The following is a 254,009-nucleotide window of genomic DNA, read 5'->3' on the forward strand; positions in this document are numbered from 1 at the left end:
TGCTTGCCCTTGGACAGGCCTCAGTAATATTGATCTTAAGAGAACAGAAGGACAAACTTATCAGACAAACAAGTAACAATAACAAAGATAACAAAACAGTTGTAAAGAATCCCAGCTCTATTTCAGTGGTAAAGACAAGCCCAGAGCACTGTCTTGAGCTGTTTTGCAGAATTTAAATCCCCCCACTCTGGTGCTCAACTACCAGATCAATTGGAATCTAAGGAGTGATGATGTTGACCTTTTCTGACCCTCATGACTTCAATTAACTAAAGCTTGGAGTCTGTCAATCTTTGTCCCAATTCTATGCTGAACTCTTCTCTGTGCATGAATTTGACATGTACTCTTAGCTTAAAACTTCCCCAATTTTGCTGTTCTGAAATCTTGTAACTCTGACTGGGATTTGAATCCACACAGCCCAGACTCAAACCCAGCCAAAACCCACAAACTTTTAACTGAAATCACACACCTAGTTTCAGGATTTAATGAAGCTCAGTGACAGATCTTAGAGTGAAACACACTTCACAGACAGAATGTAGGCCATCTCAAAAGGCTAGGTGGCCTCAAAATATGGCATAGTTAGTTTTTATGGGCTGGGTAATTTCACAGGCTAATGAGTGGGAGGATTATTCAAGCTGTTTGGGGAAAGGGGCAGAGATTTCCAGGAATTGGGCCCCACCCACTTTTTTGGTCTTTGATGGTCATTCTTAGAACTATCCTGGCCTTGTAGGTGTGTCATTTAGCTTGTTGATGTGTTATGTAGAGCATATACTGAGGCTTAAGGTCTAATGGAGGTTGTTGACTCTGTCCACCATTTTGAATCCATTTGGTTCAAATCAGTCTTTGTAATGTTCATAGTCCTCGGGCTATGTTATGCTTTCAGTTATGCTCTGCCCTCTTTACTCATGTGCCAGTTTGAGGAGTCTGGCTGCTGCTGCTGCTAAGTCGCTTCAGTCGTGTCCGACCCTGTGCGATCCCATAGACGGCAGCCCACCAGGCTCCACCATCCCTGGGATTCTCCAGGCAAGAATACTGGAGTGGGTTGCCATTTCCTTCTCCAGTGCATGAAAGTGAAAAGGGAAAGTGAAGTCGCTCAGTCGTGTCCGACTCCTAGCGACCCCATAGACTGCAGCCTACCAGGCTCTTCTGTCCATGGGATTTTCCAGGCAAGAGTACTGGAGTGGGGTGCCATTGCCTTCTCTGGAGGAGTCTGGCAGCAAGTAATAAATCCTTCCTTCTCCTAATCTTTGGCTTGGTTGTGTCTTTTGGATCAATATCCTCCAAGAGGCTGAAATGGATCAGGATTCTGTGCAGCCCTCCCAGGGAAAAGTCCTTTTCATATCCCTCTTTCTTATTTGTAGGCAATAGAGCTCATTCAGCCTCCTTGACTCTCCCTGAATTCCAAAGGGCAAGTTCAAACTGTTGTTGTTGTTCAGTCACTCAATTGTGTCTGACTCTTTGTGACACCATGGACTGCAGCACGCCAGGCTTCCCTGTCCTTCACCATCTCCCAGAGTTTGCTCAAACTCATGTCTATCAAGTTGGTGATGCCATCCAACTATCTCATCCTCTATTATCCCTTCTCTTCCTGCCTTCAATCTTTCCCAGCATTAGCTTCAGCATCAGTCATTCCAATGAATATTTAGGATTGATTTCCTTCAGGATTGACTGGTTTGATCTCCTTGCAGTCCAAGGGATGCTCAAGAATCTTCTCCAACACCACAGTTTGAAAGCATCAATTCTTCAGCACTCAGCCTTCTTTATGGTCTGACTCTCACATCTGTACATAACTACTGGAAAAACCATAGCTTTGACTATATGGACCTTTGCCAGCAAAGTAATGTCTCTGCTTTTTAACATACTGTCTCAGTTTGTCATAGCTTTTCTTCCAAGGAGCAAGCGTCTTTTAATTTCATGGCTGCAGTCAAAATCCACAGTGATTTTGGAGTCCAAAACAATAAAGTCTATCACTGTTTTCAGTGTTTCCCCTTCTATTTGCCATGAAGTGATAAGGTCAGATGCCATGATCTTTGTTTTTTGAATGTTGACCTTTAAGCCAGCTTTTTCACTCTCCTCTTTCACCATCAAGAGGCTCTTTAATTCCATCTGCCATAAGGGTGGTGTCATCTGCATATCTGAGGTTACTGATATTTCTCCCAGTAATCTTGATTCCAGCTTGTGCTTCATCCAGCCCAGCATTTCACATGCTGCACTCTGCATATAAGTTAAATAAGCAGAGTGACAATATACAGTCTTGATGTACCCCTTTCCCAATGTTCAAACTGTTACTAATCACAGAAGGGAGGGAATGCAGAAACAAGAGAGGAGTAGTCAAGGAAACAATAGTGTCACCTTGGGGTAGGGTCCTTGTTCCTCCTCAAGGAGTATACATAGTATCTTTGAGGTCTTCTGATGGAACAAAGCAACTGAAGATAATTCCAGCTGAGCTATTTAAAATCCTAAGAGATGATGCTGTTAAAGTGCTACACTCAATATGTCAGCAAATTTGGAAAACTCAGCGGTGGCCACAGAAGTGCTACACTCAATATGTCAGCAAATTTGGAAAACTCAGAAAGGCAGTGCCAAAGAATGTTCAAGCTACCATACAGTTGTGCTTATTTCACATGCTAGCAAGGTTATACTCAAAAGCCTTCAAGCTGAAACCATTTACCTTAGATTGGAACTTGAACCCACGTGGCCAGGACTCAAATACAGCCAAAACCTACTGTACCTAATTTCAGGACCTAATGAAGCTCAGATTCTTGATGTCTCATCTCAGAAAGAATTCAGTGAGAGACAAAGTGATAGGTAAGAAGTGGATTAATTTAGAGAGAAAGACAGTCAGAATGTGGGCCATCACAGAGGGTGAGTGATGGCCCTGAAACGTGGCATGGTTAGCCTTTATGAGTGGGAGGATTATTCCAACTATTTTGGGGATAGGGTGGAGATTTCCAGGAATTGGGCTATTGCCCACTTTTTTTTTTTTTTGACAGTGGCTTGGAACTGTCATGGCGCCTCTGGCTGTGTCATTTAGCTTGCTGATTGAGGATCATGGTCTCGTCTGAAGTTGACTTGTCTGTCATCCTGGACCCATTTGATTCTAATTTGTTTATGTTGTGTCCTCAGGCTATGTCATTCTTTCAGAAGTTGTGCCCTGCTATTTCAAAGTTAGGCTTCAGCAGTATGTGAACCAAGAACTTTCAGATGTACAAGTTGGGTTTAGAAAAGACAAAAGAACCAGAGATCAAATTGCCAACATCTGTTGGATCAAAGAGAAAGCAAGGAAATTCCAGAAAAACATTTACTTCTGTGTTATTGATTGTGCTAAATCCTTTGACTGTGTGAATCACAATAAACTGAAAAATTCTTCAAGAGATGGGAATACCAGACCACCTTACCTGCCTCCTGAGAAACCTGTATGTAGGTCAAGGAGCAACAGTTAGAACCAAACAGGAAACAACTGACTGGTTCAAAATTGGGAAAGGAATACAAGGCTGTATATTGTCATCCTGCTTATTTAATTTCTATGCAGAGTACATTGTGTGAAATGTCAGGCTAGATGAATCACAAGCTGGAATCCAGATTGCCAGGAGAAATATCAACAACCTCAGATACAGAGATGAGACCACAATATCAACAACCTCAGATACAGAGATGAGACCACAAATATCAACAACCTCAGATATAGAGATGATACCATTTTAATGGCAGAAAGTGAAGAGGAACTAAAGACCCTCTTAATGAAGGTGAAAGAAGAGAGTTAAAACGCTGGCTTGAAATTCAGCATTCAAAAAACTAAGATCATGGCATTCGATCCCAACATTCATAGAAGCAAACAGAAGGGGGAAAAGTGGAAGCAGTGACAGATTTTCTTTTCTTGGCACCTGTGCGGTGTCACATAGTTTGTTGTGTGTTACGGTGAGTGTATACTGATCCTCAAGGTCTAGTGGGAGTCCACTAGTCTACCATCTTGGGCCTGTTTTGTTCTAATCAGTCTATGTTGTGTCCTTGGGCTATGTCATTCTTTTAAATGTTGTACCCTGCCCCCTTCCTTCCTGTTTCAAAAAGAAGGCTTTATTATCTCTTGCAGTAAGTAAACAGAACACTGGGGATCTTTCCTAAAGCAGTGTCTCCCTGAACAGCAAAACTGGGGGAATTTTAAGCTAAGGGTACATGGCTATTTATGCAGGCACTTGGGCAGTTGACACGGACCATTGACAGAGTCCAAGCTTTAGTTGATTGAATTCATGAGGGTCAGAAAATGTCAACATCATCCTTCTTTAGGTTCAGGATGATCTGGCAGTTGAATGTTTCAGGCTCATCTTTACCACTGAAATAGAACCGGGAGTCTTTACAACCGATATATTATTTTGCTATGGTTACTTCTCTTGCCTGAGAAGTTGAGAATTATTACTGAGACCTGTTCAGGGGCAGGCTTCCCAGGTGGTGATAGTGGTAAAAAACCTGCCTGCCAATGTAGGGAACCCAGGTTCATTTCCTGGGTTGGGAAGATCCCCTGGAGAAGGGCTGGGCAACCCACTTCAGTATTCTTGCTTGGAGAATTCCGTGGACAGAGGAGCCTGGCAGGCTACAGTTCATAGTGTTGCAAAGGGTCAGACACAACTGAAGTAACTTAGCACTCCACATTCAAGGGCAAGCATTGTGCCCAGGCTTAGATCACAAAATGGCATAGGTCAAAGATAGCCTCTCTTCTGTTAAGAAAGTCATGCCTGGTTCTTTTCCTCCCCTATCTACTTACAGTTTCCCAAGGATAATGTCAGAGTATCAGTATATCACAGTATCAGTATATGAGAAAAGGGAAGATGGATCCTGAGCAGGTTAAATCGATAGGTAATGACAGTAACAGACTCAATATAACCTACAAGGACCTGTATACCCTGATCCCTGCCTATCTTTCCAGTCTCATCTGATTGTATTCTATTAACTTTGGGGGCTGCAGCTGCACTTGCCTTATGCCACATCCATCTCTGCTTTTGGCCTTAGAAGTGGAAGTGCTAGTTGCTCAGTCATGTCTGACTCTTTGCAACTCCATGGACTGTAGCCCACAAGGCTCCTCTGACCATGGAATTCTCCAGGCAAGAATACTAGAGTGAGTTGCCATTCCCTTCTCCAGGGAATCTTCCCAACCAGGAACTGAACCTGGGTCTCTTGAATTGAAGGCAGATTTTTTACCATCTGATCCATGAGGGAAGCTCTGCTTTTGGCCTTCCCTCTGTGCAATTCCTTCTGCCTGAAACAAGACTCCTCTTCTCATGCTCGATTTAATTGGTTCATTTTTAGTTATTTTTCAAGTCAGCACAATTATCACTTCCTCAAGGAAAGCTTAAATGGGCTTCTAAACTGAGCAGTGTCCTTTTATCTCCCCCCACAGCCACTAAACTTCTCCTTTGTAGCACCTGTCATAATTACAATTAAGTATTTAGTTGTGCAATTACTGTAGCTCTAGGAGGACACAATACTTCTGTAAATTTTAGATTATTCATGGAATGAATAAATAAAGTGCATGAACAAATAGGTCAGCTGAAGGAATATGTGATGGCAAAGATAGTTCTTTTTTCTCTCATTAATCTCTATATGTCTGGATCTAGTTTTTCTCCAACTCTCTCTTCCTTGTACACCAATACTACTTTTTCCCTAGGTTGATTGTTCACTACTATCTAAAAGAGAAGATATTTTAGTTGCATAATAACATGTGACTACAAGGGAAATTGAGGGCAAAAAGAAAATTTTTCAATTAGGTAATTATGCAAGATACATCATGTTACTTAATGCAAAGTGCTCACATGCTGAAATAGACAAACTTGGGTTCTACTACTAGTTGAGCCATTAACCAGCTCTTTGATTGTAGATGTTTATTCTCTCTGAGCCTTTACTTATCTGTAAACTGAAAATAGTAATCTACCATGCAGGATTCTCATAGGAATATAAAAATAACATGTACTTTGTGCTTAGTACTTAGTAAGCAGTCAATATTTGGTATATATTCTTATGATATTTCATGGATCACAGAGCTGTCAATATAGTAGGAAGCATGGATTAGAAACCATGGCCATCACTACACATCACCCAGATGGAGATTATTTTGCCACCATATGATCCCTTTACTATTTATTTATTACCTGTGTGTGTATGTGAGTACTCAGTCATGTCCAACTCTGCAACCACATGGGCTGTAGCCCACCAGGCTCTTCTGTCCATGGAGTGTTTTATAATACACACTTGTGTTTCAAAGGAAGCTCTGATTTCTCAAAATTCTTATTATAGACACCACCTCAGCCTTGTCCAAACACCAGCCTTTAATCCATAATACATTCCACAGACCCCATTCCTCTTTCTCTCCAAAGCAATGATGAAACTTTATGAAGAAAATCTACAGAGCCCTCTAATGAGGAAGTAGAGGAAAGGCAAAGTGAAATTAACTCTTTTAGCCCATCAGCAACTATGGACTATACACAACCTGAACCACAAAAAATGGAAAGACATCTTTAAACCAATCCCCACCCCCCGCACCCCCTTTACAAGGCCTATCCTCTTCCTCCATTTATCAGCAGAATACTCTCTTAACAGACCCTACCTTTCAGGGACCTTGCTCAGTAAGTCTTTTTCACTTTCTGTATCTTTAACTACCCACCTCAATCTGCTCTCTCCCATCCGTAAACATGCTTGAGTCTCTTCCATCTTAAAACATTCTTTCCTCAACCCCACATCTCCCCTGGAGCTCCTTTGCTATCTGCTTCCTCCTCTCTGCAACCAACCTTCTTTAAACATTGCCTCTCCCTATCTTCACATCCTCGCTTCCTGTTTATCCTTCAACCTCAGGCAATCTGGCTTCTGTCACAGGACTCCTCTCCTGAAACTCACTTTGCCAAGGATTGCAATGAATGCCCCACTGTTATATCCAAGGGACTTCTCATTACTTGTCTCAGGTGACAGCTGCTAACCAGGTCAGACCTCCTTCATGAGGCTTGTCCTTAACTTGGCTCCCACGACAGCACACACCTCTGGCTTCCTTCTTTGGGGTTCCTCTTCTTTCTCTCAAACCTCATTGGGGGGGTCCCCTCTGGTTATGTGCTAGAGCTCCACTTTTCTTCTCACTCAGAGCGTAAGGGTATCTTCCTCAACTGCCACCTTTATGCAGATGGTTCGCAAATTTCTAACTCCAGTCTGAATCTAGGTTTGAGGCTCAGTTGCCCAATTGCTTACTGCACCTCTCCACATGGATGTCCCTCGGGTGACTCAAACTTGATTTTTTTGATCACTGGTTTCTTTTTTCTCCCTCAGCTCTCAACACCCACCCTCCCCTCTTCCAGGTCCTCTTCTCTTATTTCTGTCTCTAGTGAATTTCACCACCAACTACCCTTGGCCAGCTCAGAAACCTGGGTAACATTCTGGAGCCCTGCCTCTGCTTCATCTTGCTTCCAAGCAGTTTACTTGGCTCTATTTCTTCTGCCTCTGTGATACCCATGGAGCTGTCCATTTCTCTCCTTCTTATTGCCTAATCTCTAATTCAAGACCACTCTAATTTTCCTAAGTCACTCCCCCAGTCTCCCCATGGGTGTCCTAGCCCCTGCTATTGTGTTCTCTCAAGTCACTCTCCCCAGTGCTACTAGAGATGTATTTCCAACATCCACAGCTGATCATTTTCCTCCCTCTTAAAACTAACCATTGATTTCCTACTGCACTTAAGGCCACAACCCAAACCCCTTATCATGATTGTCGCTAACTCAAGAACTGGTCCCTGCACACTGCCACAGCCTAAGCAGTCACCCTCTTCCTCTTCACTTCCTATACAAGTCATTTGGGATGTGCTTTTTCTCTCAAATGCATCATGCTCTCTCCTGTCCCTGTTCTTCATATATTCTTTGATCTCCACCAACCACTCTTCTCTGACTTTCTACTTGGCTTGAATAATTCCTATTCATCTTTAAGCTCTCATATCTCAGTATCATGATACTTTCATGGAAAGTTTGCTCTGAGCTTGCAAGTATGAGGTAAGCACCCTTCTGACTGTACCCTAGCACACAACATAGAGTGTTTTATCATTGCCTATTTACATGTCAAAAGCAAAGATCATGGCATCTGGTTCCATCACTTCATGGCAAACAGATAGGGAAACAATGGAAACAGTGACAGATTTTATTTTCTTGGGCTCCAAAATCACTGCAGATGGTGACTGCGGCCATGAAATTAAAAGACACTTGCTCCTTGGAAGAACAGCTATAACAAACCTAGACAGTGTATTAAAATGCAGAGACATTACTTTGCCAACAAAGGTCCACATAGACAAAGCTATTGTTTTTCCGGTAGTCATGTACGGATGTGAGAGCTGGACAATTAAAAAGACTGAGCACTGAAGAATTGAAGTCTTTGAACTGTGGTGCTGGAGAAGATTCTTAAGAGTCCCTTGGACAGCAAAGAGATCAAACCAATCAATCCTAAAAGAAATCAACCCTGAATATTCATATGAAGGACTGATACTGAAGCTGAAATTTCAATACTCTGGTCACCTGATGCAAAGAGCTGACTCATTGGAAAAGACCCTGATGCTGGGAAAGATTGAAGGCAGCAGAAGAAGGGGACAACAGAGGATCAGATGGTTGGATGGCATCACCAACTCAACAGACATGAGTTTGAGCAAACTCTGGGAGATGGTGAAGCACAGGGAAAACTAGCATGCAACAGCCCATGGGATCACAAACAGTCAGACATGACTGATCAACTGAACAACAATTTACATGTCTGTTTTCCCACTTGACAATAAGCTCTTGGTGACACATCTTGTTCACTGTTATATAACTGAATGAGAGAATAAATATACTGAAGTGAGAATAATGCAGTGAACCATCACCACGTAAGTTCAATTTTAATTACAGAATTAGGCTGAGAAAGCAGAGCCTGGGAAATGTCACCACAAGTGTGAAACAAGGATGACCAGATATGTCATTATTATTACATCTTTAATGGATGTTTTAGCAATGGTATTTCTATTCCTTTCTGATCCTTCTGTGATCCGAGGGTTTCCTGGGCAGACCTTCATAATGGTGCCATTTGACTCTGGTTATGGTCATGTGCTGATTAAGCTGTCTCTCAAGAATGTGAAATTGAAACACAAATGACACATCAGTATCTCAAGCAACACCATAACCTATGACAATTTAGAAACTTCAGATTAACCATTTGGCAACGGAAAATGAGACTAGTAAGACTTCACTTCTAAAGCTTTAAAAAAAAACATTTCTGAGAAAGCATCTTGCCTAGGTTAGTTTTCAATCACTTCAAATCATTTGGTAAGCTACTCCCAAACCTTTGCATTCACAGCACAACCCTTTCATGAGCAAAGCAGTTCAAAAGGTGGGGACTACAATTTAGTGCTAAGGTCAGTAAAGCTATGCTTTTGAATTGTATGCATTATCCCCAGATCTGTACCCTCTATGTCAGGCAGGAAGTCTAAAAAGACCAAAAGTAGAAATGTATGCCATCAAGTAAAATAATTATTGTCACCAAGAATTAACAATTCTACAGTAAATTTATTAAACATCAGTGCTTTTCTTTCCCCCTAAAGATATACGGCATGTAATGAAGTGCTCTTCCTTGGTAAGCGGCCGTCTTGGAGAGCACTCTCATTTGCTAGAGTTGTATGAAACTTGCCTTTTCATGAAATAGTTTAAAGCAAAATGTTTTACTCATTCCAAATTGTGTGTATGAAGTTTCATTTTGAGTTTTAGTTTCATTAGAAAATCTGTGAGTTTGTAACCGACTTAAACTAAATCTACTAAACCCCACCCTCTACAGCCCTATTTAATAAAAGGGGAATTATTTTGATTAATTTCAGGTATTTTTTTTTTAATTTGCTTTTTATGTAAATGTGAGTCTATGTCTTCTTATCTAATGATTTTGCTCCATTAAACACACACCCACCCACACACCTATAACCAAAATCTTTCTCTATGTTCTGAGAGGAAAGACAGCAAGGAAGAACTCCAGTGTTTTTATTTTTCATACCTTTGAGTAAATTGTTATTCTTCCACTTAAGAAATGTTTTTAGGTAATAAATTAACTTTCTCCTCACATTTAAGTGAATAGAATGCCTACCACACTGGTTGGGCTACCTTAAAATATAAACAAAATAAATAAACAGATGAAAACACTGAATACAGTAAATGTTTCCATCACTGTAGCCTTCTGCTCTGCCTGTGTGACCATCGGTAAAGAATACAAATGTAGTATCAGCCTAGGATACAATGTCACAAGTTGGCCAGAATATTTTTTTCTGCTCCCAAGAAGGAATTAAAGTTGGTTTATATGTTTCCGTTTGGTTGTGGAAAAGTATTGAAGAACACTTAAGTCTGAGGAAGTATCACCTGCTGTGTGACCCTGGGCAACTTACTTAATCTTTCTGACATGTCCCCTCATACCTTGAACATATGTTCCCTAGTGTTAAAAAATAATAAAAAATGGGATTCATAAATGTCTCATCTATTTTAAAGATTATTGTAAATACTAAATGAGATAATACATATTAAATGTTTGGGGTAGGTTTAAACTACAGACCTACACCATGTTATTTACTCATATCAGACTGAGTTTAACACTTTCAGTAACTGTTTTTATTAGTTTCTCTTTTTAAATTTTTTGAATATCTATTTTGTGAGTTGGTAACTGTGGGCCTTTACCTTTAACAGTGGGCCTTACCCACCAAAATTATGATTTTATCCTTTTTTTTAAATTTGAAATTTAGAGAGACTCTTTTGATTCCTGACAGTAGTTATTAATGTTCTAAGATTTAAGGAGAATCAGGAATGTCTCTTTTATTAAACTACATCTGTATTATCACAAGGATTACACCCACCTGACATCTTCCAGCCCCATGCTAAGCATACTGTTCTCCAATAGTTCTCTCTTCCTTCTCTCTCTCTACTCAGTCTAACTAGGGTCAGTGATCATAAGATTTCAAAGAAATAAATGTTAGGGACCACCAAACAAATGCTTCTTTAGCATTTTTTTAAATCTTTTTTTTAAAGATTTATTTATTCTAATTTAAGGATAATTACAATATTGGGATGGTTTTGCCATACATCAATATGAATTGGCCATAGGTATACATGTGTCCCCTCCATTCTGAATTCCCCTCCCACCTCCCTTCCCACCAATCCCTCTAGGATGTCACAGAGCACTAGTTTTGGGTGCCTTGCTTCATGCCTTGAACTCAAACTGGTTATCTATTTTACATATGGTAATGTTTATGTTTCAATGCCATTCTCCCAAGTCATCTGACCCTCTCCTTCTCCCATTGAGTCCAAAATAGCATCTGTTTTTGATGTTCTGATTTAATGTGTGTGTGTATTTCTTTTCACCTTCTACTCTAACTGCTCTTTCAAGAACATCTATTTTGTGGTCAGTGCTTAAATATAATTTATTCTCTTGGGGATTAAAGTCATTGTGAAATGCAGAACAATTGCTTGGCAATCAACCCATGTTCAACTTAGGGGCATGCCTAATTACTGACAGATCAAGGAGATTTTCTGCCAAATAGTAATAGTATTCTATTCTAAGATATAAAATAAGAAAACAAGTTAAACCGAGGTTGGTGGTTTAGATCTTTGCAGGAAACTACTCGGCCTTCCCACAGGCTCTGAGTTGGCATGAGACAGATCTCATTACACTTTCTCACATCTCTCTTGAAAGTATGAAAACACACTTAAAATATTTGAAGAAAATTGGATGTTAAGTAGTGATGCTCTTAATTTTTCTTTCTTTTCCATACAGAGTATCATAAGAAAGGAAAAAATCTAACTCATGGGGGCCTAAAATTAGTTTAATCTTTAAAGCTCTTCCTTTCAGGAAGAGCTGCACGAATAGTTAGCATGGTGCTTTGTAATATATTCATAAATTACTGCCTATTATTTTGGAAAAAGAAAGAAATCAGAATCAATTTGTCTAATTGCCTGGATTAAAGATTGGTTTACATTTTTAAAGAAAACTGCAATAAAACTAAACCAATAGATTTTTATTAGAACAAAAATCCCAAATAGTCTTCACCAGTTGAACTCAGGCAACCTTCAACACTTCTTCCTCCCCTCTGCACCAAGCTACCAGTCCTATCGTTTGCATTTTCCCCTGCTTCCTCCTTTTCGTGGCTGATAGTTGGGATCATTCTTTGGCAGCTAATTACTTATCTTTTTCTCAAAGGAGAGTCTTTATTTTTAACCTGTTATAAGAGAACTTAGAAGGATTTTCTGCTGCTGCTGCTACTAAGTCGCTTCAATCGTGTCCGACTCTGTGCGACGCCATAGACGGCAGTCCACCAGGCTCCTCTGTCCCTGGGATTCTCCAGGCAAGAACACTGGAATGGGTTGCCATTTCCTTCTCCAATGCATGCATGCATGCTAAGTTGCTTCAGTCGTGTCCGGCTCTGTGCCACCCCATGGACAGCAGCCCACCAGGCTCCTCCACCCACGGGATTCTCTAGGCAAGAATACTGGAGTGGATTGCCATTTCCCTCTCCTCTTAGACGGATTTAACCAACCTGAAATACAGAAAGGGAGTCACAGGCAGATTTGCTGGATTTTTGCAAAGGTATGAGGGCTTCACCAGAATGCAGAAAGATACACATTGTTTGCTATTTGTCATGGAATGCTCCATGAATAACAACAGTGTGTGCCTATTAACTATTAATGTTGTGTGCTAGCATTAATCGTTTTCATCATATTTTTACACACTCTATACCAGTGATTTTTAAGCAAAGCTGTACATCTGATTTCTGTGAATCTTTTGAAAAATATTGTTACTCCAGCCCCATCCCAGATGTTAATCAGAATCCTTCGCGATGCTGCTGGGGGAGTATAAAAGTGGAACCTAGTTATGTGTATTTTTCAAATGCTCCAGAGGTGATCCTCATTCATTTTCCCAGTGGAAAGATTTGGTGCCATCCCATTCTGAGTATTTTATCCTCAAACATCCATATATATATATATCCTATGACAATTTCAGTAGGTGGCACTCTTTCCACCCGTCAGCTTCCCTCTTTGGTGGGGATGAATCCTAAGTTATCCCTGGAAATCAGAAGCAGATCAAGGGTGCAATTACCTTTTACCACATCAATATTGAAAATAGCAGATAGCAGAACTTATGCTTGTAAACAATTTGTTAGTAAGACAAACTTGGAGTAGGACATACACTAAAGGGGTGGAGGGAGTAGACAAGGGTGTGTGGCTATATTTATTTATTACATAAATCACTGATCTAAAGAGCTCAAACATGCCAATTTCTAATATACAGTTGGGAAACTTAAGAAACAGGGTAGAGAGAAAATGATGCTAACAAAGAAACAAAACCAAGTAGAGGTTAAAGAAGAGTTTTTGTTTCTGCTTTTGTTTTATAAGGAAGATTGGGGAACACTAATGTTATTGCAAAAAAACAAAACTCCCAAACAACAACAAAACAATCCCCCATACACACACACACACACACACACACAACTGTGTGAAAAGTTTATCATGGCATAAAACATAGATGTCCGTATCTGTAAGCTGGGGAGGGAGCACAGTGTAGCTTGCAAGGACATGAGCTTTAGAAACAGACAAATCTAGATTCAGATTTGGACCTTGGTTCAAGGTCTTTAATCCCAACCAAGTTACTTGACTTTTAATTCTCAATAAACTATTACCTACCTTATTTGGTTATTCTAAGCATTAAATTAAAAGATCAGTTCAGTTCAGCCGCTCAGTCATGTCTGACTGTGCAACCCCATAGACTGCAGCACACCAGGCTTCCCTGTCCATCACCAACTCCCAGAGCTTGCTCAGATTCATGTCCATTGAGTCAGTGATGCCATCCAACCATCTCATCCTCTGTTGTCCCCTTCTCCTCCTGCCTTCAATCTTTCCCAGCATCAAGCTCCAATACTTTGGCCACGTGATGTGAAAAGATAATAAGTCTAAAAGAATTATCATAATACAGAGCCAGTATTTAACAAAGAAATATAATGCTAGGTATCAGAGAAGGCAATGGCACCCCACTCCAGTACTCTTGCCTGGAAACTCCCATGGACGGAGGAGCCTGGTAGGCTGTAGTCCATGGGGTCGCGAAGAGTCAGACACGACTGAGCGACTTCACTTTCACTTTTCCCTTTTCTGCATTGGAGAAGGAAATGGCAACCCACTCCAGTGTTCTTGCCTGGAGAATCCCAGGGACGGGGGAGCCTGGTGGGCTGCCGTCTATGGGGTCGCACAGAGTCGGGCACGACTGAAGCGACTTAGCAGCAGCAGCAGCAGCATATGTAAGTGCAGATGTTGAGTTTTTTGTTTTTTTAAGTAACAGAATATTGGAAAATTACTGTGAGTTTTGAAGGGAAGATTCTTATACTAGTTAGTAGTAGTAATGGTACAAAAATATTGGAGGAAAGTGAGCAGGAAAAGATATGAGGACAGTTTGGGTATAATGAAAAAGGTCTAATCTTGGATTCACAAAACTTGGTTTGAGAGGTGACCCTCTAGATACAAGCAAAGTCACTTAACCTCACTTTTCGTTTTTATAAGATGGGAATTAAATGCCATTTTGAATGTGGCATATGATTTTAAAATATTAAACTTTATTAGGGTACACCTAACCATAAAAAGACTAGTGTACAAAAACATTTTTTAAATTAACTATTCATTTATTTTATTTTTGGCTGTGCTGGGTCTTCGTTGCTGTGTGGGCTTTCTCTAGTCCTGAGTGGGAGCTCCTGTCTAGTGCAATGTGCAGGCTTCTCATGGCGGTGGCTTCTCTTGTTGCAGCGTACAAGCGCAGGCTCTAGCCGTGTGGGCTTCGGTAGTTGCATCTCATGGGCTCTGGAGCACCAGCTCAGCAGTTGTGGTGAGTGGACTGTTGCCCTGTGTCATATGGAATCTTTGGACTACTGGCAGTCAGATTTCTAGTTGCTGAGAACAGGGGGCTACTCTTCGTTGTGGTGCACGGGCTTCTCACTGCGGTGGCTTCTCTTGTTGCGGGGCACAGACTCTGGAGCGTGCAGTTGCAGCACGCATGCTCAGTCTTGTGTGGAATCTTCTTGTACCAGTGATGGGATCGTTTCCTGTATTGGTGGGTGCATTCTCCTCCACTGTACCACCAGGTAAGTCCCCTCGAATGCTTTTAAAACTATAAAATCTTATATCAATGTAGACTGGTGCTGAAGTAATTACTAATAAACTTCATTACCGAAGTTTATCACTGAAGCTGAAAAATTATTCTCCTAAAGAAACTGGGACATTAAATGTGTTACCAAATTTGGATGAGAAGAAGAAGAGTAGTTACTGGATTGTGGATTCAGAATTCATGAGAAGGAAAGACATGGATGTCAGGAACACATTGGCAATACTTCTAGAGGCATTTCCATGAGATCTCTAGTGATCCTAACATTCTTTTTATAACATCTTTGGCAGTATTTTAATCAGATTAGATTTCTGAGTTTCATCTGACATCTCATTTTAACCCCCATTAAGTCAGTACACACATTTGGTTTGAGTGTCATTTGTATCTATTTCTTTAAAAATTTCCCAATTATAGAAAGAGAAATTAACCATATGAAACAAGGTTAGGAAAAAAAAATAAGTAAAAATCACATTAACAAAAGAGAATCATAATATTATGATCCTTGGCTTTAGACAATGATTATTTATATTAGTAACAATGTATATCAATAATTTAAAGTGTTCTGTCTAAATGTTTCATCCTTGGAGTTTTTTTTTTTTTTCTAACTGGCATTCAATTTATGTTAAATAGATACCTTGTACGGTGTGCAGTAATGTCACTAGACAAAAGAAACAAGAAAGTCCCTTCACAGCAATGACTGCTGTGCTGTTTGAAGGTCAACTGTCTTTTAAGCATGCAGAGAATCTTTATCATGTCATGCTTCAGAAATATGTTTTTGGAGATGGGAAACAACAGGCCATAATTTAATGTTTTTGTTAAACCACTGTAATTCTTTCAAAGGAGTATGTACCACAACTCTTTTCTCTCTGTTAAAGAGAAAATCAAGTCCTTAAGAAAATTTCCTATTCTGCAGGAGGGGAGGAAATTAAGAATAACCTATTATTTTTTGTTAGTACAAGAAATTTGCATTGTAAAGCAAGCTGCTGTTGTCAGCTCTTTAAAGGACAGAGCAGACAGGAAGCTGCCTCCACCCTAAGAGGCTTAGAGACCAGCAACTGAGTTAGACAGCAGGTGCCCAGACCAATCAAGTCCATTTTCTGACACAGAATAGCATGTTGTGGAACTTGTTCTATTAGTCTTTTTTCTCTGGTAAGGAAGCAAGGATTTTTCTGTGTGGAAGTAGTGCTGGTCTTTCTAGTTGGGGGTGGGGGGTGGGGGGAATGGTAAGGAGTTTGATAACAACTGACTGTTGTTAAAACAACAAATTATCTTTAAAAAACAGATTATCCACACCTATAAGAGGAGGAATCTCAAGAATGCACACAATTAATAAAAGCTGGCTCTGAATTACTCATACAAATGTGCACTAATATTCAGTAAACAGCTGATTATGTGCACTATAGCTTTTCTTTCCCAGAAATAGAGGTTAAGAAAGAGGGTGTTTTGTTTTGTTTTTTAACCAACAATACAAAATTTTACTAAAATATTTTATACTTGTCGACTTTTAGAATTTTACTTCCTTTTGCTGTTGAAAAGTCACAATAGCCAAGAGGAGTAAGGACTTTTCTTTTAAATTAACAAAGTGTCATGGTGGTTAAGGGTGGGGTGGGGTGCCGAGAAGTTGGCAAGAAAAGGTTCAGGGCCTGTCACAAAACCAACTGCAAGTCAAGTGTGATTCCAGACAGACAAGAACCACCTGCTACAACACACAGAGAGGGAAGTGTTTAAAAGATAAATGAGAAGGAGGTGACCCTACAGATCATTCCCCCAATTATCATATACACAAGCAAGGGGGCATTCAGGTAGTCATATCAAACTCATGGCAGTACAATATTTGCTGCATGTTATTCAATGTAAGAAGGCATATATTTACTTATATACTTCTAGTCAAACAAGAAAAACTCCTGGAAGTAGAGAGTTTATGATGATTGGTAATAGTATTAATAATAACTACCTGGGCACTTAGTGTCATATTTAATTCTCACAACACACTGTTTTAAGATGGGCGTCCCTGGTGGCTCAGACAGTAAAGAAACTGCCTGCAATGCAGGAAACCCAGGAAAGATCCCCTGGAGAAGGAGGGAAAGGCAACCCACTCCAGTATTCTTGCCTGGAGAATTCCATGGACAGAAGAGCCTGGCAGGCTACCATCCATGGAATCACCAGGAGCACACCACTGAGAGACTACCACTTCATACTTGACAGATGAGGAAACTGATACACAAAGAGTTAAGTACCATGCTCAAGGTCACACATTTAGTAGCGGGTGGAGTCAAGATCCATCTATGTCTGTCTGACTCCAAAGCCCATGTTTTCCACAATTCTGCTGTTTTGTGCCTGACACAAGGTAGGTCACAGTCTTCGGAAAACTTTACTTTTGGGACTTGAAAAACAAATTACAAGGCACCTCTTAAACACCTTACAGCTCATTAGCAATTACCAAGACTTCAAAGACACATTCGTGTGCAGTTAAAAAAGATGGAAATTCATTTTACCTGAATGCTTAGGGAAACGAATGATCTTGCTTAGACAAGTTCGAAACCAGAAGTCGAAGGCAACTATGTCTCAAAGTGGAATAAACAATGTTTCATTGGAACACACTTTAAACGCTCTTCTCCGTAACAACGTAACAAAGAGCTCCCTTTTTAAAACCCCTTTTCAAAGAGGAAATATTCCGATCTCATAAAATTAGGTAAAGACTTCACTTCTAAAGAAATTACGGACAAAAAATGTGAGCTATACAAAATAACTTGTGTTCATTTAAGAATATCCTGATCACAATGTAGCGATCCCAAAAAAGATGTGCCCCCCCCAAATCTATCTAAAATTTGAATGCCAGTAACGTGAGAACTTCTAATAGAGGGCGAATCTCAAAAACTATCAATCTGATATAACGATTCACATGGGCTTTGTTCTTTATCTCATCTTCAACATAAATGATGATTCTTTTTAACAAAGTATTAAAAGGAGAAGAAAATCTACTCGGCAATAGAAAAGAAAAACTGGCAACGGATGCGAGTGATTATAGAATCCCGAACGTCAGGGAAAATCGGGCGTCCGTCATTCGGAGTTTAGTTCTTTACGGGTCAATTTCTTCATTACTTAATTATAAGGCTGGGCATTTTTGCAAAACAGAGGCTCTTACGCGAGTAAACTTAACCATTTGAAATTGCAGGTTTATTTCTTACGACCGAATTTAGGGAGAAGGAGTCACTGTTGAGAAAGTCCTCTCGGATCTGCGTGAATCCTTCTTCTCAGCCCACGTGGCCAAAGTAAACAGAAGGTGGGCTGGGGCGGTGAGAAGCCGGCCTCGGTCAATTTCCTAATTTGTCGAGTCTTTGAGACTACAGGCCCCTAAAGCACTAAGGGCATGCCCTCTGAAAAACTGGGGAGTGTTTCTGCAGAGCGAGATTAAAACGACTGTGTGGAGAGGATGCCAAAGCGGGGGCGAGGCGGGGCGAGTGGACCTACCAGGGGGTGGGGTGCGGGCCTGCGCGGGCGAAGGTGGGTGCGCTCTGGGGCGTGCGCGGGGATACCTGCCAGGAGATGGGAGTCGGGGCGGGTGCGCGGGCACTGAGGATTGGGGAGGTGCGCACCTACCCTAAGGTGGCGGTGGGTGCGATATTAAAAGTTTAAAAGGTTCAGCTGGGGTCTCGCATCCTCCTGCCAGGGACCCACACTACCTCCCCGGTCGCGCCAGTCCCACGCCTCCACCTGGGTGCAGACCCATCCAAGGGTCCCGGGGTCCGGACCTTCCCCGGCGCTCCTCCGGGCGCACTGCTCCCCTCCCTGGCTCCCCAGTCCCAGCCTCGAGCGCGCGCCCCCTCGTTCGGCCCCAGGTGCCGCCGGCTTTTGTGCTGGGAGCCCCGGGGCGAGGAGCCAATTCCCGGGGAGTCCGGGCCGAGAGCCCCGGGGCGACGGTGGAGGCCCGGGCGGAGAAGGCGGTGTCCGGGGCGGAGGGGAAGGAGGAGGCGGCCAGGAGGAGGAGGAGGAGGAGGAGGAAGCGGGGCGGAGGAGGCGGAGAAGCCGGAGGAGGAGGAGGCGGAGAGTGGCGGCGGCGGCAGCGGCCAGAGTTCGGGCGGCCCCGCCGCCTCCTCCTAGCGAGCGCCGCGCGCCCAGGCCCGGCTCGCATGCGAGTCACGTCCGCCCCCTTGCCGCGGCCGCCCCGAGACGCCAGCCCCGCCGAGTGATGAGAACAGACGTCAAACTGCCTTATGAATATTGATGCGGAGGCTAGGCTGCTTTCGTAGAGAAGCAGAAGGAAGCAAGATGGCTGCCCTTTAGGATTTGTTAGAAAGGAGACCCGACTGCAAACTGCTGGATTGCTGCAAGGCTGAGGGACGAGAACGAGGTCAGAGCGCTTCTCTTATGCCGCGAAACTCTCCCTTTCCTCTCCCCTTCGCTTTCTCTCGGGCTCACAGGGACTGGGGAGCAAAGCCTGCAGTGTCACCCACAAATACCAAGAGGGAAGAAGGGAAGCTTCACAAATTACTGGAGCCTCTTCAACATGGCTGACAAATATAGTTTTAATTCCCCCCCACCCCCCTTTTAAACCTGTAGTTGTGTGTTCTCCTCTCTCTCCTGTTAATTAATGCTCGTGCCCTCCTCACCCAGAAAACTTACCTTTGTGAGTCCGGCCGGCCGCTTTCCCGGCCTTTTATCCTCCGGAAAGTGATTTTTCTCTGCTTTCCTTTCTAAACTAGTTCAGCTGTCGGGGGGCACGACTTTTCCCTTGAATCTTCCCCCACCCCCTCCCTCGGTGGAAGGCAGACGAGCCCCGGGTTTATCCTCACCCACCCCTGGGGAGCACACGGACCGAGTGGTTTTCGAGCCTTTTCTCCGCTGGGGGTCTGGATCTGAGTGTGCGTTTGCGTCCGCCCCCTTCTGCCTGCCCCGTGGCCCCTTTTCGGGGGGCCGCTCTCAGCGAGTGTCACTGTTCCGAGTGGGAACAGGAGTCCACTCGGTCGGGGGTCGTTGTTTTTTTTCTTTTCCCCCCTGAAGTCCGCGGGTTTTGTTAGCGGTGCGGAGCCGAGAGAGGAAAGAATAGTTTCTCGGCTTCCCCGGACAAGACCCGAACCCCACTTTTCCCAAGGTACATCAGCTCTGCGATGGGCTGTACCTTCCAGCGTGGGGGAACGTGTGTGAGAGCATTTGTGGGCAATCTGTGTCCTGGCTTTGTGCTTCTCCCAAATCAGCTTCGTCGGGTTCAGCGGTAAGTGACAGGCAGACACAAAGGCAGGCGCAGGCCGGGGGAGGGGGCAGACGGGCGGGCGCGGGGACGGGGGGAGTGTGGAGAGTTGGAAGACTGCAAGGTCAGGGGCGCAGAAAGAAATGAAACCCAATCCCAGTAAAGAAACGGAGAAACAGAGAGCAGATTTCTAACAGCCTCATCCAAATTTCTCTTTCTTCGCAGTTCTCTGGTCTTTTTATCTTTCTGCCTTTCTCTGTGTGGCCCCTTTTCTCCTCCCGTTTCTTCCCGTTCTTCTTTTTCTCCTTCTTTCACTCCTTCTTCCTTCACTCATACATGACTCTTGATGAATCTTTTTCTTGGAGGCTGCTTTTCTAGTGATACTAAGCTAAGTTTCTATGGAGAGTTTTCTATCTGTGGCAAAATAAAGTGTGGGCTGGATAGACTGCTGGGAAGGTCGAATGTGAAATATAAGTGAAATTTACAGACTATTGCCCTCATGACATACTTTTAATTGTATTGAGTGAGTTTTTCTCCTCCTCCTTGTACTGTTTAGGAATTGAAAAGGGGTCATTTTCCAGTCGTTTAAAATTTAGTAAAATATTTTTATACTTGCTTGTCTAGGGAGTAGAATACAGCCACAGTTTAAAATCTCGAATCATACATCATGCTTTTCTTTCTCCAATCAGGGATAGATAATGGCAAATCCAAATCCAAAAATATTCATCAATAAATAGTCCAACATAAGAGTAAGATTCTATCTTAGGACAGTTGGAAATGTATATAGGAAAGATAATGGCTATGGTTTGGTTTGATTTAAGACTGTGGGTATTGTAGCCTGGCTAATGAAATCATTATATTTGCATTTTAATGGAAAGTCGAAATACTGGAGGGGAGTTATATTCTTTACCTTTTTTGCTTGTGTGTTTCATAATAGGTTTGAAGTAGAATATACATTTCAACATAATAAATACTGATATTTTAATGCTATTAAACAGAGAAGTGTTAGTGAAAGATTGGGAAGTCAAACAAGTTTAGAAGTCATGTATACGATTAAAAGATGAACGGGAAAAAAACGCGATAATGGACATTGCTCCGTAAATCACATCTCCAAAACTACTTGCCCTTAGTAGTTCACTTTGTAAGTCTTTACATTTTGATCTCTGGGAAAGCAGTTAAGTTTAATCGTTGTAGAGGCATGATTACAAGGGAGACATGTTACTCATCTTTGTGGAATAGAAACAGCTCATTTGGTTGTTCTTATTTGTCCTCAGATAATAAAGAAAACACTTAAAGAGTTTAGCAGAACTGCTTACTATCTGTTGAGAAAACTGTGGTTAATTATCCTAGCAATTCAGAATTTAAAGTATATAATTCCTTTTGCCAAGAGTAGTATCTAACTACTTTGGGGGGACCTTTCCAATGTTGTATATACTGTCTTCAGGCTATTCAACTAATAATAGATATAATATTTGCTGCTCATGTTGATAAATAAGAATATCTACATTGGTTAATCATTTTGAATGTGACCATGAAGGCCTGTTCTTTCCCAGCATCCAATTTAGATTCTTTTCTGAAAGTAGCTCCTAATGAATATTGTATGAGGGACTTCAATGATTATAAGAAGGACCTGTGCGTATTATTCACCAATCCAAATAAAAGTGCTTTCTCTTTTATTAGAAAAATTACTTGAATTGCTATGGAATGGTTTACAATGAAAGATATAACCTCAGCTCTTTGTTTACTGTATTTGTGAAAGTCAGTGCTACCTGGATTCTCCAAACATTTCACAGCTTGACCTGTTTCGGGTAATTGAATTATAGTGGAGTCATAGTGGAGAATAACAAGATAGTTTTTCTTAAACTACAATATTGTTTTGCTTATGTTTAACAATTGAGCTAATGGTTAATGAGAAATTAACATGGAATAAGGGAAGCCTCTTGTCTTGTTTAAATTCACACATTTACCAAACTTCCTAAGGCTCTAATTAGGTCTAGCCTTGTGCTGGTCCATGCCAGGAGCCAGCGGGATTGATAGGATTTTGATTCAGTGGCACATGGACATAGACATTGGCAGGTCTGCATCACTCCCAGCAAGTGAAATGCAGCTGCCCAGGAGTTGTTATGACAGACTTCCAGAGTTCTGTTTGGGCACTAGACTTATATTAGATAACAAAGACTGGAGTTAATGTTTTGGTTTCACTTGTTGGAGTTAGAATTTCTCTATCAATTTCTCCAGTGCTCCACCCATACACAGTTCTGTAAGCCAGATGTCACTATTGAAATGTATTTCCTTATTTTCTGACTCATTAAGAAGTTCTTATGATTCACAGAAACACCTGGCAGAACACCTTCTTATTTTTCATCCTGCCCCAAATCCGAGTTAGTATATTCTCATGAATTCTTAAGAAATTACCATAAAATGTTCTCAAAGGCTATAGATGTTTGACAGTTTTTAGAATGTCTAATATTTAGAAAGTGTTCAATCTGCTTTTCTTTGCCCTAATTCCTTCTACTACAAGAGTTCAATTGTTGTCTTTGTTGTTGATGTTGTCGTTAGTTAGAAGAATTTAATAGTCTTACCTAGCCATCTTCACTAGGAAGAGACTTCTTTTGTAAACAACCATGTAGACTGTTCTACTCTAATTTTTCTGAGTCATGGAGACAGGTTAAAACTTTGAATCAGCTAGCTGTCAGTGTTGGTTCATGAAAGTAACATTTTCTCAACTATTAGGCCATCACTGCACAGTAGTTCTTAAGAGTAGTAATGGCACCAGAGCCAGTAGCAAGAAAATATCTCTTAAGCCAGCTTTACAGTTGGAGTCTTAACTGTGGGAGAGTAAGGTTGCCAAGTAGAGCTGGTGGTTATCTTGGAAACTGTGTTGAAGAACACAACCACAATGATTTTGCCAAATATACAGTATTTACTTGGTCTAGATCTCCAATTTCTATTTTGATTCACTGCCAAAACTCAGTGAATACTGTGGCATTATTTAAGAAGGTTACATAGTGCATCTGTTGGTTTGGTATGTTGTAGGAGAGAAGAGTTTCAGAAAGGAAGAGGGTAAAGCAATACACCTGAATCATTGTGACTACTAGCCAAAAAGAATTGTGTGTATTTGCTTATTTCCAGCATTACTCTTATCCTAAATTGTGCATTGCAGAAAAATCCTAAGATAGACATACAATACTTTCTCAGTAAAATAGATTTTGGTTGCCCATTCCAAAATAGTAAATTCTATCAGCTTTCATTTATACCCTTTCCACTTGTCATGAAATGCAGTTAAATGTGCCAGGTTTCAAGAAGTATAAATAGATGGTAGGTGGATTTTCAATATTTTGTGTAAAAATAAATTCAGTGATAATGTCAACCTACCTGCAGTATTAAGAGTTTGGAAATCAATATTTTATACTTACTAAGGGTTATTCCTCAAACTGACTTAAATTCAAGCTTTGGATAATCTGAGAATTAAGTAAAAAGATGAGTGAATTGGGATGAAGTGTTTTGGAGGACAATTTAGGACATAAAATGAAATGATTGCTTCACTAAAAATACCATAAATGTTTCTTTCAAGTTAGATTTATGTCTGTTGAAAGATTTATGTTCTGAGAATAGCATTGAAACATGTGTATTATCATATGTGAAACAGATCGCCAGTCCAGGTTTGATGCATGAGACAGAGTGCTCAGGGCTGGTGCACTGGGATGACCCAGAGGGATGGGATGGAGGTTCAGGATGGGGAACACATGTACACCCATGGCTGATTCATGTCAATGTATGGCAAAAACCACTACAATATTGTAAAGTAATTAGCCTCCAATTAAAATAAATAAATAAATAAAAAAGATTTATATTCTATGTCTTTTTATTCCCTAATAGAATCTATCGGTATACTACTAAGTCAAGGTTTAATTTGTTGGGGGTCAGGGGTGGTGGGGTGAAGGTGTTCAGAAGGTACTAACTTTCAGTTATAAAATGAGTAAGTGCTAGGCTGAAAGCATAGTATGGTGACTATAGCCAGAAATACTCTATTGTATATTTGAAAGTTGCTCATAAATATGTGAGGTCATGGATGTGTTAACTAACCTTATTGTGGTAGTCATTTCCCAATGTATACCTATTATAAATTGTTACATTGTATACTTTAAATTTGTACGATGTTATATGTCAGTTACTCTAAATAAAAGCTGAGGGGGAAAAGAGATAATGAATGATGTAGAAGTAGCTAAAAAATGTCATTTAATTAGAAAATGTGTAATCTATTCTCAATGCATAAGAGAAAAACAAAGAAAAAGGTCTTTGGTGATACCAATGATGAAAGTAATGACGCTGCTTTTTCCTTAAATGTAACTTCTACAGTTATGGCAGTTGTCCCATAAAAGCCATCCATTATAAGCATACATTTGAATGATGTTTAGTAAATTTATATTTTTAAATTGAAATTTTTATTGAGCTAGTTGTAGATTCACATGCAGTTGTATGAACTAATAATTGGACATGGACATTCTGTCCAGTATTCCCCAGTGGTAACATTTTGCAAAACTATAGTATAATATCCCAGTCAGGAGACTGACATTGATGTAGTCTACCAACCTTACTCAAATTTGACTTGAATGTTTGTGTAAGTGTATATTTCATTCTATCTACCATTTTATCACATGATCAGATAATTTTAAACATTTCCCCCCCCGAAAACAGAAGTTTAACACAGTTTTACTTCATCAATCATGTGATTGTGCTACCATGCCTTATCAAAATGTGTATCAGAATATAGGTTTTTGTTTACTCAAATGTTTTTTTGCTTGAAATATTTTTGCATTAAAAATATTTTAAGTTGTTTTAATGTTTTATAACATTTCAAGTTACATCATTTGATTCTCATCACAACTCTAGAGATAGGTGGTGGTGTTATCCCTATCTCTGGAGAGGAAACTAATGCACAGTGAGACTACATAACTTGCCCAAGTTCATGAAGCCAGTACATGTCTTAGTTAGGATTTTCATTTAAGCAGTCTGTCTCTGAAGTCAGTCTTCTAACAGCTTTGCTATACTCTACTACCACTAATAATAAACATATAGCAGTAACATAGGCTGTGTAGGGAAAGTCATAAAAGGAGACTTAAAATTCATGCAACTATCTACATAAAAACTTGTGCCTGAATAGTCATAGCAGCATTATTAACAATATACATGTGAAATAAGTTTGAGAAAAGAAACTGGTCTGCAGAAGTCTTTGTGATGCCAAGACAAGCGGGGAAAAGAACCTGAACGTTGATGGCTCTCCATGTTTTGCTATGTATAGCCAGTCTTTACAAACACCAACAAAATTTTACAGATTGTTAATGGTAAAATGATTTCAGATTTTTAGGAATAGCCCCTATGAAATTAGAACATTATTTCTGACACACAGGAATTACTTGGGGTTGGCTTTATTTTAATTTCTAACTTTATGTACCTCTAGATACCAAACATTCTTCTTGTAAAACAATAATTCTTTCCCTTTTATTCTGTTGAGAATGATGCCAGTTGGGTCCCTTAGCTTGGCACCGTGACTGTTAACAGCTCCGGCAGAAGAGCCAATGATCTTGAAGCATTCAGCTTTAATAATGTGTGCCTGTTGTTATACTCAATGAGGACATGTCTTGGCTTCATGTAATTACTGTAATCATTACTTTTTCAAGGAATGGCTATAGTAATGACCCAGAGATACCTTTTAAGAGTATGATTATAGCATTTACTTGTAGGTTTGTTGTATATTTGTGCCAGGTTAAAGTTAGACACTCTTGTTAGAACCTTTTAACCCATCAAGAAGTTGACATAGTGATTTTCAGTTCAGTTCAGTCGCTCAGTCATGTCTGACACTTTGCAACCCCATGGACTGCAGCACACCAGTCTTCCCTGTCCATCACCAGCTCCTGGAGCTTCCTCAGATTGAGTTGGTGATGCCATCCAACCATCTCATCCTATGTCATCCCCTTCTCCTCCTGCCTTCAATCTTTTCCAGCATCAGGGTCTTTTCCAATGAGTCAGTTCTTCGAATCAGGTGGCCAAAGTATTGGAGTTTCAGCTTCAGCCTCAGTCCTTCCAGTGAATATTCAGGACTGATTTCCTTTAGGATGGACTAGTTGAATCTCCTTTCTGTCCAAGGGACTCTCAAGAGTCTTCTCCAACACCATAGTTCAAAAGCATCAATTCTTTGGCACTCAGCTTTCTTTATAGTCCAACTCTCACATCCATACATGACTACTGGAAAAGCCGTAGCCTTGACTAGACGGACCTTTGTCGGCAAAGTAATGTCTCTGCTTTTTAATATGCTGTGTAGGTTAGTCATAGCTTTTCTTCCAAGGAGCGAGCATCTTTTAATTTCACGGCTGCAGTCACCATCTGCAGTGATTTTGGAGCCCAGAAAAATAAAGTCAGCCACTGTTTCCATTGTTTCCCCATCTATTTGCCATGAAGTGATGACACCAGATGCCCTGATCTTAGTTTTCTGAATGTTGAGTTTTAAGCCAACTTTTTCACTCTCCTCTTTCACGTTCATCCAGAGGCTCTTTATTTCTTCTTCACTTTCTGCCATAAGGGTGGTGTCATCTGCATGTCTGAGGTTATTGATATTTCTCCCAGCAATCTTGATTCCAGCTTGTGCTTCATCCAGCCCAGTGTTTCTCATGATGTATTCTGCATACAAGTTAAATAAGCAGGGTGACTATATAAGCCTTGATGTACTCCTTTCCCACTTTGAAATTAGTCTGTTGTTCCATGTCCAGTTAGTGTTACGGAAAGCAATAAGGTAGAATATAGGTCTGATCTTTGTTATGGGACAGATGAGTAGCTTATTTGCTTCTACCATCTCTTATTTCTTGTGACACTTTATGAAACACTTCAGCTGATAGTAGATTTTCATGCTATTTTCATTATATTCAAAAAGCTATTCACTGAATTTGAGTGTAGTACTCCATATTTGCTTTTCTGAAGTGAAAGTGAAAGTTCCTCAGTTGTGTCCAACTCGTTGTGACCCCATGGACTATACAGTCCATGGAATTCTCCAGGCCAGAATACTGGAGTGGGTAGCCCTTCCCTTCTTCAGGATATTTTCCCAACCCAGGGATCAAACCCAGGTCTCCCACATTGCAGGCAGATTCTTTACCAGCTGAGCCACCATGGAAGCCCAAGAATACTGGAGTGGGTAACCTATCCCTTCTCCAGTGGATTTTCATGACACAGGAATCGAAACAGCGTCTCCCGCAATGCAGGCAGATTCTTTACCAACTGAGCTATCAGAGAAGCCTATGAAAGATACACTATATTCAAAAGAAAAACAGTGGGCTGTGGATATTTGCTGATGGAATGCTCTCTTCAGAGAGAACAGACTTGCCCATGGTCAGACATAGACAGTAAATCTCCCACAAATGTATACTATACATAGTGTTGATGTCTTTCACTTGCTACTTTCGCAGTTTTGAGATTTATTGAATTTGTGGATGTCACAATGATAATTTTAATTACTATTGTCATGATTCATTAGTTATTGCTAAAACTTGCCTCATCATGTCTTTTTCTTGATAGAGTATTAAATATCTTTCCTATGATTAGATTATACTTTAATGGAAACTATTCACCTAACTCTCAGAGTTTTTATTATTTCTCCTCAAATTGATTTTTTTTTTAATCTAGCAATGGATAAGAAAAAAGGCTTAAATGGTAATTGTGAAGCCTAGAGGATATAATGTAGTCTATCTCTGAGTTATTTCTCCTATTTTTCATTGCTGCCTGCATTGAGAAACAAGAGTACTTAATTATTATTTTTAAAATACCTTAATTATTAGCTATGCTGATTCTAAAGTAAAGCACAAGAATCTAAAAATAATGCAATGATACCACACCCAGATTCCATCCCTAACCTACTGTCTTGTTCCTTTTAATTTATTTTTTAATGTTTGTTCTTTCAGCACTTTTTCCATTTTTGTTTGAAGTTTCTTACTTTGAAGTCACAGAATTTTCATATTTGTCATTGGCTATAAGTTCCGTCAGTTCTTTTATAACCTTTCATGATTTTTGTATTAAAAGGATTACTTTTGGACTCCCATTAATTAGTTTGATCACTATTAGCTTTTTGTTTGTCTTACTGCGTACATCATAACAGAACAAGAAATCATTTCTGCAAATACAGTGATAGTTCATAAAATTAGAGTGAGCCTCTTAAAAAGTGAATTCAGTTATTAGGATATTAATTTACTTTATATTCATATTTTCATGTTCCAAACATAACTAATAAAAGGAAAAACATACCATAAATGGATACATTCAAATATGAGGGAAGAACATACAGTGATGTATGTCAATTATTTCTCATTAAAACAGGAAAAATTTTTTAAAGCATGAAGGAAAACAAATCTTCCAACCTAAAAGTACTCACCACATAAATTATTTTTATAAAAAGAGAAGCAGGTACAGTTCAGCAAGAACGCACGCATTCTAAACTTTGCATTCTAGATTTCATCTATCTTTATTGTAATCTACTCACCTAAATGGTGTTTTTTTTCTCCTGTGAAGTTATATTATATATAAAATTGAAATGAAAACAAAGTTGTATCTTAATTTTTGAATTATCTACCACATTATAACTTGGAGAAAAACATATTGGCCAAAAAGAAAGCTAGTAAACATTTTACTAATAGCTTACAAAGGTAAAATAACTATGACATAATTATGTATTTCTACCAGAAATCAAAGTTAGAAAGGACATTTGGTTAACTTTGGGAACTAAAGTTTCAATATATTGAATAACATTTTTAATCAAGTGTATAGAAGATACAGGATATGGTATTTTAAAATGACTAAAAAGCATGCATGAGGTTTGGCTGAAGTCAGTATTATTTTTAAATAGTTTAATTTACTACTGACAATTTGCATCAGTATTTTTGCATTGTTATAATTTGTCATGTTTCAAGTAATTCTGAAGATTATGGGAAATTTTTCATATGTAGGAATAAAAAACTTAGTTGTTGAAATTGTCAGTTTCCTCTAATATTGGTAAGAATTTAGCCTCCTTAAGAAATAGAGTTTGTTTTCTGTTAATAAACCCATGTAAAAGATACAATGAGTATAGTGAGGGTGAAATTTAAAGTAAGAAGACAGGTAAAAAAATAAATTGTATTTCTGTTCACTCAAATGAAGTTATTGGATACTTTCCTCTGAAAGGATCATATTGTAATTTTATTTGGATGTACAATTGTTACTTTGCAAACATTTTGCCTACTTAGTGTCCTAGTAGTTGTGTAATGCTATCTTTCATAATAAGAAAAATAAGTCTTGAGATGAGAGGAGGTAGAAAGTGCATTCAGAATGCACTGTTGAGATTACAAAACTTGCCCTAAATTTAATTAGGCAGGCAGTTAATTTTGATCATGTCCTAGGTCAGGAGCTACTTAAAGAAGAAAAGAAATGTGATGGAGATTGGTCATTTCCTGAAGTTCTTCTTCCCACTATTTTTTTTTTCCAGGGGATAGGGGTTGGAGGGAGAGAAAAAAACCTCGCTTAGAAATAATTCCTTGACACTCACGTGCTCTTTTTTTAGGGCCAAAGAAATAGGAGGTTTCTCTTTGGAGCTTGTTGACACTTTCTCGCCTTGCGATTTACACGCGGTCACATCAACATTTGACACGTGGGTTCCGTGCGCATGGCAGCGCTATTTACAAACACCATCCAGGAATTCCAGAGACTCTTATGTAACAGCTGAGCGTAGGGGCTTTGTGTGTCCCTGGGCTCGGAGGAATCAAACAATTTTATTCATAATGGAGGAGCCCTTGTCTGGCTCTGATGGGGTCCTGCATCAAAGTTCACCGAAGTCTAGGTCAGGATCTACCCAATATGCAACTTAGCGGAGCCTCAAAGGCTGTGCCTTAATGTAGGATTACTCTCTTCTTTTCCCCGCCCCCTCCTGCAGCAAACGGAATCCGTTATGCCAAACTTTCTTGCGTGAGTTTTTTTGAAATGTGGGCAAATCGTGTCTTGGTTCTGGTTGTAATTTACTTCTGCCACTTGTGACAGAAATGCACATGCCTGCCACCCAGTCTCACAAATGCTTTTTTTTAAATATTTTATTTGTAAGCAACTTCAGATGCAAGAGAATTGGTAAACTGACTTGGCAACTCGACACTCTGACCACAGAATCCTCAGGAAAACGGTTGTTTGATCATCCTCCATATCCGGTTCAGTTGTACTCATCCCTGTCCTTTCTCACCTCCCCCTTAAATTTCCCATTATCACACCTCCCTCAGCCCTCCTCCATCTTAAATTACATATCAAGACATGGTATTTCTTTTTTAAATTAGATTTTAATACTTAGGAAATTGTTCTTCTTTTCCCATATTGCTTTTAAGAGTTTTTCATTTATACTTATCATTTTTTTAAAGTCTCAAGTTAAAAATAATTAAAACACCAAGAATTTGTGTCTCATCCTGTGTACCTGATATATGTTTCCTGGTGCTTTTTTTTTTCATTGTAAATTGTAAATTGACTGGTTGGAATATTTAAAATATGAGTAAATTTTGAGTCCTTTTTTTGTATTGCATTTTAGGATCCTTTTTGATGGATGTCATCACGGATTATCCAAAAATAGAAACCTTGCCTAACAAAGAATTGAAATTAAATTATCAAAAAAAAAATAAATAAACTTGTAGTTGCTTAAAAAGTTGGGCTGTTTGAACTCTTCTTTCATAGAATTTTTTTTTTCTAATCACACTATCTAAAAAGAGGAATGATCAGAATCTTTGAAATGTGGTACTGTAAATGGGAGTAATTTAACTTTTCAAAGTAAAGAATTTTCTCCCCAAGAGATAAACCAAACACCAAGGAATGTTTGGTATAGGAAGTTTAGGTATGGAATAATTTAGAGGTTTTGTCTCCAAGTCTATTATTTACCTATGAGACTTAGAAATTAAATTTGAGCTGTTTAACAGCTGGATGTGCTCTCTTTTAGAAGAAATTATCAAGAGAGTGACTAATTTAACCAACATAAGGAAATCTGAGAATAGACAATTTCCATTTTTTCTTGCTGAGTAAAATTTCCTTCCAAATTTGAAGATATCTAACTTATTTAGTAGTTCTAAGTTATTGTACTTTTCTAATACATTAAAATTTGGTGAATTTAGATTATAAGCTTTAAAAATTTTCATTTTTTTACTTGCATGCTTATCATTGTTTTGACCTGAAGATGGTGTGTTTATCTTAATTGCCCTAGATCCAAATAGTGAAAGTTTGTGTGAAATTACTTACGAGTATACTTTCTTACTAAAAGCAGTACCATGTCTGAACGCTCTTGAGCTTTCACAAGGATGATCTTAGCCTGTGTTAGAATATTACCATTTTCCTCTCTTCTTATACCTTTATTGGACAGTAAATTACATAAGGTTATAAGCTGAATCTGCTCAGAATTTGATAAAGGTTATAAGTTGATTAATTTCTGCTAAGAAAGGGATTAAATATAATTTTGTATTTTTGTTTCACTTGAAGCTGCAAGCATTCAGTAAATATTTATTCAATAGTGGGCTTACTTCATGAAGGTGAGATGAACAGCAATTGTCTCTGTATTAAAAAAGTTTAAAATGGTAGATCAAATGTGAAAGATACCTATCAAGATGCAGTGTGGGAATTTAGGTTGTTTTCTCTTTCCAACAACTATTGAGAGCATGTGTTTGCACATGCATGTGTGTTCTCTCACTCAAAAAGTTTTTGGACTTCTGAGTTAATTCCTCTTTGGTAGGAATGATTAAACCATGGTAAAACTATCTACAAGTATAAAATTTAAAAAATATTGATGTCATGCATTTTCCCACATATCATGAAGGTGAACAAAATCTCCAGGGTCTTTTATAGAAACTACTTTTAGATGGTTCCTTAGAAGATCTTTGAGGAATCACATAGACGCTCACACATAAAAACAAACAGCTGGTGTGGTGATGTTAAAATTGGCCAGGGTGTTCCCTCTAGTGTAGGAGTCCTAGGTCATAATGATGCCTTCCCATGTGGTCAAGCACACATGGCTTTCATGTTTACACACACAGTTCCAGAATTCTGAACACCAGTGATGCAACAGTGGGGGAAGGGGTGATCTGTATCTCACAAACTGTTTAATGACCTGGGTCATGAATATTGATAGAGAATAAGAAAGAACTGATTGTGGTAAAATGTGCCTGGAGGGGAAATAGAGTAGATGCTTAAAGCAGGCTTCCCCTCCTCATCCCCCAACCTGTAGATTGTTTATTTTAAGCTATCATTACCACCCAAAAGGAGCTTTCTACTTTGAATTTAAAATAGTAGCTTTTAACCGGACAAGTGAGTAAGCGCTTTGGTATCCAGGGACTGGAGGTGACAAAGCTCTCAAGAGTGTCACTCTCTTTCGTAACCAAGCTGACTCAGACTCTTTCAGAAGCTTTTATGGCAATTTAACCAGCTCTAGTGATATTACAGCATATGTGCATGGGAACAGATAATTGGAGCTAGAGCTGCCATTTTCTCTGGTTTTAAAATTGTTTCTTACCCATTATTACAATTTGATTTGTGAAAATGGGCCAATCCTACTACATATAGAAATGCTTTTCAAAATCACTGGATATATTTGTATAGAACTACTTTGTTTACAAAGAGCCTATGTCTGCAACAGTACAGAGGAAAATACCTTCTTATCTGGTAGGATCATGATAAAGGGGGAAAAAGAGTGAATGGTCATTCTAGAAAAATATATAATAATAGCATGGCGGTATTCATACAACTAAATGGCAAGCAACTATTTTTCAACATGGAAAAGACCTAAAAGGATGAGGGAAGAACATGTTATAAACAAGGAAAATATAGTTTTCAATGAATAAATGCTTTATTACAAACTATGGACATTTAATGGAGAAGGCAATGGCACCCCACTCCAGTGCTCTTGCCTGGAAAATCCCATGGACGGAGGAGCCTGGTAGGCTGCAGTTCATGAGATCGCTGAGAGTCGGACACGACTGAGCAACTTCACTTTCACTTTTCACTTTCATGCATTGGAGAAGGAAATGGCAACCCACTCCAGTGTTCTTGCCTGGAGAATCCCAGGGATGGGGGAGCCTGGTGGGCTGCCATCTATGGGATCACACAGAGTCGGACACAACTGAAGCGACTTTAGCAGCAACAGCAGCAGCATGGACATTTAAAAGATTTGTTTCAAACTCTTTCCTCCTTGTAACAAATTATCCAAGACATTATCTACCTCTCTCTGAACTTTTAACAGATTTTTCTGGACTGTGGGTTTAATTTTGTGTGCATGTATGCGTATGTTTGAATATGTTTTTCTATTTTAGACCTAGCTATGCAAACTAGAGACATCGCCCACTACTTATAAGATATTGCTCCCTGGATTCCCATCACATTTACTTCAATATGTCAATAAATCATTCATCAGATTTGCAAAAAATGTAGCTCATTTTCAAAGATAGAATCATAGACTATTATTGACAAGAAACAGAAACTTTAGAGACTATCTGTTGCATTAATTAGAAAAAAATGGAGGCACAGAGAGATGAAGACCATTGGCTCAAATTGAGACTTCCCTGATGGCTCGGACAGTAAAGCGTCTGCCTACAATGCAGGAGACCCGGGTTCAATCCCTGGGTAGGGAAGATCTCCTGGAGGAGGAAATGGCATCCCACTCCAGTATGCTTGCCTGGAAAATCCCATGGACGGAGGAGCCTGGTGGGCTACAGTCCAAGGAGTCACAAAGAGTCAGACACGACTGAGCAACTTCACTTTCACTTTATGATTCTAGTAATAGCCAATATTAACTAAGGTCTTCACGTTGTGTCAAGAAGCATACTAGGGATTTTCAGAGGTTATCTTATTCAATTCTTACATCACATCTATTTTTGTTGGTGCTATTATTATCCTTATTTTACTAAGGAAAAAACCAAGACATTGGATTAAATAATTTCCCTATACATTTTGAATTATCTTTGACATCTCCCTATTTGCAAATTTATCCTTAAACCCTATAGAATATTTTACTATGGCCATTTGGCTTGTCTCTTTCCATTTTTGCTTCCCACATCCTTTTTTTAATTTTAAAAAATATTTTTATTTTTGGCTGTGCTGTGTCTTCATTGCTGCACAGGTTTTCTCTAGTTGCAGAGAGCGGAGGCTATTTACTAGTTGTGGTACACAGGCCTCTTTTTGCTGTGGCTCTTTTGCTGCAGAGCATGGACTCTAGGCATGTGGGCTTCTTCAGTAGTTGTGGCATGTGTTTAGTAGTTTCAGCTCCTGGGACTCTAGAGCACAGGCTCAGTAGTTGTGGTGCCCAGGCTCACTTATTTCATGACACTTGGAGTCTTCTGAATCAGGGATCAAACAATGTCTCTTGGATTGGAAGGTAGATTTTTCACCACTGAGCCACTGTGAAGCCCTCACCCTATTCTTTTGTTTCACTCTGTTCCGTTGTGACTGAAATTTCTTCCTTCTTGGTGTTCTCACCTATATGAGCTTTCTCTTCCAGCTTCTTGGCTTTCTCAGTCGTTCACCATATTTTCCCTGGAATTTGTGTTTATTGCCTCCTTATTTCTGATAAATCAAAGTTGGATTCCATCAAACAATTTGTTTTTTGTTTTGTTTTTTGGCTGTACCATGCAGCTTGTGGTATCTCAGTACCCTGACCAGGATCAAACCTGGGCCCTTGGCAGTGAAAGAATTATGTCCTAACCACTGGAGCACTGGAGAATTCACAAACAGTCTGGTTTTTGGAGTTAGGAAGATCTATTTTTGAATCCTGACTTGTCTTGTTATAAGCTGTGTGTGCTGTTACACAACACGGCAGTTTTAGCCTCTCTGAATCAGCTTCCCCATCTGTCAAATGGGGCCAGCTAAAAATTCTTATCTGTCTCAATGATTTTTCAAGTTTCTTAATTATACCACTTGGTGAATGAAATATACCCTCTATTTAAACTCATTCTTCTCTGTGCTGATTATTCTATTCTGATTTAGTTTTCGTTCATTATGCTCCTGGTTAGGTCCACCATTGCTTTAGTTCCATGTCTTTCTTGGTATTTTATTCTTTCTTTCTTTTCCTTTTCTTTTCACTGATTTACATCCCCAATTTATTTACTTTGTCCAGAAATGGTGTGAGGAGGAAAACTGAGTCCTTGCATGTCCAAAATGCCTTGAATTTTCCCTCAGAGCTAATTGATAAAATAATGGTGTATAGAATTCCACGTTCAAAGTAATTTTCCCTCCGAACTTGGGAGACATTGGTGCATTGAAACAATATTTCATCCAGTATTGGTTAATGAAATATCTGATATAAATATGGTTCATCTTTTTAGATAACTTTTTTAAAAAAAAACCTTATTCCCCAAAGTTAGGCAAGTGGGACTTTTAGGAGGGAATGAAAAGACGGATAAAAATATTCAATCCCTCAACAAAGTCTGTTGACTCTAGTTTTGAACTATATCCAGAATCTGACCCATTTTCTGTCATTTCCTATCATTTCATCATTTTCACACTCTTGTAAGCCACGATCATGTCTAACTTTGAATATAATCTTGTCCTCCTAATGGATCTCCCTGCTTCTGACTTTGCCCTCCCTTCCTCACCTTACCAAGATGTTTTACCCAAATCCAGAAATCAAAGTTTAATCATTTAAAAATTGTCAGCTCATACCTCTGCTTAAAGCCAGTGATGAATCACTATTTAACTCAGAGTAAAAGCCAGGGTTTTTTTTTTGTAGCCTCCAAGATCTCCGCTGATATTTACATTTCTGATTCCATTTCTTTCCAGTTCTTGCCCTCACTCTAATAGCCATGGCTTTCTTGTTGTCCAAGCAACAAAATGAGCATCCTCTTTCCTCTAGGTTTTTGCGCTTGCTATTTCCTTTTCTTGAAACAGCCTTTGTTTAGATATCCACTTATGTTGCTTCTTCCTTTACTTCTAATCTCTCCTTGAGAGTGTTAGTTTTCCAGGAATAAAATTCAGGGACTATCCTGGTAATCCAGTATTTAAGACTGTTGCTTCCTCTGCAAGGGTTATGGGTTCGATCCCTGGTCTGGAAACTAAGATCCCACATACCATGTGGTGTGGCCAAAAGGAAAAACAAACCCATAACCATTTAACAGAACTACCATACTTAACCTTGTCTCATTTTTTTTTTTTCATTAGGTTTATCATCACTTGCTAGAGTACTCATTGCTGCTTTCTTTAAAAAGAAAAAAATTGGGAATTTCCTGTTGGTACAAGGATTAGGACTCTGAGTTTCCACTGCATGGGTTCTATCCCTGTTTGGGGAACTAAGATCCTGCAAGCCAGGAGGTGTGACCAGAAAAGTTTCTTTTAATTTATTTTCTCCTCCTCCCAGAAGATGTGAGTTCCATGAGAACAAGGGCATTTTTTGGGTCACATATAGCTTCAGCACCTAGAATGGTGGCTGGCATGTGGTAGACATTGAATAAATATTTGGTGAATATATATATGAGTAAAATGGTGAGTAAGGGGGCAATAATATAATTTTATTTTTATTGCTTTCCCTTTAAGGCTACCAGTGTTCTGTTTGACACAATCTCCCAGGAGTTTATAGGGCCAAGGAAACGTTTGTAGCTAAAATGTCATACATATTGGCAACTGTACTCCTTTCTGATGTTATTATAATTGGATAGTATTTCAGGTAACTTATGTGTTTAAAAATCTACTTTAAAATACAAACTGGATTTTAAAAGCTACCTTAAGTTTTAAACAACTAATTTATGAGTAGATTTTTGGAACTAAAACCTCCTAAAAGATGAGCAATGCATATGTTCTTCTTTCTGCTTCCTTTCTCTGAGTTGTGTGGTTACCAACGTCCTTCCAGCTAGGAGAAATGGCACTGTTCTCAGTATCTCTTAGCTTCCTCTATCAAGATGAGATAATATCCTTCAGAATATTAGTTATGAACTAGGCAATGGCACCCCACTCCGGTACTCTTGCCTGGAAAATCCCATGGACGGAGGAGCCTGGTAGGCTACAGTCCATGGAGTCGCTAAGAATCGGACACGACTGAGCAACTTCACTTTCACTTTTCCCTTTCATGCACTGGAGAAGGAAATGGCAACCCACTCCAGTGTTCTTGCCTGGAGAATCCCAGGGACGGCGGAGCCTGGTGGGCTGCCATCTATGGGGTCGCACAGAGTTGGACACGACTGAGGCGACTTAGCAGCAGCAGCAGCAAGTATCCTTGACATTTATTTCATAGTGAAAAATAACTACAGATCGATGATTCTTCAATGAAGTTTTCCAAAAGTTTTGAAATACCCTCTTTATTAATTAATTGGAGGGAGGGTGGGATATAAATTGATAGTGTTTTGAGTGCATTTTTCTCTCATTATTGTTTTTATCATTAAAGACTCAAAGTCCAGTAAAATTTGAGTGCGATTTGTAAGTTTTATGTTGGGAGTTCTATTTCTGTTCTAAGTGTTATGACCATTGCCTAGCACAGCACCTGGAACATTGTAAGCCCATAATAGCTATTTGTTGAATGTGGACCCATACTTTTGGAGAATTCTGATTCCAAAGTTTTTGCAGCATAAAAACTCATAATGATTAATATTCTACTTGATGCTAGTAAAATGAAGTATAAGTTGATAGAGTAGTTCTTTCTTTTCTTTTCTTCCAAATATAGAGAACTTTCTAAAATCAGAGAGTTGGTTTAAGATTTTTAGTGTCTTTTATTGACATAATTATATGTGACCACATAGCTAGATAAGAGAAGCCAGTAGTCTTTCACAGTGTAACTTACTGAAGCATCCTTTGAAATTTTTAAAATTTATACTGGTGTTGCCAAGGCACAATTCTTTTTTTTTTGCCTACGATTGGGGAGATTGGGAGGAAATGGGGAGTAAGTCACAGTGGGCATGGGGAGTCTTTTGGGGGTAATGAGACTGTTTTAATGGCTGCACAGTTCTGTGACCAAGGTACAATTCTTGAGCTTCAACAGTTTCTTAAAGGATGCTGGTCCTTGCTGCCATTGTTACATTTGCCCATTTACAGTCACCTACAGAAGTAAACTAGCTTCTTTCTTCTGGATGTCATTATTCATTTTCATATACTTCACCTGTTTTGGAAAAAAAAAATAGAAAACTGTCCCTGTCCAATAGTCCATGGGGTCGCAAAGAGTCGAACACGACTGAGCGACTTTAATTTTACCTGTTTTGGAAGTCTGTTTTCTAATCTTCTTCCAAGGCTTATCATCTTCCTATGTTTATAGCAGGCATTTTTTCAGACAGGTCAAACAGGATTAATACATATTTAGTATTGCAAAAATACATTATTGCCTTGAAATGAGTTCTTTAGCTTTTCATGTGATGCTGGGCAAGAAGTTTATTACTGTTTCCTCATCTATAGAATGAACAACTTGGGCAAAATGTTTTCTGAAATTTCACTGAACTTCAAATTTTGAATTTGAATATACATATGGGATTCCATGGTAGCTCAGCTGGTAAAGAATCTATCTGCAATGCAGGAGACCCCGGTTCGATTCCTGGGTCAGGAAGATCCACTGGAGAAGGGATAGGATATCCAGTCCAGTAATAAGAATCCACCTGCAATGTGGGAGACCTGGGTTTGATCCCTGGGTTGGAAAGATCCCCAGGGAAGGGAACGGCTACCACTCCAGTATCCTAGCCTGGAGAATTTGGGGTTGCAAAGTGTTGGACACAACTGAGCAACTTTCACTTTCATATGACTACTTGCAGCATATCACAGGTATTAACTAAGTATTTGTTTAATTGCATTTTGTAAGTGACCTTGTTATTTCCTTTCAAGAAAAAAACAATAGTATTTCATTCAAATGCCTGAATGTTTATGAGAAATATTTCAAAACTCTGAAGGTTGAATTCAGGGTTACTTACAGATTGTTTTTATACTTTATGCAATATTTATCAGAAAGTGAAATAGCAGAGAGCAAAATTATTTTGGTCTTATTTCCATAAATCAAACTTTAAATATGCCTTGAGGGAGTAGATGTTGCAGAACAAAAAAAAGAACTCTGCTTTTCAGACCTCTTAAGGATGTATATTTTGTTCTTAAGAGGAAGTTCATTTTTGCACACCAATACAAAGGATAAAAAGTTTACCTGTCTTTAATCCCTGAAGAAAATGTTCTAAAATTGCCTTTTGCTGTGTACAATTTACTAAAGTGATGAGTTCCTGGATTAATCTTTAAAGAAAATGTCAAGCTTATTGAAAAACTTGAGATAACAATGAGTCATTTTAGTGAGTAAAAGAAATAAAGTCTAGTTGAAAATGACAGATTGTCTACAAGAATGCAAAGTTGATGAGTCTAGGAAATTCAGAGAAATTTGCTGATTTATTTTCTTTACTCAGTGAATACAAAAGTCCACTTATTCGGATATTAATTACATGCTAAATTAAACCATCTTTGAAGTCAGGCTGATATCCTTAAGAGAATTTCTCTTAAACTGATATATGAACAGGATATAATTTAACAGAGATTAGTACTAAGGAACTAAGGAACAATCTTGAGACTTCTTCAGGATTTCAGTTTATAACATACTGACTGAAGGTTAGTTTTGTACATGGAAATATAAAGCATACCATACCTATAAAAATAATGTATATCATTTCTTAAATAGTAGATACCAATGACTTCAAAAGACCACAGGTCGTTTTGTAACCATACATGCTGACAAAAGTATTATAAATGTGAATTTAGCATACTAATTATATTCTCATTCAGAGAATAAAATCTGATGAGTATCAGAGTTAGAAAAGGCAAGTGTTTTTTATAAATATATATAAAAAACCTTGGCCAGCCTACACCTTCTTAGATAGGTCTTAAAGGTTATTTCACCAGTATCTTCTAAAAGCTTTATTTGTACATTGTGAAAACCCTTTTTGAGAAACAGCTCACTATGATCACAGAATTTTATTCACTACTATTTCCCAATACCGGAGAAGGCAATGGCACCCCACTCCAGTACTCTTGCCTGGAAAATCCCATGGATGGAGGAGCCTGGTAGGCTGCAGTCCATGGGGCGGCTGAGAGTCGGACACGACTGAGCGACTTCACTTTCACTTTTCCCTTTCATGCACTGGAGAAGGAAATGGCAACCCACTCCAGTATTCTTGCTTGGAGAATCCCAGGGACGGGGGGAGCCTGGTGGACTGCCATCTATGGGATCACACAGAGTTGGAAACGACTGAAGCGACTTAGCAGTATTTCCCAATACATATTTGCAAAAGAAGACTTGATATATTTCTAGGATGGCATATGGTTTAAAAGTTTTTTTAAAATCCTAAAAGAAAAATACTGAGATTTTCTATTTCCAGTCCAGCGTGTGAGGAGTTTGCCATCCTACTAAGTGAAAAGCTGGACAGACTGAAAAATCAACAACTGTTCTTTGTTCCATCAGAGAAGTATGGTCATAGGGCAAACTACTGCTTCCAAAATTGGAGGTAAACAGGCAGATTCTGAGAATCGTAGACTTGTTGGAGCAGAAATATGTGAGTAGAAATGGTCACAGGAACCAGCGCCATGGTAGAAAAAATCCTGTAATTAGCAAACTGCTGGAGCTTCCCTGTGGATAAAAGTCATAGGGGTAAGTCATTAGGGGAGCCCAGCTATGAGGGGCAGGCAGGCTGCACATTTTTGTGAATTTTACCTCCAGGAACTCTACCAGGGCCTTAAAGTAAATACTAAATATATTTAAATATTTATAATATATTTAATAGAAACATTACAGGAAAATTGTCTTCTGCTTCTGGAAGAAGCAGGGAAAAGAACAGTTTTGAAATATGCCAGAGCATTGTGTTCTTCTTGACAAGGCCTCCCCCTCAGGGAAAACTTTTACCAGAGCTCAGAATATTGCAGATCCCTCTAACCTCCCATGTGGGGGAAGGGAAATATGCACCTCCAGACTCCTCCAGCTATTCTATCCTTCTTTTAAAAGTGAGGGGAGAGGGGACTGACAAGCACTAGTGAAATTCACAGTCCGGGGGCAAAGACTTACCAGAAGACTGAGATAAGACCTAATCATATGACTCTAGAATGCTTCCCACTTCTCCACACTGTACTGGTGGCTCAGACGGTAAAGCGTCTGCAAGGCAGGAGACCAGGGTTCAATCCCTGGGTTGGGAAGATCCCCTGGAGAAGGAAATGGGAGCCCACTCCAGTTTCTTGCCTGGAAAATCCCATGGATGGCAGAGCCTGGTAGGCTACCATCCATGGGGTCACAGAGAGTCACACACAACTGAGCAACTTCACATTGTTAAGTCGTATCTGACTCTTGTGACCCCATGGACTGTAGCCCACAAGGCTCTTCTCTCCATGGGATTTCCCAGGCAGGAATACTGGAGGGGGTTGCCATTTCCTCCTCCAGGGGAACTTCCTGACTCAAGGATAGAACCTGCATCTCCTGCATTGGCAGGCGGTTTTTTTTTTTACCACTGAACCACCAGGGAAGCCCCTATATTACTAAAGGCCTATTTGCTGCAGCTTCTTTTCCTGAGTACATCATGTTCACCTTACAACAAAAAATTACCAGGCATACTAAAAGGTTAAAACAAACAAACAAACAAACACCCCAGAATTTGAAGAGACCAAACAAGCATCAGAACCAGAGTCAGATATGGCAGGAATGTTGGAGTTATCAGACCAGGGTTTTGTTTTGTTGTTGTTTTTTTTAACTAAAACCTAAGGATTTTAAATGGAAAAGTAGACAACACGCAAGAACAGATGAATAATGTTAGAACAGAAATGAAAATTTTTAGGAAAAAAATAAATGCTTCTGGTGAAAAACATTGTAACAGAAATGAAGAATTTACCTTTGAGCACTCCTAAGTAGACTGTGGGCTTCCCCGATGGCTCAGTGGGTAAAGAATCTGCCTGCAGTGCAGGAGACACAGGAGATATGGGTTCGATCCCTGGGTCAGGAGGATCCCCTGGGGAAGGATATGGCAACCCACTCCAATATTCTTGCTTAAAATCCCATGGACTGAGTGGCCTGGTGGGCTACAGTCCATGGGGTTGAAAAGAATCAGACATGATTGAGTGACTGAGCACACAAGAGGACTGTATATGACTGAAGAAGGAATCTTAGAACTTGGAGATACAACAACACAAACTTCAAAAAATGGAAACTACAGGAGAGGAGAAACAACAACAAAACAGAATATCCAGAACAGAATATCCATGAGCTGTGGAATAGTTACAAAAGAGGCACTGTAGGCAACATGGGAATACGCAGAGGAAGAGAGGAACAGAAGCAATATTTGAAGCAGCAGTGACTAGAATTTCCCCAAGTTAATGTCAGACACCAAACTACATGTCCAGGAAGCTCAGGGAACACTAAACAGGATAAATACCAAAACAAAACAAAAACAAAAAGCCACACATAGATATCATATTCAAACTTCAGAAAATCAAAGGAAAAGAAAAACATTTGAATGAAGAAGAAAAAGAATACCTTTCCTATAGAGAAGCAAAGATAAAAATTACATTCAACTTATCCCAAGATACCATGAAAGCAAAAATAAAGTGGAGGGAGATTTTTAAAATACGGAGATTAAAAAAAAACCCATCGACCTAGAATTCTGTACCCTATGAAATTGTTCTGTAAAAGTGAAGGAGAAACAAAGTGTTTCTCAGACAAGAAATCGAAGGAATTTGTTGCCAGTAGTCTTCCCTGTAAGAAATGCTAAAAGACATTCTTCACAGAGAAGGAAAATGACATAGATCAGGAACAAGGATATACATAAAGGAAGAGCATTGGCGCTGCAATTGAAAATAAAATGAAGACTTATTTTTATTATTCTTAGTTGGTCTAACATATAATAGTTGGTTCAAAATAATAATAGCAATACTAAATCATATATGTGGATATACAAAATACATGGATATATAATGTATGTATATTATAATTACATATATACACAAATAGTGTATATTCTCATGTAGTGCAATAAGTGACAGCAATGATACACAAACAAGAAGATGGAATTAAGAATATTTTATTATAAGGTACTTGCATTACCAATGAAGTAGTATATATTGTTATTGGAAAGTAGACTTGAATTAGTTGTAAATGTCTGTTGCAAACTCTAGGGCAACCACTAAAAAATGGTTTTTAAAAAGTATAACTGATATACTAAGAAAGGAGAGAAAATGGAAATATGAAATGCTCAGTGAAAACCACAGAAGAAAGGAAAAGTGTGGAAGACAAAAATAAGAAATAAACCAAGGCTATAATTAGAAAGCAGTAATAGCAGATATTAATTTAACTATACCAATAAACACTTTAAATACCAATGGTCTAAATACACCAATTAAAAAACAGATCATCAGAGTGGATCAAAAAACAAAATCCAACTATATGTTTTCTACAGGATACCCACTTTAAATGTAAAGACACATAGTGATTAAAAGTAAAGGTTATGTAAACACTAACACTAATCAAAAGAAAAGCTAAGATAGCTATATTAATTTCAAACAGAGCTGACCTCAGACTTAAAAAGTGCATTGTGTAATGATAAAGAGGTTAAGACTCCAAAAAGATATACAATTTTTAATGTGCATGCATCTAACAATAGTGTCAAAATAAGTGAGGCAAAAACCAATAGAATGTCAAAAAAAAGAAAAAGAAGAATCTACTATTATAGTTGGAGAATTTAACAACTTTCTATCAAAAATAGCCAGCCAGTGTTCTTGCCTGGAGAATCCCAGGGACAGCGGAGCCTGGTGGGCTACCGTCTATGGGGTCGCACAGAGTCGGACACGACTGCAGCGATGCAGCAGCAGCAGCAGCAGGCCGAAAATCAGTCAGAATATAGTAGCACCATCAATCAGCTGGATATAATTGACATCTATAGGTTTCATCCAGTGATAGATTGTGTGTTAGTCTAACACACAGCATATGTTGATATCATCCAATGATAGCATTTTACATATTCTTTTCAAGCTCTCATGGAACATTCACCAAGTTAGACCACATTCTGGGCCATAAAAAAAACCTTATCAAGTTTTAAAGGAATAGGAATTAAAATTCCCTTAGGGTCTACTCTCAGACCCTAAGGGAATTATACTAGAAATCAATTACAGAGAGACCCATTGAAAAATCCCTAAACACCTGGAGATTTAACATAATTGTAAATCAAACCTAGGTCAAGGAAGAGATCTCAAGAGAAATATAAAAATATTTTGAACTAAATGAAAATGAAAATACAACTTATACAAATTTGTGGGAAATCAATGAATGTAATGTTCAAAGGTGTTATATGTATAGTACTGAATACATATATCAGAAATGAAAAATCTAAAATCAATAAGGGAATGTCTCTGGTAGCCCAGTGGTAAAGATTCTGTGCTTCCACTGCAAAGGGCATGGGTTTGATCCCTGTTCAGGGAACTAAAATCTTGCATGCTGCATGGCATGGTCAAAAATAAATAAATAATAAAAATAAATAAAATCAGTAAGCTAAGCTTTCATCCTAGGAAACTAGAAAATTGAGAGCAAATTCAATTCAAAGTAAGCAGAAGAAAATAAAAATCGGAGGTAAAATCAATGAAATTTAAAGCAGGAAATCAATAAAAGAGACAGTACTACAGATGCCATGGATATTAAAAAGATAGTAAGAGAATAATGTGAAAACTGTATGCCCACAAATGTGGTAACCTAGATGAAAAGAGCTAATTCCTTGAAAGACACAATCTGCCAAAATTCACATAAGAAGGATTAAATCATCAAAATAGGCCTATATTTGTTAAATAAATTGAATCAGTAATTAAAAACTTTCCAAAACAAAACACCTGATCTTTCTTATGGGTTCATTGGTGAATTCTACCAAACATTTAAGGAAGAAATTACATCAATTTCTGAGAACAGAAGCAGAGAAAATAATTTCTAACTCATTCTTTGAAGTCAGCATTGTTTGTGTTTACTCCCATATTACTAATTTATCCTCCTCTCTCTTTCCCCTTTAGTAACTATAAGTTTGTTTTCTATGTCTGTGAGTCTGTTTCTGTTTTGTACACATGTTGCTTCACATGGCAATGTTTCATTCTTTTTTTATGACAGAGTAATAGTCCACTGTGTGTGTGTGTGTGTGTACACATATTTATTTGTATATATATGCACACACATATACACATAATCATACTGCATCTTCTTAAATTAGTCATCTGTCGATGGGCACTTGGGTAGTTTCTAAGGCTTGGCTATTGTAAATAATGCTGCTATGAACATTAGCATGCATGTATCTTTTTGAATTAGAATTTTCATCTTTTCAGGATATATGCCCAGGAGTGGTGTTGCTGGATCATATGGTAGCTCTATTTTTAGTTTTTCAGGAAAGTCCATACTGTTTTCCATAGTGGCTGTGCCAATTTACATTTCCACCAAGAATATAAAAGTATTCCCCCTTTTCTATACTAACACCAGCATTATTATTTGTAGACTTTTTTTTTGTAGACATTTGTATCATAGCCATTCTGGCTGGTGAGAGTTGATAACCTCTTGGTGATACAACACCAAAGACATGATTCATGAAAGGAATAGTTTTTAACCTGGACTTCATTAAAATGAAAAACTGGAAATTCTCTGGCCGTCAGTGGTTAGGACTTTGAGCTTTCACTGCCAAGGGCCAGGGTTCAATCCCTGGTAAGGGAACTAGGATCCCACAAGCGGAGCAGCACTGCCAAAAAAACAAAAAATTTAAACTTCTGTTCTACTAAAGTGTATGTTGAAAGAACTAGAATACAAGCCATAAACTGGGGAAAATATTTACAAAGAACACATTTGATAAAGGATAGTCATATACAGAGAACTATATACAGAGAAAACTATATATAGAGAAAAATATACAGAGAACTCTTGAAACTGTGAAAACAATTAAGAAATGAACAACCTATTTAAAAATTGGGTTAAAGACCTGAACAGACACATTATCAAAGAAGATACACAGGTGGTAAATAAGTTTATGAAAATGTATTCATCATCATATGTAATTAAGAAATTACAAATTAATTAATGAAGTTATCCAGCCCACCTAATAGAATGGCCCAAAGCTAGACTGCTAAAAACACCAAGTGCTGGTGAGGTTATGGAACAACAGAAATTCTTCATTCATTGATGGTAGAATGCAAAATGGTAGAGCCACTTTTGAAAGAAAGTTTGGCAGTTACTAATAACGCTAAATATACTCTTACCGTATAATCCAGTGATTGCACTCCTGGGAATTTACTCAAAGGAGTTGAAAACTTAAGTCGACACAAAAATCCGCACAGAGTGTTTATAGTAGCTTTCTTCCTAATTGCCAAAACATGGTAGCAACCAAGATGCCCTTCAATAGGTAAATGGATAAATATACTGTGGCATGCAGACAATAGAATATTATTTAACACTAAAAAAATTAGATATCAAGCAATGAAAAGACATAGAGGAACCTTAAATGCATATTACCAAGAAAAATAGCCTATTCTGTAAAAGTCTATACCCTTTGATTCTGATTATATGACTTTCTGAAAAAGGTGAAACAATGCAGATACTATAAAGATTAGTTTTTCAAGGAATTAGAGGTAGGAAGGATGAATAGGCAAAATACAGAGGATTTTTAGGAGGTGAAACTGTTCTGTAATATATTACAAAGGTAAATACATATCATTAAACATCTGTCAAAATTCATAGAATGTGAAACAGCAAGAGTAAAACCTAGGGTCAACTTGGTGATAATGATGTGTCAGTGTAAGTTCATCAGTGGTAACAAATGCACCACTCCAAAAGGAAGCCTCATAGTGGGAGAGGTTTTTACATGTGTGTTGCAACACACCAGGCTTCCATGCCCTTCACTGTTTCCCTGAGTTTGCACAAACTCATGCACATTGAGTCAGTGATGCCATCCAACCATTTTGTCCTCTGTCAACCCCTTTTCATCCAGCCCTCAATCTTTCCCAGCATCAGGATCTTTTCCAGTTAGTCGGCTCTTTGCATCAGGTGACCAACGTATTGAAGCTTCAGCTTCAGCATCAGTCCTTCCAATGAATATTCAGGGTTGATTTCCTTTAGGGTTGACTGGTTTGATCTCCTTGCTGTCTAAGAGACTATCAAGGGTGTTCTCCAACATCACACTTCCAAAAGCATCAAATTCATTGGCACTCAGCCTTCTTTATGGTTCAACTCTCACATTCATGCATGACTATTGGAAAAAACCATAGCTTTGAGTATACAGACCTTTGTAGGCAAAGGGTTGTCTCTGCTTTTTAATATACTGTCTAGATTGGTCATAGCTTTTCTTCAGGGGGCAAGCGTCTTTTAATTTTATGGCTGCAGTCACTGTCCACAGTGATTTTGGAGCCCAAGAAAATAAAGTTACTGTTTCCACTTTTTCCCCATCTGTTTGCCATGAAGTGATGGGACTGCATGCCTTAATGTTAGTTTTTTAAATATTGACTTTTAAGCCAACTATTTCACTCTCCTCTTTCACTTTCATCAAGAGGCTCTTTAGTTCCTCTTTGCTTTCTGCCATAAGGGTGGTGTCATCTGCATATCTGAGGTTATTGATATTTCTCCCAGTGATCTTGATTCTAGCTTGAGCTTCATCCAGCCCAGCATTTCTCATGATGTACTCTGCATATAAGTTAAATAAGCAGAGTGACAATATACAGCCTTGACGTACTCCTTTCCCAATCTTGAACCAGTCTGTTGTTCCATGTCCAGTTCTAATTATTGCTTCTTGACCTGCATACAGATATCTCAGGAAGCAGGTGAGGTGATCTGGTATTACCATTTCTTTCAGAATTTTCCACATTTTGTTGTGATCCACATAGTCAAAGGCTTTGGCATAGTCAATAAAGCAGAAGGATATGTTTTTCTGGAACTCTTTTGCTTTTTCTGTGATCCAGTGTATGTTGGCAATTTGATCTCTGATTTCTCTGCCTTTTCTAAATCCGACTTTTACATCTAGAAGTTCTCAGTTCACGTACTGCTGAAGCCTAGCTTAAAGGATTTTTAGCATAATCTTGCTAGAATGTGAAATGAGCGCAATTGTGTGGTAATTTAAACATTCTTTGGCATTGCCTTTCTTTGGGATTAGAATGAAAACTGACCTTTTCCAGTCCTGTGGCCACTGCTGAGTTTTCCAGATTTGCTGGCATATTGATTGAGTGCAGCACTTTCACAGCATCATATTTTAGGATTTGAAAAAACTCAGCTGGAATTCTATCACCTCCACTAGCTTTGTTCCTAGTAATGCTTCCTAAGGCCCACTAGACTTCAGACTCCAGGATATCTGTCTCTAAGTGAGTGACCATACCATCGTGGTTATCTGGATCATTAAGATTTTTGTACAGTTCTTCTGTGTATTCTTGCCATCTCTTCTTAATATCTTCTGCTTCTGTTAGGTCTTTGGCATTTTTGTCCATTATTGTGTCCATCTTTGCATGAAATATTCCCTTTGTATCTCCAATTTTCTTGACAAAATCTCTCTCATCGTATTGTTTTACTCTACTTCTTTCCATTGTTCACTTAGGAAAGCTTTCTTCTTTCCTCTTGCTGTTCTCTGGAACTCCACATTCAGTTGGGTATATTTTTCCCTTTCTCTTTGCCTTTTGCTCCTCTTCTTTTTTCATCTATTTGTAAGGCCTCTTCAGACAACCACTTTGCCTTCTTGCATTTCTTTTTCATAGGGATGGTTTTGGTACAGCGTTATGAACCTCCATCCATAGTTCTTCAGGCACTCTTTTCTACCAGATCTAGTCCCTTGAATCTGTTCATTACCTCCACTGTATAATCATAAGGGATTTGATTTAGATCATACCTGAATGGTCTAGTGGTTTTCCCTCCTTTCTTCAATTTGAGCCTGAATTTTGCAATAAGGAGCTCATGATCTATGCCACACTTGGCTCCAGGTCTTGATTTTTGCTGACTGTATAGAATTTCTCCTTCTTCAGTTGAAAGGATATAATCAATCTGATTACATGTGTGTGTGTGTGTGTGTGTGTGTGTGTGTGTGTGTGTGTGTGGTAAGTCGCTTCAGTTGTGTCTGACTCTGTGCAACCCCATGGACTATAGCCTACCAGGCTCCTCTGTCCATGGGATTCTCCAGGCAAGAATACTGGAATGGGTTGCCATTCCCTTCTCCAGGGGATCTTCTCAACCCAGGGATTGAACCCACCTCTCTTACGTCTCCTACACTGGCAGGCAGGTTCTATACCACATGTGTGCAGTCCAAAGTATATTACAACTCATTATTCTTTCCACTAAATTTTAGAGTGAACCAATATCTGCTCTAAAAATATGTTAAATTTTTTTCACAGTATATTTTCATGCTTTATTTTTTTAATTTATTTATTTTAATTGGAAGCTACTTACTTTACACTATTGTAGTGGTTTTGCCATACATTGACATGAATCAGCCATGGGTGTACATGTGTTCCCCATCCTGAGCCCCCCCTCCCACCTCCCTCCCCATCCCATCCCTCTAGGTCATCCCAGTGCACCAGCCCTGAGCACCCTGTCTCATGCAACAAACCTGGACTGGTGGTCTGTTTCACATATGATAATATACATGTTTCAATGCTATTCTCTCAAATCATCCCACCCTCACCTTCTCCCACAGTCCAAAAGACTGTTCTATACATCTGTCTCTTTTGCTGTCTTGCATATAGGGTTATCGTTACCATCTTTCTGAATTCCATATATATGCATTAATATACTGTATTGGTGTTTTTCTTTCTGACTTACTTCACTCTGTATAATAGGCTCCAGTTTTATCCACCTCTTTAGAACTGATTCAAATGCATTCTTTTTAATGGCTGAGTAATATTCCATTGTGTATATGTACCACAGCTTTCTTATCCATTCGTCTGCTGATGGACATCTAGGTTGCTTCCATGTCCTGGCTATTATAAACAGTGCTGCAATGAACATTGGGGTACACGTGTCTCTTTCAATTCTGGTTTCCTCGGTGTGTATGCCCAGCAGTGGGATTGCTGGGTCATATGGCAGTTCTCTTTCCAGTTTTTTAAGGAATCTCCACACTGTTCTCCATAGTGGCTGTACTGTACACCTAAAGCAACTAGAAAAGGAAGAAATGAAGAACCCCAGGGTTAGTAGAAGGAAAGAAATCTTAAAAGTTAGGGCAGAAATAAATGCAAAAGAAACAAAAGAGACTATAGCAAAAATCAACAAAGCTAAAAGCTGGTTCTTTGAGAAGATAAATAAAATTGATAAACCATTAACCAGACTCATCAAGAAACAAAGGGAGAAGAATCAAATCAACAAAATTAGAAATGAAAATGGAGAAATCACAACAGACAACACAGAAATACAAAGGATCATAAGAGACTACTACCAGTAACTATATGCCAATAAAATGGACAACTTGGAAGAAATGGACAAATTCTTAGAAAAGTACAACTTTCCAAAACTGAACCAGTAGGAAATAGAAAATCTTAACAGACCCATCACAAGCACAGAAATTGAAACTGTAATCAGAAATCTTCCAGCAAACAAAAGCCCAGGACCAGAGGGCTTCACAGCTGAATTCTACCGAAATTTTAGAGAAGAGCTAACACCTATCCTACTCAAACTCTTCCAGAAAATTGCAGCAGAAGGTAAACTTCCAAACTCATTCTATGAGGCCACCATCACCCTAACACCAAAACCAGACAAAGATGCCACAAAAAAAGAAAACTACAGGCCAATATCACTGATGAACATAGATGCAAAACTCCTTAACAAAATTCTAGCAAACAGAATCCAACAACGTGTTAAAAAGATCATACATCATGACCAAGTTGGCTTTATCCCAGGGATGCAAGTATTCTTCAATATCCACAAATCAATCCACGTAATACACATTAACAAATTGAAAGATAAAAACCATATGATTATCTCAATAGATGCAGAGAAAGCCTTTGACAAAATTCAACATCCATTTATGATAAAAACCCTCCAGAAAGCAGGAATAAAAGGAACATACCTCAACATAATAAAAGCTATATATGACAAACCCACAGCAAACATTATCCTCAATGGTGGAAAATTGAAAGCATTTCCCCTAAAGTCAGGAACAAGAGAAGGGTGCCCACTCTCATCACTACTATTCAACATAGTTTTGGAAGTTTTGGCCACAGCAATCAGAGCAGAAAAAGAAATAAAAGGAATACAGATAGGAAAAGAAGAAGTAAAACTCACTGTTTGCAGATGTCATGATCCTCTACATAGAAAACCCTCAAGACTCCACCAGAAAATTACTAGAGCTAATCAGTGAATATAGTAAAGTTGCAGGATATAAAATTAACACACAGAAATCCCTTGCATTCCTATACACTAACAATGAGAAAACAGAGAGAGAAATTGAGGAAACAATTCCATTCACCATTGCAACGAAAAGAATAAAATACTTAGGAATATATCTATCTAAAGAAACAAAAGACCTATATATAGAAAGTTGTAAAACACTGATGAAGGAAATCAAAGAAGACACAAATAGATGGAGAAATACACCATGTTCATGGATTGGAAGAATCAATATAGTGAAAATGAGTATACTACCCAAATCTATAGATTCAATGCACTCCCTATGAAGCTACCAATGGTATTTTTCACAGAACTAGAACAAATAATTTCACAATTTGTATGGAAATACAAAAAACCTCAAATAGCCAAAGCAATCTTGAGAAAGACTGGAACTAGAGGAATTAACCTGCCTGACTTCAGGCTATACTACAAAGCTACAGTCATCAAGACAGTATGGTACTGGCACAAAGACAAAAATATAGACAGTGGAACAAAATAGAAAGCCCAGAGATAAATCCACACACCTATGGACACAAAGGAGGCAAGAATATACAGTGGAGAAAAGACAATCTCTTTTAACAAGTGGTGCTGGGAAAACTGGTCAACCACTTGTAAAAGAATGAAACTAGAACACTTTCTAACACCATACACAAAATAAAAATGTTTAATTTTAAAAATGTAATGCAACCTAAAAGCACCATAAATTTATCAAAAGAAAACAAGCTAGGCAGTAAAAGTATCTTTTGTTTTTCTTAGTGTTTCAGTTTAAGTCCTGTCTTGACTCTAGGTTTCCAGTGTGAGGTTGAGAAAATAACCTAATCTTAATCGAGCCACAGTCTATTTCAATCTACAGTTAGTACCAGTCCTTTATACAAAAGGTGAGGGAGGGGATATGAGTTGATCAAAAGATGGCCGTGGGCAAGATTTACATGGCTTCATTCAGTGCCTTTGATAGATCAAAGGGTACAAGCCAAATTCATGTACCTACAGACCCCGTGCCTTTTCTCCGAGTATTGAAGATAAGAGTCCTGTTTAGTTTTATGTGAGGATTTCCCCCCTCATCACTCCTCAGAAAATGAAGGATATCTATCCTCCTCATTTAGGAAATGAGTGCTTGTAATAGAAAGTTATTTTTAGTCAGCTGTTCCCCTTAGATGATTTATGTCACCTCTGACCTGCTTTCTGATAAAGCATGACTTCATTCATGGCTCTGGAGATGACCTGTGTACACTGACCTGGCATAAACCCAGAGTGTTAAGTCATTTTAATGACAGTTGGAGAGAGGATTGATCTCCCACTGTAAGACTGTCTACCATGAGATTCTGTAAAGCAGCTGTATTCCTAGTGAGGCCTGGTTAAGTTTATCCCACTATTAGGTTCTTCAGTATTACTCATCTTTCTCAAAAGGAAAGAGGTTTTTCCAGCATGCAGTGTATCTGGCTTTTAATGGCTGTTGTGTGCTTAGTTGCTCAGTCATGTCCAACTCTTTGTGACCGCATGGACTGTAGCCCGCCAGGCTCCTCTGTGCATGGAGATTCTTCAGGCAAGAATACTGGAGTGGGTTGCCATGCCCTTCACCAGGGGATCTTCCTGACACAGGAATCGAACCAGGGTCTCCTGCACTGCAGGCGGATTCTTTACCACCTGAGCTACCAGGGAAGCCCATTGTAATGGCTACAGAGCTGAAATAACATACATATACTTAGTTGCTCGTTTGTCTGTTTTCCCTTCACTTTGTTAACTGACTCATTCTTGGAGGTTATAGTGGTTATGCCTTTCTGGTCAGCTGATGGTTGACCTTTCTTAGAAATGACACTTTCAGTTTTCCAAGTATAAGAAGTTAATGCTCCAGTTTCATTGAGTATCTCATCCACTCAATGAAGAATCAGGACATTCAGTATTGATTCCCATGGTCTGTGACCCCAAGTCAACTTGGTGCAAAGGGCTTTTTTCAGACATCTTTCTCTAAAGGCAGGGTCAGTGACTCCTTTTTTTCCAAACTCTGTTTTGCTCAATGATGATTTTAAAATTGTGACTTTGTTCTTTCAGTATCTAAAAATACTTCCTATATTCCAGAACCCCAGTCATTAATACAGCGGGGGAAATAACATACTCTCACATTCCTGTTCTCATACTTTTAATTGTATAATATACATTCACATGTTTTATAATTATTGAGCTTTTTTGTTTTAAAATATAGTTTCTTTGTTTTACAAGGGAGCTACATTATACTTTTTTGTTTTAGAGCTTACATTTTATGCTGTGGTATCATGACATTCCAAAAAAAAAGGTAAGTGAGTTCCGACATTTAAATATTTTCCATCATTTACCTTTCCCTGTATCATCATCACCAATAGTATTTCACATTTTTATTGATGTTGCCCTTTTATCATTCTTTATAACTCAATTCCTCCTGTTTATTCTTCTGCATTAAAGTTGCTTTCCCCAGCTACCTCCTGTCCCACTTTTATTCCTGTTTGCCTCTATAAAATAAGGTTAAAAATAAAGCCTCTACTATAAATCATTATTATTATACTCATTTGTATTTCTACCTAGAATATTTTAAAGCCCTCAAAAAGTATCTGTTGTTCAGTCACCCTCCCTAAGCTATGATCTGTGTACTCTTTGGCCAAGTCTTTTGTTATTTTCTTTATTGGAGTGTGTGTTATATGTCTCTGTCTGTCTGTGTGGTCATGGTTGAGAAACTTTCAATTTAGCCACAATTAATATGCTCTTAGATGAGTTTCTTTTTCTTGGGAGTTTGTTGATAATATTTACTTTGTCTTGTGATTAAAAATGTGTGACAGAGTTCTGTAGCAAAATAATGCTTTCTTACCTGCTTGCACTCTTCCATTTAGAAGAACTGGTAGTTGACAACAGGCTCTTTTTAATTTTGGTTTCTACAACACAGGGGTTGCTAGGTAACTTTTAATCCCTTTCAACAAGAGAACAGTCAACAACAACAACAAATTTCTGCTCTCTTTAGATTGTATAGTCCATCTAGAAGATCTAGCAAAAAGAAAATGACTTAAAACATTTTTTAAATGTGCAGACCGCCTTCTGCATCTTTGGAACATGGCATTAAATACTTTTTAATTAAACTGCCATTTCTTCAACATTATGATCTGCTTATTCTTAAGAAATTAACTTCTAAGCAACATTTGTCATCTCCAGGAAATGTATGAAAATTCAGTTTAATTTGAAAATAGTAATTTTATGAAAATACATCAAAATTTTGTTATCAAAATATCCACTTGGATTTCTCATTTACTTATATGACTCCCTAGTCTTAAGTGTAGTACAGCTGTTTATACTAAACATTTTGTTTATTTAGGGGAAAAATGTACTTAAATTCTGTCATCCTGGTCATTCCTTGAAAGTTTAACCTCATACTCTAATTTTTAAATAATTTCAATGTCACAAAACATATAATTTTTACATAAAATTTTTAAAAATAAAAAAAACCTTTTATCTTTAAGTTTTCATTTTTTCTATCAGATTTTTCCCATGATGTTTCTTTCTAGCTACTGCCAAAGTTAATAGTTACATTTTCCCCAGTAGTACATTTGCAAAGACTTTAAAAATTATTTTATTGGAGTATAGTTGATTTACAGTGTTGTGATTTGCAAAGATTTTAGCAATTGCTTAAAGCCTTTAAAAAAAATCCTTTATTTAAGAATCATTCAAATAGCTAGAGCTGATATGTAGCAGGGATACATGAGTGAGGCTGTGCTGAAGGTTGCTGAAATATTTCCAAGGTGGTGAGGGAATTCTACTGCTCTAAGACACCCTGGCTCCCTCTGCAGCTTTCCCTGATCTTCCCCACCGTCCTGTAGCTAAAATAGGTGGTCTCTTGGACCCTGCTCCAACACTATGACCCAGGCTTTGACATGCTAGCTGTTAAATGTTTTTATTATCACTCATGTGGATAGCGAGAGAATCATTTACATGTCTTGGTGTTTTTAAGAGTACCTTATGATAGAAGTACTTTATGTCATGTTAATAACATTTCTAATTTTGTAAAATGCATAATTTGCTTTTAATAATCCAAGTAAATAAAACCATGGTCTCATTACTCTGAAAGATCTGCTTTATTACTTTATAATATGAAATTACCAAATCTAAAGGAAGGGAATATATCAATACATTGTAAAATAATTTAGGGGAAATCAGTAAGCATTGTGATTATCAGTTTACAGTTACCTGTTATGTGAGGATTATTCATTACAAAGTTTTAATATTTAGTATATGAACATGGTTGTTGTTCACTCACTAAGTTGTGTCTGACTCTTGTGACCCCATGGACTGCAGCATGCCAAGCTTCCCCATCCTTCATCATCTCCCTGAGTTTGTTCAAACTCATGTGAAATAAAATTATATTGATTATTCCAATTATTCTAATTTCCTATCAATATAATTTTTTCATGGTTTTACACCTTATTCATTGTGGGATACCTTTTTTAAACATGTATTTGTTGCATCTGTATCAATTTAGACCATATTTAAGTCATAGAATCATAACACCTTAAACCTGGTTTGGAACAGAGATAAAACAATTCAACATTTTATAGACTTCTCAAAGCTCACTTTCCTTAAGTGATTGGCCTGAGATCATGAAGTTATAGTGAATTAGTGGCAGAATTAAAACTGAGATGGATTTATACTTTGGTTATTTTTTCTACCTTCCTACTTCCTTAGTTTGCTTATGGGTTTACGAGAATTATGGGTGAGCTGTGAGCTTCTGAGATTCAGCTCAAAGCCTCACTCCTAATAGAAATATTGTTCTGCAGTCAGCCATAGAAATTTAGTCACCAAGATCTAAAGTTCCTTGTGTGGAGAAAAAGGAACACATGAACCATAAAAAATCAGTGTACACATTTTTCTCCACCTCTTTCATCTTCTCTGCCCCTTACTTTTCCTCCACTACATAGAGTTACTAGAAGGGATCCCCAAAATGCTTAGACGTTGTGAATGGCAGCTCTGTTATAGAGAATTACAGAGAATTGTGTTTCCTATTTTAGTGGATGAATGTTTCCTATTTTAGTGGCTTTTCAGAGTTAAAAAAAAAATGGCCACACCTCCGCTGGTTTATCTAAATAATAGCCCAGTCTCTGACCAAAGAGGTCAAGTAGTAACAAGTGTCAGAGTGTCATAGAAATGTTTGCATTTCAGATGCAAGAAATTATGTGTGCTTGTTCTGCTTGATTTTTACTCAGTATTTTTTTTTTAATGTGGGTTTTTCATCTTGGTGTTTCAAAATATCTATTCCCTCATAACTTTTGTTTGCTTGTTTGTTTTTGGAAGGTATATACGTTGATAATCTATACACAACACCAACACCAAATGAATTTATACCTGTAACAAATTAGGACATGGTACCTAATTTCTTTGTGCAATAGAAATACTATGTCAAACAGTTTATAACTACTGCCTAATGTTTCAGCTTTATTTGGCAATTTTATTTCTATAGACTGTTCATTAGGAACAGTCTTATTTGGTGTATATATGTTTATTTTTATCTTAGTGGAATTTGTTCTGTAAATGCTTACTGAATTTCTCCTAGGAGTTACCACTTTGTGTTAGGAAGAATGAGGAGTAAATATACGTGAGGACTTCCTTTAGTTTTCTTCTTAGAGCTTTAACTGCCGTAGTGATTTTTTTTTTTTTTAAAGCTTTAATAGAATGAACATCGCTGCCAAGGAGCTGACATTCTGAAATAGCACTTCCCTTTGGGCACCTTGCAGTTGGGATCATTTACTTGCAGAGAGAGAGAGGGAGGGAGCCTCAGCCCAGGCTTGTTGGGACGGGGGAGGGAGAGAAGGGAGAGAAAAGGGGGGGAAGACCTGAGTCTTGGGGATATCCTGCTGAGGTCAGTAACCTGCTGTTCAGTGACCGTCCAGTCTGACCCCTTTTAGACCTGGAGAAGGCTCAGGTCCAGCAGGGCAGCAGCCCAGGCAGCATGACAACAGGAAGGAAACACCTATTGCTTGGAAACTTTGTAGAAACACACAGTAAAGGTGGCCTGAGTAGCACAAAGGGGAAAGGAAGGACTAGATCCAGCAGCATGAACATAGTGCCCTGTTTGCAGTGGAAATATTTATCTAATGATTTGATCAGTGACATATCCATCTATTGGAAGGAGAATGTATTTAAGACCACAAAGAAAGATTTCTATATACAATGCATAGTGTGCATTGATGTTTACATCTTGATAGGTAGAGTGGCTGGTTTGTAAAGCAAAGTTAGGTTCCGCTTTTGAAGGAAAGTGTCTGCTACTAGTATTTGAAGTACAGAATAGCTTACCTTTCACCAAAAAGAATTCTGTTCTTCCCTGAATCTCCTATAAGCTGTTGGAGACCTGCCACCTACAAAGTGTGTGCTAACGGACATGACTGACAGTTTTTGAAGATTAAATGACTAAGAATGCAATCAGTAAATCTTAGCTGTTTTTATTCTCAGTTATTTTTTTCATCTACACGCTGGAAAATATTGCAGCAGGATATTATCCTTTTGAAACAGTGAATAGTTGATGAAGATAAAATAGCAGAATAAGCTTCAATCTAGGGAGACAAAAGAAAAATCTGTCTTGAAACCATATTATCCTTAGAAAGATAGTGATTTTGACTGTGAAATTTATTTCATTCAGTTGAAAATATGGGTGGGAGTGAGAAAATTTCAATGTGCTCTTGGTTTGAGGAAGGAGGGGTGTGTTACCTTGATTTCTGTCTGGTTGAAGTTACCCTTCATTTTATTCTATTTAGCCTTCTAAATGATTTTTGTTTTCTTTATAATCTCAGTATATCAGGTTGGAGGGAAAACTCAATATATAAGCAGATTGATATTGTTTTACATTTGCTTTGAGAGTATTTACCATAGCATCCTAAATAGTATTATTAAGGTTCTCCTTCAAACCTTGTACCCAAGCATATGAGTCATCACGGCAATGATTCCTGAATGATATCATGTTGGAGACATTCCAAGACTGAACACAGCCAAGATCATTGGTCAGTGAAGAACTGTGTTCTTACAGGAGCCTTGTGGTCTCTTACAGGTGTAGATTCTATTTATTGGGATAGCCTCTTTCTATAAAGGACCTTTTGGGGGCATAGAAAATTGGAACTTCACGACCTCTTTGATAATTTGCCAGCTTGGTTTCCAGCCAGTCAGATAACTGCTTGTAGTGACATGGATTTCTCTAGGGCCCACCATCTTGTGCTGGTCTTTAGACAGCAGTCTCACTAAGCCTGCTCACACCATTCTGAGCCGAGGACATTGCTGTCCTGAATGCCTTATAGTATAGATAAAAATCTTATACCAATTACGTTCTGATAAAACTCTGAGTTTACTCTGAGAATGCATTAGCCATTTAGGTTTTACATTACTATTTTAAATAGAAAACAGGAAGGCAAATGTTTCCTTCCTTCCTCAATATTTGGTCCATAAGTTGCTAAACCCAGCCTTAGGAATCTAAGGATATACAGACAAAGACCCTCTTCTTACCATTGTTTCCTTGACCTTTTCTAAAATGAGAAAGTGTCTCATTGTCTCCAACCCTAACCTCTTGAACTGTACTTGTCTGATAATAATTATTTGGAATACATGGATACCTCAAATATGTCATGTCAGAAGTTTATTTTGTCATTTCAAATTCTTTTATAAAATTTTTTTTCTGATTAATAGCATCATTCTTCCAGGCAACCAAACTCAAAGCTTTATTGCTATAATTGAGTTTTTCTTCTTACATCTACAGTGTTACTAATATCCACCCATTTCTCAAACAGTTATATTTCCCTACTTTATCATTTTATTTCATTTCCTCTGCCACCCTTCTGTTCAGACTTATCACTTTATATCTGAACTATGGCAACAAGCCAATATCTTTTTTAAAAAACGATTTTATTTATTTATCTATTTTTGGCTGTGCTGGGTCTCCAGCTGTGTGGACTCTTCTCTAACTGCAGCAAGCAGGAGCTACTCTTTCTAGTTGCAGTGCATGGGCTTCTCATTGCAGTGGCTTCTCTTGTTGCAGAGCACAGGCTCTGGGGTGTGTGCGCTTTAGTAGCTGCAACTCCCAGGCTCTAGAGCACAGGCTCAATAGTTGTGGTGCCTGGGCTTAGCTGCTCCAAAGCATGTGGCATCTTTGTGGACTGGGGATTGATATGTGTCTCCTGCACTTACAGATGGGTTCTTTACCACTGAGCCACTTGGGGAAGCCCCAAGCCTCTGTATCTTCTCCTACATCACATTCACTAGGGTGGCTTTAAACAAACAAACAAAAAAGACAGACAATAACAAGTGTTTGTGAGGGTGTGGAAGAATTGGAACCCTCATATAATTGCTGATGGGAATGCAAAATGGCAGAGACTTTGTAAAAGCAGTTTGGCAGCTCCTCAAGAGGTTAAACGTAAAATTATCTTATGACCTAGCAATTTCACTCCTAGGAATTCTACTCCCAAGAGAATTGAAAACATATGTCCATACAAAAACTTAGAAACAATGAACAAACATGTTTAGAGCAGCATTATTCACAATAGCCTAAAGGTGGAAGCAATCTGTGTCTATCAACAGATAAATAGAAAAATAGAATGTGGTATATGCATTTAATGAAATAGTCTTCTGCCTTAAGAAGGAAGGAAATTCTGATATGTTACACCATGGATGAATCTTCAAGACATTATGCAAGGTAAAATAAACCAGTCACAAAAGGACAAATATGATTCAGCTTATATGAGGTACCTAGAATAGTCAAATTCATAGAGAGAAAAAGTAGAATTATGTGCTTAAAAATGATGACTTCTATGGTATGTGAATTACATCTCAATTTTTAATTGAGACATGACAGTCTTAATACATTGACTTTTATGATGCCATGTTGCTGAAGAAACAGGATGCCCCAGTCTCAGCTTAATATTGCTGGCTATGTAATGGAGAAAATTAAGTGACCTCCCTTCTGACTCTGTAAAATAGGGATAATAGTAACTACCTTTCCAGATATTTGTGTTAAATGAGTTAACATATCTAGTTACTTCTAGCACGGTATCTGGCATCACTAAGAACCTAGTAAATTTACTAAGACCTCTTGGGACATGAGCCTTCAACAGCTTCCAGTACTATTTCAGATACTATTTCCAGATATTCTGGAAAGTGGTCCAACTCCTTTGCCATTTTACCAATACTCTGTATTCTGGCTCAAAATTGCCTCTTCAGATTCTCCTAAGGCTGTTTTATAGAAACTCTTCCTTCAGAAAAGGCATTTTAGTCCCCGCAAAGTTGCTTTGCATATCCTTGCAACTGTGTCTTTTCTTGAAAACAATGCTCTCTCCCTGTTCCTCTCTCTGAATTTCATCCTGCCTTAAAACTCAGCAGAAGCCTATCCTCATGCATTAAACTTTTCCTCTCATTTCAGTGCATGGATATCTCTTGTTTTTGTAGTACCCAAGATTTTCACTACACCTTTGATCAGTGAAGCCTTACTTTGGTTATATTTTTTAAGTATTTATCGTATCATGTGATCTTTTGAAAGTATGTGTTGAGCTAAATTAAAGCCCCTGAGCACCGGGTTACATGTTATAATTCTTTACCTTTTCCACAGCACTTAGCACGTTGCCTTGATGTGGTGTATTTGGAATAAACATCTGCTATATGTGAGTTAAGCTAGTGCTACATCTCAACAAGCACAGGGACTTAAACTAATGATTCTCTATTTTGGCTGCACTTTAGAAACACTTGGGGAATAAGGTTTCCTTTTTAGGCCAACAGATCAGAACCTCTGAGTGTTAGGCCTCAGCTTTATACCCAGGTGATAATTATAACCAAGACTAAGAACTATTGGCTTCAACCAATGAAATAATAGAAGCCAGTGGGTCTCAAACTTAATTAATAATCACAGTTAAGATGTGATGATCACAGACTGACATAGGCAGAGATGCTTTGGATATTGCAAACTGCTCTGCAAATATTAGACAAATATTAGGATGCTGCTGAGACTTTGATGGCCTTGAGAAAGACCCTTAAACCCCGAAATTTTTCACAGCCAATGGCACAGTGGGGAAATACCTAACTATAGGCATCTAAAACCTCTATACTCTGCATGATAGCTTTCATACCAGAAGTACATGCCTAGTTCCTTTTTGCTCTCTTAAAAATATTTAAACTCTTCATCTTTTCCAGGCTGGCCACCATTCAGCAGCAGACCCTCTCAAGATTGTCCACTTGCCTTTGCTCCTGGTTGAGTTACTGCACATGGAAGCAGAAGATGGGCTCAGCGGCAGCCAACAGGCCATGATCCAGGAGGTGCAGTGAGGGATAGAGCTGCTGGTAAGGCACGGCAACAGTGATGCTAGTTTGCAAGTATGTTTATTCTCACTTGAATAGTTAATCTCTTGTCCAGTCTCCAGCTCTGTACTCTCTCAAATGCCTCTATTATCTATGCTTATGATGCATGGCTTAGATTTTAAGGTCTGTGAATCCCCTAAAATTGTGTGCTGACTTTTAAGTGTATACTTTTTTTTTCTGGAGAAAAGGAAGATTTTCATCAGATTCTTAATGTCTGATATCTTAGTAAAAGAGAGATAAGAACCATTCAAATACAGTAAGCACAGAGAAAGTTTCTGTCTTTAACCACTTGTCATAGTATTTCTTTTCTCCATTCTTATCTCACCTCTGGCCACTTTGTCTCAGTCTTGTTGAGGACCAGAAAAATGCTATTTTATGGTTATTTTCTGGTCTGAAAGTGAGCGTCTCTTGAGCCTAGGCAGCGGGGCTTCATGACAGTTTGGCTTCGTAGACCTAGCTGAGAACTGAAGTTTAGAATGACAGATGTCAGAAGAGTCTATCTGATTTTTTCACATGATTTTTTCTGAAAAATGCAAATAGAGGTACGTACAAAGAGAAAGACAGCTTTTTCATTATGTTCTTATAGTTGATCTTAATAAAGATCAATTAATTTTGTTAATGAGCATCCCAACCTAAAAGTTTTTTCATTTTTTTTTTAATCAGATCATTATCGTTTATATAGACATACAGAAGTAGGGAACTGATTTATTTTTCCCCCAAAACATTCAAGATAAATGTGCTTAGTTGCTGGGTCGTGTCCGACTCTTTGCCACCCTATGGACTGTAGCCTGCCAGACTCCTCTGTCCATGAGGATTCTCCAGGCAAGAATACTGGAGTGGGTTGCCATGCCTTCCTCCAGGGGATCTTTCCATCCCAGGGATCAAACTCAGGGCTCCCGCATTGCAGGCAGATTTTTTTTACCATCTGAGCCACCAGTGAAGCCCATGAATACTGGAGTGGGTAGCCTATTCCTTCTCCAGGGGATCTTCCCAACCTAGGAAACAAACCAGGGTCTCCTGCATGGCAGGTGGTTTCTTTACCAGCTGAACTCCAGGGAAGCCCTTAAGATGAATAGTAGAATAAATTCTACTGTATATACCTTTGCTTGTTTAAATTGTAGATGCATTGTAGAAGAGGAAGTACAGGTTAGCTAGAGAAAAGGAGGAATGAGATTTTTTTTTTCATCTATAATTCTTTAGCAGGTAATTCTGCTTTAGTTCCACTGAGTCTTGTTTATGCATACAGCATAGTAAATCTTCTCAAAAGCCTGTGTAGCTTAATCTCTGCCCTCACTACAGATGCCTGAGGATATAAGTATCTACTCTGCCACTTGATACTTCTTAGAGACTGACCTGGTGCTGAGAAATCCTTTCCAACGTGTCCTCAGTTAAACTCCCATGATTCCTGGATATTGACATTTTCAAGACATAGGGCAAGTGCATCTGCCTAGATTACCTCTCTGCCCTGGGAATTTTAAGTCACCATGTAAGGGAAAGAGAACTCAGCACAGTGGTAAACTCTCAGAATGAAAATTTTCCCCTTGCATGCGAATGTTTTTAGAGTAATCATTGTCACTGAAAATAGACTTCCTCTTTCCCCTCTCATACTGGAAAATCTTAGGTAATTATGAATAAAGCTTTCTTTGCTTTTCCCCTCCTCCTTGAGTGAATGCTTTGCCCCTCACTGTGGGGACTATGGCTACTCTTTCTGTGTTTGCCCTTAACATGAGAACTGAGATATATTTTAAGAAAATTTTTATCTCTTTAGTTAAGTAATAACATTAGTCAGAAGATCTTCTCTTCTTGGAGATGATGGGTGGATAAGGAAGGAAAAACAAAAGTTTAGGGGAAAGTATAAGATAAATTACTAACAAGAAAAGAGGACAGGGATTTCACTGGTGGTACAGTGGCTAAGACGCCACGCTCTCAATGCAGAGGACCTGGTTCAATCCCTGGTCAGGAAACCAGATCTCACATGCTGCAGCTAGACCCAGTGCAGCCAAATAAATAAATATTTTTTAAAAGAGAAAGAAAGGAGGACAGGAGATTAAAATATTAGCTGTTTTTTTTTTTTTTTTTATTTCAAGTCACTCCTGAAGGAGTCCTTCCTTCATATCCAAAAAGAATCTAATTTTGCATTTAGTTTTTTTGCAGTTTGGTAAGCTCAGCCTAGGACTTATTTTCAGTAGTAAATAAGTCTGGGGCTTATTTTTAGTAATGTTGATTAGCTGTGTGTTCCGTGGGAAAGTTATTTAACCTCTGTAAGCCTTGTTTTATTTGGCAAGGAGGAAAATAGGTCAGAGTTAAATAATAATAGAATTGTGTAATGTTATGTGGATAATGTGTTCAGGGCCTTGCACATAGTAAGTTCTCAATTGTATAGTAGCATTTTTATTATTATTATTAATCACTATTACTAACATTGCTTTTAGTTTTTTAATAATGAATTCATTCAAAAAGTGTTTCTTGACCACCTATCAAATACCAGGCACTCTTTAGGAAGGGACATATTAATGAGCAAAACAGACAAAAGTCTTTCCTTGTTTATAGAGTGGGAGCCAGACATAAATACAAATGCATACTATATAGAATATCAGGGAATACTAAGCATAAGCATTTTGTCAGAAAAAGGAAATTTGAGGCATAGTGAGTGAGTTAGTAATTGAAGACAGAGTAGTCAGAAAAGACATCAGGATAAAATTACTTGTTGAGTAAAAAACATGAAAAAGGAATATGCTCATACCATAAAGTTACTTGGGGGTAGTGTTTCCAGTAGAGGGGAAATACCACAAAGCCCTACAGCAGTTTTTTCGGAGTGATTCAAAGAGAATCAGAACATCATGTACAGCTTCTTCATGCATCACCAGTAAACATTTGTCCAGGTACCCAAGTGAATGATACAGATAAGAACTTTGGAAGTTCAAAGAATGGCAAGGTACATCTAGACTAAAACAGGTAGAGAAGACTTCATGAAGGAAAGTGATGGTCTAGATCTTGGAGGAGAGGAACAATTTGGATAGTTGGTAAAAGGGTACAAACTTTCAGTTACAAGATAAATAAAATCTGAGGATCTAATATATAACATGGTGACTATAGTTGACAATACTGTATTGTATAATTAAAATTTGCGAAGAAAGTGCAACTTAAATGTTCCCACCAGAAAAAACAAGAACCTAAATGTCAGGTGATGGCTGTGGTAATTAACTTGATGGGGGAAATTCTTTCACAGTATATATGTCAAATCATCATATTGTATACTTGATATATTTTAGTTTTGTCATTCATACCTCAATGAAGCTTAAAAAAACTCCAAAGTTCTAGTTAAAATTATTTTTATACAGTTCACAGTCGTATAGCCTCACATCATCAGCCATAAAACAAACAAACAGTAAGGAATGACATCCCAGTGGACTGAAGTAAACGAGAAATAGCGTGAGGTGGAAAAAAATTAGGATGTTGGTTTTGCAGGCAGGGGTGCACTAGGAAAAGGGAAGAGGCAGACAACTTTTTACAGAGTTGGCAAGTAGTGGGAGGGAAGATGGAAAGATTAGTGAGGTCAGTTTGTGTAAAACTCTAAGGGCAGTCTAAAGATTATTACCTGCTATCATATAAATATTGAGGAACAGCTGAAGCAGATAAGTAGCATGATAAATTCAGGTCTTTAGTGATATTATTATAAGTAGTCTAGAAGAGTAGGGAGATGAAGGAAGTGGTTGCAGTCATTGAGGAGTGAGGTTGAAAACATGGATTATGGTAAGAGACGACAGAAAAAGGAAGCTAGATTTGATATATTTTAAAGAAAAATGATTTAGCTGCTTAACTGCACATAAGAGATTAAGAAGAAATGTTTTCAAGTTTTAAATTGACCAATGAAGTGTGGCCATTATAGGAAATTATAGGAAATAGGGTACCCAGAGGTGACATATGGCTTCCCTAAATCCATGTCACTAGTTATTGGCAGAACCCAGACTAGTTCCACGTTTCCATATTGACAGCTCCTACCTCTGCTCCCTGTGCTTTCTGTAGGAAATATTAGTGATTTGTATTTTGCCAGATTGCTTGTGGAGAACAGAGTTAGAATGTTTGGATTTGCCTATTCACACTGTCTTATAGCCACTTTTTCTAATTAATATGGACATTTTTATTTACTCTCACATGAAACAGATCTAAGTTGCTTAGAAAGGGTCAAAGAAGCATTGGTAAAACTAGAAGAGGTTCATCGTATATGCGTAGATTCTCCCACCTGTGATGATTATTGTTTCCTGATTTAAAACGTCATCTTTCTGTCTTTTCAGTAGTTTGAGATGGAACAGTTATTTCTATCATTGCACCATTTTTCTGTTTATTTTTCTAAAGAAAAATGCCTTTTATCATCCTAAATATAAATCACCACCCATATTTTTAAAATGAACACTTCAGATGTCCCTTCCTTATAGATCAGTCTTATAAACTGAAATTCATTGTCATTGTTCTGACAAACCTGATCAATTTATCCTTTGAACTATAAGACTTTAAACAAAAAAGACCCTAGAGCTCATCCAATGCAGTGCTCTTCAAACTGCACCCTTCAAACTATTATTTTGCTACCCATCTATTTGTTATTAAATATATTCTTATTTTTAATAAAATGTAACTTTCTAACAAAGGAGCAGAAATGTACTTAAAAGAGAAAATTTTAGTTTTCTATTCACAATAGTGCTACACGTCTTTCTTTATACATTCCTTTACTTTCTCCATTATACATGCACATTATAATACAAGTCATGACTGAACCATATGAAAGCAAAATCTTCATTATCTATGATTCAGTTCCGTTCAGTTGCTCAGTCGTGTTTGACTCTTTGCGACCCCATGGACTGCAGCATGCCAGGCCTCCCTGTCTATCACCAACTCCCAGAGTCCACCCAAACCCATGTCCGTTGAGTTGGTGATGCCATCCAACCATCTCATCCTCTACTGTCCCCTTCTCCTCCTGCCCTCAATCTTTCCCAGCATCAAGTTCTTTTCAAATGAGTCAACTCTTCGCATGAGGTGGCCAAAGTATTGGAGTTTCAGCTTCAGCATCAGTCCTTCCAATGAATATTCAGGGCTGATTTCCTTTAGGATGGACTGGTTGGATCTCCTTGGAGTCCAAGTGACTCTCAAGAGTCTTCTCCAAAACCACAGTTCAGAAGCATCAATTCTTCTGAGCTCAGCTTTCTTTATAGTCCAGCTCTCACATCCATACATGACCACTGGAGAGTTGGACTATAAAGAAAGCTAGTTATCTATGGTATCTTGTCTTATATTCTTATAATGCCCAGTTTGGTCTCATAGTCTCTATGTCCCAAGAGAGTGAATTCTGGAAGACATGGGTTTCTGCTGAGAACTTTGGCAGTCCCTGAATTCACAAATAGCACTGTAACACTTTGGGCATCAGTGCCTATCCACAGATGACACGTACTGTGAGTTTGGAACGAGTCAGCCATGCTAAAATAGACTGCACCCTATGAAAGTTATTTTCACCATTCTTGTATTTCAGTTTCCCTATCAAAAGGTGAAGTATCAGCTGCCTCTATTGATCTCATAGGATATTTTAAGAATAAATGAAAGAGTCTTGGTGAAAACACTTTGTATTTTGAAAGAAAGTTGCAATGCAACTAAAGACAATGGAGATGTTTACTTGTCTTTACAGGTGTTAATCTAACCAAACCTTCTCCTCAAAGTGTGAAATTAAGTTGTTATCTTGGCTTTTTTAATGTTTAAAAGATAGAGAGAACAAGTAATAGGTTTCTGAGAATCTGTGATCACATAGTTAATGTCATATATGTCTATAATGTGTCTTCCTAGGTGGCACTAATGGTAAAGAACCCACCTGCCAATACTGGAGACATAAGAGATGTGGGTTTGATCCCTGGGTTGGGAAGATCCCCTGGAATAAGAAATGGCAACTCACTCCAGTATTCTTGCCTGGAGAATCCCATGGACAGAGGAACCTGGTGGGCTACAGTCCCTAGGGGCACAAAGAGCCAGATACAACTGAAGCGACTTAGCATGCACTCATGTAATTTTCAACCAAGAACACATACAGTCCTTTGGATGTTAGTGGTAGAGTTGAGGGGACTTAAAAATGCAAAACAAAAACAACAAACCAACCAACCAACCAATAAAATACCTTGACCATCTTTTCCAGATATTGAATCCCTCTCATATGCACATGTACACACACATCTTTCCTTAGATTCTTCTGGTCATCTTGCTTCTTAGAACAGTGCACTTGTTACGCAGGAATGTCTACCACTTTCTTATCCACTCACACCCACAAATCCAGCTTGTCCACATCTCTCTGTTCACTCTTACTACTCTTAATTTCCTTTTTCCATGAATTAATCATTTCCTAATTGTTCCTTCTGATTCTTTTCTTCCATTCCCCCTTCCCCGCCCTCCGCTGGTCAATTTAAAGTACTTTAGTGTGCTCTTTCTTAAATGCGGATATAAGTGTGTATTGTTTTTGTTGTTTAAACTGTTTGCGACTCCCATTCACTCTAGCCCACTAGGCTCCTCTGTCCATGTTATTTTCCAGGCAAGAATACTGGAGTGGGTTGCCATTTCCTTCTCCAGGTATCTTCCTGATCCAGGGATCAAACTCACATCTCCTGCATTGGCAGGCAGATTCATTACCTCTGAGCCACCAGGGAAGCCCATAAGCATGTATACTGCTTCTTACTACCCTTTGATAGATGTCTGTTGGCAAACATTGTTAAAGCACCCATGCCCCTCCCTACACACCTGCCTTTCAAAGTTATTACAATTAAAATGAAGTTCATTTGGTAAGTGCAGAAATGGATGCAATGTGGGGACTTGTAGGGCCACCTACCCACCCCCTTTTCAGCCAGTGTGGCCCTGAACAGCTTTGTGAACTCTTGCTGTCTAAAGAACTCAGCTTGGAAAACCATTGGCCTATAAGAAGTAGATCAAACTCTGTGTTTGATATACCTTATCTGGCTCTTGATTACGCTTCAAACTCCTGTCACCATATTGACTGTCTCTCAGATTGTGTGATATAATTATTCTTAACTATAAGTCTTAAACATAACATTATATTTCGCACATTCAAGTCTTCATGCTTGTTGTTCCTCTCCTGGTTAACTGTCCTTTTCCCATAAAGCCTCAGCTCAGATTTCTTATCAGAGAATTCTCATATTTGTGGCATTTCTTGTCCCTCAAACATAACACTTACTGTAGTCCTGTCTTCTCTGAAATCCTTAGGACAAAGGCTGTCTTATCTTCCAGGCCTAACATTTTGTACAGTGTTTGGTTACATCAGTTCAGTTCAGCCCTCAGTTGTGTCCGACCCTTTGCGACCCCATGAACCGCAGCACGCCAGGCCTCCCTGTCCATCACCAACTCCCTGAGTCCACCCAAACCCATGTCCATTGAGTCGATGATGCCATCTAGCCATCTCATCCTCTGTTGTCCCCTTCTTCTCCTGCCCTCAATCTTTCCCAGCATCAGGGTCTTTTCCAATGAGTCAGCTCTCCACATCAAGTGGCCAAAGTATTGGAATTTCAGCTTCAACATCAATCCTTCCAATGAACCCCCAGGACTGATTTCCTTTAGGATGGACTGGTTGGATCTCCTTGCAGTCCAAGGGGCTCTCACGAGTTTTCCCAACACCACAGTTCAAAAGCATTAATTCTTCGGCGCTCAGCTTTCCTTATAGTCCAACTCTCACATCCATACATGACCACTGGAAAAACCATAGCCTTGACTAGACAGACCTTTGTTGGCAAAGTAATGTCTCTGCTTTTTAATATGCTATCTAGGTTGGTCATAACCTTCCTTCCAAGGAGTAAGTGTCTTTTAATTTCATGGCTGCAGTCACCATCTGCTGTGATTTTGGAGCCCAGGAAAATAAAGTCAGCCACTGTTTCCACTGTTTTCCCATCTATCTGCCATGAAGTGATGGGACCAGATGCCATGATCTTAGTTTTCTGAATGTTGAGCTTTAAGCCAACTTTTTCACTCTCCACTTTCACTTTCATCAAGAGGCTCTTTAGTTCTTCTTCACTTTCTGCCATAAGGGTGGTGTCATCTGCATATCTGAGGTTATTGATATTTCTCCCGGCAATCTTGATTCCAGCTTGTGTTTCTTCCAGCCCAGCGTTTCTCATGATGTACTCTGCATATAAGTTAAATAAGCAGGGTGACAATATACAGCCTTGACGTACTCCTTTTCCTGTTTGAAACCAGTCTGTTGTTCCATGTCCAGTTCTAACTGTTGATTCCTAACCTGCACACAGATTTCTCAAGAGACAGGTCAGATGGTCTGGTATTCCCATCTCTTTCAGAATTTTCCAGTTTATTGTGATCCACACAGTCAAAGGCTTTGGCATAGTCAGTAAAGCAGAAAGAGATGTTTTTCTGGAACTCTCTTGCTTTTTTGATGATCCAGCGGATATTGGCAATTTGATCTCTGGTTCATATGCCTTTTCTCAAACCAGCTTGAACATCTGGAAGTTCACGATTCACATATTGTTGAAGGCTGGCTTGGAGAATTTTGAGCATTACTTTGCTAGTGTGTGAGATGAGTGCAATTGTGCAGTAGTTTGAGCATTCTTTGGCATTGCCTTTCTTTGGGATTGGAAGGAAAACTGACCTTTTTCAGTCCTGTGGCCACTGCTGAGTTTTCCAGATTTGCTGGCGTATTGAGTGCAGCACTTTCACAATGTCATCTTTCAGGATTTGAAATAGCTCAACTGGAATTCCATCACCTCCACTAGCTTTGTTCGTAGTGATGCTTCCTTAGGCCCATTTGCCTTCACATTCCAGGATGTGTGGCTCTAGGTGAGTGATCATACCATCGTGATTGTCTGGGTCGTGAAGATCTTTTTTGTACAGTTCTTCAATGTATTCTTGCCACCTCTTCTTAATATCTTCTGCTTCTGTTAGGTCCCTACCATTTCTGTCCTTTATTGAGCCCATCTTTGCATGAAATGTTCCCTTGCTATCTCTAATTTACTTGAAAAGATCTAGAGTCTTTCCCATTCTATTGTTTTCCTCTATTTCTTTGCACTGATTGTGGAGGAAGGCCTTCTTATCTCTCCTTGCTATTCTTTGGAACTCTGCATTCAAATGGGTATATCTTTCCTTTTCTCCTTTGCTTTTTGCTTCCCATGTTTTCACAGCTATTTGTAAGGCCTCCTCAGACAGCCATTTTGCTTTTTTGCATTTCTTTTTCTTGGGGATGGTCTTGATTCCTGTCTCCTGTACAATTTCATGAACCTCCATCCATAGTTCATCAGGTATTCTGTCTATCAGATCTAGTCCTTTAAATCTATTTCTCACTTCCGCTGTATAGTCATAAGGGATTTGATTTAGGTCATACCTTAATGGTCTAGTGGTTTTCTCCACTTTCTTCAATTTAAGTCTGAATTTGGCAATAAGGAGTTCATGATCTGAGCCACAGTCAGCTCCCGGTCTTGTTTTTGCTGACTGTATGGAGCTTCTCCATCTTTGGCTGCAAAGAATATATCAATCTGATTTCAGTGTTGACCATCTGGTGATGTCCATGTGTACAGTCTTCTCTTGTGTTGTTGGAAGAGGGTGTTTGCTATGACCAGTGCATTCTCTTGGCAGAACTCTATTAGCCTTTGCCCTGCTTCATTCTGTACTCCAAACACCTGTTATTCCAGGTGTTTCTTGACTTCCTACTTTTGCATGCCAGTCCCCTATAATGGAAAGGACATTTTTTCTGGGTGTTAGTTCTAGAAGGTCTTGTAGGTCTTCATAGAACTGTCCGACTTCAGCTTCTTTAGTGTTACTGGTCGGGGTATAGACTTGAATTACCGTGATATTGAATGGTTTGCCTTGGAAATGAACAGAGATCATTCTGTCATTTTTGAGATTGCATCCAAGTATTGCATTTCGATTCTTTTGTTGACTGTGATGACTACTCCATTTCTTCTAAGGGGTTCCTGCCCACAGTTTGGTTACATTGTAGGCACTTAATCGCACTCTTTAGAAGAAAGAATTCACTTTGTGATCATATCTTTTATTATTTGTTGTTCTCTCTGGCTCCTTCAAATAGATACAACACCTTCCCATTAAGTGGGAATGGGGCAGAAAGGAACTGGGAGGGTAAATTAGAATTTACAGTGTCTAGACTTGGTAATTTTGTATACAGAGTTACATTATTTCAGAACTTGAACCTCAGAGATTCTCAACTGTAACTGTTGTTGTTGAGTTGCTCAGTCCTGGGGCAACTCAGTCGTCATCTAACTCTTGCCACTCCATGGACGGTAGCCCACCAGGCTCCTCTGTCTGTGTGATTTCCTAGGCAAGAATACTAGAGAGGGATGCTCTTTTTTTCTGCAGGGAATCCTCCTGCCCCAAGGATCAAACCTGCATTTCCTGCACTACAGGTCGATTCTTTACCACTGAGTCACCTGGGAAGCCCAATTGTAATATCACTTGCATAAGTAACATTTGATGGTTATGTTTTTTTTTCTCTAAAGTGCGTGCTAAGTTACTTCAATCCTGCCCAACTCTTTGTAACCCTATGGGCTGTAGCCCTCCAGGCTCCTCTGTCCAAGGGATTCTCCAGGCAAAAATTTTGGAATGGGTTGCCATTCCCTTTTCCAGGGGATTTTCCTGCCCCAGGAATCAAACCCGTGTCTCTTATGTCTCCTGTATTGACAAGTGGGTTCTTTACCACTTGAACCACTTGGGAAGTATCCCTAAAGTATCCTACCCTAAGTAAATTGATTACAACTGGCATTTGTTGGCTATTTTGAGAGACACTAAAGATATTGTGATTCCAGGAGTATTTATTAACACAACTGCTTCACCATAGGAAGAGAAATTTAAAAGCTATTATGAATAATATATGATGTCTATTGGGTGATAGTTTTAATGAATAAACACACTCAAGACCTTGCTTGGTGAGACATAAATACAGGAAATGTGTTGAAAATTCCAGAAATTTTAGTTGATGATAGATTTTCTGACCCAGCAGATTTTTATTTTGTTCTGTTTTTCACCTTCAGGGGAGAGGAGGCAGGTTGGTCAGTGTACTTTTGAATGTAGGCTTTTGTGGGAGCCATGTGTTTGGCAGAGATGCCCAGGTGCTTTGTGATGTTATGAGGACATAGCTGGGAAGGTATGCAAGCTTGCAGGGCTAAATCAATATTCTGGATCTCTAGAGAGCATTTCAGGAAAGACCTCTGAGCTCTAGGTTCCCTATCCAAACAGTGACATGTTTATTAAAACTCACAGCTTTCCACATCAAATGCAGAATTGAATACTTGGGCATTTTAAATATATTTTATTTAGAACAACAACAGAAAAATGTATAGCCTTTTGATATATGTTTACTAAAAGTATAAAACCAGATGGTCTCAAAAAGATTTTTTTCCCTTACTTAATTTCATACATTTTTAAAAACCATTTTTAAAGTGGAAATATAGTTAATTTAACACCTGTGTTAGTTCAGGTGTATAGCAAAGTGATTCAGTTATATACACACGAATATATTCTTTTCTCAGATTCTTTTCCATTATAGATTATTACAAGATGCTGAATATAGTTCCCTGTGCTGTACAGTAGGTCCTTGTTGTTTATTTTATATATAGTAGTGTATATCTGTTAATTCCAAATTTCTAATTTACCCTATCACCACCCCTCTTTGGTAAGCATTAAGTTTCTTTTCTGTGTCTGTGAATCTGTGTCTGTTTTATAAATACATTTGTATCATTTTTTTAGATTTCACAGCATATGATATTCGTATTTCTCTTTCTGACTTACTTCACTTACCATGATAATCTCTAGGCCCATCCATGTTGCTGCAAATGGCATTATTTCATTCTTTTGTATAGGTGAGTAATACTCCATTGTATATATGTACCACATCTTCTTTATTCATTCTTCTGTTGATGGACATTTAGGTTGCTTCTGCATCTTGGCTATTGAAGATAGTGCTGCAATGAAAATTGGGGTTCATGTATCTTTTCAAATTAGAGTTTCTCTGGATATATCCTGAGGAGTAGGGCTGCTGCATCATATGTGTGTGCATGTGCTCAGTTGTGTCTGACTCTTTGCAACCCCATGGACTGTAGCCCACCAGGCTCCTCTGCCCATGGAATTTTCTAGGCAAGAATACTGGAGTGGGGTGCCATTTCCTACTCCAGGGGATCTTTTCCACTCAGGGATTGAACCCATGTCTCTTGCATCTCCTGCATTGGCAGGTGGATTCTTTACCACTAGTGCCACCTGGGAAGCCCTGCTGGATCAGATGGTAATTATTTTCAGCTTCTTAACGGAGTCTCCAGACTGTTCTCCATGTGGCTGCGCCACTTTACATTCCCACCAGCAATGTAGGAGAGGTCCTTTTCCCCCACACCCTCTCCAGCATTTATTACTGGTATTTGTAGACTTCTCAGTGATGGCCATTCTGACTGGTATGAGGTGATACCTCATTGAATTGGGCCAGTGATGAACCATGAACTTAAAGGTATGTTAGAAGATAGGCTTGAACCTGTAGAAGCAATTGTCTCACTTTTGGATTTGTGGTTACTTTTGCCTTTACTTAGGGCTTCCCAACCCCTTAGAGGATGGCTCAGACGGTAAAGAATCCGCCTACAATGCAGGTTTCCCAGGTGGAACTACTGGTAAAGAATCCACCTGCCAAAGTGGAGACATAAGAGACGTGGGTTTGCTCCTTGGGTCAGAAAGGGCCCCTGGAAGAGGGTATAGCAATCCATTCCAGTATTCTTACCTGGAGAATCCCTTGGACAGAGGAGCCTGATGAGCTACAGTCCTTGGGGTTGCAAAGAGTTGGACAGGACTGAAGTGATTTAGCACAGGGAGAAAAAAAATGCTTTCCTGTTGGATCTGTAGATAATGTACTTAACATCTTTGACCCATTAGTAGACTGTTTTTCCATTTACCTAGTTAATCAGCAATAGCAGATAATACTCTTGATGATAGATAGTATAAACCTGAGACTGTTTGGTTTATATCCTATTAGAATACAAAGGTCACAATGATATGATATGCACAACTGACATTGATATGAAAAACTGTAAATTTGTTTTTAGAGGACATTCAGGGGAAAATGTAAGCTTTAAACTTCCACTGTTATTTCTCTAAGCCTCAGTTCAATAATTATTTCTATTTTGAAAATTCCTTCTAGATTTTTGTTTTGTGAATGTCATAAAAGATACATTAATTAAAAAAATCCTGCTACATCTCTACTTGTTATATGTTTATTCAACCTTTGTCTAATTACTTTTTCATTTAATTCTCATTTTCTCCCTCCTGCTTGTTAACCGTTTTTCATTTTCCTCCCTTTCTGAGATCACTGCTTCCTGCTGTTCAGTAGTTCAGAGATCGTGTGTCATATATATATATATTTATATATACACACACGCGCATATATATATATATATATATATATATATATATACACACACACACACAGACACACTAATGTCATACTTTTCATCAAAAAAAGAAAGAAGTTTGACTTTACCGTGGTACTTATCTTTTATGTTCAAGGTCTAAGGTTTATGTTCATGAAATAATTATGACTTTGAAAGTGAAATGAAAGTGATAGTTTCTCAGTTGTGTGCAACTCTTTGTGAGCCCATGGACTACAGTCCGCCAGGCTCCTCTGCCCATGGAATAATCCAAGCAAGAATACTGGAGTGGGTTGCTGTTCCTTTCTCCAGGGGATCTTCTTGACCCAGGGATTGAACCCACGTCTCCTGCATTGCAGGCAGATTCTTTACTGTCTAAGCCACCAGGGATGCTCTTATGACTTGAGACACTTGATAATACTATGATTAAAAATCTTTGTAGTTGAATCCTTTTACCTCAGAACAGTGAGAAGAATTAAATTCTTCTTTGAATTCAAGTATTTAGCTAAATCATTTAAATACTTGTAAATTAAGAGTTTAATTTAGAAACATTCCATTTGCTATATTTTTATATATTTTCATTAGTTTTTATTGGGATATAGTTGCTTTACAATGTCACATTAGCTTCTACTGTCCAGCAGAGTGGATCAGCCATATATATACATACATCCCCTCTTTTTTAGGTCTCCTTCCCATTTAGGTCACCACAGAGCAGTGAATAAAGTTCCCTGTGCAGTACAGTAGGTTATCATTACTTGTCTGTTTTATACATAGTAGTGGGTATATGTCAGTCTTGATCTCCCCATTCATTCCCTTTTTTCCCCCCTTGGTATCCGTAAGTTTGTTGTTTACATCTATGTCTTTGGTTCTGCTTTGCAAATAAGTTCATCTGTACCATTTTCCTAGATTCCACATATAAGCAATATTATTTTTCTGTGACTCTCTTCACTCTATATGACGGTCTCTAGGTCCATCCACATCTCTGCAAATGGTACTATTTCATTCCTTTTTATGGCTGAATTATATTCCATTGTATGTACCACTTATATATTTTAAAAGTTAGATGAATTGCCTTTAAAGGCAAAATTCTCTCTTCCTCAGAAAAGGCACCATTTTCCCTTCAAATATGTAATTGAGAAGAACTGTTTTCCTTTTGAAGTGGTTCATATTTACATATCTTATTTGTGCTATTGTTTAATATAAAGTATTTCCTAAAACTTTTATGCAAAGTCTAAGACTGTGTTTCCACTCATCGATAGTAATCAACACAATATATATTGAGGCAAAAAGTGTTGTTTTTTTTTTTAAGTGATAAATTGTGAGTGCATTTGGTGCAATGCTTATTTTTGTTTCCATTGCAGTGCTCAGTAGCTTTTCAGTTCACTTCAATCACTCAGTCGTGTCTGACTCTTTGCGACCCCATGAATTGCAGCACGCCAGGCCTCCCTATCCATCACCAACTCCCGGAGTCTACCCAAACCCATGTCCATCGAGTCGGTGATGCCATCCAACCATCTCATCCTCTGTCGTCCCCTTCTCCTCCCGCCCCCAAACCTACCCAGCATTAGGGTCTTTTCCAATGAGTCAACCCTTTGCATGAGGTGCCCAAAGTATTGGAGTCTCAGCTTCAACATCAGACCTTCCAATGAACACCCAGGATTGATCTCTTTTAGGATGGATTGATTGGATCTCCTTGCAGTCCAAGGGACTCTCAAGAGTCTTCTCCAACACCACAGTTCAAAAGCATCAATTCTTCGGCACTCAGCTTTCTTCACCGTCCAACTCTCACATCCATACATGACCACTGGAAAAACCATAGCCTTGACTAGACGTACTTTTGTTGGTAAAGTAATGTCTCTGCTTTTAAATATGCTATCTAGGTTGGCCATAACCTTCCTTCCAAGGAGTAAGCGTCTTTTAATTTCATGGCTGCAATCACCATCAGCAGTGATTTTGGAGCCCAAAAAAATAAAGTGTGACACTGTTTCCACTGTTTCCACTTTTTCCCCATCTATTTCCCATGAAGTGATGGGACCAGATGCCATGATCTTAGTTTTCTGAACGTTGAGCTTTAAGCCAACTTTTTCACTCTCCTCTTTCACCTTCATCAAGAGGCTCTTTAGTTCTTCTTCACTTTCTGCCATAAGGGTGGTGTCATCCGCATATCTGAGGTTATTGATATTCCTCCCGGCAATCTTGATTCCAGCTTGTGTTTCTTCCAGCCCAGCGTTTCTCATGATGTACTCTGCATATAAGTTAAATAAGCAGGGTGACAATATACAGCCTTGACGTACTCCTTTTCCTATTTGGAACCAGTCTGTTGTTCCATGTCCAGTTCAAACTGTTGCTTCCTGACCTGCATACAGGTTTCTCAAGAGACAGGTCAGATGGTCTGGTATTCCCATCTCTTTCAGAATTTTCCCCAGTTTATTGTGATCCACACAGTCAAAGGCTTTGGCATAGTCAATAAAGCAGAAATAGATGTTTTTCTGGAACTCTCTTGCTTTTTCGATGATCCAGCGGATATTGGCAATTTGATCTCTGGTTCCTCTGCCTTTTCTAAAACCAGCTTGAACATCTGGAAGTTCACGGTTCACGTATTGCTGAAGCCTGGCTTGGAGAATTTTGAGCATTACTTTACTAGCGTGTGAGATGAGTGCAATTATGCGGTAGTTTGAGCATTCTTTGGCATTGCCTTTCTTTGGGATTGGAACGAAGACTGACCTCTTCCAGTCCTGTGGCCACTGCTGAGTTTTCCAAATTTGCTGGCATATCGAGTGCAGCACTTTCACAGCATCACCTTTGAGGATTTGAAATAGCTCAACTGGAATTCCATCACCTCCACTAGCTTTGCTCATAGTGATGCTTTCTAAGGCCCACTTGACTTCACATTCCAGGATGTCTGGCTCTAGGTGAGTGATCACACCATCGTGATTATCTGGGTCGTGAAGATCTTTTTTGTACAGTTCTTCTGTGTATTCTTGCCACCTCTTCTTAATATCTTCTGCTTCTGTTAGGTCCATACCATTTCTGTCCTTTATCAAGCCTATCTTTGCATGGAATGTTCCTTTGGTATCTCTAATTTTCTTGAAGAGATCTCTAGTCTTTCCCAATCTGTTGTTTTCCTCTATTTCTTTGCACTGATCGCTGAGGAAGGTTTTCTTATCTCTCCTTGCTATTCTTTGGAACTCTGCATTCAGATGGGAATATCTTTCCTTTTCTCCTTTGCTTTTCGCTTCTCTTCTCTTCCCAGCTATCTGTAAGGCCTCCTCAGACAGCCATTTTGCTTTTTTGCATTTCTTTTCCATGGGGATTTTCTTGATCCCTGTCTCCTGTACAATGTCACGAACCTCTGTCCATAGTTCATCAGTAGCTTTTAGTAAATTTTAAAACCATCAGTTGATAATATGCAAACCAGGAACTTTTCAAGTGGGGGTATTTCTTGTTTGTGAGCTTTTTAAAGAAAAACTTCATTTCACTGAGAGAGTTTCAAGGCTGCTTGTTATGAATTTTACAAACAAACTATAAAGCAATAAAAAGTCACCTCTAAGTTGGGACTAAAGTTGAATCCCTCTCAGGACATCTTCGTCCAGAATCTATGGGTTACTATCTCCTGTCCTCCAGATTTGTGTGACCATAGAAATTAACTGTATATTTTGGGAGATAGCAACCACTCCTGTTGTCTCTCTTCTTTGACTTCTTGTAAACATTGATATATGTCCAATGAGCTCATAAATACAATATATATGTACTTCGATAGCCATCTCTTCAAACTTCAGTTTTATAGAAAGCTTGCAAAAACTGTGGATAAGTAGCAAACATATATTAATCTTACTTAATGGATAGCTGATGCTGAAAATAATGTGAAAATCAAGTTATTGATATTGTTTTCCTAGGACTTATCATTGATAAGCCTGAGTCTTCTGAGAGAGGAGGTGACTGCTTCAGGGTAGAGTGATGCATTACTGTGGCACAGATCTGCCTGTCCAATCCTCTGAATACACAGTGGTGCTATTTCCACTGCTACAGACTGCCTCTGTTAAAGAAAAATTTGAAATTCATACTTTATTTTTTAAATCTTTTCTCTAAACTATTATTATTAAATAAATACTGGAAAGATTTTTTTTTAATTACTTATTGTTTTCAGTTAGTGAATGTTTTTCTTCTCTGAAATTCTGGTTTTCTCAAAGGCAATAGTTTTCTGGTTTCTTCTAAATAACACTTAGTAGTTTGGTAATATCATAACTTTAGTTAATGGCCACACTAAGCCCTTATTTTGAACCACATTCTCTTTTTATAGCAAGGCTTGGGTTTTTATTATTATTATCATTTATAATTTATCAAAGAGTACTTTGTCTTTAGGTTGCATAGTTTTGTGACAGGGTTACTGTCAAACAGTAGTGGATACTATGTTAACACCATAAAGATTTTATTATGAAGACATGGACTGGTTGTCGCTGTGGTAGGCAAAATGAAACTAGTAAATACAAACATTTTCTGAAACAAAACAGAACGTGAGTAAGTAAAAGTATCAAATAGAGTTGGATACCTGGCCAAATATTTTTTAGTGAAACCCTCTCAGAAATGTCACAGGAAACACTGGATTTCATAGTTATCCTTGTAAACCGAAAATGACGTAGTCGAGTTTGAGCTCATGAAGTACTTGGACTTCTCTCTTACTTAGATTAGGATCCCTAACACTGTGCTTGGCACATGTTAGGTAATAAATGTTTGGTGGATCGATAATGATTACTAAACAAGGAGGAGAGCTGGAAAAATATTAACAACATCCAGTTAATTATTTTGAAACATTTTATATAAGTTTATATGATAAAAGTAGTGCCGTATGACTATGTTATACTAAGTGAAGAACTACTTCCATTCTTATTAGACCATATAAATTCATATTTGGCCTATATAATTTCACCAGAATACATGAAACCAAATTTGTTTAGAAGATTTGGAAAGGAGTGGTAGGTGAGGGCTTTATACTTTGAATTTACTGGAACATAATATTTCTAGTTTTAAAAGATATCCTAAGTAATACTGTGAACAGCTGAGAATTGAATGTGTTTTTGTCCATGAAAGCCCTTTGTATATTTGTCAGTACATTTCATCACACAGAGAGGAGTGCACAGGTGCCTGAGCTCTTAATTACAGACCTGATGCTGCTGAGCAGTAGGTAATACCAACAAGACTCAGATTAACAATGTTGAGGGAATATTTTCAGCAAGATTAGAATAATGAGGTAAATTTATCCCCTGTCTTTTCTATGTCTCCAAAGCATGCTGTATATGATCTTTCAGGAAACTACTCACTCTGTTTCCTCTGGTGCTTAAAGCAACTCTCTTCCTCAGGGACAAGAATCTTGAATCCTTGGTGCATACCAGGCACTTCGAAGGAATAGTGAGCCACTACTGCCAAAAATTGTAGACATTGTATAATATTAGGCAAGCAGTAGATAGAAGAAAAGTGCTGTCAGTTATTCAGAATAACTTTCTAACGGGGTGATCTTTAGTTATGCTTTTTTTTTCCCCCCCAAGTTCAGAGTCCTAGCTTCCCTGATAGCTCAGTTGGTAAAGACTCCACCTGCAACGCGGGAGACCCTGGTTCAATTCCTGGATCAGGAAGATCCCCTGGAGAAGGGATAGGCTACACGCTCCAGTGTTCTTGGTCTTCGCTTGTGTCTTAGTTGGTAAAGAATCCACCTGCACTGTGGGAGACCTGGTTTCGATCCCTGGGTTGGGAAGATCTGCTGGAGAAGGGAAAGGTTACCTACTCCAGTATTCTGGCCTGGAGAATTCCATGGACAGTCCGTGGGGTCACAAAGAGTCGGACACGACTGAGCGACTTTCACTTTCACTTTCTTTCAGAGTTATAACCGCTTGACTGCCAGGAAATTCCATGTGTGTGTGTTTGTGTGTGTGTGTGTGAGAGAGAGAGAGAGATAAAAGTAAGATATCTCTTGGAAAATTGAAAGGTATTGCTTGTGGAAATACTTGAGCTCTGGGTCTAATTGCAGAACAATAATTTTAAAAGTTTAAAGGTTATATTCCAAAAGTATAAATTTTTTTTCTAAAGTTGAATTTTATTTAGACATTATAACTCCTTTGATCTGATTTTAGCAACATATATTTCCCCATAACACAAATCTAGCTAGGTCTTCTAATTTATTGGTCTAAAGTATATGACATTCTATTATTTTTTTTTTAATATTCTCTATATCTGTAGAGATATATGGCACTTAGGTTTATTTATTTATTTATTTTAATTGCCTGAGTGATTTTTCTATCCACCGTATCATCTTTTCTAAGAATTTACACTTGAATTCATTTATTAAGTATAATATACAGGTTTTTGTTATTAATTCTCTTATTATTGTCAATCTCCTCCCCCCCTTTTTTTTCACTTATGTTTGTTTTGTTTTCCTAAATGATTTGGTTGGAATGCCTAAGTCATTTATTTTATTTTGCGTTGTCAGTAAAAGAATTTAAGAATCTAGTTATAATAATTTGGTTACAGCCCATGTATTTTGGGCTTCCCTGGAGGCTCAGCTGGTAAAGAATCCACCTGCAATGCCGGAGACCTGGGTTCGGTCCCTCGGTAGGGAAGATCCCCTGGAGAAGGGAAAGGCTACCCATTCCAGTATTCTGACCTGGAAAATTCCATGGACTGTATAGGCCACAGGTCACAAAGAGTCGGACACAACTGAGCAACTTTCACTTGCATGTATTTTGAGATGTGCTGTATTCATTATCATTTTTTTCAGAAATTTTTTAAAGTTTTAATTTCTTCTTTGAACAAAAAGTTATTTATAAAAAGAAATAAAAATCGCTTCAGTTTATACGTCACTTGACTATTGTCTTTATTTGCAATATTTATTCTTCTGTTTTTTTTTATTCTATAGGCAATGAGTACTTTAAAAATTTTCTTTTAATCAAAGTATAGTCAATTTACAATGTTTCAGGTATACAGCAAAGTGATGCAATTATACATATATCTATTCTTTTTCATATTCTTATCCATTTTAGAGTATTATAAGATACTGAATACAGTTCCCTGTCCTATAGAGTAGTTCCTTATTGTTTATCTATTGTATATATAGTAGTGTATATCTGTTAATCCCAAATTGCTAATTTATCCCTCCTTCTCTTTGGTAACCATAAGTTTTGTATGTCTACAAGTCTATTTCTGTTTGGTCAATAAGTTCATTTGTATCCTTTTCTAATATTCCACAAGATATCATATATTTCTCTGACATATTTCACTTAATATGATAATCTCTAGGTCCATCTGTGTTGCTTCAAGTGGCATTATTTCGTTATATTTTATGACCGAGTAATATTCCATATTGTGTGTGTGTGTGTGTGTGTGTGTGTTTGTATGCATGCATACCACATCTCTTTATCTATTCATCTGTTGATGGATACTTAGGTTGCTTCCACATCTTGGCTGTTGTAAATAGTGCTGCAGTGAATATTAGTGTGCATGTATTTTTTTGAATTAGAGTTTCCTCCAGATATATGCCCAGGAGTGGGATTGCTGGATCATGTGGTAACTATTTTTAGCTTTTTTAGGAAGCTCCATACTGTTCTCCATAGTGACTGCAGAAGTTTACATGCCCACCAACAGTGTAGGAGGGTTCCCTTTTCTCCACACCCTCTCCTAGCATTTATTATTTGGAGTCTTTTTAATGATAGCCTTTTGACTTCATTGTAGTTTTGATTTGCATTTCTCTTTTCATTCCAATCCCAAAGAAAGGTAATGCCAAAGAATGCTCAAACTACCGCACAATGGCACTCATCTGACACGCTAGCAAAGTAACGCTCAAAATTCTCCAAGCCAGGCTTCAACAGTATGTGAACTGTGAAGTTCCAGATGTTCAAGCTGGATTTAGAAAAGGCAGAGGAACCAGAGATCAAATTGCCAACATCCGCTGGATCATCGAAAAAGCAAGAGAGTTCCAGAAAAACATCTACTTCTGCTTTATTGACTATGCCAAAGCCTTTGACTGTGTGGATCACAATAAACTGGAAAATTCTGAAAGAGATGGGAACACCAGACCACCTTGCCTGCCTTCTGAGAAATCTGTATGCAGGTCAAGAAGCAACAGTTAGAACTGGACATAGAACAACAGACTGGTTCCAAATTGGGAAAGGCGTACATCAAGGCTGTATATTGTCACCCTGCTTATTTAACTTATATGCAGAGTACATCATGAGAAATGCTGGGCTGGATGAACCACAAACTGTAACCAAGATTCCAGGAGAAATATCAATAACCTCAGATATGCAGATGACACCACCCTTATGGAAGAAAGCAAAGAACTAAAGAGCCTCTTGATGAAAGTGAAAGAGGAGAGTGAAATAGCTGGCTTAAGACTCAACATTCAGAAAACTGAGATCATGGCATCTGGTCCCATCACTTCATGGCAAATAGATGGGGAAACAAAGGAAACAGTGAGAGATTATTTTTTAGGCTTCAAAATCACTGCAGATGGTGACTGCAGCCATGAAATTAAAAGACGCTTGCTCCTTGGAAGGGAAGTTATGACCAGCCTAGACAGGATATTAAAAAGCAGAGATATTACTTTGCCAGCAAAGGTCTGTCTCATCAAGGCTATGGTTTTTCCAGTAGTCATGTATGGATGTGAGAGTTGGATTATAAAGAAAGCTGAGTGCTGAAGAAGTGATGCTTTTGAACTGTGGTGTTGGAGAAGACTCTTGAAAGTCCCTTGGAGTGCAAGGAGATCCAACAAGTACATCCTAAAGGAAATCAGTCCTGAATATTCATTGGAAGGACTGATGCTGAAGGTGAAGCTGCAATACTTTGGCCACCTGATGCGAGGAGTTAATTCATTTGAAAAGACCCTGATGCTGGGAGAGATTGAAGGCAGGAGGAGAAGGGGATGACAGAGGATGAGGTGGTTGGATGGTATCACTGACTCAATGGACATTAGTTTGAGTAAACTCTCGCAGTTGGTGATGGACAGGGAGGCCTGGCATGCTGTAGTCCATGGGGTCGCAAAGAGTCAGACACGACTGAGCAACTGAACTGAACTAATGCTGTTGAGCATCCCTATGTCAGGGTGAGCCTGCCACAAGAATGTGTAGCTGGAAGAGAAATACCACAGCCCTGTTCAGTTTCTATTTGTGTTCTCAGTTGCCTCTCAGCTATGGTATAGTGATGGAGGACTTGCACTGTGAAATCTCCTTTTCTCCTGTTAGCCCTGACTGCCCCAATCCATGCCTTAGTGAAAGGGTTTTGGGGCAGTTGGCTAGCATCTTCTTTATTTTCTACATTGCACAGCTGCCTGAAAGAGGGGCTGAGATTAGATTCTTAGATATGTCCTTTAATGTGGATTTATCGGCATCTTATCCAGAAATTCCTCAAAACTTCTGTCTCTCAGCTGTCACTATTCTCTAGTACTTTAGTGCTCATGTAGGATATTTCCACTTTTCTTTTTTGTTTTTAATTATTTCAGTCATTTAATGGGAAAAGGGCTTGGATGTCTGGTGTTATGTTACCATTTCTCTCTCCAAGTTCTCCAGCCTAATTTTGTTCTTGAACATGATGAAAATTAGTTCCTTAAATGAATTTAATATTGGGTGCTGCTTTCAAGGAAATTCAGAGTGGAAAGCAATCTTTCGAGAAGAGAGAATAAATTATCAGCCGGTCTCACAAGGATAAAAATAAACCAAGTTTTTTGGAGTAATTTTTTCTTTCTTTCTTAACATTTCCAGTTCAAGTTGAATTCTTTAGATGAAACCAAAGAGCTAAAATTTTTAACTTATAAGGATCCTAAGCATTCACTGATAAGAATCTATAAGCTCATTGGAAATTTTCCATAAATTTTGCTAGGAAGTGAAGACTAAGTTGCTTTCTTAAAATCCTCAATGGGATTTCAAAATTTAGGAACTAGTGCTATAAATATATAAGAAAATTAAGTCAAAAATGTACCATCTTTTGAGTTTCTAGTTTTGCTGCATAAAAGGAGAGTGAAGATATATAACTGGAGTGGGGAAAACTAGATTTGCTACCATTTGAAGTGTATCTAGAATTAATACTAGATTTTAACACAATCCTGATTGCATAGTTCCTGAGTATGCTGAAGAGGAAGAAGCAGAGAGTTTTAAAAGACAAGTGGAGAGCACAGTCAGTTTGTTTTGGCCATGACATCAGGTTCAGTGTCTATATTAAGGCAATATAAGAGGGAACTGAAATGATTGGTCATGATGGCAATTCTGCAGGTCTGTGGTTTCTGAGGGGAGCCCAGCTCTTTTTTTTTGCTGTGGAAGGCACTATAAATACCTTCATTTTGTTGTTAGGCATTAGCAGGATGAAAAAGCTCCCACTTTAATTTATCAGAATATTTTCATGTGCATTTTTGGTTTGGTGGGAACTGGTAGAACAGTTTTCAGCACAATGTGAACAAACCATTTGATTTGTGAACAATCCAAACTGGCCAGCATTGAGCATGACTCCCCAACATCTTTCTCTGAATTACATTTTGAGTTCTCTGAGGAATCAAGTTCCCAAATTGGGAAAACATTTTTCTCATTCCTTTTTAACATCTGATTATTCTTCTTGCATTAAGTATAAAGGACATGGAGACTTGATTACTTTTATGTGCAGGAATTTAAAGTTTTTTAGGCATCTTTATTTAACTGTTTACCCTTCTATATTTCTTGCATCTTTTCCAATCATAGAAAAGATGCTGAGCAAGCTCAATTTTGCTTAGTAGCTTATAGGATGAAGAAGAGTAAATAGTGTGTAAAGGCTGAATAGTGGTGAGTAGATGGTATTTCCAATTAATCTCAATGTTTGGAATTAATTTAGCATTAATTCTATTCTTTGATATCTTCCTGTTTTTTAATATAGTGACCTGTCATAACAAAGAGGAAACAGCAGGAAACTTAATGCCAGTTAAAACCAGCCTCCTTCCACCAAAGAAGTGAACTGTCAGCAAATGTAATCTCAAATTCAAATAGTGATAAGTGTTTTAGATGAAACAGAATAAAAGAGCAAAGCTATTAAATTTCAGCATCTACTGGGAAACAATTAAAATGCATGCCAGTTTAATTAAGTTTGGTATTTAATACGTTACAACTTGCACAACAGAAATCCAAATAGATGCCTAATGCGTGGTGTGTATGTTTGGGCGGAGGCTGCTTTCAGCAGAAGTGAATACACTGGGATGAATGTCTGCATAATATTGTTTATACATTCACCTTTGGCATTCATTCCAGCTATGAGAATGGCAGTATTTGAAGGCTGAATTTGTTCTAGGATAAGTCAAGCATAATAACAGATTTTTGGATCGAAATAAGTCTTCAGCCTTATTTGTGAGGAAAGTTGAAATATCTGTCCTTACCCTAACGGAGATGCTCTAGATGATCCCGGATACAGAACTCATTGCCTTTAGATCTTTACATTAAGTAGTCGGCTGAACTGACTTTCAGGTTTAGAGATCTAAATCCTTTGATACAGGTTCATACCTGACATAATGGACTTCCAACTTTCTTGTAACTAAAATAGGATACATGCCAGGTTGGTGTGTCCCAATGGAAATAGGACAGAAATTTAACAGCAGATTTCTCAGATACGTTTTTGTGTTTCTTAATGGAATTAAATACATGATTTTGCTTTTCTACAGTGCAGATATTTTATTAATAAAAGATGCCTAAGAAAACTGAGAAATCTTAAACTTGTGCAATTACTATTTTAAAGAGTTATAGAAAACTAAAGTTTATTTCTAATCATCTGGGAATATGAACATGCTAATATTTTCCTCATGTGGTTGGCATAAAATATTTAGTTATAGATATTTTACTGAAACTTCAGGTTTGTTTGTTGTTTATAGTGGAGCCTAGTGGTAAAGAATCTGCCTGCCAATTCAGGAGACTTAAGAGATGCAGGTTCGATCCCTGGGTTGGGAAGATCCCATGGAGAAGGAAATGGCAACCTACTCCAGTATTCTTGCCTGCAGTATGCCATGGACAGAGGAGCTTGGTGGGCTACAGTCCATGGGGTCACAAAGAGTCAGACACAGCTAGGCGATTGAGCATACACATACACATACCATTGAGAATAATCGTATCTCTTCTATTTTTCTTTCAGTGAATAGTCACTTTTTGAGTGCCTTTTGCATATATTGCTAGGCTTTCAGGTTGGGAGAGAAGGTAGGTTAAGACCTGGAATTTGCCCCTAGGGAGTCCAAAGCTGAGTCAAAGATGGACAAACCTTGTTAGTGATAACCAGGACAGTCACTAAGGGAATTTAGAAATCCCTGTGTGAGGTCCTTCCCTTTTAATCCTGTGTGCTAAAAACTAAACAGACCATTTGTGTTGTAGTCAAAGTAGTTTTTCTGAAGATTTATTTTTTGTGGTGGGGCCTGGGTTAAAATAAATATGTATGGCAAGAGATTTTAAATTTATTTTTCCTCAATTGCTAATTCAATAACCAGGTGTTATTTTTTCCAGGTAGTATCTTATCTATACCTTCCTCTACCTTTTCTCTTTACCGAGTACTTTCTGTTCTAGTTTTTAATACACTTATTCACTAAAATAAATATCTATGTTAAAATGCTGAATTTAAATATTAAGATTTTTATAGACCAGTATGAGAGAAAATATATATTCCCAATCATTCATTCAACAAATATTGAGTATTTTCTGCCAGGTATTGGGTTAAGTATTGTGATTATGACTATGAAACCAGGAGACAGCTTCTTCTCTGCAAGAAGCTTAAACCTGGTAGAGGATGCAGAGAAGGAAATTGGCAGATACAATATACTGTGTTAAGTGCTATGTTGAAGAAAAATACAATACACCTAAGAATACAATGGTGTTCTTAAACCATGCTAGCAACCTTGTAACATGCCCTTGGAAAGTCGGTTTCCTAGAGGAAGTACTGTCTACATCAAGATCTGAATAGAATAAATGAGAGTTAATTTGTCCAGAACGGGAAGGGTGAAGAAGAAAGAGATGGGGAAGATTTGTACAGTGAAACAAACAAGACCACATGTGCAAAAACGCAAGAAACAGAGAGATTCTTCTGAGTTAAAGAAACTGTAAATTATAAACACATCAGTAGGAGACTGGGGCAATGAAGGTCAGAGAAAGGTTTGGAGAGAAGTCACTGGTAGATCCTGATAGCTTTAGGGTCATATTAAGGGGATTAAGGACTATCAAGGCTAAGAGGATCTACTGTAATGATGGGAGTAAGTAGACAAGCAAGAGTGTTCAGCATTGGGCTTTGGTAGAAGAGGAGGAAGACCAGAGGCAAGAAGACCATTTAATGGTCTATTGTCGTAATCCAGAAATGAGATGGGGACAGTAAGACCATGATAGTAAGAATGAGGATGTGGATGATTTATGGATTCCAGATACAATGAGAAGGTAGAGCCAATAATACTTGGTTTTGATGGGATGTTTGTAAGAGAAAAGAAAGAATTAAACATCCAAAGTTTCTTCTTAAGTAACTTTTGTTTAGTTGCTCTGTTGTGTCCAACTCTTTGCAGCCCCATGGACTGCAGCACGCCAGGCTTCCCTGTACTTCACCATCTCCCAGACCTTGCTCAAACACATGTCCGTTGAGTTGGTGATGCCATCCAACCATCTCATCCTCTGTCATCCCCTTCTCCTCCTGCCTTCAGTCATTACCAGCATCAGGGGCTTTACTAATGAGTTGGCTCTTTGCATCAGGTGGCCAAAGTATTGGAGTTTCAGCTTCAGCATCAGTCCTTCCAATGAATATTCAGGGTTGATTTCCTTTAGGATTGACTGGTTAGATCTCCTTGCAGTTCAAGGGACTCTCAGGAGTCTTCTCCAACACCACAGTTCAAAAGCATCAATTCTTTGGCACTCAGCCTTCTTTATGGTCCAACTCTCACATCCCATACATGACTACTAGAAAAATCATAGTTTTGACTAGATGGACCTTTGTTGGCAAAGTAATGTCTCTGTTCTTTAATATGCTGTCTAGGTTTGTTATAGGTTTTCTTCAAAGGAGCAAGCATCTTTTAATTTCATGGCTGTAGTCACCATCCTCAGTGATTTTGGAGCCAAGAAAATAAAGTCTGTCACTGTTTCCTTTGTTTCCCTATCTATTTGCCATGAAGTGATGAGACTGGATGCCATGATCTTCGGTTTTTGAATGTTGAGTTTTAAGCCAACTTTTTCACTCTCCTCTTTCACCTCCATCAAGAGGCTCTTTAGTTCCTCTTCGCTTTCTGCCATTTGGGTGGTGTCATTTGCATATCTGAGGTTATTGATATTTCTCCCGGCAATCTTGATTCCAGCTTGTGCTTCATCCAGCCCAGCATTTTGCATGACGTACTCTGCATGTAAGTTAAATAAGCAGGGTGACAATATACAGCCTTGATGTACTCCTTTCCCAATTTGGAACCAGTCCATTGTTCCAAGTCCAGTTCTAACTGTTGCTTCTTCACCTGCATACAGGTTTCTCAGGAGGCAGGTAAGGTGGTCTGGTGTTCCCATCTCTTTAAGAATTTTCCACAGCTTTTTTGTGATCTACACAGTCAAAGGCTTTAGCATAGTCAATGAAACAGAAGTAGATGTTTTTCTGGAATTCTTTTGCTTTTTCTGTAATCCAGTGGATGTTGGCAATTTGATGTCTGGTTCCTCTGCCTTTTCTAAATCTAGTTTGAGCATCTTGAAGTTCTCAGTTCACGTACTGTTGAAGCCTAGCTTGGAGAAATTTGAGCATTTCTTTGCTAGCCTGTGAAATGAGTGCAATCGCACGGTACTTTGAACATTCTTTGGCATTGCCCTTCTTTGGGATTGACCTTCTTAAGTAACTGGGTAGATAGATGATATTAGCAGTGATAGGAATACACAAGAGAGGATAAGTTTGGAGCAAAAGACAATGAGCTCAGTTTGGGGTATATAGATGATGAGGAGATAGTTGTAAAATCAAATTGTCAACTCTGCTGAGGACTAGAAGTAGAGATCTGAGGTTGGTCTGCAACTTGAGAGCATGGGTGTTAAATAGGTCACCCAGGAAATGGTTATGTTACTGTCATTCTGGCCATCTCTTGGGTTACCTTGCTTTCTTTTCTTTCTCATTGAGATCTCTAAATTCTAAAGATTTCTCATCTCCCATTTTAGACCATCTTCTTTAACTGTGCTGTCTCTGAAGATAACCCCATGGAGTTCTGTGGCTTTAAATACCATTGATAGGCTGACACAGCTCAAAGTCAACTCCAGCTTAGACTGCTTACTTAGTTCTCAAATTTTATACCCAACTCCCTGCCTAGTATACCAATTTGAATGATAATATGCACTTCAAACTTAGCTTGTACAAGACCTAACTCATAATTTTCCATTAATCTTGTTACTGGCATTCACCTCTCTCTGTAAATGGCACCATCATCAATCTTGTGACTCAGGATAAAACTCTAGGCATATCCTGGTTTCTTCTTCCCTTTCATGCAGTACCTCACAGCCAATCTATTACCAAGTAGTTTTGTTTCTGCTCCAAAATGCATCCAAATTCATTCACTTCTCTGTATTTCCACTGCTGTCATCCTACTCCAGGATACTATATGCTTTCTTTTGGATTACTGTAGTCTCCCATCTTGATGTATCTACTCTTAATGCATTCAGTTCATCCTTCACAAACTATCAGAGTGATCTTTTAAAAGTCCAAATCAGAGTATGCAACTATTCTACATAAAATGCTCAGATGGCTTCCCATTGGATTTAAATAGTAATCTAGGTGCACAGTGATAGACTATATTTTGGGGCTCCAAAATCACTGAGGATGGTGACTGCAGCCATGAAATTAAAGATGCTCTTTCCTTGGAAGAAAAGCTATAACAAACCTAGACAGCATATTAAGAAGCTTTACTTTGATGACAAAAGTCTGTATAGTCAAAGCTGAGGTTTTTCCAGTAGTCATATATATATGTGAGAGTTGGACCATGAAGAAGGCTGAGTGCCAAAGAATGATGTTTTCAAATTGTGGTGCTGGAGAACTCTTGAGAGTCCCTTGGACTGCATGGAGATCAAACCAGTCAATCCTGAAAGAAATCAAGCCTGAATATTCATTGGCAGGACTGATGCTGAAGCTGAAGCTCCAGTACTTTGGCCACCTGAGGCAAAGAGCCGACTCATTGGAAAAGACCCTGATGCTGGGAAAGATTGAAGGCAAAAGGAGAAGGGTGTGGCAGAGGATGAGATGGTTAGATAGCATCACGAATTCAATGGACATGAGTCTGAGCAAACTCAGGGAGATAGTGAGGGACTGGGAAGCCTGGCCTGCTGCAGTCCATGCGGTTGCAAAGAGTTGGACATGACTTAGTAACTGAGAAACAACTGGGTGCCTCCCCCCTGCCTGGCCTATATATATCTCTGAAAAGTGAAAGTGAAGTCACTCAGTCGTGTCCAACTCTTTGTGACTCCACAGACTATATAGTACATGGAATTCTCCAGGCCAGAATACTGGAGTGGGTCTCCTTTCCCTTCTCCAACAGATCTTCGCAACCCAGGGATTGAACCTAGGTCTTCTGCATTGCAGATGGATTCTTTACCAGCTGAGCCATCAGGGATGCCCAAGAATACTGGAGTGGGTAGCATACCCCTTTTCCCGCAGATCTTCCCAATCAGGAATCAAATTGGGGTCTCCTGCATTGCAGGCAGATTCTTTACCGATTGAGCTACTAGGGAAGCCCAACTCTATCTTAAAACCTCTCTCTCTCTTGCTTACTGAGAACCACCCAAACCAGTTTCTCTGTTGCTCAGATAAGCCAAGCTCATTTATGCTTCAGTGCTTTTGTACTTTCTTTTTCTTCTGACTGGAACATTCTTCCCCTAACTTTTCCTACCACTGGCTTTTTCATTCAGCTCAGATAGATGTCAGCAACGAAACAGCCTTTTCCGTAACTTCTCTATTAAATAGTTCTGTTTTAATCCCTCTCTATCCCATCATTCAGATATATTTTCTTCATAACACTTAACAATCTGCAGTTGTTTTATTTGTTTACTTGTTTGTCTAAATAAACTTCATTAATGAAGAAATCTAGATTATCTTGTTCATCCCTACATCCCTACAATTCAGAGCAATACCTTGATTATACTGCTACTGCTACTGCTAAGTCGCTTCAGTCGTGTCCGACTCTGTGCGACCCCATAGGCGGCAGCCCATCAGGCTCCCCCGTCCCTGGGATTCTCCAGCCAAGAACACTGGAGTGGGTTGCCATTTTCTTCTCCAATGCATGAAAGTGAAAAGTGAAAGTGAAGTCGCTCAGTCGTGTCTGACCCTTAGCGACCCCATGGACTGCAGCCTACCAGGCTCCTCTGTCCATGGGATTTTCCAGGCAAGAGTACTGGAGTGGGGTGCCATTGCATAAGGAAAGGAAAGGAAAGTCGCTCAGTCGTGTCCGACTCTTTGCGACCCCGTGGACTGTAGCCTGCCAGGCTCCTCCGTCCATGGGATTCTCCAGGCAAGAATACTGGAGTGGTTTGCCATTTCCTTCTTCAGGGGATCTTCCCGACCCAGGGATCGAACCCAGGTCTCCCGCATTGGAGGCAGACGCTTTAACCTCTGAGCCACCAGGGAAGTCCGTGCCATTGCATAGGTCTCTGTTAAACAGAATGAGTAAATAGATGAATGGATGTTGAAGAAGTTGTAGACTGGAACCCCAAGAATACTGGCATTTAATGAATAAACAGAAGGAGAGGAGCTTGGTAGGACAGTGAGAAGGAGCAATGAAAAGCAGACAACAGCTGAGTCAAGATGTTACTGAAGTGAGAGTGTCCTAATACAAGTCTAAAGGAAAAGAGAGTTCAGAAAAGGGTAGCCCTTCTGATTGGACAGGAACAGGAAAGGCTGTATGGAGGAAGTAAATTTTTATTGCACCTTGGCAGATAGGTAGGGAAATCTTATAAGAAGGAGGGGATGGAGGCAGAGAAGCAGAATATACATGCCTTGGTAGAGAACAGAAAGTCATCCCATTAATCTTTCATATACCTCAGTTAACAGTGAGTAACCCTTTTAGTATTAGTGTTGACACTAGACTAATAAACAAAGGCTCCATCAGAGTTACACAGTAAGTGGAATAATGAAGATTTAAATGCAGATCTACCTGACTGCAAGTCTACTTTTTTTTGTTCTGACTCGTCATTGAGATTCTCTATAAGTACCTCATATCTACCCTGTAAATAACAGTATGCCAGTGATAGAGTGAGGTGTGAATGAGTAGGTGGCAGTGAACACAGATATTCTTAACTTTGCTTATTCCCATTATAGTATCAAGAAAAATTGAGGCTGAGGAAAAAATTAACTATTCTCATTGTAGCATTTTCATTGTCCCCAAAATAGGAGAAAAATTTGAATGTTTGAACCATGCAGTTTTTATCTTATCAGATGGTTGACAAGTCCAGTTTACTCATAATGAAGAGCACCTCTTCTTTATCCCCTTATTGTTCTTTGCAAAATGATCTATAGTGATCATTTTAAGCCCATTTGAGATTGAGAGGAACAGCAGACTTTCCAAAGGTTATATTTAATCACCAAACACTATTAAATGACTAAGCTTATAACAGTTTCAAGTGTTGACTTATTTTTCTTGTGTATTCAAAACCAACTGTTTATAAAGATTGGCAACTTGGAATAGAATTTTGTAGTGAATTGTTTATATGTGCCTGTATTTGTAGGTGCACACACACACACCCCTTGTATTTTGGTTTTTATTTTTTCAGTTTTGAGATATAATTGACACATAACATTGTATAAATTTAAGGTGTGCAACAGTGATTTGATATATGTAGTTATTGAAAAATGATCACCATGAATAGTTCAGTTAACATCCATCACCTCACATAGTTATAGATATTTTTGTTTTGTGATGAGAACTTATAAAATCTACCTCTTGGCAACTTTCAAATCTACAATACAGTATTGTTAACTGACTGACTTATTTTATACCTGTAAGTTTGTACCTTTTGCTCACCCTTACGCATTTTGCCATTATCGCCTCTGGTAACTGTCAATTTATCCTCTGTAAGTATGAGTTTGTTTGAGATCATGTGGTATTTGTTTTTCTCTGCCTGACTTATGTCACTTAGCATAACACCCTCAAGGTCCATCCATATTGTTGCAAATAGCAGGATTTCCTTTTTTTGGTATGGCCAAATAATATTCAACTTTATATATAATAATTTCACATTTCTTTATCCATTTACCCATTAATGTACACTTAGGTTATTTCCATGCCTTGACTATTGTAAATAATGCTGCTGTGAACATGGGGGTGCAGATATTTCTTCAACATAGTGCTTTTATTTACTTTGGATGTAAACCCAGAAGCGGAATTTCTGGATCATATGGTAGTTCTATTTTTAATTTTTTGAGGATCCACCATAGTTTTCTGTAGCTTCTGCACCAATTTACAGTCCTACAAACAGTGTACAAGTGTTCCATGTTCTCCACTTTCTCACCAGAATTTGTTATCTCTTGTTGTGTTGATGATAGCTGTTCTAAAAGCCATGAGGTCACATATCTCACTGTGGTTTTAATTTGCATTTCCCTAATATTGAGCACCTTTGATAGACCTGTTGGCCATACCTATATCTTCTTTGTATAAATGTGTGTTCAGGTCCTTTGCTCAAATAATTGGATTATTTGAGGTTTTTGCTATTGTATGAATTTTTTATATACATTTGATGTTAACTTGTTTTGAAGTTACTTGATTTGCAATTTTTTCCCACAGTCCATAGATTGTCTTTACATTTTGTTGATTGTTTCTTTTGCTTTGCAGAAACATTTTAGTCTGATGTAGACCCATTTGTTCATCTTATATTTTGTTGCTTGTGCTTTAGGTATCATATCCAGAAAATTTTTGTGACCCTATGAACTGTAGCCTGCCACGCTCCTATGTCCATGGAATTCTCCAGGCAATGATACTGGGGTGGGTTGCCGTTCCCTTCTCCAGAGGATCTTCCTGATCCAGGGATTGAACCAGGGTCTCCTTTACTGTAGGCGGACTCCTTTCTATCTGAGCCATCAAGGAAACCCAGAAAATCTTTAGCAAGATCTATGTCAAGGAGCTTTTTTCCCTATGTTTTCTTCTAGGAGTTTTATTGTTTCAGCTCTTATTCTTAAGTCTTTAATAAATTTTGAGTTAATTTCTGTGAATGGTAGAAGTTAAGAATCTAGTTTCATTCTTTTGCATGTGAATATTCAGTTTTCCCAAGCTTCTCTAGTGGTCTGTGGTAAAAAATCTGCCTGCCAGTACAGGAGACATGGGTTCAATCCCTGGGTTGGAAAGATGCCCTAGAGAAGGAAATGGCAACCCATTCCAGGACTCTTGCTTTTGATGCTGTTGTAAGTGGAATAATTTTCTTTATTTCTTTTTCAGCTAATTCATTGCAAATGTATAAAAGCACTACTGCTTTTGTAGTGTTTCATATCCTCCAACTTCACAGAAGTTGTTGATTAGGGATGGTGTTTTTGTAGAGTCTTTAAGATTTTCTACATATAAAATCATGTTATCTGAAAACAGAGAAATTTTACTTTTTCCTTTCTGGTTCTGATGCCTTTTAGTTCTATATCTTGCCTGATTCCTCTGGCTAGGACTTCCACTACCATGTTGAATACAGATGGTGAGAGTAGATACCCTTTTCTTGTTCCTGATCACAGAGGAAACTTTTTCAAAGTTTTACCATTGAGTATCATAAATGGTCTTTATTATGGTGAGGTACATTCACTCTACTTAGTTTGTTGAAAGTCTTTTTTTTTTTTTTTTTTACCATGGATCTTGAATTTTGTCATGCTATTCCTGCATGTATTGAGATGATATGATTTTTATTTTTCATCCTATTAATGTGATGTGCCACTTTTCCTGATTGGGGTATGTTGAACTATCCTTGCATTTCAGGGATGAATCCCGCTTGATCATGGTGTGTGATTCCTTTAATGTGTTGTTGAATTCGATTTACTAGTATTTTGTTGAGAGTTTTTTCATCTGTATGCATTAGGGATATTGGGCTGCAGTTTTCTTGTAGTATCCTTCTTTTAATGTTTTGTTGAGTTCAATTTGCTAGTATTTTGTTTGGAGTTTTTGCATCTATATTCACTGGGGATATTGGCCTGCAGTTTTCTTGTGGTGTCCTTATCTGGCTTTAGTATCAGGGTAATGCCGGCCTCATTTGGGAATAATCCCTTCTATTCCCTAGAAAAATTTGAGAAGGATTGGCATTAATTTTTCTTTAAATGTTTATTAAAATACACCAGTGAAGCCATCTTGTCCTGAGTCGTTCTTTCTTGGGAGGCTTTTTGATTATTGATTCAATCTCCCTATTCATTATTGTTCCGATTTTCTATTCCTTCATGATTTAATCTTGGTAGTTTGTATGTTTCTAGGAGTTTATCCACTTATTTTAGGGTGTCCAAGTTTGTTGGCATATAGTTTTTCAAAGTAGTCTCTTATGATCCTTTGTGTATCTGCTGTATCAGTTGTAATATCTCTCTTTTTAAAATCTGAGTTCCATCTTTTTTTCTTGTCCAGCTAAAAGTTTGTCCATTTTGTTTATCTTTTCAAAGAGCCAACTCTTGGTTTTGTAAATCTTTTCTGTTGTTTTCCAATTTTATTTCACCTCTAATCTTTATTAGTTCCTTTCTTCTGCTTTGAGTTTAGTTTACAAGCCTATATTTTAAGCTAGAGTCAAGTTATTCATTTGTGCACACTAAATGAAAGTTAAGATACCCCAGATTTTGGAAATTGAAAGTGTGAAGGCTGTCTATATTTTCTAGTGCTGTTCTTTAAATACATCCATCACCACTACCATCAAATTTAAAATTGCATTCTCTTACAATTGCATTCCCCTCCTCTGTTTTGTCCTTTGCCATACCACTTGTCACCCTCTGTCATATTCTATATTTCACTTACAAAGAAAAAAAAAAGTTGGATTCATGTTATTCATCTCAAATTTTTTTAAACGTTCCATTATTTGAAACAAATGCATTCATTCTCCACCACACCCTTCTCCCAACAAAAGACTCCATGGAAGTTTATTTTGCAAATGTATCTGCTTTTTTGTTTTCTTTTTAACTACATCAAGTCTGAGTTTAATTCTTGACTCAACTCATCAACCCTTCTGAGATGGAAATATACAGCTGCAGTATGAAATAGCCTACAGTGGCTATTTTTAGGACTAGAACTCAATATTTTTGCTGAAATGTGACAGTAGACTTACTTGATTATCCTAAGATTATAAAGGTAGAATTTAGGGAGATTGTAATGGACTTCCCTTGTGGCTCAGCTGGTAAAGAATCCACCTGCAGTGTGGGAGACCTGGGTTCGATTCTTGGGTTGGGAAGATCCCCTGGAGAAGGGAAAGGCTACCCACTCCAGTATCCTGGCCTGGAGAATTCCACGGAGGAGTCCATGGGGTCACAAAGAATCGGACACTACTGTGCGACTTTCACTTTCACTTTCAGCTCTTCAAGTATACTCAGAAGCAGTAAAGTCAGAAGAAGCATACTAAAATTTTTTTGCCAATTTTAATCAAGTTGAGTGATTGTACATCAAAGCTTATAGTGATAATTACAAATAACCTTACTCAAAGTGACACCCTAATTGCTATCACATCTATGCCCTTCTCATTTTAAGGTTTTATGTATCTTTGCTTGACCAAATAGATTTCTTGTTATTTTAAGATCTCTGTTTCAAGCCCCCTTTCTATAAATTTCCTAAAGCATTTCCCTCTAACTCGATGCTCTTATTTCACTGCAACTGAAGATATCCTAAAAATTCTTAAGACTTTCTACAAAAATCATCTCCATTATGATGTATGTTCTGTGGTTCTGTGTTTGTATGAGCCTGATAGCATTTATCTTCTTTTTTAATTTTGTTTATTTATTTTTGTCTGTGCCATGTGGCTTGCAGGATCTTAGTTCCCTGACCAGGCGATCAAACCCTGGCCCCTGGCAGTGAAAGTGCCAAGTCCAAAGCACTGTACCACCAGGGAATTCCTTCATAGATTTTCTTAAAACTCTATGATGCACTTCTAAGTTAGCTTTAAGTTCCCTGAGAGCACTATGACTTTCATCATTGTGTTTCTCATGGTATCTAGGATAGTACTCAGTTCACAGGCTTAATAAATGGTAAGTTGAACTACAGATTTGAAAGTGTATGTCAGAAAATATACCATGAAAGTTTATCATGTATAATGATATAGATATAATGCTTACTTTTACAGAAAATGCCATGAGACTTTTTAATAAAAATCGAATATTCCTCAAGTAAGTAGCATTTAAACTGAAAAGAATGGGTTATTTCAGTTTCTTTCTGTGGTAACATCTTATGAGCACTTAGCAGATCATGAAATACATGTTCAAGAAAATTAATGAAAGAGCTTTTTAAACCATGTGAGACTTGACTTATATTTATTACCCAGAAGCTGAATTCTTATTCTGCATATTATAATTTCAATTATTTAAAACTTAAATTAGCTTGGAGGTATTTAAAATCTTTGATTGGTAACTCTGTGGCAGTCTTCCAAAGTTGGAAATGCCGGAGTGGGTTCTGAGGAAAGATTTAGAGTTTTGAAAGTATTATGAATGAAAAAGCAGAAAGGAATACAGCATTTTCCCAGTATTGCTTCAATAATGCCATTTTAAGCACCATCTCAAAACATTAACGATAGTTAAGATGAGATCAGCCAGTTTTCTTTTTTTTTTCTTGGCTGCAATGATTTCACCATCTCTTCAAGCTGCCTCTTGCCACAAAGAGAACATTTAAACATGGGAATTTGCCTTGAATTTTAAGAAACTGAAAAGGGACCATAATGCCAACTCAGTTCTGGGATTATAACCCATAACCTCTTTCAGCAGAACAGTGTAGAATTTTTATGCAGTACCATAAATGGGTGGCCTGAGGAACATTTTAACTGTAAGTCAGTACCTTTGAATAGAAAAGTTTGACAATTCAGAGTTCTGTTTTCTCCATATGTGACTAAAGAAAATGTTCCCATTAGGAGACACACCATAGTTTCCTTCTACCTGTTGTTTACCCCTCAAATAAAATTAATTTTGCTTCAGAGTATTTTATGATCTGTCCATGGGGTCACAAAAGAGTCGGACACAACTTAGCAACTAAAACAAAAAACAAAATTTTATGATCTTATTGCTCACCATGGGTTTAGAAGACTGTATAAAACATTTCCACACTTTGAATACTGGAGTTAGTGGGCTTGGAGTTTGGTTAGAGTATCTTGCGGAGATGAAAGAGGACAAGTAGAGTAGAAATAAATATTTTTAAAGCCAAAGACTAATGCAAATGAATGTCTGTTTCAAATGTGTTTATTTCTCTTTTTTTTTATAAATATATTTATTTTAGTTGGGGGCTAATTACTTTACAATATTGTAATAGTTTTTGCCATACATTGACATGAATCAGCCATGGGTTTACATGTGTTCCCCTTCCTGGACCCCCCACCCACCTCCCTCCCCATCCCATCCCTCTGGGTCATCCCATTGCCCCGGCCCTGAGCCCTTGTCTCATGCATTGAACATGGAATGGTGTTCTGTTTCACATACGATAATATACATGTTTCAATGCTATTCTCCCAGAACGTCCCACCCTCACCTTCTCCCTCAGAGTCCATAAAATTGTTCTATGCATCTGTGTCTCTTATTCTGTCTCGCATATAGGGTTATCGTTACCATCTTTCAAATTCCATATATATGCATTAGTATACTGTATTGTTGTTTTTCTTTCTGGCTTACTTCACTGTATAATGGGCTCCAGTTTCATCCATCTCAATAGAACCGATTCAAATGTATTCTGGTTTCCTCGGTGTGTATGCCCAGCAGTGGGATTGCTGGGTCATATGGCAGTTCTATTCCCAGTTTTTTAAGGAATCTCCACACTGTTCTCCATAGTGGCTGTACTAGTTTGCATTCCCACCAACAGTGTAAGAGGGTTCCCTTTTCTCCACACCCTCTCCAGCATTTATTGCTTGTAGACTTTTGGATAGCAGCCATTCTGACTGGTGTGAAATGATACCTCATTGTGGTTTTGATTTGCATTTCTCTAATAATGAGTGATGTTGAGCATCTTTTCATGTGTTTGTTAGCCATCTGTATTTCTTCTTTGGAGAAACGTCTGTTTAGTTCTTTGGCCCATTTTTTGATTGGGTCGTTTATTTTTCTGGAATTCAGCTGCAGAAGTTGCTTGTATATTTTTGAGATTAATTGTTTGTCTGTTGCTTCGTTTGCTATTATTTTCTCCCATTCTGAAGGCTGTCTTTTCACCTTGCTTATAGTTTCCTTTGTTGTGCAAAAGCTTTTAATTTTAATTAGGCCCCATTTGTTTATTTTTGCTTTTATTTCCAATATTCTGGGAGGTGGATCATGGAGGATCCTGCTGTGATTTATGTCGGAGAGTGTTTTGCCTATGTTTTCCTCTAGGAGTTTTATAGTTTCTGGTCTTACGTTTAGATCTTTAATCCATTTTGAGTCTATTTTTGTGTATGGTGTTAGGAAGTGTTCTAGTTTCATTCTTTTACAAGTGGTTGACCAGTTTTCCCAGCACCACTTGTTAAAGAGATTGTCTTTTCTCCATTGTATATTCTTGCCTCCTTTGTCGAAGATAAGGTGTCCATATGTGCGTGGGTTTATCTCTGGGCTTTCTATTTTGTTCCATTGATCTATATTTCTATCTTTGTGCCAGTACCATACTGTCTTGATGACTGTGGCTTTGTAGTAGAGCCTGAAGTCAGGCAGGTTGATTCCTCCAGTTCCATTCTTCTTCCTCAAGATTGCTTTGGCTATTCGAGGTTTCTTATATTTCCATACAAACTGTGAGATGGTTTGTTCTAGTTCTGTGAAAAATACCATTGGTAGCTTGATAGGGATTGCATTGAATCTATAGATTGCTTTGGGTAGTATACTCATTTTCACTATATTAATTCTTCCAATCCATGAACACGGTCTATTTCTCCATCTGTTTGTGTCCTCTTTGATTTCTTTCATCAGTGTTTTATAGTTTTCTATATATAAGTCTCTTGTTTCTTTAGGTAGATATATTCCTAAGTATTTTATTCTTTTTGTTGCAATGGTGAATGGTATTGTTTCCTTAATTTCTCTTTCTGTTTTCTCATTATTGGAGTATAGGAATGCAAGGGATTTCTGTGTGTTAATTTTATATCCTGCAACTTTACTATATTCATTGATCAACTCTAGTAATTTTCTAGTAGAGTCTTTAGGGTTTTCTATGTAGAGGATCATGTCATCTGCAAACAGTGAGAGTTTTACTTCTTCTTTTCCTATCTGTATTCCTTTTATTTCTTTTTCAGCTCTGATTGCTGTGGCCAAAACTTCCAAAACTATGTTGAATAGTAGTGGTGAAAGTGGGCATCCTTGCCTTGTTCCTGACTTTAGGGGAAATGCTTTCAATTTTTCACCATTGAGGATAATGTTTGCTGTGGGTTTGTCATATATAGCTTTTATTATGTTGAGATATGTTCCTTCTATTCCTGCTTTCTGGAGGGTTTTTATCATAAATGGATGCTGAATTTTGTCAAAGGCTTTTTCTGCATCTATTGAGATAACCATATGGTTTTTTTCTTTCAATTTGTTAATGTGGTGTATTACATTGATTGATTTGTGGATGTTAAAAAAACCTTGCATTCCTGGGATAAAGCCCACTTGGTCATGATGTATGATCTTTTTAATATGATGTTGGATTCTGTTTGCTAGAATTTTATTAAGGATTTTTGCATCTATGTTCATCAGTGATATTGGCCTGTAGTTTTCCTTTTTTGTGACATCTTTGTCTGGTTTTGGAATTAGGGTGATGGTGGCCTCATAGAATGAGTTTGGAAGTTTACCATCTTCTGCAATTTTCTGGAAGAGTTTGAGTAGGATAGGTGTTAGCTCTTCTCTAAATTTTGGTAGAATTCCGCTGTGAAGCCGTCTGGTCCTGGGCTTTTGTTTGCTGGAAGATTTCTGATTACAGTTTCGATTTTCGTGCTTGTGATGGGTCTGTTAAGATCTTCTATTTCTTCCTGGTTCAGTTTTGGAAAGTTATACTTTTCTAAGAATTTGTCCATTTCTTCCAAGTTGTCCATTTTATTGGCATATAGCTGTTGGTAGTAGTCTCTTATGATCCTTTGTATTTCTGTGGAGTCTGTTGTGATCTCTCCATTTTCATTTCTAATTTTGTTGATCTGATTCTTCTCCCTTTGTTTCTTGATGAGTCTGGCTAACGGCTTGTCAATTTTGTTTATCTTCTCGAAAAACCAGCTTTTAGTTTTGTTGATTTTTGCTATGGTCTCTTTTGTTTCTTTTGCATTTATTTCTGCCCTAATTTTTAAGATTTCTTGCCTTCTACTGACCCTGGGGTTCTTCATTTCTTCCTTCTCTAGTTGCTTTAGGTGTAGAGTTAGTTGATTTATTTGATTTTTTTCTTGTTTCTTGAGGTACGCCTGTATTGCTATGAACCTTCCCCTTAGTATTGCTTTTACAGTGTCCCATAGGTTTTGGGTTGTTGTGTTTTCATTTTCATTCGTTTCTATGCATAATTTTATTTCTTTTTTGATTTCTTCTGTGATTTGTTGGTTATTCAGAAGCGTGTTGTTTAGCCTCCATATGTTGGAATTTTTAATAGTTTTTTTCCTGTAATTGAGGTCTAATCTTACTGCATTGTTGTCAGAGAAGATGGCTGGGATGCTTTCAATTTTTTTGAATTTACCAAGGCTAGATTTATGGCCCAGGATGTGATCTATCCTGGAGAAAGTTCCATGTGCACTTGAGAAAAAGGTAAAATTGATTGTTTTGTGGTGGAAAGCCCTGTAAATATCAATTAAATCTAATTTGTCTATTGTATCATTTAAAGTTTGTGTTTCCTTGTTAATTTTCTGTTTAGTTGATCTATCCATATGCGTGAGTGGAGTATTAAAGTCTCCCACTATTATTATGTTATTGTTAATTTCCCCTTTCATACGTGTTAGTATTTGCCTTATATATTGTGGTGCTCCTATGTTGGGTGCATATATATTTATGATTGTTACGTCTTCTTCTTGGATTGATCCTTTGATCTTTATGTAGTGTCCTTCTTTGTCCCTTTTCACATCCTTTATTTTAAAGTCTATTTTATCTGAAATGAGTATTGCGACTCCTGCTTTCTTTTGGTCTCCGTTTGCATGAAATATGTTTTTCCATCCCTTCACTTTCAGCCTGTGTGTGTCCCTAGTTTTGAGGTGGGTCTCTTGTAGACAGCATATATAGGGGTCTTGTTTTTGTATCCATTCAGCAAGCCTTTGTCTTTTGGTTGGGCTATTCAACCCATTTACATTTAAGGTAATTATTGATAAGTATGATCCCGTTGCCATTTACTTTGTTGTTTTGAGTTCGTGTTGAAACATCCTTTCTGTGTTTCCTGTTCAGAGAAGATCCTTTAGCATTTGTTGGAGAGCTGGTTTGGTGGTGCTGAATTCCCTCAGCTCTTGTTTGTCTGTAAAGCTTTTGAATTCTCCTTCATATCTGAATGAGATCCTTGCTGGGTACAGTAATCTGGGTTGTAGATTATTCTCTTTCATTACTTTAAGTATGTTCTGCCATTCCCTTCTAGCCTGAAGGGTTTCTATTGAAAGATCAGCTGTTATCCTTATGGGGATCCCTTTGCGTGTTATTTGTTGTCTTTCCCTTGCTGCTTTTAATATTTGTTCTTTGTGTTTGATCTTTGTTAATTTGATTAATATGTGTCTTGGGGTGTTTCGCCTTGGGTTTATCCTGTTTGGAACTCTCTGGGTTTCTTGGACTTCTGTGACTATTTCTTTCCTCATTTTAGGGAAATTTTCAACTATTATCTCCTCGAGTATTTTTTCATGGCCTTTCCTTTTATCTTCTTCTTCTGGGACTCCTATGATTCGAATGTTGGGGCGTTTCGTATTGTCCCAGAGGTCCCTGAGGTGTTCCTCATTTCTTTTGATTCTTTTTTCTTTTTTCCTCTCTGCTTCGTTTATTTCCATCATTCTATCTTCTACCTCACTTATCCTATCTTCTGCCTCCGTTATTCTACTGTTGGTTCCCTCCAGAGTGTCTTTTATCTCCTTTATTTCATTATTCATTCTATATTGACTCCTTTTTATTTCTTCTAAGTCCTTGATAAACATTTCTTGCATCTTCTCAATCCTTGTCTCCAGGCTATTTATCTGTAACTCCATTTTGCTTTCAAGATTTTGGATCATTTTTATTATCATTATTCTAAATTCTTTTTCAGATAGATTCCCTATCTCCTCCTCTTTTGTTTGGTTTGGTGGGCATTTCTCATTTTCCTTTACTTGCTGAGTGTTTCTCTGCCTTTTCATCTTGTTTAGATTGCTGTGTTAGGCGTGGCCCTTCTGTATTCTGGTAGTATGAAGTTCCTCTTTATTGTGGAGGTTCCTCACTGTGGTTGGGGTTGGACAGGTGGTTTGTCAAGGCTTCCTGGTTGGGGGAGCTTGTGTCGGTGTTCTGGTGGGTGGAGCTGGATTTCTGCTCTCTAGAGTGCAATGGAGTGACCAGTATTAATTTTTGAGATGTCTGTGGATTTGGTGTGCCTCTGGGCAGCCTGTATATTGATGCTCAGGGCTATGTTCCTGCGTTGCTGGATAATTTGCGTGGTATGTCTTTCTCTGGAACTTATTGGCTCTTGGGTGGAGCTTGGTTTCAGTGTATATGTGGAGGCTATTGGATGGTCTCTTATTAATTAATGTATCCCCTGGCTTTCAGTCTTATTCTTGCAGTAGCCTCAAGACTTCTCCTTCCATACAGCATCAATAATAAAACTTTTAGGTTAATGGTGAAAAGATTCTCCACAGTGAGGGATACCCAGAAAGGTTCACTGAGTTACATGGAGAGATGAGGTGGGGGGGTGGGTAAGGTGACCAGGAGGGGAAGAGGGGAATTCAAATGTGGAGAGAGCAATCTAGCCAGTAAGCACTTCCCTCTGTGCTTTCCACAGTTTGGAACCCTCAGAGTGGTTCACAGAGATACATAGAGAGTGGGGAGGAAGGTAATAGAGGTGAGCATGAGTAGAAAGGGAGGAATCAAGAGGGGAGAGAGAGATCTGGGCAGTATCCTGTTCCTGAAGTGTTCTCCGGTACCCAGAACACCCTCAGAGATTCACAGAATTGGGTTGAGAAGAGAAGGAGGAGGGTGGGAGATAGAGGTTCCCTGGGGGAGAAGAAAGAGCATCAATAGGAGGAGAGAGTAATCAGGCCAGTGATCACACTCCTGAGTAAAAATGAGTCCTAAAGATTGGGTACTTAAATGTACAAAATTGATATCAAATATGTAAAACAAAGATTAAAAATCTAGAGTAGAGGTTAGACTCTTATAAAACTTACAATATAAAAAAAAAGAAAAAAAGGAAACAGTGTAAAAAGAAAAAAACAGTAAAACAGTAAAAAAAGTAAAACAGGAAAAAACAGTATAAAAAGAAAACACAAAAGGTATAAGATATATGTATGCAGTTTGCTTCAAAAATAGGGTTTTTTTTTTTTGCAAGTTAATAGTGGGTTATGAAAATGAAAGTTAAAGGTGTAATAGAGGACTTGAAGAAAAAAGAAGAGAAAAAAAATTTTTTTTAATTAAAATAATAATAACAATAATAATAGTAAAAAAATATATATCCCAGACTTTCTCTGGAGCTGTTGTGAGCAGTGTGGGGTCTGCTCAGTTTCAGATAGATCCTTGTTCCTGCTTATACTTTTCAAGATCTATAGGTCCTTTTCAATGCAGTCAGTATTAACTACAGGGATTTTAATCTGTTGGCCTGTCACTTCCAAAGCGCTTCCCTCTGTTTATTTGGCTTCTGTTTGGAGATCTCTTCAGTATCTAATTTCCGCCCTGCAACAAAGGGGCGGAGGTGGTCTCTTTAGGTTCGCTTGTTCAGTCGTGCTGTGGGGAGGAAGGAACACTGCAAACCTGGCGTGTGTGTGGTGAGCTCGCAGTGTCTCGGCCGCACTGGGTTCGCCCCCGCTCACGGCGTGTGTGCTTTCCCCGTCTACCCTGCTCAGGCTTCAGGTTACTCAGCTGGGGAGTGGGCCGAGGAGTGGGCCCTGAGATGCGTGCACTTCCCAGGTCTAAGCCGCTCAGGTTCAGGCTCCAGGTTACTCCACGAAGGCGCAGACTCGGTTTCGCCCACGGCTTGTGCCGTTCCTGGTCGGAGCTGCTCAGGCAGCTCCCCTGTTGGGGCGGTGCGGCTTATCACCTCCCTGGTCCCCGCCTCGGTTTACGGGCGCGCCTGGCTCCCGTGTGCTTTGTGTCGGTTCTGGGGAGCTGGTCTCTGGCTGCGACCCTCCCGGCGGCTGTCGACCCTCCGGGATCTCAGGCAGTCTTTGCTTAGAAACTGGGAGCCTGTTTGCAGTTTGGTAGGGGGTGCCCTCTCTGGGGCCGAGTTTGCCCCTTTCCGGCTCTGGCGGGCCCCGCCTGCCCGCTGTGTCCGACGGGGGATGGGGCAGTCCGCAGCCGGCTAGCTCTCCTCTGGTATCGCTCAGTCCTTTGTTCTGTGAGCGGGCCGGCAGTGCCTTAGAGTTGGGCTTTTCGCGGGATAGTTCTCTCTCTCTGGCTGTCCCACAGTTTAGGTTACTATCTCATGTTAGCTCCCTCAGATTGCCCTCAGGGCACTCGGGCCCGGTCCTTACCCTAGGCAGTGCCGCCCGCTCCTCTCCGTTCAGCCCCCACTTGCTGGTGGCAGATGATGCGAGCGTCTGGGGTTCTTTGCTGGGAGTTGCTTTCGACACGTAATCTGTGCGTTTTATTTATTTTTTCTCCCAGTTACGTTGCCCTCCGAGATAAGAAATCTTCCCCCACACCCGCCGGTGAGAGGGTTTCCTGGTGCTTGGAAATTTCTCCTCTTTTACGACTCCCTCCCCGGGACGGGTTTCCGTCCCTAACTCTTTTGTCTCTCTTTTTATCTTTTATAACTTCTCCTACCTCTTTTGAAGATAATGCGCTGTCTTTGTGGAAGCCTGATGTCCTCTGCCAGCCTTCAGAAGTAGTTTTGTGAAGTTTGCTCAGTGTTCAGATGTTCTTTCGATAAATTTGTGGAGGAGAGAGTGGTCTCCCCGTCCTATTCCTCCTCCATCTTAGCCCCGCCTCAAATGTGTTTATTCCTTTATAATTCTTTGCAACAGGTGAAGGGGAGGAGAGTTGAAAGGAAATAGTGTTTTGAATTTTAATAAAGTGTTTTCATGGAAATGTTGGTACTTCTGCTTCTTACATTTCTGTAACCTTTATAAGTTAATCTGGGATTTTCTTTTTCTTCTTAATTCAGTGAATATTTTAACCATAACCTTATCTTATGGTACCATTTTATAAGATGACAGTTAAAGTCTGAGTGTGTATACCCACTGAAAGATGGAAGGGAAGAAATGGGTGCAAGGGAAAGCTACAACTTTTAGAGAGCTGGTGATATTTTAAATGTACATTGTTTCAGATTTATGCTGCATATGAGTGCATGCTAAGTCCAACTCTTTGCAACCCTATGGACGGTAGCCTGCCAAGCTCCTCTGTCCATGGGATTCTCCATGAAAGGATACTGGAGTGGGTTGCCATGTGGATTCTTTACCACTAGCACCAAAGGAAGCCCTATGTTGCATATACCATATTCAAATATAACTGAAGTGTCAACATGACAATTTGATAAAAGACAGAAAATGTATGACATTTTCTATTACATTTTTTTCTCTAGAAAATTCTGTTTTCTATGAAAATGCCATGAACTTGTATTATTCACTGATATATTAATTTGAAATGATTTTCAAACATAAGCTAATTCATTTTTAGTGAATTTAGTTATAGTCATGATAACAGATACAGCTATCTTTGTTGTGCAAATCACTAGCCAAATCAACCTCTAATGCATCCTTTGGTGTGACCTGTGAATCTGTGCTATCCCCTAAATAATGCTGTGGTTGTATGGAAATTACTTTGTAGGTAATTAAGTCTTATTATGAATTCAGATGATATTTTTAACACAGACATAGTCAAAGTATATTTTTAGTTTTTCTCAGTGTTTAGATTTACTGAGTTTATAATCCTTTTATTTTTCCTTTTTCTTATCCTTTCCGCACGCCCTGTGAAGATTTATATTAGCGCAATGCTACATTAAAGGAACAGTCACCCAGATTACACCCTGAAAGCAGCCTTTCTCTTCATTTTAAGGGCATAACTTAAATGGTCTATTTAGCTCACACACAGAAAATTAGCAGTTTCTGAGTACTAGAGCAAAGTAGGATTGTTTCATGAGTAAAATTGCTGCTGAGAATCTGAATTTTCCTGTTTGTCTTCATTTTATTTTTAAAATTATGCTTCAGGGTTGTTTTATATTCAATATTATTGCTAAAGACTGTACTCTAATATATGGTAGGTTTGAAAGCATTTAGAGAGAAAAAGGAGTTTTGTGGTTATGTTATCAAAAGTTTAATTGTTCACTTCAAGGCTGAAGAAATTTCTGATAGAATTTTTTTCTCCTATAAATGTATTGGCACTTTTGATGTTTAGAAAATAATCATAAAAAGCTAGATTTTCTATTCCTATTTTATTCAATATTATCCTTAATTGGATTCTTTATATTACTGTAGTTCCTCAGCTATAATCTGACTTTATTTCTATTATTTACACTTAGTACATAAAAAGTTACTTTGTGTCAGTCCTTGTGCTTCCATTACATTTTTATGTGATCTAGTTTTGGACAATTAGGAGTGGCTTTCTTGATGTGGCAGGTGGTAACACAGACATCACAAAGACTATGTTGATAAGATTTAATCTTAAAACCAAGTATTCATTTGTCTCTTTAAATATCTATATATAATGTAAATCACTTTTGACATTAATTAAATGACTCTACTCTTAAAATTACCAAGAAAGATTTGTTACCGTTAATTGAAGAGTTTTGAGTCACTGTTTCAAAACATTTTGGTTTGAGATTTTGTAGCCATTCCTAAATATTTTAATCAGGACAGAAGAGATTTTGAGCTAAAGGCAAGAGCCTTTCCTAAGGAAGTGTTTAAGTATTAGAATGGTAATGTAATTGGAAGAAATTAGGGAGAATAGTTTTTACATGTTTAATTTGAAGTTAAAGCAAAGCTGGCACATGTGATGTCTTTGGCTCTCAAAAGATGAACTCAGAGCTCTTTACAACTAAGTTATGGATATGAATTTATATTTTCCTAGACCACAAGTTCAAGATCCATGTACATATTTGAAACTGCATAAAGTCATCATGTACATCTGAATTAGGATTTTTTAGTGTGTGCTGTTCTGTGGGATGTTGGTTTTGCAGGGTATTCTGTAAACTATGATTCTACACTCAAGCTATGTCTGGGAAATGCCACACATGCATTGACTTTTTTGGGATCCCACCATCATATTAAAGGCTTTGAGGACTTTCATTAAAGGCAGATTTAAATTTATTCATAACCCAGTTTTCCTTATTTTCTCTCAGCCTCGTCCTTTCTTTTAAAAAACATGTATTAATAGTTCTGAGTACTAGTATTCAACAGAACTAGTACTTTATAGATCATATGATGTGACCTTGTTTCTATAGTGTGGTTGTCTATTTGTGTTCTTGTAACTGTACTTACAGACTAATCTCCAGTGTATTTAGCAACACAGTTAAAAAGAGACTTGCTAGAGATGTCAAGAATATATCATTTTGGGATGGACATCATTGCCCAGAATCTGCTCCTTAATTTGAAAATCCAGAAACCCAATTTTATCTTTCTCTCAGAGTTGATTGGATTGAAAGTGATTTGTTTTAATCAAATGCACATGAAGTTTGTGTTTAAATAAACATATATTTCTCAATTCATAATCAGAAATTCACACTTCTAAATATGATGGATGTATGTGCCTTGTCCAAAGTACTTGCATTCAGGGTGCCTGGTGTTTCTTAGATCTGGAGAATTTAAGGAATATTTTCTTATCTAGATCTCAATGAAGAAAGCAGTCTTCCTTGCATGTAGGAGAATTTGCTCACCTAGTGACTGTACTCATAATGGCCAATCCAGAGTTTCTCTTCCCAGGACAGTATATAGAGTGCTTATATAACCATAAGGAGCACCAAACCTGCTTCTCTGCCGTGAACTGACCACCTCCATCTAGCCACATTTTAGCTCAGAGGTTGACAGGTCTGTGTTTCCTATCTGTATCTGCCCTGTATCAGCTATGCCAAGCTTCTTTACTCTTTTAGCTTCTAGTTACTTATTATTAAATGAAGTGAAAAGTATACTTTCCAGGCCGAGAGTAGTCTTTGTGATGACTTATTTCACTGAGACCCCAGTAGTTGTTGCTGCTAAGTCGCTTCAGTCGTGTCTGACTCTGTGCGACCCCTTAGACGGCAGCCCACCAGGATTCTCTGCCCCTGGGATTCTCCAGGCAACGATACTGGAGTGGGTTGCCATTTCCTTCTCCATTGCATGAAAGTGAAAAGTGAAAGTGAAGTTGCTCAGTCATGTCCAACTCTTCGTGACCCCATGGACTGTAGCCTACCGGGCTTCTCCATCCACGGGATTTTCCAGGCAAGAGTACTGGAGTGGGTTGCCATTGCCTTCTCCACAGTAGTTGTTAATCGTTGCCAATTTTAAAGAATCATATCATTTTAGCACTCAGAAAGATCTTAGACATAATCCTGTTCATTTCCCTCAGATTATAATTGAGGTTTTTTGTTTTTGTTTTTTTTTTAATTGTAATGTGCAGATGTTATGACTTGCTTAAAAATCTATATCCAGGACTAGATCTGAAGAGGTGGTCTTGTATATGTATGTCTTATCCCACCAATTTAGTAATTAAAAAATTTTAATGATAGATATTTAAAGCTTCTTCTGGATCCCTTAAGATTGTATATCCAGAGTAAGAGCCTTTTTGAGGGAAAAAAAATGTATAGCCTTTTTATTTCTATTTTGATACCAGTTAAAATATACACTATAATTTGGGGCAATATGAAGTATTTATCAGATCTTCTAACAGAACACAGAAGATCAAAAAAGATAAGAGTAACCTTCATAACTTATGGGAACATGTTTCTGATGAACACATGGTTATATACTCTTGTCAAGTAAAATCAAATAGTCGATGTTTCCCATTTTCTTAATGCTTTGTCTACTAGAAAATCTCTTTTACTTCTTTCCTTCTGCAAGGACAAAAATTATTTAATATTATGAAATAATATTAGTTTGAATATGAATATATAATTTTATTTTTTTATTTTTATGCCTCTGAATGATTAACCCTGTCAGAAATTATATAAAGTTCTCTTATTTTACTAGAAACTGTTTTGTTGGATTTATGTGACAGTTTCATTGGAAACATCATACTCCAGGATATAAAAATAAAACCACTTTCCCCTATAGTTTACCTGCAAACATACTATGATAGCATCCCCCCATCCCCCACCCCACTATCTCTATGGTATCTTCTTGGCTAGACTCTATACATTTTACAGCATCCTCTAGTATTAGAACAGTTTTATCTTGGTCTTTGAAATTCAGCCCTATTCATCTTAAAACTCCCAAGTCAAGCCTAATTCAGTATTCTTCCTCCCCCAGCAGAGTCTTTATCTGTGGCTCCAACATGTGGAGAGTCTGACTGTAAATATCTCTGCCCCTACCTCCTCTATTTTAAACACCAGCCACTAGGAAGTTAGGCAAGGCTAAGGAAGGATGGAAAAAACTTAGGGTTCCTTATTCGCCTGCAGGACAAGGCTGCAGGACTTTGAATGTTGCTATTTTGGTGGTTGACATTGACTAATTGTTGGGTGTCCTCTGTGGGGCAGGCGTTCAAGCACTGGCTCTCTTGGCACACATGGCTCTTGAGAGGGGCCCACAGGGGCTCTTCCTACACAGCTCCCCGACCAGGAAGTCTGTCCTCTCTTTGTCTCTTCTGTCACTACGTCCAGTTCAGCTTTGCCTACAGCAAGTTCACTCTACACTCTCTCTGTGCCAGGGTACTTGTCCACTGGACAGATCTTCAGATAGTAGGTCAGTGAGGTCAAGCCTAAAGAACAACAGTTTCTGTAATACATTTTTTTTTTAATTGAAAATGTCAGGCATTGGATGAGAGTGTATTCCAATAAGTATATCCCAGTGTCCTAGTAAAAATAAGCCACTCATAATTAGCTGTTCTAATGATGAAAATGGACTGAAGCTGAAAAATCTAACTTTTATAATTTATGAGAAACAAATGATGCTTGTGACACATGGCATTTGTAATTATATTTGATGATCTTTTCCCTCAACACATATCAATTTGGTGAGAGTTAAAGACCAGGAATAAGTCCAAATTCAAGAAGCAATCCCAGGATTAACACATATGTGGATAATTGAAAACTGACAAAAGAGCATGCCCATCTCACCAGTTGGGAAACCAGTTCACTCGAGTTGTAAAATGTAGGCAGATCTATTTCTAAACTGTCAGGTGTCTGCACATTTTACATGCAGATTTCTATCTATAGGCCTCTTCTCTAATCTTCATTGACATTTCTCCTCTCTCCTCCCTCAAATCTTCTATTTGTTCTTCAGTTGTGTCTATACTGTTATTTTTAAGATAAGAAACACATTTTAAAACTTACAACATTGGAATTATATAGTTTCTACTGAGAATTATGAGCAACTGGACAAGTCCTCTCTATAAGCATGGGTGACACACCACAGAAGCAAAGCAAAGTGCTTGTCGTGTGCGTAGCTACTTGTATAATTAATATACTTCCTGAAATGTAGGCACTTTCTCTGAGATTCTGACGTGTTTGTGTGTTTGCTGGGTTTTTTCCCCAAAATTATGGGAAGTATATCTTAAGAGATTTCTTAATATTAAAATTGAAAGTTCTTATTAGATGAGAAATTGAAAAGTCAGTTTTGAAGTAAAAATATTAATTCACTTCATATTCTCCATATTTAATGCATATATAAGGCATTATGTTCCAAGCTTAACATGCGATTTGGAGACAAAGTTTGCTATTGAAAGTTGGTTTTGCATAGATTGACTGTTTTTCTTAAAAATTTTAGCTTTAATATTAAATTAATGAAAAATAACTTTTAATTTCTTAAGTTATGCCCTATAAAAAACGCTTTGCTTACTTCCAGAATGGGACTTAGCAATACTGATATTGTATAGTAAGAAAGTAAGTCAAACTGAGTGGAGGGAATTGGATAGATGCAGAAGATAGGGATGGAAATCTGTAAGGATTTTAGAGCACTACCCGTGGGGACCTTCAATGGACAAAACCCAGGCCCATTGTCCTGCATGCATCTTGAAATAAATATGTCAACTCAAGTTATCTCCCATTTTGGTGGGAAGAATCTAAAATAGTTTTGGAGAATAGTGCCATCTTCACAGGAAGGGTAGTGAAACATATCATCTTTACTCAATGTTTTCCATGTTAGGAACTAATTAATTCCTAACACCTGAATTACAGTAGGGGCTGAGAGACATATAGTAATCTCCTACGGCTGATGCTGAGATGCAGGTACTTGAATAGCTACAGTCCTTGAAAGTAACTAGTCTTAAGAATTTACTCCCTGCAATGTGCCTCTGTCAATAAACAGGACTCATATGATGATGGCAGAGTATTTTATATGCTTTCAATATTAGAACATGAAGTCAAAAATTTTTTATAGAAAAAAATTATTGCTTTATCATATGGTAGCTATACATATCTATAAATTGACTTTTCTTGTCTCCTTGGGGAAAGCTGACATGAGATTTAAATGACTTTTTTTTCCCTTCTTTTCTTTTAGAGCAGTTAAAGCCACACCACCAACAAAATCAATAAACCAAAAAGTAAAAGCAAAAACAGAAAGCCCTCTTCACAAATTTTGAGCATCATCTAGCTTTATGTGGTGAGAGATGCAGCTACCATTCTTGAATGACTCAAAGAGAGTCAAATGGTGTTGAGCTAAATTACAACCCTAAATGCGTATTGGTGAAATGAGATGCTGATCCATTTGCACACTAATGTGCTATTTTTAAGTCATGCATCATAGCATCTTCAAAGAGGCCTGTCATAATTATGATGGATTAGACTGCAGAGTCAGTCCTAGATGCAGTAATTGTTTCACAGATGCTGCCAATGTGACTTGAATTCATAATAAATTATTGTCAGAGAGGTGGGAGAAGGAGCAAATCAAATACCAAAGGAAAGCTGCTGTGGCTGTTTTGGTCTTAGGAAACCAAAAATGTTAGCTACTAGTCAAAAGGCTAGTATTTTCAACTGAGATAAACAGGCTTCATTAATGTGTACCTCTAACACTGAGTATGAAGGGTAACATACTTGGAATTTTTACTTAAAGTTCTCAGTCTCTATCTCAGTATCTTTCTCTTCCTCTCCCTTATAGCCTACAAAAAATTATCCTGGAGCATTAGCTGAAATCATGAAGTGGCCATAACATATTCTTGTACATTTCTGTTATCTGGTTATAACTTGACCTTTAGAATTTCCAAAAAACTGTCTGTATTTATAATAGACAAAACTGTTCTTTTTGGTTCTTTAGAAGACCATACTTCATGGGGAACATTAGACTGTTACAATGGAGAAACATAAATAACATAACTATTAAAATCTAAATTATGACATTTTAAGCTATGATTTAATTAACACCCATCATTTAGGTAATTTCTAAAACTGCTTCTTTAGGCTTTGAAAAAATTGCCAAAGCTGGTAGCGTGTGTACACAGTTTAAGCAATGAGTTACTTATTACATCTGTGCATGCTCAGTCGTGTCTGACTCTTTGCGACCCCATGGACTGTAGGCCACCAGGCTCCTCTGTCCATGGAATTCTCCAGGCAAGAAGACTGGAATGGGGTGCCATGGGCACCTCCAGGGGATCTTCCCGACCTAGGGATCAACCCGTGTCTCTTGCGTCTCCTGCATTGTAAGGTGGATTCTTTACCACTGAGCCACCTGGGAAACTCCTTATTACATTTTGATTGGCAAAGATAACTGTTAGAGCAGTTAAAGTAGATAAATATATGCCATGTCTTTTCCTAAGTTAAAGATTCAATAGCCAGAAAAGTTTCCGTAAGTTATTTATTGAATATTACTTTTTTTTTTTAAGACACTGAGTTTTTTTACATAATCCCCTCTGTATCTGATAACTACTGATGTATATTCTACTTAGAACACTAGTTCTTCTGCCTCAGTGATTTTGATAGCTCTGTTTGGTGATTATTCATTGTCATCCTTTTAAAACTAATTTTGACTTAGTGGTACATGTATTTCTCTTTTATGGCAAGAGGGAATGGAGTTAAATTTCATGAGAGAAATTTGGATTGATGGCATGCAGACCTTGTCAGTTGAAAGTGTTTTTCCCCTCTCCTGTACTCCTGTGGCAATTGAATACTCATATTGTGTTACCAAAATCACAGTCCAGGGCAGTGCAGAGCCTATACCTCTATGGACCTGCCTGTTTAGCCCCTGTGGGAGCAATTATTTTGATGCCTAACTTGAGCAAACTGCTCGGTTTTTACATCTGTAAAATAACAGAGTGGAACTAGATTTTTTTCTTACACTCTGAAATGTTTTATACATTGTCATGAGCATCATCATCACATTTATCACTCATTTTGAATAATTAAAACTTTCTTAGCCTTCCAAAAGTTTAGCATACTGTTCAGTAAGTCTATAGGCAAGAGTGCTTTGTCCACTGCTATTCTGGAAATAAGGAAAACTGCTGCAAATAAAATGGCACGTATTTGTTCTCAGGGAGCTTTCATTCTATTTCCAAAAAAGAAGAAAAGAAACAAATTTGATTTGTTAATATTTCAGTAGCTTTAACAGTAGCGTGCCTAGAACTACCTCTTAACAGTTTGCAAGAGCAGATTGTGAAGTTTTCAGGAATTTTGTGAGTTGGCGGTTGATAGCTTGAAATTAGCCATCATCTGTCAGAACATCTCTTAAGGAATATGTTAAAAGCTCACCATTCATTTTAAAATTGTGACTAAATGCTATAACATTAAGTGTTGACACCATGAAAAAAAATAACTGGGTAAGCTTAGCCAGTCTTCCTTTCTAGGTCTGCCAAAGGCTCTTCTATCGATGTTCCTGCCTACAAACTTCCTAACAGTTTTAAGAAAAAATTAGTGCCTTAGTTTTGATTGGCCAGTGTCCCTGTAGATGAGTCATTGTCCTTATTGTAGAAATTGAATCTTATTCTAAAATGAGAATTCTCTCTTCTGATTTTTATAGATATACTTTTATTTGGCATTAACTATTTGACAACTGTATTTGGTATAAATTATCATATACAAACCTCCAAGAGCTGGTATCACTTTAAAAACATTTTAATATTGTTTCACAATGGAATAGCATCCTGATTAGTACTATACATCATATTAATTATATGCTCTCTAGTGTAGGAAAAATGAAGGATATTCCATTTCAATCTCAATTATGAGGATTCAAAAATGTTTCTGCCATCAGTCATGTAGAAGAACAAATATGAATGAATAAAATCTATTTCTGTTTTTAGTCTCTGTGAGGCAAAAGGAATTCCACACAAAAATATCTCTAATAAAAATTTACATTCATTCAAAAAAAAAGCCACTTAGTTTAATTATGAAAAAAGTTTCCTGTTTCCCCTTGAATTTGTAAAAATACTAGCTCTATTTTCACAGCTTAGCAGATAAAAATTATCTAGGAAGATTTTTTTGTCTTACATACAAATTATTGACTTCTGTAAGCTTGAAAAAACTTTTTCTATTTATATACATTGTAAAAATTACAGCAGGAAAGCTTTTTCAGTATTATACAATGATCAAAATGAACAGGTCTCATTTCTTTCTTCCTTCATTACAAGGTAAATAATGTTCCAATGTTAGTATAAAAGCACTTGGTGATTTGAAAAGCGCTGTTGCAAGTAGTCTCCTGGATTGTGTAATATTCTGGGGCATATACGCAAAAAGTGTGGTCCAAGACAAACTAAAGTCAAAGAAAATATTTCTCTTTTCTCCCTCTAAAATGGCACTTTTTTGGTTTAAATTGTCTGAATTAGATTCATAGACCAGTAACAAATAATTCTCAAATAACTAGTTATCCCCATCCAAAAATGAAAAGATAATATATAATTTTCCTGTCCTGCCTGAAAGAGTTAACCATGTTACTTTCTACATCTGATGGTTATACTTAGTAAAGGAATTGCTGTCATGGACAGAATAGTTCTAATACTAGGATTAAATTAGTGTTTAAAACTCCATATTGAAATAAATTTCAAGTCACCTTCATTTCTTCTTAGAAGCTATTATTATGCTCATAAAAGATTTGCAAACTCCATCCATTGTAATTCTGTCCTTGACACTTTAAAGAATGTCCAAATTATGTGGTATGGATTGTAATAATGTATTACTTTATATATAAACATCTTTTTTTTTTTTTTGGTCACACCACAAGACTTGGATTTTTATTTCCCAACCAGGGATTGAATCCGCATCCTCTGCATTACAGAGAAGTCTCCACTTAATATATAAATATTACTTATCTAAAAAAGTAAGTAGGACAATATATATTTAGAGCCTGCAAATTTCATATAACAATATAATGTATATATATATATATGTATATATATAAATACATTTTGTTTGATGTATGCGTTAATCGATTTTACAGTTGCCAAAAAGCATTTTTTGCTATAGTATTTGGAAAAATAATTGACCTAATTCTATGAAGAATTATCTAGCTTATATCTGTGCTTCTTACTTAATTTCTTTTAACTGAAGTATTTTATTTTGTTAGTATCAAGCATACAGCAAAGTGATTCAGTCATATGCATACACATGCTGGCACACACACATATATTATTTTTTGGATACTTTTCCATTATAGGTTATTATAGGATAATGAGTATAGTTCCTTGTACTATACTTTAGGTCCTTGTTGTTTACCTATTTTATATATAGTAGTATACATATCCAAATCTCCTAATTTATCTCCCCCACCCTATCCTTCCACTGCTACCCCCTTCTATTGCTTTTGATAACCATAAGTTTATTTTCTATGTCTGTGAGCCTATTTCTGTTTTGTGAATAAGTTCATTTGCATCAGGTTTTAGATTCCACATGTAAGTAATACTAATATGATATCTGTCTCTGTCTGACTTACTTCACTTAATATGATAATCTCTAGGTCCATCCATGTTGCTGCAAATGGTATTATTTCATTCTTTTTAATGGCTGAGTACTATTCCATTATATATATTCAATACATACACATCTTCTTTATTTTTGGCTGTGCTGGGTCTTTATTGCTACAGGTGGGCTTCTCTCAAGTTGCAGTGAGTAGGGGCCACTCCTTGTTGCAGTGCACAGGTTTGTCATTGTGGTAGTTTCTCCTCTGGTGGAGCACCAGCTCTAAGATGGGCTCAACAGTTGTGTCTCCAGGCTCTAGAGCACAAGCTAAATGGTTGTGGAGCACAGGCTTAGTTGCTCTGCGGCATGTGGGATCTTCCTGGACCAGGGATCAAGCCCATGTCTCCTGCACTGGCAGACAGATTCTTTACCACTGAGCCACCAGGGAAGCTCCTACCATATCTTCTTTATCCATTTATCTGTTGATGGACATTTAGGTTGCTTCCACATCTTGCCTATTGTAAATAGTGGTGCTGTGAAAACTGGTGTGCATATACATTTTCAAATTAGAGTTTTCTCTAATATATGTCCAGGAGTCGACTTGCTGGATCATATGGTAGCTCTATTTTTAGCTTTTTAAGGTAACTCCATAGCAGCTGCACCAGGTATAGTCCCACCAACAGTGTATGAGGGTTCCCTTTTCTCCATACCCTCTCTAGCATTTGTTGTTAGTAGACTTTCTGATGATGGCTATTCTGACTGGTGTGAGGTGATAATTCATTGTAGTTTTAATTCTTATTTGTCTAATAATTAAGAATGTTGAGAATCTTTTCATGTGCCTGTTGGCCATCTGTATGTCTTCTTTGGAGAAATATCTATTTAGGTCTTCTGCCAATTTTTTGATTGGATTTTTTAAAAATATATATATTAAGGTGTATGAGCTGTGTGTACATTTTGAAAATCAAGCCTTTATTGATAGCGTTATCTGCAAAATTTTTTTCCCATCATTCTCAGGCTGTGGGCTGAGGAAGTCTTTGGGCAGCCTTTCTGCTGATGGGTGGGGTTGCATTCCCATCCAGTTTGTTATTTGGCCTGAGGCACCCCACCACTGGAGCCTAAGGCTATTGAGTAGGGCCAGGTCTTGGTGCCAAAACGTCAGCCTCCTGGGAAGCTCACACAGATGAATGTTCCCCAATATATCCACCACTATTCCCCAGGAGATCCTGGCAAGACCAGCAAATAGGTCTGGCCCAGGCTTCTATCAAACTGCTGCTTTTACCCTGGGTCCTGGCGCTCATGAGATTTTGTGTCTGCTCTTTAAGAGCCTCTGTTTCCCCCAATCCTGGGGAGCTTCTGCAGTCAAGCCCTACTGACCTTTAAAGCCAAATGCTCTGGAGGGCTCCTCTTCCCGGTGCTGGATAGAACTCTTACTTCTGTGGGAGAACCTCTGTGATGTGATTATTCTCCAGTTTGTGGGTCATTCACGTGAGGGTTATGGGATTTGATTATATTGGGAGTTCACCACTGGTCTGGTTGTGGTTCTGTCTTTATGTCTTTAACTGTAGAAGGTGTTTTCTGGTAGGTTTCAGTCTTTTTCAAGGATGGTTGTTCTGTAGATTGCTGTGATTTGGTTTGCTCATTAAGCTCCTTCTAATTTGCCATCTTGGCTCCTCTCATATGCTTCTTAATTTTTGAGAAATGGTAATGCCCTCATTTGGAGAAACCTCCTTATCAAAGACTACAAATCAATATTAATGATTCTGAAAGCTAAAGGTTATTTTTATTAAAGATTATCAATGATTACAAGTATCAGTTTAGCTCAGAGCTACCCAATAGAAATGCAACATAAGCCACATTTGAAATTTAAAATTTTCCAATACTCGCAGTAAAACAAGTAAAAAGAAACGAGTGAAATTCAATGATCTGTTTTTACTTATTATATCCAATACAGCATTGTTTCAGCATGCAATAAGAGTTGACTTATTTTATATTTTTTTGGTCCACACTAAGTTCTTTGAAATACAGTGTGTATTTATACTTACAGAACTACTCAACCTGGACTAAACAGGTTTCAAAGGCCCAGTGGCTGTTTGTGACTAGTGACTATGCACATCTAGGCCATCTCTTAATATTTGAAAGGAAGTAGGTCCAGCAGAAATTAAGATATCACTTTGTTCTGATGTTTTTCTTTGTCCATTATGAATTATGGCCTTTTGATTTAAGTTTTATTTATTTATATACATGCCTAAATGTTATAAAATGACACAGTTAAAGGCAATCTCCCTCTCAGTGCTGTTTTCCAGCCTCTCCATTCCTTTTCCTGGAAGCAAAGTATTTAAACCAGAGCTCATTTTATTTTTATTATTGTAAATGTACAGGTTGTGGCATTCTTATACATACTGTCCTGCAGCTTTATTTCATTTAATTACTTGGAAATACTTTATCTGAAAATGTAGGTTGTTTCCAAACTTTTGCTAGTGCAAAACACTGTGCATACATCATTTAACACATATGTATGAGCATATTTGTTAGAAAAGTTTTTAAAACTGAAGAATTAAAGGACATTTTTATGAAATTCTGTAGCTATTGCTAAATCCCCTCTATGTCTATGAGTTTTGACTCATTTTTTCTGTTTGATGGTTGATTTTTTTTTTCCCTCTGTCAAGTTGTATGAGTCTTCATATCAAGAAAAGTATTCTGTAACTTTTAGCTTTGCTTAGGTGTTTATGTTTGCATGCATACATTTTACTGAACTTCCTCATCTTTCATGGCTTTAGATTTTGTGTCACAAAAAAACTTGTCCAGTCATTAGATTATGCTTTTAAGTTTTGTAAGACTGTTTTTAAATTTTTTAGTGATTTGTTTTCCATATTCAGATGTTAAATCTATCTAGAATGTATTTTGGTATAAGGTATAAGGTATTAATCCAACTTCATCATTTTTTCAGAAAACTATCCCATCAATCTAATATTACCTCATACCCTATTAATATGTGTGTTTGAATATATTTCTTTATATTCTATTCCATTGGTCTTATAAACACCCTATTATCTATTGATGTGCAAGTACAAGCTGTTTTAAGTAGAGCTTTTGTTGCTTTTTAATATCTTTCAATTTGGCTACTGCCCTGCTCAGACACCATTACAATTCTCTTTCACACTATTCCTGGATATCCAGTTTGTTTATTTTTTCATATAAACTTTAGAGTCTGGCTTCTTAATTCCTCAAAACATTCTGCTAGTATTTTTATGAAAATATATTAAATGAATTGGTTGATTTGACCACTGTGTAAGAAGATATATTACCTTTCTACTTGTTTTGTGTTTGTGTTTGTAGATCCCTCAGTCTTGTTTTAACGTTTTATTCAGATAGGTCTTTCACATACCTTTTTAAGTGTATTCTTAGTGTTTAAGAAAAGTTTAGTTTTTTATTTCACCAAAGCTTCTGACTAGTTGTTGCTATTAGGTACCAAGGTGGTTGATTTTTTTCTCTAGCTACTTTACTGTCCTTTGTAACAGTTTTTCAGTTGATTCTCTTGGTTGGCCAGTGACAATCTTATTCTCTGCAAATGGTAACTTTAGTGTTGCTTTCCAATATTTATTTCTTCCTCTGTTTCATTTGTCCTGGTTAGTAAGCAGTGGCTATTTTAATAGACCTTTTTTATAGCCCAAAGGGAAAATAGTCTTGATTTCTTTTTCTGCTTACATCCTTAAAATAAATTTAATGAGAAAAACTGTGGGAAAATAAAGCATGACTCCATAATAAATGGGGCAGCATTCACTTTATATAATGGATTATTTTTTATTTTTAATGCCCATTTCATCCTGCTTTCCCTATTATTTGGACTTTCAAATGTCCATCAATATTGGTCTCAAAAATGTTTGAATGAATGACCAAATGAAGAAATGAACTCAAGATGAATAAATTTATATCAGTCTAAGTGAAACTGATTAGATGTTTACTCTATAGTAAGCACAAAAATAAACACAGTAGGATATTTTTAAAGAATTCACAGCACAGTAATAGAGACCATGCAAGATACAGTTGCATGTGATGTGTTCAGCAGTAGACTATATATAAGGTAAAGAAGGAGAATAGAAATGGGAGTGATTAATTCTTCTGGAAAATCAAGAGGGAATCCCTAGAGAAGGTGATCTGAGACAGTTTTAGCTGGATACAGGAGTCATTGGGCATGATAAAGGGACTAGGAAGGCATTCTAGGAGATAAAACAACAGCATGGAGATCTGAAACAGCTTACAATGTTTGGGTATTTATAAGCTGTTGTTATGGTTGGAGTATAATCTGTGGGAGCAAGTAAGAGGACAGAAAAATAGAAACTTGCATACGAAAAACCATGTCTATTATGCAGCAATTCGCAGAAGGAGGAGGCAGCCGGATCCTGTAGAGGAAAATACAGAATCACTTAGAAAGGGTATCTTATAAATTATACTTTCACCCTTATACCCCATCCCCTGGAATGTTAACACTGCAGGGACTGGGCCTTGTCTTCCAGGTGTGTTTGGGTAAAGAGCTTGAGAACTGCTAATGCAGGCAATAAGAGTTAGTAAAGTGTGCGGGCTTCCCTGGTAGCTCAGTCGGTGAAGAATCTGCCTGTAATACAGGAGACCCAGGTTCGATCCCTGGGTTGGGAAGATCTCCTGAAGAAGGAAATGGCAACTCACTCCAGTATTCTTGCCTGGGAAATCCCATGGACAGAGGAGCCTGGCGGGCTATAGTCCATGGGGTTGCAGGACTCGGACACAACTTAGCAACCAAACCACCACCAAAGTGTGTGAAGAAGGGAATGACATCAGATTTGCATTTTAGAACATTCCCTTTGATAGCAGTTTGAAGGATCCTTGAAGGACTGGGAAAGGGACAAGCTGGGTTCGAGAGAAAAATCTTTTAAAAAATGACTGCAGTAGAAAGTGAAGCAATTTAATGTAGATCTGGCCACTAAATCGCAGTGAAGATAATTCAAGGAATACACAGGAAATGGAATTGATAGAACTTGGCAAGCGACTGGATATGGAAGGTGCTAGAGAAGAAAGAAAGGAGGTATTCTTCCTCTGTTGTTTTTAGCATTTTGACAAGAAAAATTATTTGGGAAGGAAGTTGATAATATTTACTAATACAGTATGAACTTCTCACATTAGCTGGTGATTTTGATCTTTGTTTTTTGTGAACTTAAATATCTGAGGGTTGCTGGGAAGACAAGAATAAGCATATCCTGAGTAGCTCTTGATTGTCACTCTGAGACATGAAAAGGAGCATCACAGTTTTTCTGTAAGGTGTACTGTTAGTGTTAGATATATATTAATGTACTTTATTGTTTTGTTTCTGTGCTCTTTAGAATTCATTCAGAAGGCAGCCTTGTGGATGGCCCCGAAGCAAGCCTGATGGAACAGGACAGAACCAACCATGTTGAGGGCAACAGACTAAGTCCATTCCTGATACCATCTTCTTCTCCCATTTGCCAGACAGAACCTCTGGCGAGAAAGCTCCAGAATGGAAGCCCATTAACTGAGAGACCTTATCTGGAAGTGAATGGAGACACCAAGTGGCAGTCTTTCAAAAGTTATTATGGAATACCCCACACGAAAGGAAGCCAAAATAGTCGCGTGAGTCCGGATTTCATACAGGAAGGTAGAGGGTATTCCGGATGTTTGCAGAATGGAGGGATAAAACGCACAGTTAGTGAACCTTCTCTCTCTGGGCTCCATCAGAACAAGAAACTGAAACCAGACCAAAAGGCTAATGGAGAAAGAAAGAGCTTCGGGGAAAGCCAAGAAGGAAATCCAGACAAAGGCAGCAGTCAACCAAATGTCTCCGATATGAGTGGTAAGAGGGAATCTGTGAGCTCTGCGGCCCAAGAAAATGAAGTGAAAGATTTCACCAATTTTCCAACACACAATTGTGGTGGGTCTGAAAACTCAGAGCTTCAGATTCTGAACGAACAGGAGGAGAAAAGTGCTAAGTACCACGACAAGAATATTGTATTACTTCTTAAAAACAAGGCAGTGCTCATGCCTAATGGTGCTACAGTTTCTGCCTCTTCCATGGAAAACACACACGGTGAACTCCTGGAAAAAACACTGTCTCAATATTATCCAGATTGTGTTTCCATCGCGGTGCAGAAAACCACATCTCACATACATGCCATTAACAGTCAGGCTACTAATGAGTTGTCCTGTGAGGTCACTCACCCAGCGCATACCTCAGGGCAGATCAATTTCCTGCAGACCTCGAACTCTGAGCTGCCTCCAGAGCCAGCCACAGCAGCGACTGAGGGCTGTGAGGCTGATGGTGCCAGTAAACCAGCTGCAACGCTAGGGGCCTGCCCCTTTCAGAAACCAGAACAGCGGAAGTCTGCTTTTGAGATATGCCCATCTCCGGCAGAAAACAGTAACATCCAAGGAACTGCAAAGCTAGGATCTGGTGAAGAATTCTGCTTGGGTCCCAGCGGCAATTTGCAGTCTCCTGGCGGCAGCTCTGAACGGTATTTAAAGCAAAATGAAATGAATGGTGCTTGCTTCAAGCAAAGCTCAGTGTTCACTAAGGATTCCTTTTCTGCCACTACCACACCACCACCATCACAATTGCTTCTTTCTCCCCCTCCTCCTCTTCCACAGGTTCCTCAGCTTCCTTCTCAAGTAAACGGCACTCTGAATGATGGGGTTTTGGAAGAACTCCATCACTACCCCAACCAAAGTGAACCAACTCTTTTAAGGGAAGTGAAAATAGAGGGTCAACATGAGACACCACCACCCCAGAGTCCCACTCCCTCCGCCCATGTATCCAACACCTCTCTGATGCTTCCAGTAAGGCCTCAGAATAATTGTGTTAACAGGAATGACAGTCGGACTCCAGGGACGATGACTATTCCATTGGGTTCTGAGAAAACCAGACAACTTTCAGAACATCTCAAGCCTAACCCACCGATTGTTCGTAGTGGCGGAGATCCACGGGATCACTGCCAGCATTTGATGGGACACAAACAGCAAGAGATTCTCAAGAGTCAAGACAAAGAACAAACACGTGACCTCATGCTCCCAGCACAGCCCTGTCTGAAACCAGGATGGATTGAATTGAAGGCCCCTCACTATCATCAAGCAGAATCCCATCTAAAATGTAACGAGGCAACCCTGCGGTCAATTCTTCAGTATCAGTCCAACCCCTCCAATCAAATGACCTCCAAACAATACACTGGAAATTCCAACATGCCTGGGGGGCTCCCAGGGCAGGCTTACATCCAGAAAATAATGCAGCCAGAGCAGAGGCCACCAAGGTACCAAGTTGAGATGAATCAAGGGCAGTCTCAAGGTACAGTGGACCAGCATCTCCAGTTCCAAAACCCTTCCCTCCAGGTGCACTTCTCCAAAATGGAGCCTTCAGCTGACACTCACAGGCAGTCATTGTGTGCCCCGAGATGTCATTTCCAACAAAGACCAGATCCCCAAACTGAGAAACTCATGCCCCCAACATTAAGACAGCACTTGAATCAACAGACTTCAGAGACTGAACCCTTCTCAAATTCACACCTTTTGCATCATAAGCCTCATAAGCAGGCAGCACAAACACAACCACCCCAGAATTCACATCTCTCTCAAAACCAGCAACAGCAGCAAAAATTACAGCTGAAGAATAAAGAACAAATGCCCCAGACCTTTTCTCATCTCCAGGGCAACAGTGATGAGCCAAGAGAAAGAACGTTCTTTAGCCAGGTTAAAGTAGAAGAATGCTTTCCTGGTGAAGATCAATATTCAAAATCAAGTGAGTTCCAGACTCATAATCCCCAAATGGGACTGGAGCAAGTACAGAATATGAACAGTATAAATTCCCCCTATGGTCAGATCTTGAAGTCAAATGCAAGCAAAGTACAGATTTCTGGTTCAAACCATATACAACTGGTTCCAGACAATAAAGAACAGACTGTAAATTCTGAACTGTTTGCAGGAAACAAGACCCCAAACGTGCATCACATGCAATATTTTCCAAATAATGTGACCCCTAAGCAAGATATTCTTCACAGGTGCTTTCAACAACAGGAACAAAAGCCTCAACAGGCTTCAGTTCTGCAGGGATATAAAAGTAGGAACCAAGACGTGTCTGGTCAACAAGCTGAACAACTCGCTCAGCAAAGGTACTTGATGCAAAGCCAAGCAAATGCGTTCCCTGTGCCCGATCAGACAGGAACTCATGTTCAGACCCCACCTCAGAAGGACATTCAAAAGCATGCTGCTCTGAGGTGGCACCTCTTACATAAGCAAGAACAGCAGCAAACACAACTCCAAGCCGAGTCTTGCCATAGTCAGATGCAAAGGCCAATTAAGGTTGAGCCTGGATCCAAACCTCATGCCTGTATGCGCCCCTTGTCAGCACAGCCAGAAAATAAAATGTGGAAAAAGATACCCAAGCAAGAGATTCCACCTCTCAGCTGTGACAGTGTGCAGCAGCAGAGCACCCTTGAGACCATGGAGCAGCATATGAAGCAATTTGAGGTCAAATCATCATTTGACCATAAGGCTCTTAATCTCAAATCACAGAAGCAAGTAAAAGTTGAAATGTCAGGGCCAGTCACGGTTTTAAGTAGACAAACCACTGCTGCGGAACTTGAGAGCCACACCCCAGCTTTAGAGCAGCAAGCAACGCCTTCCTCAGAAAAGACGCCAACCAAAAGAACAGCTGGTTCTGTTCTCAATAATTTTTTAGAGTCACCTTCCAAATTACTAGATACTCCTATAAAAAATTTATTGGATACACCTGTCAAGACTCAGTATGATTTCCCATCATGCAGATGTGTAGGTAAGTGCCAGAAATGTACTGAGACACATGGTGTTTATCCAGAATTAGCAAATTTGCCTTCAGATATGGGATTTCTCTTTCTTTTTTTAAAAAATCTTGAGTCTGGCAGCAATTTGTGAAGGCTCATAAAAACCTGAAGCTGACATTTCTTGTCTTTAAATTACAGATGCTTGTGCTGTGCAAGAGAGAACTTCATTTACACTCAATTTTTCAAAAAAAAAAAATTGAAATAATTGTGCATGCTCACTTGTCCCTACCTTCAAACCCTTTAAAATATAAAGGTATCTGTTTTAGACTAATCAATCTATCTAACTCTGTGTATCAAGTCCTGGAGAGATACCCAAGCTGTAAAATCATCTCATTAAAATCGCAAAATAACTGCCATATGCAAATTGACCTAGGAGCTTTTAATATTTTTTTAATTCAAGGTTGAATGTATTAGTAGTCTTTCAAGGTTAACTTCCAGTTAAGGGAGAAATGATCATCCTTCTGCCTCAGTGAGTTGGGGGAAATTATAATGCTGATGTTCTGAATACTCATAAAGTTGCACTTTCTGTGTGTATTCATTTGAAACATTGTGTGATTTATATTTATTTTGATAATATTTTCTCTTTAAAATTTCATCTATTTGATAGAAAAGATGGTATTTCCCCCCCTTTTTTTTTTAAACAAGCTTCTTTTTGTTAAAATTCAAGATGCTTGATAGGTGTGTTGTTGGATACAGTAGAAGACATTTGTAAAATCCAGTGTTAAACTGCTGTGGCTAATAGTCCACCCACTCCATGTTATTCTTCTCACAATGGGACACCCCACATTTTATAGGAGGATGGAGGGAGGATCTATACTGCCCCTTGGTGTGTGGTTAATATTATTGCCTCATGGGGCTAAGGTGCCACACATGTCATAGACAACACTGGGTAAGTTATCCTCATCTTCACGTCCCGCTCCTACTACACTAACCCTTTTTTTCCCTCACTTGTCATCTTTGATGGTATGCAAGAGCCTCTTCCTTTTATCTGACCCTCTCTTCAAGTTTTCTCTCATCATTAAGTTGTTCTAAAGTACATACAAACATGGATCTGGATTCAGTGTTCTTATTTTCAAAACAGAGTGATTGAATGTTGTGGGGAAAGAAGAGGAGAAAAAGGTATCTTGACAATAAACTGAACAAGATCCTGGGGGGTGAGATAGGACAGGAGATTTTATTTTTAATCTTTTAACATCCAAATAGCAGGCAGGCTTCTAGTAAGCTGTAATTTTTTTGTTCAGTTTAAAAAATTGGATTGTAGTTGATATTACATATAATATATTCTAATTCCCTCCTGTTTTCTTTGTTTAGTTCCACTTACTTGGTTTAAAATAGCTCCTTATCCCATATCTGAAATGTATTTAATATATTTTTATCCGAAAGGCAGAATGTACATATACTTAATTATTTGGCACATTTTTTAATAGATTAGTCCATCAATTTATTCATTTTAAAGGAAAAAAAATGTTTAAAGTCACATTTAGGGCCCTTACTGTACAGTTGGGGGATAAGCTTTGTGGATGTAGCCTTTATATTTAGTATAATTGAGGTCTAAAATAATAATCTTCTATTATCTCAACAGAGCAAATTATTGAAAAAGATGAAGGTCCTTTTTATACCCATCTAGGAGCAGGTCCTAATGTGGCAGCTATTAGAGAAATCATGGAAGAAAGGTAATTAACACGAAGGCACAGGGCAGATGAACGGTTATCCTTTTGTATATGTCAGAATTTTTCCAGCTTTCACATACAAAGCAGTAAACAATTGTAAACTGAGTAATTATTAGTAGGCTTAGCTATTCCAGGGTTGCCAACGCTACACACTGTGCTATTCACCAGAGAGTCACAATATTTGACAGGACTAATAGCCTGCAAGCTGGCATGGGCTGCCCACTTTGAGATGGATGCCAGAAAACCCAGGCATGGACAAGAACCAGCCAGCCAGCCAGCCTGCCAGGCATAAGGGTGCTGGCGCAGGCTGCAAAGAGAAACCCCGCTCTGGTTTTTCCACTTGATGATAAAGTGTCAGAAAGAGAGGAAAGGTGGTATGAGAAAGGAACCACTGAGTTAAATTCACCTCGAGTTGTAAACGAGTAGCTATCTCTAAGGAAGTTGTCCACTGGTATGAGCAGAGGGCAAGAATGATATACCGAATAGAAATAGGGACAGATTCTATTTATAGCTACATTTATGTTTAACTGTCAGTCATAAGTATGCAAGTATTTACCTGAATCTACATGGTTACTCCTGCATGTAGAATACTCTTATGAGCAAGATAATCAGTGCAGAGAGAGACGTTCACATAGGTGTCAACAGCACTGAGCTGCTGTTATGCCGGGGTGCCTTTTCTTTAAGAGGTAGGTAGTTTTATCATTAAAATATATTAGGACGCATTCTGGGCAGCAAGGACATATTCTGTATCATTGTTGCCCCAATTCCAAGTTTTTATTTCTAAATTAGCCTATAGAAATTCACTAAATAATCATCTAGTAGCCTGGCAAAAATAGTGAATTTCCCTAAGTGCCCTCTTTTATTAGCAAATAGTAAGTAGTGTCTTGGTCATAAGGGAAAATATAATCTGTTTCTAGAATTATCCCATAGTTTCAAAATTGCTGGATACTAGTTATTTGAGAGCCTTTTAAACAATGTGAGAGAGATTCTTAGAGGAACAGATTCTAACTAAAACCTATTAAGATTCCCCAAGTTTTAAAATAGCTAAATTCAGCAAAGGACAAATCAAATAGTACATATCTTGGAAGACTAAATTTAACAAACTTGGAAAAGTTTTGTGCTTTGTGAAATTATGTATAAAAATAAGCTTCCCCATTATTTTTACCCAACATATAATTTCAAAATAGTTCATTACAATTATCAATATATTTTGATACTAAAGAGATACAAGGCTTAAAGTCTGTTATCCAGTTTCCTTGGCTTAGTTCTGTTTTTTTTTTTTTTTAATAAATTAAACTATTCATTTCTCAGGATGTGATCATAGAATAAAATTATGCTCAAATGTTCAGTATTTTGGTTGCCTCTTAGAATCATTTGCTAATTTTATGTGTGTGTGTGTTTCTGTGGATTTCTTTAAGGTTTGGACAGAAGGGTAAAGCTATTAGGATTGAAAGAGTCATCTATACTGGTAAAGAAGGCAAAAGTTCTCAGGGATGTCCTATTGCCAAATGGGTAAGTGTGATTTGACAAGGCCTTTGATCCTCAGTCTTGGGCATTTTGATTGATTCATCTAACCCTGAGAATTGGGTTGCCCAGATCAGACAGTCGTTTATGCCAGTTGAAAGGAATATTGCTTATATTTATCATTGTGTCATCTCTTAAGAAAAAGGCAGTTTAAAATCATGTACAAACTGTACTTAATTGAAAGAACTTAATGGTGAGGAGGAGGTCTGTTCAGGTGCCTACTAGAAGTATAATTCTTCCCAGCATGTGAGGTCCTTAATCCTTTAAAAACCTGCGGTTAATCTTTATCTTGTCATTTTTGAAGCCCTGGAACTTTAAAGTCTTTAAAGCATGTAGATCTGGCTTTAATGCAGGGAGCATTGCCTGCAGTGTCCTGGGGAGGGTCTGCTACACACTGCCTGCATTTGCATCTCTCCTGGTTCTGACCCCAGGGTAAGCCCCAAGATCATAGATGGGCAACAAAAGGCAGGTAGCATGTGCTGATAGATGTCAACCTAATTGTGACCAGATGTGAAAAAATATACAGACATCAATCAATGCTCTCCTCTGCTGCAAGTGACCCTTGTTTTATTTTGGTTGGGGTGGGGGTGTTGGGGTGGAATGGTGACCCGAACAGGTGGTTCGCAGAAGCTGCAGCGAGGAGAAGCTACTGTGCCTGGTGCGGGAGCGAGCTGGCCACACGTGTGAGGCTGCGGTGATTGTGATTCTCATCCTGGTGTGGGAAGGCATCCCAGTCTCTCTGGCCGACAAGCTGTACTCGGAGCTCACTGAGACGCTAAGGAAGTACGGCATGCTCACCAACCGGCGCTGCGCCCTGAACGAAGAGTAAGTGCCTCCCGGGGCATCTCCTCCTCCTCCGCTGCTAGAAAAGCCTGACTGTTGGCTTGAGGGGAAAGAGTTGAACTTGCTTTTTCATGTTTATAAAATAGGGCTCAAAATGCCCGCTTCACAAACATGCAATAGGATCTTGTATTTGCTAACATGGATACTTTGAGGAAGGTGCACTCACTAATATTTTGTACCTTTGGACAGTGTAGCTATGAGTTAGAAGCAGCTTGCTGGAAATCTGTGTATATCCACAAACGGGACCATACTATAAACTTGAAAATATTTGTGTGTCCGCTCGCTGCAAGCCCACTCTTTTTGTGTGCCTGGCCATCATGTTAGTAAGTATTGATACCACTTCTGTGTTGCAGTATTTGAGACAGTAAGCTTCATAAGAAACTTTAGGGTATCCAGATCAAGGATTTTACTACATCTGTAGGAGACAAAAATACAAGGCTTGTAGAGGTCCTGTAGGAACAAACTGGTTTTGACTTCATTGCAATCTAGTTCATTACTTCCATTGCAATAATCAAAATTGCTTCTATTTTTACTGCTGCTAAATAATCAACACATTAGCTATGAATGGGCTTTATTTTCCAGGAATATAAAAAGTTGAAACAGGAAAGCAAGGGTATACAGTTAAATATATTTAATGCAACCAAGAATTTATGGTTTGTTTGTGTTTTTTTATTTTTTAATCTCATCTACCTGCAGGAAATTTAAATCTTCACTTGGAGAAAGTGTACTTTTTCATTTAACTTCTGCTATGGTATTCTTGTATATCATTAAAAAAATACAGGAAAATTCACAGTGCTGCACTGAAATCCTATGTAACTATTTTAGTCACAGTTTATTTGCACTTCTTCTTTTAGTCTCCTTTCTCCCATGTCCACCAAATTACAAAATAGTTTACTGAGCTTATGGAAACATTGTCTGTTCATTGCAACAACCCACTGCTAACCAAATTTGTAGTTTCATTGACTATTTCTCTAATTGCTATGGTTTAAGTATGTGTTAACATAGGTGCTCCCTCTGGGACATTGGGGGCAGGTAGAGGGGGTACTAAATCAACTATAAATAATATGTCTATCAAAGTTACTGTTTCGATATGAAAATGTGGCTTCGTTTTCTAAAATAGTTATGATCCCAAAATTTCATGGTGTGTACCTTATGGCCATAAACCCACTTTCACAAATGATAGATTGGAGGATTGAAGTTGTTGATTCATAAGACATGACTCAAACTTATGGTTGACTGCTTTGAAGTGAAAGTTGCTCAGTCGTGTCCAACTCTTTGTGACCCCATGTCCATGATGTTCTCCAGGCCAGAATACTGGAATAGGTAGCCTCTCACTTCTCCAGGGTATCTTCCCAACACAGAGATCGAACCTAGGTCTCCCTCACTGTAGGCGAGTTCTTTACCAGTTGAGCCACAAGGGAAGCCCAAAAATACTAGAGTGGGTAGCCTATCCCTTCTCCAGCAGATCTTCCCAACCCAAGAATCGAACCGGGGTCTCCCGCATTGCTCAAGGTGTAAAGTAATATTCTATTTATCCTAACATCTCATGTTTCCCCATCTTTTTTTTTTTTAATGTATTTAGGTGCCTTTAATCAGAAAGAAAATGAACATTAAGACATCTTGAGCTGGTGTTGGCGACAACATTTTTCTCAGGAATTCAGTGACACTGCCTTGTGTTTCTTAAAGCAGACTTCCTCTTAGACTTGGTAGCTGGAACTTCTAAACCACCAAAGATCTTGTGAAAATGACAGCTTTGCTTACATTTCTTAAAGTTTCTTGCAAACTATATTTCACATCCTTTGTAATTGATTTAATTTTTACAATATTATACATCTGTTATTTTTCCCCTGAAGGCTTTGATTCCTATAAATGCCATTGTCTGAAACAGAATTTATTTCTATATGTCAGATTTTATGTGAAGAACTTTGCTAAATTACATTATTTTGCTTTTGAAAATCACAAATGTTGATGGGGCTGGGGTCTAAGAAAAATTGTAATTTGTTTCACTGGTCTAAATAGGAGGCAAGTACAAAACTATTAAAAGATGTGCTGCAAATATTAAAACATTTTAAAGGGCAGTCTGTATACTTTTGCTTAACTTGGTCTAGAATTTCAAAGTAAAGATGAGGAGTTATTTAGATGATATTTTGGCTTTGGGCTACTCATACTTAGAGCAGTCCCCCAAAAAACAAAAAATATACTTGAAGTACATGATTCAAATAGACACTTAACCAATGGCATACCATATATCACTCAGATACAGCTTATGAAGTTTCTCCTACCCTATAAAATAAATTTTATTTCATGTCTGGCAAAAGTTAAAATTATTATTATTATTATTTGACAAATATGAAGAATACTTATTTTCATGGTATGAGATTTTATTTTTATTGTAGCTTGTTTATTGTTTCTCTATCCTTAGGCCTTGAAAAACTCCTAGTAACAGGGTCAAAGGGCTTCCCTGGTGGCTCAGCAGGAAAAGAATCTGCCTGCAATGCAGGAGACGTGGGTTTGATCCCTGGGTCGAGAAGATCCCCTGGAGGAGGAAATGGCAACGCACACCAATATTCTTGCCTGGAGAATCCCATGGACAGAGGAGCCTGGTGGGCTATAGTCCATAGGGTCACAAAGAGTCAGACACAACTGAAGTAACTAAACAACAACAACAATGAAGGATAATCTCAAATTGGGGCTGCTGACTCATTTTAATGTTCAAAGCTGTGTGACCCTCCTCACTGAATTCTTATAAATCCCAGTGCCCGCATGCACCATAACCACCCACTGTGAGTCCAGAAATGAACTCTGAGAGCATGGCCAGTGGGAAAGTCAAAATGAATTTTTACATTTCCTTTGAGCCAAGCCATTTGTTTCTCCTTTTAAGATTTCCCTTTGAGATGTCCATTTTATGGACTAAGCCTAGCCAGTATTTTTTTGGCAAGTAAGAGTTGTGGGAGTGTTATCTGCCATTATAAGAAAGTCAAAGCCAGAACTGTCTCTGCCATGCTGGGTGATATTAAGCTTTTAAAGAAACTGCATATTATAAAAATTTTCCAATATACATAAATGGAGAGTGCAGGATAATGATTCCCCAGGAACTCATCATATGGATTCAACATTTATCAACATTTTGCCAATACTATAACATATACCCTCCCCCTCCCCCGCACTTCCTAACCCCACCCCCGCCACTGTTTTAAAGCAAAACAGATACCATATTATCTCAGCTACATTCACTCTGATGTATATCGTTAACAGATAAGGACTTTTTTTTTTAACAAAACCTAGTCACAGTGGCATTATCCTTCATTTCAAAATTGAGTGATTCTTGAATACCATTTAATGGTCAGACCACATTTAAAATTCTCTAATTGGATCCTATTTCTGATATACACAGAGAGTAAAAAAAAATACTGAGAAGAAGAAAGTCTATATCTTGCATTTGATTGAGACTTTTCAGTAGGTCCTAGTTCAAGCCTATCGTCTAGCATAATTATGGATAGAACTTCTTTTTATTCTCAAAAGTGTCCCAGTTTGTAAGATAAAGTATATGATTCACAAGCCTCTTGTGAATAGTTTCCCCTCTTTTTAATGAATTTGTTAGACTGTATGATTTTGATTTGCTTTGTAAAATTTCCCACACTCTGGATTTTACTGTGTACACTTGCTTAACTTGTTCCTCTGCCACTAATATCTTCTATACACTGGTAGTTAGAGACTTAAATATGTATGTATACATGTATATTAGCAAAATGCTTCATACGTGGTCATGAAATAATCTTAGTTCTTTAGACCCATCACGAGGGACATAGTATCTGCTTTGTTCCATTTATAGTGATATTATCAGTGTTCTGTTCAGAAGTTATTAGCTTGATCCACCCATCATAAAGTTTCCTAGAAAACTTTTACTTAATGGCTTAGCACATCCATCAATGATTATTACCTGTTTCTATTAGTTTGCAAATTGAAATGTTTATTTTTTAATGTACAAATTTATTTGTTGTATACATTTAAATTATTTTGCTAGTTTTCTATTCTTGCATAAGTTTGAATAGCTGATCTAGTTTTTAGCTTAAATTTCTTTTTTCTTTTTTACAGTTAGAAGTCCAAAGAAGTTGAAGCATTTTAAAAATATGTTGCATAGGCAAATATTTTTATTACAATTTCTCTGATTTGTTATTTAACAATTAGCCAAATTCTGAGTCATGTTGAAATGAGGCTACAACGTGAAAATTCTTAATTCATAATTGAAAGGCCTCTGTCGAAAGAAATGTGCCTTTTTAGTATCCACTTCATGTAGGAAATCACCTTGAAGTCACTTTGTTATGTAGTGATTTTTAAAAATTTAGATATAATTCACACACTATAAAATCCACCCTTTTAGTATACAATACAATGCATTAGTATATCCACAAAGTTGTGCAACATTTTCATCACTCCCAAATATAAATCTCAGAGCCATTAGTTAGTCACTTTCCATTCTCCTCTCCCCTAAATGACAACTACTAATCAACTTTCTGCCTCTCTGGGCATTTCATATTAATAGAATCATACAATATTTAACCTCTCTGTCTGGCCTTTTCCACTGAGCATGATGTGTGTTCTTTAAATTTTTAAAAAAAATTTTAGTATAGTTGGTTTACAATGTTGTCTTAGTTTCAGGTATACAGCATAGTGATTCAATTGTACATATATTCATTCTTTTTCAGATTCTTTTCCCATATAGATTATTGCAGGATACTGAGTAGAGTTTCCTGTGCTTTGTTGGTTTTCTATATATAGTAGTGTGTGTATGTTAATCCCAAGCTCCTTTGTTTTGTAAATCATTTTTTAAAAATTAGATTCCACATGACTGATATCATGTGATATTTGTCTTTCTCTGATTTACTTCACTTAGTATGATAATCTTTAGGTGCATCCATGTTGCTGCAAATGGCATCATTTCATTCTTTTCTATAACCAAATAATACTCCATTGTATATATATATATCACATTCATTCTTCTGTTGATGGACATTTAGGTTGCTTATATGTTTTGGCTATTGTAAATAGTGTTGCAGTAAACATCAGGGTGCATATATCTTTTCAAATTCTAGTTTTCTCTAGATATATGCCCAGGAATGGGATTGCTGGATCATATGGTAGTTCTATTTTTAAGGAACTTAAAAATAGTTCTATTTTTTTAAGGAACTTCCATACTGTTCTCTATAATGGCTGTACCAATTTACATTTCCCACAAACGGTATAGAAGGGTTCCCTTTTCTTCACACCCTCTCCAGCATTTACTGTTAATATATTTTTTGATAATGGCCATTCTGACTGGTGTAAGGTTATTGCTCATTGTGGTTTTGACTTGCATTTCTCTAATAATTAGCGATGTTTAGCATCTTTTCAAGTGTTTTTGGCCATCTATATGTCTTTGGAGAAATGTCTTTTTAGATCTTCTGCCCATTTTTTGATTTTTTGATATAAACTACATGAACTGTTTGTATATTAGAAATTAATTCCTTGTCGGTCACTTTTTTGGCAAATATTTTCTCCCATTCAGTGGGTTATCTTTTCATTTTGTTTATGTTTTCCTTTGCTGTACAGAAGATTTTAAGTTTAATTAGGTCCCATTTGTTTTTTGTTTTTATTTTCACTAGGAGGTGGATCAAAAAAGGCTATTGCTATGAAATTTTTGTTAGAGTATTCTGCCTATATTTTCCTCTAAGAGTTTTTAGTGTTCAGCTTTACATTTAGGTCTTTAATCCATTTCAAGTTTATTTTTGTGTATGTTTTTAGAGAGTGTTCTAATTTCATTCTTTTACATGTAGCTTTCCAGTTTTCCCAGCCCCACTTTTTGAAAAGACTGTCTTTTCTCCATTGTATATTCTTGCCTCCTTAACCATAGATTAATTGACCATAGATGCATGGCTTTATTTCTGTTCCCTTGAACTGTTAATATATTTCTGTTTTTGCACCAGTACCAAACTGTTTTGATAACTGTGACTTTGTAGAATAGTCTGAAGTCAGGGAGCCTGATTCCTCCAGCTTTATTTTTCTTTCTTAGCGTTGCTTTGGCTATTCAGGGTCTTTTGTGTATCCGTACAAATTTAAAAATTTTTTGTTTTAGTTCTGTGAAAAATGCCATTGGCAATTTGATAGGGATTGCATTGAATCTGTATATTGCTTTGGGTAGTATAGTCATTTTGATAATATTGATTCTTCCAATCCAAGAACATAGTATATCTTTCCATCTTTGTCATCTTCGATTTCTTTCATCAGTGTCTTATAGTTTTCAGAGTACAGGTTTTTTGCCTCTTTAGGTAGGATTTTATTCCTAGGTATCTTATAATGTTTTAAAGGTTCATCTTTGTCATAACATTAATCAGTCCTTTATTTCTTTTTATGGCTGAATAAGATTCCATTGTGTATATGTACCACATTTTCTCTGTTTATCAGTTCATAGACGTTTTGGTTATTTCTGCTTTTTTGCTGCTATAAATATCTGTGTACATGTTTTTGTATAGACATATATTTTCACTTCTCTTGGGTATATACCTAGGAATGAGATTGTTAGCCATATGGTAATGCTGTTTAACTTTTTGAGGAGCTGCCAGACTGTTTTCCAAAACAGCTGCACCACTCTTCATGCCTAGCAACAAAATATAGAGGTTCTGATGTTTCTACATTTTAATCAAAACTGCTTATTGTCTGCCTTTTTCATTATAACCTTTTCGGTGTAATGTGCATCTCATGGCTTTGATTTGCATTTCCCTTATGAGTAATGATGTTAGTCATTATTTCATTTGCTATTGGCTATTCTTCTATCTTCTTTGAAGAAATCTTTACTTAAATCTTTGCTCAGTTTTTAATTGTTCTGGATACTAGAACTCATCAGATATATGGTTTGCAGATATTTTCTCATTCTGTAGGTTATCTCTTCATTTGATGATATCCTTGAAGCACAGAAGTTTTTTAATTAATTGCTTGTACTTTCAGTGTCAAATCTAAGAAATCATTGCATAATCCAAGGTCTTGAAGATTTACACCAATGTTTTCTTCCCAGAGTATTATAGTTTTAGCTCTTACATTTGAGTCTTTTGATCACTGTTGAGTTATCATGTGAGATAAGAAGTCAACTTCATTCTTTTGCCTGTGACTATCCAGTTGTCTCAGCACCATTTGTTGTGTTTTCCATATTGAATTCTGTTGTCATTCCTGTTGAAAATTAATTGACAAAGATGTATGGGTCATTTCAGGACTTTCCTATTTCATTAATTTACATACCTGTCCTTATGCCAATACTTCATGGCATTGACTGCTGTAGTACTTGTGGTAAGTTTTGAAATTGGGTGTCTAAATCTCTGTTTTCCTTTTATAGGATTGTTTTGGCTACTTTGTGTCCTTTTCAGATCTCTGTGAATTTTAGGGTCAACTTATTAATCTCCCCATCTGGGATTTTGACAGAGGTTCTAGTGACATCTTAAAAATATTACTATTACTTAACAATCTTCCTATTTATTAGACAGTATGTCTTTACATTTATTTAGGTTTTTAATTTTTTTCAGTGATGTTTTATAGTTTGCAGTGTATAAGTACTACACTTCTTTTGTCAAATTCCTAAATAATTTATTATTTTTGATGCTATTTTAAGTGGAATTATTTTGATTTCACTTTTGAGTTGTTCATTGCTAGGATACACTTCCATAGTTCATCAGGCACTCTGTCTATCAGATCTAGTCCCTTAAATCTGTCACTTCCACTGTATAATCTTAAGGGATTTGATTTAATTCATACCTGAGTGGTCTAGTGGTTTTCCCTACTTTCTTCAATTTAAGTCTGAATTTGGCAACAAGGAGTTCATGATCCGAGTTGCAGTCAGCTCCCGGTCTTGTTTTTGCTGACTGTATAGAGCTTCTCCATCTTTGGCTGCAAAGAATATAATCAACCTGATTTCGGTGTTGACCATATGGTGATGTCCATGTGTAGAGTCTTCTCTTGTGTTGTTGGAAGAGGGTGTTTGCTATGACCAGTGCGTTCTCTTGGAAAAACTCTATTAGCCTTTGCCCTGCTTCATTCTGTACTCCGAGGCCTGTTACTCCAGGTGTTTCCTGACTTCCTACTTTTGCATTCCAGTCCCCTATAATGAAAAGGACATCGTTTTTGGGTGTTACTTCTAAAAGGTCTTGTAGGTCTTCATAGAACCATTCAACTTCAGCTTCTTCAGCGTTACTGATTGGGGCATAGACTTGGATTACTGTGATATTGAATGGTTTGCCTTGGAAACGAACAGAGATCATTCTGTTGTTTTTGAGATTGTATCCAAGTACTGCATTTCAGACTCTTTTGTTGACCATGATGGCTACTCCATTTCTTCTAAGGGATGCCTGCCCATGGTAGTAGATATAATGGTCATCTGAGTTAAATTCACCCATTCCAGTCCATCATGTATGGATGTGAGAGTTGGATGGTAAAGAAAGCTGAGCACCGAAGAATTGATGCTTTTGAACTGTGGTGTTGGAGAAGACTCTTGAGAGTCCCTTGGACTGCAAAGAGATCCAACCAGTCCATCCTAAAGGAGATCAGTCCTGGGTGTTCATTGGAAGGACGGATGTTGAAGCTGAAACTCCAATACTTTGGCCACCTCACGCGAAGAGTTGACTCATTGGAAAAGACCCTGATGCTGGGAAGGATTGGGGGCAGGAGGAGAAGGGGACGACAGAGGATGAGATGGCTGGATGGCATCACTGAATCGATGGACATGGGTCTTGGTAGACTCCAGGAGTTGGTGATGGATAGGGAGGCCTGGCGTGCTGCGATTCATGGGGTCGCAAAGAGTCAGACATGACTGAGTGACTGAACTGAACTGAGGATACACTTACACAGTTGGTTTTTATATATTAACCTTGTATCCTGCAAACTTATTAAACTAGTTGATTAGTACTAATTTTTTTTAGTGGATTCCTTAGGATTTATACATACAAAAATCTTGTCATCTATGAATAGAGATAGTTTAATTTCTTCGTTGCCAATCTGAGTGTCTTTACCTTTTTTTTTTTTAATCCTTTTGCATTATTTCCCTGGCTAGAATGTATAGTGGATATCGAACAGAACTGGCAAAAGCAAACATGTTTGTCTTATCCCTGATTTTAAGGGGAAAATTTAGTTTTTCACTATTTGAAACAAAGACACTATTAGTATGATGCTAAATGTAGGGTTTTTGTAAATGTTCTTTGTCAGATTGAGGAAGATTTTTTTCTGTTCTTAGGTTGAACATTTTTATCATAAAAGGATGTTGGACTTTTCTCAGATGCTTTTTCTGTATTTTATTTTGTTAATGTAGTATATAATGTTGATTGATTTTTTTGTACATTGGACTAACATTGCATTTCTGGCATAGTTATTACTTGGCTATAGTATACACTTTTTGTGTATGTTGCTGGATTCTGTTTGCTGGTGTTTTATTGAGGATTTTTTCATCTATATTGATAAGCAATATTGGTCTATAGTTTTCTTTTGATGTCTTTGTTTTATGGTTTCATGGTAATACTGGATTCCTAGGATGCATTGGAAAGGGTTCTCTCATATTATTTGGAAGAATTTGTAAAGAATTAGGGCTAGTTCTTTAAATGTACCAGGAAAATCATGTACTCCTGGGTTTATCCTTGTGGGCAGTTTTTTGATTATTGATTCAGTCTTTTTGTTATAGATATATTCAGATTTCTATTTCATCAGTTTCAGTAGTTTGTGCTTTCTGGGATTTTTGTCCATTTCATCTATGTTATCTAACTTGTTAATAGATCATTTTTATAGTATTCCCTTATAATGCTTTTAATAAGATCATTGGTAATACCCTCTCTTTGATTTCTAATTTTAGTAATTTGGGTCTTCTCTCTTTTTTCTTGGTCAGTCTAGCTAGTTTTGTCTACCAAGACCTCAGCAGGCTGTATACAATAAGTGGGCTCCAGGTCAGATCAAATAAAGAAAGCCTTGTCAGTGGGGTCTTCTAGAGAGCTACCAAATAGGTAAAATAGGGACATTTCTCCAAAAGTAGGGCTTTGGAGGAAATCCAGCCTAATTCTGCCCTTTCCAGTAGTTGCCAGCCTGCTGATTTTCACCATAAATGTGCACTACTGGTTTTCAAGGCTGTTGTGGAGTTCTGGGGACAGTGAGAATAGGGCAAGTTAAAACACTGTGTAAAGCTTAGCTTCTTACCGAAATTTCACTGCTATTCTTGAATAAATGCTTTCTGGACTGCTACAAGCCTTTTGTTAATTTCCATATTTCTGAAAAGTTGACTTTAAAAAACTTTTCCTTATTAACTGTTTGGTTACCATTAAATATAGTTTGTAAACAAATGATAGAATAATGCATAGTAAGTATCTTTAGTTGTGAAATTTCAAAATAGTGAATTGGTGTCTTAGTAACCATCCAAAAATGATTAGTTTGTGCTTTCTTTTTTATATCATTATTAACTCATTTGAAAAATAAAAACCTCATGGATTTTAACTTGTGTTCTTTTCAATGAGAAATGATATTTAGAGACCACAATCTATATCTAGATGTGCCCATTGTTACAACAGTGTTGTTACTTTAGGTATTTTCAGTGGGCAGATATAGAAATTTTTTTTAGAAAGAGAAATTTTGAACTTTTTAACGCATGAATTCATACTATTTCCTATTCATAGGATTACAGGATCTTTACTTTAGACTTCTTTCATCTTACACTGAAATTCTTAATTGAAGTTAACAATGATTTCTTTATGTCAGAACATACATAAGTAACTTCAAAATAATATTGTTACTACAAATAAGACTATTGTTGTCCAGTGAGGTCAGGAGAGCAATACATAAATTATTGCCCTTAGGATATAACTGACTTGGTCTGTAAAGTCACAGTACTGTATTTTAGCCAAAAACTAGAAAGCACCCCATCTGTGTTGGAATGGTTAATTTGTGGCATATTTATACAATTGAAAACTGTATGCATGTAAATATAGTAGAACTACATGTAACAATATAGTTGCAACATCGAAAAAATGTTGAAGAAAAGATACAAATAAGCTTATACTAAATAATTACATGTACATGTGTATGCTATGTATGTATGTATGTGTATAATATACATACACACACATTTCTGCCTATTGTTATACTACAGTGTAAAATATATAGCATACTACATGTAGTGTCAGTTCAGTTCAGTTGCTCAGCTGTTTCTGACTGTTTGTGACCCCATGGGCTGCAGCACTCCAGGCTTACCTGTCCATCACCAACTCCCAGAGCTTACTCAAAGTCATGTCCATCGAATCAGTGATGCCATCCAACCATGTCATCCTCTGTCATCCCCTTCTCCTCCCACCTTCAATCCTTCCCAGCATCAGGGTCTTTTCAAATGAGTCAGTTCTTCAAATCAGGTGGCCAAAGTATTGGAGTTTCAGCTTCAGCATCAGTCCTTCCAATGAATATTCAGGACTGATTTCCTTTAGGATGGACTGGTTGAATCTCCTTGCAGTCCAAGGGACTCTCAAGAGTCTTCTCCAACACCACAGTTCAAAAGCATCAATTCTTCAATGCTCAGGTTTCTTTATCATCCAACTCTCACATCCATGTATGACTACTGCAAAAACCATAGCTTTGACTAGATGGACCGTTGTTGGCAAAGTAATGTCTCTGCTTATTAATATGCTGTCTAGGTTGGTCATAGCTTTTCTTCCAAGGAGCAAGCGTCTTTTAATTTCATGGCTGCAGTCACCATCTGCAGTGATTTTGGAGCCCCCAAAATAAAGCATGTCACTGTTTCCATTGTTTACCCATCTATTTGCCATGAAGTGATGGGACCGGGGGCCCTGATCTTAGTTTTCTGAATGTTGAGTTTTAAGCCAAGTTTTTCACTCTCCGCTTTCACGTTCATCAAGAGGCTCTTTAGTTCTTCTTTGCTTTCTGCCATAAAGGTGGTGTCATCTGCCTATCTGAGGTTATTGATATTTCTCCCAGTAGTCTTGATTCCAGCTTGTGCTTCATCCAGTCTGGCATTTCACATGATGTACTCTGCATATAAGTTAAATAAGCAGGGTGACAATATACAGCCTTGATGTACTCCTTTCCTGATTTGGAACCAGTATGTTATTTCATGGTCAGTTATAACTGTTGCTTCTTGACCTGCATACAGATTTCTCAGGAGGCAGGTAAGGTGATCTGGTATTCCCATCTTTTTAAGACTTTTCCACAGTTTGTTGTGATCCACACAGTCAAAGGCTTTGGCCTAGTCAATAAAGCAGATGTTTTTCTGGAACTCTATTGCTTTTTCGATGCTTTAATGGATGTTGGCAATTCGATCTCTGGTTCCTCTGCCTTTTCTTTACGTGTAGTGTAAAAATAGTCAAAACTATATATGTGTGTGTGTGTATAAATGTATGTGTGATCTATACTATACGTAGTATGAAAATGGGCAAAACTATATACATATATACACACATACTTTTTCACTTTTATATCACTTTCACATACATATACACACACATACACACTAAATTCAGTAGGTTTACAGTATGTATTGTATAAAGAGCTTCCCTAGTGGCTCAGATGGTAGAGAATCCACTGGCAGTGCAGGAGATCTGGGTTTGATCCCTGGGTCGGGAAGATCCCCTGGGGAAGGGAGTGGCAACCCTCTCCAGTATTTTTGCCTGGAGAATTCCACGGGAAGAGGATACTGGCAGGCTGCAGTCCATGGAATCACAAAGATTTGGACACAACTGAGTGACTAAGCACAATGAACACAATAGTATATATAGTATAAAGGGTTTCCCTTGTGGTTCAGTGGTAAAGAATCCACCTGCCAATGCAGGAGATGCAGATTCAATCCCTGCATCAGTCAGGGAAGATCCCCTGGAGAAGGAAATGGCAACCCACTCCAGTATTCTTACCTGGAGAATCTCATGGACAGAGGAGCCTGGCAGCCTACAGTCCATGGAATCGCAGAGTTGGACATGCCTGAGTGTATGGGCATAGGCACAGACACACATATAATGTAAAAATAGGCAAAACTAATCTCTTGTGATAAAAGTTACTGTTAGGAGGACAATGCCTGAAAGGATGGGGTTTTGAAGGTGCAAGTGTATGTTTTGTTTCTTAGTTTAAGTGCCACGTGGGTATGTTTCATTTGTGAGTGATTGCAAGCTATAAAATCATGTGTACTTTTCTCCAGTTTATACTACAATAAAATGTTTGTTTAAATGGTCTTTTTGAGTCCAGTGAAATAGTTCTTCTCTCATTTGATTGTGGCACAGCTTAATATAAAGTTAGACTTTTAAAATTAATTTGCACCCATTTTAGAATGTAGATACCCAGAATATGAGATTGATGGCCAGACAATGCTACCCATAGTCATGAACTTGTTTCTTTGATTTCTCAGGAGAACCTGTGCCTGTCAGGGGCTGGACCCAGAGACCTGTGGTGCCTCCTTTTCTTTTGGTTGTTCATGGAGCATGTACTACAATGGATGTAAGTTTGCCAGAAGCAAGATCCCAAGAAAATTTAAGCTGCATGGGGATGACCCAAAAGAGGTTTGTTTACTTCCTGATGTATAATCTGTTTATTTTTCATGGAGAATTGATGAACACAGATGAAATGAATAATATGATATACTCTGTTAAACTCTCATTATCAGAGAGAATTTCATCTCAAAGGTGGATCAATAAAATTTTGGCTAAACTGTAGACACACATAATAATATTTTATAAAAGTATGCATTATAACAACCATGTGATACCAAAGTAATAGGGTTTGAGCAACAGAAACTCTTTATGCTTATGGCTTTTTATTCTTTGTCTTTTATGTTAATTCCAGAGTTTTACACAGCTGTCATTTCCATATTAAAATTATTAATACTTCACTGTTAAAACTTTCATCTTTTGAATCTGAATTATAGAAGCCATGTTTGTGACTGCCACATTCATAAAAGACCATTTCTATTCACATTTTCAGCCCATGAGATTTGATGGTTTAATGTTACTATAATAAGTGCATTCAAGTAACTAAAACATATTCAGATTTTAATATAAAAGTGTAGTTGAAATAAATGAACTCCGATTTCTCATTGACGTCACTGGGTTTGTCCCTTCTCTAGACTATCAACTTCTCGAAATATAACTTTGTAAACTGGTATCAAATTTAACAACTTTTGGGTAGCTTGTGTTCTAGGGTATGTTAATTGAATAACTGGAAAACCTCAGTATGTTTAGCATTTAAATATGATCAAATTTTTAGTGAATCTGTACACAGAATAGTTTTCTTTCAAATTTTAGATGCAATTGAAATAGATATCTATACTATTGATGTAATAATTTTTACATGTCCCTCTAGTTGAAAAATGTGTTATCTCTATTATTAGTAATTATAATAGTAAGTGGAAATTTAATAAAGTGCAAAAGCTCTTCAAGTCACGATATAATTTTTTTTCATAGAATCATAATATTTTAATAAGCTGTATTAATGTGCTAGATGTCCTCTTTTCATAAAGAAAAACACCCAACTATTTAATAAACCTAATGAATAGCAAATTTGCATGCTGCCTTCCACTTTAATTTTTCACACCAGAGATCTTTTTCACCACTACTTCATAAATATTTATTCCTGTGTTTCATGTAAACCAAATCCAGGGGATGGCTAGTAACATCCTCTGTTTGTTAGATAGGAGGGCTTCAGTCAGAAATCTCCTCACATTCTGAAATACAAACGTTTTTCTGCCATCTGGTTAAATCTCCCAAGGTTTTTGGAGACGTATCAACGTGAAATGAGAATTTCTAAGTATGAATGGAACAATGGATTATTATCACCTAGCATTTAAAAAAGCATATTCTTTGTTGGGGGGCAGGGAATGTAACTGAACATTTTTCCTCTTTTAAACTTGACAAAATTTTTCACATATACCACATTATAGTTCTTTGAGGTTTATTCATATTTGAATCACCTAGTGATTTTTAGTTCTATGGAGATATCGTTTCAAATTTTGAAACGCTATTTTTATAAACATTTAAAAATATAAAGATTGGAAATAGGTTAAACCAAACAAATCCTTTCAACACCTCATCTTCCTTGGCCACTAACTGGAGAGGAGTAGAGAATGTGACCTTTTAAAATGGAATGGCTTCATTCTCCTAATCTACTACTAGTATAGACATCTATTAATAAAATGCATGCAAAAGTAGAAAATTGATTAATCTTATTAAAATAACAAAGTGATAGACATTTAGCAACACAAACAAAAATAGGTTATAAATAGTCTCCGCTTCTCACTTAGAAATAGTGTGTTAAGATGGCAGTTATTTAATAAGAGATGCTATATATACTGATTTGGATCTAAGATGCAGGGGGAAAAAAATCTAATTAATCAACTTTCATATATGGATAGAATGGATTTGGAATTTAATATGCAGAATTATTCATTTTATACAGGAAGAGAAACTGGAGTCTCATTTACAAAACTTGTCCACCCTTATGGCACCAACGTACAAGAAGCTTGCACCTGATGCATATAATAATCAGGTACGTTTATTATTGACAATGATGCAGACACTTTACTTACTCGTTATTGATGACCTACCTGTCTTTCCAGAAATATTTTTGAAGCAATGCTTTTCTTTTATCTAACTTTTTCTCTTCCTAATTGTTGAAGCCACTGTAGTGTTCTGTTTTTGATATGTGAAAATTATACCATCCAAAAGAGCATATTTCTGGACTTTTAATCTGTAAAGATAATGAGTTTTTAAGGCTCACAAGCTGTTTTACTTACTAATCTTGTTCTCATATGGATAATTTTATCTCCATAGACAGGCTTTAGTGGTTAATTAAATTATATGATTCAAACTATAGTTCCAACCACCTGTTAACTGTTTTCATAGCAAGTCTATACATATAAAGCTCTGGGTTGTACCACTTTGTAAGTATATATCTATGTGATGAGATGTATTAGATTTTGCTAGTTTCCCCCTATTTTCTAAGTGTGTGCCAGGTTGTGCCTATATGGAAGGCTTGGTCATTTGTTTAAAAATGCTCATGAAGGAGGCAAAAGACCATGAAGTCTACATGGTTTCAATAAACTGCTTCTTTAGAGGAGAAATGAAAAAAGTATAGAAAAAAATGGTAACAGCTGGGATAGAGGTATGCACACATTTCTGAAGGAAAAAAAGCTCCTCCCTGAGTAGAGGAGAGCTGTAAGGTCATAAATGGCCTTGGAGGCCTTACAAAGATCTTTAAATTTTAAAATCCTGTAGACAAGAGGCCTATCACTGGGGTGTTCTAAGTGTATATTGGGGTGTGTTCTAAGTGTATACTGGGGGCAGTGAAGGTGAAGTGGTTTAACTCTATATAGTTGAAAGTGAAAGTGTTAGTTGCTCAGTTGTGTCCAACTCTTTGCAACCCCATGGACTGTAGCCTACCAGGTCTCCCACATTGCTGGCAGATTTTTTTTTACTGTCTGAGCCACCAGGGAAGTGGTGAGAGTGAAGTGTTTTAACTCTATAAGGCTACTCAAGCCAAATAAATGAAATACAGCTTAGATTAATGGAAGATTAGAGAAGTAAACTGTTGAAGTCATTGGGCAAAGACATATTAAAGTCCTAATTTAACAAAATAGCAGCAGTGATAAAATGAAATAAATATATGAAATATTTGAGGTGGAACTGATAGTGACCAATTGGATTTGAGGATGAGCAAAAGAGAATTTGAGGATCCACCAAATTTCTGGCTTAGGTGGTTTTAATTAGTATTAGGAATCAGTGAAGAAAATTAAATTTGAAGGAGATAAGGAGAAGACGATAAGTGTCATTTTGGACATGCTAGATTTGACATATTTCTAGGATAATTAGAAAAACAATCAGAAAAAAAAATCCAAGTTAGCACTGTGGGAGTTATCAAAATGCAGGAAGTAGTTAGGAGTAAATGCAATTTTTCAGAGTGGAGATTATAAAGATGAGAAGTGGCTAATGATTTTGACATTTAACAGTTTAGGGGTGAGTGAAGGAAGAAAAACCATTGAAGAAAGGGCTGGGGTGGGTAGGAACAATGGAATAGGAGAGGTTAAAGATTTAAGAGGAAGAGGAAGACTGATAGATGGGAGAAAGCTGGAAGTGATGAGAAGGTATTCAGAGTACGCAGCATCGGGATATGAGGAAGTGTGAAGGGCAACATTTTTGCAAACATTGTTATTTGCAATACTTAACAATGTTAAAGACTCCAAGGGGACTAGATTGGTCTACACAGCAGAGACAGGGGACCAATTCTAATTAACAATTTAGCTATTCTTTAACATGGACTTCAACATTTTCCTCAAACCTCAATTCACTTTTTTTTTTTTTAAGGTAGCAAAGGGGGCAACTTTAATGATTGTCTCTTTATAAGTTGTTTTATGTCACACCTAGATTTTTAGAGATATATAAATGAATGTCTATGAAAATTATTTTAAATGCAGTTAATAACAGTGGGATTAATATTGTTAATTTACAAACTTACCTGTTTTAATCAGTGTCACAGGAAAGTATAAGGAATGGTTTGATACTGTTGTAAAACAGCTCTGGGTAAGCAACACAATAAATCAAGCTATAAAATAAAATGAATTGAGTCTATATTGCTAGATTTCAAGTTTGGCCATTTTCTGTTGAATGAATTTTTTATAGGGGTTATTAATCAAATGATTTAACTAGGAATGGGACAGAACAACAAGCATTGATGTTCACCTTACTCCTTTGATTCTTACTATAGACTGTATCATACAAACTCTATTATCTAAGCATCTATATTCTCCTCTGTTTGTGTTTGGAGTAGTTTATGCATTTCCTAAACCTGGAATATCTAAAATACAAAGGTGTCTCAGATTTTTAAGTTATAACAACATGATTATGATTATGTATAATTCCTTAGATGTGTTTTAATATTTATATATGAGCAAATGTGTAGATGTACTATGGGCTTCCCTGGTAGCTCAGTGGTAAAGAATCTGCTTGCCAGTGCAGGAGGCCCAGGTCTGATCCCTGGGTCAGGAAGATCCCCTGGAGAATTGGCAACCCACTCCAGTATTCTTGCTTGGGAAATCCCATGGACAAAGGAGCCTAACCAGTTGCCATGAAGTTTTGGTTAAGCACAATCAATAATGTCTAGAGATCTACTGTATAATTGTACCTATAATCAACAAATTTACATTTAAACATTTTCTAAAATTGTAGCTCTCATGTTGTGCTCTTGCCACCATAAAATACATACATGCATTAAAAAATAGATTTAATGTCTAGATAAACTAAATCAACTAATGGCTAAGAATGAATAAGGTGTTTTTTTAAATTTCATGGTAGGTACTATTGGAAATATTTCTCCATATGTCTTAACATGGTGTAGAGATCTGAAAAACAACCATGTGATCATTTCCTACAGAATATGTAAAACATAAAAGTTATGGATGCTGCCAAGGTCTATTATTTGGTGTTTGCCTCCTTTTCCCCAATAGAATATAATACCTTTATTTCTCACATATGCATGTTTTTCCTTGCTTTAGTCCTTGATTTCATAAAGTCTTATTGCTAAAGTTAAGCTTCATTGGGTCTTCACAGCATTTCTTCTGTCAGCTCCATGATATTAGAATATATTTTCTTAATTTAAATACACCTTCATATCTGCCAGTAGATTTGTATTTCTCTGTCTTTTCTATGATTATCTTACCACTAAAGTTTAGGCCTGAATTAGCCGGCTTAAATCTTAAAATCATGTGCTTTCATCATTTGTGGAGATGGCATTTTAGACCAAGAGAACTTTCTATGACAGTGGAAATATGTCTTGTCTACACTGTTTAGAATGGTAGTTACTAGCTACATGTGGTTACTGAATACTTGATATGTGGATAGTGCAATTGATTTAATGAAATTTTCATTTTAATTAATTTAAATTGCCACATGTGGCTGCTAGCTACCATATTGAACAGCACAGCTTTACACCATCAGAAAATTATCCACTTAGAATTGTCTTCCAGACAGATTAATTTCCAGTAATTCATTCACAGACTCCTGCATGGTGTTTCTTATAAGATGGCATAAGTCTAAAAACCAACTAGATTTTGTATCATTTTTATTCAAGGAACAGAATAAAGCTAACTAGACCACAGCATGGACTAAATAGTCACAAACCACAAACAGTGGTTTGTGAAATAGAGTGGTCGTTTACCTTTAGCCAGTCTCTCAAACATGCTGTATAAACCTAATAGTAAATAATATTCAAGCCATCACAAACTTTATCATGTTATGACTTCAGCTTCTAGCCATAGTGGATTAACAGAAACTTATTTACTTTCACACATTTAAAAAAAAGAAAAAACACACAAAACAGCAGTTTTTAGATATAAGACAATAAGAAACTCAAGATACTAACACTAGAGAGAAGGGAATTTAAAAGGTAAACTTACAATTACCCCAACTTGCTTCCTAAAGAGCACACTAGGCTTCAGGCAGGAAGGAGGAACCTACACAGACCCCATGGTTTTCTTTCAGAATTTGGTAAAAGTGCTGGAATTCACAATTCAGAGTCCCAAAGAGGAGAATGCTTCATTGAGAAGAGCTCCAGAGATCTGTAGAGTCTTCAGCTGTGTACTGAATGTTGTTGCACACATGTGAAGAGATCACCAGGGAAAAAATGGAAAGAATCATCAAAAGAAACAGGCAAAACAATCCTTTGATTTTATACAGGACTTGGAATAGTTATTGTTAATACCATCCAGAAGGAAAAGACACTCTAACATGAAAGATATTAAGTAGAGTATTTAGAATTTTCTGGCCTTGGTAACAGAAGTACATTAGGCTGGTCTGGTTCCATCTAATAATGTTTAAAAGCAAGACTTGAAAGGATCAAACTGATTCCAACAAACTTAATGGGGGTGGGGGGTGGTCTTCCCAGGTGGCGCAGTGGCAAGGAAACCATCTGCCAGTGTAGGAGATGCAAGAGATGTGGGTTTGATCCCTCGGTCAGGAAGATCCCCTGGAGGAGGAAATGGCAACCCACTCCAGTATTCTTGCCTGGGAAATTCCATGGACAAAGGAGCCTGGCAGGCTATAGTCCATGGGGGTCACAAAGAGTCAGACACGACTGAGTACACACACACAACAGCATCTCAGAACAAAAAAAAAATTTTAGATAGAATTAATAGTGTCTAGTAACTCATCAAAAATTACCAGGTATACAAAGAAATTAGAAAACATGACCCATAATTGTCGGTGAGGGCAGGGGTAGGGAGCAATCAACAGAAATAGTTCCAGAAATGACATATGATAAGAATATATCAACAAGGGCATTAAAATCACTAATATTTCATTAGCTCAAGACAATAGAGGAAAGTATGAGCATGGCTTTAGAAACAGCTAAGAAGACATCAGACCCATACTGAACTTCTAGAGATGAAAAACATTTAATATCTGAATAAAAAATACAGTAGATGGAATTAACAGCAGATTGGTGAGCTTGAATATGTGGTGATAGAAATATCCCAATGTGAAAGAGGGAAAGCGAAACTGAAAAATAAAATGAATTGATCAAATGCCTATGGCACAGTATTTTACCCTAATATATGTGTAATTAGAACCCCAGAAGGAGGACAGAACAATATTTTAAAATATAATGGCCAATTACTCTTCAAGTTTGTTCAAAACAATAAACCCATTGATCCCAGAAGAAGCTCAGCAAGCCCCAAATAGAGGTTGTGTGTGTGTGGGGGAGGAGATTAATAAAGAATGCTACATAAAGTCACATTAAAATCAGTAACATGAAGAGCAGATGGAGGAGGGGAAAGAAAAGACATATATAGAGAAAAAATGATAATAGACTTCAAGTCTGAGAAAAATGCAAGAAAAAAGATAGAAACATCTTTAAAGTACTGGAAAAATAAATAAACAAAACTATCAACCTTGAAATCAGTAAAAAATCTAAAAACTGAAGGCAAAATAAAAATTTTTTTTCAGACCTACCAAAGCTGAAATAATTTACCACCAGCAGACTAACACTTCAAAAATGTTAAAGGAAGCCCTCTGATAGAAAAATACTAGATAGTAATCTGGACTGACAAAAAGGAATGAAGACATCATAAATAGTAGATATTCAAGAAAAAAGACTTTTCCCCCTTATTTAAAAAAAATTTCTTTAAAAGATAATCTGCTATTTTAAAATATATTTAAAATGTATTTTAAGGCTCATAACATGTGAAAGTGCAGAAGCTGGGGAATTGGAAGTATGTGGTTGTAAGATTCTTATATATGGAATAGTATAATACTACATGGATAAATTACACTGTACTATAAACCTTAAAATAAGCAGCCACTAAAAAAAAGTGTATCGTCCCCCAGTAAAGAGATGAGAATAGAATCCCAAAGCATTTTTTAAAATATGGAACCAAAGATAAAACAAATGTAAAACAGATAGTATATAGTATATTTAATCCCAGCAATATAAAAAAGCCACATCAAAAGTAAATTTTTTTATCACTCCCAACTTAAAAGGTAGAATTTGTGATATTGAATAATCACACTGATGCAAAACAATTATGATTTTAAAAAGCAAGAACCAAGAAATATTTTACTAATATCAATCAAAAGCTGGAGTGATATTAATAGCAAGTTAGATCTCATGGAATAGAATATTATAAAGATCATTTTATAATGATAAAAAGGTCAGGTTAGCAAGAGAACATAATCCTAACTATGCATATAATAATAGCTTCAAATATATTAAACAAAAACTGATAAAACTAAGAAATTTCCAACCACAATCAATTTTCAGTATATCTTTCTCAATGACTGTTAGAACAAGGGGACAGAAGACTTGAACAACACTTTTAACCAAATTGATGTTATTGACATATACAATACTCCCCACACAATGACAGAGTTAACATTAATTTCAAGTGTACAAGGATGATTTACCAAGATAATTGTTTGCTGACCCAGAATATTAACTATCAGTAAATTTAAAAGTCACAAAGTATGTTCTCTGACCCTACAAAGTGAAAATCACAAATCTCAACAAATAAACTATTTCAAACTGAATGAAAATGAAGATGTGACATTGAAATTTGTGGGATGCAACTATGAAGCCTTGCTTAAAGAAAGATTTATAGCATCGAACAGTTATATCAGAAAAGTATAAAGTCTCAAATCAGTGATCTTCTACCCTATGAGGAGAAGGCAGTGGCAACCCACTCCAGTACTCTTGCCTGGAAAATCCCATGGACAGAGGAGCCTGGTAGGCTGCAGTCCATGGGGTCGCAAAGAGTCGGACACGACCGTGCGACTTCACTTTCACTTTTCACTTTCATGCATTGGAGAAGGAAATGGCAACCCACTCCAGTGTTCTTGCCTGGAGAATCCCAGGGACGGTGGAGCCTGGTGGGCTGCTGTCTATGGGGTCGCACAGAGTTGGACACGACTGAAGCGACTTAGCAGCAGCAGCAGCTACCCTATGAAACTTGGAGAAAAGGAGCATTTTTAGCCTTATAAGAAACAGAAGGAAAGAAAAGCTGAAGTTAAGAACAGAAATCAATAAAATAGAATGCAGAAAACAAAATATATCAGTGAAGCCAAAAGCTATTTCTTTGAGTCAGTTTAATCAAGAAAAAAATAGAAGGTACAAATTGTCAATATCAAGAATTAGAGATGAGAAATAACTGTAGATCCTACAAATTAGTAATAGAAAATATTATTAAAACTTTATGAAAATAAAATCAGTGACTTAGATGAAATGAACAAAGTCCTTAAAAGGCACAAATTACGAAAGCTTACTAAAGAAAAAGTAAATAGGACATGGAGAAATCTAGATGTCCATTGACAGATGAATGGATGAAGAAGTTGTGGTACACTATATACAATGGAATATTATTCAGCCATAAAAATGAACACATTTGAGTCAGTTCTAGTGAGGTGGATGAACCTAGAGCCTATTACACTGAGTGAAGTAAGTCATACATTACCATATGTAAAATAGATAGCTAATGGGAAGTTGCTGTATAACACAAGGAGCTCAACGCAGTACTCTGTGACAGTGTAGAGGGCTGGGATGGGTGTGGGGTGGGGGGAGGTGGGGATATATGTATATTTATGACTGATTCACATTGTTGTATGGCAGAAGCCAATACAATATTGTAAAGCAATTATCCTCCAATTAAAAATAAATTTTAAGAAAGAAAATAAATACCACAAATATTTCTGTGTCTATTAAAGAAATTGTAATTAAAAACTTTCCCAAAAGGAAACTCCAAACCCAAATGATTTCCCTTCCAAATTTCACCCATTATTTAAGAGAGAGATAACAATGGAAATTCTTCCAGAAAATAGCAAAGGAGTAAATACTTCCCAATTCCTTCTATGAGACTGGAAATATCCTGATACTAAAATCAGACAAGGACATTAAAGAAAAAATAAAGTCCAATGATCTTCATGAATATTAATATCAAAGTTCTTAACAAAATTTCATGCAAATACATCCAATAATGGTGTAAAAGGGATAATACATCATGATCAAATGGAGTTTATTTCAGGAACAGTTCATTTAATAGTCAAAGATCAATCGATGTGATTCACTGTATTGGGGGAAAAAATATCTCAACAGAGAAAAAGCATTTGGCAAGATTTAACATCCATAGAAGGAAAATTTCTCAGCCTAATAAAGGGCATAGATGAAAAACCTAAAGCTAACATGAGTAATGGTGAAAGACTGAAAACTTTACCCCTAACAACAACTAAAGTGCTTAGTGTTTTTATGGCATGGCAGCAAGTTAAAGAAGCATTTCATTCCTTAACTTGTTCAAGGTGGAACTGTAATTTGCTTTACTCTATTTTGTGACATGAAACTTTTTAATGTTATTTTGTGATAAAAAGTGAATGTTTGCTCAGTTTTGTCTGATTCTTTGTGACCGCATGGACTATAGCCCACCAGGCTCCTCTACCTAGGGAATTCTCCAGGTAAGAATACTGGAGTGGGTTGCCATTTCCTACCCCAGGGCATCTTCCTGACCCAGAGATCGAACCTGGGTCGATCTACATTGATCGAATCTGCATTGCAGGCAGATTCTTTACCATCTGAGCCACCCATCCATTTTGTGATGGGATCATGCCTGTTACCTAGGGTAGACCTTAGACATCTGTGAAAACTCAATAAATGAAAAGCTAAAATTAAAAACACAAAAAAACACATTACTCAGAATAAGAAAAGGATGTCCATTCTTACCACTTCTAGTTAACATCTTTCTTTTAACTTCTCAACTAGGTTTTACTGTTTGTTGACAATGTTCTCTGCGCCATACTTATAAATGTAAGTTTAATATACACAGTTGTCATACAGTAATAAAAGTAAATACATAATTCTTTATCAAATGGATGTTTGCTTAATAAAATTCAAGATAGTTTTTCAATTTTCACCTTGGCAGCAAGCTTTTTGTGGCATCCTAATTTTTTAAATTGAGGTATAGTTGATTTACCATATAGGTTTCACAATGTACAACATAGATATTCACAACTATTAAGGATTATACTTCATTATAATTACTGTAAATGTTTAGCTATGTTCCTTGTGCTGTATAATATATCCTTGTAGCTTATTCTATTTAATATCTAACTGGAAATTTTAGACAGTGCAGAAGGCAAGGATACAGATTGAATATGAAGAAATAAAACTGTCCTTATTTGCAGACAACGTGTGTATCTACATGGAAAATTCCAAAGAATCTACCGAAAAACCTCCTAGAACTAATAAATGGTTTACAACAGTTGAAAAATATAAAAATCAATTATATTTCTATATACTAGCAATAAACAAGTAAAAATTGAAATGAAAACCAGGAGCATCAAAAATGAAATTCATAGATACATATTTGACAGAACTGTATAAGACCTATGCACTGAAAACTACAAAACACTGCTAAGAGAAATTAGAGAAGACCTAAATAACTGGAAAAATACGTAGTGTTCATGGATCACAAGACTAAGGTGATTCTAAAATATAGAGAGAGAAGTGTAAAGAACCCATAGTAGTCAAACATTTTTTTAAAGATCAAAATTGGAATATTTATACTCTAGGATTTCAAGATTTACTACAAATCTACATTTACTACAAATCAAGACAGTTAGTTATTGGCCTACACACACACACACGCCAGTACACTACTACATAACAAAAGATCAGAATAGATAGTCTGGAAATAGATTCAACATGTATGGTCAAGTGATTTTCAACAAAGGCAATTCAATGGGATAAGTATAAACTTTTTTTACCCACTGGTATTTGAACAGTTGAATATCCATGTGGAAAAAAAATTCTTTGACTCTTATTCTCACACCCCATATAAAAATTAACTCAAAATGGATCCATTTATATAAAATTCTAGAAAATGCAAACTAATCTCTAGTGACAATGCAGATCAGTAGTTTGTGCTTGAGAAGAAAGTCATGTGGCTCAGCTGGTAAAGAATCTGCCTGCAATGTGGGAGACCCCAGTTCAATCCCTGGGTTGGGAAGATCCCCTGGAGAAGGGAAAGGCTACCCACGCCAGCATTCTGGCCTAGAGAATTCCACAGACTGTATATACCATGGGGTCGCAAAGAGTTGGAAACGACTGAGCGACTTTCACTTACTTACTTACTTGAGAACAAAGTAGGAGGCATGAAAGTAAAGAGGCATGAGGAAACTTTGGGGAATGATGGATATGTACATTATTTTGTTTGTGGCAATGGTTTCATATATATATATATAGTGTACTGTTTGATATATATATTAAACAGTACACTAAACAGCATATATTTAAAGTATAAGTCAATTATATCTCAATAACACTGTAAAATAAAAACTTCACTGTGTCAAAGCATTTGCCCCATTTTGCCTCATTCCATTGTGTTTTGGGATATAAAATATAATACTAAGGAATTTTTTGACCTGCTCAGTATACCCCTCTTATACTTTTTTGTCAGATGTGTGCCTAAGAATTTCAAATGCCTAAGTACTTCCCACTCATAGACACACTTCTATTTTTCAGATTGAATATGAACACAGAGCACCAGAGTGCCGCCTGGGTCTGAAGGAAGGCCGTCCATTCTCAGGGGTCACCGCATGTTTGGACTTCTGTGCTCATGCCCACAGAGACTTGCAAAACATGCAGAATGGCAGCACACTGGTAGGTGGAGCTGAGTACAGGTTAGCAGCATGTGCTATTGAAGAGTAGAGGACGGAAGTTAGCAGCATTTAGAGTAATCTGCTTCCTGCAGATGTCATTGTAGAGACCAGTGTTTTCATGCATGATTGCTGTTGCAAGTGACTTTATTTAGCATAACTAGTACTCGTATAACAGGTTGGCGTATCACATCAGTGGAAAACTGTTGAGAAGTGCATGAAAATCATGAAAATTCTTGGTGCTAATCTAAACTGGTGGCTAAACATTGCTAGCTATAATTGGAAGTCAAAAAACGTCTTTCAGAATTTAGTATCAAATATCTGGTAAGTTATAATCAGTTCAGCAAAAAGTCATACACAAGCCAAGATAACAGTCTAACTTACATAGAGAAGATATATGAAAAATGTGTCACCATCATCACGGTAACTACTATAGAAGGTTCAAAGTCCAAAACAGCCTATTGTAGCTACATATTACAGTCAGTGAAATGAGTTGGCCTTAACTAGAAACTTTGCTAAGGGGAGAAAATGGATCCATCTTAGGAGGGAGCAGTGTGTTCTATACCAACAAAACCCAGGGTGTGGCCTTGCACCTAGAGGGGTGACCCAGGGTGGAGATAAAGAAAGAAAAAGCTCAAGTACAGAAACTATAAATTAATCAACCTAATGAGTCATCAGTTCGTGAAGTTCTGATGGCAAGTATACTGGAGTGGTTTGCCATTCCCTCCTCCAGAATGCCAAAGAATTGATGCCTTCAAACTGTGGTGCTGAAGAAGACTCCTGAAAGTCCCTTGGACAGCAAGGAGAGCAAACCAGTCAGTCTTAAATCAACCCTGAATACTCGTTGGAAGGACTGATGCTGAAGCTGAAGCTCCAGTATTTTGGTCATCTGATGCGAACAGCCGACTCATTGGAAAAGTCCCTGATGCTGGGAAAGATTGAGGGCAGGAGGAGAAGAGGGCATCAGAGGATGAGATGGCTGGATGGCATCACCAATGCAATGGACATGAACTTGGGCAGACTTTGGGAGATGGTGAGGGACAGGGACACTTGGTGTGCTTGGGGTCGCAAAGAATCGGACATGACTGAGCAACTGAACAATAACAATGAGTCATCAGCATAGATGCAAGTGTAATTGAGGAAGATGAGACCTAACGTGGAAAATATAAGGCAGGCACTATAGTTCTGTTACAGAGGAGAAAAGAATTCAGAGAGGTAGTAGGCAGTAGAAGTAACTTAAGGAGGCTGGTGTGAAATTTTTGTTGAAAAGCAGAGAAGGTATTGATTAATACCTATAATTTAGAGCAGGGGTTGGACACTTTTTCTGTTAAAAAGCTTTGCAGGCCACATAGGATCTCTGTAATGTTCTTTGGGTCCCTCCCAATAAAAAGTTCTTTAACAATGAAAAAAAAAAAATCTTAATTCACTGGCCACACAAAAAACACACTGCGAGGCAGATTGGCCACTAACCCAACTTTGCTAACTTCTGATCCAGGAGAACAAACACGAGGCTTATCATCTACAATATCTTATATCATCACTAATCAGGTATTGAACATCTGCTCATTTGGAGGCTCTGCTAGATTCTGGGGAGTAGGGGAAATAAATGATAGATGGAGCTATAGTTGGTCCTGAAGATAACCAGATTTCTCTTCAGCAAGGAGATGGAGAGTAGGCAGAGGAAGAAAAAGTTTTTAAGTGGAGGGGCATTTACCTCTGATAGATTGCAATTTGTGTGAGGTTAGATGGAAAGCTGCACAAGAGAAGTAAAAGTGAGTAGGGATAAATTGTGGGAAAAGGTGACAGATGCTCAGAGACAAGAATTTGGGATGTCTTATGTGTACCATTTTAATACCATCACATGTTAAACTTATTTACAAACATAAATCTAACCATCACATTCCTTTCAAGCGTATCTCTCGATGATTTTTATGTTACCTTGGGTTTTAAATAACTGTGGCCACATTTTCTCTGTTAATTAAAAACACTGAATACTCAAAGCTAGTATTTCAAAACCAACAGTCTTTCAAAGCCAATGTGATTGTGGCCAACCAAAGGAAAAAAGTATCATCAAGTTATCAAAGCAGTAGGAGTAGCTTTTTTCCTTTTTAGAAAAGAAATGAGAAAGAAGAGAAACAATGTTAGATTTCACAGAGTGTAGAGGAGAGAAAAGAAAGGTGGAAACAGCATTAAGTTACATATGAATCAAATCTTCAATTTTACATTATTTAGATTTCATTTTGGTATCTTGTGCAAATTTCCTAAACACAGTTAAGGAGAGTTAGGTGTGAAGAAAGATGTGAGAGTTCTTTGTGCACAAAAGTATGAAATGAGGCGAATGTGATATTACCAAAAACAGAGGAAGTTGTTTCAGTGGAGGAAACTCTTAGTTTCTTTTTGAAGAGGCCTCACCTCTAGCACATCTATTTTATAAGTGTGAAAAGTGGAAGATTGCTACACTTTGGGTACAGTATAGTTTCTTCCCTTAGAAATGTCTGTGAGGAACAGGGTCACTACAGGTAACAATACCTGATAGACTAAAAAAAAAAAATCAACATGAACTTACTTATCTTGATGTACCATTTTGATGTAGTCTTCATTAATAACAGACAAACATGGTTTTATGGTAGCAAACCAGTCTGATCCAGTAGGCCAGCACCATGAATCTAAATACTGAGGAGAAACTCACACACACCAGCTTTCATTTGGACTGAAACTGAAGCTATGCTCTCTTATTTCCCTGCCAGGTATGCACCCTCACTAGAGAAGACAATCGAGAAATTGGAGGAAAACCTGAGGATGAGCAGCTCCACGTTCTGCCTCTCTACAAAGTCTCTGATGTTGATGAATTTGGCAGTGTAGAAGCTCAGGAGGAGAAAAAACGAAATGGTGCCATTCAGGTACTGAGCTCTTTTCGGCGGAAGGTCAGGATGTTAGCAGAGCCGGTCAAGACAGGCCGACAAAGGAAACTAGAAGCCAAGAAAGCTGCAGCTGAAAAGCTTTCCTCTTTGGAGAACAGCACAAATAAGAGTGAAAAAGAAAAGTCAGCCTCATCTCGTCCGAAACAGACTGAAAATGCAAGCCAGGCTAAACAGCTGGCAGGTAAATCTAATGTGAAGCACTGTAGATATATGTGTTAGATGACACTTATTTTAAAAGTGAACATTGTTGATTTTGGGAGGTTAAGTTCAGCCATGGTCTTCGTTCTGTACCAGAATTTTCTCTAAGGTAGCAAGGCCCAGGCTTTGTTCTTAAAGATATAATGAGATGCTGCACCATTAGCCCCAGTTTGAGGAAGAAGTTTGGATTTTATTCTCTAATAAATGGCAGAGTTTTATGGTAAGTGACGTGGTGAAATTAGAGTTATTAGCAATGACTGGCAAGCCAAATTGGAGGTAGAGTAACTGATAGTTTGGAGACCGATGCAGTCAACCAAGAGGGAGATAATAAGAGCTTGAATTTTGGTGTAGCAAAGATGATAGAAGCGAATTCTTCCAAAATGATTATCAATACATCAGTAACAAACCATTAGAATGAAGGAGAAAAAAGTTAAGGATGACTCTAAAGTTATAAGCCCAGATAATAGTACTATTTATTGAGATATTGAAGGGGAAGGGCAGGAGAATAAGATACCTTTCCTTAGCCAGGTTGAGTCTGAGGTATGCAAGGGGGCTCCACATATAGTTCTTATAAAACTTTTACCCATCAAAATAGATCACATCTATAATTATAGCAATAGAGCATTATTTATCAATGCTAAGTGAATATTCTCTAAAGCTTCTTGCTTTATGACTATAGTTAATACTCTAAAAAATAAAATCATACAATATGTTGTCCATATCCACATTTAAGAGATGGTATTGGCCTAGCCCTAAACAAAAGAAAAATGTATATCTTTTGCATTAGTATCCTGCTTTGCTTGGAATCACCCATCTCTGCTTCACTAAGTCAAATCTCCCTACTGATTGATTTGTCTCTGAATCTCAGAGATAAAAGTAAGTAATTTAGAATCATAAGTTTAATAAATGATGTTTATTAAATGTTTAATAAAGATGTTTAATACATATTTGTTGATAGGTTGATTTACACTAAGTAAATCATATCCACTCCCTGATATCTCCTTTAAGTTAGCTATATAGTATAATCAGTAAGAACTTTGCATCTAGTTTCTTCTAACTGGCCTCTGTAGTAGTCATTTCAGTTCTTAGAACTGCCATTGCAGCTCCATTTATCTGTTCTGATCTCATATTACCTTTTTTTTTTTTTAAGTGAAGTCATGAAACAGAAGTATGACTTTTACCTGTTTCACATTCAAAGCTGAAAGTTTCTTAAGTTCTATCTATAACTGTGTGAATTTCCTTCCTGGAAAGCATGCTAATGAAATAGAGTTTGCCAGTTGTATAAGGTGTTTTGGGTATTTAAATGAATGCCGTTTTTTTTTCCTCATAGCATTGCTAAATCTTCCATAACAAATTTTCTTGCTCCTTTACCCATTTAACATTGTTTGCCAGGCAATGGAGAAATAAAGTAAAATGAGACATGATCCTTTCCCTCAAGAACTGCTTTACAGTGAGGTGAAGAAAGGACTAAAAATGGATAATTCCAGTACATTATGACTGTTGCTTTATCTGACTTATGTTTGCAGTGAATATGACCAAGAATTACAAAAGCACTAGAAGCGGGGTTTAAAGAAGGCTTCCTTGAGGAAGGGATGACTGTGTCAAGGAAGGGCAGGGAGATGGGGAGGATGGGGCAGGGCACTTCCAGTAGACAGTGTGGAGTGATCAAAAGCAGAGAAGCGCCAGATCACTTAGTGCTCTCAGCGGAATGGCTTTTGGATGTTTTATTACATTTCCCACCATTCACCCAGTTGTACTGTTATGTATTCTGCCATTTTATTTCCAACGCTTTAGACACAGAAAATTATGCGAGACAGTGATTAGAGAGCTCTGATGTTACTCTCATCCTTGTTTGACGGGTGTTACATAATTCTAGTCCTGGTTCTCACATGCATGTAAACATCCTCACTGGCTTTCATAAAATGATAATCAAGCATATTTGCCCCTGCTCTCTCTTATCCTGTCCACAGAACTGCGACTTTCAGGACCAGTCACGCAGCCATCCCAGCAGCCCCAGTCCCAATCCCAATTGCAGAAACAACTTCCACAGCCACAGAAGCAGCCGCCACAGCTGCAGCAACCCCAGCAGCAGCCCCCGCAACATCAGCCACATCACCCCTTAACTAATAACTCTCAGTCAGAGTCAGTCAGCTCTTACTCTTCTTCTGGATCCACCAATCTGTACATGAGACGGCCCAATGCAACGAGCCCTTATCCAGGCTCTTCGCATACTTCAGATATTTATGGAGGTGCCAACCCTGTGAACCTCTATTCCACCTCATCCCAAGCTGCAGGTTCCTATTTGAATTCTTCTAATCCCATGAGCCCCTACCCTGGGCTTCTGAATCAGAATAACCAGTATCCATCATATCAATGCAATGGAAACATATCAATGGACAACTGCTCCCAATATCTGGGCTCCTATTCTCCCCAGTCTCAGCCCATGGATCTCTATAGGTATCCAAACCAAGACCCTCTCTCTAAGCTAAATCTGCCACCCATCCACAAGCTTTACCAGCCGAGGTTCGGAAATAGCCAGAGTTTTACTTCTAAATACTTAGGTTATGGAAACCAAAATATGCAAGGAGATGCCTTCAGCAGTTGTACTATCAGACCAAATGTACACCACGTAGGGACATTTCCTCCTTATTCCACACATGAGATGGATGGCCACTTCATGGGAGCCACCTCTAGATTACCACCCAATTTGAACAGTTCAAACATAGACTATAAAAACGGTGAGCATCACCCAGCTTCTCATTTAATCCATAACTACAGTGCAGCTCCGAGCATGTTCAACAGCTCCCTTCATGCTCTGCATCTCCAAAATAAGGAGAACGACATGCTGTCCCACACAGCGAATGGCTTATCTAAGGTGCTTCCGGGTCTTAACTACGAGAGAACTACTTCTGTCCAGGAAGGCTTGCACAAAGTACACGAGGCTGGCAGTCAGGAAAAGCAGCCTTTGGCCACCGAGGACAATGATGAGGTCTGGTCTGACAGCGAGCAGAGCTTCCTGGATCCTGACATCGGAGGAGTGGCTGTGGCTCCAACTCATGGGTCAATTCTCATCGAGTGTGCAAAGCGCGAGCTGCACGCCACAACCCCTTTAAAGAATCCCAACAGGAATCACCCCACCAGGATCTCGCTTGTTTTTTACCAGCACAAGAGCATGAATGAGCCAAAGCATGGCTTGGCGCTCTGGGAAGCCAAAATGGCCGAGAAAGCCCGTGAGAGAGAGGAAGAATGTGAAAAGTATGGCCCGGACTATGTGCCTCAGAAAACCCACGGCAAAAAGGTGAAACGAGAGCCCACTGAGCCACATGAACCCTCCGAACCCACTTACCTGCGCTTCATCAAGTCCCTTGCTGAAAGGACCATGTCCGTGACCACAGACTCCACAGTAACTACATCTCCGTATGCCTTCACTAGGGTCACGGGGCCTTACAACAGATATATATGATGTCGCCCCTTGAGTTGGTTACCTCATTTGAAAAGACCACGACCAACTTGTCCGTTAGTGTAGTTCTCATGACGTGGGCAGTGGTCAAAGGACACAGTCATCCTGACAAATGTGGTGGGAGGAACCTCGGCTCACCAGCAAAAACAAGAGGTCATCTTACCATAGCACTTAATTTCCGCTGACTCCTAAGTGGTCACAGATGGAATCTAGGCAAAAGACCAAAGCATTCTATGCAAAAAGAAGGTGGAGAAGGAAGTGTTCCACAATTTACATTTTTAAACACTGGTTCTATTACTGGACGAGATGATATGTAAATGTGATTTCCCCCCCTTACAACTCTACACATCTGTGACCACTTTTAATAATACCAAGTTTGCATAGTCATGGAACACAAATCAAGTACTGTAGTATTACAGGGGCAGGAATCTTAAAATACCATCTGGTGCTGAATATACAATGTACTGAAATACTGGAATTAATGGCTTTTAAACATGCAGTTTTTACTGTAATCTTAACTTTTATTTATCGAAATAGCTACAGGAAGCATGAATAGACAGCAAAACACTGAATTTATTTGGATGTTCTAAGAAATGGTGCTAAGAAAATGGTGTCTTTAACAGTTGAAAATTTAATGCCTTTTTATCATCAAGATGCTATCAGTGTACTCCAATGCCCTTGAATAATGGGCGTAACTTTTCATTCAAGTTTTTAATCGTAATTACCTATTCTTACACAAGCTTAGTTTTTAAAATGTGGACATTTTAAAGGCCTCTGGATTTTGCTCATCCAGTGAAGTCCTTGTAGGACAATAAACATATATATGTACATATATATATACACATATGTATATGTGCACAAACATGTATATCTATAAATATTTTAAATGGTGTTTTAGAAGCACTTTGTCTACCTAAGCTTTGACAACTTGAACAATGCTAAGGTACTGAGATGTTTTAAAAAAAGAAAAAAACGTTTACTTTCATTTTAGAATGAAAAGTTGATTTTTTTAAGGAAAGCTTTTAAAATATTTTTGCTTTTAGCCATGCATCTGCTGATGAGCAATGTATCCATTTTTATTGCAGCCAGTTAAATCCAAAATGGGGCTTACTGGATTCAAGGGAATACATTAGTCCACAAAACACATGTTTTCTGGTGCTCATCTCACATGCTATACTGTAAAACAGTTTTATACAAAATTGTATGACAAATTCATTGCTCAAATATGTAGAGTTTGAAGAATTTTCTATTAACTGCAGGTAATAAATAAATGCATGCTACAGACTCAACAAAGCTAGTTCACTTAAGCCAATGCTATTTTATGGAACTGTATGGTTCCCTTTGGTGAACCAAATGGCAGTCTGCCTTTGTGTTGATAATTGTACATTTTAATGTTGTCATTTCTTAGCTTAAGTGTCCTCTTTACCAGAAAGATTGAGCAGACTGATGCCTGCATTAGATGAGTAAACAGGGTTAGTTCCATGTGAATCTATTAATTAAAAAAAATTAAAAAACAGGCAGCTGGTTTGCTGTAGTGGTTTTAAATCATTAATTTGTATAAAGAAATGAAAGAGATGTATAGTAAGTAAATTAAATTGTAAAACTTTTTTAACACAATGCTTTAGTATTTTAGTACTGTAAAAAGAAATGAAATATATACATATATATATATATATATATATATATAGATTTGAAACAGAATTCACATCATGATGGTGCTACTCAACCTGCTACAAATATATCATAATGTGAGCTAAGACTTCATTAAAGGTTTGAGTGATGTTCCTACTTGTCATATACCTCAACACTAGTTTGGCAATAGGATATTGAACTGAGAGTGAAAGCTTATAGCATTGTGTACCATCATTTTTTTCCAAGGCTTTTTTTTTTTTTTTAGTTAAAAAAAACCATACCTTTTTCCAATACTTGATTTCTTAGCAAGTATAACTTGAACTTCAACCTTTTTGTTCTAAAAATTCAGGGATATTTCAGCTCATGTTCTCCTTATGCCAACATGTCACCTGTGTTCATGTAAAATTGTTGTAGGTTAATAAATATATTCTTTTTCAGGGATTTAACCCTTTTATTTTGAATCCCTCCTATTTTACTTGTATATGTCCTGATGTAACTAAAACTAATCTTGTAAATCTGTTGGCTGTTTTTATTGTAAAGAAAAGCATTTTAAGAGTTTGGAAAATCTTTTGACTGTTTCAAGCAGAAAAAAATTACATGAAAATAGAATGCACTGAGTTGATAAAGGGAAAATTGTAAGTCAGGAGTTTGGCAAGTGGCTGCTGGCTAGAGTCTTTAACTCTCTAAATAAAAGATGTTTTGATCCTGTAATCAATACAGGTACAGATCCACAGGACTTTTCTACACAAGCAAAACACTTAGGGGGATGGTGTGCAATCAACTGTACAATTATGTCTTAGTCTGTACATTTTCGCTTACTAACATTTCAAATAAATTCTTAATCAATGGAGGCCTTTGAGTTTATTGGTCAAATCTTAACGGATTTTTTTTTTTGGGTCAAAACATGGCTTTTGTCTTAAAAAAAAATTTTTTTTCTCTAGTTTTTGGCTGTGACCAGTTTACAAGCATTTCAAGAACATTTGCTTTATATATGTCAAACTGCATGATTTGAATGTTTTGCATATGCCATGTATCTAACCCCAAATATTTGGTTACTACATGCACATTTGTTGGTTTTGAGTCAACCATCCCTAGATGAGTGAATATTTGGTTTCTGTACCAATCCACTGTCATTTGTCAAACTGCTGGCCAACACAGCAGGAAGTATAGTTTGGGGGGTTGAGGAGAGGCTAGGTAGGAAGGAGAAGAAATTAAGTGGCATATTGTAAATATCAGATCTATAATTGTAAATATCAAACCTGCCTCAGAATGAATGGAAAGCAGATCTCCAATTTGCTTATATAGGAATATCAGGTTGACTATATAGCCATACTTGAAAATGCTTCTGAGTGGTGTCAACTTTACTTGAATGAATTTTTCATCCTGATTGACGCACAGTGGTGTACAGTTCACTTCTAAAGCTAGTGGTTAACTTGTGTAGGAAACTTCTGCAGTCTGACACTAAGATAATGAGTTCTGTGTGCATTTTTCTATGCTTTTTTTTAAAAACTTATTTTCATGAGATGTTTGGTTTGTCTATAAAAATCTGAGGATGGTTATAAATACTGTAAGTATTGTAATGTTATGAATGCAGGTTATTTGAAAGCGTTTATTATTATATCATTCCTGATAACGCTATGTGAGTGTTTTTAATAAAATTTATATTTATTTAATGCACTCTAAGTACTGTCTTGTTGTTGAAGTTTCTTCCTGAATTACTGCCACCTCAGTGGGGCAAAAGGTAATGGAAAACAGTTGCTTTTTAAAGATACTTTATAGATGGTTATTCTTAATAGTAAACTATAAGGTAGCAGCCAAATAATTAAGCCCAAAATATTTCTGATTGAATAGCTATCAGCTGACTGTTTTTTCAAGCTTACTTTTTTTTAAATATATTTATTTATTTTAGTTGGGGGCTAATTACTTTACAATATTGTAGTGGATTTTGCCATACACTGACATGAATCAGCCATGTGTTAAGCTTACTTTTTAACCTACTCACTTTTCACGTGTGGCCAGTGTCAAGAATGGAGTAACAGCTTTTCTGAGGACCTCAGCTGACCATCCCTCCTGGTTACAGTCTCCGCACCATTGGCGGCAGCAGGGACCCCTGAGTTGAGTTCACATTAAGTCTAAGGCCAGCCCTTTTCTCAGATTCTCATTTTCCTCTTCCTGTTCACTCTTAATGGAAAATTCCTCTCCCTGCCTATTGGAAAGGCAGGCAGTGTTAGGAAGGGGAGTGGGAAGAGGTGGCCTGAGAAGCAACAGACAAACATGCATGTCCACATCAGCCCCGCGTGGCTTCAGGAAGCCGGAAGCTAGGTTGTCCTCCTCTCCACCCCTTCCCTGTCATGTGAACCACCCCTCACACAGCCCCTGTGTGCTCCTGCTGAACACTACAGAAATGCAAGATAGCAAACATAGTTACATGTTCTAATTACCTTGAGTCTTCCAACCATCATCCCCACCCCTTGTGAAATTGGTAGAGAAATCATTTACATCATGCATGAAGTAAGGGAATTCTTTCTCATATTTTTCTGTCAGTCATTCTTGAACCCAGAAAATGACTGCCATTTAATAACCTTTGAACTCGTTGCCTGGGTGATTCCTCTAGCATTCTACTCAAAGCCAGGGTGTTAAGAAGCAACGTCACCGTTAAAAAGCAGTAATCCAACCATTTGTGGGTTTTGTTTTTGTTTTTAATTTCAACCCTCTGGAGATGTTGTCAGCTCTCATTTCACAATCCATCCTCTGGCTTAACCTTGGGAACTTCTAGCTCTTCAGGTTTGCTAGTCTGCACTGTTCCAGGCAAGGGGAATTTAAGATTCTGTGAGTGAAAAAGCTTTTCCTGCCAGGGGCCTTCCTGATCTCACTGGCCTGGCAGAGGCTGGTGATGCCAATGCCCTATAAATGAAGGTGTGGGCCACTTTGCTGCTTCCGAGCCTGCAGGTGGACTTGAACCTGGGAGACAGCTGACAATGACAGACGAGCCAGCATCAAAAGCTTTATTGGCCCCTTGCCTCCTCTGGAAATAACTGCCAAGAATGAGCCTTTTCATGCAAGCAGGCTTGCACACAGCTGCCCTGTCACACAGTGTCCCTTACTCCTTTGCCTGGTCTCTTCAGCTGCTCTTGCATAAAAACCCTCCTGCTTTGGGTAATTCGTGCTTCTATTCCTTTCGATCAGCTGTGTAAGAATCAAATTCAGTGAGAAAAGGCCTTATTCATCCAGGTAGCTACTGTTAAAGCTGAAGAGAATTTTTCATTGGTTTTGTGGGTTTAAAGGCCTCCTGAAGGCGAGTGTCCAGCATCTTTCTCAAATCAATGCAGTGGGAGAGTGCTGGCCACAGGAAGGCACTTGAGGACTAACTTCAGTCTCAGGCTTTTCAGTAAGGGGTGGGGCACTTCCTCCGTGCCTCCCTCCCGTGAGAAACACCCTCACTAGTTGTTAGAGTGGTGAGAAAATGTTCACAAAAGATGCCCAGCCGAGAATTAGCAGTAATTATAGATTATTTCAGTTTTGCCAGCACTCTTCAGTTTCGAAGAACAAAGATACTTTTGTTCCCATATTCTTCAGGCCGCCTGCCTGCATTTCCCTTTCTTACAAGGCAATTTCTCACAAATGTCTTTGCTCCAGCTTGAAACATTTCCCTCTTGAAAGGAGCCACTCTTTCCCTTGCATGTATGCTGCACAAATATGCTTTCTTTGGGGGCTTCCTTTTATGCAATTTCAAAAGAATTTCTCGACTCAAATTGACATTTTACTCTCTAATCAATTCTTAATTCAAACTGAAATGAGATTTCTCCTTAGGTGTTGAGTAAAATAGTAGTTACACAGAGATACTCCACTTCTTCCCTACCCCCACAAGAATGAATCGGATCATTTAAGTTCACTGAATTAAGGATTTCTAGGCATATTCACTGAGCACTTGCCTTATATTCCTTGCACCTAAGAGTCCCATTAATAGAAATCTGGGTGGTGGTGCTTGAAACTTGAGATGCCCCTGGTGGCCTAAGGCCTCTCTCACAAACAGCTCTTGACTGAGCTTTAAGGAACATGATGAAGCACCAGCAACAGTATAGCAGAAAGCATCAGGCTTTGGATGCAGACTAGCACTTTTACTGGTTAAGCCTCATCTGTAAAAATCAGTAAAATAGTGCATTCCTCATAGGGATATGGTAAGGATTAATAAGAATCTAAAACTTGAAGTACAAACTAGAATAAACGGTTATTTTTACAAAGTGTTTCCTTCCCCTCCCTCCCCTTTGCTTCATGCTTCACGCTAGCAGGTGCATTCCACTGATCACACCCTAGTGCTCATCCCACTGACTCCTCACCACGGGACCTGGGATTCCCTCACCCTTGACCAAACAGGTTTGTGTAACAGCATATGAGCTCTTGATCATGAAGCACCAATAAGACCTCAAAGCTGGAGAGAAGACAGTGACAAAAACAAGGAAATAATTCTCTGTCATATACTCTTATTAAGCCTCAAACTGATTTTCAGGTAAGTAAATCATCCCAGAAAAGAAAGTAAAAGTGATAGTCCCTCAGTCAGGTCCCCCTGTTTGTGACCCCATGGACTGTAGCCCGCCAGGCTCCTCTGTCCATGAGAATTCTCCAGTCAAGAATACTGGAGTGGGTTGCCATTCCCTTCTCCAGGGGATATTCCTGCCCCAGGGATGAAACCCAGGTCTCCTACATTGCAGACAGATTCTTTACCATCTGAGCCATCAGGGTATGGTAAATAATCCCCTGGTGACTGTGTAAAAATTCCAGTAGTTGGAATGACATCACAGTTTCTAAGATACTAAATACACATCAAAGACCAATAAAAAGCTCAAACAATTTGAGTTAAAATCAGAAGGAAAAACAAAAATCAACCAGAGCATAAAATAAATGACTGAGGAAATTATATTTGTATTTCCTTTCCTTACAATATCACCTACTAACAGGTATATATTTCATGAAATTAATATCTATAATATCCATGATTCAAATATGTGTATTTGAATAAAATATTTTAAGGGAGAATACATTAAAATGAAAGAGATATGTTTTAAATATTATGTACTACTGATCAAATTTTCACTTTCATATTCCCTAGATGATGACTTAAAATAAAGAACTATAACTTTGGGTTCAAATCCTGGCTCTGCATTACTAGGATGCAACCTTGGGCTATGCGCTAATCTGTCCTCTATTTTCCTCAATTTACACATCCCAAAAATGAAAATAATAATAACTATGCCACAAGGTTGTTGTGAGGAATAAATGAGTTCATTTAAAGCACATCAAACGAACTAAAAAAAAAAGTGAGATATTATGTTAATTAGTTGAGCTGAAGCTATAATTTCCTAACATAGTGGTTTTATTTTATAAATTTTCAAGTCATTAATGAGAAAAAGGAAGTACCTTTTAACTTACAAAATCAGGGATAAGCAGATTTGAATGAGATCTTAGAGATTACCCTTTCCACCACCCTGGTTTTATATAACCATTCATTCATTCACCCATTCATTAAGAAATAGTTTAAACCTTCACTCTTAAAGCTGGTTTCAAGTGCATTTCTAGGAGTTAGGCATCCAGCAATGAGCAAAACCCATATGTCTCTATCTTCTTGGAGCCTATATTCTAGTTAGGAAAGAGAGACAAAATAAAGTATTAATAGATAAGTGCAGGAGGAAAAAGTAAGGCAAATTAAGGGGAAAGGGAGCACTGACTATTGGGAGGAATGCTGGATTTTCTAAATAATCAGTAGTCAGCCAAGGAGGTTTTTACTGATAATATTTGAAGAGGAAAGTCATGTGGGTAGTTGAAAAAGAGTATATAAGCAGAGAGAAAAGCAGGAGAAAAGCTCTAAAGTTGGAAAACCCAGAAAAGCTGTGGCCAGACCAGAATGAGCCATGAAGAGAGTGGTGAGGATAAGGTCAGAGTGTGGCCTTCACTCTAAGATGATGATATTAGAGGGTTCTCAGCAGAAGAGGCACATGACCTGATTTGTGTTTTAAAGGGTAATTCTGTGTTAAGAATGGATTTTAAAAAGTAAAGACAGATCTAACCTCATGAAGTTAATTGGTCACTTCAAAATTTTAATCCAAAACATTCTTCTCCAAGACATGTAATCATTAAACTGTCTAAAACCAAAGAAAAAAAAGAATTTATAAGAGGCAAGAGACAAAAATTTTCTCCCATCAGATTATCAGTAGGTTTCTCAGCAAAGACCTTACAGGCCAGGAGAGTATGGGGATGATACAGGCAAAGTGGTAAAAGAAACTGCCAACCAAGAATACTTTACCAAGTAAAGTTGTTCTTCAGAACTAAAGGTGAAATAAGAATTTCCAGAATAAACAAACACTGAGGGAATTGATCACCATTAAACCAGCCTTATAAGAAATGCTGAAATGAGTTATTTGAGGTGAAAGGAAAAAATGCTAACTAGTGAAATGAAAACATAAAAATATATCACACATTGATGCTGTGTTGTGCTGTGCTTAGTCGTTCAGTCAGGTCTGACTCTTTGCAACCCTGTGGACTGTAGTCTGCCAGGCTCCACTGTCCATAGCGATTCTCCAGGCAGGAATACTGGAGTGGATTGCCATGCTCTCCTCCAGGGGATCTTCCCAACCCAGGGTAAAGGTTAGCATATAGTCATATTCAGAATACTCTAATACTATAACATGGTGGTATGCTATTTAACTCTAGAATAAAGGTTAAGTCATAAAAGCATAAAAATAACTCTAGGTTCAACAATTTGTTAATGGAAGCACAGTAAAAACTATGGTGGGCTTTTCTGGTGGCTCAGTGGTAAAAAATTCAACCGCCAATGCAGGAGACACAGGTTTGATCCCTAATCCAGAAGATTCCACATGCTGTGGAGCAACTAAGCTTATGCACCACAACTACTGTGTTCTAGAGCCCAGGAGCTGCAGCTACTGAGCTCACTCACCACAAATACTGAAGGCTGCACACTCTAGGGCCTAAGAGCCACAACTAATGAGCCCATGTACTTCAACTACTGAAGCCTATGCTCCCTAGAGCCTGTGCTCTGCAATAAGAGAAGCTATCACAATGAGAAGCCCACAGACCATAACTAGACAGTAGTTCCTATTCTCTGCAACTAGAGAAAATCTTCATGTAGCAATGAAGACCCAGCACAACCAAAAATTAAATAAATTATTTTAAAAAACGGAATGCTTCAAAAGCAGTTCTAAGAAGGAAGTTTGTATATGCATATATTAAGAACTACTACAATATTGTAAAGTAATTAGCCCCCAACTAAAGTAAATAAATTTATTTTTAAAAAATAAATAAATAAATAAGAAATATCTCAAATAAACAGTCTAAATTTACAATACAAGGAACTAGAAGAAAAGAACAAAGTTAAGCTCAAAGTTAGCAGAAGCAAGGCAATAACAAAGGTCAGAACAGAAATTAATGAAATAGAAACCATAAAAAAAAATGGAAAAGATCATTAAAATTAAGAGCTGATTTTTTTTTTTTGGAAAAGATATAGAAAACTTATGAACTTTTAGTTAGATAAACTTTGAAAAATTGGAAGAGGACATGGACTCAGAATCACAAAAAACAGAGGAGATGTTACAACTGATACCCTAGAGATACAAAGTACCATGACAGACCATTAGAAAAAATTACATGCCCAAAACTGGATAATGTAGACCTTGATAAATTCCCAGAAACATAAAAAACTTCTAGAAAGACTGAATCATAAAGAAACAGAATATGAAAGATCAATAGTGAGTAAGTAAGTCCAGGACCAGGCTACTTCACTGGTGAATTCTACCAAATATTTAAAGAAGAACAAAAACCCACTTCATCAATGGACAGTTCATCCAGGCAAAAAATCAATAAGGAAAAGTAGCCTTAAATAATACATTTCACCCAAGCAATATATATAGAACATTCCATCTAAAAACAGCAGAATACACCTTCTTAAGTGCATGTGGAACTTCCTCCAGGACAGATCACATTCTAGGCCACAAACAAGTCTCGAAAAATTTAGGAAAATGAAATTATATGAAGCATCTTTTCTAACCACAATGTTATGTAAGTAAAATTGAAAATAGGAACACAACTTGATAAATCTATGAGACAAGACTTTCCTGGTGGCTCAGTGGTAAAGAATATGTCTGCCAATGCAGGAGACATGGGTTTAATCCCTGATCTAAGAAGATGTCATATGCCATGGGGCAATTAAACCCACTTGCCACAAATACTAAGCCTGTGCTCTAGATCTGGGAGCTGCAACTACTGAAGCCTGCATGCCCTAGAGCCTGTGTTCTGCAAAGAGAAGTAACTGCAATGAGAAGCTCAGGAACCACAACTAGAGAGTAGCCCCCATGAGCCACAACTAGAGAAAAGCCCATGCAACGATGAAGACCTACTACAGCCAAAAATAAATAAATAATAAATAAATAAATCCGTGGGACACAGCAAAAGTGGTTCTAAGAGGGAAGCTTGTAGTGACACAGGCCTACCTCAAGAAACAAGTAAATCTCAAACAACCTATCTTTCCATATAAAGAAATTAGAAAAAGAAAAGAAAATCAAGCTCAAATTCAGCAGAAGGAAGGAAATAAGGATCAGAGAGGAAACAAAGATTAAAAATAAAATCAATAGATCAATGAAATTGAGTTATTTTTTAAAAAATTTTAACTTGAGCCAGACTCATCAAGAAAAAAAGAGAGGATTCAAATAAAATAAAGTTAGAAATGAAAGAGGGGAAGTTACAACCTGTATCACAGAAATATAATCATAAGAGAATACTATGAACAGCTATATGCCAATAAACTGAACAACCTAGAAGAAAGGGAAACAGTCTTAGAAACATTTAATATTCCAAGACTGAATCAGGAAGAAGTAAATCTGAATGATCATTTATTAATAATAAAGTTGAATCAGTAATCAAAATCTCTCAATAAATAGGACAGACCTCTTCACAGGGGAATTCTATCATATGTTTAAAGAAGAGATCTTTCTTAAACTATTCCAAAAAAATTGAAGAGGAGGGGTTACTTCCAAACTCTTCTACAAGGCCAGCATTACTATGATATGAAAACCAGACAATGCACTAAAAAATAAGAAAAAGAATATTATACACCAAAATCCCTTATGAACATATATGCAAAAATCCTCAACAAAATATTAGCAAATCAAGTTCACCAATACATAAAAAGGATCATATACCATGATTGAGTGGGATTTATTCAGGAATACATAGATGATTTAATATCCAGAAATCAGTCACTGTGATACACCACATTAATGAAAGAAGTATAAGAATTACATGATAATCTTACTAGATGCAGAAAAGTCTTTGATAAAATTCAACATCCATTTAAGATTAAAGATCTTATCAAAGTTGGTATAGATGGCACATACCACAAAATAATAAAGGATATTTATGACAAACCCACATCTAACATCATTCTCACTGGTGAGAAAGACAAAGATGTCCACTCTTGTCACTTTTATTCATCATAGTATTGATAGTCCTAGTCACAGGAATCAGACAAAGAAAGGAAAATAAAAAGCATCCAAGTTGGAAAGAAAGAGGTAAAACTGTCACTATCTGGAGGTGACATGATAGGATATATTAAAAAAAACCTGAAGACTCCACCAAAAAGTTATTAGAATTAATAAATGAATTCAATTTAGTGAAGTTGTAAGATAAAATAATTACAGAAATCTGCCGAGATTTTATCTATTAATAATAAATTATCACAAACAGAAATTAAGAAAGTAATCCCACATGTAATAAAATAAAAAAGAATAAAATACCTAGAAATAAATTTAACCAAGGATGTGAATACTATAAGACATTGATGAAGGAAACTGAAGACAGTAGAAATAAATCAAAAGATACCCTACGTTCATGGATTGGAAGAATTAACATTGTTAAAATGTCCATACTACCAAAAGCAATTTACAAATTTAATGCAATTTCCTATCAAATACTCATGATACTATTCACAAACTACAACAAATAATACTAAGATTTGTATGGAACCAGAAAAGACCTTGAATAGCCAAAACAATCTTGAGAAAAAAGAACAAAGCTGGAAGTATCATACTCCCCAACTTCAGACTATACTACAAAGCTACAGTAATCAAAACAATAAGATACTGGCACACAAAAAAATATATAGACCAATGGAACAGAAGAGAACTCAGAAATAAGTCTATATTTATATTGTTAACTAATCTATGATGAAGGAGGCAAAAATGTACAATCTGGAAAAGAGAGTGTCTTCAATAAGTGGTTTTGAGACAACCAGAGAATTTCATGTAAAAGAATGAAACTAGAACATTTTCTCACACCATATACAATAATAAACTCAAAATATATTAATGACCTAAATGTAAGTCTTTAAACCATAAAACTCCTAAAAGAAAACAAATAGTAAGCTCTTTGACATTGGTCTTAGCAATATTTTTTGGATCTGTTTCCTCAGGGAAGGTAGACAAAAGCAAAAATAAGCAAATCGCTTTTACACAGCAAAGGAAACCATTAAAAAAGTATAAAGTCAACCTGCTTTTTCCAAAACCTTGGGAGAAGACTTTTGCAAACAATTTGTTTGATAAGGGATTAATATCCAAAGTATTTAAATAACTCATAAAAATTAATATCAAAAATAAAAGCAATAGAATTTAAAAATGGGCTGAGGACCTGAATAGGCATTTTCCCCAAAGAATACAGGCATGTGAAAAGGTGATCACCATCATTAATCATTAGAGAAATGCAAATCAAAACCATACTAAGATATCACCTCACACCTGTAAAAATGACTATTACAAAAAGATAACAAGTATTAGCAAGGATGTGGAGAAAAGGGAACCCTTGTGCATTGTTGGTAGGAATGTAACTTGCTACAGTCACTATGGAAAACAGTATAGAGATTCTTTTAAAAATTGAAAATAGAACTAAAATATGATCCAGCAATTCCCTTCCTGGGTTTTTATCTGAAGAAAAAATACTAACTAAAAAAAATACAGACTCAAATTTATTGCAGCATTATTTACAATAGCCAAACTATGGAAGCAACTTAAAGGCTCACTAATAGATAGATACACCCACCAACCCACCCACTTAAATACTCAGCTATAAAAAAGTGAATCTAGAGTCTCTTATACAGAGTAACATATGTTAAAAAAAAACAAAACACATATATTAATGCATATATATGGAATCTAGAAAAGGAGTGGTGACATGGATGTAGAGAACAAACTTGTAGACACAAAAGAGCAAGGAGAGGATGAGATGAATTGAGAAAGTAGCATTAACATATATATACATACTTCATGTGAAAATAGTGGGAAGTTGCTATATAACACAGGGAGCCCAGCCTGATGCTCTGTGATGACTTAGAGAGGTTGGATGCGGGGAGGGGAGGGAGGCTTAAGAGGGAGGGGACATATATATAATTATGACCAATTCATGTTGCTGGATGGTAGAAATCAACACAACATTGTAAACCAATTTTCCTCCAATCAAAAAATAAATAAACTAATGAAATTTTGCCATTTTTGATGTGAATGGACCTAGAAGGTGTAATGCTTAGAAAAATAAGAGAAAAATACTGTATGTTTTCACTTAAAAAATAAAACAAACAATTATAATGAAACAGAAACAGACTCACAGATACAGAGGATAAATTAGTGGTTACTAGAGAAGAGAAGGAGGGTGGCAGAAGGGTCAAAAAAGATGAAAGAGATTAAGAGATACAAACTACTAGGTATAAAATAAATGTTAGAGGATGCAATGTACATCACAGGGAATATAATAAATATTTTAATAACTTTCTCTTGAATGTAATATACTACAATATTGAATTAATATGTTGCACACCTGAAACTAATATTGTAAGTCAAATAGAATTAAATAAAAATTTTTTTTAAATGAATTAACAACAATACTTCTCAAACACTTTCAAAAAATTGATGCAGATAGGACACTTCAAAATTTATTTTACAAGGTTAACATTACCTTGATACCAAACAAGATAATGACACTACAAGAATATAATATTACTGGGCAATATCCTGATGTACATAGATGCAAAATCCCTCAACAAAATATTAACAGACCAAAGTCAACAATAAATTAAATAATTATACAGAATGATTAGGTTGGATTTATTCTAGTGATGCAAAGATGGTTTAAAATCTTCAAAATAAATGAATATGATATTCCACATTGACAAAATAAAGGGTTAAAATCATATGTTCATCTCAACAGATGCCAGGAGGCCATTTGACAAAACTCAACATCCATTCTGATAAAAAACTGATTAAAAAAAAAAAACAAAACCTCTCAACAAATGGGTATAGAGGGAATGTACCTCAACTTAATAAAGGCAATATATATAACAAAACACATACTCAATGATGAAAAGTTGAAAGCTTTTCTTCTAAGATCAGGAACAAAACAAAGATGTCCACTCACCACCTTTTTCAACATGCTATTGAAAGCCCAAGCATTGGAAGCCCAAGCCAGAGCAATTAGGAAAGAAAAAGAATAAAAGCGTATCCAAATGGGAAAGAGGTTAAATAGTCACCATTTGCAGATGACAGTGTATTTTCTCTAGAAAACCCTAAAGATGATACCAAAAAATGTTACAATAAAAGAATTCAGTAAAGTTGCAGGATACAAAAAATCAACAAAGAAAAATCAGTTGCATTGCTATTTACTGAGCTATTGGAAAGAGAAAAGAAGAAAAATATCTCATTTACATTCCTATTTACACTAGCATCAAAAATAATAAAATACCTAGCAATAAATATAACTAAGGAAGTGAAAGACCAGTACATTGAAAATTATAAAACACCAATGAAAGAAACTGAAGATACAAATAAATGGAAAGATATTCTGTTTGAAAGAATATTGTTGAAATGTTCATGTTACTCAAAGCAGACTATAGATTCAACCAATTCCTATCAAAATTCCAATGGCATTCTTCACAGATGCAGAAAAACATAACCCTAAAATTAGTATGGAATCACAAAAGAGTATGAATAGCCAAAACAATCTTGACAAAGATGAACAAAGTTGAAGCCATCAAAATTTCTGATTTCTCACTATATTACAAAGCTATGGTAATCAAAACCAGATGGTGTTGGCAAAAAAAATCTAGACACAGATTAATGGAACAGAATAGAGAACCCAGAGATAAAAGCATGCATATATGGTCAATAAATTTATGACAAAGGAGACAAGAATATATTAATACAATGAGGAAAAGACAGCCTCTTCAATAAATAATGTTGAGAAAACTGGATATCCACATGCAAAAGAAACTGAACCCCTGTCTTATACCATACACAAAACTAAGTCAAAATGAATTAAAGACTTGAATGTAAGACCTGAAACCGCAAGACTCCTAGAAGAAAACATAGACGGTAAGCTCCTTGACGTCAGTCTTGGCAATGATTTTTTCGACTTGACACCAGCAAATCCATAAATTGACAAGTGGCACTAGATAAACCAAGAAAGCTGCTGCTGCTGCACAGCAAAGGAACCCAACAACAAAACAAAAAGAAACCTATGGAATTAGTCAAAATATTTTTCAATCATATATCTGACAAAGGATTAATATCCAAGTACTAAAAACAGCTCATACAACTTGAGAGCAAAAAACAATATGATTTAAGTGGGCAGATCTAAATACACATTTTTTGAAAGAAAATTTACAGATGGCCAACAGATACATGAAAAGGATTTAATATCACTAATTACAAGGGAAATGCAAATCAAAACCACAATGTAGTATCACCTTGTACCTGTTAGAATAGCTATAATAATTTTTAAAAAGTATTGGCAAAGATGTGGAGAAAAGGAAACCTTATATACTGTTGATATGAATGTAAATTTGTATAGCCACTACATAAAGCACTATGGAGGTTCCTCAAAAAATTAAAAATATAACTGCCATATGATCTAGTAATCCTGCTTCTGTGTGTTTATCTGAAGGAAAGAAAACACTAACTCAAAATGATATCTGTACCCCATGTTCACCTCAGCATTATCTACAATAGCTCAAAAGGAAGCAACTAAGTGTCCATAGATGGATGAGTAAAGAATATGTAATACATATAATACATACACATTTCACATGCATATATACACACAATGGAATCTTAAACAGCCATACAAAGAAAATCCTATCATTTGCAAGAACATGGATGGACCTTGAGGGCACTCTGCTAAGAATAGTGCCAGGCAGAATAAGACAAATGCCCTACAATCTCACTTATATGTGGAGTCTAAAAACTAAAACAAAAATGAACTTATGGATATAAAGAACAGAACAGTGGTTGCCAGAGGCAGGGGTTAGACGGGGGTGAAATGGGGAAGGGACTCAAAAAGTACAAACTTCCAGTACAAAATAAATTAAGTCTTGGAGATATAGTGTACAGCATGGTGACTATAGTTAATAAAACAGTATTGTATATTTGAAAGTTTCTAGAAGAACATATCTTAAAAGTCCTTATCATAAAAATGAAAAAAGTTGTAGCTGTGTGGTAATGGATTACTAGATTTATTGCAGTAATCATTTTACAATATAGACATATATCAAATTATTATGTTATTAATATATACCTGAAACTAATATAACACTATAATGTCAATTATATCTCAATTTTAAGAAGACATTCGAATAGGAAATGAAGTGGTAAAATTATCTTTGTGTGTGGATGATATGATATTATATATAGAAAATCCTAAAAACTCCACAAAAAACTGCTAGAATTGATTTTAAAAATCAGTAAAGTTTCAAGATACAAAAATAAACAAACATGTAGTAGACAGTTGTGTTGCTATACTTTAACAACAAAATATGTGAAAAAGAAAACAATCAATTTGCAATAGTATCAAAAACAATAAAATACTTAGGAGCAAACTTAAACCAGGAGATGAAAGATGCACAATGAAAACTATAAGATAATGATAAAAGAAATTAAAGAACACAAACAATTGGAACAATATCTCATGTTCATGGAGCAGAAGAATTAATATTGTTAAAATATCCATGTTACCCAAAGCCATCAATGCAATCCCTATAAAAATTCCAATGGCATTTTTAACAGAAATAGAAAAAACAGTCTTACAATTTGCATGGAACCACAAAAGACTCCAAATAGCCAACACAATCCTGAGAAAGAACAAAGCCAGAAACAGCACATATCTTGGTATCAAATTATACCACAAAGCTATAGAAATCAAAATAGTATGGTACTGGCATAAACATGCACAAGGACCAATGCAACAGAATCAAGAGCCCAGAAATGAACCCCCCAATATAAAGTGAACTAATATTTGACAAAGGAGCTAAGAATACTTAACATGGAAAAGATAGTCTCTTTAATAAACGAGGCTGGGAAAACTGGATAACCACATGCAAACAAACAAACAAACCAAAAAACTGAAACTATTCTCCTATCTTAGACCAGTCAGGAAAAAAAAAATAGCTCAAATAAATTAAAGATTTAAACTTAAAACCTGAAAACATTATACCTATAAAGAAAACATAGGAAGAAAACTCTCTGACATGGTTCTTGGCAGTGATTTCCTGGATAAGACAGCAAAAGCACAAGCAACAAAAGCAAAAACAACTGTGGCTACAAGAAACTAGAAAGCTTCTGCACAGCAAAAGAAACAACAAAATGAAGAGACAATGTATGCAATGAGAAAATATTTGCAAATCATACATCTGATAAACAGTTAATATCCAAAAATGGTAGACCCTCTTTATCTCTGGGGTTCTAAGACCTCCAGTGAATGCCTAAAACTGGAAAGTACCAAACACTGTATATACTATGTTTTTTTCCTACACATATATATCTATGATAAAAGTTTAATTTATAAATTAGGCACAATAAGAGATTAAAAACAATAATACAATAGAACTATAATAATATACTGTAATAAAAGTTGTGTAAATATGGTCTTTCTCTCTCCCTTTCTCAAAATATCCTATTGTACTGTACTCACCCTTCTTCTTGTAATGATGTGAGATGATAAAAAGTGTGTGTGTGTGATGAGATGAAGTGAGGTGAAGGACACAGGCGCTGTAACCTAGTGTTAGGTTACTACTGGCCTTCTGACAATACATGAGGAGATGATCACCTGCTTTAGGGGATCCTGGATCACTGAGCCATGACTCTGTCAGTTGTTGGGGATCCTGGGAAGGACACAGCAGTGAGATTTTATCATGCAACTCAGAATGGTACACAATTTAAAATTTATGAATTATTTACTTCTGGAGTTTTCAATCAATATTTTGGACTATGGTTGACAGTGGGTAACTGAAACCACAGAAAGTGAAACCACAGACAATGGGGACTACTGTATATGAAGAACTCACACAACTCAATAGCAAAACAAACAACCAACAACAAAGAAACCCTGAACAACCTGATGAAAAAATAGGCAGACACACCAAGTAAACAGTTTTCCAAAGAAGACACAGAGGTCCAGCAGGTACAGAAAAAAGTGCTTGACATTACTAATTACCAGGGAAATGCAAATCAAAACCACAATAAGATGATCACCTCACACCTGTTAGGATGTCTATCATCAAAATACAAGAGAATAAGTGTTGGTAAGGGTGTGGAGAGAGGAACCCTTGTGCACTTTGGTGGGGATGTAAATTGGTACAGCCTCTATGGAAAACAGCAAGGAAGTTTCTCAACAATTAAAAAAGGAACTACTATATGACCCAGAAATCCACTTCTGGGTATGTGTCCAAAGGAACTGAAATCAGGGTCTTGTAGAGACGTCTGCATTCCTGTGTTTATTGCAGCATTACTCACAATAGCCAAGATATAGAAACAACCTAAGGGTCTGTCAATGGATGAATGGATAAAGTAGATGTGGTATAGATACTTAGTAGATATTATTCAGCCATGAGAAAGAAGGGAATCCTGCCATTTGCAACAACTTGGATGAACCTTGAAGGTATTGTGCTAAGACAGACAGATAAAGACAAATACTGTATGATCTCACTTATACGTAGAATCTAAAAAATCAAAGTAAGTAACAGAAAGTAGAATGGTAGTCATTGGTCAAAGGGTACAAACTTCCAGTTATATGATTAACATGTGTAGGCATTTAATGCACAGAATAGTGATTTTAGCTAATAGTGATTTATTACATACTTGAGTGTTGCTAAGAAAATAGATCTTAAGTGTTCTCAACAGCAACAACAAAAGAAATAACTGTATGACAGTTTGGAGGTGTTAGCTAAGCCTGTGGTGGGAATGATTTTGCAATACATAATGATTTTGCAATACATAAATGAATCAAATCAACATGCTGCACACCTTAAACTTACACAATGTTTTGTGTCAAGAGATCTCAATAAAGCTGGGGGGAAAGGGAAAGATGGAAACAAGGAGATGAGGCGGAAGAAGGCCACTGTAATAAGCCAAGTAAGAGACCAGGATGATAGGTGTGATGAGAAGTGGCTGAATCAAGGATGTGGGCACGAAAAAAGAGTGACCTCAAAGTTTTTGACTTGGGCAATTGGAAGATTAAAACTGTCATTTACTCAGGAGGAAAGAATGAAATTCAGATGGGAGGACTGCAGAAAGAAAAGGTTGGGGGTCTGGGGTGGGAAGAGTTAGGAGGCCAGTTTCTAAGATGTTGAGTTTAAGATACCTAGCAGATATTCAAGTGGAGGTTTAGGGAAAAGTCAACTGGCAATAATACTTGGAGTCCAGGAACAAGTGTGACTGGAGATTCAAATGTGGGAATCATCAGCATAAGATGATGTTAAAACCATTAGACTAGATAAAATCAGCTAAGGAGGAGTACAGATAGAAAAGATACTCAAGGAGGGAGCCGTGGGTCATTCTAACATTCAGAAACTGAGATGTGGAAAAGAAATCTGCAAAGGAGACTGAAAAAGAGCTGTTAATGATATAGGAGGCAGAGGGGGTGAGATGGAGATAAACCACATAAAAAAAGTTTATGGTCGACATTCACAGGAGTTGTTTTGAGGGAATGGCACAGGCCAAAGGCTAACTAGACAGAGTCAAGAAGTGGAGAAGAGGAGGGGAAGGAGAGGTGGGGACACTGGGAGTTTGGGGTCGGCAGGTGCAAACTATTACATTTAGGATAGATATACAACAGGTCCTACTGTATATAGCACATGGAAATATAATATCCTGTGACAAACCATAATGGAAAAGGATATAAGAAAAGAATGTATATGTGTGTATAACTGAGTTACTTTGCTGTACAACAGATATTGGCACAACATTGTAAATACACTATTCTTCAACTTTAAAAATTAGATAAATAAAAAAAGAAGTAGAGAAGAGGGAGTTTCAGACAGTGGTTCTTTCAGGGAGTTTCGCTATGAGGAGAGAAGAGAAATGAGGGGGTGTCTGGAAAGCAGGTAGAAGTAAGGAGAAGCTAGGATATAATAGCTCTCTGTATGCAGACAGTAATGGTCTGGTAGAGAAGGAAAACTGATGATGCAGAAGAAAGAGTGAGGGGAGAACTCTGGACTGACATACTTGAGGTGGCAAGAGATTTCTTTAAGTTAAAAAAAAATGCTGAAGAAACTGAGCCCTAGGGCAGTAAAGCAAGTTGGCTGAGGTCACAAGGCAGCAAGAGATGGACCCAGGCCTCTGCTACTTCTTGCAAGAAGTTTCCCACCTGATCACACAAGTGCAGGCCCTGTGACTAAAGACAGAGAGACAGGGAGGTAAAAGCCCACTGGCTGGATAGACTCCTTTGCTGTATTAAATAAATGCCATTTTATGACAAATATATGTCCCATTTCTAACTAAAGTGGTGCTTTTTCTTAAGCAGAAGTGCTGGTAGGTCTTTCATATATAAAGCTCATAACTAATGATAAAAAATTGGTGTAGTAACAGTTCATGCCTCAAATGCTCATTTGTAAATCACAAGTAGGCAAATTTCTCTCCTACCCCAAATGTGTACAGGCAGTTTCTTAACCAGGAAGCATTATCATCTAGATACATTATAAAGACAGAGATACTCTAGTCCAAGTTAGTATAGAACTTGCATAAGAGCAATCTTTGCCAAGGCTTATTCCTGTTTCTTTCTTTCTTTCTTTTTTTTTTTTTTTTTAAAGAATATACTGCATTGTAAACCTCAGGAAGATAGACATTTGAGGGAGAAAATAATTGCATTTTTAATAAGGTCCACCTATGAAGTCAGATTGAACTGGGAGTTAAGTGTAAACTTAACTCAGTCAGTTGGTTATTTCTTGGCCACTTCAATTGCAGTAACTCAGTTTACCTAATTTTATTATTAGATAATTATTGATTAAATTATCTAATCTCTTTAAGCTTTGTTTACATCTGGTAAATGAGGGATTTACTGCAAGGTTGCTGTGGAGATTAAATAAAACTATTTATATAAACTAATGCCCAGAACATTCTGCTACACATGTAATCTGTGTAGTCCACTTGCTTCCTTCTTGGGTTTCATTGCAGGCAGTGGGGCTGGTAGGAGGAAGGCTAGCATTCTGGCCCTGGCTCCTCATCACTAGCAATAGCTAAGCAAGTACGTGTCAAGTACTGTTGAGCTACAGAAAAGCTACACAAGCATCTGCCTTCAAAGACTTTAGCACAGAGTCAGGATGACAAGCTTTGAGAGCAGCACCCATGCCTGACCAGGTCCCTTCAGGGGCGTCTCACTGCTCTCAGGATCAAGGTCAATCTCCTGGCCAGGATTTACGGCATCCTTGGTGATGGGCCCAGGCTTCAGGTTCTGGTCACATCTCCTGCCCCTCCTCTGCCCCCTATCTTCAGTCCCAATTTACCCTCTAGACATACTGACTCTCCTTAGTTCCCCACTGCAGCGATTCTTCATGGAACATTTCCCAATGCCCAATCCAGGTTAGCATCTCTCCCCCGCGGCCCTGTCTCCCATCTCACACCACTCATCAGGCTATAATGGCTTGCTTAGGTCCTAGGAAACAGGGCCAGGGGTCTCTAGAGGTCCTGGTTTTACTTCCCACCCCTCAATTCCCCACCTAGTGTCTGTCATATAAGAGGACTTCAAATGATACTGAATAACAATGTCCTAAAAGAATTTATTGTGAAGGTGTCTCAATATAGGGTTGCAGAGGCTTGAAGCCCCATGAAGGCTATTGCTGTTAAGAGGTACAAAGCTCAAAGGAAGGAGACATAGACACTGAGCAGCCTAGGAAAGACACACTTAAGCTACCTGGAAACATGCTAGAACTTTGCTGAGTAGCAAGCAAAGGGGAGATTCAAGAGTAAATCCTTGAACTTGAAAGGGAAAAAGAACAAAATGCAAAATGAAAGAATAACCTGAATCTACATAATAATCCAGTTTATCAAAATATATTTCCTGGGTACAAACTGTGTTCAGGGCAACTTGGAAGATAAATGAAAGCACAAGAAAGAACCACCACCCTGGGAGGTGGCATGTGCCTTAGTGTGAACAATGAAATAAAAGTGTGAAATAAGTAGTTGCCAAATACGAGATTCAACAAGCCTCTTGACTATTCAGAGGAACAAGGGGGCCCCGGGAGGGGCTGTTCCCAGAGGAAGCTGTACAGAAGAGGTGAGATCTGAGCTGGGCTTTGAAGAATGGAGGAGTTTGGTTAGGTAAATATGTGTTAATCATCCAGCCATGTCGGACTCTTTGCAACCCCATGGACGGTAGCTCACCAGGTTCCTCTGTCCATGGGATTCTCCAGGCAAGAATACTGGAGTGGGTTGCCATTCCCTTCTCCAGGGGATCTTCCCAACCCAGGGATCAAACCCAGGTCTCCTGGATTGCAGGCATTTTCTTTACTGTCTGAGCCACCAGCAAAGCCCAGATGGATTTGGAAATACTGCCTGACCGGCCCTCTTCAGGAAGCTCCCCCCACAAACTATAAGACGGGACCTGTCTCCTCTGGACAGTTTTCTTTTACAGTTATCAAATGTCAAAGGACTTGGAGGCAAGGGGGTAAAGCAGACAAAATATTGGCTCTGAATAAACCTGAATTTTATTCCCGGTTCTGTGCTTTTTGGCACAAGTACCTCATCCCTGTTAAGCGGCAGTAGTAGCAGGTCTCTCCCAACGGTGCTGCAAGGATTGCATGAGCTAAGCGTGGGAATGTGTCCAGCAAGGCGCCTAGTGCACAAGAAGCCTGGCTCTTCCAGACAATTCAGAGAGGCTGCGGGGAGCATGAATTTGTTCTTACCAGTTTAAAATCATTATCTTAGACAAGAGGAAGTGGAACAGAAAAGGGGAGAGGCCAGAGAAAGAGTTAGATAAGCAGAGGAAATAAGAAAAGGCCACAAACATAAAACCCCAGAGAGTATACAGCTTTAAAAGCAACAGAGAGATAAAGGAAAGTGTTGAACTGACAGAGGAAGCTGATGACACTGAGAGAGCTCACCCCAAAGGCTTGAAGGCTTGAATAAGAGAATTAGTAAAGAGACCTAAGACAGAGGGCATGCATTTCGCTCCCCTCCCCTAAACTGAGAAAGTGACAAATATAAACTAAGGGTTAAATGCTGACAAAAATCCATAAAAATCAGCAAATAAAAAACTTTTTTAAAATAAAAAAATTGTAGGAAAAAGGAGAATAGACATTTGAGGACAGGTCATGGTGAGAAGCAAGGAAGAGGGGGTGTGAGTATAGCCTTTGCTAGTGCTGGTGTTAGCTCTGTTCTTGCTTGCTGGTATCTTTCACAAATGAATGCAAAGGCAGGAGTCAAAGCAAGCCCGGAGTATTTATGGTCTACAAAAATGGAGAAGGCCAATTGTTGGCCCAAAGAAAAGCTAACAAGGAAAAAAAAAAAAAAAACCCTTGCATCATTCTGAATGGTGTGTTAATAACAGCTGGGAAGTAAGCACAGTAAATCCCGAGCTGGGAGAGTTTGCCTCTGGAGAGAAGTTGCACAGATGCAGCTCACCACTTGCCAGAGGAATCCAGTTCTCAACTGGGGCTGATTCAAGCCAAGGTCATCACCTCCTACATAGATATTGAGAACAGCTGGTGTGGAGTCAACCTCTAGCTGGGTCTGTGACCCGTGACTGTTGGGACCCGAAGAAACAGAACATGACTAGGAGACAGTTCTTTCTGACTCTATCCTGAGGCTGAAATCTGTAACACACAGGCTGGGGGCCAAGTCCACTCTTCCTCTTCTCCTGGGCTCTGGGTCCCTGAGTCAGCCTTGGTGGTAGGGTGGGCAAAGGACCCAAAGGGTCAGTGTATATGAGGTTCATGACAGCAAAGAGGTCCTGGGAAGCTGTACAATCACATGGAACAGATGGCTAAAAGACATCCATCTCCAAATCAGAACTAGACCCATTTTTCCCCTGGTTTTACCCAATTGCATTTTGTTGCTAAGTCATGTCTGACTCTTTGCAACCCTATGGACTGCAGCATGCCAGGCTTCCCTGTCCTTCACCATCTTCTGGAGTTTTCTCAAACTCATGTCCATTGAGTCAGTGATGCCATCCAACCATCTCATCCCCTGTTGCCCCCTTCTTCTCCTGCCCTCAATCTTTCCCAGCATTAGGGTCTTTTCCAATGAGTCAACACTTTCTTAAAGACATCCTGTGGAAGAGGCAAATGAGAGTAGCAGTCAATTTAAACATAGGCATGGTTGACTGTGAGGCCTGAGTTCAAATTGAGGGTTCCATCAATTATGAGCCTGTAATTAACTGCCAAGCTAGTTAACTTCTCTATGTTTGAGTTTATCAAGAAAGTGGGAAAAATGATACCTATACCTCAGAAAAAGGGTTGAAGGGTTAAATAAGACTGTTCATGGATATCAGTTCTCAGCACAGTGTCTGTCACTATGTCCTCAGCAAATAGTGGTTAGGGAAGGTTTGTATTACATAAATCTGGATTTTTCCCTGGCATTGATTAATTTTAAACTAAAACCTTTAGTTTCAAAAGGTAACAAAGTTCTACTACAAATGCGATCAACAACATAGAGGAATCTCACAAAATGCTAAAAAAAAAAGCCAAAAACAAAAAAGTACTGGGAAAAAGTCAAAGGTCTACTAGCAACCAAGAGAACACCCAGTCAAGAAAAAGACACATTCACAGTGGTACGACATTCTGTGCTGTTTCACTTGCCCTTGCCCTACCACCTCCTGGGAAAGGCAGGGTCCCTGGATGAGGCAGATTCTTGGTCTGGAAAAGGCAGCATCCCAGTTTCCAGTTCCCTCCCGTGTCCCGTGTCACAGCAGACCTCACCTGCAACATTCTAGACTCTCTGGGGTCCACCTGAACACCCGGTATCTGTTTCATCTAACTTAACGCTCAGCTGGGGAGAAGGAATAGGAGCTGCTCACAAAAGTTACAAGGAGACAGAGACTAGTAGGTACTGGTTAAGACATACCAAAGACAATCAAAGGCCTTGAAGAGATGCTGGGTGAGACACCCTAGAGAAGTAAAACATTCAAAAGCAACCTTGTGTGTGTGTGTGTGTGTGTGTGTGTGTGTATGTGTGTGTGTGTGTGAGGAGAAGTATGTACGTGATTTTAAAAGTTATGCATGGGCCCAGACAAAACTCATGCTCGGAAAGGATCTTAAGTTTTCCACTCAGGCTTATCCCAAGGCCCAGAGCACACTGAACTTAGCAAAGGACAACCACACCACAGAGCCAGTCTACAATGACTGGGAGAGATTGCTGCTTTCCCAAATGCCCAACTAAAAAAATCACAAGGTACACAAGAAACAGGAAAATACAGTCCATTCCAAATAAGAAAACAAACTGGCAGAATGCATCTCAAAAAGCACAGGCATCAGATTTACCAGACAAAAAATGTAAAACAATTATCTTTCTCAACAACAAAACACACAACCCAATTAAAAAATGGGTGAAGGTCTTTTTTTTTTTTTAGTTTATTTTCTATTTTTTAACTTGATAATATTGTATTTGTTTTGCCTTACATTGACATGAATCCACCATGGGTGTACATGTTTTCCCCTTTCAGAATCCCCCTTCCACCTCCCTCCCCATCCCATCCTCCGGGTCATCCCGGTGCACCAGCCCCGAGCACCCTGTATCATGCGTTGAACCTGGACTGGCTATTCGTTTCACATATGATAATTTACATGCTTCAATGCCATTCTCCCATATCATCCCACCCTCGCCCTCTCCCATGGAGTCCATAGTACTGTTCTATTTATCTGTGTCTCTTGATGTCTCTCATACAGGGTTATCTTTCAGTTCAGTTCAGTCGCTCAGTCGTGTCAGACTCTCTGCGACCCCATGAATTGCAGCACGCCAGGCCTCCCTGTCCATCACCAACTCCCGGAGTCTACCCAAACCCATGTTCATCGAGTCGGTGATGCTATCCAACCATCTCATCCTCTGTCGTCCCCTTCTCCTCCCGCCCCCAATCCTACCCAGCATTAGGGTCTTTTCCAATGAGTCAACCCTTCGCATGAGGTGCCCAAAGTATTGGAGTTTCAGCTTCAACATCAGACCTTCCAATGAACACCCAGGATTGATCTCTTTTAGGATGGATTGATTGGATCTCCTTGCAGTCCAAGGGACTCTCAAGAGTTCTCCAACACCACAGTTCAAAAGCATCAATTCTGCGGTGCTCAGCTTTCTTCACCGTCCAACTCTCACATCCATACATGACCACTGGAAAAACCACAGCCTTGACTAGACGGACTTTTGTTGGCAAAGTAATGTCTCTGCTTTTAAATATGCTATCTAGGTTGGCCATAACCTTCCTTCCAAGGAGTAAGCGTCTTTTAATTTCATGGCTGCAGTCACCATCAGCAGTGATTCTGGAGCCCAAAAAAATAAAGTCTGACACTGTTTCCACTGTTTCCCCATCTATTTCCCATGGAGTGATGGGACCAGATGCCATGATCTTAGTTTTCTGAACGTTGAGCTTTAAGCCAACTTTTTCACTCTCCTCCTTCACCTTCATCAAGAGGCTCTTTAGTTCTTCTTCACTTTCTGCCATAAGGGTGGTGTCATCCGCATATCTGAGGTTATTGATATTTCTCCTGGCAATCTTGATTCCAGCTTGTGTTTCTTCCAGCCCAGCGTTTCTCATGATGTACTCTGCATATAAGTTAAATAAGCAGGGTGACAATATACAGCCTTGACGTACTCCTTTTCCTATTGGAACCAGTCTGTTGTTCCATGTCCAAGGGTTATCTTTACCGATTGACTAAATACCATATATATGTGTTAGTATACTGTATTGGTGTTTTTCTTTCTGGCTTACTTCACTCTGTATAATAGGCTCCAGTTTCATCCACCTCATTAGAACTGATTCGAATGTATTCTTTTTAATGGCTGAGTAATATTCCATTGTGTATATGTACCACAGCTTCCTTATCCATTCATCTGCTGATGGGCATCTAGGCTGCTTCCATGTCCTGGCTATTATAAACAGTGCTGCGATGAACATTGGAGTACACGTGTCTCTTTCAATTCTGGTTTCCTCAGTGTGTATGCCCAGCAGTGGGATTGCTGGGTCATATGGCAGTTCTATTTCCAGTTTTTTGAGGAATCTCCGCACTGTTCTCCATAGGGTGAAGGTCTTGAATAGACATTTCTCCCAAGAAGACATACATGAAAAGATGCTCAACATCAGTAATCATCACAGAAATGCAAATCAACCACAACAACCATCAGGGTTTCCATAACAAATGTAGGTGAGGATGTGAAGAAATTGGAATTCTTGTGCACTGCTAGGAGGACTATAACATGGTTCAATCACTGTGCAAAGCAGTCTGATGGTTCTTTTAATAAAAAACCAAACAGAATTGCCATACTATCTAGCAATTTCACTTCTGGGTGCATACCCAAAATAACTGAAAAGAGACACTCAAACAAATATATGTACACCCATGTTCATACCTAACATTATTCATAATAATGGAAGTGGAGGCCACCCAAATATCCACTGACAGGTGAATGGCATTATGGATAAATATTTGTGCCCTTCTCCCCAACTAACATGCTGAAATCCTAACCCCTAATGCAATGGTATTTATTAGTAGGTGAGGTCTTCAGGAGGTAATTAGGTGATGAGGATGGAGACTGCAGGAATGACATTAGTGTCCTTATTGGAAGAGACACTAGAACTTGCTCCCTCTCTCTGCTTCCCAATATGTGGAGATACAACAAGAAGACAGCCACCTGCAAGACAAGAAGTGGACCTCAACCAGACTCAAGATCTGCTGGCACCTTGATCTTTGACTACCAGACTCAAGAAGTATAAGAAACATGTTTACTGTTTTAGCTATCCAGTCTATGGTAATTTGTTACAGCAGCCCAAACTGACTAAGACAAATGGGAAAATATGTATAAGCAGCATGTATATATATGATGGAATATCATGAAGTCACAAAAATGAGATTTTGATACATGCTACAAAATGGATAAACCTTGACAACCTTGTGTGAGTGAAATAAGCCAGACACAGAATGACAAATATATGATTTCACTTATATGATGTATAAGTGCCTAGAGTAGTCAGATCTATAGACACAAAACTGAATAGTTGTTGTCAGGGTTGGGTATGGGGGGAAATAGGAAGTCAGTGTTTAATGGATAGAGAACTTTGGTTTGGGAAGTCAAAACATTTCTGAAGATGAATAACAGAGAAGTTTGCACAACAATGTGAATGCACTTAATGCCACTTAACTATATACCTAAAAACGGCTAAAACAAAAAAACTTTTGTTATGCATATTTAATCACAATAAAAATTACAAAATAAAACCTAAGTTGAAAATGTGGACTTTAACAAATGTGACTTAAAGCCTATCCTGGGTGGCTCAGTGGTAAAAGAATCCACAGCTGCCAGTGCAAGAGACACAGGTTTGATTCCTGATACAGGAGGATCCTACATACCTCAGAGCAGCTAAGCCTGTGCCCCACAACTCCTGAGCCTGTGCTCTAGAGCCTGGGCTGGAGTTGCAACTACTGAGCCCACATGCTCCAACTACTGAAGCCCAAGTGCCCTAGAGCCCATGCTCTGCAATAAGAAAAGCCACTGCAATAAGAAGCCCATGACCTACAACTAGAGAGTAGCCCCCACTTGCCGCAGCTAGAGAAAGCCCTAGCAGCAACAAAGACCCAGTACAGCCAAAAATAAATAAAATTATTAAAAAAAAATAATTGGTTCCATTGTGTCCCCTTCTAAACACATTACTTCCTGAAGCCCTTTCAATGTTTTTCATGTATTTATACCTTCAACAAGTATTTATTGAACATTGATCATTGTGCCAGATTCTGTTCTAGACACAACAGATACAACAGCTTACAAGTAAGAACAAAACTCTCTGTGCTACTGGACAGTTGCATCATATGAGTCAAGAATTCTGGAGCTATTAGTGTCTGAAATCCACCTCTACTGTGTGAAGCAGCGGTCAACACTGCACAGCCAAGCATTTTCATAGCAAAGATTCCAAATAATGATCCTCACTGGGGCTTCCCTGGTGGCTCAGATGGCAAAGAATCTGCCTGCAATGCAGGAGACCTGTGTTTGATCCCCTGAGTCAGGAAGATCCACTGGAGAAGGGAATGGCAATCCACTCCACTCTTCTTGCCTGGGAAATCCCATAGACAGAGGAGCCTGATCAGCTACAGTCCATGGGGTCACAAAGAGTCAGACATGACTGAATGACTAACACTTTTACTTTGAATACCAATTCAATTGAGCACCTATAATATGCCAGGCATAGTGTAAGAGAGCTAGACGGAAGGATAAATATGACTCAGTTCTAGCCCCTACAGGCTTCTATTTAAGTCCAACTGCAGGTAGAAAGCATGCATTCAAGGAGTGTTCATGTGCTTATGGAAGGGAATGACTCTAATGACCATTCACAGTATTTTCAGATCAAGGTACAGAACTTGTCAAACGCTACGCTTTCTTCTTGCAGGTAGCCTGTGATATTACTTATATGTTTGTGTCCTGGGAAGTTGTAAGCTTAGTAAGGTTATTAATCATCACTAATATTTATAGAGAATTTTACTATAGACCAAAGATTGATAAAAATGCATTACATGGATTAACTTTTTCAATTCTCACTAATCACCATTTGTAAGAGTGAGAAACAGCCTTTCTTTTCTTTTCAAATTTTATTTTTTTCACTATTCACTATTTTAAGGAAGTCCTGTTATTCTCTCCATTTTACAGTTGAGAAAATGGAGACACAGAATTGAAAGATCACAGAGCTAAAAGGTGGCTCCAGAGCCTGATGGAAAGGAAGGCAGATGTGAGGGATTCTCTTTTATCTGGGCAATAGTCTCTCTAGCTGACCAGTCGGAACAGTCAGAGACCCAGTAAATCAGCCCTTTGCCCTGCTGTCCAATTTTTAACAGAGCTCCCAGGTGCCCACATGTATAATTAGTCTTATCTAGGACCTTCAGCGGAGTCCTGTGGATGGTGTCTGAGCTCCATAAATGAATTGGCTAAGAAACACTGCCCATTAATTTTTTGCTCCCTAGCAATGGGATCTGGGTCAGTAAGAAAGGGTGAGGGGAAGGGAAAGAGAAAAATGGTCTCATAGTCAATGACACAGGTAAGAATGTTGAGTGTACATGCATCACACTCACATTATAACCCCCAGCTGGGCCATGCATTTCTCAGACTTTCTGAAAAGAGTCAGTGGAAAACATTACATGGAGATGTGGTCTTACAATACCTGGGATCCTGCTCCGTTCAGTGCTTCCAGCTCTGAATGACAAAACCAAATTGTGTGGGTGTGCGTGGGTGTGTGTCTGTTTCCAGGCACAAGCCAGCAGCTGATGTCAAGAGACTCGCCTACCCCTTGGTATATTCAACAGCGGTGAATCACTTGCTCTCATGGTAACCATTCACAACCAGAGTTTTAGAAGAGGGAAAACCCCCAAGGCTGCACAGAATGACACTCTGCAATGGAAGGACAGAAAGACGCCCGGAAGCCACTCACTGAATAGAACCATGAGATCTTTCAGAGAAAAGAGGGTTGTTCAGCTTTTCTGAGTCACTATTAATATGAGCCAAATGGAAACAGAAAGAATGACTCAAGAGAGCACTACCTATCCTGGAAATGGGGTCACTGAGTGGGGGATGGGAAAGGGCTGAGGGTGAGGCTGCAGGGAGGAAGCAAGACATGAGAATCGTGTTTCCTCAATGCTGATGCTCTTCTCAAGTATTTTTGATGCCACCAGTGCTCCAAGAAGGCCAGAAACTCAAAGGTGGCAGAGGTCCAAGCCACCTCAGAGCTTTAGAGACGAACCCCAGAAATGAAAGAATTTGACCTTACAATTGAGTGTGTATAGTATCTACATTTGATCATCAGAGAGAGGAAAAATGAACTGGGCTAGGCCAGAAAACTCCTTTACCTACTTTCTCTTTTAAATCAGGTACATGGATTCAATATACCAATTACAGCTTCCAGGATTAATGAGGGAACTGGGGAGAGAGGAAGTAGTGGGGGAAGAGGAAGAGAGAAAGAAAGAGGAAAAAGAGGGGCATGGGGAGAGGAATAGCTCCGTTTACCCACAAGGAAACCAGGAAGTTAAGAACTTCCAAATAGGGAAAGGGAGCTATTCCTAATTCCTTCTCTCTACTTTCTCTCTCTCCCTCCAAACAAATTCCCATTGGCTATTTTACATATGGTATTGTAAGTGCCCATGGTACTCTCTCCATACATCTCACCCTCCCCCTCCTCCCCCTCACTGTGTCCATAAGTCTGTTCTCTATGTCTGTTGCTCCATGGCTGTCTTGAAAATAAATTCATCAGTATCATCTTCCTAGATTCCATATATATGTGTCAGTATATGATATTTATATTTCTCTTTCTGACTTACTTCACTCCGCATGATAGGCTCTCGATTCCTGCACCTCATTAGAACTGACTCAAATGCCTTCCTTTTTATGGCTGAGTAGTATTCTACTGTATATATGTACCACAGCTTCTTTATCCATTCATCTGTCGATGGACATCTAGGTTGCTTCCATGTTCTAGCTATTGTAAATAGTGCTGCAATGAACATTGGGGTACATGTGTCTTTTTCAATTTTGATTTCTTCAGGGTATATGCCTAGGAGTGGGATTGCTAGGTCATATGGTGGTTTTATTCCTAACTTTTTAAGGAATCTCCATACCATCTTCCATAGTGGCTGTATCAATTTACATTCCCACCAGTAATGCAAGAGGGTTCCCTTTTCTTCACACCTTCTCCAGCATTTATTGTTTGTAGACTTTTTGATGATGGCCATTCTGACTGGTGTCAGGTGGTATCTCATTGCACTTTTGATTTACATTTCTCCAACAATGAGGGATGTTGAGCATATTTTCATGTTTGTTAGCCATCTGTATGTCTTCTTTAGAGAATTGTCTGTTTAGGTCTTTTCCTCACTTTTTGACCAGGTCATTTGTTTTCCTGGTATTCAGTTGTATGAGCTGCTTGTATATTTTGGAAATTAATTATTGTCAGTTGTTTGCTATTATTTTCTCCCATTCTGAGGGATGTCTTTTCACCTTTTTATACTTTCCTTTGCTGTGCAAAAAGCTTTTAAGTTTAACTAGGTCCCACTTGTTTATTTTTGTTTTTATTTTCATTACTCTAGGAGGTGGGTCATAGAAAATCTTGTTTTATGTCATCACGTGTTCTGCTTATGTTTTCCTCTAAGAGTTTTATGGTTTCTGGTCTTACATTTAGGTCTTTAATCCATTTTGAGTTTATGTTTGTGTATGGCATTAGGAAGTGTTCTAATTTCATTCTTTTGCATGGAGCTGTCCAGTTTTCCCAGCACCACTTATTGAAGAGGCTATCTTTGCCCCATTGTATATTTTTGCCACCTTTGTCAAAAATAAGTTATCCATAGGTGTGTGGGTTTATCTTTGGGCTCTCTGTCTTGTTTCATTGGTCTATATTTCTGGTTTTGTGCTAGTACCATACTGTCTTGATGACTGTAGCTTTGTAGTATAGTCTGAATTCAGGAAGGTTGATTCTTCCAGCTTCATTCTTCTTTCTCAAGACTGGAAAGTCTTAAACTTTTTGATTACTTTTTGTAAATGAAGTCCGAGTGGGACAATAGAAAATGTGCTGAACACTTGCATCCTGGCTCATGTCACCTCAGAGCCCTGGTGTCCTGGCCCCACCCAACCTCCTACCTGCCTTCTACCCTCTGACTACAGTTCCCCTCTGTTCCAAGCAGGTCATGGAGGAGGACTGGGGTCACACAAGCACACCAGGTGGCATCTCAGGGCAGACCATGACCAAGGCTGGCGGGAGGCACCTTGGTGTGTATTGTGAATGGCTGGTCAGAGCCCATCTCAGCAGGGAAAGCATTTCCCCCACTCAGCCTTTATCCTGACGTACCATACTCCTCCAAGAGGGGAGGGTTCAAGATGCTTGCGTGTCCTCTTGTGTGTCACTGCAGAAAAGTGATGCTCCCAGCTCAACTTCCCCAGACCTGGCCCTCAGTCAAGGTAGAGCTGACAGGACTGGCGGCTGGGAGGAAGTGAAAGAGGTTGCGTGGCAGAGTGTGGGCCTAAGGTACCTATGAGGATCAACACTTTCCTCTCCAACAGCCCTGAGTCCTGGGGGGGTATCTTCTCTCCCTCCTTCCGACCTTCCTGAGTCTGGGTTACATTTATCTCATCTGGCCAGTTTTAGAGCTCTTTGAAAGAATGAAATTCAAACTGTATAATTTCAGTGATTCTGCGTGAGTAGGATGACCTGATTTTAAACAAGCATTGTGTAATATAAAGTTAAATGGTAAAATTCATGCCAATAATTCAAGATTTTAATTTTTCTTAACTCAGAAAAACATTAAATAGCAAGTATAAAACAACAGGCCAAATCATGGAAGTTTATATGAACCTTTAATAGGCAATTTTTTTTCCTGTTCTTTGAACAAGAAGGCCTCATATTTCCATATTACACAGGTTCCAATAAATTATGTAGCCACACTGATTAGATCATTCAATTAAGAAAGCTGTACTGAAGCCCTTTTAAGTACAAATTATTCTAATATATCCTTTCAATAAATAATACTTTTCTCTATGCTTAAATAATTTCACTCAATCTCTATATTTATTTATTTTTGTATATTTTTTGCCCTTATTAGATTTTAAATTCTCTGAAGACAAGGACTATACCTTATTTATCTTTAACTAATTTGTCTTAAACCTAGTACAACACAAGTACAAAAGATTCCCCACTAAAATTTACTGTATGACGGAGAATAGCCACAATGTCAAAGAAGGAAGACCCTGAGCTTATCTCCTCCCAAGGGCACACCAAAATGCAAATATTTACAGAGAAACTATTGATGAGAACAACCTGAAAGCTAACAGAAAACATATTCCACAACTAAAGATATAAGGAGGGGTAGGGGGGCAGAGACACAGTATAGTTGAGACCCACATCCCCGGATGGGTGACCCACAAATGGGAGAATTCATAGAGGTTCTCCCCAAGGAGTGAGGGGACTAAGCCCCACATCAGGTTCCCTAGCCCAGGGTGGGAGGCTGCACTGGAAAGGTAAGCCCCTAGAACATCTGACTTTGAAGGCCAGTGGGGCTTGCCCACAGGCGAGCTGGAGGGCTATAGGAAATAGACTCCATTCTTAAAGGATGCATGCAAAACCTCCAACAATCCAAGAACCAGATCAGAAGCAGTAATTTTAAAAGAGCCTGGGTCAGACCCACTTGATCTTAGAGATCCTCCCAGAGAGGCAGAAGGCAAATGAGACTCCCCCTGGGGACAAAGATACTAGTGGCCGCCATTTTGGGAGCACCATTCTACCATAAGGACACTGTTGCTGGCAAGTGCCACTTTGGATTTCTCCCTCTAGCCTATTAGCACTATGGGCTTACCTGCCCCTCAGCTGGTGCACACCACCCTCAGTATCTTTTGGACCAAACAGCCAGGTGCAGTAGGACTCTCCATGGGCAGTTCACAGTTAGTCACTCCAGGACCCAGCCCCTCCCACTATCAGGCCAGAACCCCAGGTCTCCCAAGATTCCAGACCTACCCACCAACATGCTGGCACCAGCCCCAGAACTCCCCAAAGATCAGAAGAGAAATAAATGAAACAGACTAAAAAAGAAGAGAAAATAAAGACCAATGAAACCAAGCTGGTTCTTTAAAAAGGTAAACAAAACTGATAAAACTTCAGCTAGACTCAAAGAAAATGAGAGGGCTCAAATAAATAAAATCAGAAGTGAAAAAGAAGTTGTTAACAGCAACACCACAGAAATACAAAGGATTGTAAGAGATTACTGTCAACAATTATATGCCAATAAAATGGAAAAATCTAGATGAAACAGATAAATTCCTAAAAACATATAATCCCTAGACAGAATCCAAGAGAAATGCAAAATATGGACAAGACCAATTATCAGTAATGAAATTGAATCAGTACTTTTAAAAACTCCCATCAAGCAAAAGTCTAAGAACAAATGCTTTCACAGGTAAGTTCTACCAAACATTTCAAGAAAATAAATGGCTAGCCTCTCAAACTATTCCAAAAATAATTTAAGATTAAGAGATGCTTCTGCACTCATTCTATAAGGCCAGCATCACCCTGGCAAAACCAAAGACAGAACATAAAAATAAAACTATAAGCTGATATCACTGATAAACATAAATAGAAAAGTCCTCAACAAAATATTATCAAGCCAAATTCAATGTTACTTAGAAAGGATCATACAACATGATCAAGGGGGATTTGGATCCAAGGATGCAAGGATGGTTCAACATCTACAAGAATCAATCAATTAACAAATTGAATATTAAAAATCATATAATCATATAATCAACTCAATAGATTCAGAAAAGCTTTAAATAAAGTTCAATGTGCACTTATGAAAAAAGAATTTCAACAAAGTGAGTATACAGGGAACATATCTTAACATGATAAAGTACATCTATGACAAACCTAGAGCCAACATCTTACTCAATATTGAAAAAGTGAAAGCACTTCTTCTAAAATCAGGAACAAGTCAATGAGGCTCACTCTCACCATTTTTATTCAACATAGTATTGGAAATTCTAGTCTTAGTCATCAGACAGGAAGAAGAAATAAAAGGTACCCAAATTGAAAGGTAAGAGGTTAAAATGTCATTATATGCAAAAGGCATGATACTATATATAGAAAATACTAAAGACATCATCAGAAAGTTACTGGAACCTATCAATGTTCAGTTCAGTTCAGTCGCTCAGTCGTGTCCGACTCTATGAGACCCCATGAATTGCAGCACGCCAGGCCTCCCTGTCCACCACCAACTCCCGGAGTTTACCCAAACGCATGTCCATTGAGTCAGTGATGCCATCCAACCATCTCATCCTCTGTCATCCCCTTCTCCTCCTGCCCCCAATCCTACCCAGCATCAGGGTCTTCTCCAGTGAGACAACTCTTCGCATGAGGTGGCCAAAGTATTGGAGTTTCAGCTTCAACATCAGTCCTTCCAATGAACGCCCGGATTGATCTCCTTTAGGATGGATTGATTGGATCTCCTTGCAGTCCAAGGGACTCTCGAGAGTCTTCTCCAACACCACAGTTCAACAGCATCAATTCTGCGGCACTCAGCTTTCTTCACCGTCCAACTCTCACATCCATACATGACCACTGGAAAAACCATAGCCATGACTAGACAGACTTTTGTTGGCAAAGTAATGTCTCTGCTTTTAAATATGCTATCAAGGTTGGTCATAGCCTTCCTTCCAAGGAGTAAGCGTCTTTTAATTTCATGGCGGCTGCAGTCACCATCAGCAGTGATTTTGGAGCCCCTAAAAATAAAGTCTGACACTGTTTCCACTGTTTCCCCATCTATTTCCCATGAAGTGATGGGACCAGATGCCATGATCTTAGTTTTCTGAACGTTGAGCTTTAAGCCAACTTTTTCACTCTCCTCTTTCACTTTCATCAAGAGGCTCTTTAGTTCTTCTTCACTTTCTGCCATAAGGGTAGTGTTATCTGCATATCTGAGGTTATTGATATTTCTCCTGGCAATCTTGATTCCAGCTTGTGTTTCTTCCAGCGCAGCGTTTCTCATGATGTACTCTGCATATAAGTTAAATAAGCAGAGTGACAATATATAGCCTTGACGTACTCCTTTTCCTATTTGGAACCAGTCTGTTGTTCCATGTCCAGTTCAAACTGTTGCTTCCTGACCTGCATACAGGTTTCTCAAGAGACAGGTCAGATGGTCTGGGATTCCCATCTCTTTCAGAATTTTCCACCGTTTATTGTGATCCACACAGTCAAAGGCTTTGGCATAGTCAATAAAGAAGAAATAGATGTTTTTCTGGAACTCTCTTGCTTTTTTGATGATCCAGCAGATATTGGCAATTTGATCTCTGGTTCCTCTGCCTTTTCTCAAACCAGCTTGAACATCTGGAAGTTCACGGTTCACATATTGCTGAAGCCTGGCTTGCAGAATTTTGAGCATTACTTTACTAGCATGTGAGATGAGTGCAATTGTGCGGTAGCTTGAACATTCTTTGGCATTGCTTTTCTTTGGGATTGGAACGAAAACTGACCTTTTCCAGTCCTATAACCACTGCTGAGTTTTCCAGATTTGCTGGCATATTCAGTGCAGCACTTTCACAGCATCATCTTTCAGGATTTGAAATAGCTCAACTGGAATTCCATCACCACCACTAGCTTTGTTAGTAGTGATGCTTTCTAAGGCCCACTTGACTTCACATTCCAGGATGTCTGGCTCTAGGTGAGTGATCACACCATTGTGATTATCTAGGTCGTGAAGATCCTTTTTGTATAGTGCTTCTGTGTATTCTTGCCACCTCTTCTTAATATCTTATGCTTCTGTTAGGTCCATACCATTTCTGTGCTTTATCGAGCCCATCTTTACATAAAATGTTCCCTTGGTATCTCCAATTTTCTTGACAAGATCTCTAGTCTTTCCCATTCTATTGTTTTCCTCTATTTCCTTGCATTGATCGCTGAGGAAGGCTTTCTTATCTCTCCTTGCTATTCTTTGGAACTCTGCATTCAGATGGGAATATCTTTCCTTTTCTCCTTTGCTTTTTGCTTCTCTTCTCTTCCCAGCTATCTGTAAGGCCTCCTCAGACAGCCATTTTGCTTTTTGCATTTATTTTCCACGGGGATGGTCTTGATTCCTGTCTCCTGTACAATATCACGAACCTCTGTCCATAGTTCATCAGGCACTGTCTATCACATCTAGTCCCTTAAATCTATTTGTCACTTCTACTGTTTACTCATAAGGGATTTGATCTAGGTCATACCTGAATGGACTAGTGGTTTTCCCTACTTTCTTCAATTTAAGTCTGAATTTGGCAATAAGGAGTTCATGATCTGAGCCACAGACAGCTCCCGGTCTTGCTTTTGCTGACTGTATAGAGCTTCTCCATCTTTGGCTGCAAAGAATATTATCAATCTGATTTCTGTGTTGACCATCTGGTGATGTCCACATGTAGAGTCTTCTCTTGTGTTGTTGGAAGAGGGTGTTTTCTATGACCAGTGTGTTCTCTTGGCAAAACTCTATTAGCCTTTGTCCTGCTTCATTCTGTACTCCAAGGCTAAATTTGCCTGTTACGCCAGGTGTTTCCTGACTTCCTACTTTTGCATTCCAGTCCCCTATAATGAAAAGGACATCTTTTTTGGGTGTTAGTTCTAAAAGGTCCTGTAGGTCTTCATAGAACTGTTCAACTTCAGCTTCTTCGGCGTTACTGGTCGGGGCATAGACTTGGATTACTGTGATACTGAATGGTTTGCCTTGGAAACGAACAGAGATCATTCTGTCGTTTTTGAGATTGCATCCAAGTACTGCATTTCGGACTCTTTTGTTGACCATGATGGCTACTCCATTTCTTCTAAGGGATTCTTGCCCACAGTAGTAGATATAACGGTCATCTGAGTTAAATTCACCCATTCCAGTCCATCTTAGTTCGCTGATTCCTAGAATGTTGACATTCACTCTTGCCATCACCTGTTTGATCACTTCCAATTTGCCTTGATTCATGGACCTAACATTCCAGGTTCCTATGCAATATTGCTCTTTACAGCATCGGACTTTGCTTCTATCACTGGTCACATCCATAGCTGGGTATCGTTTTTGCTTTGGCTCCATCCCATCATTCTTTCTGGAGTTATTTCTCCACTGATCTCCAGTAGCATATTGGGCACTTACTGACCTGGGGAGTTCATCTTTCAGTGTCCTATCTTTTTGCCTTTTCGTACTGTTCATGGGGTTCTCAAGGCAAGAATACTGAAGTGGTTTGCCATGCCCTTCTCCAGTGGACCACATTCTGTCAGACCTCTCCACCATGACCCATCCATCTTGGGTGGCCCCACACAGCATGGTTTAGTTTCATTGAGATAGACAAGGCTGTGGTCCGTGTGATCAGATTAGCTAGTTTTCTGTAATTTTAGTTTCAGTGTGTCTGCCCTCTGATGCCCTCTCGCAACACCTACCATCTTACTTGGGTTTCTCTTACCTATCAATGAATCCAGTACAAATGCAGAATGCAAAAGAATATAGAAATTTGTCATGTCTCTATACACTAATAAACTATAAGGAAATTAAGGAAATAATCCTATTTATAATTGCATCAAAAAAGTAGAATTCCTAGGAATTAAGAAGAAAACTAAAGAGAGAAAAGACTTGTACTAGGAGAACTCCAAGGCATTTAAGAAAAACTGAAGATGACACAAGAAAATATACTGTGCTCACTGATTGGAAGAGTTAAATATTGTTAAATGATCATACTACCAAGGCAAGCTACAGATTCAGTGCAATTCCTATTGAAATACCAATGGTATTTTTCACAAAACCAGAACAAATAATTCTGAAATTTGTTTGGAAAGGAAACACAAAAGACCCTGAATAGACAAACAATCTTGAGAAAGAAGAACGAAGACCCTGAATAGACAAACAATCCTGAGAAAGAAGAACGAAGCGGCGCTTATCATGATTCCTGATTTCAAACTATCTACAAAGTTTGTTTTTGTTGTTGTTTAGTCACTAAGTCATGTCCAACTCTTTGTGACCCCAGGGGCTTCAGCACACACCAGGCCTCTCTGTCCTTCACTATCTCCCAGAGTATGCTCACACTCGTGTTCATTGACTCAGTGATGCTACCCAACCATCTAATTCTGTCACACCCTTCTCCTCCTGCCCTCAGTCTTTCCCAGCATCAGGGTCTTTTCCAATAAGTTGACTCTTCACATTAGGTGGCCAAAGTATAAAGTTACAAAGCTACAATGATCACAGCAGTATGATACTGGCACACACACACAAAAAAGACACATAGACCAGTGGAACAGAATAGAAAGTCCAGAAATGAACCCACATTTAATTGTTTCTCAGCCTTTTGGAAAGATCAAGTTAACACACATTTATATGATCAATGCTGCTGCTGCTGCTAAGTCGCTTCAGTTGTGTCCGACTCTGTGCGACTCCATAGATGGCAGCCCACCAGGCTACTCCATCCCTGGAATTCTTCAAGCAAGAACACTGGAGTGGGTTGCCATTTCCTTCTCCAATGCAAGAAAGGGAAAAGTGAAAGTGAAGTCAGTGTCCAACTCTTAGCAACCCAATGGACTGCAGCCTACCAGGCTTCTCTGTCTATGGGATTTTCCAGGCAAGAGTACTGGAGTGGGGTGCCATTGCCTTCTCCCTATATGATCAATAACCTATAACAAAGGAAGAAAATGGAATGGGAGTACAACAGCCTCTTCAATATATGGTGTAGGGAAAACTGGATAGCTACATGCAAATCTCAAACTTTATACTTTCTCACACTATATATAAAAATCAAATGGATTCTTTTGCCTACACTTTATTTATTTATTTTTTTAATAAATTTATTTATTTTAGTTGGGGGCTAATTACTTTACAATATTGTAATAGTTTTTGCCATACATTGACATGAATCAGCCATGGGTTTACATGTGTTCCCCTTCCTGGACCCCCCACCCACCTCCCTCCCCATCCCATCCCTCTGGGTCATCCCATTGCCCCGGCCCTGAGCCCTTGTCTCATGCATCGAACACGGAATGGTGTTCTGTTTCACACATGATAATATACATGTTTCAATGCTATTCTCCCAGAACGTCCCACCCTCACCTTCTCCCTCAGAGTCCATAAAATTGTTCTATGCATCTGTGTCTCTTATTCTGTCTCGCATATAGGGTTATCGTTACCATCTTTCAAATTCCATATATATGCATTAGTATACTGTATTGTTGTTTTTCTTTCTGGCTTACTTCAGTCTGTATAATGGGCTCCAGTTTCATCCATCTCAGTAGAACCGATTCAAATGTATTTTTTTAATGGCTGAGTAATATTCCATTGTGTATATGTACCACAGCTTCCTTATCCATTCGTCTGCTGATGGACATCTAGGTTGCTTCCATGTCCTGGCTATTGTAAACAGTGCTGCGATGAACATTGGGGTACACGCGTCTCTTTCAATTCTGGTTTCCTCGGTGTATATGCCCAGCAGAGGGAAAAAAAAAAAAAGAAATAACCCCCCAAAGAAGAATTAGGACGATATCTGACGTACAAGTCAAAGGAAATGCTACAGAAATAGGGGGGCATACAGGGTCCATGAAGGATTTTTATAATTATCAAGGTAAAAACACTGGCTTCTGATTTTTGTCAACTTGCTAAAATAATAATTAAAATTCTAATAATTATAAAAAAAAATCAAATGGATTGAATATTTGAGTATAAGACCTAAAACCACAAGAATCCTAGAAGAAAACATAGGTAGTGGCTACTTTCAAAAAAGACAATAAATATTCAGTGCTCCCAAGGATGTGGAGAAAGGGAAATTCTAGTGTATTATAGTTGGGAATGTGATGGTTGTAGCCACTATGGAAAACAGTATGGCTGTCCCTGAAAAAACTAAGAACAGAATCTTCACGTGATTCAGCAATTTCACTCCTATGTATCCAAAGAAAAGCAAAAACACTAACTAGAAAAGATATGTGGATTGCTATGTTCATTGCAGCTTTATTGACAATAGACAAGACATGGAAGCAACCAAGTGCCCATCAACAGATGAGTGGATAAAAAAGATGTACATGATGGAATATTACTCAGCTATAAAAAGGATGAAAACTTTCCATTGTGACAATATGGGTGAACTTAGCAAGTTTTCTGATAAGTTAAATAAGTCAGACAAAGATAAAACACTGTATGATTTCCCTTACATGTGGAATCTAAAAAACAAAAACATAACAAAATAGAAATAGATACAAAGAACAAAGAGATGGTTGCCAAAGGGGAGAGGGGAGAAATGGGTAAGGGAGATTATACAAAGTTCCAGTTGCAAAATAAATAAGTCGCTGGTATGAAATGCATAGTGTGGGGAATATAGTCAATAAAATTATAATATATTTGTATAGTGATAACTAGACCAATTGCAGTGATCATTGTGTATTGTACGGAAATACTGAATCACTATGGATCTAACAAAGTATAGTAAGTCAGTTATACTCAACAAACTAACTCACAGGAAAAGAGGTCAGATTTGTGTTTACCAGAGGCAGGGTGGATTGGATGAAGGTGGTCAAAAGGTACAAAGTTTTATTTATAAGAAAAATAAGTACTAAGAATGGTATGTACATGATTAATATAATAAACACTGCTATGTGTTTTATATGAAAGTTAAGAGTGTAAATCCTTACCGTTCTCATCACATGCAAAGTTTTCCTTTTTCTTTCATTTTGTATCTTTATGCTCACTAATTTACTGTCATCACTTCATGATGTATGTAAGTCAAATCATTATTCTGTATACCTTAAATTTATTTTTTCAGTCATAGAGCAATAAAGAGAAACAAGGAAATACTTGAAATGTCCTCAAGGACCTTATCATCTTATAATCATCATCTTGTTACAGAAATAAGAATACAAAAAAAAAAAAAAAGGTTAATTCCAAATTTTCCCTAACCAGCCCAGGTTTCTCTCCTAAACTCCAGGCCCAGAGCTCCAACTGCTTGCTGGGTAAGTATCTGCATTTGCATGCTCCATGAACATCTCAAACTCAACATGTCCAGTTTATTATCTTCATCTACTTTCACTTCAATACCTGCACGCTCCATGAACATCTCAAACTCAACATGTCCAGTTTATTATCTTTATCTACTTTCACCTCAATACTTGCATGCTCCATGAACATCTCAAACTCAACATGTCCAGCTTATCATCTTTATCTACTTTCACCTCAATACCTGCTCTTCCTCCTCCTAGGGTTTGTATCCTAGAAAATGGCTCCACCATCCACTCTGTTATCCAAGTGAGAAATTTGAGCATTGTGCTTAAATTTTTCCTCTTCTTATCCCTCGAATATTAACCTTTAATTCCAGTCATCCCACCTGCATAATATCTTTTGATATCTACTTAAGTCTCTTCATTTCCTTCATATTGCCACTATCCCAGTTCAAGACCTCATCACCTATAGCTTGGATTACAATTGCCATTCAGTCTGCCTACTTTTATGCTTTACCCCTCCCCTACTTAACTGATATATGATATCTTAAAATATTTATTTGGCTGACAAATTGATTTCAATATATTTCATTATATTGGTGAAATGATAAAATAGTTTTATTCAAAAACTCTTTATAACTAGAATTTCTCAAAACTGCAGTATGGTCTTACTTCATACCTACTAGGATGGTGATAATAACAAACAATAAATTCAAGAAACAGTAAGTGCTGGTGAGAAATTGAAGCCCTTGTATGTTGCTAGTAGGAATGTAAAATGGCACAGCCATTGTGGAAAACAGGTGGCAGTTCCTCAAAACACTAAACATAGAATTATCATGTGGCTTAGCAATCTTTCTCTTAGATGTGTAACTAGAGAAATGAAAACATGTACTCAGGAAAAAAAATCTGCTTCATGGACTATGCTAAAACCTTTGACTGTGTGGATCACAACAAACTGTGGAAAATTCTTAAAGAGACGGGAATACCAGACCATCTTACCTGTCTCCTTATCTGAGAAACGTGCATGCAGGTCAAGAAACAACAGTTAGAATCAGGCATGGAACAATGGACTGGTTCAAAATTAGGAGAAGAGTACATCAAGGCTGTATATTGTCACTCTGCTTATTTAACTTATATGCACAGTACATTATGGGAAATGCTGTACTGGATAACTCACAAGCTGGAATCAAGATTGCTGGGAGAAATATCAATAATCTCAGATATGCACATGATACCACTCTAATGGCAGAAAGTGAAAAGGAACTAAAGAGCCTCTTGATGAGGGTGAAAAAGGAGAGTGAAAAAGCTGGCTTAAAACTCAACATTCAAAAAACTAAGATCATGGCATCCAGTCCCATCACTTCATGGCAAATTGATGGGGAAAAAGTGGAAACAGTGACAGATTTTCTTTTCTTGAGCTCCAAAATCACTGTAGATGGTGACTGCAGCCATGAAATTAAAAGATGCTTGCTCCTTGGAAGAAAAGCTATGACAAACCTAGACAGCGTGTTAAAAAGCAGAGACATCACTTTGCCCACAAAGGTCCATATAGTCAAAGCTATGGTTCTTCCAGTAGTCATGTAAGGATGTGAGAGCTGACCCATAAAGAAGGCTGAGCAATGAAGAACTGATGCTTTGAGTTGTGCTGGAGAATACTCTTGAGAGTCCCTTGGACAGCAAGGAGATCAAACCAGTCAATCCTAAAAGAAATCATACCTGAATATTCATTGGAAGGACTAATGCTGAAGCTGAGGCTGAAGCTCTGATACTTCGGCCACCTGATGCAAAGAGCCGACTCCTTGGAAAAGACTCTGATGTTGGGAAAGATTGAGGGCAGAAAGGGGATGACAGAGGATGAGATGGTTGGATGACATCACCGATTCAATGGACATGAGTTTGAGCAAACTCTGGGAGATAGTGAAAGAGGAAAGCATGGTATGCTGCAGCCCATGGGGTCGCAAAGAGTTGGACCTAACTTAGTGACTCAGCAACAACTCAAACAGATATTTATATACAAATGCTCATCACAACATTAATCATAATAGCTAAAATGTGGGAACAATTCAAGCGTCCATCAACAGATGCATAATAAACACAATGTAGTATATACATAAAGTGGACTAATCTTCAGATGTATAAAAGGAATGAAGTTCTGATATGTGCTATAATACTGATGAAAGTTGAAAATATTATGCTAAGTGATAGTGCTGCTGCTAAGTTGCTTCAGTCGGGTCCGACTCTGTGCGACCCCATGGACGGCAGCCTACCAGGCTCTGCCGTCCCCGGGATTCTCCAGGCAAGAATACTGGAGTGGGTTGCCATTTCCTTCTTCAGTGCATGAAAGGGAAAAGTGAAAGTGAAGTCGCTCAGTCGTGTCCAACTCTTAGCGACCCCATGGACTGTAGCCTACCAGGCTCCTCCGTCCATGGGATTTTCCAGGCAAGAGTACTGGAGTGGGGTGCCATTGCCTTCTCCGTAAGTGATAGTAGCCAGATACAAAAAGACAAATGTGTGATTCCACTTACATAAAATAATAGAACAGACCAGAATAATAGACACAGAAAGTAGGTTAGAGATTACCAGGGGCTGGAGTGACAGGGAATAGGGAGGTTTTGTTTAGTGGGTACACAGTTTCTGTCTGGGCTGATGACAGTTTTGGATACAGTAGTGGCAATGGTTACATAACACTGCTAATGTAATTAATGCCACTAAAGTGACAATGATTGAAATGACAAATTTTAATTCTTTACCATAATACAATTTTAAAAATAACATATTCATGTATATTAGAGCAAAATTCCTTTATAAGTTTATTTGAAACTAAAAATCACATTAGTAGAATAATTATTCTTTGCACATATTTATATGCTGTACTCACTTTCTTAGCTGTATCTGTTTTAACACTGAACATTATTTTTCTAATTCATTAAAATATTTGTTATAAAATTATCTTCTTTAAAGTTGAATGTTATGGTTAACACATTTGATTTTTACACGGTTAACACATTTGATTTTTACACATTTAATTGACTTTTCCCTGTAGTCTTTAATGTTTTCATTGAGAAAGTACTCTTTACAGTGCCTGATACGCCCAGACCAATGTTGAATTTCACATATGGAAGTTGGAGGTAATTCAGCTTAAGTTTTTGCACAGATACTATCATTTTGCTAAAGAGAACATTTCTTTGATACATATTTTTGCAAAAAATAATTTTGGCCCAAAACTTAACTCTATGATCCTTTTGAATGTTTTACCAAACTTACATGTTGAAAACCATAAACCTCCATTTCCCTCCATCTTGATTTTTGGAATATAAATTTAGTTGTTTAACAACAGGAGCTCCATTAAAAGATTCTTCCCATAAACAGAAATACTGCAAAAAATGTGAAACTTCGGAATGAAATATTATATACCAGTTGAGTCCTCATTGTGTCCATTCTTCTCTTGCCTTTTCAGGAATAAAATGAAGGACTTCCCTGTTTCTAAGTCCACCCCCTCCCCCAATAATTGTGATTTGCTAAAAACATATTTTGGTTGCTCCATTTAAAAAAATACTTGCATTTAAAATTCCCAATTTATTTTAAACAAAATACAACAAAAGTCAAAGAAATTATCTCGAAAAGGTTTAGAACCACTGTAAATCAATGAGATTGATCTGCAAGGAGTCCTTCAAAGACTCAGTCATTTCTAAAATCCAATCAGTCATGAGCAGCAGAGAGAAAAAAAATGTTAAGTTCTGCCATGCTAAAGAACTTTTATGTATCCTACATCATCAACATCATAAAAATTTAGAGTAACTCTGAATATAGAAAAATATATCTAATAGTAGAATAATACAGCTTGTTTAGCCGCAGCTATAAAATATGTATGCACTAGAAGTAATTCAAGTAAATTCAGCTCCATAAGTTTCTTGAGTATGAAAACAATAATTATAGCTCATGTCTATGTTTCACCAAAACTTGTATTTATTATCCAAAGAAGAATTTTTTTAATTTGTAAAATTTAACAGTTACAATCATATCAATCAAATGAACACCCAAAAGGTTTGCTTTAATTCCATGAATTATATTTTTTTAAAGGACCATTGTTAGACTTAACTGATTTTCTATTTCAGGCATCTGATAATACTGATACAAAACCAGCATCATTTCACTGGTTGTGAAATTCTCTTCTGTTAATGGAACAAATAGTTATCACTTTACTTTTCACATGTGTATTACAAAACTCGGAATTTAGAACAGACTCAGACATAGAAAACCAACTTATGGTTACCAAAGGGGAAGAGAAGGGAGGGATAAATTGGGAGTTTGAAATTAGCAGATATAAACTACTGTATATAAACTAGATAAACAACAGGTTCTACTTGTTACAGGGAACTATATTCAATATCCTCTAATAAACCATAATGGAAATGAATATGAAAAAGAGTATACCTATGTTTATGTATAACTGACTCATTTCGTTGCACACTTGAAATTAACAACATTGTAAATCAACCGTACAATTAAAAAAAAAGAAAACAGAATTGAAGATGAACAGAGCAGTCATGTGATTGAATGAAAAGTTATATTCACAGAGTGATAAACTTCCTGTATCCACACATATTAAATTGTTGTAGTTAGACATAGTTTTCATATAAATACTAAGTTTTGAAATAGATGATTTTTCAGGGATTTCTGTCTTCTAGCTTTCATTTGATTAGTGCTATCATTTTGTTTGATCATTCTGCTGATCAAAATCAACTTCCTTAAGAGATAATATTCAATTAATTTTTCGTTAAATATGTACTTTTGATTTTTTTGGTACCCATGGCTGCTGAAAGGGTTTATTGCTAAATAAAACACTATTAAATAATAAAGTCAAATAATTATAGATTTATGACATACAATAAATGTCAAAATAAAGAGAAGCCTAGAGGTACAGGGAGCACTAACTTGGTTTACTTGTTCAGTAAAGGACCCTGCCATGATTTCCTTGCAAGAACTAAGATCTCTCAACTGTGGGCCTGGTTGACTCTTCCCTTCCTTCAGGTATCAGCCTAAATGTCACTTCCACAGAAAGAGGAGAGACTTTTCCTTCTGAAACCTGAGTCTGAGTAAGGAGTTCTTTTTGTCTGCTCTCATTGCTTCCTGTGCTTCCCAACTCGTAACACTTTCTGCCCCCTGTTATAATCGCCTGTTTTCTTCTCTGATTCCCATATTCAACTACAATGGTCAAGAAGCTAGGCACACTTTTTTTTTTTTAATTGGAGTTTAGTTTCTTTACAATGTTGTATTAGTTTCTACTGTACGGCAAAGTGAATGAAATATATGTGACATATATCCTCTCTTTTTGGATTTCTTTCCCTTTTAGATCACCATAGGGCACTGAGTAGAGTTCCTTGTGCTATATAGTAGGTTCTCCTTAGTTATCTATTTTATTTATGGTATCAATAGTGTACATATGTCAATCTCAATCTCCCAATTCTTCCCACTCATCTCCCTTTCCCCACTTGGTATCCACGTTTGTCCTCTACATCTGTGTCTCCCTTTCGGCTTTGTGAATAAGATTGTCTATACAATAAAAAGGAATGAAATTGGGTCATTTGTAGAGACATGAATGGACCTAGAGTCTGTCATACAGCATGAAGTAAGTCAGAAAGAGAAAAACAAGTATCTTACATAAACATATATATATATATATATATATGGAGTCTGAAAAAATTGGTATAGGCACATATCTCATTTATCATTGTATTACTAACATCAGATGCAGTACACTTAGTTTACCCTTAAAATATTACTGAAGTACATAAATAACAATTAAATGCAATAGATAATCAGGGCAAAATTGGTAGAGTAGCAGTAACTACTCAGAGTTCAAAAGAGTAAGTACTCTTTAGATAACATCCTTGCTCTAGATCCCCAGACACTCAAATAGGAAGAATCAAGGTCAGGATTAAAAATTAAGTTAATCCTAGGTCTTGGTTTCTAGTCTAAGGCATATTTACTTTATTTTGTAGGCATTGAAAAGCCATTGAAAATTCATGAGCCAGGATGTATCACAATACAGATAAATGGATTAGTCTTGCTAAAGAACAAACTTGGGGAATCTCAAGCTCGACATTTTCAGCTTCCTTGATTTAGACCCAAAGCTGGGCCTGTTTTTTAGAATCACAAGCCCACAGAGTCAAAGTAAAACAGATGACTAATTTCTGGGGCTACTTCAGATATTCCTGGGAAGATGAAGCATATCAAGTAGTCTCAAAATATACAATGCATACAATGTTAGTATTTCAGTAATTCAGAAGGGAATTCAAATGCTTCCATTAATGGGAGTTTAATCTACCTCTTTTTGGCAGTGTTATCAAGCTATTTTCTCAAATATAAATGGAAAACTTTCACTATATAGGTTTATACAGGATGTTCTCATCTATTTGCTCTTTATCCTTAAGGTTAAGTTCCTCTGTCAGAAACACCTCTTGCCAGTTGAATGGGAGTCAGTGTAGAAATATAGTCTGTCTCTCTTGTCTATCAGTCTCAGTCTCTCTCTCTCTCACACACACACACACACACACACACAACCTGGAGCCAAACATCATGACTCAGAAGGGAATTACTGACTTAGCAGAAACCTGTCACCGGCCACGTCATTGAATACAGTTCTCTAGTGATGACTGCCTCACTCCCCAGAGCCTTCCTCTCACCTCAGGCTGACTTGGCTGCTCTTCATTTTGAATTGAAGGACCCCTTAAAACAATACAGAAAGGCTCTTTCTCTGTTAACTCAAGCAACATTGTATCAATCTGGTTGGTTGCCCACATGGATGTATCTTTCTAGCCATAATACAAAAGCACATGTGGCACATCTGTTCTGGCTAAGTACCGATGCACATGACAATCTGGATGGACTTCACCTTGTCAATTTGAAGGCAAAGGAGATAAAAGTGGCAAATTTCACAATTCAGCAGTGAAGTAATAGTAACCTGTTATTTAGTTGACGTAGCCAACAATTCTGTCTTGAAAATATGCATCTGACAATTTTCCTTTCCTTCCAGGGATTTTCACCTTCCAGGGGTGCAACCCATAATTTTTCTCAACCAGAGACATAGCTGACAATTTTGTCTTCCACAGTTTAGATTGACGATTTGTTCATGAAGAAGCAAAGCTGACAGTTTTGTACCCATCAGTCACTATCCAAATTCATCATAGCTAAGATAACGTAACTTATCTATTTTCTTACTTTTAAGACAGCAACCTTTCCTGCAAACTTTATTGTTGCTATATTTCAATTAAAAAAAAAATAGCCCTGAAAAGTTTGCTTTTGATAACAGAAACAAATAATTCCTCATAGCCTGCTTGTACATGCCACCTTGATTTCATGAGCTGTTCTCTATTTCTACTGTTAGGAACTTGGATGATGGTTTATTTTAATCCAAAAGATGTGTGGATCACATTACAGGAATGATTTTTATTTATTACTACAGAATCACCAGCAAAGCCTAATCTGTTTCAAGTGGAATAAAAACATTTAGGCACTGAGAATATTTCTTTAGCTGTGAAAACGTAAAGTCTAGATCAATTATAGCTAGGAAATTTTAATAAAAATCCAATTATATACACTCTTATATTTTGCCCATCAAATTCCCAAAGTAACAAACCTATCAATTCACAGGAGTTCAGGAGATTGGACCCCTGAACAGCGTATCTTCGATTCTGATGGGTTCAACCTTCCCCACCCAAGCCCAATCCGTTGATGTCATTGCTCATTGTTTTCCTCTTGCTGTGTTTTAGTCCCAGACTAAGGGAGATCGAGGGAGCATAGGGAGGGCAAAACTAAGTCTTTTCTTGATAGAAAGAATAACACAGTTCTCTTGTATCATGTACTCATGCTACTTCTACCTTTTTCTCCACATGGAGATTCTACATGGGAAATCATACAAATATTAGCAGATCAAAGTAAGTCAATATGCTAGAGAAGACACATTAGAAACTGCCCAGACAACTGATAATTTTTTTTTTTTTTTGGCAGGTGGGTTAAATTCTAATAGTCATAATGCCTATGTCCTGTCTCTTTAAGAAATCTGTTTGATCCAAAGCACTTCATTAGCCATTTTCAACTGTAGCATGCCAGAGGCCCTTAAGAATATAGCCTTCATCGGAGGGCTTCTGACAAAGCTCCCCCACTACACTCCTGTACCCTCTCTAGCTCACTCCTTAACCTATAGTTCCTGCTCTCCTTCCTAGGGGTGAGTTTTATTTTCAATGAGCAAGTGTGATTATTATGAACAAAGGAAACAAAGGGTTTCTATCCTCTGCTTTTTCTCTGAGCATCTTCAGATGAAGACAGCTGCTCAGCATCTGTGGGAAATGGTTTTATAACATGAATGGGGGAGCACTGATTCAATCCAAAAGACAGGGGACGTCAGAATTACAGAGAGCTGCATTAGTGCTCTTGCTGACAGGGCCTGGGAAAGAATGGCGAGGCACCTCACTCTGGGGCCACATGAAGGCAATGAAGGAGACCACAATTACTTGCTGAAGATCCTCTCACCAGGGCTATAATTGAGCACCCTGTGCTACTCAGTTTTAGCCTTAGTGATGAACAGCCAGCCTGCCATTGAGTGTACAGAAAACATCCTGGAGCTAAAGGTATGGGTGACTCTTGAATCGATTTCTCATAATGTAATCAATAAAATGCATCTTTACAGCCCACCAAAGCCTGTAGATATAATTAGAAGATATGAATGATGCTTTGCATTAGGCTCTTAGATCACCACAAAAGAGCAAATGGAATTCTATGAGCTTACCACTTATGAAAACCTACAGACAAGAAAAAGAATCTCACCCCCACTCCCCAACTGGCACATCCTTCCATGACAGCTCAATTTTATTTACTCTCTCAAACTGCCTTTAATTTTGGAGAAGTGGTGTCTCATCGTGTTAAATATGTATTTCTTTGAAAACCTACCCTGATTTTGTTTTAAATTTAGGCCCTGAGAAACAATCAGGGGTGTAAAGTAAACTGTACTGCATTGTAGATATTGCCACTTACAGCTCGGGAAACAAAGCCCCACAACTCCATGCTTGTATTTTTTTCTCACCTCTTCTGATGAGATCCCAACCCCTAATTCTAAATTTCTTTTTAGTTTTCGGTGTTTTCTCCCAGCATTTTATTATGAAAAATTTCAAATCTAAATTGTTTAAGTGCTTACTAAGAAAACCTGAATCCCAGACCCAAAGACTACTGAAAAACAATGAGTTGGAAAGTATGATTTGTTTGCTCTTCAAAACTATGAGCATGAAAAAATAATTTAGATCACAGAGTCAAGCACATGGACTTTCCCTAGAAACAGCAAAACCATATTCCCTTGCTGGAGAAAGGGGTTTTCATAACTCCTTTCTTCCTCTCTAGTCACAGCTAAATTGACCAATAGTGGATACCTGTTAAAAGGGAACCAAGGTGTAAGCTGAGCAGCATGAACCAGATTCCCTCGCAAGAACTTGAGTTGTGAGACACAAGGGCTCTGATAATATGATCACAGGGACGAGAATTATAAGAAAGGTCATGTCCAGTTGGGCTGGGGCTGCCATATTGGGCCACGTGATAAAATCGTTTAGGTTTGGGAAGAGATGTTCAGAAGCAGGTATAAAAAGAACTTGCAGAAATAAATGTGGCTAATCACAGAAATTAAATCACAGAGGAAGTATCTTATTTCTTGAATTTCCAGTTCTAGTTTCTGTATTACCTTGCTCTGTATTATTTGCTATTCTTAAGCGTTCATGTTCTTCTCTAGCTTACATGGGTTTTTATTCCTTATAAGCAATAAACTTAAAAAAAAAGGGTTATATTTTTGGCAGCTGAGGTGTCCAATTCATGTGTAAGGTCAAATAGCTTACTGATTAAGAAAGAAAATATTATACAAAAGAGAGGTAAGAAAAGGCATTTCTTAGCATAATGGTACTTCCATTTTTAATGCACTAGGGAACATACAGAAGTCTTCAGTCATATTTCCAACCCTCTATCACCATTTCCCTGGAGAAGGAAATGGCAACCCACTCCAGTATTCCTGCCTGGAGAATCCCATGGACAGAGGAGCCTGGCAGGTTACAGTCCATGGGGTGGTACAGAGTCAGACACGACTGAGCGACTAAACAACAACAATCACCATTTCCAGGCAGTTTGATGTTGTGTAGCTTCTAGACCACAGAAATCACGTATTTGTGTCTGTATCTAAGGCCCTTTGGATAACATTGTCATAGTTAATTTTACTGTCTGGAGCTATTCAGTCTATTCCTGTGATCTCAACAAAGCTTTTGAGAAAAAGAATTTTTTAAACAATATTATTCAGTTCATTTTCTCAAGCTTTGGAAATCCCACAAAGATGGAATGACTTCTAAAAAATTTACCAATTCATACTGTCATAGCTCATATTAAGAAAAGTGACATTAGAAGAAATTTTGGGCTCAGACAGACGGTCTGAAAAAACGACAAAATATTATCAAGTTTTAAGAAACACTAGCTTTACATTTTTCTCTCCTACTCCCACCTACTGATGCATAAAAACCTGTGCCATTTCCTTTGCAATAACCACAGTCTGCTGATGAACCACTCTTACCCGCATGAGCCCACTACTCTCCTGGGGCTTGGGATGTCCTCTTTCACTTTTCCTTCCTTCCCTGTACACCTCTAAAAAAGACAACCCAAAGAATGGGAGAAAAGGTTTGTAAACAATGCAACCAATAGGAATTAATCTCCAAAATTTAGAAACAGCTCATGCAGCTCAACATATTAAAAAAAAAAAAAAAAAAGCCTCAATCAAAAAATAGGCAGAAGACCTAAATAGACATTGCTCCAAAGAAGACAAACAGATGGCCAAGCAGCACATGAAAAGATGTTCAACATCACTAATTATTAGAAAAATGCAAATCAAAACTACAGTGAGATATCACCTCACAACAGTCAGAGTGGCCATCATCAAAATGTCTACAAAAAATAAATGCTGGAGAGGGCATGGAAAAAAGGGAATTCTCCTATGCTGTTGGTGAGATTGTAAATTGGTATAACCACTATAGAGAACAATATGGAGGTTCCTTAAAAAACTAAAAATAGAACTACCATATGATCCAGCAATCCCACTCCTGTAATATATTCAGAGAAAAACATGGTTTGAAAGGATACAAGTACCCCAAGACATGGAAGTAAACTAAATGTCCACCAACAGATGCATGGAGAAAGATGTGATACTTATATACAATGGAATATTACTCAGTCATTAAAAAGAATGAAGTAATGCCATTTGCAGGATCATGGGTGGATCTGAAGATGATCATACTAAGTGAAATAAGTTAGAGAAAGACAAATATATGATACCACTTATATGCAGAATCTAAAAAGAATGATACAAATGCATTTATTTATAAAATGAGACTTAGAGAATGAACTTATGGTTAGTGGGGGAAAGAATGCAGGTGAGGGATAGATTGGGAGTTTGGGATCGACATGTACATACTGCTATATTTCAAATAGATAGTCAACAAGGATCTACTGCATAGCACAGGGAACTCTGCTCAATACTCTTTCATAACCTAAATGGGAAAAAATTTTGATAAAGAATAGATATATGTATTTGCAGTTATATAACTGAATCACTTTGCTGTACACCTGAAACTAACACAATATTGCTAATCAACCATACTCCAGTATAAAATAAAAATTTTTTAAATAAAAATAAAAATTTGTCTTATCAATAAGCATGTAAATCAAAACTATCAATAAGGAGAAACCATGAAAGAACCACCTAAAATAGGACAGCATTACTCCAAGGAGCGAAGAGATTATGCAAAAGATGTTCACTCTTCTATACTGGATAGCTTTCTACCTGTTCAAGTTCACATTCAAAATGAATTAGCCCTGTCTCCTAAGGCTCCAACCACTCATCATCAGGAGCCACTTCTTACAAAATCTAAAATAAGTCAAGTATATCCTGAGATGAATAATCAGTGAAATGATTACTTGAAAGGGAACAATCTTGTGCCCTACAATCATGTAAGTGGCTGCAAGGTGACAAGCCAGATAATTAAAGAAAAATGGAGTTACGCTGAGGTTAGCATCAAAAGGCACTCCTTTTCCCAAAAATAAAAACTTTTTCCTTGGACATAAAAGATAACACATTTACTGTAGAAAGTTAAACAACATAGAAGAGAAGTAAGGTGGTTAAATGTCTCCTCAAACCTGCTAGGTTGCTATAACAAAATACCACAGACAGGGTGATTTAAACAACAGAAATTTATATTCTCACCATTACGGAGGCTAGTAGAAGCCCAAGATCAAGGAAAGAGCAGGACAGGTTCTGGTAAGAGTACTCTTCCCGGCTTGCAGACAGCTGCCTTCTAGGTATGTCCTCACACGGCCTTTCCTCTGTCCATGCAAAGAGAGCATTCTGGTGTCTCTTCTTATAAGGACACCAAGAGTTAAGTGTCAGGTTAGGGGCCCCACCCTAATTACCTCATTAAACTTTAATTATCTCCTTGAGGGCTCTGTCACCAAACAGTCACACTGGGAGTTGGGTTTCAACATAGGAATTTTGGGAGAGACAATTCCATCCATAATATCCCCCATAAAAGCTTTAAGGATATTTAAATTCACACTACTAAATATAAACCTATATGATCATCTTATGGTTTACCTAATATTCCCTTTTATGGATGTACTATCATTTAAACAATCACATATTTATAGTTTCCAACTTTTTTGAGGCTATTAAAAGTGCTGCAACGAAAACGCAGGTATATGTCTGTGCATGTACACTTGCATTCTTTTCCAATAATCTCCCTGGGATGAATTCCAGGTAAGAGTCACTTTGTAGGAAATAAGGCTTAGAGAATTGGCACTAAAGATGCTGCTGTTCTAGATGCTGTTACTGCTGTGAGTAACAATGTCTTTTGTCTCTGACCTGGGCGTCCAAGAACTGTGACAGCCTAGCTTGTTGGTTTTGCCAGTAAGGTAGAATCTCAGTTGCTCCCCAACTAGTGACACATTTCTTCCACTATTTACAATAGTGTTCATTACCTTTTGCCAATTATCCACCTCAAACCTCATCAGGCTCAGAGGTTTTAAAACATAGAAACTTAAAAACTATTTGTAATTTTTATAGGTTTATTGATCTTTACTATGGCTTTTTTTGGGTAAATACCCATTTTCTATTATGTGTCTTTTTTTTTTTTTTGTATAAAATTGAAAGTGTTACTTGTATATTAAGAATATTGGCATTTTCCTTTTTGTCCCTTTTCCAGCATTAAACACATCAAAGTGAGGATGTGGTTGGTTGTCCTCTTGTGCAAAATTCCAGATTTCTTTGGGTCTTCCAGTTGAAGCCATCCATGATCAACTGTGCTGACAACACAGGAGCCAAAAGTCTGTGTATCATCTCTGTGAAGAGGATCAAGGGATGACAGAACAGACTTCCTGCTGCTGGTGTGGGTGACATGGTGATGGCCACAGTCAAGAAATGCAAACCAGAGCTCAGAAAGAAGGTACATCCAGCAGTGGTAATTCGACAACGAAAATCATATTGCAGAAAAGATGGTGTGTTTCTTTATTTTGAAGATAATGCAGAGGTCATAGTAAACCATAAAAGCAAGATGGAACGTTCTGCCATCATGGGACCAGTTAAAGGAATGTGAAACAGGACTGCATCCAATGCTGACAGCATTGCATGATTCTTTGGTGTATTTATAAAAAAAAAAAAATTATTTGCTCCCACCACCAAAAACAAAAGAATGTTGACATTTTGTTAGGTTCAAAGAAACTATTTTATAATATTTAAGTGTAAGTTGTATTTTTTGTAAAGTCCAATCTAAAAGTCTTTTTGCATTATGAGTTTTGTCAAAATAAGTTAATATTAACTTGTGCCTTTACAGAAAGTCAGGTGGACCACAGACTAGCAGGAAGAGTATGACACACACACATACTCACATACACACACTTTCTGATTTATTTACCCAATTTGTTAAAATGAGGTGGCTGCACAAAGCTGAGGCAAATGCTTCCAACCTCCATGTGGCTTCCTCTGCCTACACCCCAGAATCTCAGTGGCAGGGGGAACATAGCCCAGTGACACTGTCCTGTACACGGTGGGGCTTCACAGTGCTATTCCACAAAACTTTTATACTTAGAACTACACCCCTCTTTCATCATAGGAGTTACAAAATTCCTGGGCTTAATTCCATTTAGGAGACTGTTTATCAAGCCAGCTCTCTTGCACAAATTATTTGTCTATACGTCTGTCCCTTTCAACCCCCATCCCCTTTTTCTTTTGCAGAATTAAGCTATTCATACACTTTTACCTCTTCAGAAAATTTTAGACTCATTTTTCAAACTCCCTCATCTGACTTTTCACCCCTCATGCCACTGGTGTTTTATCTACAATTGCATTAAATATACTATTCAAGGAGAAATGACATCTGAACATATTACACATGGCTATACATTTTCTTCAAAAATTTTCATCCCCTTTACATTTTTCCTTCATGTTATCTCATAGTTTTTGGTAACTTTGATCTTTTTATTTTTGATTATTAATTTGTTATTAGTGCAAGAAAAATAGATAAAAGGAACCCAAATTGGAAACAAGAAAACTGTCATTACTTGAAGATGACAAGATACTACGTATAGGAATACCTAAAGACTCCACCAAGAAATCGTTGGTACTAATATATAAATTCAATAAGCTTGCAGGATACAAAAATTAATATATACTTAATATTAACATATTGTTAATTATTAATATTATTAATTATTCCAATAATTATTATCAATCCCTATCAAAATTCCAATGGAATTCTTCACAGAAATAGAATAAATAACCATTAAATGTGCATGAAACCACAAAAGACTCAAAGAGTCAAGGCAATCTTGAGAAAGAGGATAAAGCTACAGGCATTACATTGCCCAATTTCAATGTATGTTACAAACTTAGAGTAATCGAAACTGTGGTATTGACATACAAACAGACATATAGATCAATAGAAAAGAATAGAAATCCCAGAAACAAACTCATATACGGTCAATAAATTTACAACAAAGGAGCCAAGAATGTACAATGGAGAAAGGTTGTGTGTGCTCAGTCACTTCACTCATGTCCCACTCTTTGTGATCCTATGGGATGTAGCCCACCAGGATCCTCTGTCTATGGGATTCTCAGGAAAGAATACTGGAATGGGCTGTCATGCCCTCTTACAAACGATCTTCCCGACCCCGAGATTGAGCCCAAGTCTCCTGCATCTCCTGCATTGCAGGTGGATTCTTTACCTGCTGAGTCCCCGGGGAAGCCCCTTCTCAAAAAATGGTGCTAGGAAAACTGGACAGCCACAGGCAAAAGAATGAAACTGTACTACTACCTTACACCATATACAAAAATCAACTGAGAATGGTTTAAAACTTCAACATAAGACCTAAATCCACAAAACTCCTAGAAGAAAACATAGGCAGTAAACCCCCTGACATCAGTCTTGTTTGTGATTTTTGGCACCAAAGCTGTTTAAGGTAGCCAGATAAAATAAGAGATCAAAAAAATGTTGTTATTAATTTAAAGAACAGGTAACTCTTTAAGTATTTTCCAAGCAGTATCTTAAACATACCAATACTAAAAAAAAATTTTTTTTCCTGAAATTCACCTGTAACTGGGCATCCTACATTTTTATTTGCTAAATTTGGCAAGGCTAGCTGTACTGCATGGATCATGCCAAATAATATTGATGACAGCATTATTGTATTGTTTCTGATTTTACTAGGAATGATGCTATAGTGTTTCTCTAAGTACCCTAGGGGTGCTGATCTTAATATCATAAGTTCAACAGGGGTAGAAACCACTCTTAAGTTTGTAACTCAATCCCAACCCAGTGCTTCATATATAATATGTGTTTAATACATACTGACTGAATAAATGATATAGATATACTTCGTTATGCTACTTAGCCAAGGTTAATAAAGACAAAAGCATACAGCTTAGGTTTTATTATTTTGTAAAACTGTGTAGGGATGCTTAACTCAAGTGGCAAACTAGACATGCATACATAAGCAGATGTGAAATAACATAAAGGAACTCAACAGCAATTAAGAGTTTAGGTTCTAGAGTCATACCGTCTGGGTTCATATATCACCCCCAGTTTTTATTGGCTGCCTGATTCTGGGCAAGTTTCCTCCTAGCCTTAGATTGCACATTGGTAAATGACAACAATGCTAACATCTATCTCAGAGTTAATGAGGATAAATCTGGTAAATTCATAATAAATTAGTACAGTGCCTGGCATGGAGATTTTAATAAATGCTACCCACTAATAAAACACTCAGCAAGGGCTAAGTACTCTCCTAAACATTTTAAATGTTATTTTCAGCTTAAACAATAAAATAGCAGCCTTTCTCTTTGAATCCATTCTCTGAAGTAAGAAAAACAAGGTAAGTGATTTAACCTTTTCAGATGTCTCTAAACTGGTAATAAGAGAAGACTTACACAACAGTAAACAATGATTCTCAAATTGTGTTCCTGGGACCAGCAGCACCAGCATTACCGCGTGTATTAGATTTCAATTGCCACTGTTAACAAGTACCACAAATTTAATAATTAAAGTAACACAAATGAGCGACTTTCCTGGTGGTCCAGTCAGGACTGCCCACTCCCAGTGCAGGGGGCCCTGGTTCCCTCCCTGGTCAGGGAACTAGACCCCACATGCTGCAACTAAGAGTTCCATGCCAAATAAAGATCTCGCAGGCCACAACTAAAAAAAGAAAAAAGAAAAATTCCCCAGGCCACAACCAAGACCCAATGCAGCCACATAAGTAAATAAATGTTTAAAAAATAAATAACACAAAGTATTATCTGTATGTCAGATGCCTGGACCCAGCGTGGCTCAGCTGGTTCTCTGCTTGGAGTCTTCATGAGGCCAGAATCAAGCTGTCGTCAGGGCCGCGCTGTTTCTAGAAGCTCTAGGGATGAATCCACTTTCACATTTATTCAGGTTGTATGGAGAAGGAAATGGCAACAGAGGACATGGTGGGCTACAGTCCATGGGATCGCAAAGAGTCGGACACAACTGTGCGACTAACTTTTCACTTTTCAATCAGAGTTCAGTTCCTTGTCAGACTAAGGCCCCTGTTTTCTTGAGCTATCTGGGGCTATCTGTTTCTAGCAGCCGACCTCGACCTCGCCTTATAGCCTCCTCCATCTTTGAAACTAGCAAGGGCACGGTGAAGCTTTCTCTGCGCTGGCCGCTCCTTCCACTTTTAAGGGCTCACGTGATTACACTGGACCCACTCAGAAACTCCGGGACAACCTACAGTCAGTTGATTAGTAACACCTGAATTCCCTCAGCAAAATGCCTTCACAGGGGTTCCTAGTCTGGAATTTGATTGAGTGACTAGAACATGGAATTACTGTGAGACAGCTTTAGAATTCTTCTTTATACCTTGGAACTTTCTGAAATTCAAAAATTCTCTGGCCTCAGCCCACAGTTTGCTGAATCAGGAACTCAGAATGGGACCCAGCAATCTGTGTTTTAACAAGTCTCTGCTGATTCTAATTCACTCACACCTGCGTTCAAGAACAACCGTGACAAGTATTAGGGTTAAAGTACATGGTTTGATTTCAAAACTTAGAGTCAAGTAAACCAGTTCTCAGTTTTAAAGTGAATCTCTAGAAGGAACTTATTTTAATAATTTTTTAATAATGTCAATACAGTGACTACATTAATTACATCAGCTATTAATGATTCCAGTTATTTTCAATGTTGATAAGGCTATTTTAACTTTTTTAAGTTGAAATATAGTTGATTTACAATGTTGTGTTGATTTTAGATGTATAGCAAAGTAATTCAGTTTTACATATGTGTCAACTTCATTTTTAATGGATACAAATGAAATTTTTATTTCCCTAAACAAGTTTTTTGAATGTATCTTCATGAACAAGAGTCTAGTTTGAGGGGAAAAGTTCTCAATTACAGAGGATAATGTGAAATTTCGAACAACTGAGGAATTCCATACAGGAACTTGGAAACCCCTTCAACTTTGGATAGTTAAGGGGCTCTAAGAAGTATGTTGCAGGCCTCACTCATCTCTTACTAATTATCTGCCTCCTTGATCTGCAATTTTTTCATTTCTTCTGACTTCTTCTGAAGTCTCAACTCCAACTCTCAAGTGAAATAAGATTGATGCAGGGAAGTGGGGTAGTAGGCAGAGGAGAAGGAGAGAAAACAAGAGCTGGCTCCAGAAGATGAGTTTTTGAGTTTCTCAACTGGCCAAATTGTGTCTACATAGTAGTAGTAGTGCTAGTCGCTCAGTCATGTCCGACTCTGCCACCCCATGGACTGTAGCCCGCCAGGGTCCTCTGTCCACGGGATTCTCCAGGCCAGAATAATGGGTGTATTGCCATTCACTTCTCCAGAGGATCTTCCTGACCCAGGGATTAAACCCGGGTCTCCTGCATTACAGGCAGATTCTTTATCTTTTGAACTACAGGGAAGAACTATGTGTGTGCATACAGTCAGAAAATATAGGTTGGAGGGGAATTATTTCCTCACTAAAATATGCTAAACAAACCCTTTTATCTTATGTAACTATATTATTAATAAATGCTCTATAGTCAATTTTACAATGAAAGAAGAGTAACACGGCATAAAACCTCTCTGCAAATGAAATGGCAAAAAAATGACATAGCTGCTCTAGCCTGCCATATAATACACTTTAGTTCAGTCGCTCAGTTGTGTCTGGCTCTTTGCAACCCCATGGACTGCAGCACACCAGACTTCCCTGTCCTTCACTATCTCCTGGAGTTTGCTCAAACTCTGGTCCATTGAGTCGGTGATGCTATCTAACCATCTCATTCTCTGTCACTCCCTTCTCTTGCCCTCAATCTTTCCCAGCATCAGGGTTTTTTCCTATGAGTTGGCTCTTGGCATCAGGTGACCAATACTTGCTGTCCATGAAATTCGGGTGTGTGCAATCATAGTTATGGGCTTCCCAGGTGGCTCAGTGGTAAAGAATCTGCCTGCCAATGCAGGAGCCACAGGTTCAACCCCTGGGTTTGGAAGACCCCTGGGGAAGGAAATAGCAACCCACTCCAGTATTTCTGCCTGGGAAATCCCAAGGACAGAGGAGCCTGGCAAGCTATAGCCCACAGGGGTCGCAAGAGTCGGACACAACTTAGTGACTAAACAACAACAACAACAAATCACAGCTATATATTAAACTTGACAGATGAATCATTAGAGAATATTTCCCTGAATTTTACTTTATACACTTTGAAAAACCCAACCAAAGTCTCAGGGGACTTTGGTCATATAATCGATTTCTTTTATCATATCACATACCATAGGATCCAGGTTCTGGATCAAGTTCTAAAGTCATCACATTACTAGCCTTTTATGTCCACAAATGTAGTTGAACTAGTTTTTCACAATGGCTAGAGACTAGTTGAATTAATCTATCATAATTGCTAGAGACTGGAGGATTTTGTCCCCTTATATTCATGTATTAGTTCCTAATGTCCAACGTGATGGGTTTGGGAGGCAGGGCCTTTGGGATGTGATTAGGTCAGGAGGTTGGAGCCCTCTTGAATGGGATTAGTGCCCTTATAAAAGAGACATTATGCATACATTAAGAAGATGGTCATCTATAAACCAGGGATAAGGCTCTCAACAGTCACTGAATCTGTAGGCACCTTGATCTTTGACTTTCCAAGACTCCAGAACTTAGGAATAAATGTCTATTGTTTATAAGCCACCCAGCCTGCGGTATTCTGTTATAGCAGCCTGAATGGACTAAGACAATAATGTTTGTTTTATTTTAAGTTTCTTAAATGCCTCAAAGCACTCTCTACCACCAGCCTCAAAAGCTCAAGAAAGCATTCCTGTAAAACTCTCAGCAGAATCCACACTAACTCAGGCACACATAGTGAGGACTATGGGAACGAGGGGATGGATATACAATGAAAATTGTTGAAAGACATGATCAAGGAGTGGGGTCCATTCAATGTTTTAAAAAACATTCCCCCTAAAGCAATCTCACAGTTAAACTTGCCATTTGAAGTGGCGGGGGATTTGCTTAAAATGATATAAAATGTTCTTTGGTGCTACCGTTTTCCTCTCTGTTGTGCATTCCTGAGGCACACAGTTTTAGTTCTATTTCAAGCTTAAAAAAAAAAAAATAGGCAGCTCAACCTCATCCCCTGGTAATAGACCTGGTTTATCACTCCCCCCACTCAGGCATTTACACAGGAGCATGGCCGTTAATGCAGCATGTCAGTAAATGGAGACTCTCAGAGTTAAGGGTTAATCAAAATAATTTAGGTGATAGCAGTTGACTCCCGGGAGAATCGGAGTCCTCATCAGAAGCTGGCTGCACGTGAGAGGGAAAGAAGAAAAAAATCGTGAAAGCCATGGCTCTTTCAGCAGAAACCTCCAGGTCTCAGCTGGCACACAGGCTCAATTACCGGCTTTCAGCTTAGTGGCAAGTCAAGCCTCCCCAAGCCCACTGGTGCTCCAGGCATTTTATTGGCTCATTAAATATAGGATTTTGCTTTTCAGCTCCAGCCAAATGTGATGTGCTGTCCACACAGAAAGTATGATGAGGACTGGAATAGCTGACACACACTTCCTTTGCCCCTTCCTGGTGCGTCTCTCTTCCCACCCGCCTGCTAAAGGCTTTATTACCATCACAGGGTTCATGTGGAAATAAGCAGTGAGAGGCTCTGTTCATAAAGACTCCCACCTCAATTCGCTTCTTAAAAGGTGTGTTTTCAGCGTGTGTGGGTGAGATTAAGTCACTCAGACATATTTCATACCCCAAAAGTAGATGACAAATGAGGAAAACAGACCCAGAGGAATTAAATATTACTGAAAATCATCAATTAAACAAACTAAAAAGGCTTAACATCAGAAATCATTCATGAACAAAACACTGAGAAGCTGCTTGAGACAGGAGAAAGTAGAGAAGAGTTTTTGCCTCAATTGTTTATCCTAATTAAGGATGTGCATGCATAGGGTTGGACTATCAGTTAAAATAAGTCGATACAATGGAAGTGGGGGAGAGTGAAGAGAGATGTCCTGAAGTCCCTGGTTTCCATCCCAGCAGACCCTGGAGGCCTCCACCTCTCACACTTCCAGATTCTTCTCTTCTCTTTCCAAAGTAAACAGCTTAGAAAAACTGAAGAAATATATCTAAAAACAATCTGCAGCACCACTTGTCACACACATAAGCCTACTACATTATTTTTGAAATAGTAAGTATTAAAACAATAAACTGATATGGATGAAGTCTCGGTAAAACTGAACACATTAATATGGCACTGCTGGTATTTAAGTGGTGAAACACTTAACAGAGAAAACCATAGAGCAGATGGTAATAGGCAATAACAACCAAAAATATGTTTATACCTTTTGACTAAATGTACAGAAGAAAAAGTCATATATTGGAATTTACGTAAAAAAGAAAATTAGTGAGCCCTGTTAGACCTCATGCTAAATAGTTATCCCGAAATCAGATGATTATATTCTTAGCAGCCAAAGATGGAGAAGCTCTATACAGTCAGCAAAAACAAGACCGGGAGCGGACTGTGGCTCAGATCATGAACTCCTTATTGCCAAATTCAGACATAAATTGAAGAAAATAGGGAAAACCACTAGACCATTCAGGTATGACCTAAATCAAATCCCTTATGATTATACAGTGGAAGTGAGAAATAGATTTAAGGGACTAGATCTGAGAGACAGAGTGCCTGTTGAACTATGAACGGAGGTTCGTGACATTGTACAGGAGACAGGAATCAACACCATCCCCAAGAAAAAGGAATGTAAAAAAGCAAAATGGCTGTCTGAGGAAGCCTTACAAATAGCTGTGAAAAGAATAGAAGTGTAAAGCAAAGGAGAAAAGGAAAGATATACCCATTTGAATGCAGAGTTCCAAAGAATAGCAACGAGAGATAAGAAAGCCTTCCTCATTGATCAAAAGAAATAGAGGAAAACAACAGATTGGGAAAGACTAGAGATCCCTTGAAGAAAATTATAGATACCAAGGGAATATTTCATGCAAAGATAGGCTTGATAAAGGACAGAAATGGTATGGACCTAAAAGAAGCAGAAGATATTAAGAAGAGGTGGCAAGAATACACAGAAGAACTATACAAAAAAGATCTTCACAACCCAGATAATCATGATGGTGTGATCACTCACCTAGAGCCAGACATTCTGGAATGTGAAGTCAAGTGGGCCTTAGGAAGTATCACTATGAACAAAGCTAGTGGAGGTGATGGAATTCCAGTTGAGCTATTTCAAATCCTAAAAGATGATGCTGTGAAAGTGCTGCACTCAATATGCCAGCAAATTTGGAAAACTCAGCAGTGGCCACAGGACTTGAAAAGGTCAGTTTTCATTCTAATCCCAATGAAAGGCAATGCTAAAGAATGCTCAAACTACCGCACAATTGCACTCATCTCACACGCTAGTAATGATCAAAATTCTGCAAGCCAGGCTTCAGCAACATGTGAACCGTGAACTTCCAGATGTTCAAGCTGGTTTTAGAAAAGGCAGAGGAACCAGAGATCAAATTGCCAAAATCTGCTGGATCATCAAAAAAGCAAGAGAGTTCCAGAAAAACATTTATTTCTGCTTTATTGACTATGCCAAAGCCTTTGACTGTGTGGATCACAATAAACTGTGCAAAATTCTTCAAGACGTGGAAATACCAGACCACCTGACCTGCTTCTTGAGAAATCTGTATGCAGGACAGGAAGCAACAGTTAGAACTGGACATGGAACAACAGACTGTTTCCAAATAGGAAAAGGAGTACGTCAAGGCTGTATATTGTCACCCTGCTTATTTAACTTATATGCAGAGTACATCATGAGAAATGCTGGGCTGGATGAAGCACAAGCTGGAATCAAGATTGCTGGGAGAAATATCAATAACCTCAGATATGCAGATGACACCATCCTTATGGCAGAAAGTGAAGAACTAAAGAGCCTCTTGATGAAAGTGAAAGAGAAAAGTGAAAAAGTTGGGTTAAAGTTCAACACTGAGAAAACTAAGATCATGGCATCTGGTGCCATCACTTCATGGCAAATAGATGGGGAAACAGTGGAAACAGTGTCAGACTTTATTTTTGGGGGCTCCAAAATCACTGCTGATGGTGACTGCAGCCATGAAATTAAAAGACGCTTACTCCTTGGAAGGAAAGTTATGACCAACCTAGACAGCAAATTAAAAAGCAGAGACATTACTTTGCCAACAAAGGTCCATCTAGTCAAAGTATGGTTTTTCCAGTAGTCATGTATGGATGTGAGAGTTGGATTATAAAGAAAGCTGAGCGCAGAAGAATTGATGCTTTTGAACTGTGGTGCTGGAGAAGACTCTTGAGAGTCCCTTGGCCTGCATGGAGATCCAACCAGTCCATCCCAAAGGAGATCAGTCCTGGGTATTCATTGGAAGGACTGATGTTGAAGCTGAAACTCGAGTATTTTGGCCACCTGATGCGAAGAGCTGACTCATTTGAAAAGACCCTGATGTTGGGAAAGATTGAAGGCAGGAGGAGAAGGGGACGACAGAGGATGAGATGGTTAGATGGCATCACTGACTCGATGGAAATGAGTTTGGGTAAACTCTGGGAGTTGGTGATGGACAGGGAGGCCAGGCGTGCTCCAGTTCATGGGGTCGCAAAGAGTCAGACATGACTGAGTGACTGAACTGAACTGAACAGAGATGAATAAGAAATTGTCTTCAGTTACAAACTTCAACCCCTTCCTCTCTAGTAGCAGAAGACACATTGCCTAAGACACGTGTTGAGTATGGTAGTAACACACATAGGAGGTAGAAGAAATGAAGGGGCCTCAATCGCATACTTATTGGAAGTCTGTGTCGATTTCTGAGAGTAAGATAGACAGTCCCTGTACTCATGATGCCTACCATGTCCCAGTGATTCCAAGCGAAAGTGGTGGTGTAGGCAATGGCCCCAAAAGGATGAAGTAGCCTCATGTATTTGAAGAGCTAAATGTAACGTGGTATTTCTGGAGGTAGATAGAGGGAGTGAGGCGAAAAGAGCGGCCAGGCTGAGGGGAACTTGTATACCAAGAAGGCTGCTGAGACTTCACCCTGTACTTGATGGAGGCTCACTGAAGGACTTGGAGAGGAGTGACAGAGTTAGGTATGCATTTTACAAAGGTGATTCTGTGCCAGTGTGGGAAATGAGATGGGTTGGGGTTGGAGAAGCAGCTAGATTGGAGGCAGTGAGACCAAATACGAGTCTACTGCAATAGTCCAGATGAGGAATCACCAAGGTTTGAACTAGGTGAGCACCAGAGGCGACAGAGAGAAGACGAATTCAAAAGATCTGCTCCAGCAGGTCTTTGCCACTCACAAAGGAATCATCCCTGCAAACTCCCAGTGAATGAATATGGCAGTGTCTATAGAAGTTCTTGACTTTCTCCCCCCAGATATGTTTCAAGTTTCCTGTCCTGTGCTCGTCAAAATACCATAATGACTTCTAATTATTTTATTAAATATTTCTCTTCCATTTGAGTAGTTTTTGCACTCAAACTGGAATGTCCACAGCAGTCTTTTCACTTCACTTCTACACATTAGCTTTACAATACCTTACATTAAATTTTGCCCCAGGATGTAATGAAATAATGCTTGTAAAGCAGTTGGTACAGTTTGGGACAGAGGAAGCATTTAGACAGTGTTTAGCAACACAATGTAATCTAAAGTCATGCAACTATTTTTTTTTTTTTTTCAGTTAATGGATGTGAACCTCTACCTCAGGTCAGATGTATTTTAAATAAAATTTCAGGATGCATACAAATATACAAAAATAAGGGTTTTGATACACAGGCATCAAATAGCATATGTTAAAAACAATATAGTGTACTAGTAAATAAGGATGCCCAATTGTTAAGTGGAGAGAGTTGAATACATAGCATGATCTTATTTGCATAAAGAAATAGAAAATTTTCATCTTAAGAAAATATTAAATTTTGCAACTCAACATATCTCCTTTTATTTTCAGAAAAAAAAGTGATGAAAAATTCAAAATTGTTTCAGGGAAAGTACTCATGTGTTATTTTCGGGATACCATGGTTTATATTGCCCTACAACATTTTTGGAGACTTTTGTTGGCAACACCAGTTCTCATGATGAGAGTGGTTAAGAATGATGTGAAGTGATTTCTCAGTTGCTGCTGAGGTGTTTTTAGGTCCATGTTCTGTAAACACATGTATTTATGGTGTGCTGTTTTTGTTTCTTAGTTTTTAATCTTTTAAGAGTTTACATGTCTGTCAAATGTCATTTAGTGTCACTGTGATTCATGCAAATTGCAGATTCTACACCTGTTATAAAAACAGATGTTATCACCTACAGTGAAACAAAGTGAAAGGGTCACTTCCCTGAGGAGCTGCTTGGCCAGAGGAAAAGCATCAGCACGTTGTTAACATGTGAGAGCCAAGTTTGAAACGTCCCTCAGTGAGACAGATGATACGGAGCAAGAATTCCTTGTGATGCAAATGAACATGAGTGAGAGTAGTACAGTTAAGGTCTTATTACTGGAAGTACAGTTTTCTAATCAGCAGCATCAGCCATCACCTTGGAGCCTCTAAGAGATACAGAATCTCAGTCCCTACCCAGACCAATCAGATCAGAATCTGCATTTTAACAAGATCACCAGGTGATTTGTGCTCATTTCACATGCAAGCAAGTTCATGCTCAAAATCCTTCAAGCTAGGGTTCAACAGTATATGAACCGAGGACTTCCAGATGTACAAGCTGGATTTAGAAAAGACAGAGGAACCAGAGATCAAATTGCCAACATCCATTGGACCATAGAAACAGCAAGGGAATTTAAAAAAAAAAAAAAAACTTCTGCTCCATTAACTACACTAAAGCTTTTGACTGTGTGGATCACAACGAACTGTGGAAAATTCTTAAAGAAATGGGAATACCAGAGCATTTTACCTGTCTCCTGAGAAACCTGTATGCGGGCCAAGAAGCAACAGTTAGAACCAGGCATGGGACAACTGACTGGTTCAAAATTGGGAAAGGAGTATGTCAAAGCTGCACATTGTCACCTTGCTTATTTAACCTATATGCAGAGTACAGCATGTGAAATGCCAGGCTGGATGAATCACAAACAGTAATCAAGATTGCTGGGAGAAATATCAACAACCTCAGATAAGCATATGATACTGCTCTAATGGAAGAAAGTGAAGAGGAACTAGAGTCTCCTGAGGAGCATGAAAGAGGAGAGTGAAAAAGCTGGCTTAAACTCAACATTTAAAAAAACGAAGATCATGGCATCCAGTCCCATCACTTCATGGCAAATAGGTGGGGGAAAAGTGCAAACAGTGACAGACTTTATTTTCTTGGGCTCCAAAATCACTGCAGACAGTGACTGCAGCCATGAAATTAAGATGCTTGCTCCTCGGAAGAAAAGCTATGACAAACTGACACAACATATTAAAAAGCACACACATCACTTTGCTGACAAAGGCCCATATAGTCATAGTTATGGCTTTTCCAGTAGCCATGTAGAGATGTGAAAGTTAGACCATAAAGAAGGCTGAGCACTGAATAATTGATGCTTTCAATGTGGTGCTGGAGAAGACTCTTGAGAGTCCCTTGGACTGCAAGGAGATCAAACCAGTCAGTCCTAAAGGAAATAAACCCTGAATATTCATTGGAAGGACTGATGCTAACGCTGAAGCTCCAATACTTTGGCCACCTGATGCAAAGAGCTGGCTAATTGGAAAAGACCATGACACTGGGAAAGATTGAGGACAGGAAGAGAAGGGGGCAACAGAGGATGAGATGGTTGGATGGCATCACTGACTCAATGGATAAGTTTGAGCAAGCTCCAGGAGATAGTGAAGAACAGAGAAGCCTGGTGTGCTGCAGTCCATTGGGTCACAAAGAGTCGGATATGACATAGCAACTGAACAACAACAACCAGGTGATTTGTGAGCACATTAGCACTAGAGGAAGCATGAGTTAAATCAGTGGCTTATTTGGTCATCGTCATTAACATTTTATTTTTTTCATGAAACAACATTTTATATATTCACTTTTTTGTTTTTCTTTAAACTCACATTACTCCAGCATAACTATTCTATTCACTTGAATGTATACCTCTAATGCTGCTGTTTTTCTTATGGAAAATTCATTTGTATTTTTTTTTAATGGCCCACTTTTAGGAAACTAATCATCACTTCCATTGAAAGAAGAAATATTATAATGGATGGACTTTAAAAGGAATCCAAGAGGGGTGCAAACCACAAAGTCAAAGATTTACTGGGATGTAGCGTTGACTTGACTAAGTGAAACTGGATATGGAGGCAAATGCAAGAGGAATTGTGAAGAGTAGCACCTTGATTTCTGGCTGAGGCAAGAGGATGGAGGCTGGAACACATAAACCAATGAAATATGTAAAGTTTTGTAAGGAAAAACCATATGTTCAATTTTTGGACATGGTGAGGGTTTGTACATTTTCCAGATGGAGATGTAAAAAGGCTGCTGGATATAACAGGTCAGACTCAGGAAAGAACTTTGAGTTGATAAGAGGGTGGGGCGCTTATGATAGGGCCAGAGCAGTGTCCTACAGCATCAGGATTAAGGTCTGGTACCTTCACTTTATCTCTATCTAGTACTATCTATTTAATAACCAGTGTCCCTCTGACATCTTCCGCAACGTTTGTGCAATCCAAAATGTATCAGGACTGATATGATGTACCCACAACCATATCATCTCTACTCCCCAGCAGTGGAGGGACCTCCATCTTATGAAGGCTGTGAAAGTCCCTCAGTCATGTCTGAGTCTTTTGACCCCATGGACTACATAGCCCATCCAGTTCCTCTGTCCATGGGATTCTCCAGGCAAGAATACTGGAGTGGGTTGCCATTCCCTTCTCCCAGGGGATCTTCCTGACCCAGGGATTGAACCTGGGTCTCCTGCATTGCAGGGAGATTTTTTTTACTGTCTGAATCACCAGGGAAGCCCTCTTATGAAGGCTACCTGGGGGCAATTTTAGGAAATTTGCACCAAAGTGGATTGGATCCAGTCAGGAAAAATGCAGGTTTCTTATGTGATCCTAAGCCAGGTGACTACTGGACTTCTCCCCCAAATTCTTCAGCCTAAAACCAGACGTAGCTATAGCCACTTCACTAACATGTGCAAGATGAACATCTCATAACTTGTGCACATCATGGTTTTCTTTGAGACATTTCCTGACAACTGCACTGGTGCCCTTCCTTCTGAAATAAATACTGACCTTAGACTAAAGCAGAATTTAGCCCTGAAAGGTAAAGTCTGAAAGCTGCAAGTAAGAAAAGAAGGTAATGTATTAGGTAATGTCTTCCTAGAGTATGGAATCATTAAAAAAATCTTTCAGAGAAAAGTTAACTTTTTGTGTGTATTTACTTATAATTTTTGGTTTTTTTAAAACCTGACCGTGCAGCAAGGAAAGGCATTGCTTTAAATTGGCACAAAAAATTCGAATCATCTCAAAGAGAAACTATTCAGTGCATTTGGGTTTTCGAATTTTTCAAAAATTTCTCTAGTATACAATATCAAGTACAGAACTCAAGTTTATCAGGATAATTTTTCTTTTAAAAATAGCACCACCTCTGACAACAGGACTGCTGCAGGTGCAGAAGAAAAAGCACATTCATCCTCATTTCATAATGTTTCTTTAATTAAAGGGGATATTTAAATTCTAAAAATAGACAACTTGATTTAAGCAGGAATGAAATAGCACATTTCAGGGAGGAGTTTGCGCTTCAGCTGAGCTTGGCTATTTGGGGGACTGACTGCTTCTTTCTGTGTGGAGGCTATTTTCTCAGAATCAGAGAAGAGATGCCTGTGAAAGGTAAATACCATTCCAATGTTAAAGTAGGATCTTTCATTTGGGCCCAGTGTCTTGCCTCTGATGCTCTCTAATCTCATCAAAACCAACACAGGAGGAGAAAGCAATTTAACAAAAAAAATTTAGTCAGTGGCCACATGTCTTTTACATAAACTCATGGAAAGTATCCAAATAACTTAATCATTTTGCAAGGTAGCATTTCAAGCTACCATCTACTTTCAGTAAACATATGTAGGAAACTCAAATGAGACCACAGAGATGGGAACAGGGACGTGACCATTCACCACCTTGGAAGAACCTGATCACAGTATATCAGCTGCTCAGGCAGCTTCTTCTCATATTGGCCACTTTGACCACAAAATAAACTTCTCATGTATTTCACATAATTAATGATCCCATGAGCTTCTTTCTTTAATGACAGGCACAGCAAAATATGACTTCAAAGATTAGGTGGAGGAGATTTTATGGCCCTTGCCGATCAGCTGTGTTTACTTCAGACTCCATTTATAGAGCTACTTGTCAGGAGCTGTTCTGTATCCTTCACATACAGTATTTCATTTGATCCTCATACTGTCCCTAGCAAGTCAAGTTTCATTTCTAGAGATGCCTATCATTTTCTCTTTACTCTCACCCGCTTATCATATTTCAGGGAGGGGTTGGCTTTCATATGACAAAATCCTGATCCACCACTCACGGCGGACTTGACCAGAGCCAAACATTTGACAACAGGTGGACTGTGCCAGTCAAATTCATATCGTTAGGGATTCTCAGTTGGATATACATAAACCAGGTTAGCCTCTGTCGAACATCAGAACAGATAAAAGTCTGATGGACAGGCCATGTTGGATCCATTTGCAAGTCTTTGGGGAGAATGAGAAACGAGGCAGATGAAGACTGTTTGGCCTTACGAGAGACTGACTGACTCAGAAGTCACATTGGTGCCTGGCTGTATTTCAGTTCCTGGATTCACTTGCTTATGAGGTCTGCCACACTTCCTGTTCTTGGACGTTCAAAAGACAGTCTGAATCCTTACAATTATTTCTCCTGCCTTCTTAAATTACCTTGAGGAGGTTTCATTCAATATAACACAATGGTCTCTAAGACAGTATTCTTATTCTCATTTTGTTGCGACTCGGTCAGTCTAAGCAAGATGTTGCCCAAGATCACGTAGATACTGAAAAGTGGAATTGAACCCCAAGTTTGTGCTCTCACCACAGATTAAATTTAGAACTAAACATTTCAACAGACATTGTGGATCGTTAAAACTATCTGAATCTACTAAGCTAAAGCCTCTGTGATTTCAGGGGTTATTACCGTGTCTTCTTAAAGTTTAATACACAAAAACAAATGCTCATTGGAGGCAGACAGGCATAGAGTTTCTGTTCTTTCATCTCCATCGTTAAGTTGAGGGAAGTGAAACTTCCTGCTTTCTAGCTGAGCTGGCCCTCTCTCAAGGACTCTAATTCTAATTGCTTTTGCAGAACACATAGATCTCCAGTAAGTTAGATGCATCTCCTCTCAAGAAAAAATTCTGTTTTCCTCTGGTCAATTTCCTATGCACAATTTATCATCACTAGACCATCCTTATTGTTTAGCTTCATGGACTGTTTCCCAGAAGAAACTGACATTTTTTTCTCTTAACTAGCCATGAACTCAGAGTGACTGGTTTAACTTCTGTACAGCCCAGCTTCAGAGCTGCGCTACGGCCCTCCTTTATGGAGAACAAAAGCTCACTTAAATGATCTTATTACCCTTTCTGAGCTCTCTTCCTGGGATGGGACGCCTCCCTCTCTATCACCCCATATAACTACTCTGTTCACAAGAATCTGGACTCAGGCCACTCTTTGATTCAGTGATTATGTGCATGGGTTAGGTTAAGATGTTTTTATTGTCATTCAAGGTGTTTTTATTGTTGTTCAAGCGAAAAACCATCACTTGCTACAAATCCGTTAATTTTGGTTACTTTAAATTCATTACACTCCAAGTATTATAAACGTCAACAAGAATTTTAAAAGAATCATCCAGATTCCCAACACTCTAATAAATTACCTCCCTCAGTTTGTCTACATAAAAAACATACAAAGAAATGAGCTCTGTTTGAACACATGTATACTTTTTACCTAGTTGTAATCATAACAGATGCTACTTTGTATTGAGTTTCCCTTCAGTTAACTAGTCAAGCACTTTTCTCTACTGCTAACTTTTTAAATGATCATTTGAGTGGCCACATCACCTATGTCAGATGCTAAAAATTTTCAGTGCTTCCAGTTACTTCTTTAAACAATTCTCAATCTGGTAACTACTTAGCTTTTTAGGTGACAGGCTCGTGGTCACATCCTTAGCACGAGTGTTGACAAGCATAGGCCATATGCAATCAAAAACCCAAATGATAACAGGAGAACCAACGCCAGGATAGTATCAGCTTTTCATCTGCCTGGAAGTAGGTAAATACACACCCATTACTTCTTTGGCGAAGATTTTGGGAGTTTTCTTCATACCCAATTTAGGGACCCAAAGCAACAGATAAAGAAGCTGAGGATCAAGGCAACGAGATCTTTTGTCCTGAGAGCGATGCCAGTCAGTAGGAGACATGCAGTTCCAATGGTAACTCGTATTTTTCATGAGTACTTAAAGGCTGTGTGCCTGTCTTCTGTGCAACTAGGTCCCAGATATGTGACAGGGAAATCCAAGGTTGCATTTTCTCCTTTCTGACCAGGGCTAAGACTCAGAGGCACCTGAGATACTCTAGAACTATTAGTGGAGATCTTTGATTTTTTTTTCCTCTAGACCATCACTCAGTGATTCTAGAAGGCTTGTGTGCCTTTTTTGGCTAGTGGAAAAGGCAGTGATTTAGGGCTGTAGGAATGTAAATCTGGGCAAGCAAAAACCTACTAGTTATCCTAACACACACACACACACACTTCAAAACAAATCAATTAATTTCTTTGTCAAACAAAAAGACATGGAACCACACAGTAACACAAAAAACAAAAAGCAAAAGGAGTTAAAAGAGAAGTATTGCATGTTTCTCAGTGTGCTTATGCTGAACATCGGTCAGCCTTACCTTTACAAGGGGATTCACTCTTCTTTCTAAGTCAAGTTTCAATGTTTAAAAAGGTAGACTCTCTGCTACTATGTTACTCAGGTGCCAGAAGTGCTGATATACTCAATGGGCCTATTCTGGGTCTTTCTTGATTCTCAGAGAAGCCTGTCTCTGGTCACCATCATTCTTCCAGATCATAAGCACTTCTGATTGGGAGCTGCTCTGTTTTGTGATGGTCTCCATTCTATTCCTCCTGAAGCAGCCTGAAATACTCTGTCTTCTCCTGCCTGTTATAGTGGCCACAATGATGTCGCTCTCAGTAAGACTAAGACTAAGTAACTCAGCCATAATCAGTAACCTTGCCATTAAAGATCAGATCATTTTAAACCTAACCAACACAGATTTAATGCAGTCAATCCATTTTCCCAACAATTCTAAATTAAATATGTACATATCCAACATATGTGCTAGGGAAACTTCTAAAGAAGGAAATAGTATTTGCTGAGCCTCAAAACAGTTTTAACCTAGAGGTTTCATTACAGGTAATCTGTTGAGAGGGCTTCCCTGGTGGCTCAGTGGTAAAGAACCTGCCTGCCAATGCAGGAGACTCGGGTTCAACCCCTGGGTTGGGAAGATCCCCTAGAGGAGGAATGGCAACCCACTCCAGTATTCTTGCCTGGGAAATCCCGTGGACAGAGAAGCCTGGCAGGTTACAGTCCACGGGGTCACAAAAGATTCAGATGTGACTTAGAGACAAAACAACAATAATCTGTCTAGAGTGATAGACAGCTTTAAAGTTACCCACCCGTGGTAACTTGAAAAACTTGAATTTTAATTAAAAACCTTAATTAAAATGAAAAACTAAGGTGAATGGACTTTTCTCCTCTCTTATTCTCCTTGACCGCTCTGTGGCATTTGGCGTTTCTCCCTACGCCTCCCTCCCTGCCCTGGCTCTGCAGCACCCACAAACTATGTTAGCTTTGCTCTCGTTTCTTGCCCTGCACCTTTATTGCTCCCTTCATGGTTTCTTCTTGTTTCCTCAGGGGGTTCATTTGCTCCAAATACCTGCAATTATCATCTGCAGTGGCTTCTCAGGATTAGGTGAGAGTAGCAAGTAATAGTAACCTAAACTGAATCAGTGTAAAAATGTAAAAGATATTGAAGGATCCCAGGCAAAAATGAAGCTGTGCCTTAGGAAGCCCTGAGAATAGGGACTCAAAAGATGTGACCTTTTCTTCTTTTGCGTATTTTGTTTTCTTTTTGTGTCTATTTCATTTTCCTTTGTGCAGACCGAATTTGCATCTCTTTTATCACAGAGACCACAGAGACTAGGCTCCAGTGTCTGGGTCTCAATTCCAAGTCTCTAAGAAAGAATCTGGATTGGCTCGGCTTAGGCTTGGGTCTTGAATGAATCGATTTTGACTGTGGGTCCAGTTAAGGGAAAGAGTAAGGTGCTCACCTAGGACTGACCAACTATGACTAAGTGGTCGTTAGAACACGGTAGCTCTGGTCACCTCCAGACTTAAACTTTTACCTGGGAACAGAAAAATGAGTTCAATATCGTCACATGCTGCCACCTCAAATTCAACAAACTCATCCCTGATAGGGCTTCCCTGATAGCTCAGCTGGTAAAGAATCTGCCTGCAATGCAGGAGACTGCAGTTTAATTCCTGGGCTGGGAAGATCTGCTGAAAAAGGGATAGGCTACCCACTCCAGTGTCCTTGGGCTTCCCTTATGGCTCAGCTGGTAAATAATCTGCCTGCAATATGGGAGACCTGGGTTCGATCCCTGGGTTGGGAAGAACCCCTGGAGAAGAGAACAGCTACCCACTCCAGTATTCTGGCCTGGAGAATTCCACGCCTGAGAAACCCAAAATATCAGCACTTCCAGGATTATGTTCCTTGACAGTTGTAGGTTAAAAACTCTATAGTTCTCCATAGTTGGTATTTTTTAGGCAATTAAGGGTACTAGTTTATTTTCCATTTAAATCATGCATTCCTTTGTATCTCCTATGTTTTTCATGACTCACTAAGCACCTACAAAAGTTCCAAAGCATAAAGTGCTTTTGATGGACAAAACTACTGACTGCTGGCCAGTTATGGATGTCACCTTCTCCTTGACTGGATGTCCCTCACTGTAAGACTTCTATTAGTATGTGTAGAGGAAAAAGTTTTCCCCACACTGTGCCCAGTTTTCTAGGATACCACTTTTCTGGAAGCCTGATTTGCACAAATCTTGTGCAAGTCCATTTCCCTTGGAACATACAGTATTGATCTTCCTTCACACACAACCTTCTGTTGTTCAATGCTGAATTTCTACTGCTTATGGTAGGTAAATTTTAAAATGGTGATCAATCATCCCTGCCTCCTAGCATTCACTCTAATGTTTAGTCTCTTCCCTCAAGTGTAGGCTGAACCTGGTGACTTAATTCTGACCAGTAAGTAGGATACAGAGTGACAGTGCAGTCTCACTCCCATGATTAGCTTACAGACAATTGTGATGGCCATCTTGCAGTGCTTAGTCACCCAGTCATGTCTAAATCTTTGCAACTCCATGGACTGTAGCCTGCCAAGCTCCCCTGTCCATTGGGGATTCTCCAGGCAAGAACACTGGAGTGGGTTGCCATGCTCTCCTCCAGGGGATCTTCCCAAGCCAGGGATCAAACCCAGGTCTCCCACATTGCAGGCAGATTTTTTACCATCTGAGCCACCAGCGAAGCCCAAGAATACTGGAGTGGGTAGACTATCCCTTCTCCAGGGGAGATTCCTGACCCAGGAACTGAACCCAGGTCTCCTGCATTGCAGGAAGATTCTTTACTAGCTGAGCTACCACGGAAGCCCAAGCCATCTTGCTGGGAGACTCTATTTCCTTCTAAGCTTGTGAACTCTGGTGAAGCAAGTTGCCATGCCAAAAGCCAGCAAGAAACTGAATTCTCCTAGCAACTGAGAAAACTTGGAAACAAATCCTTCCCCAGGCATGACTTGAGATGATCCTGATGTCAAGGACCCAGTAAGCCCTGCCTGGATTCCTGACCCACAGAAATTGTGAAATAATGTGTTTTTCTTTTAATTTGTTAAATTTTGGGATAATTCCTTATGTAGAAATAGATTAATAACAAAATTTTAAAAACTCCATTTTTCATATATAAAAAAGATAATCAACAAGGACCTACTGTACAGCACATGGAACTATACTCAATATTTTCTATGAGAAAAAAGAATCTGAAAAAATAAATATATATGTATGTATAATTGAATCACTCTGCTGTACACCTGATTTAACATTGTAAATCAACTAAACTCCAATATTAAAATAAAAATTGAAAAAAGCAAATACTAGAACTGAAAAAATTAAAAAATAAATTTCAAAGTGTAAAAACATATTAGTTCGTAAGATTAATGAGAATAGTAGGGGAAAGTCTCTTTATGATCTGAAATTAATTAATTAATCCCAAGTGAAATGCAAAGCAGGTTGCCAGATAGTCTATTAATTATCAATTGTAATAAAGTAATTACCTCTTCTTATGATGCTGTCACAACTTTGGTGTTAATGACCATATTCTCGGTCTCGGTGACAGTAAAAAGCCAAAGTGGCACCCACCACCTGATGATAACCTTATTTCTTTGTATGTGAAGTTGTTGTACTCCTATTTTCACAAATTACAGAAAGATAATTGTTTCTGTGAACTATTTTCTTGGGAACATAATTTTTAGACTGATCCTGTCATCAAAGATTTATGTCCTATGTAAAGCATTTGCCAAATTTCAGTTTGTGAAGAAAATAAACAAAGACTCATTGTTTCACCCTTTTTTCTTCAAGAGGCATCACCTTAACCATACTCACAGATTCACATGCATAGTCAAGTACAATCATGTTTGCCAGTTAGATCATCCCTCCTAGGGGAGAAAAGAAGGTAGAAAGACAAATGTCATCTGAGTATAAAATGTATCTCCTTTTCCAAAGAAATAAGCACTAAAATAACTCGAAATTACATTATAAAGTGGATAATTTTTCATGTACATGTAGGTATCAGCAAATAATCCTTTCTCACAGACCTCCCAAAGTATCCAACCATGAGGTCAACTCTCAACACTCATCATAGATCATGTTCCTTGTAATCAGTTGCAAAAAGCTTTCATGGGATGGACAGTTGCTTAGAGAGAGTGAATCTGTGCCACAGAGGATCTGGCCAACATCAAATCCAGCTCTCACGCCACCTGTTTTCTTTGGAATTCCATCTCTGTTTTAAATCTTTCATTCAATGCACATTGTAAAAAAGCACTAAGTAGTGGCAAACCTAATTTGTTGCACTTTTTGTTTAATACCATGGGAAAACATCTACCCAAACAGATGCGAGCAAAAAGATGTATTTTTAATAGCATGGTTCGTTTGTGTTCCTCCCACTTGCTCAACATAGTAACACATCATGAAAAACTTAAGACTGATCCACACTTTCACTGTCTAATGCAAGTGTTAAGGGGAAAACAGCCACAGATTTTCATTCATCTTTCCCTTGTTCCCAGCACAGGATGCTGGGAGCCAGAAGATGGAAACACATCAAAGATGAACAAAAAGCATATTGTCAGATGTGCATGCAAAAATTAGACATAATTTTGGCCCCCACCCATGCAAAGTTGTTATAAGTCAATCAGAAGTACTATTTTTCAATTTAAAATGTTAAGCCACGCTACAAGAAATATTATCAGACGGGCTGTGGAAAAAAATCAAATTATGGTTTGAGAGCCTACCAAAAAGTTCAGTTACAAAAAAGAAACCACCATATAAAGAATACTGTTTTGTATTATAAGCATAAACATTTTAAAGAGCTATTAGTTGGGAAAAAATTTACACTAAAGAAGTGCAAATTGATGTATATTGCCAATTACAAATTGCACTTGCCATCGGTCTCTATAAGGATTAATTCGTGAGCCGCTGCAGCTGCTGACCTTCAACACCCCATGAAGGGAGTTCAGGATGGAGATCAAGAATGAGGCATTTGGAAACAAGGCCATTTACAACAACATGGATGGACCTAGAGTGTCACACTGAGTGAAGTAAGCCAGACAAAGAAGGAGAAATATCATATGACATCCCTTAGATGTGGAATCCAAAAAGAAATGATACAAATGAATGTACTTACAAAACAGAAACTCACAGACTTAGAAAACAAACTCATGGTTGCTGGGGGGAAGGGATAGTTCAGGACTTTGGGAAGGTCATGTACACACTGCTATATTTAAAACGGATGACCAACAAAAACCTATTGTATATAGCACATGGAACTCTGCTCAATGTTATGTGCTAGCCTGGGTGGGAGTGGGGTTTGGGGAAGAATGGAAACATGTATATGTATGGCTGAATTCCTTCATTGTTCACCTGAAACTATCACATTGTTAATTGGCTATACCCCAATACAAAATGTTTTTGGTATTAAAAATAATAATAAAATTAAAAAAAAAAAAGAATGAGACCTTCTGTGCTCTGGGGAAAAAAAAATGGCAGAATAGGTCTTCAGATAGATATTTTCAGGAGGTGATTTCTTTTTTTCTTTTAGCTTTCATCTCAAACAGCAACCGGTTTTTTACAGTTTTTGAACTTTTAATTTTGTGTTGGGGTATAGCCAATTAACAATGTTGGGATAGTTTCAGGTGAACAGCAAAGGGACTCAGCCAGACACATACATGTATCCATTTTCCCCCAAATCCCCCTCCCATCCAGGCTGGCACATAACACTGCACAGAGTTCCATGTGCTATACACTAGGTCTCTGTTGGTTATCCATTTAAATCTAGCAGTGTGTACATGTCCACCCCAAACTTCCTAACTACCCATTCTCTCCCTGCCCTGCTCCCCCAACTCCGGCAACCGTAAGTTCACTTTCTAACTCTGTGAGTCCAGAAGGAGATTTCTTGCATCCCCTCATATCTAGAAAAGCACTGAAAGCATCAGTTGTGACATTTGCTCCTTGTGATTACCAGCAAGGCTCTAATGTGTGCCTGACTGCATGTACCCCCCTCACTAAGATCATATATAATGTTGACCTTCCCCGTCCCTCTCTGGAGCAGTTTCTCAGAGCTATTTGAGATGCTGTCTCCTGGGATATAGTCCTCATTTTGCCTCCAGTAAAACTTAACTCACAACTCTCACATTGCGCTTTTTTTTTCAGTTGACAATATTTTCATTTCCACAGTCACACAATTATTTTTCGATGCATACCACAGGAAAGGGTTAACGATTACCTTTCAACTCTAAAGTCTGCAAAGTACACAGAAAAGCATGACAAAAACCAGAAGCAAATCCACAACAGGCGCAGCTTCAGATCTAGTTTCAGGTCCATCTTCCCTTCTCCATGACTGGATAGCTTTAGCAAGTAACCTCTCTGGGCCCACCTTGTCTCAACTCACAGGCAAGACTTTTTCCAGTTCAAAATATTCTGTATTCTAAATCCTCCGTCAGATTCATAAAAGCAATCTACAGTCTATATATATTGTGCTTTCAGCACATTTCTGAATTACGAGAAATCTATTCATAAGCAGTTAGATATATTCTACAGATAATACTAACACTACTGTAAATTGCAGTTATAAGATTTGTTTTGAGGGGCAGAAGAATCGAGGCAGGGATGGATATTGGTAAAAATCAAATTATGGTTTGAAAGCCTACCAAGAACTTCTAAAGTCTTCATGAATAAATTGAATTTTAAATTGTTTTCAAAAATGAAAGAAAAGGAAAAATCAGAGGAGGGAAATCTGATATTGTGGGAAGAGTAGGAACAGCTAACTGTTCTGTGAGAAAATATGCCCTGAAATACAGTAGTTTAGAGTTAAGTGGAGTTTTAAGTTTGTTTGTTTTTTTAATAAGAGGTTATCCACTGAAGTATTTATATTAGATTCATATTTATATTAGATCCGCATTCCTTTTTCTCATTTCTCACTGCATATTAATCTCATTTGTTCTACCACTCTTTTGAGATTATTCAGGTTTTCTATCATGGTGCTTCTTATGGTATTCCTAATCTGAAAACAAAAATACATTACATCTACTTTTAAGCTCAGAAGGTCAAGTTTCAAACAAGAAAATTATTATCAATAATTAAACCAAAACTCATGTAAGAAGCCACTCTGGGACAAAAATTTTGGCCTTTGAGCCCTGAGCCTATTTTTATTTTGATGTATTCCATGTTTATTTTTGCCTCATACTCCATTTAAAAAAAAAAAAGCAGCAGTATACATGTGATGATCAGCCTTTATATTTTCACAATTAAGGTACTGTTTTTATGTTAAGTTGAACTTTTTTCCCTGGAGCATTAGAGAAATCTCATGTAAGAACTCTCAAGACGCCTTAAATACTAATAATAGATAAGATCCTGCCCAGAAAATCTTACTTTCTCAATATCATTTAGATTCACTTGGGAACGTGAAGATGAGTAATGCTAATCATTGTTTCAGAAAGCACAAAATATTCTAGGCTGTGGTAAAAAGTATATGGAATGCATAAAAAGTGAATTTTTAAAAAAAAAACAAAAACACTAGAGAGATGTTTACTGTTTTCACTTGAAGGCTCTATAGCAAGCAAACAAAAAACCCCCAATAAAATAGAAGGATTTTCGAGAAAAATATCACTGATGAATAGAATTTTAGGAAGCAAGAATTATGCTGCTTGAAGAAAGAAAGAAAATTTAATACTAAGTTTATGCCTTAAGATTTATGAGGAGTTTTCTGAGTACAGTTGATCAGGTTCACATAAACCTGATAAAGTTAAATTAAAAGCACTGGTATGTGGGGGGGAGGGACAGAAGGGATAAACTGGGAGACTGGGATTGATATATACACATTACTATATATAAAATATAGATATATATAAAATAGATAATAAGGACCTACTGTATAGCACAAGCAACTTGACCTAAGACTCTGTAATGGTCTATGTGGGAAAATATAAAAACGAGTGGATATATGCATAGCTGATACATTACGTTGTACAAAAGAAACTACCACAACATTGTAAATCAACTATACTCCAATATAAAGTAACAACAACAACAACAAATGCACTGGTATGTAGGCTAGATATGTTAAGTCTCTTTTGGAGATCCCTAAAAGGAACAGATTCTTATATTTCAAAAATCCTACCTGGCTTTGGAATAGAGCAGAGAGACACCCTCAAAATGCTTTCCATGCAATAATAGGACACTAAGTTCAGATGATTTCCAGGAACCTCTAAACTTCAGTTAATGTAATAAGTAAAAGAGAAAAAAAAAAAAAAAAGAAAGAGAAATGGTATCTGTCTTCCTCACAGGATGCTGTTTATGAGTTTAATACAACCAACATGAATTGTTAATGTATGAAAAAAATGCTAAAATTGTCATGACACAGTCTCCGCTCTCAGTGAGTATAATCCAGCAGCGGAGGCAGTACGAACAATTCTAATATTAATATAAGCCAGAATGACTGAAATCCTGTAATGGAGAAATAAATCAATAGTGCTATATACTCTTCTCCCTGAGGAGAAAATGATTGATTGCAACGGCAAGGGTGGGAAAGGTTTCACAGGAAAAGCAACATCTGAGCTGAACTTGGAGGACAAGAAAGAGCTTAAGAAGCAAAGAGATACAGGGGAAAGGACATCAGTCTTGGAGTTAACATCCCGGGTTCTGCTCCACATTTGCCCACACCACTCACTCGCCTAGAGGCATTTCCAGCACAGGAAGGGCCCTCAACATGGGGCTTTGTCCGCCTTGCTGTTGGCTTAGACAGGAAAGAACAGCATATCTACTTACAGATTTCATGTGGGCTGAGCTGTTTTTGCCTACTTGTACACAGCAATGAGATCAACCCATGAGATTCTGGCCTGAATCCTAGCATTCATGTTCTACTCCCCAAGGGGAGAACCCATGCTTTAGGATGGTAATCCCCGATTTGCCAACTGCCAAATTCTTCTGGTTGAGGGCCACAGATGGATACCTGCCATCCAGTTTTAGCTGCTTTAATTGGATAAACTCATTGTTTGTCATTCTTCCAACATTTCTTTTAAAACTGTACTGGTTCTACTATTTTATCTGTTTTTCATTTAAGGTATTAACTTAAAAAAAATTACTTTTCCATTTTTACTCTCCATCCCTCCCCCAATTTTTTACTTTTAATAGAGAACCAAAAGCAGTAATAAGGGTGCATAATAAAGATAGTCCTACAGCTAGTCCTGCCTCAAGCCAGGAAAATTAGTACAACTAACCCGTGCATTCCACATTAGCTCAGAATAAACATTTTCAGGGCCAAGGTTTAGATTTCTGAATGGCAGCAAATCTATTTAAACATGAATCCAGCCTTCAGGATCCAAATTTTGCATCTGAAAATATGGATATTATACAAATTGTTAAAAACATTCAGTTTAGTTCAGTCGCTCAGTCGTGTCTGACTCTTTGCAACCCCATGAAGTGCAGCACGCCAGGCCTCCCTGTCCATCACCAACTTTCGGAGTTACCCAAACCCATGTCCATCGAGTCGGTGATGCCATCCAACCATCTCATCCTCTGTCGTCCCCTTCTCCTCCTGCCCCCAATCCTTCCCAGCATCAGCGTCTTTTCCAATGAGTCAGCTCTTTGCATCAGGTGGCCAAAGTATTGGAGTTTCAGCTTTAACATCAGTCCTTCAAATGAACACCCAGGACTTATCTCCTTTAGGATGGTCTGGTTGGATTTCCTTGCAGTCCAAGGGACTCTCAAGAGTCTTCTCCAACACCACAGTTTAAAAGCATCAATTCAAAAAAAATAAATAAATAAAAGCATCAATTCTTTAGTGCTCAGCTTTCTTCACCGTCCAACTCTCACATCCATACATGACCACTGGAAAAACCATAGCCTTGATAGACGAAACTTTGTTGGCAAAGTAATGTCTCTGCTTTTTAATTTGCTGTCTAGGTTGGTTATAACTTTACTTCCAAGGAGAAAGCATCTTTTAATTTCATGGCTGCAATCACCATCTGCAGTGATTTTGGAGCCCCCCAAAAATAAAGTCTGACACTGTTTCCACTGTTTCCCCATCTATTTCCCATGAAGTGATGGGACCAGATGCCATGATCTTAGTTTTCTGAATGTTGAACTTTAAGCCAACTTTTTCACTCTCCTCTTTCACTTTCATCAAGAGGCTTTTTAGTTCTTTTTCACTTGGTGCCATAAGGGTGGTATCATTTGCATATCTGAGGTTATTGATATTTCTCCTGGCAATCTTGATTCCAGCTTGTGCTTCATCCAGCCCAGTGTTTCTCATGATGTACTGTGCATATAAGTTAAATAAGCAGAGTGACAATATATAGCCTTGACATACTCCTGTTCCTATTTGGAACCAGTCTGTTGTTCCATGTCCAGTTCTAACTGTTGCTTCCTGACCTGCATACAGGTTTCTCAAGAGACAGGTCAGGTGGTCTGGTATTCCCATCTCTTTCAGAATTTTCCACAGTTTATTGCAATCCACACAGTCAAAGGCTTTGGCATAGTCAATAAAGCAGAAATAGATGTTTTTCTAGAACTCTCTTGCTTTTTTGATGATCCAGCGATGTTGACAATTTGATCTCTGCTTTTGCTGCCTTTTCTAAAACCAGCTTGAACATTTGGAAGTTCATGATTCACATATTGCTGGAGCCTGGCTTGCAGAATTCTGAGCATTGCTTTACTAGCGTGTGAGATGAGTGCAATTCTGCAGTAGTTTAAGCATTCTTTGGCATTGCCTTTCTTTGGATTGGAATGAAAACTGACTTTTTCAAGTCCTGTGGCCACTGCTAAGTTTCCCAGATTTGCTGGCATATTGAGTGCAGCACTTTCACAGCATCATCTTTCAGGATTTGAAATAGCTCAACTGGAATTCCATCACCTCCACTAGCTTTGTTCATAGTGATGCTTCCTAAGGCCCACTTGACTTCACATTCCAGGATGTCTGGCTCTAGTTGAGTGATCACACCATCATGATTATCTGGGTTGTGAAGATCTTTGTGTAGTTCTTCTGTGTATTCTTGCCAACTCTTCTTAATATCTTCTGCTTCTGTTAGGTCCATACCATTTCTGTCCTTTATTGAGCCCATCTTTACATAAAATGTTCCCTTGGTATCTCTAATTTTCTTGAACAGATCTCTAGTCTTTCCCATTCTGTTGTTTTCCTCTGTTTCTTTGCATTGATCACTGAGGAAGGCTTTCTTATCTCTCCTTGCTATTCTTTGGAACTCTGCATTCAAATGGGTATATCTTTCCTTTTCTCCTTTGCTTTTCACTTCCCTTCTTTTCACAGCTATTTGTAAGGCCTCCTCAGACAGCCATTTTGCTTTTCTGGATTTCTTTTTCTTGGGTATGGTGTTGATTTCTGTCTCCTGTAGTGTCACGAACCTCCGTTCATAGTTCATCAGGCACTCTGTCTATCAGATCTAGTCCCTTAAATCTATTTCTCACTTCCACTGTATAATCATAAGGGATTTGATTTAGGTCATACCTGAATGGTTTAGTGGTTTTCTCCACTTTCTTCAATTTAAGTCTGAATTTGGCAATAAGGAGTTCATGATCTGAGCCACAGTCAGCTCCCGGTCTTGTTTTTGCTGACTGTATAGAGCTTCTCCATCTTTGGCTGCAAAGAACATAATCATTCTGATTTCGGTGTTGACCATCTGGTGATGTCCATGTGTAGAGTCTTCCCTTGCATTGTTGGAAGAGGGTGTTTGCTATGACCAGTGCGTTCTCTTGGCAGAACTCTATTAGCCTTCGCCCTGCTTCATTCGTACTCCAAGGCCAAATCTGCCTGTTACTCCAGGTGTTTCTTGACTTCCTACTTTTGCATTCCAGTCCCCTATAATGAAAAGGACATCTTTTTTGGGTGTTAGTTCTAGAAGGTCTTCTAGGTCTTCATAGAACTGTTCAACTTCTGCTTCTTCAGCATTACTGGTCGGGGCATAGACTTGGATTACCGTGATATTGAATGGTTTGCCTTGGAAACGAACAGAGATCATTGTGTTGTTTTTGAGATTGCATCCAAGTACTGCATTTCAGACTCTTTTGTTGACTATGAGGGTTACTCCATTTCTTCTAAGGGATTCCTGCCCACAGTAGTAGATATAATGGTCATTTGAGTTAAATTCACCCATTCCAGTCCATTTCAGTTCGCTGATTGCTACAATGTCGATGTTCACTCTTGTCATCTCCTGTTTGACCACTTCCAATTTGCCTTGATTCATGGACCTAACATTCCAGGTTCCTATGCAATATTGCTCTTTACAGCATTGGACCTTGCTTCTATCACTAGTCCCATCCACAACTGGGTGTTGTTTTTGCTTTGGCTCCATCCCATCATTCTTTCTGGAGTTATTTCTCCACTGATCTCCAGTAGCATATTGGGCACCGATCTGGGGAGTTCATCTTTCAGTGTCCTATCTTTTTGCCTTTTCATACTGTATTGGCGTTCTCAAGGCAAGAATACTGAAGTACTCTTCAGTATTGAATACTGACTCTCATCAGGTATACATTTTTCTGATTTTAAATGGAAAGTATTTTCAAATATTTAATACTAATATTAAACACTACTACTTTTAATATTTAGTACTAAACTTCATATAACTTTTACCCCTTTCTTTTTTTTTCCTAATAGGAGGTTGTGAAAATATTATACATGAGTCCACTATGAAGACAGACACCCAGTTTTCTTTCCACTCTTTTTTAGGGTGAAGATAACCTCAAATAGAACATTAACATGAAGAAATTCCCAGTATGATCTATCCGTGGATTATCTAAACTGATGAGCTCAAAATTTTAGAAGACTGATGGGGGTGGGGTGAAACAAGGTTATGGCCTCACCCCCAGAAATTCTGATTAAACAGATTTTAGGGAAAGTCAGAAATCTGTACTTTAAGAATTATTCTAAGTGATTCCAGAGCAAGTGTTTCACAGACCCCACTGGCAAACACCAATATACATCTTGGACAGAACATAGAAAGGAGGTTGAAAAGAACATACCTGACCCAAGAACTTAAAGATGTGATCCACTCTATAATAACATGGCAACAATAAGTAATAAAAATAAATCAGCAGTCACAAAAGACATCTTTACCTATGACAAGGCAGTGATTTATTCCCAGAAGCAAATCATCAAATGCTGCTATTGGTGAGTAAACAAACTGCTAAAAATGCATGTAGTCCTTGATGGAGAACTGGATTTTATGAAATTCAGTGTGTTTCTTCTGTAGAATAATGGGGCAATACTAAATGTATCATATATAAAATGATTCAGTCTGTAAGTGAAAAAAACCTGATAAAAAATTTCAGATATTTGCAATAAAAGGTAGTTTGAGAAAAACAAATCTTGGACAGTTCATCCCTTGATTTTTTCATATCCATGGAACTGGCTGTGGGTGTTACCTAAAATCCCATCCATAGGTCAGTTTTGGTTTTCTAATTTGTTTTAGGCACTTTTAAAAATGAATCATTCTTTTTCCGCCCCTTCATATCCCCACAGGGGTTTTCCTTTATAAGTATATAGTGTAAAATCTATTCAGGTTAAACTTAGTTCCTTGAAAATGGGCTGGCAAAAACCAGATATGTCTGGAAGATATTCTGAAACAACATGAAATAGATGTTCACTGAAATGTAATTGTCACCATAATAACAATGACTATGTGGTAATGTAGATTCTTATATTGGAGAAGGAAATGGCAACCCACTCCAGTGTTCTTGCCTGGAGAATCCCAGGGACGGGGGAGCCTGGTGGGCTGTCGTCTATGGGGTCGCACAGAGTCGGACATGACTGAAGTGACTTAGCAGATTCTTAGAAGAAAAGCTAAAATTCAAAATTATGTATTTAAGATTATAACTATGTAAAATCCTATACTATGAAGACAACTGTGATTAACTGTACTATGGTGAGCAAGACTCACTAACCAGGTAGTATCTAAGTACCACTGAACGCTAGGAGAAGGGGAGCTGAACACGAGGTGTGAGTTACTCTGCAAGAGGCCCACCAGACATGGCTTCTTCTCCAACTCACAGGAGATTAATATGCCAAATGTTACAAGCCAATAATCTATCTTTTGATAATTTAGCTTATTCTTTAGCACAGATCCTCTTCACAATTGAAAATCTGTATTTAACTTACAGTTTGCTCTCTGTATATGTGGTTCCTCCGTATCTGCAGTTCACACCCATGGATTAAACCAAGTATCAGAGCAGATCATATAGTACTGTAGTATTTACTACTTAAAAAGGTTTCATAAAACTGGATCTGCACAATTCAAACTCATGCTGTTCAAAGGACTGTATCAATGGTTGTTCTCTGTATCTCTCTATATGTATTATTATTTCCTTAACTTAAATCAAGCTGTTATAACATACAAAATTAAAAACAATAGATTCTCGCTTTACATTCTTTGATGTCCATCAGAGGTTTACACATTTCTAAAGACATCTCAAGTGAACTATTTCACTTGGGCTAATCACTTAAACTCATCTGTAAAACAGGCATGCTCTGGGTTTTGCCCATATCACAAGGTGGCTGGTAGGTGGACAGCAGCATGCACAGCAGGATGGAAAAGCCACAGCATTCAGAGCCATGCAGCCATGAATTCTACTTCTGGCTCTGAAACTTACTAGCTGTGCAACCTCAGTCAAGTCATTAAACTTCTCGGAACCTCAATGTGAAGTGGGCAGTCTCTACCTTATAGTGTATATGCATGAACAACATACAACAGATGCTCAAGAAAAGCTAGCTATCATCATAGTGGTGCCATGTAAACCATAAAACATATGTAAATGCAATGTGTTCATAGTGATAATAGAAAGAAAGAGGAGAAAAATATAAAAACAGAACTGGCAATAGAAGCATAGTACTGGGAGTGTGAAAAGTACAAGATATGCTTGGAGAGGAGTAACATGACATAGCTGAAAGATAGCACTTCTAATTTTTATTCTCAAGAATGCGAAAGGCCACTAAAGGCATTTTGAAAAAAGTCTAACAAGGCAGTATCTATGCTTTAGGAAAATACTTTTTGGGAATGTGGCAGATGATATGGAGGAAGAAAAGCCAGGGGCAGGACAACAACTTGGTTAGGAAACAAGAGGGCATGAAATTGGGCTGGAACAAGGGGAATGAGGCAGAGCACTGGGCCTGAAGGTGAAGAGCTAGATGGCTGTTATAATGGTCCAAGTGAAATAAAGGGGTAATGGGTTATGTTAAGGGTGTAAAGTAATAAAGAGGATAAAGAAATATTTAGATGGCCTTCTTGAGCAAAGAAAGGAGAAAAGTGAAAGCATGAAGGTGTTAGCTGCTCAATTGTGCCTGACTCTCTGTGACCCCACGCACTGTAGCCTGTTGGAATCCTCTGTCCATGGAATTCTCCAGGCAAGAATACTGAAGTGGGTTGCCATTCCCTTTTCCAGGGGATCTTCCCAACCCAGGGATCAAACTCAGGTCTCCTGCACTGCAGGCAGATTCTTTAGATTCT

The 254,009-nt window shown here is 38.1% G+C and overlaps 1 protein-coding gene and 2 long non-coding RNA genes across 3 annotated transcripts; 1 reads left to right on the plus strand and 2 right to left on the minus strand.

The window, feature by feature from the left end:
* Positions 1–19,396: 19,396 nt before the first annotated feature.
* LOC145503781 (uncharacterized) lies at positions 19,397–51,502 on the minus strand. Its single transcript, XR_014051748.1, has 2 exons — positions 49,903–51,502; positions 19,397–21,311 (listed from the first exon to the last, which is right to left on the minus strand). It is a non-coding gene; the product is annotated as an uncharacterized LOC145503781 (long non-coding RNA).
* On the plus strand, positions 19,397–165,705 carry TET2 (tet methylcytosine dioxygenase 2). Its single transcript, XM_081484028.1, has 11 exons — positions 19,397–19,501; positions 61,809–61,955; positions 123,797–127,248; positions 128,859–128,949; positions 130,365–130,458; positions 131,087–131,295; positions 144,710–144,860; positions 146,752–146,841; positions 157,345–157,482; positions 160,226–160,580; positions 162,568–165,705. Exons 3-11 carry the CDS (start codon positions 123,843–123,845, stop codon positions 164,058–164,060), a joined length of 6,027 nt encoding a protein of 2,008 aa, XP_081340154.1. The 5' UTR covers positions 19,397–19,501; positions 61,809–61,955; positions 123,797–123,842; the 3' UTR covers positions 164,061–165,705.
* LOC145503779 (uncharacterized) lies at positions 120,197–242,441 on the minus strand. Its single transcript, XR_014051747.1, has 2 exons — positions 242,389–242,441; positions 120,197–122,842 (listed from the first exon to the last, which is right to left on the minus strand). It is a non-coding gene; the product is annotated as an uncharacterized LOC145503779 (long non-coding RNA).
* Between the last annotated feature and the right edge of the window lie 11,568 nt (positions 242,442–254,009).

This window comes from Giraffa tippelskirchi, chromosome 1 (genome assembly GCF_054371585.1).
Source record: "Giraffa tippelskirchi isolate mGirTip1 chromosome 1, T2T-mGirTip1v1.2.pri, whole genome shotgun sequence".
Taxonomy (NCBI): Eukaryota; Metazoa; Chordata; class Mammalia; order Artiodactyla; family Giraffidae; genus Giraffa; species Giraffa tippelskirchi.

Bases quoted from the DNA above. Each gene is read 5' to 3' on its own strand.
- TET2 (XM_081484028.1), top strand. From the start codon at position 123,843: ATGGAACAGGACAGAACCAACCATGTTGAGGGCAACAGACTAAGTCCA. The intron at 128,950-130,364 runs GTAATTAACACG...GATTTCTTTAAG, and splicing joins AGAGAAATCATGGAAGAAAG to GTTTGGACAGAAGGGTAAAG. The intron at 144,861-146,751 runs GTTTGTTTACTT...CATTTTATACAG, and splicing joins ATGGGGATGACCCAAAAGAG to GAAGAGAAACTGGAGTCTCA.